General features: G+C 56.1%; 4 protein-coding genes, 1 long non-coding RNA gene and 1 other non-coding gene across 12 annotated transcripts; 4 read left to right on the top strand and 2 right to left on the bottom strand.

Moving 5' to 3' along the window:
- Positions 1-61,363: 61,363 nt before the first annotated feature.
- Positions 61,364-75,894, top strand: PIWIL1 (piwi like RNA-mediated gene silencing 1). The gene is made up of 20 exons (XM_024567075.2): positions 61,364-61,441; positions 61,754-61,865; positions 64,149-64,274; positions 64,554-64,768; positions 65,126-65,247; positions 66,223-66,303; positions 66,905-67,102; positions 67,452-67,563; positions 68,677-68,803; positions 69,035-69,152; positions 69,598-69,712; positions 70,144-70,331; positions 70,660-70,732; positions 71,992-72,192; positions 72,286-72,389; positions 73,137-73,207; positions 73,330-73,483; positions 73,701-73,826; positions 75,477-75,624; positions 75,778-75,894. Exons 1-20 carry the CDS (start codon positions 61,364-61,366, stop codon positions 75,892-75,894), a joined length of 2,586 nt encoding a protein of 861 aa, XP_024422843.1.
- A 4,790-nt stretch (positions 75,895-80,684) lies between these two features.
- Positions 80,685-194,362, bottom strand: RIMBP2 (RIMS binding protein 2). 3 transcript variants are annotated; one of them, XM_053929012.1, is made up of 22 exons: positions 194,176-194,362; positions 133,659-133,748; positions 129,880-130,002; positions 120,807-120,911; positions 114,776-114,826; positions 109,329-109,530; positions 107,825-107,970; positions 107,564-107,640; positions 106,174-106,283; positions 104,171-104,980; positions 101,928-102,079; positions 100,486-100,926; positions 99,162-99,302; positions 96,593-96,751; positions 93,243-93,932; positions 91,850-91,967; positions 90,209-90,393; positions 89,810-89,978; positions 86,325-86,428; positions 85,326-85,397; positions 83,971-84,105; positions 80,685-81,981 (listed from the first exon to the last, which is right to left on the bottom strand). In XM_053929012.1, exons 1-22 carry the CDS (start codon positions 194,215-194,217, stop codon positions 81,793-81,795), a joined length of 4,311 nt encoding a protein of 1,436 aa, XP_053784987.1. In that variant the 5' UTR covers positions 194,218-194,362; the 3' UTR covers positions 80,685-81,792. The 3 variants fall into 3 exon arrangements, with proteins under 3 accessions (XP_053784987.1, XP_053784989.1, XP_053784988.1); XM_053929014.1 differs by lacking the exon at positions 194,176-194,362 and adding an exon at positions 183,931-183,978; XM_053929013.1 differs by lacking the exons at positions 133,659-133,748; positions 194,176-194,362 and adding an exon at positions 183,931-183,987.
- An 11,403-nt stretch (positions 194,363-205,765) lies between these two features.
- STX2 (syntaxin 2) lies at positions 205,766-232,678 on the bottom strand. 4 transcript variants are annotated; one of them, XM_053928357.1, is made up of 11 exons: positions 232,470-232,678; positions 223,801-223,875; positions 221,934-222,033; positions 218,130-218,204; positions 216,794-216,867; positions 216,090-216,198; positions 214,291-214,364; positions 214,040-214,177; positions 211,849-211,959; positions 209,823-209,948; positions 205,766-206,664 (listed from the first exon to the last, which is right to left on the bottom strand). In XM_053928357.1, exons 1-10 carry the CDS (start codon positions 232,497-232,499, stop codon positions 209,868-209,870), a joined length of 867 nt encoding a protein of 288 aa, XP_053784332.1. In that variant the 5' UTR covers positions 232,500-232,678; the 3' UTR covers positions 205,766-206,664; positions 209,823-209,867. The 4 variants fall into 4 exon arrangements, with proteins under 4 accessions (XP_053784332.1, XP_053784334.1, XP_053784335.1 ...); XM_053928359.2 differs by lacking the exon at positions 232,470-232,678 and adding an exon at positions 224,144-224,279; XM_053928360.1 differs by lacking the exon at positions 232,470-232,678 and adding an exon at positions 223,971-223,989.
- Positions 223,644-223,749, top strand: LOC112310936 (U6 spliceosomal RNA). Its single transcript, XR_002975438.2, has one exon. It is a non-coding gene; the product is annotated as a U6 spliceosomal RNA (small nuclear RNA).
- A 291-nt stretch (positions 232,679-232,969) lies between the features above and the next one.
- Positions 232,970-234,910, top strand: LOC123480420 (uncharacterized). Its single transcript, XR_006656429.2, has 4 exons — positions 232,970-233,285; positions 233,559-233,667; positions 234,264-234,329; positions 234,567-234,910. It is a non-coding gene; the product is annotated as an uncharacterized lncRNA (long non-coding RNA).
- A 6,787-nt stretch (positions 234,911-241,697) lies between these two features.
- Positions 241,698-245,042, top strand: RAN (RAN, member RAS oncogene family). Of its 2 annotated transcripts, none has more exons than XM_053928809.2 (7): positions 241,698-241,834; positions 242,357-242,402; positions 242,779-242,863; positions 242,940-243,065; positions 244,032-244,219; positions 244,382-244,552; positions 244,645-245,042. In XM_053928809.2, the coding sequence occupies exons 2-7, from the start codon at positions 242,367-242,369 to the stop codon at positions 244,687-244,689; spliced, it is 651 nt and encodes a 216-aa protein (XP_053784784.1). In that variant the 5' UTR covers positions 241,698-241,834; positions 242,357-242,366; the 3' UTR covers positions 244,690-245,042. The 2 variants fall into 2 exon arrangements, with proteins under 2 accessions (XP_053784784.1, XP_053784785.1); XM_053928810.2 differs by having other exon boundaries at positions 241,820-241,905.
- Positions 245,043-279,820: the final 34,778 nt, after the last annotated feature.

Below are 279,820 nucleotides of genomic sequence, written 5' to 3'. Positions count from 1 at the left end.
GCCGGTCACTCCTGACCGTCACTGCGTGAACTTGCCTCGGGCACCACCGCAGGGGCGTCCTGTCTTGCATTCATTCTCAATTCTTAAAAATGTCTCCTGGTGAGTTAAAAATCTGCTTCCTGACGGCTGTTTTCCACGAGCTCTCCTTTCCATGCTTGGCCCCCGTAACACGTCTCAGTTGGTCTCCGTGTGCAAACCCCGTGGGTCTTTGAAGGTGAGTGCCGTGTGCTCCCTGCATCTGTGTGGGCTCTCAGCACTGCTGCCCGGACGGCTTGGTTCCGCCTTGTGCTCGGACCGCGCTAGCCTGGCTCTCGCTTCCTGCTCGGGAAGCAAGCCCACAGCAAGGCGGGACCCCGGACCCCTCCAGCAAACATTATACACAGTAATGGGAGACCCGAGGCACTTTCGCTAAAGCTGGCAGCAGCGCAGGCTGTTGGCTGCCGTTCAACATTCCCCCAGACACGCTGGGCCGTGCAATAAGACAAGAAAAGGGACGAGAGGGTAAAACCTCTGGAAACTGTCGTTATGGGCAGCTGACGTGACTGAGAGAGAACTAGCTAGCGACAGAACTGCCGAGAAGTAAACAGACCTGGTGAGGACAGCAGGGCTACACCGATCCACACAAGTCAGGAGCCTCTGTAGGTACCAGCAGTAACCCGTTGAAAATGCAAAGGAAAGAAAAGACCGCCTTGGCGATGCCTCCAAAAAAACGGAGGTAAACTCCCTAGAGATAAACGTAAGAATGTGCAGGCCCTTTCGAAGAAACTGTTACTATGTTCTTCGGGAGCATAAGTAATTGGCTCCAAAAACTGGAAAATTGTACCATGTGCCCGGCCAATATGGCCATTGTCCCCAAATTAACTGAAACAGACAAATTAGTGGAACAAACGTAATGTCCAGACAGGGCCCTAAATGCACTGGGAAGTTTATTCCAAACACATACAAAAGAATGGGTCATTCGATCAGTAGTGCCGGGGCTTGTTTTATATTTGGGGGACTTTTTATATTAGATCTCAACTTCACACCTCTTATCAAAATACATTTTGGGTTGTTAAAAGATTTAAACGTAACCATAATACTACCGTTAGGGGAAAAAATGTCACCTAAAATTTTCACTCACTAGAAAGAAAATGCTGGTGAACACGTTTCGTAAACTCATAAGGAAAGAGTTTCCTTATCAATTCCACCTCCATTCGACAACTGGAACCCCGGGAATGACCTGCATTTACACCAGCAGGCTGTTGAGTTTGATTATGGTAAATCCCGGGGACGTTCTGTAGTCAGGACGGCAATTATGTAGCAACATGCTATTAACTCAGGAAAACGCTCACTGTGTTGCCCAGCAGGCCGGCGCTCTGCCCGGAGGGCCGGGACAGCTTCTGGTTGTTCAGGTGTGGCGCGGGTTCCGAGTGGCCGGCACCTGTGGTTGTGACCGCTCAGCAGACACTTCGGCCGTCACCCCGGTGGTTCTCCGACCAGAGCAGGTGGCGGGACTCGCTCGGTGTGGCACCACGTGTTCCTCTGTAAGTGTGCCCGGGAACGGCGCCAAGTGCCTACACTGCTTACGTCTGGTGGCCGCGCTGATCATCTCTACCATCTCTTGATATTCTCTCGATTTCAGTTTTTGGCACCAAACAGGTCTCATGCAGACAGAAGGCAAATGGAAGCAAGCAAGCAAAGGGAAAGATGGGTAGATGCACGGACAGACGGACGGACGGATGGATGAGAGAGAGGTTGAAAAGCTATTAAAAATATTGGCTTAGCCACCTATTTCTGTGTATAAATTCCAAGGCCCACGGGAGCAGGAAGACCATGAGAACAGCAGTGAGTATGAGCAGGTGACCCCGTGGGGCTGCAGGGACCGGGGGCCCCCTGCTCAGGCCCCCACCACGGCGGCCTTTGCAACACCAAGGTCAGCACGCGGGAACAGAAATTCTGATTTCTCAAGATAAGCCAGAAATTTGATTTGGGGGTGTGGTCAATTATTTGACTTTTAAATGTAGACAACTAACCAGAAGTTGGGAAAACACGCACAGATGAGCAAACCGTGCCTGCTAGCGCCCCCCTCCCCCCTCCCCTGCCGTGCACGGCCCTCCCGTGAGCTCCCAGGCCGCTCGTGTGGGCGAGAACCACGCCAGCTTCCTGGCGGGCGCATCAGCCCAGCCGAGCTCTGGGTCGTCTTCCCCACACGCAGCGTCTGCACTGCACGCCCCCTCGCCGGGCTCCTAGGAGATTCCTCTTTCAGTTCCCGAACGCAAGGATTACCTCCCCCACCCACCCCCCCTCCCCGCCACCCCGTCAAATTTCCTGTCGTTAATTCCCACTTCATCCTCACGGCTCCCACTTGTTTTTGTCTTCGGCGTCGGCCTCGGTTCCCAGCTCTTTCTGACGCCGACATCTGTGACTCAGCGTGCAGTTTTCTCCCCAGGTGTCTGTCATCCAAAGTCCGTGGGGACACTCACATCTGTCATCTCCCCGGGGCGTGGCCAGCTTTGTGCATGCTCTGCGTTTGCTGTTCGGAAAGAGCCAGCAGTGGTCTTCCAAGGGCGGCTTCATTGGCAGCTTTGCAGTTCTGATGGCGTGACTACGGCTTCCGGCAGAAGGGCCCTGAAAGGTTTTCGACAGGGGCCGCCCTCAGCCCCGACATTCTTCAAGGAACTGTGCAGAAGCCACTCGAGCTGCTCGTGACCAGTGGAGCTGAGGTCCGGCACAGGGGTGGCGCTCACACCGCCGAGGCGGCCTGGGCCGGGGGGAGGGCTGCCTGCCCTGCGGAGAGCTGCTTGCTGCCCGTCCCAGTTCACCTCGGAGGCCGTCTTCACACAAACTCCCAAAACGCCAGCACAGACCGGCTGTGTTAAAGGCAGATTCTCGAACCTCCTCTTCCTTCCCCACCTGGAAAATTAGCCACATTGTCCCCAATGCCACCCAATTCACGAAGAGAGCAGAGTGGGCCCCGCCTCCTGCTGCCATGGATGCCAGTCATATGTGTCCTCGGGCTGGTGGCGGCTGACGCTGTCTCCAATGGAGCCGACTCTTGGGGGCCCGCAGTGTGCTGTCCCCGTCTCTCGTGACAGGCTGGCTTTCACCAAGGCGGGACTTCCGCTGTGAGTGGGGCAGCGTGGGAGGGGCTCGGCCACACGCTTCCACAGGTTTGGAGCTGCCAGCGGCCCCGGGTCCGGCCCCCAGGCCGTACTGTGTAAGCTGGGTCTGTTTACTTCTGGAAAACCTGGCTTCCTGCTTGTAAGGGGGAACAGGTTTAAAAGGCCTCGTAAAAAAGGGCTGAAGCCCCTCCACATCAAATGGCTCTGCGAGGCCAGCATCTGACGAGTTACATGTAAAGGAATCAGAAGCAGAAGGGCTTCCTTTCCTCACGGAGACACATAGGTTATAAATTAAGGGGGAGACTCACGTCAAAACACGCTCTGGCGCTGGGCCAGCGGGGAAGCGGTGGGGAGCTGAGTCTGAGACGGTGGCTGTGCCCACGACCCATCTCGGTCCCTCCTTCCCGGTGGGTAAGTGTCCTTTCTTTGAAAATAAATGGCAGAGGGATTGCAGGCCAGGGGCGAGGGGGAGGGGCGGTGCTAGTTTAAGTTACCAAGTTTTTTTCTTAAACTTTCTTCCCGAAAGACGTCCTGGATGAAAGCGCTAGGCATTCTTGTTTTGTGTGGGTTTTAACTGAGGTTTCAAAGGAAGGACCAGAGCATTTGCAGCCTTCAGTGTGTTTCTTATTTGCGTTAGGGCTACGTCAGGAAGTGCAGCGCTCATTAAAGCCGGGCCCTGTCGACCACGCGGCCGCCTTTCCTTCACCTGTTTCCAGGGCCCAGGGCCGGGCGGCCAGTGTGGACGGAGATGCAGGAGCCACCGTGTCTCGGCGCATCGGGACCCGCGGCTGCAGAGCCGGGGAATTCCCGCCGCACTCCTGGGGGACTGCTAACGATTTCGGACTGCAAAGACAGAGGGACGCTGTTTCTTTCCTTGGTTTCAGGTGTTGTAGAAAACCCCAAGATCTCATCGGAATTAAAAGTGGGCACTCCCATCGTGGCTACTCCATCATGCGAGCCCTTTCCGAAGGACGGTGACCACATGAGGACCGGGCTGGGGCCCTGGGGTCCACGCTGGGGACACCGATTTCCCAACTTGAAAACACAAAACTGGCAACAGGAATGTTTTCTGAGCAACTCCACCCACTGATTCAGTCATGCCCCCGCCTCAGCTCAGCAGACCCGAAAGACTGGTCCTGGGACCTGCAAAGCAGGCCCCGTGGCCTGCGGGATGCTCACGGGCAGCTGACGAGGGCAGAGGGGGCACAGAACAGCCACAGTGCAGGAGCTCGTCCACGTGGCCTGCGGTGGTGGCCGCAGTGACTCCTCCGTCTGTGCTCAAGGCCACAAGCGCCAGGAGAGAAGGAACCACATACACACTGCGGGACACCTCAGATGCAGGACGGTCTCCCGTTCTGGCCCCCCAGACCCTTCTCTCTATGCCCACCCTGCACCGGGGCCCCGGAGCCGAGCCTGGAGCCTGGTCATGTGAGAGCCAAACAAAACCACCAACAGAGGCTGGTCGAGGCTCCTGGGAAATGGGCGTGCTGCTGTGTGCTGGCATGTGCTGGCGTGTGCTGGCGTGTGCTGGTGTGTGTGTCTCAGGTTAACCCCGGCCCGCACCTTCAACGCTGCTGCTACTCGGGGCCCCACCCATCCCCATCCCACCTTAGTGTCTGTAGTCTGTGGGGGACGGAGGGGGTGCAGCAGACCCCCTCTTCAGCTCAGGCACCAGCCTTCGGGGCTGGAGGAACGTGAGGGTGGGGGGCCCCACTGACACCCCCAGGTCAGAGGCAGGAGGCCGACCCCATCTGGGATCCCAGGGAAAATGCAGCGGGCAGCGGCCCCAGGCCACCCCACCCCTCCTGTCCTGCCCGTCCCGGCCACTGACTCAGGCAAAAGCTAGTGCCCAGCTCTGTAAGGAAACACCAACTTCCAAAGCCCTGCAGCTGTTCTCCGGGACTTGGCCGCCCAGCCCTGAAGCCCCTCAGCTCTCAGTCCCAGGCGTGATGGCAGGTGCCAGCCAGGCCGGCCACGGAGCAGAGCCAGGGACATGTGACCATCTGAGCCCAGGAATCAGGGACAGTGACCTCAAGTCATGTGTCCTATTTTCTTTAATCCAGTTCACCTGTGATAATCGATACAAAGATTGCTCCACTTTCTCAAGTTTTCCTCCCAGCCCACCTTGTACGAACCCCAAGGGATGGGGGGGGAAGACAGGTCAACAGGTGACCGGAGTCTGCAACTGGGGAAGAGGGGCCACGCGGCAGGTGCACTCTTGTCCCTGGGCTCCATGCGGCCAGTTTTGGCAGAGCCTGCCCTCCGAGCTCCGGTGTAGCTCGCCCCAGAGTGCCGCCTGAGAGCGTCTCCAGCCACACCTACACGACCGCCACGGGAGGCGGAGCCAGGTCAGAACAAGGCGGGGCTCTCTGCGCCTGGGAACCAGTGTCTCCTTCCCAGGACCGGCTGTGCGGGCGGCGGAGCAGGAGGAGCAGCTGGACGATGGGTAGCCCCGCCCCACCCGAGGGCAAGCATCAGCACCCCCACTGCCGCCCCTCAGGAGAGAGAGTCTGGGCAGGGCCAGAGGGTGGGGGGCGCTGCTCCCACTCTGTGAATCCAGCCCTTGCAGCTCCACGCCCCTGGGAGGGTGGGGGTGTCGGCCCCCCCCTACCCACACAGGCAGCTCCTCAGAGGGCAGCCCAAGTTCAAGCAGCTGCAGTGAGCGGGCTGGAGCTCTGGGTGGGGCGCCGCCTTTGCTGTCCAAATCTGGTCAGAGAGGGACACCAGCCCCGGATGGCCATCCACCCAGAGGGACGGGCCAGCGAGCCCCGCCCTGTGCCAGCCTGGCTGGCACCCGGCCACAGAGGGAGGCGAGGGCTTTGACCTTGCCTCAGCCTTGCCAGGGCAGGAGGCCAGACACCAGGGACGTGACCACAGGCCGGGCACACCGTGCCGTGTCCTCTGTAGGCGTTTCTGTCTGGGCCGTCTGTCACCGCAGAGATTTCCTCCCAGACCGGAGCCCCAAGACCTGACCGGCCAGCTTATGCCACCCCCAGGCTGCCGGAAGAGGAGGGAGCCAGAAATGTATCGTTAAGGGTCTGATGTTTCAAAGGCAGCGTTAGAGAGGGGCCAGCGCGGGAAGTGCTGGGCGTTTTCTGATGCTTACTTCACATTGCAGAGTGGCTTAATTTTTCAGTCCTCACCCGAGCATATGCCATTATTATTATTGTTGATTTTAGGGAGAGGAAGGGGGAGAAAGAGAGTGAGAGGAACACCAACCGGCTGCCTCCCTCGGGCCCTTGCGGGGATCCAACCCACCTCCCGTAGGTGTGCGGAAGCTTCCACCCAGCCCGCCTCGCCGAGAGGAACGCCGGTGAGGCCCTGCCCTGCCTCTCTTGCTGTTGGCAGTGAACCTGTCCTCTTCTTCCCTTGTTGAGGCAAAAGTAAAAATTACTCTTCTTATTTTTTGGCCTTCCACGGGTGAAAATTCATTTGGACGGCCTTCCAAGGACACTTAGGTTTTGTGCAGCAGGAACGAGCCACCAATCTGGACCCCGGGCCCCAGGTGTGGTGGAGACCTGCCACTCCAGCCACACCTAGGAAGGGGCTGGAAATACAGACCGGGGTCCGCACCCCCCCCCACCAACCTGACACATCAGCCTGGGGGGAGGAGAGGGAGGCTGTCTGAGCAAAGTGACGGGGGTGCTGTACCTGTTGGGGCTTGAGAACCACGGATTTTGGTTAGAACACAGCCAGAAATCAGACAAGCATGCCCCGCACGGCGATGCGTCTCCTTTGCAGGCACACCACCCCCCACCCATGTGTCCCCAGCGGCCCCCAGGCACCCCTGGTGGGGGAAGAAGACGGGCACAAAGTGAATCCGTGAGGCCTGTCTCTCGTCTCGGTTCTGGGTGCCTTTGCGCCGGCAGCCACCCCGTTTAGAGGACTGAAGGGAGGGTCCCAGGGAGGCCCCATTCCAGAACGGCTGGTGCTCCTCATGAGATGCTTCCGCGCAGCAGGTCAGGGACACCGGGGTTCCCATCCACAGCCCTGCGCCTGAGACCGGAGGCCGAGCCGTGGCTTATCTGTGCTCTTTGGGCGACGCCACGGCGACGTCTTCTGTGCAGCCGGCATCGCTGTGGGGCTGGGCTCCCGTCAGGCTCCGCCTGTTCACAGCTGCATCTGCAGGATGCTGGGCTACCTGCTAACACTCAGCAAGAACCGCCCAGGCCTCGAGACCCTCGTCCTGTCCAATGATCCCGATCCCGCCTCACTCTGTCCTCCGGCTCTGGGTCCCCCGGGACCAGCCCTGGTGGTGGGCAGGGCTGAATCACCACGGGTACTTATTTTGGAGAGTGGAAACACACCGACCGGGTGCCTCAGGCAGCTCGGGCTGCTCCGGCAAATCACCGTAGGGTGGGGAATTTAACAGCAAACACTGCCGACGGTTCTGCAGGCTGCAGCCCCAGAGGCTGGACGGCTGCGGGGGAGCTTCCCCCGGGTTCACTGACCACCGTCTTCTTGCCTCAAGGTCACATGGCAGAGAAAGGTCAAGGGAACTCTCCTGCAAGGGCACTAATCCTGCTGTGGGGGCTCCGCCCTCCTGACTAATCACCTCCTGAAGGCCCCGCCTCCTAACGCCACCACCTGGGGAGTTAGTCTCTGCACTGAAGCTTTGTGGGGTCAAGAAAACCACGCAGCGGGGAGTTTTTCCAGCAGGAGGCTCTGGAGGTCGGCAGCGTGTCCTCGGCGAGGGGAGCTGACGCCACGCGCGACTCCTGGGCCGTGACGTGCTGGGGCACAGCGCGTTAGTGACCCACTCTGCCCCTTCCTTTGCGTCTGCGTGGCGGAACACGACCCCGAGAGGGGAGCTTCCCCTCCACCGCTGCTTGGTCACCAGTTGCCAACCGTTTCCAAATCGTTTTCTAATTACCAAAGGCCAACCCCCCTCGGGTTTGCTGTGCGCATGGGCCTGAGGGCTCCAGGTGGGTGAAGATGTGTGGAGTTTTCTAACGAATTCCACCTGCTGGTCACTCGCTGCCGTCGAGCGAGGGCTTGGAGGTAGCCCCACTCCAGCCCCAGGAACGACCCCAGTCCTTTCAAGGGTCCTCTCCATCCAGACATCTTCCGACTCGAGACCACTCCACTCTGCCACATTGGCTTGCCGTGAGGCACGTCCCTTTCACCCCAAATTCATTTCACCCCAAGTCCTAACACCCCACACTCAGGAGAGGCCCTTATGTGGCCATAAGGGGCGTGGCAGATGTCATCAACTCACGAGGCCCTCACACATGCCCGGTGTCCTCATGCAAAGGGGACATTTGGACCCAGACACACAGAGAAAAGGCCACACAAGCACGGAGGCAGAGGTAGGGGTGACGCGTCTGCAAGTGGAGGGACACCAAGGGTCGCCAGCAAACCCCCAGAAGCTGGGAGAGCGGCAAGGATCAGACCCCCTCAGAGCCTCGGGAGCCAGGCCCCCAGCACGGCTGCAGGTGCACCCCCTCTCCATATGCCTCTCTACACCCACCTTGTCTCGGCCCCCGCGGAATCTACACGCCACTCCACAGCGTGGATCCCCAGATATCTGCGGAAAGGTCACGTCAGCGGCTGCTGGGGGCTGACACGCGGGTGGAAAGAGGAAGTGCACTGCGTCTCTGTCCCCGTCACTCACAGTCTGGGTGGGGAGCAGACGCCACACGCATACACGTATGGCCTGCCAGTCACAGTGGGTGGCCGCCCACGCCGGCACAAGGCAAAGGCAGAGGCCCCAGTCTGGGTGGAGGTTTGGTGGCTGGGATGGTGGAGGGTCTCCAGCCCAGGTGCTCGGGAGACAGAGGTGCCCGCCCCCGAGACGCAAACCCAGGGAAGAGGGTTCAGTTTGAGACTTGCTGGACGCAGAGCCCGCGGGAACTCAGGTGGCTGCTGTGGGGAAGGACCGGGTGGGGCTGTGGAATGAGGCCCAAGCCAAGTATGGAGCCCCGAGGACAAGGCCTTTTAAGAGCTTGCTTTTAACTGAAGAACATGTTAAGTGTGTGTGTGGGGGGGGGGGCGGGGGAGTTAGATGACTCAGAAACTTCCCTACGGCTTCATGTATCAGCTTGTCTAGGGTGAAGGAAGAGAACGTTCAGCAAAAACCTGCAGTGTCACCGTAGTTCCTGAGACGCTACGGGGAGCCAGCCATGTGAGCCTGCCTGCCCGAGCTGCTGGGCACGGCCTCTCTTCTCCCCGACCCCTCTCCTTCGCTGGGTGGGGGCCCAGCCTTCTCCCGGGTCAGCCCCCCGGAGCCCCCCGCATGCCCGCTCCCAAGCCACAGCCTTGCTATCAAACAGAACTCTGACCCAAACGTGGTCTCCCCTCCATTGGGCCGTCGCCCTAAGGACCTCCGGCCGGGGAAGTCGGTGGCAGCGGGGCCACCTCCCTGCCAGCAGGCCAGCAGCCCAGGGAAGGGCGTGGCTCCAGACGTGGACGTGGCTGCAGTGTCGCTGCCCAGCCAGCAGGTTCCAGCTCAGTTCCCACACCTGCGGACTGGAGAGAATCACAGGGACCCAAGGGGCTGGCAGCACAGAGTGGACTGTGCCAACCCACGGCCATCCCCTTCCGCCGGCTCGAGGGTGACCTGGGTCTCTTCCAGGCCTCAGCTCCACCGTCACCTCCTCCTGGAGCCTCCCTGGCCGCCTCCCCCTCTCCCCCCACCACTGAAGGTCCATCACCGCGGTTGTCTCTATCGGAAGGACTTTATCGGGGTGTCGGTTTGCTTTTTGAATGTTCACGCACCCCCAGGAGGTAAACTCTCTGAATGTTCCTCGATGAACGAACAAACAAGAAGTAACATTTCTGGCTGATGCGGAGGTGAAAAGAAGGGACGTGGGAAGAAGGAATTAAATAACGCCCCAGCACATGGGTCATCTGAGCTGGGGGCGCCACCCACCCAGGAGCACCCACGGGGGTGGGAGGGGGCGAACTTGACGCCTGTGCTTGGATGTTCCAGCCGGGAGTTCATCTTTGTGGCTGCCGGCCATCGCTTCCCGGTTCGGTTCCACCTCCTCCCGAGTTTCAGCGCTCTGACATCTTCCGTGCAGAGAGCAGGTCCAGAGACTCAGGTGCCCCCCCTTTCCTGCTCTCTCCCCGGGGCGCAGTGTCTCTGCTCTCATTTCCGTCTTTCCCCCCAAACAACCTGGGCTCTGGGTCACTACGGCCACCACGGTCACCACGATGTGACGCGAGCGTTGGACCAAAAGCAGCTCAGCTTAGGCTCAAATACGCCGTCAGTCCTTTCTACCCCCTTGTTATACACAGACTTAACTTGTTCGGAGCAGTTTTAGGTTCTCTGCAAAATTGAGTGGACAGGACAAGAGATGTCCCGTGTCCCCCAGCCCGCCCACGCACAGCCCCCCACAACCGACGTCCCCCCCAGACGGTACATGTGTCACAACTGCGGAGCCTGCACTGACCCCTCGTCATCACCCCGAGCCCACCCACGGTGGACGTCAGGGCTCACACTTGGTCCGGTACTCACCAGGGGTTTGGAAAGTGGACGATGCCACGTACCTGCCATTATAGGGACACTCGGCCCTGTCACTGCCCTAACAATCCTCCATGCCCGCCTGCTTGTCCCCTCCCCAGCCCCGGAGACCCCTGAGTCTTCACTGTGTCCCTCCTAGTGTGGCCTTTTCCAGGAGATCATACTGCGGTGTGTGACCTTCTCTCACCGGCTCTTTCACTGAACAATGTGCATCCCAGTTCCTGTGTCTTTTCCTGTCTCCCTCCCTTTTAGTCCCCCCCACTGTGTCCCACCCCCCACAGGGCGCCTCGTCAGCTCCGCACCCTGGGGTGCAGACAGGCTGCTCGGCGGTGGGCAGAGCAGACTCAGAGGATGCCCCTGGGGGCTTCTGAGCCCGTTTCAGGGGTCCTCCACCTCTCACAGGCCCCGCTCATGGGCCTCCACCTCCGGCTCCCTCCCTCCCCCCACCACCTACCCCCCACCGCCTCCATCAAGTCCCATAAAAATATCAAACAAGAAAGTAAAAGCTCTCTCTCCCTGTTTTTCAAAAGCAAAACTTCAACGAGTGGTCTTTGATCCACAAATGTAATTAGCGTTAGAATTGGAGATGGAACGGATATTTGTCTAAAAGCGTTCATTTTAATTCCTGGCCCAGTTTTTTTTTCTTCTTCTTCTTCTTTTTCTTATCAGCGCTCTAATTCTAACAGCGCCTGTGGCAGAATCAGAAATCAGAGAAACGGAGCAAGTGGGTCTTCGGGCAGCGAAAACACGAATAACAATTACAAGGGAAAGATGTTCAAATCCAGATGGAGGGGGTGTCGCAAACCCGCCCGCGCTCACAGGACGCCAAGTCCGGAGCGGTTCCGCTGCCCCGCGCCTCCCTCCACGTTCCTCGCTGCGGGCAGAAGCTCTAAGCCACAGTCCCTTCGGTCTCTGATCGGCTTACCCATCGGTTTGTGCTGCCGGGACTTCAGGAGCCGCTTTGCATTCTCACACAGTTTGTGGGAAATGTTTTTACGGCAGAAGTTGAAGTTCCCATGAGGGTTTGGGGGGTAAAAGATGCGTTCTAATATTTAAAGTAGGAGTGCATGTGAGTTTAAAGTTAAATTCCTCTATGGCACCTGCTGAATTCGTCCGCTCGGACGGCAGAACGGGCCACTGCTGACCGGGGTGGGAGAGTGGAGGGGCCACGGAGGGTTCGGTCCAACAACAGAAATGTACTGTCTCAGGCTCTGGAGCCTCACATCCGAGATCAAGGCGTCGGCAGGGGTGGCTTCCACGCGGCCTCTCTCCTTTGCATGTGGACAGCCGTCCCTCGCTGCCTCTTCACACGGTCGTCCCTCTTCTCATGGGACACCAGTCACGTCGGACCAGGGCCCCCAAACAGCCTCCTTTTAGCTGAACCCACTCTCTAAAGACTCCAATCCAAATACAGCCACACTCTGAGGTGCTGAGGGTGGGGACTCTGACGAGTGAATGTGGGGGGATGCACCAGCCCCTCATCCCTGCTCAGCCCAGCACCCAGCCAGACCCCACTTTTCGCATCACGGGTAGGACAGCCTCGGTCCCCTCGGTCCCCGCCACCCCACAGTCCTGCTTCGAAAACCCAACTTCCTACATTCGAGGGGTCATGCAGAGTGGACGCAGCCCTCAGAAAAGCCAGCCGCCCCCAGATCGAGCCATCCTGTGGCCCCAGGGCCCTGCGCCCGCCTCACAGCCCCGCCCCCACTATGTGGGGTTCCGTGAACTAAGCTCCACGCTTACGTCCTGCTTCCTTTGCCCCCGAGAACCTGCAACTCAGCGGCAGCTCACCCGCGTCATCCCGGCGCATCACCCTTGGCTGGAGGGCGGAGCCGTCCTTCCGGGTGGGCAGCGAGGAGGAGGTGTCCCTCTGATGGAGCTGCCGCCTCCCAACTCTCCTCGTTTCCCAAGGAGGGGAGCAAGTTCAGTGGGACAACAGGGTGACCATAGCGAAGATGGGGACACGGGGGGGCGCCCCTGGGAGCACAGGCTTCACTCTTCCCGGCAGCGAGGAGAAGTGAGAACAGAGACATGGGCAGGGAGGCAGAGAATGGGGAGAGGCTGCCACACAGACACACCCAGACAGGCCGGTGGCCAGCGCACCGCTCAGCCAGCCCTGCAGGTCTCTCAGCGGCAACGGCTGCCTCCGTTCTGAACGGTGCTTTTGAAGCATCCCCACACCGGAAGGAAGGAAACGCCAGCTGTCTCTTCCATCCTGAAGTCAGAACTGAAAAGGGTGCCAATAAGGAAATCGGGGCAGAAGAAGGACTCTCCTTTATTCCATAATCGATTAGACTGCCCTTCCGCAAGGTCGGCTCTGGTTCGGTTTCTAACTCCAAACGATGTACAGACTCCCTGGGCAATGCCTCCTCCGAGACGCGCAGCGCATCCTCCAGCCTCCAGGCGGCGCCACCGGCTGCTGCCCCCAGTGCATTGGAGGCCTGTGGGCCGCCCCAGCTCCAGACCTGACAAAGTTACTGCTGTGCCCGCACCGGCTGTCAGTCAGCCTCCCGCCTGGTGGTCACACTGCGTTTCCGAGGGCCACAGGCCCAGTGCTGGGGGGAGGGGTCAGGGTGGGGGTGGCGCGTGAGAGTGAGCATGAGGGGGTGCTTGTGTGCACACGTGGGTGTGTGTGTGTGTGTGAGAGAGAGAGTGTGCATGCACTGTGCGTCTCTGCGTCTGGGCTGGACACGACGGCAGGAGGGCGGGGACAGTCCCAGGACACACCCAGGACACACCACCGCCTCACAGGGGGTGCCAGTGCGGCGCGGCCCCAGCTGCGAGGGGCCCACCCACTCGCCGAGGGCACAGCCTGTCGCTGTCCTTTACCAACGGCGGGGGACGCGGGGCAGGGAGGGCTGGCCGGCTGGGCGCGGGCGTCTGACTGTGCGCAGGGGAAGGTGCTTGTCTTGGGCAGGAATGCGCCGGCGGGGGGCGAGGGGGCCCCGGGCAGCCTCCTCATTGGAAGTGGAGTGACTGTCTGAGCCACCGTAAGAAGCTGAGGGCATCTGGATACTTTGTAATCCAGGCAGAACAGCGCGTGGGGCCCTCGTTCCAATAAGACAGACAGGGAGGGGGCGGCCAGGGCCCGGGGTCACGTTTCCTTTAACCCTCGGCCTCTGCGGGTGGCTGGGAAGGGGTGGACAGAAGGGCGGACACAGGCAGGACAATCCACAAGGAAGCTTCCAGCATGTCCCACCTTGGGGGAGAACCTGATGGTCCACCAGTTCTGCCTGCGGGAGTGACACATGCCCGGGATCACCGACCGGTCCTGGGTCTTCAGAGCAGGCTGCTGCCCAGGTTGCGATGAGGAGCGAGGCACGTGGACATTGGGCTCAGGGCCTCGGTCCTGGAACAAACGGGGGGCGGGGTGTGTGGCCCTCCCACCCGCCACTCAGTCCCACCCACCCCTGCGCTGGGAGCGGCAGAGGGCTCCCCAATAAAACGAGTCCACTCGATGGAATCTGGACGACCCTAGAACCTGCTCGAAATGAGTTCAGCACCAGGGGAAAGTGCTCTCCATTGTCCAAAAGAAATGGTGGCTGGGCTTTCATTTTATTTTTTCCTCTAAAAGAAAAAAAAGCAGCAGCTACTTTCAAAGTCAGGAGAGACCTTTTTTTTAAACACAAAGAGAGACGTCGGCGGGCAGGGTGTTGCTTCCTCCTGTCTGGGCCTTTACAGCCCCAGCCTCAGAACGCGCTGTTAGTTTTCTCCCTTCTCCTCTGGCGTGAGGTTTTCAAAAACGTCACGTCACACGCAAATCTCCAGGCAAATTGTCTTAGGATGACTACCCCCCGCGTGGGATGTGGGGTGGAGGGTGTGGTAGGTGGGAACAACCACCTGCCCCGTCCAGTGCGCTCTGCACCCCGCTCCCGCCCCGGACCAACGGGGCGCCCCACGGCCTGAGCCCCGCCCCGCCCCAGGCAAAGGGGATGGAAACGGTCCGTCCGGGCGGCACTGACGCTGTGTGCAGGGCCGTGTGAGCGCTGACACCGAGGGAGCCTCCCCTCGCGCCCTCCGCCCGCGCGCGGGCTTCTGTGACTCGCTCTCCCCGCCGCCCTCCCGCTAGCGCCGCGCTGCAAAGGGCGCCCTCCCCGCGGAAAACGCCGCGCGAGGAACAGCGGCCATCGCTGCCCAGGATTTCAGAAGGTCTGCACTGTGCTGAGCGGAGGGCAGGAGCCCTGGCCGAAGTCTGCAGCGCTTTCAAGGTGAAGATCTAAACAGGCCGCGCGCGGTAGCGATATGAAAGTGTCGCGTGCAGTCGTCCCAACACAGGAGCCGCGTCTTCGCGCGCTGGCGGCGATGAAAGCGTGGCAGGCGCCTCCTCGCCCTCCAGTCCAGGGAACAGAGTCCCAGGCCTAACGAGGCTTATTTTTTTGAGACTTGCATCACACCCAGGATGGGGCGGTGGCCCTTGGAGCCTTCACGCGACAGCTCCCCTGAAATGCCACCTGGCGGGGAGAGGTCTGTTCACCTCCGGCACCAGGGTCTCTCTGGGGGATTTCCGCTGCCCCCGCCCGGAGGGGAGGGACGGGGACGGCAGGGTCCACGGCACAGGCTGTGTCCCGTGCGGCATCGAGGCCGCACAGCCAAGGCCGACTTCCCAGCCCCAGCTCCCAGCCCTTCGCCTGCCCTGGAGGCCTTTCCGTGGTGTTACCTCCCAGCCTTGCTGTTCGAAGCTACATTTCAGAAAAACGCGTGCCTTTCTGGTTCCTCTTTTGTCACCGCAGGGCCCGGAAACCCTTCCTAGCCGGGTGCTGCCCACATGGCCGCATAGTCTCGCCTTCGGTGTCACCTCCCCCACGCGGCCGTCCTCAAGCCCCAGTCACACAGGGGTCACTGAGGGACCCCCCAAAGAACCCACAGACCCAGCTTTTCTTTTTTATCCTCTTTCCAGGTGCTAAAACGCACCGTGTGTTACGTGTATGCAGCTGTGGGTCCTGTGTTATCTGCATCTATACGTAAAACTCCGAAGGAGAAAAACTCAGAAATGAGGTGGTAGAACTTAGGAAAGAGTTATAAATAAAAAGCAATGTTATTTTAGTGATGAAAATTAAAGTTCCATTAGTGACAAGGAAGGCAGGAGAAAGAAATACGTCAGAATACCTTAAGAGATACCGAAGTTGAAAAGGAGGACATTCCTGAAAATTCAGAAGAAATGAAAGAATCCACTTTAAAAATAGGTTTTGGAGAAAGTCACATTTAAAAGATGGGGAGAGTAAATGCAATAAACATAAAATTAAAGTCCCCACAGGAAAAAATCCAAGCAGGAGAAGAGAATAAACATGAAAATTATAATTCAACAAAAACTGTCCTCAGATTAAAAATAATAATTGAAACTATGTAGTGAAAAGGGCACATCACGTATTTGAGAAAGTTGGCCCAGAACAACAAGATATACTCTAGAAAAAGTGCTACAGTTTTTGTAGGGTAAAATAATTTGGGACTACAACCAAAAATATGAAGTAACTTATAAAAGAAAGGAAAGCAAATTGTCACCAAACTTCTAAATGCCACCCTTTCTTATGCAGGAACAGACAGTGGGGCCCAAGGACCTTCTATCATGCCAGCTGAGCTTCGGGAACAAGGCCATCGTGGGAGCGTCATCGCCAGTAAGAACCCGGTGACGTGACTCCCACGGGCCCTTTCCCAGGATCTACAGTGCTGCGGGGCTCAGGCGGCCAGAACAAGCAGGCGGGTCTCCCAGTGTGACTGGTGAGGGCTACCAACATGTGTTTGCTCGCTAGTAGGACTAACTGGCAGATATTAGGGGGACAGGGTAACCACCATGTGCTCTGATGCAGTCAACAGAGGACAACTAGCAAAACCTAGGAAGTGGAATGGACAACGCAGAAGCTTGTTGCTGTTCCCCCCAGAGGTGGCACTTGCTCTGTTACTGTTGCTGTTCTCCCGGGAGGGGGGACTTGTTTCTCCACTCTGAGACCGTTGTGCATGTAACTCATGATGAAGCAAACGCCCTACCAGGTTGCTGAGGAGTCTACCAGTCCTGTGTTCCTGGGAACCAGGACCGTTGATGTGGAAGGACAACCAGACATGTGAGGTAGAAAATGGCAGGTGAGAAAGCCTGTAGCCCTGAGCTGGACCTGGGGGCCTCAGCACGAAGCCCCGAGGCGTTTTCTCCACAGGTCCAGACGCGGAAACGTGCATTTCCCAACGGTCCACAGAGAAGGCCTGTGTGGACAGACAAGCGCATACGAGTGAGACCCCCAACGCAGACCACGGTCCTGAAGTGCCGTGTCCAACTAAGAGAAACAAACGCCCACCAAACAGGGCTTTTCTGGGGGAGCAGGGATGATGGCCGCTTCCAGGTCTGGAGCAGGACAGGGGTATCACAGGCCCGGAGCGCCCGTCATGACAGGTGAAGCCCTCAGAGCCTTCCACAGGCCAGTCCAAACCCCAAAACACCACACGAAGAGGCCCCCGGAGACCGCGGAGGAGGGAATTTGAGCACCAATGAAAAAGTGAACCGCGATGAACTAAAATACATGGAGTGTGCTTAGCTCCATGACTTCATAACAGCGCTGCAAAAATAGGGTCGGCTGCTTTTCAGTGTCGAACTATCATTGTTGTGAAACTGGAAGTGAACGGGGAAGAACCGCACTATAGGAACCGTCCCGTGGGAACCACGTGTCTGGGTACCCGAGTCGCAGACGGGGGGCTCCGCCTCTTGAGGGAATTATTCCGCCTAATTCACACTGAGAGTGTTGCAGGGTGACCACAGCATCATCTGGCTACTTGCAGTGAGTCCACGGTGCTAGACGTTGGGGAGCCCTGCTGGCTGACATCACAAAGCACGGACACCGTGGATCATCGTATATATTTTTTTTAATTTTTTAAGATTTATTTCTTTACTTTTAGAGAGAGGGAGACAGAGAAGGAGAGAAAAAACATCAGTGTGTGGTTGCCTGAGCCACACCAGCCAGGGCTGAATCGTCATATATTTCTGATGGACAGCCACCACTCCACTTACAAAGTAATCTCACCGGGAAAAAATCCAACCTGGATATGGTGAAGTCTACCCACCCAACTCCTAACTTACAGAAAATACGAAGAACAGAGGGACGTGTAAGATGACCCCACATGGGTGATTTCAGGGAAGCACCGACTATGGGACAAGCCATGTCCAATAAGTGGATTACAAAGGGAAGAAAAAATGGATAAAGGAGGAATTTGTTTTTAAAACGTGAAGACGCGTTCGAATGGACAAAACGAAGCCCGTGTTTGCAGATGCACTCGGAGTGACGAAGCTGTGAGGGACGCTGGGAGGTGGTGACGGCAGGTCGGGGTGAGGGGGTTTCCAGGGTGGAGCGGAGGCCCCGCCGGGGGACCGGCTCTGCAGCCGGGAAGGGCGGGGATGGGACAGGCGAGGCTGTACTTCTAGACCTGGGTGGCGCCTACGAGGGTCGCAGTCATCATTCATTATGAGGCCGTGCATTTTCTTTATGGCATTTTCTATATCTGTTCTACACCGTACACTACATGATACACAATAAAAAGTTAAAAGCGTACATCAAAAAGAAAAAAAATTCCACATAACCAGCAAGCACATTGAAATTTATGCCACAAACTTTAAAGCTGCATTTTTAAAAACCCTCCGATCCCCTATTGTGTGTATCTGCAGACCACGGTCTTGCAATGTGTCTAAATACAGACAATTTTGCACATGACAACGGGGGTGGGGGGAGACATTTAGGTTCATTACTGCAAAATGAATAGAGCTGAAGTGGTGAAAGGCATGCGTGCACACGTGTGCCCACGTGGTATGTATGTGCACATGTGTGTGTGATCATTCTGGTGAGCCCCCCCGCCCCCGTAGGAGAGAACAGTGAGCCCCCACACTCATGCGTTCCAGCCTCGGGACGACTGACTTGCTCCGGGTGCGGTGTCTCGCTCAGAAAGGCCCCCCGGGGCACCCTGGGTGAGCCCATTTCCTGGCGGGCCGCACCGGGGCTGTTAGTGCCGAGCACAGAGGTACAGTTTGGGCGGCTGCCTTTACTACGGGAAGGGCTCCCTGTTTGAATCAACATGAAAACAGCTTTGGGCACAGCAGTCTAAATAGACACACAGTCTGGGAACACACGTGAGTGGGAAGGAATAACCATCGACACCGCTTCCTCGGGGCATTTCCAGCGCGCGCTGCGGGGCCCTCCGCGGACCGCCTGCCTCTCCTCGCTGCGGAATGGGGCCATGCGGCAACAGAGGCACAGGCCTTGAGAGTTTAGTCCAAGAGCACTAGATGATATGATGCAAACACTTGGGACAGACACGCACTTTGAAAAAGCTCCCTGTGACTCTGACAGACGTTCTCAGCACAAAAGGTGAGCTGGGGAGATGATGGGCGGCTACCTGGGAGGGAGGTGGATACAAGGCCCTGACAGCCGTCCAGGCTAGAGCGTGGCCCCGGCCCCAGAGGTCTGAGAGCCAGGGTGTGAGTGGTGTCCAGTAGGACAGGGTTAGGGCGCCATTGCTGTTGGGCATGGTCCCCGGAGGGGCATTGAGCTCGGGTCACGGGATGGGAAACCCAGCCCTAGGCTTGTTGCATTGGAGGTGAAGGCGGCGTTTGCGAAGCGCTCGGAGAGTGAGCCCGTGGCTCAGGAGGGAGGTCCAGGGTTGGGGAGCTCAGTGTGGGGTAGAAACCGTGGGGCGGGGGCTGGGGGTCCTCGGGAAAGCTTTGCAGAGGAGAGAGTGAGGGACAGAGAATGGGACTTGGAGCAATGGCATCTGGGGACAAGAGGCACAGACGAGGAGCAGCCAGATGGGTGGGACAGTCACCTAGAAATCCCAGAAAGGGAGAAGTTCAAGAGGTGGATGGTGAACAGGGTCAACGGCCCCCAGGACCCAGCAGAAGGAGGCTGGAGTCAGATGGGGCATCTGGCCATTGGATGGTCGATGAGCGACTTCCAAACTCCCACTTCAGGGAACAGCCGCGCAAGTGCCCCCCAACAGGCGAGCGGACAAGAGCCGCGGCTCACACATACAGCAGAGTGTGGCGCGGCCATAAAAAATAAATAATCTTACCATCTGTGGCAGCAGCATGGGTGGGCCCAGAGGGTACTGTGCCAAGGGAAGTAAGTCTCTCGGAGGAAGACAAGCACCACACGATCTCACTTACGTGTGGGAACTATAGAACCATCTGAAGGAGCGAACGAGACAGAAAGCGACTCAGACACAGGGAACAGAGTGCTGCTGGTCGCTGGGGGCGGTGCGGGGGACTGAGCGAGACAGGAGGAGGGACTGGGACGGGCAGACTCACAGGCACAGAACGGTCACCGGGGATGAAGCACAGCACAGGGGACAGAGTCGGCAGCATTCACCGTTAGCGACCGGCATGGGGCCGGGGTGCTGGAGATACCAGGGACCCCATGGAAGGCCCAACGTGACCGTCCAACCGCGATACGGCATGCCTGAAACTATCACAGAATAACAGTGAATGCCCACTGCAATTGGAAAAAATAAGAATTAAAGAGGAAACACAGAAAAACAAACACAGAAATGACTTCTGTTTCATTAGAGAACCTTGGGGACAGAAACTAGGTTCAGAAGAGGCGGCTCAAAGGGAGGCCGGCTGGGGAGAGAGTGTATGTAGCTGGGGGGGGGGGACGGGGGGGGGGGACGGGGGGGGGGTATTTCCTGCCTGAAGTAGGAGGAGGAGATTCAGGAGCACCAGTGGTGGGGGTGGGGGGGGGGTAACACAGGGAAGAAGGGAGAATTCTGTTGTTCTCCAGAGAAGGGATGAGTCCCCTTATGCAGGACGAGGAAGTCGGGGTGGGGGGCATTTCGGCTTGATGACCTCTGTTTCCCTTGTGAAGGACAAAGCAGAAAGAACAGGTTTTGTGGGTGGGAGGTTTGCCAGATGGGGAGCAGTCACCCGGCCGTGTCCCCCGTTGGGAAGAGCTGTGTGTGTTCCTGCCCAGCAGACAGGGCGGGCTGGGAGGGCCCCTGGGCCACCCCACCTCTGCAGCCGGGGAGAGTCTGCTGGGGACTCTGTGGGGAAACGGGATTAAAGAAAACAGGCTGGCCGCCCCGGGCATTCGGCGCTTTACAGATGTGGCTAAAAACTCCACTTCTGACCGCACGCCAACCCGCAACTCGGGAGAGAGAAACAGCATTTGTCGATGGAACCTGTTGTTAGACGCTTTAATTTGGAAGTGTTTGGGGGGGGGTTCCTTTCCTTTCCCCCCAAAGGTGACCGAGACAGGTCTGCAGCCTCTTCCCGCATGTTCTGGAGCAGGCGGACTCACTCTGATGGCTAGCGGGGCTGCGGTCCCGTTAACAAAGCGTGTGCTTCCGCCTCTCTCTCTCTGTCTCTCTCTCTCTTCTCTTTCTCTTTAAAAAAGGCATGTGGCCCAATTTTATTAGTCATTAGACATGTTGTTTCCTCCATTAACTTTGCTCATAAAATGTTTCTAAGAGTCTAAAATGAGAAGGGCGTGTGCATTCTCAACATTCCCCCTTCGAGCTCAGGGATCACCGCTTCCTTCCCTTTAGTCCAACAGTTAACCAGCTTGTCAGCCAACCACCCACCTGTGCCACGTACCGCGGAGAGGTCAAGGAGAGTGGAGGCCGAGGCTCTGCCTCTGCGTGAGCGTGTGAGGTCCTCGGGGACCCGGGGGCAGCCTGGGTGGGCCGGTGAGGGTAAAAGGCCGCAAGCAGCCCTGGGGGCCCCATTTCAGGCTTCGGGGCCTCCAGGACGGTAAGAGTCGATCTGTGTTTTAGTTTCCACTGAGCTTGTGGTCGTTTGTCACAGCAGCCACAAGGCACTAATACCGAGGACACACATGGCTGTGCACAAGGAGTGGCTGATTGAGTCCGGTGCAGCTGGTTAAAAATTATATGTAAATACAAACGTCGATGCGGATGACTCTTACCAGCTTCGCGTCTGCGTAGACGCAGAGATACAGGTACCGAATGTATAATATCGACGTACTCCATCCATCCGTCTGTCTTTCTGTCTGTCTGTCATCTACCTACCTGTCTACCTGCCTACACGACACAGGCGCTGAGTGTGCCCACCTCCGCGGACACCCACCTGACACCCTTCATCTCGCACCTGAATGTTTACAGCAGCCCCTAACCGGTCTCCCTGCTCCTGCTCTCGGCCCCTCGGTGCCCTGCCCGGTGTCCCGCCAGAGCCGCCCCCGCTCTCCTCCCTCCTCTGGTCTAGAAATGCCCCACCTCACTCGCACCTGCTGCTCCCCCAGCCTGGAAGGAAGGCTCTTCCCTCGGCAGCCACCTGCCTCGTTCTCTTTCCTCCGTGGACTCTGCTCACAGGTCACCTTCCCAGGGAGGCCTGTTCGGGAATCGCTGTCCAAAATTCCAGCCGGTCACCCCACGCTCCCTACCGGCCTCCATCGCGTTATTCGGCTGACGGCGCGGATCACCATCTCACACGCCACGGGTGTTAGCGGGCGGCCCCACTTCACGCCAGTGCGCCCACTCCCAGGCTGGCTCACGGGGACGGGAGGGCTCGGTGCATCTGTTCCCGCTGTGTCCTCTGCTGGGGACGGGCAGGTGCACAGTGAGCATCTGCGGAATGAAGACGTGGCAGGGAGGGCGTGGGGGGAGGAGTGATCCTTTCAGAACCGGGTTTATTGACACAGTGAGGCCTCGGTGACGGTTCAGGAGCGAAGAAGAAAGAGGCGAAGCAGTCGGTGGGCTTCAGTGCCCTTCCCTTTGCCTGGGCCCTCCCCGCAGGTGTCATCCGGAAGAGCCCTATTTGGGGAAGCTGGATGCCAAACACTGCGAACACGATGCAGTCGCTGATTTTTCAAGGGGAACTGCAGGTGGGACGTTGACTGTCTTCGATGTACCTGGTTAGAAAGCAAAGCCTCCCCCACCTCGGTTTTGGTTTGGGAAGCCCCACCTGCATGCAGATGCGCAGGCTCCAGGGGTGCATCCAAGGAGCAGGCTGGGTTCGATGGGAGGGAGGCAGCGTTCTCGGGACTCAGAGAGCACAGCTGGCCTCCGCTCCGCCCCGCTGTGCTCCTGAGGCTTCTCTCAAAGAAAGCAGCACCCCACGGGCCGCTGGGCTCAGCGGGACTGACTCACGGCAAGTGGCAGTGACGTTATCGTGATCTAAGCTGGAAGAGAAGCCTTCACGAGCTCCTGCCTCCTCCTGCTTACTCGCAGTTCAGCTGCCCTGTCCGCACGCTCAGTCCAGCTCAGATGCAGACAAGCGGCGCCGGACTGCGGCCTTCCCCAGGAGACTCATTTCACAAGAGAACATGTCCCGTGGCCTGAGCCTTAGATCCACACACGAGTTCCACAGGAGTGATTCCTTGCCTATCTCTTAGATTGACCGAACAATCAAGCAGGGTCCCTGGGTCAGGCCGGCAGGTGCTTGCTCCGCCTGCTGGAAACCCTGTAGGGGCCCCTGAGCTTCCCCAGCGGCATCTCAATCCGAGCAGCTTCCAGCTCCAGCGCATGGACGCGCACCTTCTCTCTCTGTGCACAATGCACCACCAAATCTTCTTTCTAGTGCATGGCATCCTCCAAATTCTGTTTCAGAGCCCTTGAGGGCCGAGCTCTATCGATACACTTGTTATAGCAGTAACAGCTCTCCATGAAGGACTAATTACTATGTCTCACACAACGCTCTAAGAGCTTTACCCAGAGTCAATTACTTCTGTTAAGATTGTATTTATTTACTTTTAGACAGAGGGGAAGGGAGGGAGAAAAAGAGGGAGAGAAACATCCGTGTGTAGTTGCCTCTCGCGCGCCCCCTACTGGGGACCTGGCCCACAACCCAGGCATGTGCCCTGACTGGGAACTGAACTGGAGACCCTTTGGTTCACAGGCAGGTGCTCAATCCACTGAGCCACACCAGCCAGGGCTCAATTACTATTTTTATTCCCAACCTACAAATAAGAAATAAAGTTCAGGGAGTATAAGTAACATGTACAAGGTCAGACAAGTAAAAGGCTAAAATGTTGCAGCCACAAAAGTGTGATTTTTACAAATATAGAGTCACTGAAAAAAAAAAAACACGGGAAAATCCCCACCTGGCAGCCACTATACTAATAACTGTTTCAGGCACAAAGCATCCGTGGGTGCAAGTATCAGTGGGTGCAAGTTTGATGAAAAACAAGATGTTTACATGGTCTCAGAAGTATCTTCACACCATGGCTGGTGTGGCTCAGTGGATTGAGCACCGGCCAGAGAATCAAAGGGTCATAGGTTTGATTCCCAGTCAGGGCACATGCCTGGGTTGTGGGCCGGATCCCCAGTAGGGAGTGTGAGAGAGGCAACCATACATGCATGTTTCTCTCCCTCTTTTTCTCCCTTCCCCGCTCTCTAAATCAAATCTTTAAAAAAATGTCTTCAGGTAAAATACTTATTACCTGCAGAGGGAAACATAGTAAGTTCTGGTGGAGCAATCTGTCCAACCCCACCTAGCTGCCCATAATCCATCAGCTTTTCCCACCTGCCTCTGAGGACACAAAGCTCCCTAAAGCACGACCCACGACTCACCGTAACTGAGAGTAACAACGGATCGTGCCTACGTTTCTCCGGTGTAGAGGACGGGTGCGGTCCAGCCAGCTTGCATCACTTGTGGAAGAGATGGAAAGGGTAGGTGTGAGGGGCGGGGCCTTGCCGCAAGAAGAGGTTGAGAAGGAACCTGTGGTGTGTCTCCCTCCCACCGGGAGAGCAGCTCCGTGAGGTCACCTGGCTCCCGATTCCACTTTGTCTTGACCACGGGGATGTCTTCCCACGGGGGGTGTCTTGGCACAAATCAGCTCATGTTTGGGCTTTAGTTTCCTCACCTCCCGAACAGGGATTATGATATCATTTTTCAAGGCTCCTGATGAGAACTAAGCAGGAGCATTAATTGTTTAAGTCTTTAAAAATGAGAAAAATGCTTTCATTCAAAAAGGATGTTTGATCGGCGTGGATGTTAACATCTGCCTCCTCTTCTTACTCCCCATTCCCCCAAATTATGGAAAAAGTATAATTATATACATATACATATATATATATATATATGTATTTTTCTCAATATAAAGATCTGTGGAAGACAAGAGTGGTGCCGTCAGCAAGAAGAGAAATCTCCAGAAATATCTAAAAATCCGAACCCAGATGGGGTGAATGGGGTCACTGGTCAGTCAGGGTCTCCTGGGACACCGGGGAGGACTGGCTGTGGAGGTGGCAGAAGCGAGGTGACCCCCAGAGGACCCCATTGTGCAGGGTCACCGAGCTGAAGGCAGGGGGCGCTGTGCTGGGGCTCTGGTTCTGTGTGCTGGGTGGAGCTGTTCATTAATATTAGACATCAGACAACCATTGTAAATACATACACCGTAATTTCTAATAGCGGCTATGGTGAAGAACTGGCTCCCCGAATCCCTACACAGTCTCCACCAGCTCTCACAAGCCCGTGTGGCCTGGCTGGCTGGCACAGGACCGAGGGAAGTGGGTGGAAGGAAAGCCCCAGAGTTGACCCTGGGTGGGTAACATCGAACCACACGAAGTGGCTTCACTCACTGCCACCCGAAGGGCGAACACCTAAAGGCAGGTTCAAGTGCAGGGGCGGAGTCGTCTGTTCGGGGACCGTGCCAGTGGTCCTTCCTCGGTCGGCAAAACCTCCTGCCGTGAGCCCCATTCTCGCAGAATCTGCAGGGAGCAGGCTGGGCACCCCAGCATTCCAGCTCGTTCTGCTAACAGGAATGCAAACACCGATCTGAAGCGAGGAGCTGGTGGGGTCTCTTTCACATCTCCCTCGCCCTGGGGGGCATGGACGAGAGAGATTACTGGTGAGTGATGATTATAAACTAGGTCGCGAGGTGAGAATCTCATCCTTTCTCCTCCTCAAGAGCTAAGTTCTACAGGCAGAGGAATTATGCTGAGCGCCAGAGTCTCAAAGGTCAAAGAAGAGGCTGCTCTTTCTTTGGAGAAAGAGAAAGGACATCCACTTAGAGCTGCCAGAACTCACAAGCCATAATAAATTATTCCTTTTCATGGCTGATTTATTAAGCAGGCTGCTTGGTGTAATGGCAGAAAATTTCTGTTTAATTTTCATAGTCTGACACTTTGTGATTTCTGACCTGAAATCAAGCTGAGTTATTCAAAGAAGGGGGTGCACTTGACGTCACACCCCGGCCGCACACCAGGCTCTGTCTCCACTAAGTTCTGCCAAGGACAAGTTTGAGCATTTCTGTGATGCGGCCATTTGGGGCTGGAAATAAGATATCAGCCCCGGGCTGGGACAGTGTCGGGTGTCCACACGCCGAGATTCCTCAGGTCAGCTGTGAAACACTAAAAGCCGGTCTGGAGATCCCACAGCAAAGGACAACGGGCCCAGAGGAATTCCCATTTTCACTGGAGTTAGACTCATTTTAACGACAGACAATTGACCAGCACGTTGGAATCACGATGTGGCTGGAATGCAGGTAAATGTAAGATGTTTCAGAAAACGTTCCATGACACACGTGAGCGGATGGCCACGTGGGCTGCGTTTGTAGCCGTGGAGAAGCGGGAGGGACGGTCTCCTTCTGCACATCACCCGTGCAGCTCAGAGGGACACAGAGGGGTCGCAGGTTCTCCTGCTGTGCACACACCTGACACTGAGCAAGTGTTTACGGAGCTCTTTATGGGGTGATTCAGCCCTTGTGGGGGTTCTGGAAGGTTCTGGGGGAGCCAGCCAGCTGACAGGAAGCTCCGGATGACACAGGGGATGCCCAGGGACCATCCCACCTGGAGGGCCCTGCAGCTGAGCCTTGGCATGTCGGACGGGATTTCCTGGAACTAGACGCGAGGCATAAAGAGAGTGGCCCAGGCCTCTGCCGCTGGGCCTGCAGAGCCATCCAGTAGAGAGCGGCTGACCCACCCCAGGTCCCCGCATTTCTAGAGTGTTCCATGGGGGCTCATGTTGTAATCAACCTCTCGGTTGCAGAAAGGGGCCAGATAGGGACTTGAATGTGTGATTACATCTGTCTCACGGACTGAATGCGGGACTTCCGGACACATTCTAAGTATCTGCTTTGGGTGTTCACGTGGACTCTCCACCCAGAAGCGTGCTGGCGCCTGGTGAATGCCCAGCAAGTAAACATGAAACAAATGAGACCAGCCTGTGTGTGTACCTGGGGGTCCTGGGGCCTGAACGATGGAGGAGCCAGGTGTGTGAGGACATGCAGGGGGGGCTGAGGCAGCCCCCTGGGCCTGGGGACCACCAAGGCCGAAGCAAAGCGAGTGAGACTGGGCAGCCTCCCTGTAAGGAGTTTGGGTTTTCTTCCAAGAGGAGCCTACTGAGGGCTAATTTTAGAGCCCTGGGGGCAGAGTTCACAAGGCCAGGGGACAGGGAGGAGCAGGGGCACCCTGAGGCTCTGAGGGTCCTCCTGGTCACAGAGGCACCTCCTGGCCGGACCTTGGGGGGAGTTGATGTGAATAGCAGTCCGCAGTCCGGATTTTGCAGTTTCTGGAAGGACAGACCCGGCTGATGGACTGGCTGTGGGAGCCTGGCCGGGAGCGAGCTGGTGCCAGGAGTGACTCTGCATCAGCCATCTGCAGCCTCTCCCATCCTGTGGCACAGGTAGGTAATGACTGAAGTTCTGTGCCATAGCAAAATATGTTATTCTTTTCCAGTCTGACAAAAAAATAGGTATAATTTTTATTGAATTACAAAAAAAATATTAGTGATTACCTACTCTTTTTGCTCCAAAGTGACTTTAAAAAAAAATCAGCCCTGGCTGGTGTGGCTCAGCGGTTGAGCACCCGCGTGTGAATCAAATGGTGGCAGGTTTGATTCCCAGTCAGGGCACAGGCCTGGGTTTCCGGCCAGGTCCCCAGTAGGAGGCACAGGAGAGGTAACCACATATCCATGTTTCTCTCTCCCTCCCCGTCTCTAAAAAATAAAATAAAAATCTAAAAGAAAAAAAAATCAGATGCTTGTACTTGTATATAAGGATTTCTGGTACCAAGAATTAACCAATCATGTGCAACCTTATTCTGCGACATAACCAATAAGATGCAACTGCGTTACGTGACCTATGTGTTTAAAGTTCAAGACAGGGCATCACACTGGACGGCTGTTGCCGTGCTGGCTGCTGTCACTTTTTTACTGGACAATCTAAGGCACAAGAGGTCCGTGTCGCTGACTGAACATCAGCTGCTGCGTGTTTTAAAAGTTGTTGCAGCGCTCGGCTGAGACCGCAGCTCTACGTTTTGCAGGGAGCTGGCAGATGGACTAGCCCTTGGGGAGCATGCGCACTGCGGGAGGCGGGCCGGAGGGCGGGGCGGGGGAGGGCCGGGAGGAACCCGGCTGCGGGTGGGGCCCGGGCGCTCGGCTACGACTCTTGCAGGAGAAACACATCCCCGCCAGGCCATCCAGCCCGGTCCGAGGGGTGAGGCGTGCTCGGATGACACGCAGCTCCCCCGCCCCGCCACCGTCCCACGGCGGTCCTCCCCTGCGCTCCTGCCCGGCGGGCACCCCGGTGGAGGACGCGGGCGTGGGGAGCGTGGGGCCGGGTCCCGTCTGCAGACGGCGGCGCAGGGGGAAGACTCACATTCCCACAACCCGGCGATCCAGAAAACCACGGGAGGGCAGGATTTTCAGTTTCAACAAGCGGGGGAGGGGGAGGAAAGGAGCAGAAACAAAAATAACAAGGCCATTAATCTTTCATTAAGTTAAAGGGATGAAAAGAAATCTCTTAAAGTATCATTCTTTCTTGCACCACCAGCATGTCGCCCCCCGCTGACTTCAAAGGCGCTGAGGAGAAGTTGCTTAATGTTGTTGGCACAGTCTCAGGCCGGGGCTCGCTTTTGCCTAAGTACGATCTTTTTTTTCCCTTTTCAACAAAGAGAGCGTGCAGGCCAGGCACTCGGGGATGGGAGAGGGCACGCAGCGCCCAGGCTGCTTTTGTGTGGCCCGCAGGGGCCTTGGGAGTTTGCCTTTGGCCGCAGGAGCTGGGCGCAGACTCACAGACGTAAACCACCACACACACAGACACACACACGGAGTCCGCCAGGATGGGCGTGGAGAGCGGGGCCGGTGTCCACCCTCACTCTCCGCTTTCTGCCACTGGAGGGTGAGGCCTGGTTCCTGACGCCGCACCTGGGCTCCCGGTGGCCACAGGCCACACGCCATTGCAGGGGAGATGACAAAAAGCCCCACCACTTTCTGGAGGGTAGGGAGGACCTGCCCCTCTGTGCGCGAGGAGGCTGCGTCTAGCACACAGAGGTAGTCGGTGGGAGACGCAGGGCTTGGCAGGGAGGCCCTGGCTCCGCGCTGGTGGCTGCAGGTGGTGAGGCCACTGTCCCACCTGGCAAACAAGCCTGGCTGGGAACGCTATCCCACCCCCCAAAAATTCACCACCAGTATTTCCCACAGGGGAATAGACCACATTCATGGCCCTTTTGTAAGAGGGAACTGTTCTCGAACCAAATGACCAAAACAGCCCCCCATCTTCGGTGGCCCTACTGGAATGGTTTCCAGTGCCTGACAACTGTGTCTTGGTTAGAATGTAAAGCTGCAAAGGAAGTATTTTTTTAATCTAAAATTGAAGAGTAAGCCTTTTGTCATCATAAAGAGACTTTCTTCCCCTTTGTGAGGCTCAGAATAAATTCAATCAACTGGTTGTGTTAGAAAGTAAACTTTCTGGGATGTGATTACTTTTTAACAATTTGTCAGGGAACAAGCTGTCGTGAAGTCTCAATAGCTGCGCCGTAGAAACAAACCTGAAATGCAAAGTTAATAAACCGGAAACATCGGTCTTCCCATCTTCAGGAAGCAACGTGCCGGCGTGAGCTGCCCAGCTGCAAACCCGGGCGTGGAGACTGTCTTTTGTTTTCCTTCTTTCTTTCTTTTTTATTAAAGATTTTACTTATTTGTTTTTAGAGAAAGGGGAAGAGGAGAAAGAGAAACATCAATGTGTGGTTGCCTCTTGTGCGCCACCTACTGGGGACCTGGCCCGCAACCCAGGCATGTGCCCTCACTGGGAATCGAACCGACGACCCTTCGGTTCACAGGCCAGAGCTCAGTCCACTGAGCCACACCAGCCAGGGCTCCATTTTTTCTTATTCATTCAATAAACCCTCCTTGAGGCTCTGCTATGTCCCAGCAAAACACTGCCTCCAGTCTCACGAGATCAACAATCAAAGGGGACAGACAACCAAACAAACAGGGAAGAGGGACCCACGAGCCCTAAACTGCTTTCCTCAGGGAAAGCACGGGGGTCTTTCACGGGAGGGCAAAAAGGGCATGCTAGTGGGGTGTTGGCAAGATCTGCCGCAGAAATAACACCTGCACCGATCCCGAAGAGTACCTGTGAATCGTTGAAACAAAGTGAAAGTGACTTTCAGAGCTCTGGGCAGAGGATGCGGCCTGTGAGAAGCCGGGACAACGGTGAGACACACCCATTCTAGGGTCCGGAAAACTCAGGCTGGAGCAGTAGCAAGAGGGGACATTGAAGAGACAAGCAGGGGACGGAGGACGCAGCACTGAGACACCGTCCTGAGCTAGAGAACGGCACAAGGAAAGAGAGAGGGCGGACAGGCAGGGACACAGAGGACTGGACGCTTGGCTGAAGGGGGGAAGGGGAGAGAGGAGGAGGACCCACAGACTTCTGGGGTGACCAAGTTAGGGGTCACGGGCTGGCAGGGGTACCGAGCTCCATTCTAGACATGGGGTGAGGGTGTCTGGACGTAGCTAAGGTAGGCATCCTGTCCAGTGGGGCCCCTGGCTCAGCGGCTCAGAGACTCGGGCGCCAGTGGGCTGAGGGTCGAGGTGGCGGCTGCTACGAGAGGTGCCCTGTCTTTAAGGGCAGACAGAAGAAGGACACTCAGAAAGTACAGGGGTGGAGTGGCAGGTGGGACAGGCAGAGGGGCAGGACCAGGAAGACGGGCAACGGTGGGCAGCTGCGCGAAGGAAGAAATGAGAAGGCAGAAGAGATGGGGAAGGAGGGGTGGGGAGACGAGGGGCAAACTGGGAGTCTGTGGCGCAGACCCCAACCTGGGCACAGGACACCTTAAAAGTGGGGGCTCTGGGCACTGTCACCAGGTGAGAAGAGGGAAGGTCTGTCTGGGAGGGAGCCAGGGGCCATGGGTGAGTCATGGGTGCAGACACCCAGCTTCTTCAAGGAGTTAACAGCCAAGGGGAGAACAGAGACCACCCATGTTTACTTAACTGTTTCTTTTTTATTTTGTTTCGAGATGGGAGGGACAACAAGTCTTTCAACGTTTATACCGGCAGGATTCCACGGGGCAAAGGGGTTTTCCACGTCCATTCGCTATGCACTGAACAGACCTGCTCTCTGGACGCGGAAACTCATCGGTAGTCGTTGGGATCGAGTTGCTACTACACCCCGTCCCGGATGCCGGCGGCGGAGGCACTAACATGTGTGTTCCCGGGGCCCTGTGCTGCTGTTCGTGTTTTCACCGTATTTTGTCGGGAACGTGCTTCGCCTGCCCCCCGTGGGCACCACGCAAGCCAGTTTGGTGGGAGATCCTCAGAGCCAACTTCTCCGACCTGGCCTTGCCTGTCCGGAGTGGGTCCCCTGGAGGGGCCACTCAGCCTCCGCCTGGAGACCCTGGTGACGAGATGCTCACAATTCCCAGAGGCAGCCTGGTGCCTCTCGGAGAACGTCTGAGTTCCAGAAAGTTCTCCATTGTACAGAATCCGAAGCAGTCTCCCCAGAACTTCCCTCTGCTTGGGAATTAACAGTAGAAATTTTGAAGTCAGACTTCTTGGGTTCCCATCCCCTCTCTGCCACTAAGAGGTCATAGGACGGGGCATGTCCCTCGATCTCAGCTGTTCCGTTTCTCTGTCTACACAGCGGGGTGGAATATCAGAACCAGTGCCCGTGACTGGGGGCGGCCTGGCCCACTCCCAAGAAGGGTGTGAACCCGAGCTCCATGAGCATTCGCCAGCATCTCAGTCACCTGTACCCTGGTGCCCTCGGACAGAAGAGACAGGAAGGAGGGCTGACAGGCTGGACGAGCTCTAACCTCTGCAACCTGTCACATCCACCCTGCCTGCAGGCCTGGCTTCCAGATTTCGGAAGTCACTTCCTGGCCTCAGGCCAGGTGTGTGACCCTTCGCCATCTTGCGCTTTCCTTCGACCCGAGTTTATTTACAGCCCCTTCGATCCAGTTTATTTATACCCCTGCCCTCTGAGCACAGCGCCGGGAACAGGCACGAATGCTCTGGGCGGGTACACGTGAGAACATCGGAGACGGCGCATTCCGTCCTTTCCCCTCTGCGGTCCCCTGGAATTCTCACGATGACCACAGAAAACTGAGAGCGCCTTCCTCCGCGGCGTCAGCGTTCGAGGAGCGCACTCCTGCTTTTATTGCTAGCGCTGCCCTGATTTGTTCCCTGCTCACGGCGGCAGAGTTAGTAATGAGTTTATAAACAGAGAACTTGGAAGGGGCCCAGCCCAGGAGCTGGCTCACTCCTGTGTGGGCTTGCTTCGTAAGTAACTTAGCTCCCCACCTGTTTCCCCCTGGGGGCGCCCCGGGGCCTGAACTGCTCATTCGTTTGTCTGTCTGTCTGCTGCTCCGAGAGGCTGCCCACCCGGGACGACGAGGTAAAGGGCATTAAAGGGTAGAGAGGACAAGCAGATCTCTGTCCCCCGGCCCCCTCCCCGAGGAGAGGAAACTGCTTTCCACCAGCTGAGAGCCCTGGCTTCACAGCGTGTGTGGGACTCGAGTGGGATGTCATCGTAATCAGTGCTCCCCGACGAGGGTTGGTTGGACTCCTGGTGACCTCTGGCAATACGAGGGGGACATTTCTGGCTGCCACCCTGGAGGTGGGCGGTGGCAGGCATCTAACAGTAGAGACCGGAGACGGCCCCACCCGGGACACAGGACCACCCTTCTGCCAGCCGGGATTCACCCCAACATCAGCAGCACTGAGGTCAAGAACACCCAGCTTTCGTCACGAGTTGTCCACTTCTTAGGCTGTTTGGTCTGCTGCTCCCCAAACAGGTTAGCCACGGGCTCCCAAGGGAAGGCCGTGCTGAAGGTGCTGGGGGAGGAGGGGGCGCAGCTCGACTCAGATGCCTAGTCAGCTGTTCTTTCCTGAGGTTTGACCCCCCATTCCCCACCCAGTCCCAGGGGCGGGGGAGACTAGAATTCGATGGAAGTTCCTCAGAGCAGGCACAGCGGTAGAACCCTTCGGACCCAAAGAAGAGAGCGTGGGCTCTGAAGGACATTCTCTACTTTGGAAACAAACGTCAAAGGAACGAGCTGCTTAAGCCGGCCCGTGCCCCGCACCTGTCCTCATTCACGGAGACAGGTTACTAGAACACACGGAGAGCTGCCGTGGCTTTTTAAGCGAGGAGACCGGCACCCTCCCTCACGGGCACCAGACACCCATCACGGAGGGGTGGAGGTGTCCCAGCCTCATCAGAGGCTTGGACGAGCGGCACGGCCTCGGTGGTGGCCGGCGTGCACGTCACGCAGGTCGGAGGGGCTCGCCAAAGCGAAGCCCCTTCCCAGAAAGCCTGGCAGGTAGCAACCCTCCCAATGACGCCTCCAGTCCCAGGCTGGACTGAGACAGAATTTTCATAGAGAAAAAAGAAGACTGGGTCTCTTTAATCAGCTCCGGAAAAACATTGTGAACACTCGCTCCTCTCGTGGCAAAGTTTGACTTGACTTCCATCCATTTATAATCAGAGTTCCTCTGTGTGTCTGGTTCCCGACAAACGCGGATGAAAGTCTGTGGCCCCTCACTAATGAGACGATGAAACAGCAGGGACCGCGGTTTTAATTACTGCCGGCGATGCGCCGGAGAGGGGCGCGGCGTTCCCGCTGCCTGTCGGAGCTGTGACTCCAGGCGCCTGACGGCCCTGCTGTGCCGCGCGGCCTTTGATGATCACTCGCTTCTGTCCCCGGAGAGCACGCGGAGATTTCTGAGCCAGAATCCTGAGGGGCTGGCAATTATTGGCATAACCTGCCTCAGGTTCCCCGTTCCAGCCGTCACTCTCAGGGAGGAGCCGGCTCCCCCCCCCGCGCCTGCCGCTGCCCACCGGGGGCATCGGGCGTTCAGAGCGTCTGCGCGCTCGGCAGCCCGGGTCGCTCCCGTTCTCCCTCTCCCAGGGCGGGCTTCCCATCAGCCGGGAGACGCTTCATTGAATGGGAAGGTTTCTGGGATATACGTTCTCATTTCTTTTCAAAGTCACGCTGGAAATTTTTTCAAAAGCCTATTTTATACATTTTTGTAGATGTGTGTCATGCTTAGTGCCGATATTCCCTTTGGCGCTGCAGGCGCTTGGCCACTGGAATTTTTTAAGCTGCCACGTGGGGTCAAGTATATGTGAAATGTAAAGGTCGTGAACTCTTACCCCAATTGAAACAGGAGCTGGGCGTGGATTCCATTAGCTCTCGGTTCCCGGGACCCTGTAGTGCACGCACCCCCCTGAGTGGCTAGAGCTCTCAACAGATACGGTTTTTCTCAAAAACCTATTTTTTAGCCATAAGAGGTAGAGCACAGAAATCATCTGACTTGTGGACAATCATCAACTCAATCTGAATCCAACTAACCAGCTAACCAACCAACTACCTAACTCATCCAATAACTAACCAGCTTACCAACCAACTACCCAACTCATCGACCAATTAATCTCTGACCCCCGTACTGACTTCTCAGTTACAAGGTGAGAACCGAGAGCCGGACCAGGTGGTTTCAGCGTCTAGGACTTTGGACCACAGACACAAACAAGCTTCTCCGCTACTGCTCTCGGAAACGCCCACAAATGGAAGCAAATGTACAGAAAGAGTGGCAAGTGGGTTTTTTGGTCCATCCATCCCTCCCAATTGACAATACCCCTTAGGAATTTCTATTCTTATCAACAACTTTTGTGACCTTAAAAAGTTTCCCATGTGAGAACTATGAAGGCCACACTTGTGGCAAAGGGAAGTATACAATGTTCTAACTGTGCCCTTTCTATGTGTGCCAGCAAATTTACATCACTCCTGTTACTCGGCTCAGCCCAGCTGCCGTAACAGACAGCACGAACCTCAGTGGCTGAACACGCAGACACTCACTTCTTGTTCGTGGAGGCCCATCCGATGGGCCTGGCTGGGCAGTGTCTCGGGCGGCCCCCCAGGACCAGCTCCTCGCATCCAGGACTGTCCCCACCTTCTCGGATGGAGCACCCCCCACTCACCCCCGCACCTCTGGCTGGCTGCAGGGGAGGGGCCTGTCTGAAGGCCTCCTGGGGGCTCCAGGGGCCATATCCCAATGTGGTGGTTTTACTTTACACACCTTCCATCGGCCAGAAACAGGGTGGCAAGGAGTCACTTACACACACAGGGGCCCAGGGAGAAAATGCACTGGCTTGTTAAAAAACTCACGTGAGTTGTCTGCATTAATTACAAGACTTTCCCCAGACAGAATGCTTTATAGTTGTTGAAGGGTTTGTTGATATATCGCGCTTCACCCTCAAAGTCTTGGAATTAAACAGATATCACTATTATTTATGGAAATGAAAACTAAGGTTCAAAAATTTTCATTCTCTTGTGAGAGGTCAGACAGCCACTAAGAGCTGGAACCAAATGCTGGTTTCCTTATTTCCCCTTTGATGTCTGTTAATTCACATGCCTGCCTTGGTTCATGAAGTCTATTGTCCTTTAGAAACAGTTATTTAGATGAAAGTAATAGCCCTCCAGAATTACGATGTTTAACCATTAAAGGCCTAAGTTATCCATTACCCATATTCAATAAAATAATTCATTTCTAGAGTTGCTGAGTGTCAGGCATTGTTCCAAGTGCTTTTATATTTGCAGACTCCTTTAATGCTTAGAGCTACTTTATTAGGTGTTTGTCACCATCACCACCATCACCACCTCCTTCATCACCATCACCACCACCATCACCACCACCACCAACACCATCACCGCCGCCGCCGCCATCACTGCTGCCGCCACCACAACTACCATCATCACCACCACCATCAACACCACCACCACCACCACTACCACCATCATCACCACCACCACCAGCAGCAGCATCACCACCATCAACATCACCACCACCACCACCACCACCATTATCACCACCATCAACACCACCACCATCACCACCACCACCACCACCATCACCACCACCACCACCATCACCACCACCATCACCACCGCCACCATCTTCATCTCTATCACAAGCTTCATCTCCGTTTCTCAGGGAGTGTGAATGTAAGACTAAACAAGGAGATGCTTTATTTCTTTATGATCCAAATGTGTCACTCTAATGAAAACTTTAAAATATAATTTATATGCAGACTATTCTGAACAGAATATTATTTTAATACACCCCAATTTTACACATGCTCTTTGTTAGAGTTATAGCAATATAGACACGACTCTCCTCATTTTTCCCATGACCACTCTTCTATGCAGAGGTCCCTGGACTCACCAAGTGGCTGCTCTTGGTTAGCTGAATTGACACTGTATCCTGTCATACCAATGAGCCACCGTTCCCCTGAGCGTCCCCCAGTTCCCGCGTGCAGACTTCTGTCAGTGTCTCACCATTATCAACCCTGAAGCTACCAACACTCTGGGCAGAGTGACTTCAGATGAGCAGGTTCCTGGGTTGCAAACCCCAGAGCGGGATTTTTAGGTAAAAGCCTGGATAATTTCCTAGCTCTTCTGATAGATTTCCTCAAGCAGGAAAACTATGTCTGTATTGCTGTAACTAACAAAAAAGGTCCATAAAGAGAACTCACATAAAACTGATATGTATTAAAATAGTTTCTACAAAATATTCTGCATATAACTATATTTTTAAATTCGTATTAAAATGAAAAAAATTGATCATGGTAAAAAATAACGCATTCTTCTTGTTTATTTGTACCTTCATTGTTTTCCTGTTAATTTAGATTAAGTTCTATAACACATGGAACATATAATAATTTACAATGACTTTTAAATATGGTTGTATCAGTTGGGATGCCTTCAGCTACAGGCAACAGGAGAATATTCCGGATGACTTAACAAGAAGGGTTGGGAGGAAAACATGTCAGGTGTCAGCTGGGACCCTGATTCTCCCACCTGTCCCTCTGTCATCTGACACATGGTGGTCCGTCCATCTGGGTCCCAGGAAGCCTCCAGAGTCCCAGAGGGAGAGCAAGGGGGAAGGAAGCGGGGTGTCTGGGGTCATGGCCAGCCAATTAATTGTTGTCGTGGCAACAGTTGGGGGGAGTAGGCGGTGTTCAGGCCAGAGCAGTGGCAGAAGAAGTGCTCAGATTCTAGAACTATCTGGAAGGCAAAGCTCAGAGAATCTTCTGACGGGTGGGGGCAGGTTGTGCAGAGTCGGCCGTGGCTCCATAGGGAGAGAGAGCCACCTGTTCCCCGGGGAAAGGTCGCGAGGCAGATGGCCACACGAGAGAATGGGCGTCGCAGACGTCAGCTCTCCGTGGCCGAGTTGACACACGTGTGGGAACAGGTGGAGGGAGGCACAGAGGCAGACGACAGAGCACCAGCCGTCACCTGTGGGAAGGAAACCCAGACCGGGGTAGCCCAACCTGTAAACTGAGAGAGAACAAGGAGTGATTCTAAAATCACCCAGTCAGCCAGGGTTAGCGGCTGGTTCTCCAGCCCGGGCACCGAGATAGGCGGCCACCTGCTTTCTCCGGGAAAAGACACAACGCGAAGTTACATGGAACAAAAGCACCTAAAGTAACGATGTCAACGAAACCCCCAGCGACCCCTGTGACTCCAGAAAGGGTTCCCGCGTCCTTCAGGGCACAGCTTTCTGCCCCCAGAAGGCCAGAGGGGGGCGCAGCCGTCGCCATGGCTTGGTGGGCTTGTCACTTTCCAACCCGTCTGAACGTCTCCCTCCTTCACGAGTCTACAGCAGTGTCATTGGTCGGATGGCCCATGGTTTCCCTCACCTTCATTTCTGCGCAGAATCCCTCAGAGCGGCCGCGTGGGAAACCAGAGAAAGCAGGATGGTGGGTTACAACTGACACAGACCCACTCATCCTGGGGAGCAAACGATTGGGCCCCCCACCCCGGATGACGGCTGTTCCCACACGTCTGAAGTTAAAAACAAACATCCTTTAACTGTTGATGTGTTTTGCACCGAACAGCAGACATGGGCAAATCCTTCTCGTGATATAGGAGGAGGAAAAGGCGGGGTTGTTGACAAGGTTCCAGCTTCCCTTCCAGGTACGGTCTGCAGTCTGTCCGACGCCAACACCGGAGGGGGGGGGGGCGTGTCTCACAGTGTCCCCCCGAATCCAGTTATCGAGTTAGCAGAGGTCTGGCCCACAGGCACGGCCACCGCCCCCAGGGCCCAGGAGCTGAAAGTGACTCCCCAGCCATCGGCGGTGACTCCCCCCACATCCGTGTGGTCCTCCACACCGCCCCCTCCCCGACACGCTCTGGAGACACTGGCCGAGCAGGTGGCGGCCCCTGCCAGGTCGTGCGCGCCCTGTGAGCTTTTCCAGCACACGCCCGTTCCAGAGGCATCTGTTTTAACTCCTCTTTCATGAAAATTTCTGAGCTTCCCCTGTGCACTAATCTTTAATTCTGAAAATCTTTGTTGCAGTAACTTCAGATAATAATCGACCATATTTCTGGCCCCTTTAAAAAATTAAATGGGGCAGTGGCGGGGGCAGGGGTGAGAAAGCCTGAATGAGCCATTTCTGGGCTTTGAACTACCTTCTCTGGCCCCCCCTCAGGCCAGGGGAAGGCCCCTCATTTGCATTTATAATGGATGCATCCGGGGAAGGCCCTCTGCTGCTCCCTGGCCCAGCTTGGGGCCTCGGGAGTGTGTGTCAGCTGCCCGGCAGGGGGACGTCTTCTCTGGGCCACTCTCTGCGGCTACCTGTTCCACCCCCTTCCCTAAGCCTCTTTACCCCCCCCAACCCCTTTTACGGAGCTTCTCTCCCTCTCGGCCCCCTGGAGGGGTCACTTGAATGTAAAGGACAGTGACCACTGGCTAGGACCAGCACTGGGGGGTGAGGAGCACAGCATAGGTGGGGTCATTCACCACAGGCCCCCCCTTTACACTGCGTCGAGGCCCTGTGGTTGGAGATGTCCTTGGACGTGGAGCAGACCAGAATCCAAAGGTTGGGATTCCCTTCCCAGGCCTCCTGGGCTCTTGCTGCCTGCTCCCTAATTATCGGTTAAGTGAGGAACCCGTGTGTCAGGGGCGGCAGGATGCTCCAGGGTCTGGGGATGGTTTCACTGGGGGGGGGGGCCAAGAAGACATGGACCCCACTCCCGTCCCTCCTCGTCACACGGGCCTAAGGACAGTTGTCATGGCGTTTACAGCCGTCCGAAGAAAGGGTCTCCTGACGGCCGAGATGCTTTGCCAGTTTGGGAAGCTCAAGAGAAAAGAAGGGGAAGCCTGGGTGGGGTGTGGGGGCCCCTGCTGCCCACCCACACGGGAGCCCAGGCCCTGCCGCCCAGACCTGCTCAGGGCCATCGCGCCAGCCGCGCTGGCGTGGTCGGCAGGAATCCCCCGAACAACCAGCCCCAGGAGAACGTGAGACCGGAGGCGGCTGTTCATGTAGGGATTCCCTGGTGTCCAAGCCGCCACCGCACACTGGGGCTCTTTCTCCCTCATCTCGGGGGTGGGGGTGGGGGTGGGGTAGAATCGGAAAAGTGAAAAGATGCCCAAGCCGACGTCACAGAAGAACCAGGATGCTGTTTGTCTTCCTGGTGCTTGTGTTACATTGTAACGTTCCCTTACGTGAAAGAACGCGCTTCAGCCACGTCCAGAGAAGGCCCCCGTTTTACAAAGCTTAGGGCTTCTGGAACCACTTCTGAGTCAGACCAGGGATGCCTGGGTCCCTCCTGGCTGGAGGATGCGACCTTTGCGGCCGGGCTGCGAGCCGGCTGCCAGCCTGGAGCAGGGTGGTAGGGTGGAAAGGCCGGCCTCACAGCAGGGCCACCACAGGGGGCGGGGCCCTGTTTGCCCCACCCACTGGGTCTTGGCTTTCCACTACTCAGGACAAAGGATTTGGGCTAATGTCCTGCAGGCAGGCCTTCCTAAAGTGTGACAGGACCTCTTTCAATGTGACCCCAAACCAGGGAGCCGTTTCTTGCTTAAAAGAGCGTGCTGTCGCCACTGAACTCATATACCCCCAGAAGGTCAGGGGGAGGAAAATTAAAACGCAAAGGCAGGCTCTTGGTTGCTCTCTCTGACTGAGTGTACGGCACACTTGCCAGGAAGCACGCGCAGCTACACCAGGAGAAATCAAATCAATCGCTTCTCCAGGCAGAACGTGGAATTGCCCCATCGCTCTGGAGTCTGTCTCCGTTCCTGGAGACATCGGTTTGGGTGACTCCTTCAGGACAGGTAACTAGAGAAATCAGTTAAATTGGGGTTTCCGCATTCAAATATGATCTGTTTTAAAATAAATGTTCACAGGGATTGTGTAACGAGAAACGCTCAACTTAGGGTTGGGCATGAAAATGCCGCTTGTTTATACTCGTTAATCAATGAAATGTTTTCATAAAAGTGGAATATACTTGCAAGTTACTTTCTTGAGTGCGATTACTTTAAAGTCATACGCACGGTTTGCGTACACTGCTCAGCGCAGACGATACCCAGCCTGATGCGGGAGCTGACATTAGCCTGTGCTTCTGTGATAACGTTTCATCTACGGCCTGGGTCAAAATTCTGCCCTAATACCACCTGACCTGGAGCTTTCGCTACAGTGGCCCGGTGCCTCGGTTTCCCTGTGTATCCGGGGGGTGGCACCTGTATCCAGAGTCTCCTTGTAACAGTCCCACTCTGCTCCCGCCGAGCTTTGGGTGTTGGAGACAGCGACATGCCTGGCTTCCCGGGCATCTACCTCCATCCAGGAGCTTCCGCCCTGGAGCCGTTTCCTGTCCAGGTGCTGGCTGCCCTTTGACCTCCAGGCTGAGCAGCAGGCACTCTGTGGTCCTGTCACTGTTTCTTTTAGCCGCCGGGCGGGGGCAGGGCGAGCACAGCACTGTGGGGGGTGAGCGAGGAAGCGCAGGCCACCTCCCGGACCCAACCCAGGGCTCTACCCCACAGTTTAACAGGCCGACCTCCATTCCAAACTCTGACCGCCATGTTGCACCATCACATTCGAAAGGAAAGTCCTTCTTCATCAGAAAAGCAAGTGAACCGCGGCAGGGATTCCGCTTTCTGAGGCGATGATGCAGGAGATACAGAGGACCTGAGCCCTCGTGATGTGTGGGTGCTTTAAGGGACGTCCAACCCGCTCTCGTCTCCGCAGGAGAATCAGGGACGAGGAGGTATCGCCTCCTCCCAGCGAGGGCTGTGGTTTGGGGCCAGCTTTGGGGCCGATGGGATCCGCAGGGGACAGTCACCGGGTCTGGGGGCATTTTCTTGTCACGAGGCTAAGGCAGCCCGCACAGCCAACCCAACAGCGAAAGACAGAAATGAGAAGACCGAACTGACAGCCGGCAGCTGAGAGACCGAGAACCTGCCGTGGGTCACAACACGCCCCCGATTCACAGGCAGAAGCCCCGCCCCCACCCCGTGGGGTGGCGTGTGCGGAAGGGGTCTTTGCGAGGCCATCAGGGTCTGTCCGATGAGGTCGCCGGGGTGGGGCCCTCTCTGTGGGGTTAGTGCCCCTGCAAGAAGGGGCACCAGTGAGCTTGCTCCCTCCCTCCCCCTCTCTGTCTCTGTTTTGTGAAGACAGTGTGAAGCTGACCGCCTGCCCCCAGAAAGCCTCTCCCACCCCGCAGGTCAGGGTCTCGGTCTCCAGCCCCCACAGCTGCGGGAAACAATGGCCGCCTGCGGCATGTCGGCGCGGCAGCCCGAGTGCACGAGGAACTGCGTCATCACTTTTCCTGATGACGAATAAAGGCCGAGCCGGTGAGGCCGTTCCTGATGTTCGTCCGGTGCCACGGTCCGCTGGTGCCCCGGGCAGGGCTGCTGGTGGCCGAGGGCAAGTGGTGTCTGCGCTGACCGGCTCCCGTCTGGGGACTGTCTCCAGGTTGTCTTCTGGGACTTCGTTCCTCCCTGGCCGCCTGGCCCGTTGGAACCGTTAGTCCCCCAATCAGCACTGGTCCATTGACCCCAGCCCCGTGCTGCGTGAGGTGCCGGGCTGGGGCTCAGCAGGGAGCAAATCTGAGGGCCTCCCCTGGGGGGGGGGGGCTTGTCCACCTGTCCATCTGGGGTACCAAAGTCTTTGCTGTGAGAGGCATGGAGCTGCAGGGTGCAGGAAGGTCTGAGGGTGTTAGGGAGGTGTCACTCGAGTGGGGGTCAGTCTCGGTCTCGTCACAGCCGCGGAGGCCACAGCAGGCATTTCAACAGGTGGGATCTGAAGCAGGAAGTGGGCGGCACAGGTGTTGAAGGGCTGACGAAAACCAAAGGGAACACGGAGTCACCCCACCCCGACTGGAACCAAGAAGCTGCTCCATCCTTGGACACGGGGATCCAGGGGACGAGGTTAGGGTCATCGGCTCCCCAAAGCTCAGAAGGAGCAGGTGTCTCAGGAGCTTGCAGGAGGGACCAGGCTGCTGGTACCTGGGGCTGCTTTTGCGTCCCCAGCTGGAGGCAGTACAGCTGCCAGGCGGTTCCAGCAGCGCCAGCAAGTGGGAGGAGCAGGGAGGCAGCCCCTCTCCTGCACCGGCCCCTCCCCTTCACAGCTGAGCCAGCCAGCAAAGTGGACACCCCCTGCCCAGGGTCCTGGCCCCAGCACCGCCAGCAGGGGCTGGAAAGATGGCTTCCCAGGGACTGAGGTTGAGACGAAGTGACACAGTGGGCCAGGCTGACACGGGGGCAGAACATTTCACACAGTGCACCGCCCCAGGAAAGAGCCCACTCAGCACATCCAAGGGACGTGGCTCGTGTGGAAGGACCCGGGGCCATTTCTCTAGGTATCGTGCTTGCCCGCTGGAAGTTCGAGTAGCCAGGATTCCCTCCACACTCCCCAGGTGAACACGCTGAGCCGGGTCCTGCTGTCTGCTGCCCTGGACAGCTCCTCATGACCTGTCATCCAGCACCCACCAGTCACCTGCCTTGTACATTACGCCCCTCCCAAAGACCTCAAACACCCTTTGAAGATATTTAAAGGTCGTAGAGACTGCCATCAGTATTCAGTTTCTAACTTTAGCTCTTGTCTGGGATCCTCATTCTTCTTCCTGCCGGGAGCACGTGCAAGTCTGGGGCAGTGGCAGCCGCCTTGCAACCATGAGGAGACCTTGGGATGAAAGTCGCTCACTGAGGACGATGGGCCAGAACGAGGGGAGGAGGCCGGACACGAGAAGCACCGTGGAGTGGTGGCAGCAGCCTGGCTTTCCTCTCTGTGGACATCTTGTTAAACGGCAAAGTCAGTGACGGTTGATACTTCAACCCAGCAAGTTTGAAGTCGGTTTGTTGTATACCAAGTAGGAAAGAAAAGTCCCTGCTAAATACAGGACATGACGTCTTCGTGATAATCGCATGTGACCCCCCAACCTGGTGGTCACGTCCCCTCTTGACGGTGAAATGCCTTTCGTCTCTTTGGAGACACGGGGTGAGCCCTGTGGCTGTCAGCTGCGGCTCAGCATGCGGAGCTGACCCTTCGCCCGTACCCCAGCTCCGTCTGTTTGTGGGCGTCTTTGTTCTCGGGCCCCCCAAGCATGTGGATGTGGCTTTGGAAGAAACAAACGTGGACGTGGAGTCCTGGCTCTCGGGGCAGACACGTGCCTTGTGACGTCACACTGGGGCCCACCTTCCGAAAGCAAATCCGAGACAGGCCTTCAATCACGTTCAGCAACCACTAAACCCAACGTGCTGACAGCAAGCATGAGCCAGTGACGCGGTGACCCGTGAGCAGCTGCCACCGAGCGGGAGCCTGGGAGGCGACGATGACGGCTTTGTCACAGCGGATGCCCGGACCTGCGCGGCTGCGATGCCACCCAGGGCAGAGCTGGTGCTGCCTCCAGAGGTGAAACTGTGCCTTAGAACCAGGGGAGGCCGACTGAGAACCCAGGACAGGAGCTGTCCCCGCAACTGGGCCCTGCCACCGCCAGGGCAGTGGTGTGACCGCCTCATGGCTGAATTTGAGACACGCAGGAAAAGGAAACACCAGGACCGGGTTTTTAAAATCCAACCATTAGATTCATTCATTTGGAATTAGCTTCTGTACCCAAAACTTGGGCAGGGGGTGTTGGCAGGGGCTCAATGATCTGACCCTGGACGAACTTGTCACCGAAATTGGCAACCAGATGGAGCCGACGTGGGGCTGGCTTCGCGGACCGTGCGCGTGGGGGCGTTTCGTGTTTCCAGTCGGGGGTGGCTCCGAGCTCACTGCCCCAAGGGGGAGGGCCCAGCACCGGATCCCATGACTGGCGTCACCTGCCGTCTTGCGTGTGTGCAGGGAGCTGCCCTGGTTCAAGGGCCAGCTCTTGGGCCACCTGACTTGAGGCCCTGAGCATCCCCCAGGGGTTCGCTCCCACTGCCTGCCTTCCCTGCCGGCTCTCCCTCCCCACGCTGCCTGCCCTGCCTCTCGTCCTCTGCGTGGCTCTCCCTGCCGCTGCCACCCTATCACTGCGGACCCATGGGGGCCACACAGTGGGGACCTTGCCCTGAGCCCCGCTGCCCTTGCCGCCCTGGTCCTGCGCGCTCCAGCCCCGCTGGCCTCTGCCCAAGTCCCCAGTGGACAGGGCATGTCCACGCCCACACCATGGTACCCTCAGCCGGGGCCCCTGTCCGCTTGTGCCATCCCCAGTGGCTGCTCTGTCCCTCCTTTAAACCAGCGTTTTCCAGACACCACGGAGCACAGGCCACGTCAGAAAAGCGTCGGGGCCGCAATCGCACCCACTGTCGTACGGGCAGGCGTCGGGCTGAGACAGGCTCTCCAGTGTCTCCCTTCCGTCCGGCCACGTTCCCACGGGCCGCACCAGCTTCAGCCCAGGAGCTCGGCTTCCTGGCTCACTCTGGGTCGCCAGTCCGGGCGGCACGTCCCAGGGAAGCCCACCCGGCCATGCCCACGCGGTCCCACGGGCCTGGGGGCCGCTGTCCTGTCTGCCGAGCTCATTCTCCTTCCTGTAGAATCTCCTCCCATCGCTGGTCCCGGGGCTTGGTTCCGTGTGAGGGCAGTGCATGGGTGTGTGTGCGCACGCGTGCACGCGTGCGTGGCAGTCACGTGCACGTGTCTGTTCACATGTGTTGTGTCTGCAGGTGAGTTTACATGTGTGTATGAGTGCGTGTGTGGTTTGCACGAACATCTCCTCCCCCCACTGGAGAGCAGGCTCCCCACGGCCGTGCACCTCCCCAGCGGTCACTGGGCAGACCCCCAGGTCAGCCCCTTCCTGAGACTTCCAGCCCGTGGCCCCTTCATTTGCGGACTCCCCCTCGTGAGAGGCAGGGACTGTGGTCCCTTTCTCTCAGTACTTGGAACAGGCCCGTGTCTCCCTTTACAGACGTAAGCCGCGTGTCCAGATGAAGGCGGGGCAGGGGACAATTCCGCACGGCGGCTCTGAAGAGAATCAGCAGCCAGGCTGATTGCCCCCCACACCCCCAAAGGCGGCAGACCCCGACACACCATGGGGCCCACTGACGGCCACAGGGTCTGGCACAGGGGGTGCCTCCGGGAGACACCATCCAGGAGCGGCGTGGCTGCTGGGTTCCACGCTGCGGCAGGAACAGTGGTCACCAAGGATGAAGAGAAGGCAGAAGTCCATGTCAGGGTGGAAATCGGACAGGAGTCAGGCACAGAGGTCGTGGGAACACCTGGACACTGGCCGAGCCACCGTGGCGTCCACCCGGCAAGCCATGGCCCACAGTCTTGTCTCCTCACCCTGAGGCCTCAGCGCTCCCGCACTCCCTTAGAGGCCAGGCCACAGCCCCGCCGAGGTCCCTTCCCCTCTCCTCCCCCTGCTCCACTGCCCCACCCAAGGCCTCCTTCCTGGGGCCAAACCCACTGCAGCCTGAACGGCCCACTCTTCCCTCCAGCAGCCACATGGTTGGATGTGAGAGACATTTCGGAGGTCACGTAGGGGGGGACCCGGCGACAGGGCTGAGAGTGAAGGGAGACACCTGTGCTCCCAGTGTCCTCCTGGGGCTAGCGGAGGGGGTGGGGAAGCCCACGGGCTCAGTGCTGGAAGCGCTGAGTTTGAGGTCCCTCTGGGATGCCCAGAGGGAGACGCCAGGGCAGCACCTAGACGTCCATGCCCTGGCCACCGGGGGTGGGGCCCAACCAGAGAGGCAACCCTGTGGGTCAGCCACGCATGGGGCCGGCTGAGGCAGGGGCGTGGAGCGGGCTGGCCCACAGCCCAGCGCTGAAGACCCCGACAAGAAGGAGGACCTCACACCCGAGAGACAGGCAGACGGACGGGCGTGTCTGAAGGGGGCTCGGCCAGTGGGCCCTGCCGACACGTCACAGGGGGCTTCCCTGTCGGAGGCTGTCCGGGGAATAAGGGGATGGGCCGGGTGTCAGTCTGATGCTCGGCTCACATCAGATGGCCCCATGTGGAGACGGCGCTGAGACAGGGTGGGCGGGCTCCCCAGGACTTGGGGGGTCCTCCTGGTTTGCCCTGAGCCATCCTGGCTGAAGCCTGCAGCTCCCCCCCATTCTCAACAGCTCCCGATCTGGAATATCAACGCTATGACCACCCCACTGGGACCTGGACCACGAGCACAGCTTCCAGCAGGGAGAGAGGAGGATGCGGACTCGGCTGAAACAAAGCCCGATCTTCCCGAAGAGTCTGCACGGGCGGCCCCACGCAGCGCCCACCGCCGCACCGAGGGCGCCATTCCTGAGCCGGGCCTCCAACCTGAGACACGCCTGGCTCTTCACCAATCAGCGAAGTTGTCGGTCCAATAAAATCCAGTGTCAAGGTCTTAGAAATATACGACACTTACTCCCACATTTAATACCCTTGTAAACGAGACTCCATTGTGAAAGGCAGCTTGAAATATTCTGCACTTGAGAAAAACAATTTCACGGCAGAAATTTCTGTCCACTCATAAATGAGTCGTGCATTTATAGAGCAACGCAGGGATTTTATTTTTCATTTCTAGTCCTCTGATAAACAGCGATCTGTGGTGATAAATATTCCACCCCGTCCCACGGAGTCTCAGAGTTCAAGTCCTCCCTCTGCGGGGCGAAGCCACAGACCGCGTCACCCTGACTGATGAGCTCTCAGCCGGCGGTATTAAACAAGATTTACAGGACGTGAGGGGCATAACAGTTTTTAAAAAGAGACTTTGATGTTGACAAACGCAAAAATGCTCGTTTCATTGCCGAGAGGTGATTTTTTTTAAGTTGAGGTACGAGGACATGTTTGAAAGAGGACAGGAGACAAAGACCTGTGTGGCAGTGGCTCGGATTTCAAAAGATGTGTGATGTTTGTGTAAGTGTGACCTGAAGGAATTCCACCGCAGTGCAAAACAGAGGCCCCGCCCCCCGCCGAGGACACCCCACAGGAAAATAAACACAAGCGACCCCGCTGAGAAGGATATAAATTACACGGCAATGTGACAGTAATACGGGCTGATTCTCACGAGAAATGTCAAGACCTCCAAGTGATTTTATTAAAATATAGATTTTTTTAAACAAAGACCTTGGCAAGATCACAAGAAGTTATTTTCGAGGGTCTGGAATTTTTTTAGATCGATTCGCGGAGCTGTCCCTCAAGGGCAGTGAAATCCACCCTTTCCAGACGGCCGCCGCCCGCGGGGCTGACGGCATCCACGCCGTGGCATCGGCCCCCAGCGCCCAACCACAGAACGTGCTCGCGGGCAAAGGCCTCCGCGTGTCCGGGAGCCGTCAGCGGCCACAGCCCTCCCAGGCTCGGGGTCCATCACCGCGCCTTCTGTCCCTGCAGATCTGCCTGGGCGCGGAGGGGTCAGGCCCTCTGTGACCTCTGTGTCTGGCGTCTGTGGCTCAGCGTTGTGCTTCCAGGTCGCCCGTGTGGGAGCCGGTGTCAGGCCCCACCACTGCTCTGCAGCTGAACGCGAGTCCACTGAGCAGACACGTCACACTTTGTCGACTCACTGCTCCGTTGCCGGACATTTGGGTCGTGACCACGTTTTGTCTATTCGGTACAAGTTTGTAAGTGGACATATATTTTTATTTCCCCTTCAAAGTTTTCTCTCTCTCTCTCTCACCATTCAGGGGGCCAGAAAAGAGGGGCGAGCAGGGCTGGGCTCCCTCCACAGGCCCCGGGGTGGGGGGGCTCCTTCCTGCCCGTCCCAGATCCTGGTGGCTCTTGGTGGCCTGTGGTGGCCTCGGCCTGTGGCCACATCCCTCCCGTCTCTGCCTCTGTCCCTTTTCCTCTGCGTGCCTCCTGTCCTCTCTTCTTGTAGGGACGCCAGCATTGGCCTGGGGGCCCTCCACGCCCAGGACGACCGCGTCTCGAGATCATCGACTGAGTCTGCAAAGACTGTTACCAAACGTGGTCACACCTGAGAGGCGTGTGGACCTCTCAGCATCCTGGGGGTGGCAGCGGCTGCGTCCCTGCTGACCGCAGTGGGCTCTGCCCGGCCCCCTCCTCTTGCCCCTCAGCCCTGCCCACCTTGGAGGGGCGTCCTTGGTTAAAACACCTGCAGTGACCTTGGTGGGGCTGGGAGGCAGACGGGCAGGATTATCACCGCCTTCGTTTCCTCAGTGCAAGCGACGGGGACCGAGCGTCCTGGGAAGAGTGACTTTCTCATTTTACCTACAAAGCAGCAGGAAGCGTGTGCACTGGGCCCGGCTCGGCCCGCTGGGGGTCCTCCTCGAAGGGAGTTCGCGCTCAGAAAGTGGGAGCTGTAAAGGGCAGTGTGAACACCTGTTCTTTACCCACATTTCACTGCTCACCTCAGCTCTGGTTCATGAATAAGCAAGAAGTCCTTATACAGTCAAAATTCTAAACCTCGATCAAAACTATTCCCCTTGTTTGTTGTTCACCTTTTAAGTTTGCTTTTGCAGTTCTTTAATTTTATGGATGAAGTTTGTGTCTTTATAGGGCCGTGCACAGCCTGTCCCAGCCTCCCTCTGTCCCAGTCCCCCTGCCGCCATTGGTCCCACAGCCGTCTCGGCAGATCCCTGACCCTGCAGATCCCTGACTGGCGTCTCCCCCTCTCGTCTCTGCCCCTGGAAAACGCCTGGCAGGTGTTATGCCTGAAAGCTGGCCCAGGCCCCAGGCTCCGAGTCACTACCCTGCACCAGCGTTCTCGGCATCTGGTCGCCAAGTCCAATATCTGGGCACAAACTCCTGCCCTACTTGCTGTGTGAGCAAAGGCAAGTCACCTAGCCTCTCTGTGCCTCTTTCCTGATTCGTGAGCGAGCATAGCGATCACTGCGTGTTGGTTTCCTGGGGCCGCCCCACCAAAGCAGCACCCGGAGAGCTGAGCATAGAAACGGGCAGTTAGCCCTCGTGTTCGAAACTGGGCACGCAGGCTGCACATCTTCGTGTCCCTCCCACGTCTGGGGCTTCATCGTGTTTTACCAGAGCGGCCATCGGCTGCACGGGGGGCGTGAGCGGCAACACAGGTCGTCCCTGCTGACACCGGGGGACGGCCGCCGGAGCGAGCTGTGCCCTTCACCGCTCCAGAGAGCCCACAGTCCTGTGGCCGCGTGAGACCCTGTCCAGACCAGCAGGGCTGTGCTCACGCCAGGTACCGTGTGCGTCACGCGCATCAGGGGGGAAAGGTCACTTCAGGCGACCTGTAGTCCCTGAGGCTGAGAGAGCTATGTAAGCCACGCGAGGGCTCAGGTCTGGGGAGGGCAAAGCAGCGTCTGGACTCAGAGCTCCCAGGGTCCTGAGTCGCAAGTTCTTCTCAGGTGACCCATGAACTTGGTGGCGGGGGAGGGGCCCCTGAACCGGGGCGGAGGTGGGAGACATCTGGTTTGATTTCTGTTGATCACACCCTCTTCTGTCCACCCCCCGCTCCTCTGTCCGACCCCAAGCACAATGAGATGGAACCCGGTCTAGTGAACTCACGGGTGCCTTAAAAAAAAAAAAAAGAAAGAAAAACAAACAAAAAAAAAAGAAGGAAAAAACCCAGGACATGGTCTCAGATTTTAAACGAAAAGCATGGGGGTCCGAACCATCCCAACGGCCCGTACGTAACCACGGCGCCAGAATTACAGTAGCCAGAAAAAGCGACCTTTCGAGCCTCACCCTCTGACACCAGTCATCTTTTTCTTTTCTTCTTCTTCTTCTTTTTTTTTTGTGTGTGTTTTAAAGACAAAATGTGGCTCCAAGATGCAGAGTTGGGGTGCTCGGATTCATCCTGAGCAGCCAGGCGGTATTTTCTCCCCCGCAAGCCAGCCTGCGGATTAAAGGCAGGCATTTCAAAAATGACTCTGTCGCTTAAGAAAACATACTTCAGCAATTACTGTTTCCTCTCCCATGTAACCAAACTCACTGTACATCGCAACTTTAAAGCTGAGATCTGAGGTTCGGATCAGCCCTTTAATCCTGCCTGTGGCTTCAGGTCCTTCCTGCTCTTTATGAGAAGGGCTCTGGGCCAGCAGCTGCCTGAGAGGGTGGGGCGGGGGCGGGGGGTGGGGGGGGGGGAGGAAAGAAAGAAAAAAGAAGAGGAAAAGCAGGCACTCGCTGGCTGGGAGCGACCGGCAGCATGAAGCCGTGAAGCCGGCTCAGCTGAGGTGCTCCGCCATCGGACACTTGAGTGATGGATGGCAACCCAACGGCACGGCTGACTCCCCGCGAAACAACTCAGCTGAGAAGCGTTTACTCTCCTTTGTGTCCGGTTATAACTTGAGAACGGTGCTCCGGTGCCGGGAGCACCTAACATTGTTTCCAAAACGGAGTGCACTTTTCCCTTCTGGTACGCCCCCCCCACGTCCAGATTTACGGGCGCCCCGCCCCACGCGTTGGTCTTCCGCGTTGGCCTCGTTTTTCTGTCCCCTCCGCTAAGACAATATTGTCGCCGCGGAAACCGGACACTGACGTGGGCTCGCGATGCGGCACAGACTCCCCACAGAAATGAGCGCACGGTCTGATCTCCGCTCGCCCCAGCCGCCGTGGCCTCCCCATGAGCGTCCGTGACCCGGGTGTGCGGACGCGGCGCATTGTCGGACAGGTGAGTGAGGTGAGGAAGGCCAGCACTGGCAACCACCCTGGCACGCGGGGTTCACTTGTGACATCACAGTGTGCTGGCTGTCGCTCCAGCCTCAATGTCCTGCTGCTGAGTCAATCGTCACCTTACAGGTTCCACAGAGAAATAAAAAAGCCACACTGTCGTGGCCTCTGAGAAAAGAAAGGAGGCGCTCTGGTTGGACCTCTGTGGGCAAAACCAGCGTCAGGGGTAGGGGACTCCCATTTCCTCTGTCGCCTGGACGACGGTGGAGGCGCAGGGTCGGGCGTGCCACGGGATGCTGGTCCCTCTCCTTTCCTTGCCCTCCCATTTCTGTGCTGCCGGCTTCCACCAGGAATGCTTATTGGTGGCTCAAGATTTTCTAGAACACAGTCAACACAACATCGGAGACCCCATGGTCTCCCAGTAAGAACCAAGTGGGTGGTGGGGTTACGGTCCTTGTCACACATCATGACTGAAGCCCTAATGCGAGCCGGGCCGTATTATACGTTCCGGCTTTTCTTAAAGGGAACAGGCTGTGTCAAACACGGCTCAGTTCGGCAGCCTGGGAAGACACCGGCCACCCCAAGTGACCGCCAACCCAACCCTGAACAGCTTGGGAAGGTCACAGGCTCTGCCAACCTCGGGTGCGGTGGGCGTGAGAACCTGGCAGAGAGGATGGGGTCAGGCTGTCCCAGAAGTCAGTTCCTGCAGATCCGAGGAACTTACTGGCACCTCTGAGTCCGTCAGACGCTGGCGATTCTGCCGCTACAAATGTAACGGAAACAGAGAGAGAACAGGCCACAGAAAAGGCAGGGTCTTCCCGCTGCCTCTCCTTTCCTGCGGCCCTTCCTCTGCACCGCCCCGGAGCCCTCTCCCAGCAGGGATGGCAGCTCGGCCCCCAGCTGGCCGCCCCGCAATTCCGGGCTCCGCAGACTCCTTTCCTGTTTATACTTGAACATCAAATGTGCCTCTGGAAAATTCCCTGGTTTCTTTTGTCCCGTTCTCTTTGTTCTGTTTCCATTTAGAGATGACATGTAAGGGAAATGGGTTATTGCAACGACAAGATGATGGGGAAGGGAAGCTGACCATGAGAGGGAAAACACATGTGTGCACATGTGCACACATGCACACACGTGTGCACACGCATGCACACACGGGTGGTGAGCGACATCTCAAAGGCAAGCCTTCCTCAAGAGCTCCTGGCTGCTGCTTCTTACACAGGATCAGGAATAAGGAAAGGTAGGCCTTTGGGGGGAAATTTTATACAAAATGGCATCACAAGATTTTCTGGAATTTTCATCTTCAAGACGCCTGTGTTCCTAACTCTCACCAGGTGGGCCCCACACCAGCTATTGAATGCATCCTGACCCCGCCCCGCCCCAGCTGCAGACTTCCGGTCTCTTTGGAACCCGCCACCTCCCCTAAGAAGACAGGTGCTCACGTCACACAGACCACAGCGGCACGAGAACATGAGCCACTTGGCAACAAAGGCAGGAGTTGATCCCCACCAAAGTCCCCCGCACGAGTGTGACACCGAAGTAAAAAGGGCTGGCGTGTCATGTAGCAAGTCAGCCCACTGCCCCCACACACGGGGCCATCCCCCAGCCCCTCAAGGAAAACCCAGGGCTGTCACCGTTTGCTCGAGAGCTGTGACAAACAAAATGCCCAGGACGGACGACATTCACAGATGTCTGTCTGACCCGGTAGCATTTAATGGACTGGGGAGCGGCTGGCAGGGGGCACAGTCCTGGGCAGTTCCAGACTAACCACAACCTGTATCTGTAAACGTGACTCTGGGAAGTTGGGGGGCGGGGCATGTAAAATCCTTCGTAGTCCACGAAGCGGCCACCAGGGTCTGCAGGCTTGGTTTTCATTAGGCTCCCTGGCCGGGCGCGCTCACCCCGCTCCTGCCGTTAAACACGCTGCCAAAGGGCTTTGATGAGCCTTCTGTTTATCTTTCCGACCACACGGAGCCCAGATGATTCTGAAGTCGCATTCCTGCGGCTGCAACCCCGTGACCCCCCAGGGAGCACAGCGGGTTACTCCATAATAAAGTTCCCCGCTGTGGGGACGCGCCCGGGCCGGCATGGGGGGACGGGGACGGCACGCCTGACGCCACTCCGCGCCGTTTGATGAAATATTCATCTGTATTGGTATTGAAGCTGTAAAAATGACGGCTGAAAGTCCCGTAACCTCTTTCTGAGCTCGGCCCAACGTGTTAAATGTCACCCTTTCAAAGGGTCGCCGAGCTTTTGATGTCGTGCGACGGGTCCCTGGCCCTCCCGATGTGACCTGAGACACGGCGGAGACCACAGTCCCCGCGCCAGCTGCACACGCTGCCTCCCTGTGTTTTTAATGGACATAAGCTGTCTTTCTCTCGGGTGGAGATGAGCTGGCATTTTTACTATTGTGAAGAGTGTGCGTCCACACAGCTCAAGTGATACGGACGTGTGTGAGGTGGGACAGAAGGACGGTGAATCCGTCTGTCTGGACCTGTAGGCCAAGTGTGCGCAGGCACAGACACACAGGGGACGTAGTTCTCCGTCCGTGGGGAGACACGGAGAGAGACACAGGGAAGAAAGAGGAGCGGGGACAGCGGAGGGGGTGCGCCCCTGGCTGGTTTGTGGAGCCTTCACCACCAGGAACGACGAAGGGCGTGTTTTCTGAGGCCAGTGGACGTGGGCCCGCGGGGTTCAGGGCTCTCTGGATTACTGCCTCACAGACCGCCACGCACCCAGACGCCCTCCTGCCACGCACGTCCCTGTGGTTTCCACGCAGCCTCATCTCAGCGCACGCTCTTTGTAATGTGTAGTCCGTGCTTTGCGGCCACCTGGTTGCCCTCTGAGCAAATGAACCAAGCTGGGTTCGGGCGGCAGTGTCAGTGAGCCGATTCTCTGCTTCCGGTCAGCTCGGAGTCCGGGAATCATCTGACACACCGGCTCTCCTGGGGCGTCCAGGGTGCTGGGCGTGGGGAAGACGGTGCCCAGTGCCAAGGAGGACAGATTTGGGAACCCTCCTCAGATCCCAATGGGGGCTGTATATGTACCTATGGTGAAAGCTGAATGCATATCTCCAAAATTAGTGTTATTTTGCCTATGTTAGTAACTTCCATTTTCAACCAGTGACATCACTCCTTCACTATGGTACCGTGCCCATCGAAAGCGTTTGTATGTGGTTTTTTTAACTGTACCAAACCAAAAACGCAGCCCGCCGTCTTGGGAGGCACCCGAGCAGCCACACACACTTCGTGCGAATGGACAACGGCCCTCTCCGCGTGCTCACAGGCTCCCGCCGAACCAAACGCCCGCTGGCAGCTACACGGAGAGCTCTGATGACGGAGCACGGCGACACGCGTGCACGTGTTTAAGCAGGCGCACACACATGCAGACTCAGTGCGCAGAAGGATGAATCGCTTCACAGTTATGGACACAGGACTTAGGTCCAGGGAGACCAGGGCCTGCACTGTGTCCGTTGCTCAGTGCGTGGACAAGCCTCGTTCCTTTGTCTGAAAGGAGGAATCGAGCAGCACTCGCCTTGCGGGGGGTTGGGGGGGCACCGAGGGCTAAGAGAGTAAGTCCTTGACCCGCACGGCAGAGCGCCCAGGTGGTCCAAACGCCACGCGTGAGGATGGCGGAGAGGAGAGCAGAGACGGGATCTTCCACGCCGAAGCTGACGAGAACAAAGGCTGAACGTGGAAACGTGGTTGGCAGGTGACCACGCCCACGGACTTTCAGGCACGCAGTGACCTCCGTGAGCTGAAGTGGGACACGTGGAGTGACATGCCTTTCTCTTGGGTGGAAAAATGAAATTTTACAAAGAGGTGCATCTCCCCCAAATGGACGTGTAGGTGTTTTTCACATTGTCAATCAGAAAGGACTTTTCCTGGAGGTCAGTGGGGGTGGCCGTATCACGAACAGCCCTGGCCAAGCTGTCACAGCGCCTCAAGTGCCCCGGACACAGGGCCAAGCCTTCTCTCTGCTACGTCACCTGATCTCCTCACCCCCGTGTTGACGCCTCACGCAATTCGCCCAGGTCGGCTGTACCATTCAGTGCAACTGTGCGGCTTCCAGGATGCTCACTGGGTTTAGGGCATCCGCGGTCGGAACCACGCTGGAACATTTCCCTCGCCCCCATCGACGGCCGATCCCCATCTGACCTCAACTCCCCAGCCTTACCCAACTGGGAACCTAACTTCCGTCCTCACAGACTTGCACGGGCTGGGCGTGTCACAGAAATGGGGTCTCGGACGGCGTGGTCCTCCTTCGCTGCCTGGACAGGCCCGGTTGCTGTGTCCGCACGGCGATGGGAGTTTGCGTGATTTGCACTGTTTGATTGTTGTGAGTTGTGCTGTGGAAAACGCTCCTGCACCTGTTTTCGTGTGGGTGTGATGTCATTTCCCCTGAGCACGGCCCTGGGGGTGGGATGCTGGGCCACAGCACCCTCTGGTTAACCCGTGGGGAACCTTCCAGACGGTTTGCCAGGCAGCGAGCGGCACCACTTGGCATTCCCATCAGCAGTGCAGGAGGGGACGACGGTCTTTTCTACAGTCACCCCGGTGGTGTGAAGTGTTATCTCCTGGACATCTGAGGACACTCAGCATCTGTTCACATGCCTGTTAGTCATTTCTATGTCTCTGTTCCCTATTCAGATCATGCGCTCTTTTCTAGTCGAGTTATTGGTCTTTTTATTATTGAGTTGTAGGAGTTCTTTATCTATTCTGGATACCCCTTCCTTACCGGGAATCTGGTTGTATCATAGCAAGAGTTTTTTACTACTTTCTTTCCAACGTGCACATTTTTTGTTTTATTTTCTGGCCTGACTACCTGGCCTAGAATCTGCTGAATAGAAGAGGTGAGCACGACACTCTTGCCTGTCTCCGAACTCAACAAGAAGCGTCCGGTCTTCCACCATTGAATCTACTGTGGGCTTTACTGGCCGTGGGTTCTCCGTGGCTGGCCCCCACCACACCGAAGCAGTTCTACCGTGCAAGGGTGCTGACTTTTGTCAGATTCTTCTTCTGCATCTGTGAAAATGAGCCTGTGGCGGTGGCCCTCTGATCTAAGGGCACGGAGTGTTACACTGAACGGGGTGTGGACACCCGGTCTGCCCGGCACTGCTAGAGCTAGAGTATGTCCCGCCGGGCCAGGGCGCCGGGCCTAACTCCACGCCCCGCTCTGAGTTTGCCGGTGTTTTGTCTGCGCCCACGTTCGGCAAGAATGTTGGTCTGCCCTTTTCCTTCCTTGTAATATCTCCGACTGGTGTTGCTGTCAGGGTAATACTGGACTCGTTTTTTTTTTAATGGGAAATGTTCCCTCTTAAACTTTCCTTGTAAAAGTTGGGGCGTAGTTTACACTCATTCTGCTGCAGGTGTGGTGAAGTTCACCGGCGAGGACATCAGGCCGCCCGGCCACGTGCTGACGATGAGTTTACAAACAGAGGTCCGACTGAAGCAGATACAAGCCGTGTGTTGTGAGCAGCTGGCGTGCCGTTCGCTGGCGGACGGCTCCCTCGCTGACGCGGGCTCCCTCAGATTCTGCAATCCCACTCCCATGAGTGACGCGCATCGGGAAGCCCCCTTGCAGTTCAAAGGTGAACGTCAACCCAGTTAAGATTGCATTATCCCTGGTTCTCATTAACCAAATTATCACGGCAGAATTGCCCATGCACCATCCCTTATCAAACGAGGGAGGGCTTGTGCTCATTAAAGTAAATAAAGTCAAAGTAACTGTGACTTTGTCACCTGCAACTCAGGGTTAAAGGCCCCCATTCTCACCGCAAGTTTCAGGCGCTTCACTTAAACGGCCGCGTGTAGCCTGCATGGCTCTCCTCCGAGGCTGGAAGTGTTGGCGTAATACGACAATAAGGCCCCGGGTGTCGGAGAGCTCGGGCTGGCTCCGGGCCACACCCCCACAGGCGTACATGCCATCACTCATTCATTCAACAGACACTTCATGAGCCACTATGTTTGTGAGGCACTAGCAGCGGCAGCAAGTGGTAGTGGCTTGGGGGGTCTGCAGCCACCCTCCCTGACCCCCCACCCTCCCCCCCAGCCAGCCCAAACCCACAGCAGCCTTGGGGACCCGTGCGCCTGCCACACCAACACACTTCCAGACCGCGCCCACTCCGCGCCCGCTCCCGTCTCCCCCTGCCCCTTCTGCTTAGGAATGCCAACCAACAGTGTCACCAGGTCCAGGCTGGGTGTCTGGGCTACAGAAATACCTGGTGTGCTGTGGCCAGTCTAGTCCACAGCCAGGGGCCAGCACCAGGGTCACTGGGGTCCAGGGCCTCCTGATGACACAGAAAATCGCAGACACACTCATGTGCACATGTGTGGTTTTAGAGCTGGGAACCACGGCTTCCAGGTTTCCAGAGCAGAACTGCCGATCCCCTATGCTCAATCCGACTGTCGAACGCACGTCCATTCCCAGGTACATTTGTAGCATAATCCTCTGTCACCTTCCCGGTCAGGGCAGGAGGAAGGTCCTCACCTCGCATAGCTCTTTAAACTGTACCAGTGACACATCATGTCACGGAGCTCAGTACAACTTCCTGTGATTTTGTAGCAAAAAACAAAACAAAACAAACAAACAAGAAAGACACCCCTGCAAGTATTAATATCTGATGTTTGCTCTTTGAATTTAAAGATTTGAAATGAAGCTGGATGAAATTTCAAAGGCACCAATTCGCACATAACAACACAGCGCAGGTTAACACATGACCCAAACCATTTCTACATCTGCAACTGGTCCGTCCATAAGCTCAACCATTTCCAAAGAGGTATATTTCAGGCTAGTTAGAAACTCAGATTGCAGCTAATACAAAATAATATTGAGAGTAAACTGTCATTGAAAGTAAACATTTTTTTAAGCTTCCAAAACAAAGGCTTTTAAGAAGGAACTCTAAAAACAAGGAAGGAAGGAAGAAAGGAAGGAAGGAAGGGAGGGAGGGAGGAAGGAAATTCAGAGTAACTTTGTTATTACACATAGAAAGAAATTGAAATTTCCACCAACAGAGTTACTTATGTGTATGTGGTTTTATTATCGTCAGTCCAGACCATATGAGCCTCTTTCCGAATGCTGTTTTCCGAAGTACTCTTTCCTGAGCACCCTTCCCCTGCTCCGGATGCTGAAACTTTGTGACAATTTCTACTAACATATAAAGTAACTTGGGTGGAGGTTCTCCTTGGTTCAGAACAGAGATCAATGAGCACTGGCTACGCAGAACAAGAACATGTAATTTTCATTCAGCTTCCAGAGTCCAACACATAGTTTATGCCAGGAGGGAACCAGGCCTGGGGCCATAACCGCGGTCAATATAGAAACAATGTTTCCCTAATCTCTCTCTGTAGCTTTTCTCTTTACATTCAAGTGCGATGTAAGTTGGCACCCTCAGAAGAAAGAGGACACAAGAATCACCTCCACTTGCTGCACCACAACTCCTTACGTCTTTAGAAACCAAGATTTCATGCATTGCACACCCCATGACACTCCCAAATATCCCCACCAGCACTGTATCTCTGGCAGTTTACAAGGAGTTCACGAGCAAAATAGAGGGAAGAGTGCCGCTTCTACCCTCTAACGTCCGTTCGGGGTATTTCTATCCCCAGCCGTAGAGGTTGCGAAGATATATTTCTTGTTTTATTGCGCTCCCTGCTGGCCAAGTCACAGAACATCTTTTCTACCAAAATCTGACGTCCTGCGAAAGTTCCCTTGCATATTGTATTCCAAGTTGTGCCTTTTCTGTTATAAAAAGCGCAAACCTTTGCAAGGTACGGTTTTTATTTTTGTCCCAAATTAGTCCTGTCTTCAAGTGTCTTGCCTTTTCTTGTGCTTTCTTTAAGTGTGAATAATGTCAGCATCGGAGAACTCGCCCAAATGACTCAAAGGTCTCTGAGCCTAAGAATCATTCAGTGCCTTTCATTGAAATTCTTTCCTCCCATCCCAAACTTGCTGAATCAGCATGCTCTGGGAATGTGTGCTTTGCAAAGCTTCCCCCAGGAGATTTCTGCAATCAAGCTAATGTGGGAAACCAGGAAATCCAGCCGGGTCCTTTCACCCACAGCCACGCTGGTAGGACTGGGGGAGGTTCCTCGGGGAGACCTAAACCTTGTCCAGCCCACCCACTCCCCACCTCCACCGACATGTGTGCTCTTAAGCGAATAAAAACAGTATGTCTGCTCTATGAATGCAGCTTTAAAACAAGCACCCAAGCCCTACACTTTGTTATAAAAGGTATTAAGTTATCATAAGACGCATCTAGTCGCACAGTTAGTTACCATCAGGCATACTGCCAAGCTGACCAGTAATTCTCTTCTTTTGTTCACTATTTTCGATGTTTTTGCCCCAAAACGACACAACCCCCCGTGGTGGCTGCTCCAAACCAGCTCCACCACCTGAAACTTGTTAGAGATGCAGGTGCGCGGGTCCCAGCCATGGAGCCGCCGAGCCGGAATCTCCGAGGGCGGTGGAGTGATCTGCGGGTTCATCGGCCCTCCAGATGCCGCGAAGCAAGCACGCGGGGGAACCCCTGCCTTGCACGTTGACGCGCACGCCCTCAGCACGCAGTTTGTCCACTTGGAAAGTTAAACGTGTTAGGTATGCAGCCGCCTGCCATCCTGGCCTCGCAATGCTATTTTATTTTGAGGGTGGGGAGGTGCAAAATTCAAATCGCATTTCTCTAGCTGACGAGTGCGTTCACTTCTAAATGTGCGGGCCAGCCCAAGATGAAGTCACTATCCCCCAACGCAGCGCTCAAAGCGCACCCGGTCGCAGTTCAGTTTATGAAGGTGGGCTTCGCGCACCCGACGGTGCCCCCGCCCTCCAAGCCCACCTGCGCTGGGCTCCAGGGACCACGTGGGACGAGGCCCGGTGTGGGCGGGGCTCGTCTGGGAACCGCAGCGCGCGCCGCAGCCAATCAGCGTGCAGCGCGAGCCTCCCGCCTCGACGTTTGTCCCCTGTCACGTGCAGCGCAGTTGGCCCCCCGAAGCCCGTGTCCGTCCACCCCGAAAAAGAGGACCGCGCCCGCGTCCGCGGGAGTCGCCCGAGGGGTCCGCCCACCGCGCCCCTCTGCGCCGGGAGGGGGCGCCGAGTCCCGGCGCGGAGGGATCCGGCGGGGGTAACCGTTGGGGACGCGGCGGGGACGGTTGGTGCGCCGGCGGCGGCCTGGCTGGCGGAGCTCCGAGGGCCGCTGCAGCCCCGCGCCGCCCGTGGCGTCGCTTCCCCGGGCTCCGTCCTGCGGGCCTGGTGAGGGGCGGGCGGGGCCTCCGGCCCGGGCGGGCAGCCGAGAAGCCTGCCCGTGGGCGCGGCGACCGGAGGCTGGGGAAGGGGCGCGGGGCGAAGGCGGCGCGGGCTGGCGCGGCCGTGCCGCAGGGGGAGTCACCGGCCGCGGTGCCCAGCTGGGAGGCCCGCGCCCGTGTCTCCCTGGGGGTGGCCACGTGATCGGTCGCAAGGGCCCGGAGCCGAGCCCCACGACGGCCTGGGCCTGCGGTGATCGGCGCCACCTGGCGCCTCCCGCGGCGCGGGGCAGGGGTGGGGGCGGGACCGCGCGGGGAACGGCCGCACCGGCGCCTCGCTCGCGCCCCCTGCCGGCGAGGCCAGGCGAGCTGTCACTGGGTCTCCCGGCAACGGCGCAGGTGCGGCCGCGCCGAGCACCGGGCTGCGCCTGGAGGGGGCGGAGGGGGGTCGGGGCCCGGGAAGGGCGAGGCGGCGGGCGCCGGCGGAGGGGGGGTGCAGTCAGGTGGGCTAAGCAGCCGTGACAAGAAGTCAGCGAGCGCCGTCCGCGGGGTCTGTCTGGGAAGGTGGTCGTGGGACAGAGCGTTTTCGAAGCTGTCGCACCCCAAGCCGACGCACAGCAGAGCGCTCGTCCGTGTAGCCGTCCAGCCTGCTGCTGGAGCCGCCGTGGGCCCCGCGGCCCCGACCGTCCCGCCAGAGCCCCCAACCCCCGCCCCCCAGGGCCCCGCGGCGCGTCTGCGCGGCTGGGGCGCCCCTTTCGGTCCTGACCCCCCTCCACCGTAAGTGTTGGCTGCACCGGAGCCAGGCCTCCTCAGCACGACACTTAGGTCCTGCCTCTTCCTTTGCGAGAACGTTCTGCTTATTTCCTTCGTTAAGCGTTAAAAAATCTTAGAAGTTTACCTTCCTTTTCCACCGGGGCTAACGTTCATTATATGCTCTCTGTGCGCAGGTACTTGGTGAGCGCTCCACGTGCGTCGGCACGTGACCTGGGCGGCAGGCTCATCCCGCTGCGTCCGCAGGTGAGGGCCGCAGGTGAGGGCTGGATCCGGTTTCCTGCAAGAGCAGGGCCTGCGCAGCCCTTAGGTGGCTGCCCTTCCTAACCCGAGGCCGCCGCCTTCCTGGGGGGCGGGGGGGGGCACGCGGTATCACGGGCGGGAGAGAGTGGCTAGGTCAGGTGCCCGCACCAGGGCCCGGTGGCTTAGAGAGAGGCGGCCCAGGCTTCTTTGAAGGCCACGACTCAGGGACACCCCCGGCGGGAAAGCGGGGACCTAAGCGCTGTGGTGGGGTTGGGGGCAGACCCGGGAGGAGGCAGCCCGTGTGCAGGAAGCACAGGAGGGCCCCGCGGGGAACTCGCCCCACGCCCACCCCGCCCCACAGAAGACAGAAATCTCCCTCTGGCCACACTGACAAATGCTACCGAGTTGAATGTGTTCCGTGTGGGCCAACCCAGCACGGCGCCGTCCACAGTCAGTGCTGAGTCGGTGGACAGGAGGGACATTCACGCCTTAAAGGGGGCTGAGAGTTAGAAACGAGCAGCCCCCCGTGCTCGTGTTACAGCCGTCACTGAACGCGTTGAAGGGTGACGCTGTGGCACAGCCGAGTGTGACTGGATCTTGTCTTCACCTTCATCTCCTCCCAAGAAAGGGAAACAATGACGGGGCGCGCGAGGGCGAGAGCCAGAGGAAGGGCGCGCGGTCAGGAGACGGTGCAGCACGTGGGCGCCGCTGCGGTGAGTGCCGCCCTTCTCGCCTCCCCGCTGGGGCACCGGGGGCTGCACCTGGGGCTCCGCCTCCACCCACGGGGTGCACGGGGCTGGCCTGCCGGCCGGTGTGAGGAGGTGGCAGCCAGCAAGGCAGCGGAGGCTCCGTTCTCCGGGAAGCTAGGCTGGTTCTTGACCTTGGTTGGTGACTCTCCTGAAGCATCTCTGATAAACTATTTGTTGACTGACTCTGGTCAGTTTGGGTGAATGTAGCTACCTCACCTCACACCTGTGAGCCCTTGACATTGAAAGAAGGCTCTTCTCTGTTTGCATGGGCCGCAGAGCCAGCAGCCTGGGTACCGGCAGCCGCGGCCTCAGCAGTCGCTGGCCGAGGGGGAGCTGGTTGGCCTTGGACGACAGAGAGGACCAGTAGGAGCAACAGCCAAGTCACAAGGTGAAGAAGTCACAAGGTGAAGGGAGAGTGACAAGTGTGTTTGTGGTGTGAGAGGAGAAGCGGCGACCAATGTACAAACCCTAAAGGACGGGGCCCCGCGGCCCTTCGCAGGGGTGGGGGGCCACGGTGCGCCCCTTCTCCCTGGAAACGAAAAGGCGTGTTCTTGACGGGCCTGGGCTGTCGCAAGGGAACTAAACAGTAAACTCAAGGTCAAGGTGCTGATTGGGAACTTTAACCACTTCAGGACACTCTCTTAGCTTCTTTGTGATCACAGGCTGGACCAAGGTTAACATCTGATGCTTCGGTTTATAAAACTCATGCGCAACTGAGGTCAGAGCCGTCGTGCCGGCAGAATCAGACACCAGTTCTGATTCCAAACACCGCACTCTGTCGCTGCGCTGTTGCAAAAATGAATTACCTGGGTGTGTGACGTAAGCGCCTTCCATGGCCACTGCTTGTCTTCTTTCTCACTAGGGAAAAACCGCCCCAGTCCAGGGGGGTCAGTGTGAGCACGTTGGCTTTGGTCTGAGGGTGGGCACGGGAAACAGCTGTGCCGACCCACGGCGCTGAGGCACGGGTCGCTGGAAGTCGGCTGCTTCCCTGCCCCGCGTCCTGCGACAGGTGCCCCCGTGCTCCAAGCACTCAGTCGTGACCAGTGAAGTCCACGAACGTGAGCGAGCACGTGGGTGTCTGACGCCAGCGGTGGTGTGCGCTGACCTGTGACAGGCACTGGTGGTGTCGCAGGACAACGGGGCACTTGGTGACCAGGTGGAAGAGCTTCCTTTCTTGGCTGCACACGCGGAGCCTTCTTCCCTGCCCATCTGTGCCGTTGAGCTGGGGACAGGGAGCAGAGGGGCGAGAGGACGTGGCACCGAAGAGGCACAGGCCGGGGAGGCAGGAAGCCTGCCTGGCATTTGCATCGCGCTGGAGCGTGACGTACCTGCTCCTCTCCTTACCTGTTACCTGTACCGTTGGCCTCTGCCGGCGCGGCCCCTGAGGGAGGGGACAGTTGTTCCAACTTGTGCGTGGTTCGGCACTGGGCAGCAGCTCCCACGGTACCTGTGCTGGTGCTGGCGGTCCCCACACACTGCAGGTGTGAACGACAACCGCGACACCACGGGCCTGCACACGCCCGCCCCTGAGGGTCAGGCACACAGGATGAAAGAGGTGACGGGACTGACAGGCGCAAACCAGCAGTTACGGACCGACCCCGGGGCCGGAAGGGGCCGGAAGGTTCGGCACAGGGACTGTGGTCAGTGAGGTTGTAGGAGCTGTGTGTGGTGCCGGGCCGGTGCTGGAAACACCGGGGTCACAGGTATCGAACCGCTATGCCACACACGCCTGGGGCCAATGTGACTGTGCAGCATGTCAGCTGTAACTGATCTGAGCTTTTATTTATTGAAAGATTTTTAAAATTTATTTATTTTTAGAGAGAGGGGCAGGGAGGGAGAAAAACAGGGAGAGAAACATCCATGTGTGGTTGACTCTCACACGCCCCCTACTGGGGACCTGGCCCCCATCCCAGGCACGTGCCCTGACTGGGAATCGAACTGGTGACCCCTTGGTTTGCAGGCCGGCGCTCAGTCCACTGAGCCACCCCAGCCAGGGCCAGTGTCAACCACTCAGAAGTCTGCCGTCTGTGCAGGCTGACAGCCAGTTGCGCTCGGGCCACATGGAGTAATAGCCAGGCCACCTGTGGCCAGGGGAGCGGGCTCCATTGTTGTTTACGGTCAGGAGCTTGCACTCAGGTTTCCATATCCAGAGAGGAATGCTTTTTAAGACAAATTCACAATTTTTCAGGGAAAATTTCAAGCCCGGCCTTTCTGACCTGCTGTCACTGTCAGGTCGGCTTCAGCACCTGGCCTGGCCGTGTGGCCGGTCAGGGCCCGGACACAGGGCAGAAAGCCCTCGGGGCGAGTTTCAAGTTCCTGGAGGGAGGCTGATGGGGACCTAAAGGGCCTTTGAGCAGAGCCCCTGGGCCTCAGGAGGGGCAGGAGCCAACTGAACAGCAGGTCCTGTGAAGCGCTGCGAAGTGACTTTGTCATTTAAAATTGCCCACGCTCCTGGGAGGTCCGTCACCCTCCGTTGTTCGGGAGGAGCTGGACTCACAGGAAGATGTCTCCGTGGCCAGTGAAACCAACCTTGGGTTGAAGCGGCCGGTCGCCGCTGGAGAGTCCGCACGGCCGCAGCCGGAGCCCCTCCTGCCGCTGTGTCGGGGTCAGGGCCGGGTGATTCACCTGCTCCATCTTACTTCGGTTACCATTTGCTTCCCTTTGCTTTAAGAACTCCAGATCTCTGCTGGATTTCAGGAGTTATCCTTAGCAGAGAGAGGAGGCCGCCGCAGAGACTTCCATGACCTGGGCGTGAACACGAGACAGAACATCGACCACGTCAAAGAGTCAAAAACAGGTGGGTGGGTAGGAGCGTCGTTTCTTCCACAGCTTCTGCCGGAGAGACTTGGCTGGTCCGGTGTAAATTACTTAGTCTCGGGAGGATTTCTTCCTGAACGTGTGCTTTGAGGGGTGGACGCAGCCAGGACAGTAGTCCCCAGAGTCAGGCGTCAGAGAGGGCTCCCGTCATTGGGCACCCCACCCTCCATTCACAGAGCCGGGCGCCTGGGCCCGGAGGAAAGGTGCCCGGGAGGGGCAGACTCGGCGTGGGGCTCAGCGCAGCGACGTGCTTTCACAGGCTCCTCGGGCATCATAGTGAGGCTCAGCACCAACCACTTCCGGCTGACGTCCCGCCCGCAGTGGGCCCTGTACCAGTACCACGTGGACTACAACCCCCTGATGGAGGCCCGCAGGCTCCGCTCCGCCCTGCTGTTCCAGCACGAAGACCTGATCGGAAGGTGCCATGCTTTCGATGGGACGATACTGTTTCTGCCTAAAAGGCTGCAGCACAAGGTTACTTTTGGTGTCACGCTGGGCGGGGGAGGTGGGGTTTCCGCTTCCGAGCAGAAGTGCCCCTGCCTGGCTGGGGAAGCTCTTGGAGAAACCCCAGGGGCTCCCGTCCGACAGGCCCTGAGAAGACCTCAGAGCGTGTGCCGCTATCACCGGTGTGCCGCCCTCGTGCCCACCTGAGGGGCGTCGTGGCCACGCGCAGCATCGCACCGGTGCCCGCGCACTCCTCCCGCCCAGCCGCCCTCCCCTCGTCATCTAGAAACGCGCGCCCGTCACCGCTGCCCCGGGAAGCAGGCAGCACACGACCGGGCTTCGCTGTCTCGGAACAGTTCCCGCCCCATTTCCCCTCCCCGGCCTCAGGTCACAGAGGTTTTCAGTCAGACGCGCAACGGAGAGCACGTGAGGGTGACCATCACGCTGACGAACGAGCTCCCGCCCACGTCGCCCACCTGCCTGCAGTTCTACAACATCATCTTCAGGAGGTGCGCCGGCGCTCCCGCTTCACGGGGCAGGGCTGGAAGCGCACGGGGGAGTGGGGGGAGGTTGGGGGCGCCGCAGGGTGAGGGCCTGCACACGTGACTTGGCAGCGGTTGTTACGCAGTCCCCCTTCACGGTGTGACGTGCTGACACAGGACTCACGCACTAGTTCCAGGCAGGCATCTGCGCCTTCAGCCTCCCCGTTGGGCCATCTGATGTCTCAAATAGGATTCCCCCACTCAGCTACCAGCCGTCACTGGCTGAGGCTCCCCCTCCCCTCGGGGCGGGGCGGGGCAGGGGGGACCTGCTCAAGAGGCAGAGGCCGGGCAGGTACAGTCTGCTCGCATCACCGTGGGGGACAGACTGCACGCCCTGTGGTTCGCCCTCCGTACAGACACCTCACTCCCCAAACCCAAAGTCGGGACCCACATCTGCGAAGCTGCCCCCGGGCGAGGCACAGCCTGGATGAGGCTGAAATGTGCCTGAGAACCATGAGACACAAGGCCTGCTCTGTGATTCACCCCTTCAGGTTGGCCCTAAGGGGCCACTCACTGATACTGGGACGCTCCTTCCGGTGGCTCATTGTGTTGGGTGAACGCAATTAGTAGGTGGATTCTTCTCTAACTGGCAAACCTTTTCTGTGAAGGGGAAGGCAAACCTCTCCGGCGGTGGGCCACATGGTCTGTCTCAGCCACAGCGCCCACGCCAGCAAACGGTCACAGCTGTGCACCAGCAAAACCGACCGACGGACACTGGCATTGGAATTTCAGATAATTCATGCACCTTTTGGTTTTTTCCAACCTTTACACAATGTAGGAAGCCTCCTGTAGCCCCTCAGCCATGTAGAAACCGGCAGGTGGGCAGCGGCTGGTCGGACGGGGCCGGGGTTGGCCGAGCCCCACGCCGAGCCCTGCGCCTTTGTGACTGCGTCGTGAGAGCTCACCCACACTCACTCCCTGCTCCGACCTCTCGACCCCCAGGCTGCTGAAGATCATGAACTTGCAGCAGATTGGGCGGAACTATTACAACCCGAGTGACCCGATTGACATCCCCAACCACAGGTGCGTACGAAGTGCGGGGCTTCTACCCCGCAGACCTCGTCACAAACTTCCAAAGTGACGCTTGAACTTGAAATGCCCCACTTTACCCCTGGGGCTGTCCCCGGTGCCCGCCACACGGCATGAACGTGAACCTTGGCGTGAATAACAAAGGAGACGTCCCAGAGTCCCTGGGCTATAAAATCACGGGCTGTGAATGCGCGTGTCCCTGGGAACGCACACCGACTTCTCACGCAGAGCCCGTGCGCGCTCTCAGGTGCTGGCCCCCACCAGCTGGCCAGGGCCACTGCAGAAGTCGGTGTCAAGGTGGCGGCCTAGGTGCTTTGCTTTGTTATAATGATTCAAGATGTTTCCATTTAGATTGGTGACTTTCTCAAGTCCTGGGCCAGGATACAGGATACTTTAATAAAGTTAGTATATTAATTTACAGTGGAACTTATAAAATTATTAAAAACCAACAATCATTGTTGAGGATGCCAAAAAGGTCTTCATCTGGAGCCGTGCAAAACCTGGCGATAAGTAAGCTCGCTCCGTGAGGGCCCCGGGCCCCGGGCCCCGGGCTGCGCGGCCGGCGCGCGCAGACGGGGCGGGTGTGTGTCGGCAGGTTGGTGATCTGGCCCGGCTTCACGACCTCCATCCTGCAGTACGAGAGCAGCATCATGCTGTGCACGGACGTCAGCCACAAGGTGCTCCGCAGCGAGACCGTGCTGGACTTCATGCTCAGCCTGTACCAGCAGACCGAGGAGCGCCGCTTCCAGGAGCAGGTGTCCAAGGAGCTGGTCGGCCTCATCGTCCTCACCAAGTGAGCCGGCTGGTCCGGGGGGTGCAGCCGGCAAGGTGCCGGGGGGGAGTGCACTGAGGGGCGGCAGGGAGTCCCCGAAAGCAGAAGGGATGCTTGTAGCCTCCCTCGGGAATGATGGTGGGGGGGCCATCTTCGCGGGACAGACACCTAACGACTTCACCTGATCGGTTTCCGTTTCTCTCTCTAATGGTAATTTAGTCACCCCCCCCCCCCCCCCCCCCCCGTCCAGCATCGTCTACAGGAAGTCCTTTCCCCGTTCCTGCGACATCGCACGTTACTGAGTGATCCTGAAATTGTCGTTTTCACTGTGCATCTTAAGGAAGCACCAGTAAGTGCACCCGTTCCACAGGTACAACAACAAAACCTACAGAGTCGACGACATCGACTGGGACCAGAACCCCAACAGCACCTTTAAGAAGGCAGACGGCTCCGAGGTCAGCTTCCTCGAGTACTACAGGAAGGTACGGAGCTGGTGCCCTGTGGGCCCCGGGGCTGAGCGTGCGGGCCCAGGGGCGGCCTGAGGCGTGTACAGTAGAGTTTGCCGCGGCTGGCCCGGCAGGGCAGTGCTGACGCCTGTCGCTTGAGCCGTGCCCTGTCCTGGCCCTTTCGGAGGTGACCGAGTGGTTAGACTGGAACCCAGGTGCGTGCAGGGCAGGTAGGCAGGGACCTGGGGGCAGACACTGCAGGTGACGGCTGAGCATACTGTCCCTTGTCCCGTCGGCGCTTTTGAACCCGCCCAGGGGTGGGTCAGGGCCTGGGAGCCCTCAGCATGGGCCGTGCTCCTTCCGCATGTGCGTCCCAGCGGCTCAGGCAGGCTCATCCCGCACAGGTGGCCCCGTACATGGGGCCACCTCCCAACACCGGCCTCACTGAGTGGACTCTAGATTCTGGCCCAGAACTCACTAAACTGGAAAACACCAGAGGCAAACAGTAGCAGAACCACGACTGACTGGAAAAGGAGATGTTCACAATGCCAACCAGCCAAGTCCAGTCTCCCGCGGTGAGCGGGCCCGGCCCCCACGTCCCGTCGGAAGTGGGACGAGACCGGACGGCCGGCAGAGCGTTCCGCACAGAACAAAGTCATGGGCAGGTTGGAATTTGTGGCCTCTTAACTGACGAGCCAAGTGACCAGGACCTTGTCGCGGGGCAGGAGGGAGGAACGGGCAGGTGCCTCTTGGTCTGTTGATGAGGGACCAAGACTGACGAGAAGATGCTCATACTTAAGGAGGCCTGATGCTCTTCTAATAGAGGAAGCAAAGCCACCCAGGACACTCACGGGTGTGGGCGGGACGCAGGGGGGGGGGGGCGGGGGCGGCAGGAAGGGGCCTTCAGCAGATGGGCCCCGGGTTGAGGAGCGGCCTGTGACAGCTCTGGAATGGCTGAGTGGGGCGGGCGGAGAGTCCTCTTGTACACAGGGGTCGGCAGTGCGTGAGCAAGGCCGGGCTTGGGAACTGACTGCTCCTGGCCCCGCCCCCGACTCCGGTGGCCGATGCCACTGCAGGCCAACACGTCTGCCCTGACACGTGGCTGGAGGCGGTTACTGTGCACAGTGACCACACTCTTCTCCCGACCAGCAATACAACCAGGAAATCACTGACTTGAAGCAGCCGGTGCTGGTCAGTCAACCCAAGCGAAGGAGGGGCCCCGGCGGCAGTCTGCCCGGCCCCGCCATGCTCATCCCGGAGCTCTGCTACCTCACAGGTGCGGGCGCAGGGCCGGAGTGCCAGGGGGCTGACAGGGGACCACGGGGACCACATCCAGAGTCAGCCTCACAGCCACCGGCAGTTCTCGGCGTCCCTCCCTCTCCCCGGAAAACCCTTGAAGCTGCCGGGTCTCCCTGAGAGTCCTCCCCCCTCCCCACCTCACACTCCAAACATGAAGACGCAATTCTTGGTCCTTTAAACGAACACCTCTGGGGTGTTTTCTCTGAAGGCCTGACGGACAAGATGCGTAACGACTTCAGCGTGATGAAGGACCTGGCGGTGCACACGAGGCTGACGCCAGAGCAGAGGCAGCGGGAGGTGGGGAGGCTCATCGACTACATTCACAAGTGAGCCCTCGCCAGGCCGGTGTGGGCGGGGCCGACCCGGGCCGCAGTGATCTCGCTGTCCTTCCGCGGGCACCGCAGTAACGGGGTGGGTCTGTCCTTCCCACCTCTGAGTGAGGAAGTAGTGGGGGATGTCTGTGGCCTGCGGCCCTTCCGATTCTTCTGTCAGAAAAAGGGGGTGATGCAGCGGAGTGTGTTCGGACAGCTCGACTCTCTCTGTACGACGTCAGGGGTTCACTTGGAGGAAGAGAGGGTTTGGGCCCCAGAATTTTCAGCTGAAGGGCCTGGGGGCGGGGCTGTGGACGCGGAGCATGGACAGGGCATGGTGCTCCGTGCTTCTGCGTCGGAGCTGGGTCCCAGCCCCGAGGCGGCAGGGCTGGGCTGGAGCGCATGCCCGCTCTGCGGGGGTCCTCACGCCTGCTGATGTGTAAATGCGCTCAATCGACAGAGATGACAATGTTCAGAGGGAGCTTCGAGACTGGGGTTTGAGCTTCGACTCCAACCTGCTGTCCTTCTCAGGGAGAATTCTGCAAGCAGAGAAGATCCACCAAGGCGGGAAAACAGTAAGTCGGCCTCCCGTTGCCCCTGAGGCCAGGCCGGGGAAGAGGTCCGGCACAGCCAGCAGGAGAGCACGGTGACGGTCAGCACGGTGCTGTCCTCTGTCCTCACTGCCCCCACCCCGCCCTCTGCCAGCAGCCGAGCAGCTGTGCAGGCTCAGGGCGGACGTGCAGAGGATGTGGTCAGAGGATGCGGCTGGTGCACCTAGGAGACCCTCTGGGGCCCGGCAGCACTCGGGTGGCAGCTCCTAATGTGAACAAATCTTAAGCTACCACCGCCCTTCGGGGACACTTTCGTATCTCTTTTCCCCACCGAGAGCCTTCTGTCCACCACGGCAGCCCAGGTGTAAGGAGGCGCCCTGGGGGTGAGTGGCAAGTCTCCGGCCTCCTCCCGGGGCGTGCAGGCAGCTTCACGGTGTCTCTGAACTCTCCCCCAGTTCGAGTACAACCCCCAGTTTGCCGACTGGTCCAAAGAAACGAGGGGCGCGCCACTGATCAGCGTGAAGCCCCTGGACAACTGGCTGCTGGTGTACACCCGGAGGAATTACGAGGCGGCCAACTCGCTGATACAGAACCTATTTAAAGTCACGCCGGCCATGGGCATACAAATGAAGAAAGCAATAATGTGAGTTTCCCCCTCTGAAATGGACCGGCGGACATGGGGACGGCGTGGGGGCTCAGACGGGGCGGGGGGGGGGGAGTGTTCACAACATAAGTTGCCGATCTTCGTGTGAAGGCCAGATATGGGCCCACGGCCCATGGACACACGGGTGAGGACCGAGACAGAGGGGCTGGCAGGGCTGTGAGTCCCATCGGAGCAGCCTGGCCGCCCTGGGTGTTTCCCTACATACCTTGGACAGCAGCGCGCCACCCACTAGAGCCCACGGGAGCCTCAGTGGGTGCTGCGTCTGCCTCCCTCTCTCTCGGTGTTGGGTCACACGTTTCCATTCTAGGATCGAGGTGGACGACAGAACGGAAGCCTATCTGAGGGTCTTACAGCAGAAGGTCACGTCAGACACCCAGATAGTAAGTTGCCGTCGGCCCAGAGCGGCAGCCGGGAGTACCTGGTTTGACCGGGGCGTGTGGAGATCCTGGAACTCGAGTTCGTTCTCCAAATGTCACAGTTAGGGGCCCAGACCGGCCACAAAGAGTGTGTTACCTCCCTAAGGCTTCCAAGTCCACGCAGGCTCTGGCCGTGCGCCCTGGGGTCGGTGACCCTGGCTCAAGGGGTAAGGGGGAGGGAAGAAAAGCCACCTTAGACTTGTCTGGACCCAGTGGTTTTAATTGTTCTAGAACATTTGGGGAAGAAGAGCAAGGCACAAAGGTGAAAGTCAGCCTTAGATGTTCGGCACACAGAGTGTGACTGGGAGGTGGCTGGGCACAGCCCGTCCCCTTGTTGCCCGCCCCCTGCTACTGGAGGCAGGTTCCTGCCCCGTTGTCTGGGATGCCGGGGACGCAGAGGGGGCGAGGAGGACAGGGGGTGGGAGCCGGGCGTGTGAACTGGGGCACCGGTGAGTCCCAGCTGCGCTCAGCTCCAGCGCGGAGCCAGGGCGGGGTGGGGCGTATTTTCCAGCACCCCAGAGGCATAGTCCACAGACGTCAGGTTCACAGTGCCCGGCACGTGTGCGTGCCACCACGTCGGGGCGCGTCAGCACCTCCGCCAGCTCCTGCGCCTCCGCTTGGCGTGCGTGGCGAGTCAGGGGAGACCCAGGCACTTTGACAACCGTCAGGACGCCACCCTGCGCCGGAGACCGCCAGCGCTTGCTCAGCTTGTCCCTGGCTGTCGGCGCCCTTCCGCCAGCCCCCGCCCGTTTCAGGGGGCTGTGTTTGGACTGTCATGTTTGGTTTCCCGATTGGCCGCAGGCTTCCTAGGAAGCCCCGCAGTGTGATGAGGCCCTCGAGCCAGAGCTCTGCGAGTGAGAGCCGTGACCCGAGGGGCCTCCTGGGGGGTCGTGTGCCAGTGAGAAGGGAGCGTGGCAGGAAGCCCTCCCTCTGTCCGCCTGCCCCTGCCCGGTGCCCCCGTAGCCTCGCTCCCTGCCCTGCAGCTTGTGGAGCTCAGCGCCCAGGCGGTGTGTGTGCAGCCCCGAGCCGTGTGCTCAGCGTGTTTGTTCACCAGCATCTGTCGGTCGAAGGTAGTGAACAGAAAACAAAAGCTAATGTCATGCTTAGCGGCCACACGGCGCGGACACGTGGAAAATGCGTGGCTGTCCCGTGTCCCTCGGGGTTGGCGTCTGTGCCTTCCCTGGGCTTCTTCCCCAGTGTCCACGTTCTCGGTCTGTCGGCAGGTCGTCTGCCTGCTGTCGAGCAACCGGAAGGACAAGTACGACGCCATCAAGAAGTACCTGTGCACAGACTGCCCCACCCCCAGCCAGTGCGTGGTGGCGCGGACCCTGGGCAAGCAGCAGACCGTCATGGCCATCGCCACCAAGATCGCCCTGCAGATGAACTGCAAGATGGGCGGGGAGCTGTGGCGGGTGGACATGCCCGTGAGTGCTGTGCCCGCCGGGGACGGTCTTCGTGCCATCAGAGACTCGGAGTCCCCGCCACCCGGTGTCTGAGTGGCAGCGTTTCCCTTGCAGCTGAAGCTGGTGATGATCGTCGGCATAGACTGTTACCACGACACCACGGCCGGGCGGAGGTCCATCGCGGGCTTTGTCGCAAGCATCAACGAAGGGATGACCCGGTGAGCACTCGCGGCCCAGGCTGCTGGCCGGGGCTCTGCCAGGCAGTGGAGCTGTGTCAGCGCTTCACTTCCAACCTGCTGACCACCCTGGCGGCAGGGTGGAGGTCGGGGAGAGACCCCTCCATTAGCTGCCCCGTCGCTGTCACCTTCCGCCGCTGGCCCTGTCTGTGGCCATCGAGCCGCATCTCAGGTTATGCCACCGTGTGTGTGTGGGGGGGGGGGGGCGGGGGTGCACCACGCCGAGTGTGCCCACCTGCAGCTGGCCCAGGCGCTGTGTGGTAACATGCTGAAGTCAGTCTCGGTGCCCTTGGCAGCACTGAGGGGACCGGTGAGACCAGGCCCATGAGCCGTGAGGAGAGTGGGCATGTCGGCATCACCGAGGGCACATTTGGGGGCCTGAAGCTTCCGAAGAGGGGGCGTCTGTCCTGAGGGCTTCTCTGGGGGACAGTGGGGCAGGCTGCCGTGAGCGCTGCCGTGTGAGCCTGGGAGGCCCCTAGGGTTTGGCGCTCTCCTCAGCCCTGGGGTCGCGGGGCTGATCGCTGAGAAAAGAGCACGCAGAGAGTGTGTCTGTCGGGGACTGGCTGGCCTGTCCCAGCTGTTGAGATGTCCTGAGTAGTCGGAGACGCTAGCGGCTCCCTGAAAGGAGGCCGGAGCCCCGGCACTGCCGGGAGCGGAATACACACAGAACCTCGGGAGGGAAGGCAGGCCTGCGGCGGCGTGCCACCCCGGTGTGCTCTCTCCCCACAGCTGGTTCTCCCGCTGCGTGTTCCAAGACAGAGGCCAGGAGCTGGTGGACGGGCTCAAAGTGTGCCTGCAAGGTCAGTCTCCGCCCGGGGGGGGCCTTGAGGACTCGTCCTGGAGCCGTGCTCCGCCGGCGCCCAGGACTGGGGGAGCCTGGCTGCGGTGTGGCCTCACCGGCGTGTGTCTGGCCCCGTCGCAGCCGCGCTGCGGGCCTGGAACGCGTGCAACGAGTACATGCCGAGCCGCGTCATCGTGTACCGCGACGGCGTGGGCGACGGCCAGCTGAAGACGCTGGTCAGCTACGAGGTGCCGCAGTTCCTGGACTGCCTCAAGTCCGTGGGCCGTGGCTACAAGTAAGCGGTGCGGTGAGGCCCACGCATGCTGTCCCACGCCCCCTGTTCAGGCCCAAGATGAGCCGGGGTGCGGAAGTGGGAGGATGGCACATCCACAGCCTCGCCCCCCTCACCGCCCACCCCCAGGCCCCAAGAAGGGGGTGTGTTGCTTCTTCTCACACGGAGTGTGCGGGTGCCCGAGCAGACGCTAAGTGTAGTGTTCCTTGTCACCTTCAAGCCCCAGGCTGACGGTGATCGTGGTGAAGAAGCGAGTGAATGCCCGGTTTTTCGCTCAGTCTGGAGGAAGGCTTCAGAACCCACTTCCCGGGACTGTCATCGACGTGGAGGTCACCCGCCCGGAGTGGTGAGTCCGGCCCGTGGGGCCAGGTGCAGGCTGGGTTCCGCCGTGTCCCTGGGCGTAGCCCCCATGTTCTGGTAGCCCCAACATGCGGCCGTTGCGTCCTCACGCTGTATTTCTTACCCACACTGCAGTCTTCACCTCGTTTGCTCCGAGAGGCCCACACGGCCGTGCTCGTTGCCTGGGTGCCGGACACAGTGAGCAGAGGCTTCTCTGTGCGCGTCCCCGCCAGCCAGGAGGCTGCCCTGCCTCCTCACACACGCAGAGAAGAGGGCGGGCCGGGGCTTGACGGCTGGCACTTGTCTCTGCACATGAACCTTGTCCTCGGATGGCTGTCTCCGAAGGACATCTGGGTCTGTGATGGACCCAGTTACCCTTCCTGTGCCCTGGGGCCACTCTGCCGCAGGCAGACAGGAAAGCCGCGCTCCGGCCATGCTCCGGCTGCTCTGGGGCACACTCTGCGCTCAGCTGGGAGCCATGAGCTTGGCCCGCAGAGTCCACGGGACGCCCTCCTCGGGAGAGCGAGCAGCGAGGACGACTTCTGTCCCTGTGTGGAAATGTTGGGAGGGTTTTCTGAAAGGCAGCTGCCATCAGGAGACCGTGTCGGCCAGGGTGTGCAGTTGGTACGTGGAGCGCTCTTCCTGTAGCAACCGCGGCCACCGAGCCGTCGCGTGGACTTCGCCTTTTCCTGGCAGGTGTTAGGCTGGCAGTCACCGCGGCGCCAGCGCAGGTGCGCTCACCTGCGGGCACCATGGGCCCAGCACAGTGGGGAATCCAAGTTGCATTAGGAAGCAGGAGAATCCACTGCTTTTCACTAACACCCAGCTGCCAGTGTGAGTCGGTGCCGGAGTCAGCGCCGGGGCCCGGTGGCCGGAGCCTTGCCTGACAGCAAGCTTGAGTGAGGGCTGCGCGCCACGTCTGGCTCTGCCTCAGTTTCTCTGCTCTCTGGGGGTTGGTTTCTAGAACCCTCACTTCTCTAGAAACCCATAATCTGTTGTAGACCAGTTCTGATTTTATCATTTCTCTCGTTTCCGTGGATGCAACAAATCGCATAGCTAAGTTCCTCATGATCTTCATCAGGTCCAGGCACAGCAGCTCTGCCTGGTGTGTGAACGGCACCGAGCAAACGACACAGGCCGGTGCCGGTATTCCTTCGTACTCGCACCGCTGGGTTTCTGTTTGACCATCCGGCCCCGTTCTGGTTCCACTTAGAACCCTTCACACTCTCTCGCCAGCTCTTGAAGATTTGCTGTAAATCCTTAGTGCGTCACATGGGCCAGGCGCATCTTTGTTAACAACAGTGGGAACAGCTAGCAGGGGAGCTGCCGTGGTTAAGGGGCATTTGGGGTGACCGGGCCTGAAGCTGGGCCTCCCGTCCCCACTGCCCACCACCCCATGGAGTAGACATGGAGGCCGAGTAGACCGAGGTGTGCCCAGCAAGCATGTGCCGTGCTCCGCCCCTCGGCGCCAGCAGCAGCTGATCCAAGCGTGGTGCACACACAGACACACAGACACACAGACACAGGCGGCCTGCGGGGCCAGCTGACGTCGTGGTGCAAGGTCTTCTCGCTGTCGGAAACGTGAACCCTCTTCCCTCGAGCGTTCGGAGAGGGAAGCCTGAACGTCCACGTGGCTTGTGTGTGTCTGTAATTCCAGGTACGACTTTTTTATCGTGAGCCAGGCGGTGAGAAGCGGCAGTGTGTCTCCCACACATTACAACGTCATCTATGACAGCAGCGGCCTGAAGCCGGACCACATCCAGAGGCTGACGTACAAGCTGTGTCACGTCTACTACAACTGGCCCGTGAGTACCTCTCCGTGTGACCCTGTGCCCGTCAGGAGGGCCGCTTTTCAGAACGGAACTGCTGTGGGCCCAAGGCGTTTGCGTGAGCACGAGACTCACAGTTTAGAGAAACTAGCCCTGGAGTGACAGCAGCCTTGTTTTCTCTCACTAAAGGGTGTCATTCGCGTCCCCGCGCCCTGCCAGTACGCGCACAAGCTGGCCTTCCTCGTGGGCCAGAGCATCCACCGAGAGCCGAACCTGTCCCTCTCCAACCGCCTGTACTACCTGTAGCCCCCGAGGGGCCGCCGCGCGCGCTTCTTCCTCAAAGGACGGCGTTGGGGTTTTCCAGCCTTAGTTTTTTAACTGTTCTCTTTGTAGTTGAAACTTGGGAAGGGAATTAGGGGGTTTAGAATCTCAATTCTAACATTGCTTCTAACAGACTTATTTCACAGGTAAAAATTAAGATTTTGTATTTTAAGTTGTTTGCCTCTCAAACATATTGTCAGGAGTTCTGTTTGTTTTGGAGAAAAACGGGTAAGGTACTTTATATTATGAACAGCGTCTCTCAAACTACTTGAAAGTACTTTCATGAGGGAGAAAGCCCTACGTGTAACCTATACGAACCTTAGTTTTGAAACATTTATTTTGAATCTAGAGGAGAGGAGGCGTGAAGTCGGAAGCCTGCTACAATGGCAGGCGACGGCTTCATCTGAGTATGTCATATTTAAGACAAAAGCTGCCACTAAATGACACCTGCCAGGCAAGGGGGAGGGGGAGGCTGCAGAGAAATAAGCTTGCGGGGTGGGGGTCAAGAAAGGAATTGAAAACTTTTAAATTTCTGTTCAAAGAAACACTCAACACCCTTTAACGGCAGAGGCCAGTGGCCCGTATTAACGTTACTATTTGTTTCGTTTTGCAAGTGGGACTTCGTTCTATTTATTATAAAATAAAATTGAAGTGATTGTCACCTGGTTTGCGTTAGTGCAGTTTTTGTTTTTACTGAAAGCATATGCATTTTCTCCACTTAATGTGCTTTTCAAACTGTGGGAGCGCACCTTCAGCGAAGAGGCTATTCCACTCCTACGGGCTAAAGTAGAGCCACGCCGAGTTCGGCATCAGCTGCGGTTGCGTTAGGAAGGGCTCCCGCCGCGGGGCTGACAGTGCGGGCCTGGGAGGGAGCGCGGCCCCGGGAGTCCGCACCATGGGGAAGCAGGTGGCTGCAACGCACTCAGGCCTACACGTTCGCGGGGATTTTCAGGAACTTTTGTAAAGCAGGTTTGAGGTTGCTGAGTAACCGTGCGAGGTCTGTCCAGGTCTCCAGCCGTGTACTATGAAAAATAGACACCTTTACTGAGGAAGATACAAGATCCAAGAAACACTGTACACGGGGCAGTGACACCTCAGGCCCCTTCAAAGTGGGCACCGTCGGACCTCACACAGTGCTCCCGACCGCCGTCAGCTGCCCTGTGGTACTTTCCCGAATCTCATCGACGGCCTGACATCTCTTCCCTTTCAAAGGGGATTTTAGTTTGGGCTTTAGTTTGGGAGAAGTCTGGGCTGTAGGGGGGCTGAGTCACCTGGGTGCTTGGATGTTTCACAAAAAAACTCTACATGAGACGTGATGTGTGAGCAGACACATCGTCCTGATGAAGCTGCCAACCAGCATTTATAGCTGCGGCCTTCTGAATCACGTGGACAGTGTCTGTGGAGGAGTGTTCACGCTTAACACAAAGTTGGATGCACATTGGTGGCTGTACCGGCTCAGTCATTTTGAATGTGACGGCCACACCGTTCACGTGCCCACTCAGTGGCGTCTAGCGCCCCCACTGACCACACGGTGCAGTGTCACTTCACGCACGTGCACTGCAGGCCACTCTCCCCGGCCGACACGAACCTTCCTCATTACGTCAGCAATGGCGGGCTCTCTGTGGACAGACCTCGCCCATCACGACCCCTTTACACGTTGCCTGTGACGGGAGGAATGCAGTCCAGTGCGGCGGCTTGTCCTGCTCTTAGTTTGCTCGGTCCTGCGCGGTGAACACCTTTTGCATTTAGCCTTATTAACACTGTGAATAAAACCATTGCCAGTTTGTTGTTGTTATTTAGTCCTTTGAGCTAGTAACTGTTGTTAACACTGTTCTTGGCTATTAGTCCAAGTTTTTTAACCTGTGTGATTTCTAAACATCAGAAGAAAACAGAGGACTGTGAAGCTTCAGAAGAATGCCAAAGAAAGAAAAGAAATCAATGATAAAATTATCACAGTATTAAGGAAAATAAGTCCTGTCATGCAACTATAAAAAATCGACTTGGGCATTAGTTTTTATTTATGGGTCTTTGTGGCTGGTCAATAACCTCGGTCCTTAAAGCCTTATTCTTAGCAGTTTTTAAACTACCCCTGAAAGTTGAAGGGCGGTCCCGTCTCCCAGACCATGAAAAACTGGGAAATGTGGCAGTTCTGGAACGGTGGCGGTAAGGAGGCCCTCCCTCACCTCGCGCTGAAGACTTCATTCAAGGGACACAAAGCTGCTCGGATCAGCGGAGCCGGAGGGGGCACGGACGCGCGCTCTTGTTCACCCTGGGCCGTGGCTCCCGAAGGAGTCAGAATACCTGCGTTTGCTCCGCACAGACCTGGGAGTCGGATGTGCAGGGAGGCCAGGAGAACTGGGTTCCAGCAGCCAGAGCCACACGGTCTGGCCTTGGGCAGACGTGGCTCAGTGGCCAGAGTTGGGTTGATGAGATGACACTGAGGCTCTCTCTCCCGGTCCACTTCCTTCTGCTTCGGTTTTAATCAGACTTCCTTTGTGAGTGACAAAGGCGACAACCTAGCTCACGTCTCTGTGCCCCACCCCCGCCCCCATGAAGGACTCCTGGGGAGGGGCAGCAGGCTTCAGCCACGGTTCTGGCCGGCACCAGGCGGTCCTGGGCCCACGGAGACCACACTGCGCGGGAAGGGCCATGTCCCAGGGGGTCGCCCCTGGGCCACCTCGCACCTTCCCCTGGGACCCAGCGGCCTGTGCGTGCAGAGAGGTGTACTGACATCTTCTTTCCGGACAGTTCTGAACCTCTGAACACTAATTCCTCCCCTCGTCCCCAACTTACGGCCACTGTTTTTAAGTCAACTTTATTGAGGTGTAACTTCCGTGTAAGTGAATGCAATTCGACGGGTTTTGGAACCTTCGCCCTCCTGGATCTGCCCCAGTGGAGACGCAGGAGCTCAGTCTCCAAGCAACGGCTACCTCTCTCAGTACAACGGCCTCACACGCGTTTCACTAAACCTGCCCCTGAATCCTGCGTGGTTCTGACGCTAACATAACGTACGTTTTTATATCACGTAGGAGTATTTTACTTTCTGTTCCTGATTGTTACTTGCTTGTCTGTAGTGACAGTTGACTTTTGCACGTTGACACTGCCCTCTGCCACCTCACCAAGAACGTCACCTGCAGTCAGGTCGCCTGCAGACAGGGACCATTTCCCTCCTTCTTTCCCGAGCGGGTGGCCTTGGTTGCCTGCTCTCTCCTGCCGTGCCGAGGAGCTCAGAGAAGCTCCGAGAAGCTGGGCCAGACGCCAGTCCTCAGGTGGGCGTGCGGCCGGGTTTCGGATGGGAGGGGCGTGGCCAGTCCTCACCAGGAAGGACGTGTGGGTTGCGAACTTCCCCGGTGGAGGCAAACTTCTTTCTTTTCCTGCTTCCTGGACAGGCGTGGATCCTGCCCAGGGCTGTCCCTGCTTCCATGGAAACGACTGGATAGCGCACTTCCCTTTTGTTCTGCCCGTGCAGGAAGCTGCACGGATTCTTTTCAGCATGAGAAACCAACCTGTTTATATGCTGCTGGATTCGACCTGCTAGTATTTTGTCAGGGGGTTTTAACTTCCATTCCCGGTGCTGTTGGTCTGTGGTTCTATAATGCATTTGTCTACTTCTGGTATCAGGATGATGCTGGCCTCGTAAGTTTGGGCACTTTCTTCTCTTGTCCCTGGAAGAATTTGTATACAGTGGGCGCTTTGTGTTCCTTAAATGTTTGGTAGCCTTCCCCAAAGCTGAGTCCAGCCCGTTACTGCTCCGGGTGCTGTTGGGAAATTTGTATTTCCAAAGACTTAGAGACGCAGGCCCGGGCTGCCTTTGCTGGGCCCCCCCTGCTGGAGAGACCGTCACCAGTTTGTTCTGTCGCGCAAAGTGTGACGTGCCTTCTGCCATTGCACCTGTTTCCGAGTGTGTTGTGGCGCTAAGCACACCCGCACGCACTCACATCAGTATTTCTTAAACTGGAGCTTTAAAAAAATTCAAAACAATTCATTTAATTTAGCATTTCAGCCTTTCCTTTAGATTAGAGTGCCAGGGTTTATTCACAGGTAACTGAATCCATGGGTGTGTGACGAAAACTGTGTGCCCTTTGACGAGCACCCCCGCCTCCCCTCCCCCGGCCCCCGGAAAATAGCGCCCTCCTCTGCCGGTGAGGGTCTGCCTGCAGGCCCGGCAGTGGCGGCACCGCGCGGCACATCTCCGTGGGCAGCCCTTCCCGCCGCAGCGGCAGGAGGAGGAAGCGCCGTCGCACTGAGTGACGTTGGGGTGGCGGTTTACGGACAGACTCAGACATCATTTCATAACGTTACGGCGCTTGAATTCCATCTCGTCTCGCCACAAGCGTGTTGGTTTTGCCCCTTATTAGGACACATCCCATTATCAGGAGAGTGTGAAAATAGTGTGAAAATAATGAGGGCTCTTTGGCACCGTGCCTTTGAGAAGTGGTGGGGTGCTGTGCGGTGCCGTGCGGCCCGGGTGCGGGCGCCGACAGGGGCTCCCTTCCCACCTCTTGGCTGCGCAGGAGGGGTTCTCGTGCACGGGAAACGCTGACTCGATGCTGGTGGCCTGGCTGGGCCACTGACTGGGGTGTCACCGAGGTGAGTGACAGCATTTTGTAAATGACGCCCAAACCATAGGTCGGAACTAGTGTAGGAAAGAAAGCAGCTCCAGAGAAGGTTGGGCCATAGGCTTTCTCTTGTCCGTAGTGGAGACTCAGCTGTGCCGCTCCGACCAAGTGTTTCAAACAACACAGAACACATGGCGTCGTACAAAATAACCGATTTTATTTCTAGAAAATGTTTGGCACTAGCCATCCACATGCACACGCCCACACCGCACTTAACCACACGGGGCCATTTCCTTTCAATCTGCCACACGGACTCCGTTACAGTTGACAACATAGTTTTGAAGACACACTGGGGAAAGCTCTGTCATTCATTTATAAACCTTCCGTAAATTACAAAAGAAAGGCAGTCTGAAAAGTCTGTATAAAGAGTAAAAACAATTTACAAGGGAACAAGAATTACAAAATAGTAACCATCAAATGCACCTGCCGGCAACTTTGCAAATCTTTGTTCAAGGGCCAATGGGTTGCAGGGGGACCACCGGGAACAGACTCCAGTCGGGGTGCTCTGCTGCGGCTCGTGCGTGAGGGGATGGCTTTCCGTGTGTGCTATGCTGGTTGTGCCTGTGTCTGGCATTTTAACAAATAATGAAAGTAACGAAATCCATAGGCCACCAAATGTAACACAAGGCGGTGGGCGGTGTCAGCTTTCTGGCAGGTGGCGAAGTGGTTCCACCAACGGAGTTCCTTTCTCTGCTCTGCTCTGAGTGAGTTAAGTGAGTGAACATCTCCTGGGGTGCCTGGCTTGCTCTGAAGGAGCAACCCAGGATCTTCCAACTCCCAGGCTGGACGGGCGGGTCTGAGACCCTGCGTGGGGGGGGGGGAGCACTGGACGCACCACACAGACAGTGGACAGTGAAGTTTTATTAGACAGTACAAACCATTGTGCAGGAATAAGGCAGAACACCAAGGCGGCTCGACTAGGAATCTCAGGACCAGAGTTAAAGTGACAGTCACGCGTGAGGCAAGCATTTGGAAGAGGGGGGAAGGTGGGAGCCGTTCCCTTAGGGGTGGATGACGGGTGCACAAAGGCTGGGGGCCCGGTGGGGGGCCCTCCCACGAGGCCTGGGGCAGTGACCGCCAGGGGGCCGCAGCCCGAGGCCCAGGGAGGTGCCTGCTGGGCCTGCAGCCTCTGAGGCGGGTGGGCGGAGGGGCAGCGCACTCCGCCGGGTCGGGAGAGGAGGGGTCCTGGGAAGCGCGGTCGTGAGAGCCCTCTTTTGGAATTAAAGAAAACCACGCGGATTCGGAAGTTGTCCACAGCCGCGACTCACTTCACCGCGCCCAGTTTTTTCAGCAGTCTCTTGCCTTTGAAAAGCAGCCCCTTTTTCTTTCTCGAGGACATTCCCCTGCCTCTCCCAGGACTACCAGTACCCACAGATGACGCAGGTGACCCCGAATGGAGATGGGCTGTGGGGGATGGCGCTCTCCTTGCTGTACCTGACCCCTCGGGAGGAACCTAGTAGGTACAGTGTGACAGTTGGAGTGCGTCAGCACCGCCACCGCCACGCCCCTCGGCCGCACCGCGCTCCCGGCCCGCGCACAGGGGAGGGGAGGGTGCCCTCTCTTCTCTCAGGGGTAGCGTTCCCCAGAGGAGTGGGCCGCCCCGGCGCCTCTGGCCCAGGGCCTGGCTGGCGAGGCCTGTGTCCTCGGGGCAGGCAGCCAGTGCTTCGGCGAGACAGGGCCAGGGGGCTGCTTCCCTCGTAAACGAAGCCCGAGGGTGCGGCTGTTTTAAACGGGTAGTAAAGCTGGCCAAGTGCCCATCGGAATCTCAGAAGTGAACGTTTTTAAAGGGAATTTTGCTGTCTCTGAAAGCTACTTGGGTCCATCAACCCTGGCTGGGGGGTCGCGTGCGTTCCCGGGTTAGAAATATTGGAGATGGCACACCGGTTGAAAGAAAAAAAACTAAAATGAGCCTTAATTACAATCGAAGAAAGCTTCAAGGCCCTCGCTGTGTGCGGTCGTTACTCACACGCAGCCAGAGATGGGCTCCTGTCGGCTGTGAGCACGTGGTGAGCTTCAGTGTCTCCACGACCTTGACTTTCAACTGGGAGCGACTGAGCTCACCGCGTGGCGCCTGGTGGCCTCACCAGGTCCCAACTGGCCCCTCGCTGCCTGACCTTGCCAGAGCAAGCCTCCCCTCCCCCGCCCGGGGTCAGTGCTCAGCAGGCAAAGGGCACCAGCCAAGGGGCTTCAAGCTTGCTTGGATTAAAATCAAGGTCTAACTCTAATGGAAAACACCTCGCCAAGCATCCCAAAGTCACCTGAAGATACCGTGTCCTCCGTCTGAGGCAATCATTGGAGCTGCATGTCTCCTAGACCGAACTTGGTACTGCACTGGCTGCCACCAGACCAGCCTTTCCCCACCGTCTCTGTGCTCTGGGGGGAAGCGTGGCCCTCACTACACAGAGGTCTGGGGCCTGGAGAGACAGGCGCGGCCCTCAGGCCAGCGCAGCGGGGGGCTGCGGCGGCTCCAGGCCACCCCGCTCACGGCCCCCTGGGAGCCTGATCTCACTGAGCTTTTCTAGGGAAGCCGCTGTCCGGTAGTAAACACGTGTGCGAGCTTGTGCTTTGTGCAAGAGTGGCTCACCGTGCAACACGCAGCCTCAGTTACAAGTAGACACGGGAACTCTCTACGTAAACACGCAATTAGCCTCTTAAGAAAAACGCTCCCAATGTGGGCCTTTCAAATGCTCTCCGTGTGGACAGGAGGAAGTGACCGTGAGGGACGGCTCATCTCACCACACATCCCAGTTGCTGTGCAACTGACGCCCAGCGACAGACACCTGACACTGTCGGTCCAATGATTTCCTGAGACAGGTTTCCTTTCTCAGCCCCACAGCGGACCGTAAGTCTACCGCGCTAGTCCGTTAAGGTAGCTTAGGTCGGCGTTTTATAGGTATCTTCAGTTGCTCACTTACGTGAAGGCTACATTGCCTGATTAAGGTGTGAAATGAACACTCTTCTTCTGTTTCCAAGCAGATGAGCAAAGAAATAAAAATATATATATAAAAATATAATATATAAAAACTCGCAGTGATGAAATAAAACAAAAATGAGACACTAGACGTGAATGTCATCTGGCCGTCAGATGTGCCCGCAGAGCCCTCTGACCTGGGCCGGGCCGACAGGGACCCCGGCGGGGCTGCCTCCCTGCTGCCTGGTGTCTACGGACAGGCAGCCCTCGCCCCCTCCTCAGACCGAGTGTGCATCTGTCACGGGGGAGGGGTCCCCCTGTGAGTGGAAGCGGGTCAGTGAGAACCGCAAGGGTCACTGTTTGTGAGATGTGAGTTTTACAAGTGAACACTTTCAGGCACGCCCCCCGGAGGGGAGGAGGAATCGCTCAGGGCGTGTGCTTTCGGCTCAAGACATAAAACTAACAACAGACTGCATGAGAGCGTAGGTGGCAGTGGCAGGGACGCGAGACCCGCTGGGGACGGCTGCTTACCCGCTTCGCCTTGGAGCGCACCGGGGTATCCTGTGCGTGGGGGGACGGGGCGTCCGAGAGATAGACTTCCACGTCGTCAGGCACTTCTTCCAGGAAGTTCGAGGGCACGAGGCCTTTCTGCCCATTGAGCTCTCCCTGCAAACACATGGAGGCCGGAGGACCCTCACTCCACTGCCCTCGACCCCACTCCCCCCACCCGCAGAAAGACAGCTCAGAGGACAGCGGTGTGGGGGTTCCTTCCAGTTCGAAAGGGGCACAACTCAAAGCCACCCTGATTGTGGCCATGACCTCTGTGCCCTCCCTGGATCTGGCCTGTGGGGTGGAGCCAAGAGTGTGAGCTGTTGTGGGGCCTGGGCGACCCTCGCACCAGGCCCGTCTGGAGCTTCAGGTGGTCTCAGCCCACGGTTCTCAGGGCTGGGACCTCGGGGTCCCGGGAACACTGGCCAGACAGACCCCTCCAGCTCAGGGTCGGGGGGCAGAGAACAGGTCGGGGAGTTCACTGCAGCGGTGAGACCGCGCAGATGGGTCTGTCCAACCACGTGTCTCCATCCCCCTGGGCCCAGCTTCCTTCTTACTAGAAATCCAGATGCCTCGGAGGATGCATGGGCCGACAGCCCCCCAAAACCACTGCTTTGGGCCGGCGCACATCCTCCCAGACCCTTCCACCCATGAACCAACTCTGCGCACAGAGCCGGGGTCGAGATCTGCAGGCCCAGCTGCCGCCTACTCCGAGGGGCCCCAGCCCACCGCACTGTGGCTTCCCCACACCTGACGCCCACCTGCCCCGCAGGCACCCGGGACCAAGTCCCAGGTCGGCCCACACGGCAGCCTGTCCTCTGCTCACAAGGTCTGGGAGCTGAAGCATGACCGGGGCTCCCCTGTGTCGGGATGGAAACCGCCCAGACGCCCGGGAGGGAAGGGAACCCACAGAATGGGGCCCGGCGGGGGCTCGCCTCCACAACGGGTAAAGGATTCCCGCAGCTCAACCAGGACACAACGCGACTAAAATGGGGCAAAGGGCCTGAATAGCTATTTCTCCAAAAAGGCCTGCGGCGGCCACCAAGCAGCGGCCGCCATCAGGGAAACGCAGAGCAAGACCAGGAGGTGCCGCCTCCCCCCTGGAATGGCTGCTCTCAGACACAAAGCGAAGTCTTCAAAGAGCCGGAAACAGTGCAGGCGAAGATACGGAGGCGCTGCGGCCTGGTGCAGCTGCGGTGGGAGCCGGCCGCCACTCCGGTCCAACTGCCCTGCGGCCCAGCACGTCCACTCCAGGTCTGCACCCCGAGGAGAGCGCGACGCAGCAGACCAGACACACCAGCGAACAGCGCGGTGCCTCCCGGTGTTCAGAAACTCACGTAGTAAAACCCGTCTTCATCGATTTCTCCGAAAACAGAGATGATGTCCCCCGTGCAGAAGGTGAGCTCGGCCTGGGGAGAGAGCACGCAGTGAACGGCCTCGGCCTCCGCAGGGGGTGTTCATAAAGGTTTTGTGATTCCTTGATCTTCCCCCCCATGATTTGGGTATTAACCTACAAAGCTGACGAGCGCATCTATGCGTGTGGCCTGTTAGAAAGAGCGACCCCTCGGAACCTGGGCACCCGCAGGAAAGCGTGGCGGCATCCTGGTTCCGAGGGTCACAGCCGCGTCCCTCTGCCAGGCCGTCCCAACGCCCGTCATGGCGTCGTTAACTTGAGCATCTCGGGTGTCAGGGACCTTAGTGTAAATGCCCTCCCCCGAGGCGAGAGAATACATGCCCGGTCATCAATCACCTATTTCAGTGACCGCGGGGGCCGGCTCCAGGCTGGGGACAGGAAAACCCATCTGCTAGAGATGCCAAAAAATGCACTTTCGTCTCTAAACACGAGACTGGGGGAGAGGGTCCCTACCAAAGGGCGACAGGCACCCTGTGTGCGAGGAGCCTGGAAGAGCTCTTTGAATCCACCCGTGGGCCAGGCTCTCCGGCGTCCCAGAAGTCCAGAGTGACGGGGTCCAGACACACCCTGTCCCCTGAGAAAGCAGCTCTGCGGGGACGCCTGATCTCTCCAAAGGCCAGTCCTTCCCGTGGTGCGGGTGTGCCAAGGTCACCCAGCCCTGTCGGTCCTGTGCACACCTGGCCTCCCTGCACCTCCACTGTGGGCCCTCACGCCCGCCTTCAGGATGACACCATTGGGCCCGCACCACTGGGTCTGGGTCGCAAACTGCCCCGAGCCTGTCCGAGGGCTGCCCCTCCCCCCGCCGCAGGCACTTGCTGCTCCGGGGCCGCCGCCGTGGAGGGTTCCAGAGCAGGCTGGAGCCGCCCCTGAGCACGGTGCCAGGGGACACGGTGGGCAGAGGCGGGGAGGGACAGGCTGGTACCTCCACGTCGATGTTGGGCGAGCTCTCCCGCGGGTCGTAGTCGTACAGGGCCACCATCCTGCGCGTGGACACGGAGTGCTGCCGGCCACTCCTCCTGGTCCTCTCTGCTGACGCCCGGGGGGAGAAGAAAGCCACGGTGACGTCACCGCACCAGCAGCGGCCCCTTGTCCTTGTCAGCATGGCAGTGGGCCGGAGACAACCACCCTCCCCCGGGTCCCAGGCTCACGGGCACTGGCGACAGCTTCTGCTTTGGGGCCAGTCGCCTGGGCTTCCTAGTCCTACGTCTTGTTCTAATTTAGAATAAGCAGGCCCACCTTTGTGGGACTCGGGGATTGTTGCCTTAAAACCAAATCCATACATTCCAGAAGTGGCGGCAGTGCTCTGAGTACTTAATTCCACAGGGGATGTCACACCTGGGAGCTTCTGAAGGTGACAAGGACGGCCCACGCGCACTCTCTACGGAGGTGTAACTCACAGCACACAGCCCACTCTCTCTGGTTACAGTGTATCGGGTCACATCACCGTCGTGACCGTCAGAACACACTGTCACCCCAAATTCCTGTGTGCCCCTTTACCGTCCCCTCCTGCCTCAGGGAACCATCGGCCAGCCTTCTGTCCCCCCGTGTCAGCCTCTTCCAGAAGGTCGATGAGTGGCATCTGGCAGCAGGCAGTTTTAGGGACGGTCTCAGCCCCTTGGATAAGCACCCGGGACCCGACCGTCACATGCTGTCGGTCCTTTGTCCTCTTTTCACTGGGGAGCAGGCTGCACCGTGTGGACGTGCCAGGGTTGCGACACCCACTTGCCAGCAGAGACCCTCGAGGTGCCTCCAGTAGCACCGTCAGCCCTGCTTTCACTGTGTGAACACAGCCCCCGTCCCTCTGAGCTGCTGGACGACACTGCCGCCCACAGCATGGCCGGCCTGGCTCTTGCCGCGGAGCTGCTGGGCGGGCCTCGCTGTCCGTCTTCAGCTCACCGGGTGTTTCGCCGATGAGGTCGCGAGTCTGTCCACGTGCTGAGTGGCTGTCGTGCGTCTCTGGTGCAGAGTCTCTTCCAATCCGCCCACACTGCCGCTGGGTCTTGGTGTTGAGTGTTGAAGTCGTTTGTGTATCTGAAGTGCAGACCCCTTTCCAGCTGAGTTACCTGCAGATACCTCCTGCCAGCCCGTGGCTTCCCTTCATTCTTCTGAGGGCGTCTTCCCGAGCTCCGAAGCATTTCACTTTGGAAAAACCTAACGTTGGCTATTTTTCTTCTGTGCGTCATGATTTCCGTCTCTTACTGAAGAAAGTGTTCCCTGATCATCACAACGTTCTCCCCACGTTTGCGTCTAGAAGTCTTGCGGTCTTCGTCTTCAGAAGGTCTGTCCAGAAAGAGTCCAGCCGTTGTTAAAATCACGAGAACAGTTTGCACCGCACCGATGTATCCTGGCAACCAAGGAGCGCGGGCTGGGCTCCATTCTCTCCCATCGACCTAGCGCCTGCCTTTTTCCACATCGCTCTGTCCTGATTAGTTTGCCTTTACGGTGGGCCTTGAAACCAGACTAGCCCTGGCCAGTGTGGCTCAGTGGGCTGGGTGTCATCCAGCAAATCGAATCCGCAGGTTCAATTCCTGGTCGGGGCACATGCCTGGGTTGTGCGTTCAGTCCCCAGTCCAGGTACCTACGAGAGGCAAGCAATCAATGTTTCTCTCACACTGATGTTGCTCTCCCTCTCGTCCTCCCTCCCTTCCCTTCTCTCTAAAAAAAAGTAAATAAGTAAAAAAAATTTTAAGATTTTATTTATTTATGTTAGAGAGGGGAGAGGGGGAGAAAGAGAGGAAGAGAAATATCCATGTGTGGTTGCCTCTCGCACGCCCCCCACAGGGGACCTGGCCTGCAACCCAGGCATGTGCCCTGACTGGGAATTGAACCAGCGACCCTTTGGTTCTCAGGCTGACACTCAATCCACTGAGCCACACCAGCCAGGGCAGTAAGTAAATAATTTTTAAAAACATATGACTTTTTAAAAAGTCAGGTTATATGAGTCTACCAATTTTGTTCTTTGAAAACATTGTTTTGGTGATTCCAGCTCCTTTGCTTTTTCAGATGAGTTTTGTGTTTAGCTTGTGGATTCTACACAACCCTGCACAGACCCTGCGTGGGACTGCGTCTGCCCCTGGCTCACGTTGGGGAAGTTTGACACCTTAACAGTATCGAGAGCACAGTATGCTCTCTGTTTAGCAGGGTTTCAGAGTCTTCGGCGTGCTGACCCTGCCTGACGTGTTTTGTCAGGCACATTCTCCACAAAGCACCCCGCATTCTGCTGTTACTGTAATGGTACTGCTTTTTAAACGTGAACCCCAAATGTTCACTGCGAACGTGAAAATGCCATTGCTGGTGCAGCCGCTGACCGTGGTTAACTCCCGTGTTGGGAACTTCTGGGAACTGCTTTCTTACAGATTCTTTGAGATTTTCTACGTCGATTTTCATGTCGTCTCCAGCCCACACACTGTCTACTCAGTCTCTCCCCTGGAAGTGTGAGGGTTCCCAGGACCCGCAGGGCAGGCAGCTGTCCAGCCACACTTAGAAAAGCAGAATGGGATAAAGAGACATTTGCTCTAATGGATGATGTCATTCACGTTGCTGGTTTCAGCAGACTGCTGCCAGGTGTTCTCGGTCTGTGGGTACAGCCTGGCCCCCTGTGGCTCCGTCACCGCTGACGTCTGGGAAGGAGGTCGGCCGTGAAAGGGAGGACTCGGCGTGCGGGGCGCAGAGTGCTTCGGCTCACGGGCTTGGTGGGGCGGCAGGTCTGCGTGAAACCTCAGCCGTCACACAGTGGGTCCATGGATAGCAGTGAGGGCGGCACGCTTTGTCTCACCCATGGTCATCCTGAAAGCTACGCATGCTCTTTGAACCTTGGAAGTTTGTCTCTGAACTCTGATTTAGAAGTTAACCTAATGTTTTCACACATTGAAACCTTAACTATGAATGGCATAAAATGGATCTTTCTGTCTCCAGCTATTTAGAAAAAGTAGACGCCTTTGTAAAGAGTGAGTGTTCCTTGCATGTGGGAAAAACGAAGATCACAGATGTGATGTTGCTTAAAACCTGGGTGTCTGGTGCAGGCCCACGTCCTGGCTCACAGAGGGGCCCTCGCCTGAGGAAAGGGAGGGAGCTCTCTGCTCACCCCACCCCGGGGGCCCCACTCTCGTGACATCACCTCCCGAACTTCTCACCCTGACACCTCTCCCTGGGAGTTAGGGTGTCAAAATGATGGGGGTGGGGCGGACACACAGATATTCGGTCTGAAACGACCGAGCCGCGGGTGCCTGTTTCTCAGTGCGTCAGCCTTTGGCGAGAGAGCCGCCTGCCCCGCCCCCCACCAGAGGGTCATCTGTGTCGCTGTTTAGGGGCATGCAGGACTCTGACCGCCGGGCTCTGTAGGGTGCGCTTTGCCCAAGGACCGTCCGTGGTTAGTTTGCACCGCCAGCAGGCGGGGGCTGCTCTTACCGATCTTCTCCACGGGCGTGTTGAGAGGGAGGAAGCCTTGTCTGAAGAGCTGCTCCATCATCTCCTCATCATCGGTGTGGATCTCGGAGACCATGTTGCAGGGAATGAGGCCGACCCGGGCACAGGTCTCACCACGGTAGAAGCCATCAGCGTCCTTGTCACCATAGACCTGGGGCCACAGGAAGAAGCCGAGACCTTGTGATTGGCAGACTCAGAATGACGTCACCCCGCTTACATCGCGGTGATTGGTGGGCTCAGAAGTAGGTCCCCGGGCTGAAATGTGGTCCTGTAGGCCTCACAACCACGCAGGACTGTGGTCACAGCCCCGCCCAGACCCCCCAGCCCTCCCAGGGGCCCAGGCCCGAGCCACGCCCACGTCCTGGCAGGCAGCGACCCCACCTTGATGATCTGCCCCTCCTTGAACGGCAGCTCCTCCTCCGCAGCGTCGGGGTTGGGGGACATGCTCAGGGGGTCGTAGTCGAACAGGGCCACGAAGATGCGGGCCGGGGGCTCCTCCGCTCCGGGGTCGGTCTCGGACTCGTCGCAGAAGTCGGGGGAAAGCTGGTCTCGGTCGCCATACTCATCTAGGGGCGTGAGGCACACAGGATCGAGCTGGGTCACCCGCTGTAGCCCCAGGCACACAGACACACTAATTCTGTCCTCTCTGAAAGCGTGCGGCGCAGCATGTGGGCAGAGACTGGTCCGCCGGGCCAGGCACGGTGCACGCCCACCTTGTGCACAGCTGCCGCCACGTGGAGACCAGAGGGCTGAGCACCCTGCCGCGGTACCACAGCCATGGCCACAGGCGCCCTGAAGCCCAGGGGGCTTCCAATGCACAGTGTGACACAGCTACCACGCCATTCCCTCAGCTCCAAACAATCCGCGTGGTGACTGCCTGCCGCCTCCCGTCCAGCTGCAAACAAGGGTTCTGAAACCTGAGAGCATATGCTGGGACAGCATCGGGCGCCTGGTAGACGTGCATCGAGACCACTCTAGCCTATTATCTGGATGAGTGTGCAGCTCTCCTGCCCGGTATACGGAGACGGAGAGAGAATGGGCTGTCTGCTGGTCAGGGAGGAAGCAATGAGGGAAGCCCAGTCACCAGAAGGGGGCAGATGGGCACAGCAGCCAGCCAGAGCTCTGTCACCTGCACTCGAGCACACGGGTGGGCCAGCGGCGTGTCACCAGTGCATGGGAAGACAGGAGATGCAGGCACAGACAAGCCTCTGGCTCTGTCACCAGCAGAAACATTTAGTTGAAAGATAAGGAGCATCTCAGTTGCAGGAAAGCTGGGGGTTTCAAATACAGTGAGCACTTCCCATTATTTAAACCGGGGGTCTTTCCAGGATGCCTGGACCTGCTAAAGCTCGCTGATCTACCTTCTGCAAGGGAAAGAACTTAAACAGCGGCCTCTCCCATCGCCCCTGCACATGTCACCTCTGCTGACAGGCAATGGCAAGACCTCCTGTTTCCTCGAGTTTCCGGCAGAGTCATCTGTGCGGTGCGACTCCAACGGGGCCGCAGAGCAGAGTGAGGAGGGGTGGCAACCGCGTCAGCACTCGAGGGGGCTTGTCCCCCTTCAGGGGACTCCGCTGGAGCTATGTGGGAGGGGCTGACACTTCCATCCGGGAGATGACGGCAGTTAGACGCAACCGTGTCTCCTCTTGGGGCCGGGACGCCGCAGGAAAGAAGGCGCCTTTCTAACTGGTGGCCTCGTGCATTCAGCAATTCATTTCTAACTTTTCCTCTCTGCACGTGGAGACGTCGGCTGTGTCTCCTCATTTTTGGTGGCTGCTGAACACGATTCATTTTTGTCCTCTGAAAATATGACAGGACCTTCTATGTGAGAACCCTTACAAATCGGCTTCATGTCTCTCATGCTGCCTCTCCTCCTTTCTGCCTCAGCTAAGGGGGGGTTCCCCGTGCTTAGATGAAAATGCTGTTCCCTCTCATGTTTCTAAACGTTTGCGCTGAGGTTCTAACGCAGCCACATGCCCTGTGGCCGACAGAAAGACAAAGGCGCTGGGCAGGCACACTGACCGATGGTGGGGCCCGTCCCTGGCCGGGGCCTCTGGGGGCCGGCACTGCCGCGGGGAAACCTCCGGCCTGCGGAATCCGGCCGGTCTGCCCATCCTGCAGACGCGGGGTTGCCTAGAATCTGAAGACAAAACAACAAACTCGTGAGTCCGCCAGCCCTGGGAACATGGGAGCAAGTCAGCCAAAGCAACTCAACTCAGAAGCAGAAGCTATAAAGGCAACTAAACTTAGCTTTTAACTGAAAGGTTAGCTGAAGGGCCCAGGAGACGAAGCCACTGAGCCCAGCACCCCCCACCCCGACTTCCACAGTGGGGGGCAGGGCGGAAAGAGTCCCTCAGGAGGCATCTTTGTGGCGCTGCTCCTGCTGTGGAAGCCAGGGGTTCCGACCCAAAACGAAAGGGCTGGAACACGGCTCACCGCCCTGGCGGCCCCGTGACCACGTACAGCCCTGACCAACACGCCTTCCCCCACGGTCACAAAAGTGGGAAAACGCTACGTGGCCGCAGAGCCGCATGTGAAAACTTGCAGACAGAGAAGTCTCTGGGTGTGTGAAGCTGAAGGCAGCGTCCGGCCCGACCTGCAGACACTGGTCACGTTCAGGGCTCACTTGGCCGCTGTTTCTAACACGCACTAAAGGTTAGTCGGATCCTATGCGGGGGGGGGGGGGCAAGGCAAAGCCTCCAGCTCCTGGTAAGTAACGGGAGTTGGGACGCTCTCCAGGACCCAAGGGAAGAGAAATGTTTCGGGGTGCCAGTGATAAGAGGGCTTGTTACAGGCAGAGAACAGCTGTGGCTGTGTCCACTGTGGGGGCCAAGGTCGGCGGTGGGGCTAGGGCGTGTGGGTCAGAGCCCCCTTGTGGACAGATCTCAAACTGCACTGGCTCCAAGCCTGGCCTGGCCCACCGGAGACCTCACCTGTGTGTTCATTGGAGAGTCGGGCCTGACAGGGGCAATTGTGCTTTTTCTTGATTAGGGATAGAGGCCAAAACTCGACACCAACACCAACACCCCCCAAAACCACAGGAAGAAAACCTGCCGTGGTACCGGCAGTCAGAAATCAGTCCCTCCGTCCATTCTGAAAAACGCATGTATTGTCAGACTTTGGGGTGACCCCAGTTCAGCTAACCCTTAATTAAAATTTAGATTCAGTTGTCCTTTAACTAAAGCAGCCATAATCACCGCTGATTTGGGGGTGGGGAAATCATTATTCAAAAGCGAAATAAAGAAATCTTCAGCGTGGTCAAAGATTGGGAAGCGATGGGCCAGGAGATCAGAGCAGCGTGGGAACTGGAGGCAGCCAGCGAGAGGCCCGGGGGGATGCCCGGACAGGGGGGTGAGATGGAGGGGCGGACGGATTGGTCTGGCAAGCGGAGGCGAGGAGGGCTCACTTCACACACCACAGGGCCTTCTGCCACTCGGGGAGGAGCCTGTGCGTGTTGGGCAGTTGCCCTACTGGGGGGCGTTTTTAGGCTTTTCTTCCAGACGTCCGGGCCCGCGGGCTGGTCCCAGCCAGACGTCCTAGGGGCAGGCCTCTCGGGGCTCGGGCGGGTGTTATCGCTCCTGACGAGGGCGCTGGGGTCCACCTGCTCCCCAAAGTCCTCCTCGATGCTGGTCTGCCGGGTCAGCGTCCGCCGCCGAGCTAGCAGGGGCCTCACGCTCCTGCAGGGACAGGGCCCAGGGCCTGGGCTGCCCATGGCAGCCGAACTTCTGGAGCTCCACCGTGGGTCCTCTTCTTCACTGCCACAGTCCAGGCCGCTGTCTGGGCTCCTGGTGGCTGAGCGGCTGACCCGACAGCCTCTGTCTTCGAGAAGGACGTCCTCGGTGTGGGGCCCAGCTGTGGGGCCCCTGTGTTTTGCAGGAATCCAGGAGCCCTGCAAGGCCCCATGCCCCCGGCAGGGCCTGGTGGGCCTGGGCTCCCGGGTCCTGGACGAGCACCCTAAGCCCTGTCTGTGCAGGAACTCACAGTGCTCCGTGTCCTCCTCCGCTACTTCGGGGATACTGAACAGCCTGGTGCTGTGCGGGGCCTGCAAGGGGCACTGGGGCTGCTCCAGGAAGGCCCCCTCACAGGTCCTATGCTTATGGCACTCCTAGGGGACACGTGCACAGACGGTGTGTGAGCAGGCATGAGGGGGCCGAGGGAGGGAAAGAAAACACAGACAGCATTAGTCTTGGAGGCCAGGGCAGGGCATGCTGCCAGCATGGTGTGGGGATGGCATACGCTGGCCAGGCTCTGAGATGAGAGCAGAGCGGGGCGGGCGAAAGGATGGAGCCAGGCTGGGCAGGAGCAGTAGGGGCAGGTAGACCATGCACTAAACCAGGGAAGCAGGTGGGGGCTGCTGAGCGCCGGGTGGCACAGAGGCAGGACGCTGCCCCTGGACCAGCATGGTTGGTTCTGTGAACCAGCTGTGCCCAGAGTGCCAGGGAGACCTGAACTCGCTGCCCGCTGGCTGCACCAATCTCCAGGCAGCTACCACTGGGTGCTGGGTGTGACTGAGCCACATCACAAAACAGCTCCTATCCTCTTTCATCCTCTTCCTACCACTGAGCTGACTTCCTTCCTTCCTGCCTAAGTGTGAAACCAGGACCTGGTCACTGGGGGTCTGTCCTCGCCCTGAGACCCGTACATGCTCCCTAGTCCTGCCTGTCAGTGCCTGCAAAGGCCAGGGGTCTGCCTGACCCTCCTCCACATCCTAGACTTCGAGCCCCGAGTGGAGAGCCACGTCCTGGCTACCAAGGGCCCAGGGCCTGGCCACAACCCCACCCACTCCGCTCACCCAGCCTCGGTCTCTGCTGTGCGGACGGAGCTGCGGGGGTTCTGCTCTGGGAAGACTGACCCTCCAGGCCAGGAACGTCCCGCCTGTCCTCCCACCAGCTCTCCGTGCTCAGGGAGCACACCGTGTAAGAGCGTCATGATCTACAGCCCTGCCTATCTCCACACTGGCCCTCGGGCTCCGTGAGCACGGGGTGTGGCAGGTTCACCAGGGCCTGCAGAGTCCCGTGGGTGGTGAACAGCACACACTCTGCCTGCTGAGAACCTCCCTTGTTTGCTAACAGGATGGCGAGGACACCAGTGCTGGGAATGTTACAGGGAGAACAGCCATGGCGGGCACAGTCTGCCCAGAGCTTCCCAGGGCCAGCAGGCATGGTGCGGGGCTAATGGACCGATCCAGCCGGGACACGGGCTGGGTGGCAGCTCGGTGAGCCCAGTGCACCAGGTCCCAAACCCTGTCCTGGAATTTCTAGAAGCAGCTGGAAATCCAGATCAGCCCAAGACATCTAATTTATAAAGCTGTAAGCACCGTGGACAGAGTAAACTGTCTCCGCCACTGTGGGCAGCCCCGCTTCCTGCCCGCTGTGATGTCCCAAGGGGGTGGGGCTGCGCCTGTGGGTATGGGACATGGCCATAGGGTGTTATGACGACCTTGCTTGCCCTCTGGGCCCCCTCCCTGGGAGGGAAGGTGACCTTTCACATCTCTGCCCAGTGATTCTCAGAGAGTACCGCCCCAGGAGCTCCCTCCACCCAAAGGAGCAGCATCGTGGGTGGGGGGGACACCCGTACATGCTTCGTCTGGCCCAGCTATTAGCGTGGGGTGTCTGGGGAGAGCGGGCTGGACCCTCACAGGGCGGCTTGGGGCCTTCCTGCATCCAGAAAGGCTCCTGAACCCTGCTGGATGGCGTTACATGGGACGCTGGCGGGGACAGGGCAAGGGGTCAGCGGGAGGAGCAGGAGCTGCAACTGTGCGGGGTTTGCAGGGGGACCCGGCACGTCCCCGGTGCGGCCCTCACAGGAGACCGTCAGTCTTTCTGTGCAAGGAGGCCCCGGGCTGGCAGCAGATTTGGGTGTTGCCTTCTGTCCACCATTCAAAACGCATGACTCTGAGTCCCTGAGAAATGCTGCGGCCGGCCCTTCTCCCCCAGCCTGGGTCTCCTCTCTAAAGACTTTCCATCCAAAAGACCCGCAGAGGTCCTACCAGCTGCCCAGCCCTTTGTCTGTCTCCCCCACTACATTGGGAAGGGCTAGAGGGCAGGGGTCACGTCCATCCTTGCACCCCCAGGCTGGGGGCGGCCTACACAGGGGTGACCAGCCCACATGGCCCAGGGCAGTGAGTGAATGCCCGGGCCAGAGCAGCCAGCAGAGAGGTGGCCAGCTCCCCAGACAAGGCTGGGGGACACATGAGGGCCAGCCTCTTTCTGCGCGCAGTGTCTGTGCATGTGACCTCCCATCAAACCCTCCGCTGGCAGCCACACCAGAGGGGGGTGCTGAGGATGCCCCATCTCTGGTGGGGTGGGGGGTGTCTGACCCCACTGTCCCCCAGGATGGCCACCCCTCCCACCCTCTGCAGGGCCCAGCTCAGCCACTGATTCTTCCCACAGCCCCCCAGCTGGCCCCTGGGGTCCCCAATCCCCAGCTCTGACACAGGCTGACCCTACTCTCCTGGCTGCTGCTTCTCTGGGTGTGGACTGTGGGGGCCTTCTTGTCTGATTCCTTCCCATTTGATTCCCAGTGCAGAGCTGGGTGCCTCCAGGAGGGTGCCAAATGGGCCCTCCCAAACCCCTGCACCCAGGCTTTTTAGCGAAGAGGACAGACTAAAAAGAAGGACAGGGAATTCCTGGATGCAAATTCAATGGTGAGAAAGAAGCCAATCCAAATCCACGGGCTTCCGGGAGCAGGGTGAGGCCCCTCTGGAGCCGGCCTCACAGCCCCAGCAAAGGACAGGACAGAGGGAGCTGGGGCCTGGCCACTGACCTTGAGGGCATTGTGGGACGTGCCACTGGGCCGCCGTCGGCCCCCGCCCTCCAGCTGCATCTCCGAGCACAGCTCCTCCTCGTCTTCCTCCATGATGTCCGAGAGGTCTGAGCCACGGCTGCTCTCTGTGTGGTACTCATCTCCATGGCAACAATGGGGCTGGGGGCAGGAAGGGGACACAGATGAGCATCCTCTCAAAGTGAGCAACCCCACGAGGCTGTCCTTGATGCCTGTCCTTCTCTGCTGACTCGTGAGCTCAAAGACGTGGCAGCAGTCTGCATGCGGGGCCTCGGCGTCTCTGTCCTCCACGCTGATGGGGCAGAGGGAGGGCCAGCCCGGACCTCCCACTTTGAGCCCCGATGGGAACGGGCTCCCAGCAGTACACCACCAACGCCTTCTGGTGCCTCCAGCACCTCCAACTTAGCAGCTGGACAAAGGCACAAGCCAGAGAGTGCACGCCCAGGGGCCCACGGGCTGGGGCCCAGTCACGGGAGGGGATGTGATGGGGAAGTGGGTGTCTCTGCACCCAATCAAGGAGTTTAAGACTGTAAGTAGTGGCACATGGCCTGAAATGCACAGACTCACACACATGTGCACACACATGCACATGCACACACACGGGGCTGTCTGGAGAACAGCCTGGTCGTTTGGGATCAGAAACCCTGTGAGGCTGTGCTCACTGCAGGCCCAGCTTGTCACGGGCACCAGCGGGGCCTGTGCACAGAGAAGACGCTGGGGACAGTGTCAGAGGTATCACAGAGAAGCCCCCTGTAACATGAAGAGTCCTTGGTAACGTGCAGATTCCGATGCCAGTGGCCTGACAGGGGGTCCCTGGGCGGGGACAGCCACAGCCTCAGCACCCCCTCACCCCCGAGCACTTAGGGAAAGTAAGTAAAACTGCCACAGCTAGGCTGCACGCCCGGCGCGCAGAGATTTTCGAGCACAGAACACCACAATCATGTTGCTTTTGCTTGACAGTGGTGACATTCCACTTCCCTGGTGCATGACCAGACAAGCATGTTCAATGGCACCTGAGAGACACTCTGGTTGAAAACACTGCACTTTCAATGACTACCCTTGACAAAGATGGCCTGAGGGGCAAGAGGCAGTGTGAGCACTCCTGGAGGAAAGTTCCGGAAGGTCCCACCTGCCCGGGGCCTGAGAGAGGTGGCCTGGAAAGTCCTAGGCTGGCGCAGTTTGCTGCATCAGCTTCTGAGCTGCTCCAGCCCTAATCCCCCTAACGAGGCTCCGAGCAGATGACGCAAAGTGAACGGGTTCTCAGTGGGTGAACTAACAAAGACCAGGCAGGTTTTCCATGAGGTCTGTGAAGGCCCACGGGCATGAATGCCCTGCGGGGAGCAGCCTCACGTGGTTCAAGCCCCGTGATGAGAGAGCAGAGCACTATGGGGTGGAGCGAGGTGTCGGCTGCTTGCCAGATGGGTCACCCACGAGCCATTCGTAGGAACCCTGTGAATTGGAGGTATGGACACGTGACCCTGGCCACCCAGTGGGACATCTGACAGAGGTTCTGGAAAATATTTTCCTCCCCATTAACAGGAAAGTGCCAAGGAGAAAGCCCCTCTTCTTTCACATGTCCCTTCCTTCCTTCTTGGGATGCTGTCCTATGAGGGTGTGATTATTGGAGCTATGGCAGCCACTTTGTAACCATGAGAATGGTCAAAAGAACGGAAGGTTCAGAACCCAGAGCCCAGACAGAGCTGAGCGGCTGAATTGACCTTAAAGCCTCCTACCGGAGACCCCTGAGATGAGGGGTCATCCCATGTCCGTGCCGTCTTAGTTATCGTAACCACACCCGTTTCCTGAGTGCAAGTGAGTGCACACAGCATTAGCGCCATCTCACAGGGAAAGAAGCAGATGCTTGCAGAAGCTGGGGACTTGCCTGCAGCTCCGAAAGCAGTGGCAGAGCCAGGACGTGGCGCCCTGCCTGCTGAGGCCCTGACGCTGCCCTGCTGCGGGAGTAAGCACATGGAGGGTATTGGGTGTCTTCAGGCTCTGACACCCCGCAGTTTGGGGACTCTGAGGCCCTACCCTCCTGTCGCCCGTGTTACTTTTGGCACCGCACGAGGACATTCCCATGAGGAGAGGCCTGGGCGGACCTGCAGACAAAGCCACAGGCTGGATTTGCTGCATGTGAGCCGCGTCTGGACGTTCTGTTGCTCGGAACACAGGATGCCGACGGTTTTCTGTCTGGACCTCCCATGATGCCCAGCGAACGTTCTCCCGGCCACGACAGTGCATCAGCAGATGGCAGGCTTTGCCTGAACTGAGCCCGTTGGTTATCTGACCCGCAAAACCACCCCGTGACCAGGTGCTGGCGTGGGGTGGTCAGCGTGGGGGCCTCACATTCAGGCTTTTGAAACTGCCCCCAGATGAGGTCCCAGTGCACAGGCATCCTGAATCTAAACTTCCCAAACCCACTCAGCTGGTCGTCACGTGGCCTGGCACCTCCCCATCCGTCCTCGGGGCCCAGGGGCTGTGCTGAACTCCAGAGGCCTGTGTGGGGCGCTGATGCCTGGAGCCGCCCACCCGCCGCCCGCCCAGCACTCACCAGCTTGCCGAGCTCGGAACCTTTCAGAAAGTCGTCCACCGAGGCGCCTCTCCTCCTGACGTCCGGGGGCTCGTCACCGTCCTCCTCATCGGAGTTGGCGTACTGGCCGCTCCTCTCTGGGAAGACGCTCCTTTTCTCTAACTTGGAAGGAGAGGAAAGACGTGGATGAGTGAGGCGTCGGGACGGGACCAGCAGAGAGGCTGCCTGACCCAGGGCTGCAGAGGGCAGGGTCTCCAGGCTATGGGATGTTGGGCCGCCGTCTGATGCGGGGGAGGGGGGTGGCTGTGCCACCCACCAGGCCTTCCTGCCCACAGAGCATCACCAAAGCTCAGAGCTCTGTGGTCAGCGGGCTTCTGCCCTGCAAGCCAGCAGAGCAGGGTGTGGCCACGCCAGACGCACATATTCTGAAGCCTGTCTGCAGTCGGAGGCTGCCGGACAATCGCTTTCTAAGTGTCACCAAACATGCTGGGAGGCCTCACCTGAGAGCCAGGCCCGCAGTTGTTCGAGAGGCCATCTGGCTGCTCCAGCGGCTCTCCTACTACACCCCGGGACACTGGAGGTGACCTGCCTCTCAGCCTGACCTCCTGCGGGCCCTTGCCCGGCCTCCAGGCCCTGGGACTCTCAGGAAGTGGGGTTCTCCAAGCACCAGCATTCAGAGAAGGTGCTGCCAGGGGTCACCATCCTTCAGAGACCCAACAGGAGGGCTGGGGGGACCGCTGAGCCCGCTGCCTCTGCCAAGGCGCTGACCACCCAGCAGACACCAGGGCAGCCAGGGAGGAGATGGGCTGACCCCAGGCAGGGAGGGCACCAGGTGCTGCTCAGTTTCAGGCACTAGGAGAGGAGGGCAGCCGCGCCTCACAGGGGCTTCTGGCACACGCCCCCTCATTGTACAAGGCACCTGGAGTGCGACCTCACGCTCCCTGTCCCCGCGGCCCGGACTGGTCCCAGTGATGGCCACGCAAACACACTTGCGGATTTCTGTGTCGCACGTGCACATATGCAAACACGTCTGCCTCTGTGTGTGCCTCACACACGCACAGTGAGAACTGGGACGTCAGCAGGGCCAGGAGGTACCCCAGTAGGACGGGTCCCCAGGCCGATGCCCAGGACGCACCGGAGCCTGGTCGCAGCAGTCCTCTAAGCCAGGCCGGCCGACAACCACTGGCTCTGGTCATCTGGGTCCACGCCCCCCCCAGTGAAAACACTCTGGCTCCATCGGGATCAGGCCTCAGAGGCAGCCCAAGGGGAGGGTCGGAGGGTACACACGCTCCATCCCGGCGGTGGGGAGGGGGACAGGCGGGACCCACGCAGGAACCGGTCTTACCCTGCTGCTCTCGGCCACTCTCTGTGCGGCTTCCCGGGCCATGGCCTTGGCGACGGAGGTGGACACAGGGGCCCCCTGTGGCTGCGGGAGGATCCGGCTGGGCGAGGGAGACCGCCTCCCCTGCAGGCCAGGGGGCTCCAGCATGTACCCGTGGGAAGGCACCCGGCCCTGCTCCCAGGCCTCGTCCACCTTGACATAGGGGCCCAGACGGTCATCTTTGGTATCGGGGACTCCGGCACTTGCTAATGGCTTCGGTGTGGGAGCAGTTCTTGGGGGGGCTGGAGGCACCAGGAGGTCAGGGGGGACGGCAGCAAGGGCAGAGTCCACAGACTCGCCCTGGGCAGAGAGGGTCCGCACGGTCACACCCTTGGCTTCCAGGCTCCGCAGCCGTACCAGCTCCACGGCCGTGCTATCCGCCATGGGGGCGATGACCTCAGCCACCTGCCACAGAGAAAGCCCACTTGCAGGCTGCCAGCCCAGCCAGCCCCTCCCTGCAGCCCTGAATGGGGGCCCACCTCAGACTGCCTCTTGTGGCGGGCAGCCGGGGCCCCACCTATGTGCAGCCTGGACATGCCCTGAGACCCAGACAGGGGACCCGGTGGGGCGGTCTGCAGGCGCCAGGACCCCTGGCTGTTGGAGGTCCAGAGGGCCAGCCAATTTAGCCCACGGGAGAAAAGGCTCCCGTGTCCAGGCCCAGTTCAGAGACAGACGCAGGGCGCAGAGGTCGCAACACAAGGTTAGTTCGGTCAAAGCGGGGCGGGGAATGGACCGACCGGGCTGCGGGCGGGTTGGCTTCCTGTCCAGTGGAGACAGGGCCAGCCTGCCTGGTGGGGGAGCAGAGACAGTCACACGCCCGTGGGGCCTGTGCCCACAGAGGGAGCTGGAGGAGGCTCAGACACTCACGCACACTGACCGGTCAGTCCTTATTCCTCATGGGGACCAGGGTGGGGAGAAAGGAGGACGGACAGGAACCTCCGCCCCCAAGGCAGCCCTGTCCGATTCATGTGCCGGTACGGGCGCGGGGTGGAGGCCACAGGGTTCCCTGCTCCAGACATTGAGGTCAAGGCCCAGCCACGCATCCTGTTCCCCAGGACCCTAAACTCCATCTTGCCAAGAGTCAGTCCGGGGGGGTTGCAAGCCCACCATCTACCAAGGGGCCCTGTTATTGGAGGACTCGGGGCAGCTGGACTTCTAATCCTGGGGCAGGGGAACAAGAAAGGTGCAGAGCAGGTAATCAATGGGAGGCAGGGAGGGAATGCTAGAAAGCAGGGTGGGACAGAAGTGGGGGCTCTCAGTGCTCCGTGGCTCCCTGGGGTGGCCAGGTGGTGGGTATTGAGTGAGTGCTGGTGGGTTGAAGAGGGAGGGGGGACGCTCCCTCTGGTCACCCCCTCGTGGGGTAGGTGCCAACCGTCCCGGGCAAGCCTCCCACCCCGACAACTCACCCTCTGCCCGTTTGCATACACGCCGTAGCCCGTGACGTTGGCCCCATTGGACAGCCCAGTGGTGGTCAGGGCGGGTGGCTTCCAGGAGACATGGACGGTCGCCGGGGTGGCCCCTGCTTGGACAGTGACATCTTGGGGGGGAGCCGGAGGACCTGGGGACAGAAGGCAGGTGAGCTGCTCCCATGCCAGACAGGGCTCACCAGAAGGGGGTGGCTTGCCAGAGGCGAAGACTCCCAGTCACTGCCTGGGTCAGTCCCGGCCGTGCCAGGGGCGCAGAGGCACGGCCGTGGTGTCGCAATGACTGTACAGGACAGACGGCCACTGACGTGTCGCCGCGATCGCTCGGCGAGGCCTGTCACTGAGGAACCACTCGTGTGCTGGTGCACGTCAGCCCCACTTGACAAAAGTGAACAGAGAGAAGTGGGTCACTGGGCAAGGAAGAGAGACGAGAGTGTGAGCGTGGGGTCCTCAGTCTGTGACTCAGGACCGGCCGGTCAGTGCAGGGCAGCTTCTGGACGGCTAAGGGGACCCCAGCGATGGGCAGAGGACACATGACCCTCCTCCCTCTGTCTCTCTCTCGAGGTGACGTGAGCCTGAACTGCATGTCGCCCAGGCTGCGGCCTCGTGGAAGGTGGAGGGAGACGGGCTTTCGACGGCAGCACTGGAACCTGGGCACCAGCTCTGCACAGACTCTCTGCCTATGGGCCCGGAAGGGGCCTCCGCAGACACGGAGTCTGCCGGCACCGTGACCTTGGACTTGCAGCCTCCACAGCCGTGAGAGGGAAACGTGCGCCCTTCCAGCTGCCAGGTTTGGGCAATTTTGTCACAGCAGCTCGGACGGCCCGAGACGCCCGACACCTGGGAGTTGACCTGTGAGACACGCTGCACCCCGTCCCCTGACCCCGTCCCCTCCCCTGCAGGCAGCCCTTCCTGACTGTCCCACGGGTGTGCCACAGCCGTCCGCTGTCATCACAGCCGTCCCCTGTCGCCACAGCCGTCCCCTGTCATCACAGCCGTCCCCTGTCGCCACACAGCCCCGCGTGCGGTGTCTCATCTCCGTCCCCAACACTAAGTACAGGACTCCCCACGGGCATCGATGGGGAGCGGAGCCTCCTGACCCCACAGTCACGGTCATTACCCGCAGAATGAAGCCGTCACCATAAGGAACAAACTGACCGTTCCTAAGCCAGTTTCCACGTGACGCCTGCCTGCCAACACACAGCCCCGCAGCCTCGTGGGCCTGACCCCCGCTGTGTGTTGACACCGTAGACACCAGGGCATATGGAGAAAGGGGGCCTGGCCCACGGTGCCTTGGAAAGCTGGCCTTGGGTTCGGTAGGCCACTGCAGGCCGTTGGTAAATCAATACCGAAGTGTCGGCGAAACTCCTAAGGAACGAGGTGGGGCTGAGATGGCCGAGGGGATGGAGGAAGGCCCTGGGGACACAGCTTGTGCCTCGAGTGTCCCTGCAGAAACCCTGCTCTGCTCCCAGACGGCGGCTCTTCCCAGAGCGCAGGCTCCCTGCTGGGACCAGGGGTCACAGGACAGACTGCAGCGACGGGACAAACCGGACAGTGAGTAGACCCGGCGGGCCCGTCCATGCAACCCTCCAGTTCTCTGGAGTGTGGGGGGTGGGGGTCACCCCTCCTCCAGCTGCAGCTGAGGATGCGCGGGGGAGACAGGGTCCCTCAGTGGATGTGCCGGGACCAGAGCTGCACCTCTAGAGGAGCTCACACCTTGTGCACAAACGCGCCCAGGTGTGTGGTTTACAGCAGGGGACCCGCGGAGAGGAGTGTGGGCGCTGGTGCACTTGCCGCCCAGTGGCAGGGCTGGGAGGGCGGGGGCAGGGCCCCACTGTGTCCCGGGAAGGTCTCACTCTGCCCGTCTTCCACAGCACGAGCCCCTGGGTCAGGCAAGGGTGAGAGGAAACATCGCCAACACAGGGGCCCTAAACACAGTCCACACTCTGTCTCTGTCCGTATCTCTCTCTCTCTCTCTCTCTCTCTCTCTCTCTCTCTCTCTCTCTCTCTCTCTCTCTCTCTCACACACACACACACACACACACACACACACACACACACACACACACCCTGTGCTTCACAGGTGACGTGGGGGGTTTTCCAGGACGACGTTGGCTACACACACCAGCTTTCCCCTTCTGCATCCCTCCACACCCCGGGCCCCACGTCCTGCACAGGTGAGGTTGCTGTTTTCACCCTCGGGGCACCTGAGAGGACAGGCTCACCTGCAGGCAGCGTGGAGAACTCCACAAAGGCCTCCTTCTTCTCCCTCTGCTCCAGGGGAAGCTGCCACGGCATCTGGTGGGGCCTGGCCAGGACCTTGACCTTGTAGGCCATGTTGGGCCTGAGGCTGAGGAACTGGTACTGGTACCTGGCCGCCGGGACCACGTCCAGCTCCTCCTCATTGAGGAAGATGACGTGGCTGTAGTTGCTGTTGGTGGGCAGCCAGGAGAGCCGGGCAGACACCTGGGTGATGCTGTCCACCCTCAGCTGGGCGGGGGCCACCACCACGTCTTTGCCCACAAGCAGTGTGCACCGCAGTGGGTCCGAGCTGCCCCTGCTCGTCACGCACTGCACGGACACACGGTGGGTGCAGGCCGCCACGTTCAGCTTCTCTATCAGGGCCTTAGTTCTGCCCGCAAGCGGGAGGCTCAGGCGCGGCTCCTGGTCCACCAGCACGGTGTAGCCGCCCACGGCACCCCAACCCGGAGGCACAGCCGGGGGCTCCCAGCCCACAATGACACTTCTGGCGAGTTGTTTGATGAGGGTGATTTTCCTAGGGTAAGGCACGATGTCTTCTCCGACGTCATCAATATCCACGCCCAGCGTCCCCACACCGTTGTCGGTGACGCCCGAGTCCAGGTGAGTGGGCGAGTGCAGGTCGAGAATGTTCTCCCCGTCGAGGCCCAGGCCGGCGTGGTTGATGAACTTCTGGCCCCGTTCGGTCCCCAGGGCACTTAGTCGGGACTCGCTGTCCTGGACAAACTCCACGAAGTTGGAGGGCACCAGGCCCCGCTGCCCGTCCGGGAGCTCACCTGCCGGGTGTGGGACAGAGTGACCACCCGCCCAGCATGCGGGGCCCTGCCGGGAACCCACTCAGACACTGCCCCTCAGGACCCGGGGCCCACTCCCAACGCCCACGGTGCCCCTGTCCAGCACCCCCTGTCCATCTGGTTTCTCCACGGCACCTGAAGCCTCCACGCCCTCTGCCTGTGTCTGCGCACTGACCCGTGCTCCAGCTGGGACTGCTGCCCCTCACCGCCCCTGAGCAGCCCCGGAGGCCCCCGGGCACTGGGTCAGTGTTGGTCAGCAGCACCGACAACACATGTGGACTGTGGGTGTGGAGGCCACACCACGAACGCCCACTCCTGGTTTCAGTGCGGGGGCCACGCAGACAGAAACTGGGGGTGGCCTGCCCTGCAAAGCACTGTGGGCAGCATCATGAGGTTCCTAGGGTGTCCATTTGGTGCCAGTACGCCCCAAGCCACCCAAGTAGCTCCCCTCAGGAAGACTGGTGGCCGTGGGTGGTCACGGGGGGGCTCTTTCTTTTCATGCAATGGTCTCACTTCTGCGTTCTCTTTCCAAGAGCCTCCAGTGCCTGCCGGAGCAGAGGCTTGGGAACTGGGAAATACTGGGAACCTTCTGGCACCCTGGGAACGGACCGTTCCCCCCATGTCCAAGTCTACAGACAGAGTTTGCTGGGTGGGAGGCCGAGGGACCCCGGGGGCTGGGAAGCGCTCAGTGCTGCCGTCCCGCCCAAGGGAAGCCATAGCAACTGCTGACTCAGCTCTGGGTTCCACCAGAGTGAATGAGCACGCACTCTCTGCTCTGGACCCTATGGCGGGGCAGGGGGAGGGAGGCGATGGACCAGGCTTGGTCAGTGCATGCCTGGAGGGCCCTCTGCGAATGCGGTCTCACTGACTACAGGGGCGGGGGTGACAACTGACATTTGCTGAGTGCACCCCGCGCCCAGGCCCTGCTCTGACCAGGCCCAGGCCTCCTCCCCTCAGCCTCCCCAGGTGGCGACGGTTACTATGTCCATTCTACGGCCAGGGAAACCATCCACCAGAGGGGGGACCTAGTGACTCCGGAGAGCAGGCGGGGCAGAGCACAGCATGGGGCCAGCAGGGGTCACGTGGGGACCCGGCCTGCTCATCAGGCCCTGGCCAGGCCCGCCCGGTGCGGGGACCTGCCCCGTGCACCAGCCGACCGCCACGCTCTAGCAGACCTTCATAGAAGCCGTCCTCGTCCATGTCTCCATAGACGTAGAGGTATTTCCCCGCCGTGAGTGGCAGCTCAGCCTCTGGGTTCTCATTTGGGCCGTCGAAGGGGTTGTAACTGCGGGAGAAACAAACTCATTCGGGGACGCGCCGATGGAGGCTGGTCGCAGCCCCCGCCGTGCCGACTCTGAGCCGGCACTCGCCTTCCCTCCTCTGGACACGCGTGACGGCCCAGCACCGCCGAGTCCGCTCTCTGCACACTGAGACTCCGGCCGTCGCCCGCCCGCTCCCTCCCACAGACTGAACACAGAGCTCGGAAACCGAGCTGCACACCTGGGATCTTTGCATCAGGAGACACAGTCACAATTCCGGTATTTCTGTTCACACCTGTCACTTCTACCATAGCGACAGATTTCCAAGTTCGTAAGCAAAGAGGAAGATGATCAACCCTGAATCTTTCCATGTATACTATTCGGCAAAGGCCCAGTCACATTCCACACACCGGTTTGTGATCTGCTTATCTTTCCCTCCCCACACCCTTTTTAACGGGCATATAATATTCCACTGGGTAGCCACATGCTTTGACTTCCTAGTGTTGGGCATGGATGCTGCTTCCGACTTCGGGCTGACACAGTCAGTGCTGCATCGATATCCCTGCACACTCCTCCCTACAGACAGACCCCTCGGGAGCATGTTCATCTGGCCGGCCGTGCACGGTTTTGAGGTCTTGGGGATGCACCTCCAAAGTGCCCCAACACGTGGGTGTGCATTGCACTTTCCCCACCCCCCTGGGAGAGCAAAGGTGCCCACACCCTCGAGTCCTCAAAATACTGGAGTCACCATCTCTTAAAGTCACGTCCAGCTTGCAAGTAAAACATGTGTTACATACATTTTGGATTTTCTCATTAAAAGGTTAATTAATGTGAAACAACAGGAAAGGCCTCAATAAGCAAACACCAGTGACATTCCTCACGGTCGCCGGTGGCAGCCCATGGCCCTGTGAGATGACGGCGGCCACGTGACGTCCATGCAGTCGCGTCCCTGTGAGGCAGCGTGTTCTACTCGGCCCCCAGTGAGTCTCGGCGAGAAGAGCTGAGCAGCTGTTCTTCCTCCCAACCCTAATAGCCCAGTGAGGAGAGCGGACTTGTCCGAAGTTGCAAGCCCATTAAGTGGTGGGGTGGGGCCAGAATCAGGCTTCGTGACCCCTGTCCAGCGCAGGTGAGACCACACCACGCCTCTCTGTCCCTCACGTCCACGTCCAGAAAGCCTTGCCCAGCCTGCACCCGGGGCCTGGGAAGGGACAGTGGCAGCTCACGGCGTGTCCCACACCCCTCATCTCGTCTGCTCCCCGGACCCTTCCCCCACACAGGCTGGTGGAGCAGAGGGGCGTGGCCTCACCTGTAGCGGGCGACACACAGGTGCACCTTCCCCAAGTATCTCTGCCTGGAGGGGTTGGCGTTCCGCTCATTGTCCATCTGTCAAAGGCACAGAGGACATTCGGTCACAAGGCTGCCGTCTCACATCCGTGGGGGAGACACACCGGAAGTCCCCTCCATGGCCCCCAGGTCTCCACAGCCTCAGGTGCTGGGACTCCTGGGAGTTGCTTCTGCCCTGACCCGGGGACAGAGTTGTGTGGGCCCCTCCCGGGACAGCACTCACGTCTGACTCAAATCTGCATCTTGGGCTTCCTGATCTCGACAGAAAGGTGGGCTTGATGGACAGCAGCTCCGGCTTGTCCCCAGGGAGTGACAGGGGCCGGATGTAGTCCCCAATCGCAGTGCGGCTTCCAAAGGTGCTCTCCTGACCTGGCCCCGACCGTGGAGACAAGGGGACCGTGGAAGGGATGAGATGATAAAGCGCTTGGTCATTTTCCCCCCACCCCATCTTTGGCATCAGCTTGGGACCCACCCATCTCCACTCAGTCTGCCTGACCAACCCCACGAGTGCTGTCTGCCAGGTGGGGTCCCCCATGCGACCATGGTTTGGTGGTGATGAGGGCGTGCATATGAGGCAGAACAGTCCCGTCAGACAGAACCTAGCGGGCCTCATGGGCAGAGAGCTTCCCCCTTCCCTGGCCGACAGCTGAGAGGACGCACAGCCCCGCGAGCCGCAGCCCTGTTGGCACAGGAGGAGCCACTTGTCCACTGAACTTGATCCCGCAGCATCCAAGGCTGCACCCCCCGCTCGCTACCCACACTTGGTGACAGGCTCCCCTTTGCTCCCACCAGTGTGGGTGGGCTCTGCTGTCACTCAGGGCCCGAGAGGCCCCAAAGAGTCACAAAGCGGCCAAAGGGCTGGGCTTGTGGTTGAAACCACCTCGACCAGAGACAAAGGATGAAGGAGCTCTCTGCCCGTCCTATTCTCGTGGGGCCCAGTGGCCATGAGCCCACCCCAGTCACATGCAGGCGCAGCAGCACTGAGACCAGACTGGCCAGCCCTGTCCCATGACAGTCAGACCTCAGCCACCCAGGGCCCCAGAGATGCCCCTGCCCCGTGTCTCTAGGTGGCTGTCACATCATGGGACTGTCTCACTGAAGCAATGACTGGCCGAGTCCAAGTCAGCGAGCACCATGTGGCTCCACGGACCCGGGGCGACAACAGGTGCAGAGAATGGCCAGGAGCCTCTCTGCAGCCGGGGTGGCGGCTGACATGACGCGTGTGCCCTCACACACGGACAGACCCAGGAGCAGGGCTGTGTGCTGTTCCTGCCACAGGCCCCAGCGCCCACAGCTGTGTGGGGCACCCGGCACGTACACGGGAGCTCCTCGCTGGATGAACCAAGGGCCCGGGGTCCCCAAGCCAGCCGGGAACTGGGGTGTGGCTCTTCTGTCCAGGCAGCAGAGGAACGTCATCCCTGAAACACTACTTGTCCCAGCTAGTGAGGGACGTCCCAGGGTCACTGTGCACACAGGAGGGACAGTGTGGCCCCTGCCCACAACCTCCCAGTTCAAGCCCCGCTCTGGGCTCCCCAGCTGTGTGGCCCCCACATGGGGCTCAGATCAGTGCTGAGCACGCACACTGTCGGGGTCACATTTGCTGACACCACTAAGTGCCAAGTGTCCTGGCACACTGGCCCCCCAGACCCAGCCAGACACGGCCCTCGCGGGGGTCACTGGCCACCCTCTCCACCTCAGTCCAGGTGGGTGGGGCTCCAGGCACTCACCTGACCCAATGGAGGGGGCCAGGCCGTTCATGAACTGCGGGAAGGGCTTGCCGGGGGACGAGGGGCCGTCCAGGGAGGTCACGGAGCCGCCCAGCAGGTCAACCTTGCCCGCGTGCTGCCGGAACGTCTCCAGGCCCCGCGACAGCAGGCTGAACTGCTCGCTCTGCGCCCGGCACTTGTCCTCCAGCTCCCGCACCTTGCACTGCGAGAGACACACGGGTCAGCGGGGCGGGGAGGGGCGCGTGTATGCGCGAGTGTGGTATGCCTGTGCACATGTGTGAGTGTGTCCGCACCTGGTGTGCCTGTGTGTGGCGAGGGCTGCCCCCACCTCCCTCAGGAACAGTGTCTGGTGACACCATGCTTCCACTCAGGCTGGCCGCTGGCCACGTGCCCTTTCAGGGTGAACAGGGAACCACAGGTGCCACGAAATCCTGCAAACACTCAGGTCCCATCCCAGCATGGATTGTTCCGGGCTCTGCATGCAGCCCAGACACTTCGTGGTTGGAACTTGCAGCGAGAGGTGGTGGCACAGCCCAGACTTGGGGAGAGTGCAGCACTCAGCCCCCAGCCCACCTTCCTCCCAGGGGCGCCCACCCCAGCTCCTGCAGCACCCCAGAGAACAGCTTATGAGCAATAAGGGAGATTCTGTCAGCAGGGTTTCTCTGGCACCATGGCTGCCACTTGCAGACACCTGGAGACATCTCAGAAGTGCCCAGGGGGTGGGCGTCTCCCTCGGGGACACAGGTCAGGCAAGGGGTTGCCTGCCCTGCAGCTCCCTCCTGTTCTCTCCAGTCCCTGCCCCAGCTCCCGCTCCCGCGGCACCCTGCCCCTCCGTGTGCCTCTCTGGACGCTGCACCCCGTCCTGGAGCAGAGGCAAGGTTTGCTTGTGCACGGTGGGTGCCCACCACGGAGGGGCAGCCCTTCCTCCTCACCCTGGCGGTCTCCGCACAGCGCCCGTGGTCCCCAATTTACTAGCTCCCCGATGGCTTGTCGTCTACTCCTTGGCTGGACGGTGAGCGCCAAGCCTTCGCTGTTTGGTTCCTGGATGCGTCCTCGGTGCTTTGCAGAGAGTCAGCGCATAGTGGGTGCTCAATGGGCGCCTGCTGGGTCAGTGACGAGAGGGCCTCTGCCTTGCCAGCACTGAGTCCTTCTTTGTCGCATGGGAGTGCTGCCTCGTCAGCGTTCCTCACGCCGTGACCAGCGGGAGGCTGGGCCACTGTGTTGCTAATTTTGCCCGGTTTCTCCGATGAGACAGGCATTTTTGTCGTCTTCTTTCCCACTCTGTCCTCAGCACTTGGAAGAAAACTCAGTCCCAGGCCGGTACCCACACACGTTTGGCTTAACACAGGTGCATGTGCAGGGACAGAGGGACAGCAAGACAGTGGCGACAGACCCTCAGCCTGAAGGACCAGTGGACACACCGCCCTCTCCACCGGCATTAGGCTTTTCAGCGCCTTAGTCCAGAATAAAATTAATCACTTTGATTCATTTAAAAACATCAGCAGGATTCTTCTTTCAAAAAGCTGAGGGAGCTCAGCTGTGTCGCTGTGTCCACGGAGGAAGGTGCAGAGCTGGCGTGCCCACCCCCCAGCCCCCGGCACAGGTGCGCACACAGGCAGAGTATCGGCACCCGGGGTGGGGGGCAGCTCTGAACCCGGAGTGGGAGACATCAGCGGCTCGCGGCTGAGGGTCCGGAACTCGCCAATCACATAGGCAGGGCTCTCAGACAGGCACAGCCATGGAAGCCCCAGCGCGGGGCACGGAGGGACGTCGAGGAGCCTCGAGGCAGCTGCCCCCACGACGTCTGCCACCTACATCTCCACTGCTGCCCCAGGTGTGCTCATTGGTAAGGACAATATCAGGGAAAAAATGATGAAATTATCAGCTTTTCCTAAGTGCGATGGACGGAGAAACAGGCGTTGGTTGGGGAAGTTAAAGGTACTTGGACTGTGCCCATCGGCTCTCCTGCCCTGGGGTGGTCTCGGAGCTGGCACTCAGGTTCCGGTCTCTGAATGGCCCCGTGTCCAGACACTGGTTCAGAGGACTTCTGGCTGCCCGAGGCCACCAGGAGCTGGCCTGTGGGAACTGGGGGAGGATACTCCTCACAGCGCTGAGCTACAGAGCACATGCAGAGGTACCTCTGGGCATCCACATGCTTCAGCGGGAGCAATGCTGAAACCCGGGTCTGTCCTGCCACTTCCAGGGTGTATGGCCTTGGCCTCTGGTCCCTCTCGGTGGGCCCCAGTTCCCTCGTCTGTAGAGGGGTGTAGTGTGCCTCCCAGAGCCCCCGGGCACACAGGGAGCGCGGACCTCAGGCACCCCCAGCTCCCTCACACTCCTGGCTGCCTGGGCATCTGCCGTCAGCAAAGCAAGACAGCAGTTTGAGCCCACGAGAGCACATCAGTGCTCCCTACTTTCATTTCCAGCCAGAGACACGGAGGTCCCTCACATTTTTTCAGGGTTATCCCCAATTAAGGAGCGCCTTTCATGGCCTCTTAAGTGTCCATCTCTGCCCTGGCTCCTGCCTGCGATGATGATACATACAGAAAATCCCGTGAGGTCACCTGACCAGGCTCTGAGCCCCGGGGCCTTTGCGGGACCAAGGGCTCTTGACCCTGAAAGAGGACAGAGGCCCATGGGCGGACCCGGGAGTGCAGAGGCCTGCAGGGTTAGCGTTTTGTCCTCTGCAGTCGCAGGGACCCAGCACATGGGGACACGGGTCTGCCTTGCTCCCTACGATTCACGCCTCCGTTCAACTGCGCGGCCGAAGCCCAGTGACGGCCACACCGGGGGGCCCGGGCCATCACAGTGGTCGTGTTTCTGTACAGGGCGTGTTTTTCACAGAGGCACCAGGGGGCAGATAAGCACCGTTCTGAATGGGACCCGGAACCCCTGTGCTGCCCTCGGAGCCAACAGAGGCAGAGATGGGGAGGCCTTGGGGGACGAAGATGGAGTCGGGTTCGTCCTGGGCCGGCTGGACTCCCCAGTCCAGGAAGAGGCACAGTGTCCCTGCCCCACCCCCTCCCGGCAGGGACGTGGGGTTCCGGCTGCAAAGGCCGCTCCGGGGCAGCGGCAGAGACCACCGTCCAGGCCCCAGGAGAGAGAATTCCCGAGGGACCCAGGGTGCGAGATGCCGGTAAAGCATAGACCTTTATGTGTTCGCGTCTCGGATTCTCAGTGCCGCCAAAGTTGTGTCGCACCCAAGTGTCCAACATCACACCTGCCTCCCCCCACACGGGGCCTGCAGGTCAGACGTGGCAGCGGCAAGGCTGTGGACTACCACCCGGGCTTCACATCCCGGCCACTGCCTGAAGTCGGCCACGTCAGGGGCGACACTTGGTTCAGCAGCTGAGGGGCAAAGCGCAGACCGAGCCCCCATACCACCTGCCATCCATACAGACACACCCCTGCGACAGACACAGGTGCGCAGGTGCAACATTCAGGCGCCAGGTCTGAATTCCGATGACCCGTGCCCCGAGTCTGGGCTTGCAGCCAGCCCTCCTGCCTGTGGCTGGCCCTCGCTCACAGCGTCCCCTCCCTGGGGTCATCTGAATTCACTGAGCTGTTCCCCAGCCTGAAAGTTACAGCCTGGGCAGAACACGGGAACCCCGGCTCGCTGGGCCTGCTCAACACACCAGGGACCACACCGAGTGTCTCAGGGCCCAGATGAAAGCCTGGCCACTCAGGGGGCTTTGTAGGCAGCTTCTCCACCCCCCACCACACCCTCTGCTGCATCAGGGAGCTGCGGTTTGGGAAGAAGAGGGGTTGAGCGGGCCCAGGGAGCTGCTCCATGCATGGGGAAGTGGCACCAAGCACACAGGGGTGGGGACACGCTTTCCTGAAGTACCTGCATGCTCTCCAAGGTGTTCTAGGCGAAGCAACAAGACACAATCACAGAAAGACATGTGAATAAAAGAAGGCGTGATTCTCAGCACATCGCATTGCTTGTCCATTTTCCAAACCAAAGCGCAATACAGCCGTCACCCCGTGTCAGGCAGGCAAGCAGTGCCACCGCCCCGGGATGTGACCCGAGGGGGGCTCTCACAGCAGCAGCTCAGCAAGCGGTTAGAACAACACAGACCACCACCTCAGTGGGCTTCTGCTGACTGAAATGAAGGAGCTGTGCCTGCAGCCAGAAGCCGATGCAAATTACAGAGTGGGGGGCGGCCCCGGAGCAGCCGGGTGATTTCTTGGGGAGGGGGACCGGGGCGGTCTGCAGGTCCAGATCTACCCCCCCACCATCTGTCACACTCACCCCTCAGATACTCATTAGCTAATGGGTGCTTTCAAAAAATCAATGAAATGTAGAAGACGATAGCGACAAAACCTGTTCCTGCGGGAGACAGGCCCGCAGGGCAACATGAGACATGCACAGGCTCCGTCCTGAGTGGCCGCTACTCCCCGGGGACGGGACAAGGTCCAGGAGGACGACCGCACCCTGCCTCTGCAGGCAGGGGGCCTTTCCTGGTGGAGGGAACCAGGAAGGGACCGCCCTGCAGCTGTGCCCATGACTGGGGGTTGGCACTGTGCGGGCTCTGTCTCTACAGGCAGGAGGCCTGGCCCACTCATGCCCGGGCATGATGCATGGAGGGCGCAGCCGGCAAAGGCCTCTGGGTGACGCCAGGGGCTCCATCCAGGTTCACCTGTCCTCCTGCTCCCCGGGAGGCTGGCATCGGGCCAGGGCCAGGGACAGAAGACATCATTCCTGGCACAGCACCCAAACCCACGCTGGTGGGCTTGGTGCCCCTTCCCTGCCCGGCCCCCACCACCTGGGCAGCAGAGCAGAGCCACTCGCCTTGCTCACCAAGGACAGCACTGGGGCCATGCCCCCCAAGGGCCTCTGCTGCTTGGACGCCCTGGGCCGTCCTCTCTCTAATGCTGCAGGCGCCTCCCTGACACCCACTGCCAGATGCTCCCTCAGCATCAGAGCCGTCCCCTGAAGACTTACTCCACACAGCTCACTTGACGGCAGGATGCCCACAGGAATGGCCCACCACCCTTCCTCCTCGTGGAAACAGGCTTCTGGCCTGCTGGCCTTGAGCCTCAGTAGAGGAGAGATTGGAGCAGCTGCAGCCATCTTGCCACCATGAGGGGCCTCCACATGGAAACCAAGGGCCATCCTCCCTGCTTCCCACTGGAGATGAGCCAACAGAGATAAGAAGACTACGTCTGAGACCCCCAGCCCTGATGCTGGCTGTGTGGCTGAGGGAAAATTGCTTAACCTCTCTGAGCCTCATTTCCTCCCACGTACAAAGGGAATCACGAAGGCACCTGTCACACAGGCTGCTTGTGCTAATGAGACAGGAGGATGTGCACACAGCACCACCAGTGACCACTGCCCCGTGGGCACGCGGTAAATGTGAGCACTTGTGTCTGCTGGGCCCGGGCCTCCCCAGACCTGACCTCAGCCACCCCAGAGAAGGAGCCTGCGGGCCGCGTCTGCTTACCTCTAGCAGCTGCACAGCGCCTTCATGCTGCTTCTTAGCTTCAACCTGAGCCTTTTGGACGAGAAAAAAAGAGGAAAGTGCATGTTTAAAGGAGAAAAAGTGAAAAGAATGGGATTGATGTCTAAATTATCAGGGAGAGAACCATCGACTCTTATTGCCATCATAAGCCCCGAGTTCCGAGCACCAGGGTCAGTTCTCCTTTCCCTTCCCCTTTGGGCAAGACGGAGTGGGCTTCAGCTGTGTCTAACTCTGCAAAACTGGGGAAGTGCGCCCTGATCCGACAGCAGGAGCGGGCTGGCGGGACTCAGACGGGCGTGCAGGTGGCGGGCCCTGAGCCTGCTCCTGAGACACGGCCACACGCATGGCGGCCACACCAAGAATAGTGGGATGGTTCCTCCCGAAGCCTCAGGTGGCCCCATTATTTCCCCAAGTGTCCCCAACTGTTCGAAACAACACAGGCATGTGGACCTGGCCCCAGATGGCTGCAGGCCAGGCGAGACCACAGAGACCCTGAGGGGAGGCTGGGGTGGGCACCCTGGGCCTCCAACGGGCTGTCCTCGGCTCAGCCGCAGCAGCAGGGCGCCACCCTCTTCAAAGTGCTTGGAGCAAAACCATCTGCTCCACAGAAGAGAAAATTCTACCAGTTCCACTAAAGTTCGTCCTCAGGTTGGCTGCTGCCTGGGCCCGACAGCAAATTCACACAAAACCAAAATGAGGCATCATTATTCCTTGTCCCCAGGGACCCTGGGTCCTGGCGTTGTGAGGACAGTAAGTGTCTGCTGGGTTTGCCTGCCTGGCATTTGTGGCCTCTTCTCCCAGGAAGAGCCCCTGACTTGGCCGGGGATCCAGCCCTCCCTTAACTGAGTACATGAGAGCAGCTTAGACTCTAGTTCCAGTTTACTTTGCCTGGGAATTCTGTGGTAGATGGAGGCGCCCTGCCTACCAGACTTGAGCCGGAGTAAAGGGGAGTTTGGTGCAGCTGCAGCCACATTGCCACCATGAGGGGCCTCCACATGGGAACCAAAAACAAAGCCATTTATGTATTAACTTGAGATTTACATTTAGAATTCTCAGTTCTGTAAAGACACCATAGGACTCAGTCATCTCTCTTTCTGGGTATCTACCTGAAATTTTGAAAACACTTACTTGGAAAGATATACCTAGGTACCCTTATGCTCACTGCAGTATTATTCATAGTGACCAAGACATGAAGACAACCAAAGTGTCCTTGGCCAGATGGCCAGATGAAAAAGATGTCATACATATGGACAACGGGCTGCTACTCAGCAATAAGATGAAACACTGCCATGTGCGACCACACGGTGGATCTGGAGAGCCTCGCGCTACGCGAGGGAAGTCAGGTGGGAAAGGACACGAACCTGGGACGTCACTCCTATGTGGGATGGGAAACTGAAAGCAACAAACACACCAACAGGACAAGCAAACAGACGCACAGACAGACAGCAGTGCGGTGGTCACCAGAGGGGACGGGGGTCGGGGGAGGACGAAGAGGGTAAAGGGGTCAAATACACGGGGACAGAAGGAGACTAGATATCGGGGGGTGGGCACACAGTGCGATCCCATGTCACCCCCAATAATTTTAGTTTAAAAAAGGAGCCCTGATCAGCGTGGCCCAGTTGGTTGGGTGTCATCCTGCAAAAAGAAAGGTCGCCAGGGTGACTATCGGTCAGGGCACAGGCCTGGGCTGTGAGCCAGGTCCCGGCTGGGGGCGCGCGAGGGCAGCCGTGGACGTTTCTCTCACTCATGATGTTTCTCTCCCTCTCTTTCTCCCTCTCTTCCCCTCTTTCTAAAAATAAATAAATACAATCTTAAAAATAAAAATGAGGAGAATTCTCAGTTCAGAGGAGTGCGTTCTCTAGGAGACAGTGACTTGACATCCCGAGCCCAGGAGTGTTATCAGAACGGTGTCTGCTTCTCACTGGTGAGCTCCCGTGGGTCAGAAAGGGGGAGCGCCGGGTCCCTGCCCGAGAGGAGTGAGCAGCAGCCCGAGATTTCTGTAGCGCTCATTCACATGCATCATTCCATTCTCACATTTTCCAAATGAGGTTTTTAAAAGCTGGGGAAGTGAACAGAACACAGGCATTTAATTACACCATTCTTGAATCCAGCTCAATCTCCAAATGCTTAAAATTGTTCCTTTCAAAGCAAAAGTGACAATACGTAACAAAACGGGAGAAAACGGCAACCCAGCAGAGAACATATAGGGATTATATAAATAACACCAGCACTGAGCCAGGCGAGTTGAAGATAGTTTTCAAGTGGCAGGATGGGAAAAAAGCAACAAAAAGCGGCAGAGCGGCTGTTAAAACTCAGCCAAGTTGGCAGGAGTGACTTGGCTTCCGGCTCCGACTGAAAATCAGGAGACGGTGTCCGCAGGCTGCTCGCAAGCTGGGCCATGGGGCAATCAGAAGGGGTGGTTAAAATTAACCATTCCAACTGGCAGCACTGAATTCTCGCAAAATCTAAGCAACGACTCAAGCAAGGCTCACGTCAGGGCCAGTTTGTGGAAAAGCTGTGACCTTCACGTGGACACAGTTTCCTACTGAGCACAGTGGCCTCAAGAGGGACCAGGATGCAGGGAGGCTCGGGGCCCGGCTGCGAGAAGAAAGGGGTGAGTGCCCGGGGAGCAAATGTCAGGGGTGGCTCACCATGCACACCAGTGGCTTCAGGTGGGGCCATAAGGGCCTCATGTCGGGCCCCCACGTTGCACAGAGCTCAGGAGGCTGGTGGACACATCCCACTCTGCAGGGGCAGGGGTGTGGGAGGAAGCAAGACTGAGGCTCGTGCCACGGCAAGCGGACACGGCGAGCCACTCTGGTCCCTGCCACCTACGCACAACAGCTAACCCCAGACACCCGAGGGCGGCGCGTGGAATGCAGGCAGAGCGTGGACCCTGGACGGCGAGGCGGTGCCCCCTCTGCAGATGGCCCATTTCAGGGGCAGCCTCACACGGAGGGCAAGCCCTGCCCAGGAGGGGAGCGCCCTGCCCCCAGTGAGGCCAGGCAGCTCTGCAGGTGAGTTCTAAGTGTGGGGACTCCCAGAGCCCCGGGTCGTGAGAACTCCTGCTCGTAACAAGGCGAGGATGCACCTGCCCCGGAAACCGGGAAGCTGGAGGGACCAGAGCAGTTGCGGTCTGCCCATCAGCTCCCCTAGCCTCGGGGGCCTCATCTGCAGGGCGACTGTCACCCACAGGTTGTGCTGGGGGCTGACCTATGATATGGCCACCGCTTTCCTCAACAGGCATTTACTTATCCGTCCTAGTGCTTGGCCCACTTATCTCACATCCTCTTGACCATCAGCTGCGTCAGCGCAGGAACCTCGGCAGATCTCTCACTCGTTCACTCATTCACACGCTCACTCACACTCACACTCATTCACACACTCTCATTCACACTCACACTCTCATTCACTCACACACTCATTCACACGCTCACTCATCCACACTCTCACTCACACCCATTCACTCATATACTCATTCACACACTCATTCTCTCACTCACACTCCCTCGCTCACACTCACTCACTCAGTGTTCTCGAGCATCTTTGTTCATCTCCTACTTGTGGACTCCCTGCCGTGTGCCAGGCAATGTTCTGGGAGTGCAGGCCCCTGCTCTGGGGCGAGGGGCACCCCTGCACGAGGTGCTGAGGCAGGGAGGCTGGGAGAGAATCCAATGATAAAAACAAGCCACCTCTGCCATTATGTGGGGACCGGGCATTCCCAGCAAAACCCCAAGAGGTGGACAGTTCGGGGGGCAGGGGGGACAGAGAGAAGGTCAGTGTGGCTGCAACACAGTGATGCTGGGAGAGAGGGAAACAGGGCACAGGAAGAGGTGGAGGGAGGTGGGGACATAAAAGAGGGGACACGTGCGTCCCCGGTGCCGGGCAGACGCTCTACACGCAGAGTGGAGGTGCACGCTGTGGCTTCCGTTGTCCTTACTCACAGCCTGTCCTCACTGCCGCCTCCCCACTGGGCCCCCCAAGACATACTGTGGGAGGAACAGACTGAACCCCTGGCCCCAGCCTCCCTGAAGAGCCCCGGAGGCACTGAGCAGGACCCACTGCGACCTCACCCACTGAGGTCACCGCCCCCTCCACCCGTCACTCCATCTGTCACTGATGGGAACAGATTTAACCCTTCTTCTATTTGTCCACTCTCTCTCCCTCCGTGAGGACAGAGGCCCGGTCTTGCCGGCCTGTGCCCCTGGTTTCCAGGACAACCCCTGAACAGCCCGCAGCCAACGTCAGCTGAACGAATGAACGAACGATTGAATGATCCGGTCAGCAAGTGCGGCATCATGCGCCCTCGTGGGAACACCAGAGAGAACTCACCCACCTCTCGCCGCTCAGGCCCAGCCTTCCCCTTCTAGCCCTTTGCAACACCAGAGCCCTGAGAAATCAGAGGCGGCGCATCGAATCTCCCGAGTTCCTGTCCTGGGCTCCCCCGCCGAGGAAGCATCGCGTGTCCAAACCAGAGGCAATGCCCAACACGGAGACAAAGGAGCCAAGGAGGCTGAACAGGGCTCGGCGTGCAGCTCCGCGTCGGAGCCAGTGTGCTTGCCTCGGCCTCAGACACTTGGGAAGTGACCCCCAGGCTGTGCCGAGACCGTGGCCTGCCGCCCTTCGCGAGGACATCATGCATCCGCAGGCTGTTATCTGCCTCAGACACACCGGCCTGGGGACACGGCTTCCGGGTACCAGGCAGCCACCACCAGGCGCCGGAAGGCCCTCCGCGCCGCAGGTGGAGATAAGACTGATACTGCGGCCAGTGTCCCAGCAGGACCGTTTCTGGAGAGCATCTAAGGAAATATTGCTTCTCGGTTGCCAGCCACCTTGTGATGACAGGTAACAAGGGCTGCAACAGTCCCCATCAGCGCTGCCTTAATGAAATCTGTGCTTAATTCCGGGTCTCAACAAATGATTAGAGGAACGGGATATGAAGTTGTCACCCGGCACCATGTCCTCTGCTGGAGAACCCCGGGGGAGAGATGTCGCCCCTGGCAGCTGCTGGACAGGCAGTCCTGGCCTTTGTTTTAAGACCAAAGACCTGGGCAGGCTGTCAGAGGGGTGCAGGGGCTGCCCACCTGCAGGGCTGGCCCCTGCACCCCAGCAAGGTGGGCTCTGGGTGCAGGGCTGCTGCCCGGGGGGAGGGGTGAGCAGGGGTGGGCGGGGACACAGGCTTCAGGAGGAAATGGAGACAAGGACCCCAGGCGGGCTCCCCCCACCCCCAGCCCCGCGGCTCCGAGAGCGAGCATCTCAGGAGTGTTTGGGGAGAGACAGGAGGACCATGGCTTTTAAAGGTGGAGGGGGACTTGTCTCAGCCCCGGTGCTGTCCCCGGTGCTGTGGGCGCGCACCGCTCAGCCCCCACTCTCCCTCCCTCCCCGTCGATGACATCACTGCAAACACTGCCCTGAAACTTGATTTGCTCCCTTAGTCACGCAGCACGTGACCTCCCCAGATAACGGATGCAAACCAAAGTGGCTCAGTGATGTCACGCTAGCCCGCAGTGTGGCGCTGGCAGGACGGACACAGCCACGCCCTCAGGTGGGCACTGGACCGAGTCCAGCTCCCCACCCCCACCACCCACAACAGCAGCGCACACAACCCCCAAATCCTTCTGAGTGGGGCCCTGTGCTCCCTCCACCCCAGGGCCGAGGTCGAGCGGTCGGAGTGCATGTGTTTTCGGGCCTGACTGCTGCTGTGGAGCTGTCCGCCCCGAAGCTGGGGCAGTCCCCACCCCACCAGCGACCAGAGTCCCCCCCACAGCCCCACCACGAAGACTGTCAGGGCTTCACGTCGGCTTTCGCAGCTCGGACGCGAACACGGGCCAGGTCGGGGGAAGCAGAGAGCTCGGGGAGCACAGAGGACTCGGAGCGTCTGCAGGCCAGGACCCCCAGCCTGGGACAACAGCCTCGGCAAGCAGCCCGCCCGCACCCAGAGCCCCTCGCCCATCCTGGGCCCACTGCCCGCCTCCTCCCTCTGCCCCACCTGGGCACCGTGCCCCCCGCTTACCTTCTGCAGAAGGTCGATCTCCTGCTGCTTGGCGTTGAGAACAGCCAGGGCCTGCTCATGCTCCAGCTCCAGCTGCTGACGCCTCTCAGCAGCCTCTCGCATGTGCTGTGGGGACAGGGCACGTTGGGACGGTGCGCCATGTGCTGTGCACAGTGAGACCCCTCCCCACTCCGACTCCCCGGCCCCCTTGCCACGCGCCCGGCTTGTCCTGCGGGTGGCAGCACCGCGGGGACACTCTGGCCCTGGCACAGCGTCCACCTGGTTCTCCCTTTTACATGTTAAACGCAGGAACTACAGGCTCCTGCACAAAGAAGAAAAGGTGAAGGCTCTTTCTCCTCATTTTGGAGACATTCTCCATCTCTCCTCTGCATTTTTCCCCTAGTGCGCTGCGAGGTACAGCCGGGCTTTCTCACTCCCTTCCCATGCGGCGGGTGTGGTCCCATGCTGGTCACTGCTATGTAAGTCACACAGTTCTCATCTCAGGCTGCTCACAGGGCGTGGGCGCTGCAACAGCCCCATTCCACAGCGGGGAGGACCGAGCACCGAGAAGCTTCCCCTGCTGGTCACAAGGCTGGTAGCGGCTGCCAGATTCAAACCTGAGGCCCTGGACAGAGCCTGAGTCTCAGCTCAGCTGTCCGCTCGCTCTGCTGGACCAAGTACTCAGCCACTACAAGTCCAGAGACCCCGGCCAGGTCTGCCTTCAGAGCAGAGGGGGTGGTTCCCTGGCTGTGCCCTGTCCTTTATGGCCGGGTACAGTTCAACCTATGTTTAATGAACAGCTAATGAGGTAACTAATGTTACTTATTGATTAACACCTGCTTCCTAGAGGTGTTCTGAATATTCCATGAGTTAGAATAATACCTGTCACATATCAGTCCTGGGTTACCCTCTACTCTGAACATAAGAAAACCCCTTCCTACTAACCTTGTGCACTGTGATCCAACACAGAGTCACGTAACAGAGTCACGTAACAGTCACATAACAGTCATGTAACACAGAGTCACGTAACAGTCACGTAACAGAGTCATGTCGCAGAGTCATGTAACAATGTCACTTAACAGTCACGTAGCAGTCACAGCAGAGTCACGTGACAGTCGCGTAACAGTGTCACATAACACAGTCACGTAACATAGTCATGTAACAGAGTCACGTAACAGTCACAGCACAGAGTCACGTGACGGCCACATAACAGAGCCATGTAACACAGAGTCACATGACAGTCATGTAATAGTGCCACGTAGCAGTCACGTAGCAGTCACATAACAGAGTCGTGTAACACCAAGTCACGTGACAGTCATGTGATAGTGTCATGTAATACATCACATAACACAGCGTCATGTAACAGAGTCATGTAACAGCCACGTAGCAGCCACAGCACAGTCACGTGACAGTCACGTAATAGTGCCGTGTGACACAGAGTCACATGACAGAGTCACATAATAGTCATGTGATGGTGTCACGTAACAGTCACAGCACAGTGTCACATAACAGAGTCACGTAACAGTGTCCTGTAACACGGACTCGTGTAATGCGGTGTCACGTGACAGACAGGTAAGACAGAGTCACACGATTCAATGCCATGTGACTATGTCCTGTGACAATGTCACGTGACACGGAGCTGTGCCGTTCCGAGACATGGGAGGCTGCTCCTCCACTAAACCCGAGGGGCACAGCACGGGCAGTGACCGGGGCTCCACCAGCAGGACCATGAGTGACAGGGACGACAGCACTGGTGCGGTCATGAGAACAAGGCAGACGCACAGCCATTTATCGGGCCCCTGCCGCGCACTGTCTGGGCCCACGCACCACCTCACCGACGCCGAGCGGGTGCCGTGCTCACTGGCTACAGCAGACGCAGGAAGCGAGCGACGTTCCCGAGGCCCTACTGGCCACGCAGCAGAGCTTGGAAGCTACCCCAATGTGTCAGGCCTCAGGGGCAGTGCATGCCTCCCCACCGCCTCCCCTGGCCAGTGTGTTACTCCTCCAGGGCCGCTTCACCGTGGCACACGACCTGGCCAGGCCAGCCCTTCCAGGCTCCCGCACAGCCAGCCTATCCGGACACAGTCACACCGCTGGCTGATGACACGCTGCCCCAGCACATCCTCCTGGAAGACCAGCCTGTCCTCCTCATTTCGCTCCAGGAAGGAAGTTATCAGTGGAAGGAGGGGACCGCCCTCCTCACAAGGGTCCATCAGAAACATCAGGCGGGTGCAGAAATCACTCCGGGGGCGCTGCGCCGGCCGTGGGAGGACGAAGGGCGACAGACACTTTTGCCGGCTTCTTTCTTAGGGACGGAAAGGACACGCGACTGAGGAGACAGACGGAGACAGCTGGGGTGGAAACAGCATTTACGTTTCCCAGGCTGATGAACCAAGTCAACACGCAGTTCTCAGAAAAGCAGAAGTGTGTGAAAACGTGTGCCCTCCCCGGACCTGGCGTGTGAGGTCAGTGGCAGTGCCGGAGCTGGGTGAGGAGTGACAACGGGGAGCTCGGGCCCCGCCTGCCCCTTCACAGCCGTGGCACCTGCAGGGCCTCCTCAGGGCCGTCTCCCCACCTTCATGTCCACAGCCATGGCGCCTGCATCTTCAGGCCCATCCCTCCCACCACTCAGCCGACACCAGCTCCCTGCTGTCCAAGCCAGCAGCCACTTCTCTGCCCCAGGCTCATCTCTTAGGGCAGCTGGCACGAGGGTTCCTCCTTCACAGAACTTTCTCGGCTGCTGTTCGGGGGCCCCGCATTTGCCTGGGCTCCTCTCCTGCTGGGCCCCAAATGCCGCACTTCTCCTGGGAGGCAATCTGCCTGTCACTCACACCTGCCACAAGCCTTTGCAATTCCGGTTCTCCCACAGCATCTGAAAGCCCTGCCTTTCAGCCCACGACAAACTCCCCCCAGATTCCCAGTTTGTGGCTTCCACTTCCGTCTACAAGTGTCGTCCCCACTCCGAGGGCCACGTCCCACGGGACACTGCACATCTGAGCGGCCCCGAGGACCACACAGCCCTGCAGAGCCTGCCCACTCGGCTCTGCCAGGAAGGCTGCTCTTTAAAGCCGTGCTTTATATGGTGGCGTGTCCACACCACTGCCAGCGCTGACGTAGCCTACGGACATCACGGGGCCACTTCCCCGGGGACCTCAGATGTGACAGGAGTGAAGGGACAAGGAATGGCTGAGTCAGCCCCTTAACGCAGGTCCGTGGGGGGTGCGACTCCTGCACAGACCCGGCCCTGCCTGCGCAGAGACATGAAGAGAAAAGCCATTTCCCTTCCCAGGAGTTACCAGGGACGCTCTTCCACTGACCCACAAACTCACAGGGTGTCTGTGCCCTGACTGGGACCCACCCGCCACCTGGGTGCAGTGGGACGAGACCCCACGACCTGAGCGCCATGGCCAGGGCTCGCCACCGAACCTGCATGCCACACGAGGGTGCACTGCACACACGGCACAGAGAAGGAAGCGTCCCTGTGCGTCAGCACGACTCCTGGTGAGCAAAGCAGCTTACAGCGCCCCGTCTTCCAGATGAGAAAAGCAGGCATTTGAATCTGCCAGGGCTCCCTGCCCCGTGACTCCCTGTCCCTCGTGGAAGTCAGACTCATTCACAAGAAAGCCCTGTGAGCTTTGAAAGCTGAAATGCATCTTCGTTTCCCAGATGATCAGGGGATGTGTGATGCTCACAGCTCTGCCTGTCGAGGGGCTGCTCCGGGTGCCGGGCTGAGAGCAGGAGCTTGGCTGCCCTGGGCACGAGACGGTGGTCCACTCCGCAGTGGGGTCAGAAGCACAGCGTGTGTCCCGCAGCCCTAGCCAGTAAGCTTCAGTGCCCCCGGCGAAGCCCCGCACAGAACGGGGCTGGACTGAGCCTCCGGCGCAGCACGCTCCCTGCCCCTTGCTGTTGCCCGCAGGTCGACGGTGCCGTCAGTTGTCTAGGTCCCTCGAGGACCCAGCGGCCCAACCCGGAGTCCGTGGGGGACTGAGCCCTGAACGAGCCTTCTGGAGGCTGTGCTTAGAGTGTGCGTCTTACACCACGGAAGATGACCCCAAAACGTTAATTCGACGTGAGGATGACCAGGGCGGGCTGGACGGCGGGTGGGGGTTGAATCTCCAAGCACAGGCCCGGGGCGCTGGCAGGCGCAGAGGAGGAGCCGCAGACACAGGCAGGTTAATGGCCCCTGTGGGAGGTACTTATTAATCCCAGATAATTAGCCCGTCTGTCACTGTGAAAAAAGCCCCAGATTATCTACATCACTGACTGATCTGTCCATCGGGAGAACAAAATTTTGCTCTCAGTACTTTTTCCTTTTTCTTGGAATCAAAACAGAAGGTGTTAAGTTTAACTAATCAAAAATGTTTTGCATCCCTGGGCCCGGTTTCTGGACTCAGCACCACGTACTGGGGCACGCAGGTGGACAGCCAGAGGGGGGGTGACCGAGGGTCTGGCTGTCCACCTGCTCCCGGCGCCGCCCCCACAGTCCAACAGAGCGCTCGGCAACCTCTGCTGTAACAGGGCGGTCCTAATTAAGTCATGATTTGTTTAAATCAAACAAATATCTGTCTTCAAATCTATCACTCCACGGTCTTACTGGAGAGTCCAAATACTTAATGGGTTGGGCTTCTCGTGGCCAACAGGGGTGGGAGGGAACAAGCGTGTCCTCCGGAGCTCACTTCCAAATCAGGGCACAGTCACAGTCCTGGGCGCACATGGATCCGGGGGCAATGTTCCCCTGCCCACAGCTGTCCAGCGCTTCGCAGGGAGGGCAGCTGCCCAGGCCGGAGTCTGTGTCAGCCACACCCCCGCCCCCGGGGGGTGGCCCAGCCCAGCTTCTGTCAACAGCCTGGTTGCTGAGCACTCAGGCTCCACAAGAGGAGTGAGTCCTGGCCTCAAAGAAAGACAGGCGTCTCTGTTTCCCCTGACAAGTAGGGCCTCCACGGGGCCTGAGCAAGAAGGCAGGCAGGCTGCACCTTGGCGGTCCACAGTGACGGAAGCCCCACACACTGTGCCCTGGGCCCATCCATGGAGGATGCCCGGATGCAGAGAGCCCTGAGCACCAGGAAACAGGAAGCCCACATGAGAAGCAGGTTGAGCCGTTTTGCACACTACCTGAGTTTGAGGAACTGGAGAAAAAAACGGTTTGCCCCACTTTACCGCCAGGTGACACCCAGTGCCTGCCGAGACCTGAGCGGAGCTCGGTGTGAGGCAACCTCACCCGACAGCCACCGGCCTGCACCCCTCAGACACTGAATCCCAAACCCTCCTGTGGCCTGTCCTGCCGGAGACGCTCTGTCTCTGCCAGAAAGAGGATGCACGTGACCAAGGCCGCATGCTCGCAGAAGCCCCTGGACCGCAGGACCCCGTGGTGTGGTCACTCTCCATGACGGCGGCAGTGCCCGCAGTGCCGGGCCACTCAGCGACGACGCGGCCTCCCCCTCACTCGCTCAGCGCTGCTCTGTGCCCGATTTGGTCCTCAGCACTAGAAGAGACCAGGTCTCTCCAGGGCGGCACGCTGTGGTAGGGAAATGAGACCCTACCAACAAGTGCAGTGGACCAGGGAGAGCGCGCTGAACAAGAGGGGAAGTGGCGACCGTGACGGGCAGGATGGAGCCCCTTTCGCCAAGGGCAGGACATGACACTGAGACCTGACGACCGAGTGATGAAAACGCAGAGTGCCGACGGAACCGACATTCCAGGGGGAGGAAGTACAAGCACAGAGGCTCCACAAACACAGAGGAGGCCAGGGTGCAGGGCCCTGGGCTGAAGGCCATGGGTTTAGTCTCTGCAGTGAGGGGCAGGGGGTGGGCGCAGGCAGCAGAGGAACGGGACTGCTTTCTGTTCAGTTGAGGTGGTTCTGGTGCTGCGAGCAGAATGGCCTCTAGCATCAGGCGGTCTCAGGCTGGGCACCCCGGAGGCCTTTGCGAAGCTGAGGCCTCATGTTCTTGGCCATTGTGAGCATTGAGCTTAGAATTGCTAGTTTCATCGGTCACACTTAGCACCCAGTGTCTGTCACTCAGCCTTGCAGCCCACAAACATTTATCACACGGCTTCTCTATGCCAGCCTGGGCACTGGGGACAGAGTGACAAGCAACAGACATGGAACCTGCCCACGTTGCATCCACAGCCTCCTGGAGGGCAGCCAGGATGAAGCAATCCAGACATCGCGGGTGCAAAGGTCCTGGGGCCCGTGGAGCCCTGAGAAGGGCTGAGAGGCCAGGGTGGTGCAGTGAGGGGCAGGCTGGGCCGCGACCTGAGCCGACCGGGCTCCTCTGAGTCTCCCTGACCTGTCTTCTTTCTCTCCTGCAGCCCTGGCTCCCCACTGCCCCTCAGATGCAGCAGGCGCCCACCCCTGTCTCAGGCCTTCGAACTTGCTGCCAACCTGCTGGGACACTCGTTCCCTGGATTTCCGCACGGCTCCCTCCCTCCCTCCACCCTGGTCTCCATCCAGTGTCACGCTGTCTATGATTTCAGAGCACACTGATGGAACCCCACTTGTCCCTCACTGTCACCACCAGGCGTGCTCACTAACGTGTTCATTAGCTCTGCCAGAATCAGAGACGTGGGTTCTGTCACTCCTCTCCAGCACGTAGAAAGGGCTGGGCCCGTATTAGATGCTCGATAACCATTTGCTGAATGCAGGAGCGGGTCCTTGGGTGTGGGTTCAATCGGGCTCCCCCCGACGGTGACAGCAGGCCTTGGAAGGTCTGTGTCCGGGAACCCGCCTCCGCTGAACGTTGGCAGGGATGGTCTCACTTCCTGGCCGTTCAAGTGCAGAGCTGCTTGGCAGCCCCCAGCACAAGGCCTCTGAAGAGAGCCGTGTGCCAGCAGACTCCTGAGTTACATACCCAATCGCGGATCATTAGCGAAGAGCCACACACTGTCTTTTGCTAAGTTGAACTGTCAGCCTGAAGACAAGTGGCACAGCCGTGATATTTGGAAACAAAGAAGCCACCGTGTGAACATGACCGGTGGCCTACCAGTCCGGACGGACACGGAGTGCCCGCCAGCTGCACTCCGGGGCGGCAGTGACACCCACCGGCACACAGGTGAGCGTTCTGACGTGCGCGTCACAGCCCCTCCGCCCCTACGCTGCACGGACTCTCAGGCACGGACTCTCAGGCGTGTCAGCTGTGAGGCAACACAATCTACTCAGCTGTGAGCAGCAAGTGTCCACATGTCAGCACACGGGACCGCCTCTGAGTACCACACTCACCCACGCGGGGTCTCCACTCCAAGCCTCTGTCCACCCCCCCCCCCCTCCGCTGCAGTGGTTCAGGCCACCTTCCCGATGACGAGCAGGGCAGTCCCCAGAGAGAGGACCGGGGTCCTGTGGTCACAGCATGCTCCGTCACCAGGCAATCCCCAGCCCCCAACTGCCCATCCCAAGTGTCCCCATCATGGCAAATGGCACCGTTACTCACCCTGAAACTCACACGCGTACCCCCAGTGTGGCCCTGACGCCTCCGCCTGCCACAGCCCCACCCAGTCCATCAGCCAATCCCACTGATTCTGCTTTGAAAATACACCCAGAACCCAACATCTCTCCCCCTGCCCCCGCCGCGCCCACGCTGGTCCAAGCTGCCCCATCGCATTCCAGAACATCGCTCCTGACGCAGGCCCCGGTGTCCACTCCTGCCCCGCATGCTTCTCTCCATGTAGCCACAGGTGTGACACTTCACAAGCACAAGGCAGAATCTGCCGTCAGCTCTCAGTCGCCCCTGTGGCCACGTGCTTGGTGAGGGAGCGCCCTGCTCCCGCGTCCCTCGAACCAGGTGGCCTGGGCCTCGCTTGGGTCATGGAATGTGACAAAGGACAGTGCCTCCTTGGCCAAGTCCTCACAGGGTCTCCATGCATCTGCCCCTCCAGATCCCACACAGTCTCCTCCTCCACCTGTCCCCCAGGGGCATGTGACACCCCCTGGTGTGTCTACACCTAAACGGGGAGGAGGGAGCCAAGGAGAGGGCTATGCACCGAGCGGGAGGGACAGAACCCAGGTGTGAGCCTGGGTGTCTCCACGCGTGCGGGGCCCTGGTGCTGAGAGGAGAGCCTGAGGTTAGGTGGGAGGGCAGCGGGCGCCTCCATGCCAGTCGGAAACCAGGCCCTTCACCCACTACAGGCCAGAGCAGAGACTGCCCTGCCGCCCTGTGGTGGGCCAGGCCCGGAAGCTTGGGCCCAGCAGTGAGAGAATAGGGCCTCTTTATTCTTAAATTTAGGTGTGATTCACATACCACGAAACTCGCCCTCTGAGACTGTGCCGTTCAGTGGCTGTTGTCCACTCCGAGGCTGTGTAACCACCACACAGAATCCAGAACATTTTCATCTCCCCCAAAAGAAGCCCACGCCCCTCGGCAGTTCACCAGCCCCCACCTCCTGCTGACCCCTCTGCTTCCCCTCCGAGCCCAGCACCCTCCCCGAAGGCTGTGGGTGGAGCCCACTGCTGCCTGGGGGGCCTGGCTGCCGCGTAGTGGCTGCTCCCTGCTTGTGAAACGCCCGGGCTCCAGCGATGGAGGTGCTGGAGTGCAGGGCCCAACGCGGTCACTCCGTTGTGCCTTCGGTTCTCCACCTGCTCCCACAATGAGCAGGCAGTGAAATGTAACACATGCCCCCCAAATAAAAAAGCCAAAGAACTCATTCCGCTTGACTCAGTGGCATCAGCAGCAGGTCACCCCGCCCACCAAACACTGAAAGCGACCCCAGCCCTCCAGAAATACACGAGAAGCCTCCCAGCCCCGGTGCCCTGGTGAAGCCGTTTTCTGACTTTGTAACAAAGGTTACAAATTTATGAGGTTTGAAAAACCAACATAGACACCTCCAGTCTCCACTTAAGGCAGCCCGCTTGCCATTCGGGACGGCTGCCTACCATCTCCTGCTCAGCTGTGTTTAACATCCTAAAAAATGGAAATGCATAATTGGTTTTTCGGGATCACTTCCAGAAACACTTGAATTTTGTCATTTATCACATTTGCTACCATAAAAAGCATAAAAACAGCACCAAGAGCCCTGAATGTTGATGACAAAGAAAAAGAGTTTTGACCTCTTTCCACTGAGGACTTCTCGCGAACTCTGAGGAGAGCAGGGCTCGGCGTCCTACCTTTAGGACCTGTTCTAGGTTCTCCAGCTTGGCTCGGAGCTGGCACTTCTCCTTCACGGCCAAATCGCGTTCTCGGGTCACGATGGCCAGTGTGTGGCTAAGCTGGGCATACTCCGCTTTCACCTACAAGCAGCAACACAGAGAGAAGGAGGCTGTTTACAACACGGTAAGAGCCACGGGCATTTGTCTCCACCAGCAGGTGCTTCCTCTTTAATTTCTTTCTGTAGAATCTCCCCTCTGGCTTCCCCGTCCTGGCCTTTGTGCTGGGTCCACTCCTGCTGGGGTGAATACCAAGGGCCAGGCAATCTGCAGACTGCCTCCCTTTTCACCCCACCCACCACCACAGTGATTGGCTCAGGACTGGGGGTGTGCCCCAGCCTGGCCAATCAGTGTGATTCCAACCCTCAGAATAGTGATTGGTCGCAGAGGGACACACGACCCAATTGCATGCACAGAGTAGTGTATACTGCACTTGGAGCCTGGGACAGACTGTCTTTTTTGCCCAGTGGACTCAAAAAGTTGAGGACAAAGGCTGCAGCTGAAGTGCCATTTGCCATCTTGAGGGGACGATCCATTTGAGAACAGAGCCAACAAAAAAGATGTGGCATCAGGAGATGCAAAGAAGAAGCAGGATCCTGATGACATTCTTTGAGCACCTGGATCCAGCTGTGCCTGAAGCTAATATTTTCCTTTTCGTGCACATGGGCGAGAGGATTCCCTTTGCTTGCTTACACTGATTTGAATTGTGTTCTGCCCCTTTGAACTGAAAGTCCTAAGAAATACAATAGTGTTACCCAAATTGTCCAGGATACCAATTTTTTTGTCTAAAACTTTCACCCATCTTAAAAGGGGGTAACAACGGCAACAAGGCTGCGCGTGGATGAGGGTGACAGCTGCTCCGACAACCTCAGGACCCTCGTCTGTCTTCAGACGCGAGCCCCAGGGTCACGTTTCTCAGGAGCTGCCTGGGCGGCTCGATCGCAGGAGGTCTCTCCCGTGGCTTCTCTGGATCAGAGCAGGGCACGCCTCTGTGAGAAGTCGCCCAGTCTGCTCCACGGGTCCTTCCACTGTGCTGCACATTGGCCTGGCCCTTCCCCTCCTCCCCAGGAGCTGCAACAGGGGCTGCGCTTCAAGAACAAACTGTCACAACGTCACGCTTTGCAGCCACCCAGGTCCTCTGCCTCCAGTGCTCCGTGTGCAGAGTGCTCACTTGGCCTGACAATCTCTGTGGCGGCGGCAGCGGAGAGGAGGTGCCCACTGCTTTCCTGAGTGGAACAGGGTCACGGGGAGCTGTTCCCAAGAGGTCATGGAAAGGCCTGACCGGCAGGAGCACTTCCACACCACTTGCGTGGCGATGGGAGCGTGGGCACCGCCCCACGCACTCCGGGCGGGAGTGCCACAGCCTCACTGAAGAGGACACGCTCATGTGCGGGCCTCGGCGCCGCGGGCACAGGCTGGCTGGTGGCCCTCGTGCCTCATGCCTACGAGTCAAGGGGTGGGGCTTGGGCGCAAGGTCCAACAGCCCACGCTCAGGTCACAGGGCAGCTGGTGTGAGCCTCCTGGGACACAGCCAGAGCGGGCCGCTTCCTGACTGAAGCCTTCTGTGGCGTCCACAGAAACCAGAAACAGTCTAAACTCCGGGCTTGGCCTGCAGGGTTCCACAGCGCCCAGCCCCACAAACCTCTCTACTGCAACCTGCTGCCCTGTGGCCACTGCCCACCATGCTTGGGCCGCCCTGCTCTCCTTTCTGTCTCTTCATCAAGCCGTGCTCACTCCCCCCCCCCCCCCCGCCCCGGGGCCTTTGCACGTGCTACTTCTATCCGACACACCCACCCGCCTCCACTCCGACCCCAGGCTGTGCGGCCTGGCTGCAACAGCTGCCTCTGCCCTGGCTTCCGGTCATGTGGTCATACAAGAAGTCACAACCCTGGTACTTCCCATCGCCAACCCTGGGCCCCTGCTCTGTGCCGCTGATGAACCCAGAGAAGGGCTCCCTGTCTGAGGGGGTAGCAGCTGAGCTGCCCAAAACTGGACTGACACCTCCAAACACAGTGCCCTCAGCATCAGCTCCCAGGGCCACGCTCCTCTGCCCAATGGCCTGTCCCGCCCTGGCTGGCTGCTGTCAGAGCTCAACGCTGGTCCCTCTCATGAACAGAGAGCAAACCCATGTCCCTGTCACAGAGGTGCCTGTCCTGGGACACTCTCCTGGGAACCAAGCCAGGAGATTCTGCTTCTAAAGGAGGTCTCAGAGTAGGAGAAGGATGGCAAGACATTGTCACTGAGACACACAAACTGCTGCCCCAAAAGGGAAAAACAGAGCCCTGACATGTTCGAGTTGGGGGCCAGACAGCTCCTCCCGCGTCCGGGCCACTGGAAAGCTAGGGACACTTTGCTCTTGCGAGATTCGGGGCTTTGACTGAGGGACAATGGAGACTGACACAGGTGTGGCCTGGCACGCAGGCCCTCACCTCCCTGCCAAAGGCACTCCACCCCGCAAATCCCAAGTGTGCATGCGTGTCACCCCCAAACACCACCCCTTCCCACTAACAAGATGCCGAAGCGGACGAACAGCTGCCGAGTGCATGACCACTGTTTACAGCGGTCACTCATTCGTACCTGGACCTGAAGTGCCGGCCAGTAGGTACAATTCACAGGTCACAGTGGTGTGGGTAATGAGTTGAACGGACTGCCCCAGAAATCAGGGTGCCGCCCAAACACTCAAGACACAGGGGTGCTTTAGGAGCCGCTCCAGCACCCACGCCTGACTCTGCGTCTGCACACACACCCTGCCCTGGTTTCACAGAACGACTTCGGACCTCTCCTGACCCCCACGGCTGACCAGCGCTCTGCTCCCTCTGTCCCCACAGGCTGGGACCACCCCTCAGCTGTGGGGGCCACAGTCCCCACAGACAGAAGTGCACGAGGAGTGGTCTGAGACAAAGACCCTCCCACGCTCAGCTCCCACACCCCCTGCCGGGATCACTGCCACCATTCCACCTTTGGCTCCAGACGAAATAAAAATGCCGCTGGGCTGAGAAGGTCACCAGCTGCGTTGCGTGTGCACAGGGTGAGCGTGGTGCTCAGAGGTGGTCAGTGTGAGCGCGTCCACGTCGGGTGGAGCCGCCCCCAGAGCAGGGGTGGAAAGGAGAGGGGACTGAGGGAGCAGGGGCTGCAGGACTGTGGGGGAAAGGGCACCACACGGAGAGGTGGGATGTGCCCAGAGCTAATCGAATTGTGGCAAAATACATACACCGTGGAGTTCGTCACCCTACCCACGTGTGGGTGCACAGCCCCGTGGCATAAGCACGCTCCCACTGTGGTGCACCCGTCACCATCGTCCCCAGGGGGTTCCATCGTCCCAACGGAAACTGTCCCCATTGAGCCCCAGCCCCCACCGTCTGCGCTCCGTCCCCATGACTCGGCCGTGTCGGGGTCCCTGACGTGAGTGGGCTCAGGCACCGGTTCTCCCTGTGGGTCTGGCTGACGTCACCGATCACATGTCCTCAGGGCTCATCCCTGGGCAGCAGGTGTCTGATCCCCTTCCTCTTTGAGGGTCGATCCCCTTCCCCTTTGAGGGTCGATCCCCTTCCACGGTGTGAGCGCACCTCGCCGTGTTTGTCCTTCGCCCGCCAACGGACACTCGGGCTGCCTCCACGTCCCAGCCACTGGGACAGTGTTGCTATGAACACGGGTGTGCTGACCCAGAAGCACCATAGCTGGATCGCATGTCCCTTCCCAGCCAGCCTGTCTCCCGGTGGCCTGGTGATAGTGTGAGTTACCTGGTCCAGCTGCAGGGCCCTAGTGGGCAGGCCTGCATGCTGGGGTCTCAGGCGAGCCGCTCCCTGGGCAGCATCCTTCTGCTCATTTTCCTAGGACAAAAGGAAAGGGCACCGTGAGGTGACTCCCCAGCCCGTGGAGGCGTGCCGCAGCGTGGCAGGCAAGAGTCGGATTTGAAATCAGACCCGGGGCGGGTGTGACTGAATTCACAGCTGTGGCACGTGGGGCCGGTTTCTTCCTTCCCTCTCAGCCTTCAGCGTCCTGCTCTACAAAGGGCAGCGATGGCACTTTACAAGGACGCTGTAAGAGTATAACAATACATAACAAGCACGTAGCGGGGAGCCCAGCAGATAAACGTCATTCCCCCGTGACGTGCTCACCCGCATTGCACTTCGTGTCCCGTAGAGATGACAGGACTGCTCGCCAAGTGGAGTTAGTCGAGCTTCCCCTGCCCGCACCCCTCAATGCTCCTAACACACAGCTGCGAAAAGCACTGGAGGGATGTTCTAAAGTTTGTCCTGCTCAAAAACGAGATAGAAGTCCATGAGGACTCAGATTCCGAGTCCAGAAACAGGCAGAGAGGGTTGGGAGCCCCTTTTGCAGGATGGGTGGGACACGGCGAGCTCCCCCGAGGCCAGGACCTGAGCAAAGCTCACGGCCAGCCCAAGCTGAGATCTGAGATCGGCCCCCAGCCCCCAGAGAAAGCAGAACACGGGAGGTGACGTTGCCCAGACCTCCAGCCTGTACACGACCCGCCCACCTGGGGCACAGGCTCAGGGCCAGCGGGACAAGCCCTGACTCCACACCAGGGGCACCAGGCTGTGGGACGGTAACTTCAAAAAGGTAAGACAGGGTAAGCCCAGTGGGAGAGAATGGGGTTAACACCTCCCAATAGGATGGGTCTGAGAACAGAAATTCAAAAAAAACATAAAGAAAGCTCAACCTTACTAAAGAGAGCCAACAAAATCAGCAATCAGGAGGATTTACTCCCGAGGAAAGGAAAGTGGCAAAGTGACCTGAAAATGACGTCAGCAGTGAGCGGAGGGCCCTCCGCAAGAGAGATGAGGAAGAACTTCCATGCAAAAGGGACAAGAAAGAGGCACTGGGGACCATGAATGGCCCACGGGGCTGGTGACTGGCAACAGCGGCTATTTCCTCGTTTGCCTGACTCTGCGGCACAGTCTCTGTGCACATCCCGCGTGGGCACCCGCATCCCAACCAGTCCAGCCAGTGCCCCGTGGTCCTGCGAGTGCCCTGGCCTCACGCCCCATTCACACTCACACTGGGAAGGGGTAAGGGTCACGGGGCTCAGGCCCTTCCCGCAGAAGCAAGCTCCCCACCCCAGCTCTTCTCGGATCTGTCTCAGGTTCTACTGAGCCCTGCCCGCCCTCGGCCACAGCACCCCGAGCTCCTGCGGCCTTTGCACCCACCGCGTTTCCAGGGATGCCACCCAAGGAAGCCATGTGCACACTCCTCTCTCGAGGTGGTCGGGGGGCGGGGAGACAACAATCCCCCCACCTGCAGGAAAGTGTTTTGATGTGACAGTCACCTCCCCACCTCTGAGATGTCCCCCTAATCACAGTCACCCTCGTCTTTCTCAGGGAAAGCAAATGGCCAGCTGTGACGTTGCCGCCCTTTCTGAGGTCCGGGGACACAATGCGCCTCCCTGACCAGCGGCCATGCCTATTGGACGGGACAGTCCTTGAGGGGCCCAGGCACACGCCCCTGCACATGACCATGGCTCGAAGCGTGGTCCCTCCCTACCAAAGGCGCCACTGTGTGCCCACAGCTTCCACCTCCTGCTGCCAACTGGCCACCTGGCTCCTGCTGTGACTTCTCCTGGCATCGTGCCGAGAAGCGTGGCTGGTAAGAGAAACGTCGGGAAGAAGAACGAGGCTAACTCTGTCCCCCAGCTGCTGGTGGCTGCAGAGACGTCACATTCCTCCACTTCATAGTCCCTCCCAGTGATTCGAGGTCAACTGCTTGAGCTGATGAAATCAATCTTCCCAAGACTGATCTCAACCCAGTCCAGGAAACACGGGTCCACGGTGCCACCATGAGAAGCAAGAGAAACGGCCCAGTTTCTTCCCAGCGCAGTTGGCCTGAATCGGAAGCACAGCGTCACTCAGGGTGCCAGCCCCACGGCAAGGGGCCAGTCACAGGAGAGCTGCTTAAGCCACAATGATCCTCAGAACAGACAGCCCCCAACCCACTTTAAGACCACAAGCAGGTGCTGAAAGGAGCCCAAAAAAGAGAGAGGGAATGCCCATCGGAGCCAAGGCCGACAGTGTGGTTCGCCCACCAGACACGAGCCTCTCGCTCAGTCCACACATGGTATTTACCCCAGAAAAGGCCCCCAGTTGGGGAGGGGCACATGAGGTCCCTCATGTGGCACAGCCCCCAGGAACATGGTCACAGCACGTGGTCCAGCCCCCAGGAGGGGGAGACATAAGCTCCTGTCACATGAGCTGCCAGCTGATGGGACTCCATTAGGAAGCCGGGGGCGGACTTCCGCAGTTTCCCCAGGGCAGCTCACGGAGGTCCCTGGGTCCTCCGAGGGCAGCCCCCTCCCCGTCAGGAGCGCTAATGAGACCCACCTTGCAGCGGAAAGATGCCCCTTTCCCAGAGGGGGACTCCCACAGGAAGAGGAAGGCATTCTTCCCTGATGCGTGAGCTCGGTTCATTGCCCACAAAAACCCCCAACATGTGTGCGGCCGGGGGTGCTCACCAGACACCCTGGACACGGGGGAGAATGCCCTCCCCTGCCCCGTGGGTGCGGCAGCGGAGCCGCCACAGCAGAAATGTTGGCTGGGCCATCCCAACTGCCCTGAGATCACGGGAAATAGCCAGGCCAGCGTGCACGGTGCTCCCTGTGGAACAGGAGCCCGGGGACACCACAGGCGCAGAGCAGCAAAGAGTCTGCAGGCATCAGCGACCCCAGTCACAGGAGCACCGAGTCCACTTTCAGCCGGCCGTCAACATCCCTGTCTTCACTACAGACGAGGACTCGGCTTCAGCGAAGTGCCATCGGACACGTCAGAGTGCAGTAAGTTGGAGCTCTGGACTTCACTGCCCCTCCCGTTTTCCCCTCTAACCTGTTCCTCCACTTTGGCTTCATGTTCATCCCTGGCCCGTGTAATTACACCACGAAATTATAAACGCGTAGCCGTACGAGGCTCACACGCAGCCTAGACTCTGTCACGGTGCTGTGCGAGGCCACTGCAACCTCCCGTAAGAGAACGATGAGGTCACCCCAAGTACGACAACACACTACAGAAAGGGTGTAAGTCGGCCCTGGGACGGGCCGGGGAGATCTTTCTTCCTGCAGCGTGAAGGCAGGGGTGGGGGCGGGGTGAGCGGAAGAGAGGAGGGAAAGAGAGGGGACAGCAGTGTTGGGGGAGCCTGGCGGGAGCTGGAAAGGAGACCTGAAAACCCCAGAGTGCCCTGTCCGTGGTCCTGAACTTACGGAGCCACCCACTCTGGCCCCAGGGTCAGGACCCTGGACAGTTGGCTGCCCCATCACGATGTGGGGGCGTCAAAGAGCAGAGAACCTGGCTCTGAGGCCTGATCCTGACACTTACCAAGTGTGGCTCAGGGCAAATTATTTAATTCTCCTGCCTGCTCTAGGCAGTTTAACTGAGATGATGCACTCGCCACGCATGCTGTGCTCCACTCCTGGGACATAAGCCCCGTTAGATTCATGTTGGGGTACCACTGGCCACAGGACACAGGCTGCCCCAAAGACAGCTCTTCTCTGCCCAGACCAGCAGGGCTGAAGGCGGCAGAATGGCCTACACAGGGGAGGGGAGCGAGGGGGACAGAGAGGACAGTTGGGACACCGCCGGGCTGGGATGTGAGAAATGTGGCACCCCTGTGCCCTGGGAGCAGATGTAAAGCAGTGCGGCCACGGTGGGCAAGTACGATGGCTCCCCAACAAGCTGAACAGAATCACCACGCAACCCAGTCACCCCGCGCCCGGGAGCACACTGTACCCCAAAGAATGAAGGCCGGTGTCCAAGCAAACACTGAATGTTCACTGCAGCCAAAAGGCAGACACAGCCCAGACACCCATCCGCTAACAAGGGGACAAACAAACAAAACTCGGCCCTTCCACACGATGGGGTGGGACTCAGCCACGAGCAGGAGCGAGGCTCCCACACCGGCTGCGGCGAGGAGGACCCTCGAGAACGTGACACTGAGTGAGACGCCAGACGCGGAGGCCACATACTGTGTCTATATGCGATAGAAGATATCGAAAACAGGCAAATGCACGGAGACAGAAAGCAGATCAGGGCTGCCGGGGGCTGGGGGAGGGGGATGGGGCGGGGAGTGGCAGCTCATGGGGACGGGTTTCCCTTTGGGGCGATGACCGTGCTGTGCAACCAGACACAACCTGTGGCTGCCCTGCGTCCCACTAACCTGTGCCCTGTAAAATGGCTAATTTGGGGTCACATGGGTTTCACCTCAATTACCGAAGTGATTAAAGACGGCACCCAGCCCTCCAGCCACAGGGCCTGAGTGCCGCAGGAGACACACTGCCCCCAGCCTTGTGTCCACGAGCTTCTCCCCTCGCTGAGTGACGCTCGGGACGACCAGTCCCCGGAGGCAAACACCCATAGCACCCGGCCACCGTGAGCAAGCGGCACCCTCCCCAGAGCCAGGGGGGAAGCCCAGCTTGTGAGCTGCGTCTCCAAGCGGCTCCTGCCAAGGGCATGTCCAGGGTCACTTTTTCTGCCAACTTTAGAGCTGAATTTCTGCATAAAATGCAACTCGCCATACACGGCTTGTCATACACGATGCAAAACGATCTACGAACTACGTCCCACCTGCTCCCCGAAAGCCCTCAGGGGTGCACGTGACAGCGGTGTTCATGCAATGAGGCAGCCCAGCACGAGGATGGGAAAGGGAGAAGGGAACACCAGGTGGAGAGTTTAAACCAGGAAGTCACAGACAGACGTTCCGCCCACTGAGCTAACATCACGTGTGTGCACTGAGTTTGCGAGCTGCTCGTGTGCACGGGAAAACTCGCCAACCAGAACTTCCTTAAGGTAAAGAACGAGCCCGTCTGCACCCAGCTGCTCACGTCGCCTCCACGGCACGGGTCAGACTGGGCGGGGGGCGCGGTGTTGATCATTGCTTCAGTACGGCGTGGCCACGGGCACGAGGCCAAGGCAAGGCAGTGACAGAAAATCAACGAGAGCTTTTAAGAAATGGAAGAGCAACAACTGGTTGTGTGTTTTAGGGGAGAGCTCAGGAAGTCCCATTCTCTAGAGTAGTTCTGGTTAGTCGGGGAGGTGGGGGTGGGCAGTGTACACAGACTCAGTAGAAAAGTCTTTCTTCCTTGACAGAGCGGTCACACAAGCCCAGCTACCTTGGACACCAACGCATCTCTTCTTCCCCGAAGTGACTCGCTAAGTAAACACATCCATGAAGTGAAATTAGCAGAGTGATGCATTTTCCCAGACAAATGACACAGCGGCGGTGAGTCGGGACACGGCTGGTGTCTAAAACGGAGTGGGAAGCAGTAACGGCAATGACAGTGGTGGCCAGCCCCATGACAAGAGTGCTCTGTTCCAAACCAGCGCTCCGCTCAGACGCGACGTCGGGAAAGCCCTTGGGAAGCCGAGGCAGCATCGTCAGTCCCGACGCGAGGAATTAAGAGAGCAAGGTCATGTTCTCACGACGAATCACCTCGCTGCCTCCGCCAGTTTGGTATAAAAATCAGTAACACATCAGTGAGGAAAGAGCATCCGTCAGGCTTCTGTCGGCGCTGATTGAAACTGGTTAGAAAGGACACGTGTGTACCCAGCCGCGTGCTCTGTCCGAGGTGATGATGCCACATGGTCCGGCCATTCCACCCTGTGGCCACAGCTACCTCTGAGCAAACGGTACAGAGTGTCTCCGATTTGGGGAAAACACAGAGAAAAGTAAAGGCAACGCATGACTGATTCCCTCCACACTGAAGAGGCATTTGACAAACTCGGACTCACATTAATATCACAATGATCAACAGACGGAACACCTCTGGGTGCCAGCTGCTGCTAACTCACTTCACCTACATCTTCGCTTTCACATGTACAACAGACTTTTAAGGCAGATACTGCCATTGTTACCCTGACTTTAATATGTATAATGTGAAGGTTAGGGTTAAAAACTTGACCAAGCTCACAGAGCCACCGAGTGGTGACGCTGGGCCCTGAACGGACCTCCATCCCGCCCCACACTCTGCCCCAGGCAGAGACACTGAGGGGAAGCTGCACTTGGATTCATTGGCTGGTGGTGGGCTCAGACCACTGGCGTGCAAGGGAGTCAAGGACTCCGGGGTCCCGATGGCACGGGACAATTCCCAAGGAGGGAAGGTGCCGGTGATCGTCTACATGTCCAACAGACAGTCCCAAGTCCCGGGGAGGAACGGGGGCAGTCTGGTACCCCGTTGATCCTGAGAGTTCAATGGAGACAAAGAGGGGGAGTCCACATAATGGCAAGGACACAGGGTCCCTGCCACCCCTTCCCGGGGGCGGGACATGAGAGCAGTCACAACAGCTGTGAGCTGCAGCTCCCTCCACGTCACCCCCCGCGTAGGCTTTGCGGGCACCCCCGACATAATTCGGAAAACAGTGCCTGGCCCGCGGCAAGCGCTGCAGAACGCCGCAGAACGGGTCACTCTCATTGTGTCCCGTCCACAAGCGCCTTCAGGGAGTTCCTGAGGTCCCAAAACACTGACGGGAAAGCGAACGCAAACCGACGCGAAATCTCACGTTTGTGGTCCGGGAAACGGATGGGAGACACTGCCCAGTTAAAGCGACCAGACTAACCTCGGTCTCAGGCTCAGTGAGTCACTGAGACCCAGGGAAAACTGGGGAAATGGGGGCACTGGGAGCAGAACCCCTAAATCCTCACTCCCATTATTGGGCAGAGGCTGGCACTGCTTGGTTGCGCTTTATAAGCGGGGACAGGCCCCAGGCTCACGATGACGCTGTGAAGGAGGTGCAGTGCTTCCCTCCACTCTGCACAAGGACAACTGAGGCCACATGTGGTCGGTGGCTCGCCGGAGGTACACGCTGGGACTCAATCCCCAGCAGCCTGGCCCAGGCTCTGGGCATGGAGCCGCCACCTCATTGGCAGCCTGGGTTACGCCTGCTTCTGTGAGGACAAAGCAGGAAGCCACATTTGCTGAACACCCAGATTCAGCATAAAGGGCCGGCAGGAAAAAATTTCCAAAAGGCCGTTTCAGCTCTGGTTACGGCGGTGATTTGACAGAACAGGCAGGAGGAGCCTTGTTCACACACTGCTCGCTGTCCTGGACACAAAGTACTCCGAACATTTATACTGAGCCTCGGAAGGCTGGCCACTTAATAAACCCTAGGCTCATAGAGGCAGCTCTGAGCACACCACTGTACTTCCTCTGAGGGCAGAGATATGAGTGTATTACCAAAAATAATAAAGTGTAAATGTATCTATTCCCACACAAAAATTTTAAGTGTGTGAAAAATGTAACAAAGGACCTATGTCGGGGTGGAGCAGTGAGCTATTCAACCAGCAGCCTCTGATGTAGGGGAGGTGTTTTTTCTTACGTTTTTATAACTTTGACCTTGGGAGGATTTCTACATAAAACAGCAAAGACACAAAAGCTTCCCATGCAAAAGCCAGGCCCGTAAACCGGAGGCGGGCGGGAGGTCGGGCCCTCGCAAACAATGCGCCACGTCTGGCAAAAGTTCACCATCTTCTGCATCTGTTCGGGGCAACAGCCGTCAAAGGCCGGCTCTCGGAAACACACCTCCACCAGCCCGGCTCTGCTCACGAAGAGGAAGCTGCGCCAGCAGGGACGTTGGCGGTTGCCTTGGCAACCACAGGGCACCCAGGTGAGCTCCTCTGCCCCCTGGAACTTGGGAAGGGCGGGGGGGTGGACTGAGTGGCAGCTCTGTGTTCCATCCTGACTGGGGCTCTAGGCCCGTGCACCTCAGCTTCCGGCTGCAAGGGACTCTGCTTTTAAAGAGAGTTTTTGCTGCATGTGTTTAATCACCGGCGGCACACGCATCTCATCCACGGGCTGAGGGAGAGGCACAGGGTGGCCTGCCCTCCTGTCCACGCTGTGGGCAGACCTGCAGCCAATGACTGCAGGCACTGTCTTAGCGGCCACCGGAGACCCCCTCTCCATGCCAGCAATTTGCACCGTCCTTCTCCTAGCATGGGTCTACGGGGAGCAACTGGCCGTGGGAAGCAGCACCCGGCAGGCTGCTGTCTGGGAACAGGTGGCCCCTCCAGCTGGGAGCCAGAGCCTAGAAGGAACCATGTAGGGGGGTGGGGATGCACGTCCCCCCCAGAGCTCAGCACCCTGAGCCCAGGAAGGGGAGGCCGTCACCGGCTATGTCTGAGGGACCAGATGGGATGGGCATCTGGAGCCGGGGGAATGCAGGAACACAGCACCTGTGGAGGGAGGGGCCAGGGAGGAAATCCCCAACCTCTCCACCCCCCTCCCCGGGGGTCAGGGGGTGGGACACAAGCTTGCTTGGGGGGTGGGTTGCAGGGCAGGATGAGAGCAGTAGAGATGGGGATACCCGGAGCCAGCACACCAGGCCATCGGGTATGAGCCATGACTGCTGGGACCCCGGGGACGAGACTTGGAGGTCGGTGGGCCTCTTTGAGCCTCAGTGCCCTGACCCGCACAAAACAGCCACATCCCGTGCGAATTCACACAGCGAAGTCCCAACCCCCAGAAATGGAGAATGTGACCCTTGTCCTCATTGGGTCACTGCAGAGGGACCTGGGTGGGAAGGCCACCGTCCTCTCTCCCGTCTGCCCTCTGCCCAGCGGGAGAAGCTGGAACACCAGGCGGCGACACTGGGCTGTGAGCCCAGGCGAGGGGTCTGGCCTGAGCCTGTGACGGCTTCCACAATAGCGCAGGAAACACAGCGCTGTGCGTAAGGGGGCGGGGGGGGGGGGGGGCCGTCTGCGTGCTGTCAGCAAGGAGCCGAGGACAGGGCCTGGCCCCTGGACCACGCACTGGCAGCCTGCTCTCCCAGTGCCACCAGGCGGCGGCATCCCAGGAAGACTCAAGATCGCTGGCAGCCGGAGCTGCTGCCAACATCACCAACCAAAAAGCAACCCATCCACCAGGGACCCGGCAGTAATGACTTCCCGGCCCCTCCCCTGGCTTCCAGGTCAGGGCCCAGCGCCTTCTCCCTGAGCCCCTGGGCACAGACGTGGCCCCCGGAAAGGCAGGATTCCCGCAGCCCCGGGCCCGGGCCACTTCCACAGCAAAGGTGTTTGTTCTGTTACTGATTTGTAGCAGGAAGTGTCCCCCAGTGTGAAGGAGGCGCCGTGTAGGTCAGGGGCTGTCGGGACTCTGGTGCTCCCTGGCAGGGAGGCACCAGCCAGCCAATCAGCGGCAGACGAGCCCCTTCCCACTAGAACGAGCAAAGTGGTGCCCTGCCCCTCAAGTGTCCTCCATCGCACACAGCGTCCTTTACTATGAAAGTGCCTGGTGAGGGCAGGGCCAACAACTCACGCGGCGAGGCCAGGCCTGTGGGCTTCATTCCAAAGACGTTCCAAGTCCAAATGTCAGAGACCCATGCTCCCCGCCGGGTCTGTGGTGTCCTTCCCCAGCCCCTCAGCCCACATCCGCCTCATCCCAGACATGGCGCCGCCACCTGGTCCAAGTCCACATCACAGGGCATCTCGGCCACTGGGCAGCCATGAGTCTCTCTGCTGGACGTCTCACACCTCTGCAAGTCAGAGACGGCGGCTCGGTTACCTGGGTGGGGGTGGGGGGCGCCAGATACAGCTCATCAACTCTCTGTCTTCGTGCAAAGTCGTATCAAGCCCTGGCTGCTGTGGCTCAGTGGATTGAGCACTGGCCTATAAATCGAAATGTCGCCCATTCGATCCCCAGTCAGGGCACACGCGTGGGTTGTGGGCCAGGTCCCCAGTAGGGGGCGTGTGAGAGGCAACCGATTGATACATTGATGTTTCTCTCCCTCTTTCTCCCTCCCTTCCCCTCTCTCTAAAAATAAATAAATAAAATCTTTTTTTTTTAAAGAAGTTTCAGAAAGTGGTGGAAACGACTAGTAAGGTCTCCACCCTGTCTTAATTCTAACTCTAACATGCACCCCACAACCTGTGCCCTGTGCCTGTTAGACTTGGGGATGCCGTCTCCCACTCTCCAGAACCGGGGAAGTGTCTTCAATGTATCCAAACTGACTTTCTATTCATGACCTTCTCTGATGGATACAGCGACTTACACTCACGGCAGAAAACACTTAACATGTAGAAAAGTACCTAATAAGTCCATGGCAGACCCTTCAAAGCCTGCAAACGCACCAGAACTTTCTTGATTTGTGAGATGGAGTGTGAGTGGAAACCGTCTGTGGACCTTCCTCAAGTCTGTGACACCCCCCCACCCCCGCTCAACAGTCGACAAACAAGCCATTTGTGTCTAGCCCAATGCTGCATTGTATCCAATTACTTCCAAGCCACCCTCTGAGGCACGGAGTATGCTTTATCCACAAGAAACAGTCTATGAACTCCTTGAGAGAGTGGAGTTTGTCTACAGGAAACAGAAAAGCAATTTAAAGCAGCTTGAGGGCTCCACCCACCCTGTGTGCCTACCTCCCCCCCACCTACCAGATCCCCACAGGCTGCGATCGAGATGGTCCCGCGCGACAGCCGGAGGAGCTGCCACTCACCGGAGGACACCTTTTCATTGCTTTTAGAAAGGAGGAGAGAGAGAGAGACATCGATTGGTTGCCTTCTCACACGCTACATGACTCGACTGAATATTGAACCCATGACCTTTCCATCTACGGGATGACCTCCAACCAACTGAGCCACACAGGCCAGGATGGCTGCCTCTTGAATCTTGCTCAGGAGAAATGAAACTTTCTTAGGGGCCACCTCGGTATCTCCTCGCCCACCCCGCCCAGGGCCAACACCTCCGGGGAGCGCGACCCTGGCTGCAGGGTCGCCTGGGAAGAGCAGAGGGAAGCTGAAGAAAACCAGGGCTCCGTTTGGCAAGAATAAGGGGACAGTGGATGTTACTAGGCGACCAAGTAGCCTCTCTTCCTGTAGATGTTGCCTGTGCCTGACAGCTGGTCAGAGCCCCCGTGGGCACCGTCCAGAGCAGAGGGAATGTGAAGAGCGGGGGGATCACTGAGCAGGACTAACACACTGTGCACTTGATCGAGTGCAAGCCGAAGCCTCTGACGGTGGAGCTCAGTGTCACGGGTGGTGTGCGGACGGCTTCGACTTCCCTGCTCAAGTCCCTTTCTGACCAAGGACTGAACCAGGGGCTGGGAGCCCGATCGAGCTGGAGAGGGTGTGCTGTTGAGGACCTGCTAAGAGGGCTTTCAAAAACCACTCAAAGTCTCAAAGGCAAGTGACACAGAGGGACATGCCCTGGCAACCTGCTCCAACCCAACGAGTAGCCAGACGCCCGGGCCACCCCTGCACCCAGCCGAGCCGTCTCCCCCAAGGTGTCCGGTGGCAGCTCACCGGCCAGTGAGCAGCGTGGACACGAAGCCGCTGAACTGGTTCAGATACAAAGCGGGAGGAAAGATTGAACGAGTGTCTGACTGTCACGGGGTTGGGTTTCTAGGTCAGAAGTTACGAGGAAAAGGTCTGGGGTTGGCCTCCATTATTAACGAGGCCGTCGAACCACACGGGGAATAAAACGTGGAAATGGTGACTCGAGACTGAGGCCGCGCTGGGAGCATTCACTTCTGACGCCCTTTGAAAGGACCGGCAAACGCGCCTTCCTGCAGAAGGGCTTCCGCCTTCCACTGCGCCCCGTGAGCAGGCCAGCTGTGTCAGACCCGCGCTCAAGTCACCCCGCGTGCCGACAGACTCGTTGTGGGGGCCTGGATGCCACCCCTCCAGCAACTCAGTCCCAGCAACCCGTTTGAATGTAAGCCAGGTCATGTCACCCACAACCGTGTCAGGGAGGGAGGGAGGGAGGGAGGGGAGGGCAGAGGAGAAAACTCACAATTCCCCGTCCAGGTGCGCAGTTTCTCCTGGGAAAGAACTGGCTCCACACAACTTGGGGGCTGCTCTGAACTGCAGCTTCCAGGCCCGTGTGTCTGGGGTCCCCTCGGGTTGGCCCTGACCCTCAGAGTCCAAGCCACTGCCCCCCAACCCCCGCAGCCCTGGGCGTCTGGGTCCTGAGCAGCAGCCAGGAGCTGCATTCTCCAGAGGGAGCCACCCCAAAAACGAATCACACCCAAAAGAGACTGTAGCCAAACTGTTCTTGTCTCCAGCCAAGGCATGGGTAAACCTGTGTCTCACTGGGTTTGGAAGGCTGCAGGACACGGAGACTGAGCCGGAGCTGGCACGGGCCGCCGCCAGCCCGAAGGGCTGAGGAGGAGCCAAGAGGCATGTGTGCACACCGCGGGCGGGCCGTAAACGGACGCCGAGTCCTAAACGAGTCACGCCAGGAGAGAAATTAGGAACCAGCGTGTCCCTGCTGCCCTCGGGCAGGTATGCTGTCAGCAGGGGAAGACAGTCCTGTGGAAAGGAGCCCAGAAATGTGGCCGGGTGGTGGGGGTGAGTCAGGAGCCCGCTCCTGCAGAGCCGAAGGGGAGGATGGCACCTCCCGCCCCGAGGGGGCCTCTCTGGGCCCCTCTTCTCAGGACCCCACCCACGGCGTCCGCCACTGTGGCTGTCGCCCTGAGTGGCCCAGGGTCTGCAGGGCAGGCAGGCCGGGCCATGTCCCCGCCACGCCCTGCTGCTTGTGTGCGCGCCGGTCCTCGCCCTTCACCAGCTGTGCTCGTGTCCCTTCTCGACTGGCCCCGCAGGCTCTGAGTTCACCACCCCGAGACCATCCAAAAGTGCCGATAAGGAAAGGTAAGAGGGGTTGGGTCAGGCGGAAAGTGTCTGTGTGGCCCACGGCTTTGCTGCTGACCCCCTCAGTCCTTCCTCAAAGCGCTCCCCCACCCGCGGCCCAGGGACTTGTGCACCACTGGGCTCCTCACTGGCGCCCCCAACCTGCTGGGCTTCGGCCTGTTCTGTGACCCTGCAGGGCACCTCCCAGGAGTTTCTGGGAGTCCAGTCCTGTGCCACCCAGAGACCGCTGCCCAGGGCAGAGGTCCCGGTCCCGGCACAAGCCCCACCCCCACCACACCTCCTGTCCCAGACTGTTCCAGGGCCCACTGTCCTCCCTGGGAGAAGTCCCCATGGCCCCCTCCAGCCCCTCCGTGGGCTCAGGGGCTGTGGGCCAGGTCTTTGGTGAAGCCAAGTTTCTGTTGGGGTGAGGCCCGGAGAAGGCTTCTGACTGCACGGTGCTCAGACCCATTGGCCAAGGGCGCAGGCCACTCACAAAGGGACTCTCTGTCGGCGCTGATCTGGGTGGAGAACATTCCCTATGCGCAACAGTGACCACAACCCCGCCGAGCTCTAGCAACGCACAGGCCTACGGCAAGCCCTGTGCGTGAGGTCGGCGCTGCTGCAGATGCCATTCCGTCAACAGGGCTGGGCTGTGGACAGTTTGCACCTGCGGTTGTCACACAAGGGCTCCTCAAGCCCCCCACCTCCCATGGCACTAGAATTGGATCAGAGCCTATGAGGCCTCAGGGCAGGAAGCACACTCCGCTGTGACAGCCACGGGTGTAAGGCGTGTGCCCAATGTCACAGATGGCCCTCGGAGGGGCACTTGACCCCAGCGGTCATAGTCCGGGAGTCCCCGCAGAAACACACCTGTGTCCTGGGCTCTGAGCACAGAGATCACACGTTTCCTCCAACGAGAGTGCCCCCCACCCCCCGTGTTCTCACCAGCGCCAGAAACCTCCAGAGACCCCCGCGGCCTAGCCCACAGCCCCTGACCAATGTCTCCGGATGTCATTTCCTCCACCAGCTGCACACGGGCTGAGGGGTCAGTTACAGTGACGGTCACAACGGGGACAACGTGAAACAGAAAATGACAGGGCCAGTCACCCCCTGCCGAGAGCAGCAGGTGTGCAGGAGAGCTTCCATGTTGCGCCTCCACCGGGCTGACGGCCCCACCGGGGGTCCAATCGCCGCCCCTCCTTTCAGGGTGGAGGCCAAAGCAGGGACGTCTAAACACCCGGCACACGGCACACCCGGGCAGAGCCAGGACGCCTGCCAGGTGGCCCCCGGGGCGAGTATGGTGGGACACAGGGCTGAGCGCAGGGCTCCCACTGCTCCCACCACCCAGCGCCAGGGAGGGGGCAGGACCAGGCAGGCGTGAGCCCCACCCCCACTCCGTCCTCCCAGTGAGTCCAGGCTGCCTTCAAGCCATCGCTTCCGGACTTATCTGCACGTTGGACTCACTGGGGGATATTTCCAAATGCCCAAAGGCCAGGCCGCACCCCAGACCCACTCAGTCACACTCCAGGAGAGGAGCGCGTGCCGGGCCCACAGGCGTGGACGTGTGGAGAAACTGCTGAGTTCGGCTCGGCTGGGGGCAGGGTCGGCATTCTGACCCAGCTGTACAAGCCCGCTCAGCATTCCTCATCTTCCCAGGAAATGCACGGGAAGACTGTGTGTGTGGAAGTGTCTGCTCCGGGTGGGGCAGTCCTCACACGGGGCCCAAGGGATCCTCCATCACACGACCCGGCAAAGAGCAGTGCCCTGAGCGAGGCTCTCGGCCAGGCACTGAGCTCCCAGCCAACAGAAGCTCACCTGGAAGGACAGCACCCCACAACCCGGGTGGAAGCTGGAGCTACCACTGACCGCCACCTCACACGATCGCTCCCAATCAACCACCGCCCCCCCCCCCCAGAGGGCAGGTGGCGGAGTCCCCGGTGAGAGAGCAGAGGCCAGACAGCACCATGGAGGCGAGGGCCCACTCGTGTCCTCTGCCGCCAGCAGGCTAATTTCAGGGAGACACCACTGAGACTCCCATCCTGCCCGGGCCTGCAGCCCTTCCCTGCCCATGGGAAGCACGTGTTTCGGGAGCTGGAGACAACGTTAAAATCTTGCAGCTGAAGACAGATGACAGAGGAGGCTGGGAGAGTAGGAGGTCCCCGTCCCCTCGGTTTGCAGCCGCAGCCCTGGCATTACTCCTGGACAGAGTGGGTCTCTGTTCCTGGTGGAGACTGGTCGCCTTCTGCCAGAAACAGCCACTCCCGCACTTGAGCTCTGATGCTTTCCCAGCAAGGTCGTTGTAGAAAAGCACCCAGGAGAGGCTGCAACTGCACAGATACCACCTTCCACTTCACCCGCACAGCAGCCCTCGCCCCGCTGGGATCTGCCTGGAGCCCGCGCTTCTGCTGCCACAGGCTCCTGGCATCTGTCCCCTTCTGAGGCCACAGCGCCTGTGGGATCAGCCCCACCTCGGCTCGAGGAGTCAACTAAGCTGTCAGAACTCGGCTGCCACTGCCCCTGGAGTTCAGCCCCTGCTGTGGATGGACCCCAGTCACGTCACCCCCGACTCCTTGCTTCCCTTGGCCACCGTGCCCACACAGCTACGCTCCCTTGCAGTCTGCTCAGGGTCCTCGCTGAGGGCCCTGTCTTCCTGCCAGCCCTGACCCAGGCTTTTTCTGCAGGACCTAACTCCACCCACGGTAGGTCACCGCGCCCTGGTTCCATGGGGGTGTCAGAATGTGGATGCAGCCGGCCCTCTTCCCATTGGGCTAGCTCACGGTGTGATCCAGCAGCACGGAGACTCCCAGCAACCCTTAGACCTCCCACTGGACAGTCGGTCCGAGGCGCCAGAATGCTTGTCCTCCAGGGGAAGTGGACAGACCCACCCACTGCCTGTAGCCCTGAGGCCACCCACTGGCCATGGGGGTTGGGGAGGGGGCAGCCAGGCAAAGGGAAGAACTCGGGCCCCTGGCCAGTGCAATTGGCTATCTCCTGTTTCATGTCAGACTGGCAGTCGCTGGGTGGTGGCACATTCGCCATGCTGAAAAGCGAGCTGCGCCATGGATTAAAAATTAATTTACTGCCCAGCCTGGCTTCCAGCTTGGTCCTTAATTGAGTTTTGTTATGAGACCAGCACGGAGCTCCAGGGCCTTGCAAGGGCCACCCAGGGGCCGGCGTGTGTGGAGAGGTTGGGGAGCAATGTGATGCAGTCACCCTCCCACCCACGGGGAATGCTCAGCTCCAGAGCCCCGCCGGAACCAGCCTGGGCACGCAGGCCCCGTTTTGCAGATGAGGAAGCATGGGATTCTCTGGTCTGGGTCTCACCAAAACCCAGGCCCACGGTGACAGTTCAGCCCCCGTGCTCCAAAGGGACATCCCACATCATGAGTTGGGGGTCAGATGCCAGACACACCCTCTGATCCTGAGACTAGGTCCTTTGGTGTCCCCCCCATTTGGAGGGAGCTACAGACTACGGCCTCCAGATAATGCAGCGCCTGCTCCCTGCTCAGCCCCGTGCAGTCCTCAGTCCCGCACAGGCAACGTCAGCAAGAATGCGGAACGGCTGAAAGCTACAAGACACGGCAACAAACTGTGACCTTTGACTCAAGCTCCTGGACTCGAACACAGCTGGGCCCGACCCACGAGCCTGCGTCGTTGGAAGTGGTCCTTGCTCGTTTACTTTCCACACGAAGACGCAGTTAAAGCCTGTGGTGATGTACTCGGCCATGAACCTGGGAACCTGGGAAGTTCCCACAGGGGGCTTGATGCTCCTTCCAGAGGGGGACGGCCCCATCAGTGACCCAGCAGCAGGGAGACCCCCAGCAACCCTCAGACCTCTCACTGAACAGTCAGTCAGTCGGAGGTGCGCTGGGGTCACAGGTTACCGGGCTGGTTAGGGTCACTCAGAAGAGACAGCACCTCCGGTTAGAAGGCTTCCTCAGACTCACCGTGCACAGCTAAATGTCACCTCCCGAGCGTCTGCAGGCTGTCGTCACGGGGTCTGAGTGATGCTTCCACATACAACGTGGACACGAGGGTGACGACCCTCTCGAATGTAAGCACCGCCTCCCGCGTCACCTCCCTAGGTGACACGAGGCACCCACCATGGTGCACCTGCAGTCGGATGCACAGACAGTCCCACAGGGGAGCCCCGGGGCCCTGGTCACCAGCCAGGTTTCCGTTCCATCCCTTCCTGTCCTCCTCGTCCCACTCAGACCGAACCGAGGCTTGCTCTTCGCAGCTCAGGTTCCGTGCAGGGTGCGGCAGCAGAGGCGGCCAGGGCCAATTCATCGTGTCCCTGGCCCCGGGTCAGCCCCTCCAGGGTGCGGTGCTTACTGCTGGTGCTGCCTGGGCTTCGGCTGGAAGAGGCGGCAGCCAGGGACAGACCCTGGGTGCAGGTGTCAGCCGCAGACGGCACGGACAGGCTGCCTGGGGCGGCCATGGCCCTGAGGAGTCCAGAGGCCCCCAGTCGAGCCCAGAAGGTGCTCCGCCTGTCCGGGTCTCCGCCGCCCGATCTCTGCCTCCTCACACAGCTGCCTCCAGGCCCCACACACGGACAGTCCACCTTGTGCTCCCGCTGGAGTCGCTGAGAGCTGTGCCCTTTACGAAGGCGTCCGCCTGGCGAGCAGGACACAGGACCCGCGGCCATGACCGCACAAACATCCTGGAGGCTGATGGAGTTTCAAAAGAAGTTCAGGCAAAATGCCTTCTTCAAAGGGAATATTGAGATGGAAACATTGTTGAGAGCTTTGTCATGTAAATGACCGTGAAGGGAAGATTCCAGCAGGAAAGCCACTGGGGGGCTGAGCATGAACAAGGGTGGGAAGAGGTGTTTCAGTCACTGCCAACCGTACAGTGATCCGCTGAGACCCGCCATGAGGGAGAGAGAGGGGCGGTGGGACAGGGGGACAGAGAGGGAGAGAGCGTGGGAGCCCCCACTCCGGAATTCCATCAGAGACAACGGGTCTGTGTCCAAAAGCCAGGTGTTAACAGCTTTCTTGTTAATGAAGTCTCTATGTTCTTTTTAAATTACTTTGTAGGAAGCTACCTTGAAATTGCGGCACCAGATTGGCAAACTGGAAAAAAGTGGTTTTTCAGGACACAGTATTCATTCACGCATTCACTCAGCTACCCAGTCATTCACTCACCGGCATCTGCGCTTGCTGCCGTCAGAGAGCCCCCCCCCCCCCGCCCCCCCGCCCCCTGGGAGCAGGGCGCTGAGCACGTCAGGCCAGCTCCCGCCCTCGTGAGCGCACGTCCCGGCGAGCCGCACAGACCGCAGACACACGACAGACAGCCGTGGTGGCAGTGGCACGGACTGCTCTCCATTAAGACAGCTGCATCACACAGCCGATTATCAGGACCAGGAGCTTCTGTCCTGTGCCGTCCAGGACAGACCCGCTGCCCCCCCACACGACCGTGCCATCCGGAACTCTGGCTGCAGAGCTCCGTGGAAACAGACCCTCCAATGCAAAGACACCTGACACTCCCCCTCCCGTTCAGAGTGAAGCGCATGCACCTGACCTCCAGCCGGAGGTCAGCGGGGAGTAAACTGGGTTCAGACCACGGCTCTGTATCATGGCCTGCGGCCCCTCAGTGCCAACCAGGAAACACTCAAGCCCTTCTTTCCCTAGTGACAGAGTCGCTCTTTAGAAGCCATGTCGTCATGGGAACCAGGCGTATCCCACGGACGCAGGTTAAAAATTAAGCTCCACTGGCAGTCACACTCCCTCATCACTCTCCCCACACCCAGGGCCATGTCTGCCTGGGCAGCTGCTGCTCTGTCTGCAGCATCGGCCAGTGGCAAACACTCTGTTGCCTGGTTACTAACTGGTGACAGAGACAAGCCCTGGCTGGTCAGCAGGTCCAAAACACCCAACACTCTCACCCAGGGGGCTCCTGGAGGTGTGGAGGTCCCCCCCACCGCGGGCCGTCACACTCACCCACACAATGACCTGGTGGGCAAGGAGACAGGGACTCTGGCCCAAGCAGCAGCGGGCGTGAGGGATTCCAAGGAAGGACCCACCCCCCGAGCCCGTGCCCAGACTTCCCCCTTTCCGGCAGGACGCCAGTCTTATTGGCTGGGTCCCACGTTAATGCCCTCATCTTGGCCTGACTGCATCTGTAGAGACCCTGTCTCCAAATAAAGCCATATGCCAAGACCCTAGGGGTTGGGGCTGCAGCCTGTGGTGGGCACACATTCCCCATAACAGACCTCTGAGTGATGCCACCCCGGATCGGCTGGTGAAGCCGGGTCCCCTGTTAACTCACCTGGAATTGTCATGTCAGCGATGGGCGGGCAAGCCACATGCCTGAGATCTGGCTGGCTAGAGAGGCTGCACATGTGAAGACACACCTCCACGGGAGGAAGAGGGGCTCTCCCAGTCTTGGGGGACCCAGCCATTCTTTTTCAGGCATAATAACCTCCGACGAACAGGAAACTCTGGGCCCTGATCACGGACTGCACGGGATAGATCCTCTGAAAGATGGGTTAACGCGACAGACTTCGGGCAGGCCCTTCGGGTAAGTGAAAAGGGAAGCCCAATCCGTGATAGTTTTAAGTTATGTAAGTCTTTTTGAGCCCAACTGTAAATGTGTCAAGAAACAGAAAAATAGCAAGAGGTTTGTTAACTCTAAGTGCATGACTAAGGGACTCTGATTATAACTGAAGCTAACACAGAGGAAACTGAGATTCATGAAATATTGTTTGAGTCCTGGATCAAGCCACCCCTGAAGCTGTACTACTGTCTCTTCAATTGCACCAGTCAATGAACTCCCCTTTCTGCTGAAGCTGGTTGGGCTGGTTCGCTGTCATCCTCAAGCTAAATTGCCCCAACAAACACAAAAGCACAGGGTGTAGGAGCCCAGAGACCTTTGTGAGAGGACCGTCACACCCCAGCCTCATGTCTACTCCATAGAACAAAAAAAAAACTGGCAAGTGCACTCCAGGGTCTGGCAAGGCCCTGCCCTTGCTTCTGCCCTCACTGTCAACAGAGAGTGCTGCTGCCCAGCCTCATGGGCGCTTCCCGACAGGCTCAGGACGGCACTGCCGATGCCGGGACGGGGCGGGCACTGAGACTCTGGCATCAGCAGAGCATGTTCCAGTTTGACTTGTCTACTTTTCCTTAAAGGAACAAAGGAAATGGAATTTAAAATGCATAATTGCTTTAGTCTTGAAGGGTAACGCCATTAACCAGACATCTCCACACGAACAGCATTACGCCGAGAAGCTCTGTCCTGAGGCCCCAAGCAGACATGCGCCCAGAACCCGGGGCCTTCCTGTCTGGCCGGCGTCCCGGCCTGGGTCCTGGAGCACAGGAACCACCAGCATCTCCCAAGGTCAAATCGGAGGTGATCGGGGACGGGGCTTCCCCAAACACCACGAGTCTGCCACTTCTGTGTTCCCACAATACACATCCCCTTTTTCCTAAGCAAGCATGTTTATGGACATAAAGATATTGAAAAAGGAGACTTCATATCACTACCGTTGAAACCACAGGTCCAAACGCTACTTACAAGTTTTCTAGTAAATAATTACATTTTTCCAACAAATACATGACTGAATCTGGGTTCTGTTGACTGCACTCATCTGTGTTGTTCCTGTGGGACTCCGGAAATGGCGGGTTGGTCTGTGGACTCAGGCAATGCCAGGCTAACAGTCAGCAAGCTCCGCACAGGGGCAGAGAAGACACCGACTCCGTCTGAGCGTGCGCAGGGCTGGGGTGCAGCCGCCTGCTGCAGGAGCTCACGGCATGGGTAACAGTCCCTGCCTGCCGACCCCGGAGGAGGGTGCGTTGGATTCATCTGAGAGGAAGGAACGAGCAGATGGCACGGGTCAAAGTCCCAGACACTGGCGGGTCCTGGTGGCGGCAGATACGGACCGAGCACCTGTCACGTGCCATCACGTGGCTACACCACCCACACGTGCGCACACAGAAACACGTAGACAAAGGCCCAGAAAGGCCCAGCCAGTGAGAGAGGCAGAAGACGCCTGAGCACTCACAAACTGAACCTGCCACTCACCAGCCCAGCCACGAATCTGAAAGGTAGCAGAGCAGTGTCTGTGTGCACTGGGACACGTGTGCACACACATGTCCACACGAGAATACATGTGCCCTGTTTTCATATATGCATCCATAGCATAACATACAGAGACACTGTGTCTGTGTGCGCATACAGGAAAAGGCCCAGAAATCCTGAAGGGCAACCCCAGACTGTTAGCTGTGACCGCCGGCAGGCAGGCCCAGAGAGCGGCACAGGGCACGCAGGCCTCGCACCTCGCACACCTGTGTAAGGAGTGGCTGCCCTGGCCCTCGGTTGCCCTGAAGTCTGGCAGAGGACACCGGCTTTAAAGACGTTCCCCCATTCAGAAGCTCTGTGCGCGTGGGTGACATGACTTCCCCCGCTCGGGTCTGGGAGTAAACACCTCCTGGGTCCGTTCACGCAGAGGGCTGGGAGCCAGCGGCACTGCGACGAGAATGAAGGTCAGGGCAGAGCTCTGTCTGTGCCAAACGTTGCCCTCAGAGAGCTTAGACCCTGGCGACCCACGTGAGCCTGGGGCTGGTTAACGTCCCTCAGACTGCGGGCTCCCCAAGCTCCCTGAGTGGGGCACGCAGCCCGGCCCCCGTGGCCCAGCCCCCGCATGACCCGGCCCCCCCGTCCCACGCCCTGAGGGTCTGCATGCTGACTGCTTCCCCTTCACGGAGAGATGATGGAAAGGCCCACTCCCTCACAAAGTGAGAGCAAGAGCTAAATTTCAATGTAAGGACTTAATGGTACATCTGCAGACCAGCCCACAGTCCATCCAAAAAAACCCTATCAGCCTGTTCCAAATATAGGAAAGATTCCCACACGTGCACCGCGCTCCTCCCTGCAGCTTCCACCCCAGAGCCACCAGAATCAAAACATCAGGTAGCCAGCTCTCAGACAACCTTCTGCGCCCCGAGAGGACCGAGTAACTTCTGGGCCCCAGGCCATTACTGGGAAGATCACACACAGATAACTGCCCACCGTGCCCAGCGAGCCCTGTGTCTTCAACAACACGCTGTGTCTGCTCCGGCAACAACAACGCAGGACAAGCCCCGCCCACACACGCGCCCACTGGAGCACCCCGCTGCCGACGGTGCGCGGACAGTGATGACGACGGAAGGGGGGCCCTGCCTCTACTGACTGAATGACAGGGCTTTGTTTTGGGGTTTTGGCTGAAACCGAAAAAACATCATTACCAAGTACATCTCCTAAATCTGGAACAGCTGAGTTTCACATACAGACTAGAAATCACAGGAATGGGTGTGGATTTAAGTCTGCTGAACACGGCCTGGCTGGGGCCATTCCTACCACCGCCACCACCAACATGTTTACTGGAGAGTGAGCCTCGGGCCCAGCAGCTGGCACCAGGAGCGGCCCCGACGTCACACCCACACAGCTGGGCCACCTGCTCCTCGCTCTGCACACCCGACAACAAGCACAGCACGCAGGGCCTGGCCAGCCACACGGCACAGGCAAACCCCTGGCAGAGTGAAGCGGCCATCATCCTCACCACCTACAACCATCTCCCAGTCACGGGTGTGCGTGACTGCCCCGTGCTCCAGCCACGCCTCCACACAGGGCCCCTCCCACCAGACCTGCTGGAGGGCAGGAGCAGGCCCAGGGGTCTCTCCCGAGTGCTGGACCTGGCCAGCAGACCGCTGCCCTCTCAGATGTAACTCAAGCTCAACACAGCTGCAAAACGGAACCCAAATCTCCCCACAAACCGCACGTTCCTTCCATCGCTCTCACCTCAGGCGATGGGGCTCCTCCGTCCACCACGCTGTCCACGCAGATGCTGGGAGTCCAGCTCGTCGTGCCTTCCCTCGCCTCTCCCCCGGCCATCGCAGGGAGAGATGGACCCGACAGACCCGTGCCTGCACAATCTCTCCAGCGTCCTCCACCTCCATCCTGAACACACTGTCCAAGCCACCAGTGTCCCCCATCCCCACAACACGCAGCCTGGTCCTCCCTGCCCCACACGTGCCTCCGTCTCCGTGGGAACCAGGAGGGGTCGTTTCATGTGGCCCTCCCACTTCAAGTCTGACCACTAGCTGGCCATTGCTCTTCCGATTTAAAAAGGACACCCTAACACAGCCTGGGGGTCCTGGAGGAGCCCTGTCTCCCTCCCCCAGACTGTGTCCAGGCGCCACTTCCCCTGTGTTGAGCTCCTTTCGCCTGGGGCCTTCACATAGCCGTGCCCCGCCACCTGCTAGCTCTACTACGGTCACCGTGGTCACCGTGCTGTCCTCCCCGCTGACGGACATGCAGCTGGCCTACACGTCTTGAATAGCCATGAAGAAACAGCACAGCCCTTGACAGACACAGGGCACAGGGCCCCAGAAGGAAGAGAGGACAGCTCACCACGAAGTCCCGCAGCTGGGCTCCCGGGCTCAGGGCAGGAAGGGGGGAACCCCCAGGCGGGTCTCGCCAGCGTGGGGTCTGAGCAAATGCATCCTCTGGACCCACAGGCCTCAGGTGTGGCGGGCCACTCCCACACTGTAGGGAGAAGCACACGATCTTCGGTCACAACAGGACAGCCTGGGCTTTGGCATCCCCGCCTCTTTCCCTTTCTGCCGCGTCTCAGGTGCAGGGGACGCGGGCACTGTGCCACCATTTTCCAGCTCTCGGCGCTGAGGGCTGAGTGTCCGAGCTGCCACTGAGCTCATGGTCACTGCCAGACGCGGGTCTCCCCCTTCAACCACACTCCCTGGTGGGGAGCAATCCAGAACCACGGACGACGGACGCAGAGCCCGTGCAGCCCTCTGACTGGAGCTGTGGCCTCCGCGGCGTGTCCAGGGAAAATGTGCACCCAGGGCCAGCCACCACTCCGTGCCTACCTGTGACGCATCCCTGCCTGATGACAACGAAGGACAGAGCCGAGACCGCAAGTCCCCATCCAGCTTGCTCTGTGCCCTTAACTGGGGGCTAGCGGAAGTGTGACTGTAGGTCAAATTCCTGAACTTGGGACTGATAGCCAGTCTGTGTGACCCAAGGCCCATTTGTGTCAGCAGAGTGACCTCCTCTGTCTGCGGAGTCCCCAGCAGTCGTGAGACAGACACAACTGAGACCGAGGTCCCCCAGGCCCTGTGTCCGACCGGGAGGCCAGGTCACCTGTGTGCAACCTTCATCCATGCTAGGCTTTAACAAGGGTTAGAGTGACCGCACAGGAGATGGGAGGGGAGCTGTCCAGACGGGAGGCGGGAGGCTGATTTCCTGGAGGCGGCTAATGACAGAGCTCAGGCCCCTGGGGCAGCAGGTGGGCTCCCAGCGCAGCACTGAGAAGCAGACCTGCAGGGGCCCTCCCTGCCCCGCCTAGCACAGGGGGCGGGGCCGTTCTCCACACGCCCTCAAACGCACGGGAGACAGAAACAGCGTCTTGATAGAAAACAACCATCCTAGAAAGACTTCCACACGGTGACACAGGAGCTGCCACAACAACTGTCCTGTGGCCTTGCCTCACCCTGCATGAGCCACCGCAGGCAAGCCCCCTGATGCCCACCAAGTGGTCAAGACCTTGCTCCCAAACCAAACAGCCCACTGAGGATTACTTGCTACATTAAAAAAACCCAACATGGAAGATTAACATCAAAGGACATAAAAATAAAACCCAGAAGAAAGAGAGACAGCGCAGGCAACAAAAGAAACTTTAAAAGAAAGAGAACAAGATGGTACAAGGGGACAATGAAGGACAAAGGAACTCATGTGGATAAAGGAGAGAGTTGCTAAAATAAAACTTAATTTAAATGGCAGGTGTGGAAGATAAAGTTAAGGAAAACACCCCAAGTGATAGAAAACATAAAAGAAAAAAAAAAGACTTTAAAGATCAATCTGGGAGGCCTAACTTCTACGATTAAGATTTCCAAAGAGAGAAAATGTAGAGAAGGAAATTGTCGGTAAAATATAATTTCCTAGATTAAAGCATCTCACGAGTGCTCTGCAAAACAAGTACACAAAACTAAAGAGAAAGCCACAGAATCTAAGGAGAGGAGATCCCACAAAACAGCGACGGAAAGCTTCCAGGGTGAGGGCTGAGCCTCAGATCTGGAGGAATCCGTTTGCAGCAAGAAGACAGAGGGTCGTAAACGGTTAGTAGCCAGTAATGAGGGAGACTCAGACAAAGTGACCGGTGTAATAAAGCCCCGGGAAAGAGTTTTCAGTGTGGACTGCACGTGGGCACAGCTGAAAACGGGCAACTGATAACTCCAGGGAAACTGAAAAGCTGTGCAAGAAAGGAAAGGTAATCAAGTCACTAACCAGTTGGGCAGTTACCAACATAACAACGTAACCCTTATTACTGACTCGACGACCGTAACAGTGTAGCTCTAGGTGTCGGTGGGTGGGCGGTGGGGTCTGAGGCAGCTCAATCCTCACCCGCCCAGGACTCTGCCTCAGCACTGCTGGCACCCTGGCAGGGCCACCCACACGCGGCAGGAAGCTGAGCAGCATCTCCGAGGAGCAGCTGGAGGCCAGCAGCCCGCACCCCCCGCTGTAACAAGGACGTCTCCAGACACGACGCCCGGGGCAGTCATTCTTCCTGAGAATCACTGATCTGCTGTAACAAGAAGCACCTTTCTTGACTAAAGAAAACTGGTAAGTCAAAAAGAGCTGGGTGGACATTTTATTTAGGATTATTGAGGTAATTTAAAGAAGAAGCCACTAGAAGTATTGAAAGTGGGTTAAAGGAACAACAGAAAAAAAGACAAGCCGGAGATGGCTGGTTTCATCACACACCCTAGGGCAATATTGATTTTTCCATTGTGTTTTAAACTTAAAAATCCAGCTGGAGCTCAAAAGAAGGCAAGTTTACATCTGCTTTGGGAATTCACCAGTCTTCATATACGAGTCTTGTTTCAAGGGGAGCCTTATACTATTCTGGTATGCTTGTCTTTCCTCTAAATTACATGAAACAAACAGCTATCAAACACTGTATTTTTCAGACTATAAGATGCACTTCCCCCCCCAAATTTGGGAGGGAAATGGGGTATGTCTTATAGTCCGAATGTAGCTTGTCTGCCTTGCTGGGGGGGGCGAGGGGAGGTGGCAGTAGAGTGGGGTCACAGGAGGCAGGAGTAGGACATTTTTTGCTTCAAAAATTTTTTTCCTATTTTCCTCCTCTAAAACCTAGGTGCGCCTTATGGTCCAGTGCATCATATAGTCTGAAAAATACAGTAACTTCTTTGTCTGTAAAGCATATGCCCCTCCTGAAGTCCTCTGCTGTGACACATCCGCCGCCCCCACTACGTGGCGGGGGTTGGTGGTGACTGCAATAGCAACGACAGTCACATGGGCCCAGGGAAAGCAAGTCAAAGCACAGACCCCGTCCTGTCCTGTGTGGTGCCCACCTCCTTTGAATGCAAATCGCCCCAGGACCTGGTGGCCACCGACCCACATCCTGTTTGTCCTGGGAAGCCCTGGACCCTCAGAGAAACGGGTAAGTGGGTCACAACAATATGAAAACAGAAAATAATGTAACTGACAAGTGATGCAAGCATTTCCTAAGTCTATAAAAGGGAAAAACCCTTAGGGAGAACAATGATTCCCAGCCTCTCGGTGCATTTAGCAAATTTAGGTGCTCTCAGCATAGAATAAGGAAATGCTCCTCTGCTTTTCTTCTCCTTCATCTTTCAGGCTCTGGGTCTGTGTTTCTCTGTCCTCGGCTTGCTGCCCCATCCCCCTACCACGTCCCCCTGCCCACTCACAGCCGGGCTCAATGGGCCTCCTCTCTCCAGGCTGACCGAGCGCTGGCTCAGGGGGACGCAGCTCAGAACACCATGCTGGGCGGCTCTACGTGCTCATTCAGAGGTGGTCCAGCAAGCTACAGCCTTTCAGGGGGTCGCATAACCCACTGAAAGCCCGCCTCCACAGTGAGTGTGAGCGCCGGGCTCAAGGACCACTTCACACAGAGGGCTAGTTAACGGAGCTGCTGGGCCAGACCAGGGGAGCAAAGCAGTGGTCGATGGAGGCCAGTTCTGTACCCTGCCATCAACCACCACCCCACGGAAACCTGCCCTGGGGCCCTGCCCTGCAGACCCGCCCACCCCCAAGCACAGAGGGGGCCCTTCCACTACGAGGAAAGGCCCTCCCTGTCACTCAGGGTCAGGAACAGACACATTCCGCTCGCTCTGATGATGGCTACGTGGTTCTCCCCAGCACAAAACACCGAGAGAGGCCCGCTGGTCTTGCAGCTGGCACCAGCCTGACACTCTCACACCTGTGATTTCCACCAGTGCTGGACTTACACGAAGTAACGAAGCCGCGATTACATCTGGACTCCAGTGGGAGTCAGCTAAAACCCCCACGGCGTGAAGCCCAGCCTCATCGGCGGGGGCTACGGTATTGGCAAACGCTGCCCAGAACTCAAACACGGAGCAGGAGCCAAGCCTTCCACCGGTGGCACCGCGGCTTTGACCACGTTCGGTTTCTGTGCCGCCTCTGGGCCGCTCCACGAGCACCCCCAAGGCCGGAGTCACATGGAAGAGGGACTTCCGGAGGGGGCTCGATTGAGGATGGAGACCGGCACCTGCCGCCTGTGCAGGTGGCACCTGTGCGGCCTTTGCCCTGCACGACATCCAGGGTGAGTGCCCTGTCACCACTTCCTCAAGCAATGACCCTCGGAGCAGAGGAGCCTGCGTAACCAGACACAGCACAGACCCTGAGCTATGGGCCCACGGGGCAGCCACAGGGACTCAGGCCACCACAGTCAAGACCCCAAAGCTTTGGAACCGTGAGTTCTCACCAACCCCACGGCTGCAAAGGCCCCGTCCGGCCTCTCAGTCCGCAAGGTAGCTTTCTACAGCCGCATCCAGGGGGCTGGCTTTCTGCCTCTTGTCTGAGCCACACCCCTCAGCCCACCACTCTGCCAGCCCCCAAAGTGGGTACTCACAAGATGCTGGGACCAGCTGCGGGGGGTCAGTGGGACCAGCCAGGCCACCCAGGGAGCACCAGCTTCCTGTCTGTTCCCAAGGATGGCAGCCTCTCCCAGCCTCCAGTGTCTGTGCCCAGCAGGCGGCAGGTGGGAAGCCTGTTTACTTATTCATGCACTGGCCCTGCCGGCCAGGAACTGCTTTGGGTCAGCAGAGTGGGATGGGAATTCAATCCGCAGATGGAGACTGCTGGGCACGAGGCGAGTCTGTCACAGCGAGTCACACAGGTAAGAAGAAGGCCACAGCCTCAGCCTCACCATCCCTTCTGACGGTCCCGCAGGACGTACCCTCCATGGGAGAAGAGCCAGCAGGCAGTGTCCCCTGGTCCCCTGAAAGGACTGTGGCCTCGGCAGAGATGATGGAACCGTGTCGGAATCAGCAAGAAACCCTGAAGGGGCGAGCGAGCCGGGGGGACCTCCATCCGTACTGCAGGTTCACGGTGGCTAAAGCTCCACACCCTTTCTCTCAGTCCACACCGGGGACGGTGGCATCAACCAAGAAGTCACGGTGAAGCCACTCTGCACGAGACCGTGAGGGTGGGCACACGTCACTTCACTTCTGTCCACGCCCACAGGACGTACAGCACACGAGCGAACCCTTGCTCAGCTGGGGACGGCAGCGAATAGTAACGGGTCAACACTGGCTAACCGACCGCAACCAGGCCCCACTGACCACAAGACATACGGGTCGGGGCACGAACTGTAGGGTGGAGAGAGAGAGAACGTGGAAACTGTCCTTCCTGATCCAGTCTTCTGTAAACCTAGAACTGATCTTTTCTAAAAGCCTATTAGTATTTTAAAATCTGACCCAAAAAGCACCCCGCCCCTTTATTTGCTGTTCTGTATATGACGAGCGGGTCCACCGGGGGTCAGGGTTTCCTCCTCTGCCCATTCTGAGCTCAGCCCGATGCCCAGGCGGACGCATGCCCTCTGAGGGCGAGGGTGGGGACAACGGGGCCACTGTGCACCCCCTTCCTCTATTCCCAGCCTGTGAAGTGGTTCCCAGTCCACAGAAGGCTCCGGAGCCATTTGTAGAACAAAAGATTTCATTTCTGGTGCTTCTGCTTGGCCACGAGCGACAGATAGAACATTAACAAGCGAAAATTGAAAGTGGAGATGAACCCTCCCCCCAGGAGCACTCAGCTGCTCCATCCCCAGAGACGCCAGTCGATAAAACGATTCCGGGACATGAAGACTCAGGGATGACTGTGTGGACGGCTGGTGTATGGGGACCACACAGCGTCCCCAGCTCTGTTCCGGGATGCATGGCCCTGAGGTGCCTTGGTGGCTCTCTGCGTGGTCCCCATGGTTTGAATTAGTAACTCTCCCTTGCAGTTCGTTCAGCCACCAAGCAAGGTGGGAGGGACCTGCATCGGGAAGCACCGCGTTTGCACCAGGAAAAGGCTCTGCAGGTGAGAGAGCATGGGCCACATGGGGACCCGGCACCTACAAAACCTTTCTGCTGCCCAAGAGCTGTATCGCCATCCGGCCATCTTACGTGGAAACCGACGTTGCTGTGTGTGGGAACTTCTATCACAGACGAGCTGTCTCTGGCCCAAAGACCCCTTTGCAAAACCGAGCTCCGTGCAGGGTGTTACTTTCCACAACATCATTCGGGGATGTTGTTTCTGTGTCAACTCGGATGACTAGGACGTGCCAGTATATCCTGAGCACGGCACTAACCTCTTACCTGAAGTCTCGCTGCATCCTCAGAAGGCCCCTGAGGTAGGTCCCAGGCAGACCTGTGCATGATGCAAATGGGGATACCGAGGCATGGAGAAGGCAGGTGCCTAGTGGCCATGCAGCTCAGGAGACGAGGGTTGGGATCTGAGCGTGGGCAGCGTGAGCCACCCCCTGCATCAGACGACCCGTGTGGACCCAGGGGGCGGGCCCGTTGCTCCCAACGCCAGCACTTCCAAAGTCAGAACTTGCTCTTTTCCCACATGTGAGAAACACTGCCTCTACCAAAGGGGCCCCTGGAAATATTACACTGAAGCCTTTAATACCAGAAAAACCGACAGGGCGGATGTACCCCCGTTCAAGCTCAGTCAAGCCCACACAAAAGCCCCCCAGGACGCAGAACTGTCCCTGTGCCCATGGACAGCACCTCGGCCTGGCCACCATTGAAACCAGCTGTCGCCTGTCCCCAGGAGCTCCAGAGCTGCAGTTCACTCTGAGCCCGTTAAACATGTAGCATCACAAATCCAGGATTCCAGGAGTGTCAAGCTGTCCTGAACCCTGAACCCTGAAGCCTGTGGTTCACCATTCCCAAGGGCAAAAGCTCCATAACCAGCCAGGCCGGCCCCCTGGCCTGCACGTCGTGGCCAGAGAGCAGTTCCGGTCAACAGGCGCCTTGGCTGACATCACACCAGCCTGATTCGGGACTGCGTCTCCAGCTGCCCATCCCTGCTCCCACATCCTAATCGTGTACTTCACCCTCCTAATCAGCCTCGCAGACTGAGGCCTCGTTAGCGCCGGGGACTGAGAGCGAAGGTACGAGTGCCGGAGCCGTGGGGAGGGAGGCAGAGACCCTGCGGGACAGCACTGGAAAACGAGTCGCCTGACTGTACAATGTACTCCCCGCCCCTGACCCTTGCTGTGGAGCCTGCGCCTCGGACCAGCTCCAGCCTCCCATCCCCAGTTCTCCAGACCCCTGGCTCCCGCCCCCAATAGCCAACCCCAGGGGCCTCAGCACGGAGCGGTGGGTGCAGAGCGACACAAAGTGTGCGGGCAGCGTTTGCTGGGGGCTCCCTGCAGCCCCACGGGCCCTGGCCCCGCGCACAGGCCACACAGTTCATGGCAGAGGGAGGCCAGCCACACAGGGAGCTGACCCAGGGACTGAAGCCAGCACCCAGGGGGAAGGATCACAGGTCCTGCAGACGATGCACCCGAATGCGAAGCCTTCTGAGGACCAGTCACCAGACGGGGAGGAAAACAGGGCTCTACAGGGATCACAGAGGTCAAGGCAGGCCCACATCTTCCCAGTGAGAATTCTGAACCCCACCAGCACAGAGGGAAGGGAGGCTCGCCAGGCCACACAATGGAAGGGGGGTGTGGCTGACCATTCTTCACTCACTCACCCTTTCGCTCATTCCTTCACTCATTCACTCATTCACTCACTCACTCACTCATTCTTTCACTCACTCACTCACTCATTCACTCATTCACTCATTCATTCACTCACTCACTCATTCATTCACTCACTCACTCATTCATTCACTCATCCATTCAAATTGATTGAACACCTCCGGCACAGACACATCTGGGAACAAGACAGTGACAAAGATAAGCCCCTCCTCCCAAAGGGGGACACTCCAGTAGGGAGACAACAAGCATGTGAGCCCACAACAAGGTGATCACAGCTCAGATGAATGCTCTGAGGGAGATAATAACAAAGTGAGAAAGCAGTGAATGTGGGGGTGAGGGGGAGCACAGTCAGGGTGGGCCTCCCTGAGGAGGTGTCCTTCGAGGAAAGAGAACAGTGATGAGCAGAGCTGGAGACACTGAGACAAACATGCAGAGGGCACAGCGTGCGCAGAGGCCCTGAGGCAGGAGCCAGGGCCAACAGCCACTCTCTCCAGCCAGTGTTCTCCTCACTTCGGATTCCTCCTCTCGCGGCCAGAAGAGCAGGGCTGAGTGGTGGTGGGTCTGTCTCTCCCCCGCTGAGACAAAGGAGAGGAAGCAGAGGGCAGACTAAACAGTGGGGCCTCCAAAGAGCTCCGACAAATCCTCCCTATGAGACTGGCAGGCCAAGAAGGCGGCGTGTGGAACCACACCCTGCCTCCACTGTGGTCTTAGATAAGTTGGCTTTCACAGCCCTCTCGGCTTTTAACCTATGAAGATGGACACATGTCACCTTGGCCACGAGTGTCAGGAGCCCAGCCCTGGATGCACGCTGCATTTAAATACAATTGCTATCGATTCCAGCTCTGCCGGTGGCCTTATTTGTTATCCAGTCTAGGAAGATGAACCATTTAGAAGAATCCACGTGCCTGGCATGGAGTGAAAGTAGCGTATTTCAAGGAGCCTTAACAGTAAGTTAAGTTAGTTTGTGCAAAGCACCACCCCCATATCTGAACCTGACCACTAGGGGTGATGCACAGGAGTTATGGATGGCCCTGAACACACTCAAAACTCAGAGTTGGCCTGGCTGGCAAGTGACAGCTGTGAAACCAGAGGCCAGAGCGTTCAAGCACGTTCAGCCACACTCATCACATGACCTCCATGCCTCCTGACATCTGCAGCAGGAAAAGGGGACAAGGGCACCAGGGAAGCACCGTCAGGCCCAAGTTATTCCAGTTCTGACTTGTGATGGCTGTCGCCCATCGGTATTGCCACCACGGGCCAGTGGTGAGCGACAGCGATCGCACACACACCCCCGGCAGTGGTGTCCTGGAGCCGGCACCCACCACGCCCAGCTGTGACATATGCAGGGATGTGGGGGCCCAGATCAGCCGCAGCTGGAGCATTTACACGGTGGAACCGAGCAGCAACAAGAATCCGCGCTTTCCTGTAGTCTTGTTTTCCCCGACAGCCAGTTCACCAGCACGTGGCTCCCCCACTCGCGTTACCCAGACAAGAACAGCGACTGGAATTAGGACCCCAACACCGTGTGCAGGGTAGCGTCACCCCTCCACGCACCTGGGGCTCAACACTGGCTTCACGTGAGGTTATGGCCTGAATGTCAGTCTGGCCCCCACCAAATTCATGGGTTAAAATCCTAATCCCAAGGTGATGGTAGGAGGTGAGGTCTTTGGAAGGTGACAAGGCCGTGAGGTTGGGGCTCTCATGAATGGGATTAGTGCCCCATACAAGGGACCCCAGAGAGCACGCTGGCCCCTTGCACCCTGTGAGGACGCAGTGGAAAGGCCATCTGCCACCCAGAGCCGGTGCCTCACTCGTGGGCTCCCAGTCTCCGGAAGTGCGAGGAACAAATGTCTGTCATTTGCGGGCCACTCAGGCACCACAGCCCAGCTGGGCTAGGAAACCAGCCGACACACCCGCCCTCATCTGCAGCGGTGTCCCAGGAGTGAGCGGGCGACCAGAGCGGGTCCAGAGTGAATTATCACGGGAAAGTTCTCTTCTTGGTAGAACTGAATGAGGCCCGTAGCCTGGGGTAGGCTTGGTGACGGCACCAGGAGCCAGCTCTGGCCTGCGGACAGCACAGAGAAGGAAGATGAGGAGCCAGGTCTGGCTGCTGGCGGTGAGCCCCTGGCCCCGCACTTCCAAGCCACTTTGAGTACCTAAGCCACTTTGAGATGCATTTTCTTTTAACGGAAAGATTCCCAAACAACAGAAATCTGAGGCAAGGCCTCTACATTTTGGTCCTCCTCGCCTAACTGAATGGATTCATTGAAGCTCTTTCAAGTTACTAAATAGCCTTGTTTGTACGCCAAAGCTTTTAAAGCAAAAGGAAAACACCAGCACCAGTGAACAGCACTTCCTGTCTCACCCCAGCACATTCACACCCCAAGGGTGACTAACTCCTTTCTCCCCGGCTCCTAATGACCTCGCTCCAGCCCCACCTTGAGCTATTGTTTGGGGAGGCATTCTTCAGGCACCAGCCCCAGGTGCGAACACACCCCTCTCTCCCATCAGACAGCAACTGCTATGCAGGCTCCAGGGTGTTTCAAGTTTTAGCCCTAGGCAGGGGCGCTGCCACAAGCAAGCGGGGCACCTGGTTTAACACAGGATCAATCAGACAGGCCACGTCTGGGAAACAGTCTTCAAGGTCATCGGCTTAGAGCAAGGAGCAGCAGGCTCCGACGTGGGATGACCTCCCTACCGATGGTCCCTCATTCGTTTCTTACAAAACGGTGGATGTGGGGGGGCCCCAGCTGGTGGCAGCCTCCCTCTGTGCAGCCACCTGGAGACCCAAGCCCCTTCCCTCTGCGGCCCCCACACCCTGGGCCCTCACAGGCAGCCTGGGCTGCCAGCCGGGACAGGTGGGGTAAGAAGGTTGTGCGAGCTCCGAGCTCCGCCTGCCAGGGCCTCTGTGGACAAGCACTGGACCAGGAGCCCTCCCCCAGCTGGCCTTGTGCCCCTCCCCATCTGCCCTCAGGGTCCTTCCCTGGCCTGCATTGGAGGGAAGCATTCTGAAGACTGAGCTTTCAAATGCAGATGATGACCTCTGTTAATCTAGTTGTCCAAAGACCCCTCTCACCAATCCAACCAGCAGGGAAGGTCTGGGTTGTTTTCTCAACCCGGGGCAGTTGAGTTTTCTGGGGGAAGGGTGGTGATGGGGACCGGGAGAGCCACTTCCCTAAAGACAGGCTGATGACCTCCAGTTCCGGGGCCCTGAAGGGAAACTGTAGGGAATACACACAAGCCCCCTGGCTGTGGAGGGACACGCCAGAGAGGCTTCGGGCAGTGTCGTCCAGAATGAAAGTGTCCCCAGCCTCGTTCAGAAAGAGCGAACACCTCCTCTGCCATCAGCACCACGGGCAGGACCTCAGAGGCGGCCAAGCGTTGCCAGGAGAGAAGAGCCACCACCGCGGTAGGATGGAGGTCCCCGTCTCTGGCTTCCCGCGGGGTCTCAGCCTCCGTGGGGACGCAGATCAGTGGTGCTTCTAGGAGGGAACGTTGGGCCCTGTGTACCCTGGAGATCGACACTTTCCCATCTCACCCTGCAGGGAAACAGCTTCCCAGTGACACCTCATGGGCCCCACCGGCTGCCCCAGGGGCCCTCGGGGGCTGGGAAAGAGCTGTGTAAATGGTTGGAGAGAAATGCAGGACCGTGACAGGCAGGCTGTGGCACCAAGGAGTCTGACCGGACTTCCCCGAGTTCTTCCCGGGTGTTAGCAAGGTTCTGTGGGCCTGATGGTCGTTGGATCCTCACCTGACCTGGGTAAGCAGCAAGGAGGACCACTCCCCTTCACTGAGAGCACGCGTCACCCTGAACAGAGCTGTTTATTCCTGGTCACCTCGTGAGGGGGTCGAGGCAGCCAGCTCAAACCCGGGCGGCCCACCTTCAGGCCCAGCACAGCCACCCCGCAGTGACGGGACAGCCCAGGGCGGCGGCCCCCCAGTTTCCCTGGACAGACCTGCACCAGCCTTTGAGCCAGCCCTTCGTGCGGGTCTCCACGACTCCTGGCTATGAACTGGGACCTGAACACTTGCAGGGCTTCTGCACTTCCAATGACGATCGGGGGTGCCCGCGCTCTGTGCCCCTGCGGCAATGAACAAGGTCTTAACAGTTCCTACAACTTTCTGAAAGTGTGTGGTATAGACACGAAGTTCAAAAATTCTAAACATTTTCTAAAATTTTTAAAAAGAACTAGCCCTTGAGGGTGCTGGCCAGCTCCACTGCTGTTCGCTAGCTCGTTAGTCTCTGCTTTTCCTGTTATCGCCTCTTCCCTCCTGCCTCTGCTTTATTGTGATGGGCTTTTTCTAGTTTCTACTGTTCAGGGATTTGGTTACTTTATGTTTTCACTACTCTTTTTTAAAATAAGAGGATCTAAAGCTGTATTTTCCTCTGACTATAGCTTTGTGCCAGTCCTGAGTATTGCTACATAGCAGGAGTCAGTAAACTATGGCCCTCCGCCCCCATTTGAACACTAAATAAAGTTTTATTGGCACACGGCCACGCCCACTTGTGGACAGGTGGGCTGCTCCAGTGTACTGCGGCAAAGGTGAGCAGGTGCAACAGAGACTGGACAGCATCCCAGGTGAACACACTTACTACCTGGCCTTTCCAGAAAAATTTCTTATTGCCCTTAATTTCTAAGGAGTATTGTAAGTTTGATTTTCTCTTTGCCCCCCCCACCCCAAACTTTAAATATGTAACATTCACATGTTTTTATGATGCTTGGTGATTCAATTTGGTGGGGAGTCCTTTGTTGCCAGCTTAACGATAGCTCTGGCCCAGGCAGCCCCCCCTTCGTGGCACCAGAGCCCCTTTCTCAGGCAGCTGCCCTGCAGGAGCATGCAGTCTGCACCAGGAGACGTCAGCAGCCACCACACGGATGACGACAGATGACAGCAGGAAACAGGACAGCAGCGACCCCCCCTGCCCACGCTCCTTATACACACTGCACGCACTCAACCCAACGGGGCCCAGGAGCACGGGGAGAGCATCCTGCCTCAGTGAGCTCAGGCACGGCACTGGGTGTTCTAATAACCACACCGGTGCTGCTCAGGGACCAGGGATGAAGAGGGCTATTCCCTGCCTGAGAAAAGTCGATGGCATCGACCTGCGATTTTGTCCGAGGGGACAGGAACGAACCAGCTCGTGGAGAACGTTTGGCAGGGGCAGGGAGAGCAAATAAGACAGCTCCATTTTATTATGCTCAGGAGTCCCCTTGTTCAAACTATTAGCTTTAATTGTCTCTTACAAAGTGTATGATTTCCAGCCTCTGATGTTACTTTGAAGCAGCCACCCAGTGTGTTTCTTGTAAAGTTTCCCTTCGGTATATATGTTATCTTGCTTTAAATATGCCCATGCTGAGAACACTCAAAGTCAGAGGTTATTTTTCAAAATCAGAGATCATCAGAGCACCTCCAGGCGTGGCCAAGCCGTGTTTCATACACGGACGTGTGGAGGGACAGCGCTTGCTCTGCCAGGCAGAGCCCGGAGGCGCCCTAGGTTTCACACCACCCTCCCTCCTCTTCTGCGCTGACCTTCCAGCACTAATAGTAGCGGGCTCGGGAGGGGGGCCACAGCACCCAGGAGCCCAGGGCAGCTTGGGGGGCCGGCTCGGCCGCCCAGCTTGCATTTTGACTTCAAGGGCCAGGCTGGTTCTGAAACATTAGCACTGACATGTGACAAGCACCTAGCTCGGCTCCACGGGCAAGAGTGGGGATTCTGCTATTCGTGTTTATATGTTTACGAGAGACGCAGAGGGTCCTGCATCTTCTCTCCTCTGTGTTGGGGGAAAATGCAGTCGTTTCAACCATGAAAAAAGGAAACAACAGTTAGAAAGCAGGGGGCCGGGAGAGTCATATTTCACTGAGTAAATTGACAAAAGGTCAAAAAGCTTGATCTTTGCCGCTGACGCACTTGGTCTGAAAGCTGAACCACCACTTAAATATTTATTAGCAGGAGCTGGAGCAGCAGCTGATGGCTGAGATGCACGTGGGGCCAGCGGGGACCATTTCACAGGCAGTAACCCCACTCCCTTCCTAGGGGCTGGGGTGAGGGCAGGCCCCCCCCACCCCGTGACTGGAGGCAGTCCTCTCCTGCAGGGCTGGCAGCAGTGGGGTGATTTTGCTGAGTCCTGGGCGCCCAGTAGGTCGCATCAAACCAATCAGAGCACCTGCTGGGCAGGGCTGTTTATGGAATAGGAAGCGGTTTTCCATCAGCAAGTCTGAGGGGGCTGCTGGCTGGCGGGGGTGCTCACAGTCTCATGATGCGCAGGAAGCCCCCCCCATCCAGAGAGCCCTTCTCCTTGCCCTGCGCTTTGGGAGCTCTCGAGTCCCTGCCCCAGAAGCTCAGAGCTGCATCCCCGATTGAGCAAGAACCCCCAGCTGGCGTTTTAACAGCACGCCCTACACGGGGCAGGTCACAGGGACGAGGGAAGCAGGAGGTGGGGACAGGGGTGGAGAACCGCAAGAGCTGACGGTGGCTCCACGGAAACACAGAGGGCGATGCCTATGGTTTGTTTTTTGTTTTGTTTTTTTAAGAAAACTGTCAGGCATTTGGAATATTGTGGGAAATTTCTGTGCTCTGGTTTTGAACATTGGCAACAAAATCAAAGTTGGAAACAAGCGTCTGCGGGCCTCATCAGGGCGTTCAGATCCAGCTCGGTGGCCTTCGCCCTTTCTCTCCCCCCGCGGCGTGTCCGCCCCTCACTTAGGGAGTCGTTCTGCCCTGGGCAAAGCAAAGAAGTCCCCGGTATCAGGACAGTCTCTGTCAGAGGAGGAACACACACGGGATCCCTCACAGGAGTGGCACCCTCCTGGGAATCGAAGAGTCCCCAGTGTGCCTTCTCCTGATCTTTCTAGAGGAACATAATTTGGGCTAAATTGTTCAATCAGACACGAAACAGCTTCCTGTTCGGGTTCCCAGTGAAACTGTACAAACTGCTGTGGGCAGAGGAGGTAGGGACCCAACCTGGAGAAGCCCACCTGCCTCCCAAATTCTGCCAAATTCTCTGGGAGCAGGTACCCCTCTTAGGATACAATGCACACACCATAAAATTTACCATTTTAAACTTGCAACATTGTGACATTAGGTACAGTCACAATGTTGTGCAAACATCATCAGTATCTAGTTTCAAAAGGTTTGTCCTGTGAGCAGACACTCTCCCCCCTGCCTTCTGCCCCGAGCCCCTGGCAACCATCAGGGGCTGGTGGTTGCATCTGATCTCTGTGGACTTGCCTGTTCCATGTCCTAGACATGGAACCACACCCTGTGTGGCCTCAGTGTCCGGCGTCTCTCACTCAGCATCACGTTTTCAAGGTTCGTCCAGGTTGCAGCAGGTGTCAGGGGCATGTCCCTGCTCGTGGCTGAGTCACAGTCCAGTGCGTGGCGGGACCACACTGCGTCCCCCCTGCGTCCACTGCTGGGCAGGCACGCAGTAGGCTGCTCACACGTGTCCTCCCTCTGTCATCTCGGCAGGCTGAGGCCATCACACCGTGTTATAGACTCCATGGCGAAGGGTCAAAGTCCCGAGAGACACCATTGCTCCACCGGCACAGGCCACAGGGGCAGAGCCTGGCCGAGCCTTCCCGTGGCTGCACCCTGCTCTCGCCTGGCCGCCGCCTCTGCCCTGGCCCAGGAAGCTGTGCTCAGACCGGCCCAAGGGACAAGGGTTGAGCTCATCCTCATCATGGGGCAGCGTCCAGAGGCTCCCCTGGCCCCAGGGTCACCGTACCCACAACGCTGGCCCTGAGGATCAGCCTTCACACCTCACTCAGTGTGTGGCCAACCTCCAACCTCTGTGCCACCAGCAGAGCTTGGATCTGCAGGGCCCAGCCGCTCCTTTGCCAAAGCACTTGCTTTGCCCTGAGACCTCCCCAACGCCGCCTCCCACCCCCTGTGCCATCATCCCTCACTGCACTCTGGTCATCTGCCCGAGCCCCACACGTCTCCCGAGACTTCCCAGTGAGAGCCGTAGCCATCAGGTTGGTTTCAGCCAAATCAAAGAACAGCTGGGTCTCAGCAATGGTTAGCTGACCCACAGGACACTGGCCATCCATACCTGTCAGCTTCTCTCCTTCCCCGGGCCCTAAACTGTGGCCCACTGTCCCCCATGTCACAGCGGATGCCCTCCAGGGGACAGGCTGGCCCCAGGTGAATATTCTCTGATCTTGCTCATTCCTCCCCATGAACTTCACCTGGCCCTGGCCAGGTGAGTCACTCGGTTACAGCGTCATTCCAACACCCCAAGGTTGTGGGTTCAACCCCCAGTCAGGGCACAAACAAGAAGCAACGAATGAATGCATAGATGAGCAGAACAACAAATCAGTGTCTCCTCTCCCTCCCTGCCCTCTTTCTGTCTCTTTCAAATTAGGAAATACAAGGTTTTCTTAAAAAGAGAGAAACCCATGTGCCAGACCTCAGAGACGTCCAAGTGCCCACCCACTCGTGGGGGCCCCCGGCTGCTCCCCTGGACAAGGGCCCCGCCCCCACCACTGCGAAGCCTCTCCTTACAAGGCACGGGTTGTTTCTTGTGTGACACTCATCACACAGTCTCGTGTCACTCGGATCGAGACAGAGGTCAGCAAACGTGTCCACTGCTCACCGTCCCATCTGCTACGGGCTGGTCAGAGCACAGAGCGCAGCCCACGTGGCACCAGCAGGACCTTGAGGCCACTGCCGCCTCATCCCCCGAGAGCAGGCACGGCAGACAAGGGCCCAAGTGCGGCAGGCAGGTGGCGGCACTGGCTGCGATGGGCGGGGGCCGCCCATGATGACCGCACAATAAATCACTGCTCAGATTAAATGCGATCGCTGGGCCCAGAGAGAGGCTGCGCCTGCCAAGCTGAAGATCCGACGGGGAAGCAAGCCACCCCCACCCACGGCGCCCACGGCCAGCGTTTAGCGCGCAGCCTTGTGCCTCGGCGGGCGTTCAGAGCCAGCAGCCAGGGCCTGTCTTCCAACGCCATTCAAGGAGCCAGCATCACCTGCCAGCTGGCAGGACGCCACTGAGGGGCCTCGGCAGCCAGGGCTAAGGAACAGATGGCTGTGAGCTTTGGGTGTGAACTGGAACCGGTGGGGAAGAGGGAGGGTGCTGGGGGCGGCAAAGTGGGGTGGGGTGCAGAGGAGGAGGTGCAAGAGGCACGGCAGATGAATAACAGAAAGAGAGACTGAGAGGGACAGAGAGAGAGGACGGAGAACGCGTGTGGTCCCTTCCCCTCCCCACTGGAACTCAGAGACGCCCCCGAGCAGCTCGCTTCTCCCGGTGATAACCACTGCACGTCAGGGCGGAGGGGGGCTCTGGACTCGGCATCCGCACCAGAGCCCCGGCCTCCCCCGTCACACACCGTGGGGCTTTGGATGACGACGTAGGTTCTCAGAGCCTGTGTCTTCTCACCCACGCACCAGCACGGACAGCTGGGCTGTATGGAGGCTGAGGGGAGTGAAGACCCCGAAGAGCTTAGCAAGGCCTGGCTGCAAGGCGCAGCGTGGCCGAGCAGCGACACCCCGCCCATCCTGGGTAATGCAACCGGGGTCCCCAGCCCCTCAGTCCTTTCAGGAAAGGCTGCTGCACTTAGACACCCGGACAAGCTCACTGAACAGGGTGCTCCCGGAGTACATGGGCACAGGCTGGCCACTTGCCTAGAAGCCCAGGGAACCTCGGCAGGTGCCACCAGGGCCGCCAGGTAACCAGGAACAGAAGGCCTGTCATTCACGCCCCGTGTCACCTGCCTCTGGCAACCAGCAGTCACAGTCGCGCCCGGGGCCCTCAGTGCCCTGTGCGTGTTCGGCTCCCTTCACTGACTATGCAGGCTGCCCCAGAACCTGACAGCTCAGTCAGCGACGCCTGTGTCTGCAGATTACCTGCAGAAGGCCGGCACGGACACTATTTTGAAATGGTCAGTGAGTCTGGAGTGGACATTCCTTGTGCCATCCGGCATCCTCTCCCGGAGCCACACCTCACCTTGGTCCCTGTGGTTTGGAGAGTGAGGACCATCCCTGCTTGGCCTGCGTTCTGCAGGCCAGGCACCGGGCAGGGTGCCGGGCAAGGTCCCTAATCGGGATTGGAGGAGCACTGCCCCTCACGTGACCCGCTGTCCCCTCCTGACCCTGATCGGCACTCTACCAACGAGCCGCCCCAAGGCTCTGGGGCGCGGTGGGTTTTCACATTCTGAGTAAGATTCAACACCTTGAATGTGTGGAGTATTTCGGAGATTTGTGCGTTGTTGTTTTGGAATGGAGTTTCCTAGAAGCAAAGAAATAAAAATAAAATATCACCCAGCAACAGAAAAGCCTGGAAAGTGCAGAGAGCGGAGAAAGAGACCCACAGAGACACAGAGGAACAAAGACAGAGAGAATGATCTAGAGGCCACCGAACCCCACAGCTGATTCAAGGCCTGGGGTCCCACCCAGAGGAGGAGGAGGCAGGTGCCCCGGCCCCACCGTGGTGTTTCAGGGAGCTTCACAAAATGCTGTCAGCACGTCCCTTCCGAAAGAGCAGCGCCCAGGGCCGCACTCACCCAGAAACCGGGTGGGGCACAGCCTCACCGCCTAGGTTCTTCAGCAGGCCCAGGACCACACAGAGGGAGGCAGCCGGAGCAAAGCACCCCTCTGTCCCTCAGGAAAGGCCAAGCCCCTTCCTACCTGGGCTTTCAGAAAGGGGAGCTTCCAGCCTCCAGTTTGAAAAATAAACAAATGTGCCCTAAATGGCAGCTTCTGAATCCTGGTGTCGTTTCTGTCCTGAGGTTCCCCGTTCCTGACATGCTAAGAGTCCCAGGCGACTTGGATCCATGCCTCCTCCCGCCCTCTGCCTGAGAGGCCCACCTGCTCCACGTGTGGAGTCCCTCCAGAGCGTCTGCACGCTGGCCCTGGGCCCGCAGGGGGAGCTGGAGATTCCCAAACGCTGGGCGTAGCACCTGGGTCCAGCCCCAGGCCGGCCCTTCCAGGCTGTGTCTCTCAGGCTGACGGCTCCCACTGTGTCTCAGCCTCTTCGCCCACACGAGAGCCACCGGAGCGCTTTCCTGTGTGGCTGCCGTGCAGCTTGCAGCAAACTGAGTGGCTCACAGCCACAGACGTCCATGCTCCACAGATCTGGAGGACGCAGTCTGAGCGCAGAGTCCGGGGCTCCCAGGGAAGAGTCTTCCTGCCTCTTCCAGCTGCTGGGCGCACCAGGAGGTCCTCTGTCCTCCGCTGGTGGCTGCATCCCTCCAGTCTCTGTCCCCTCCTATGTGAGTCTGCCGCAAAGCTCTCCGTCCCACTTCACACAGGGTCGCATGTAGGGCCCACTGGATGGTCCAGGACGGGTGCAGCCTCCCAAGGTCCTTACCTTCATCCCGGCTTTTGCCGCAGAGGTGACGTTCTTGCATCACATGGGGTTAACGTCACACATGGTTCCAGGGACTGGGACATGGACGTAGGTTTTGGGGGCCAGAGTCTGCTCAGTACGCCTGTGTGTACGGTTCCGGGAAGATATGAGGAGCTGATGCCTGCAGAGAGTTACAACACGCAGGGCACACGGCGGAGCAGAGCCGAGTGCTGCTGTCAGCCGGATGGTGTGGTTGCTGCCGCTGTTGTGAGAAGTTACTGCTTTCCGCTCTCGTCCTCGGGTCTGAGCCCGGCCTGGGCGTGGTCACCGCCCTCCAGCAGCACCAGCCGCCCCGCTGGCCCAGCAGGCACGGTGGGGGGTAGAAAGGGTGAGCTGGCTCTCCCCTTCACTGCCTTCACTTTTAGGCTTCCGTCACCGGGGACGATATGAAGACTTCGGGTGTGGCAATCACATAAAAGCACATTTCCCTTTGGCCCACGTGGATGTCTCTACAGAAAACAGAGCCCACGGAGACACGACATTGAGTCGGTGGCAGCACAGCTCCAGCACGGGCAGCAGGCACGACGCCACGGGGTGAGGGATGGGGGCGGGGCGTCCGGCCAGCTGGAGGCCGAGCGCGTGAGGCCAGCACCTGGACCGCTCCACTCGATACGCACCCGCGCACACACAGAGGCACACGTGGAGACGGTGCCTGCGGAACCCAAGTTTGGGAAATGCTGATCTGACGTTAACTCCTGCCCCTTAGGGAGCACAGAGACCAAACCTAGAGGGGTGAAGCAACGCACCCTGAGCCCCAGGGCCCGTTAATGACAGAAAGGAGACCTGAACCCGGGGCTCCTGGGGAGAGTTCTGCGTCCCCCACCCTCCTGGCCTTTCCACAACTGTGAGCCACAGGCCGGTGGTGGGGGCGGGGCGGGGCAGCCGGCCTGGTTCTGCCTTGCCCCTGGCCGAGGACAGACTCGACACAGGCCTTCGCCGCGCTCTCTGCGGCATCTGTGTCTGTGACCTGCGGCTGTAGGCTGCTTCCCCTCCCTTTGCTTCAGCAACATGCCTTGATGTCACTGTGCATGGCTCCTCCAGCCTGCAACCAGTGCGGCCAGAGGCTCGGGCACTTCCCCCCCACCCCGCCCCCCATGCAAGCGCCTGGAGAGGCCGTGTGGCCTGAGCTCAGACAAAGGGAGGCCGGAGCTGCTCCGGCTCCTCCGGCTGGTCACCCAGTGCAGGGTCACATGACATGCACAGCCCCTCCCCTCCACACCATCGCCTCTCCTCACACACCTCTGAAGTCGCTCTGCTCAGGGAAAAAAGCTAACAAACTCCAGAAGCATCCGCAAAACATGGGGCTGCGGGGCCCAGACACGACAGCCAGAACAGACTTCACAGACCAGCTGGAGGCGCCCCTTCTCACGGCGGCTGTGACAGATGGGGCATCGGTGCGGCTTCAACGCTAAGCCTGATTTTGACCTGAGCTAAGCTAGGGGGTCCCGGCTTTCAAAGGAGCCGCCCCACCACCCAGGTCAAGGCAGCAGCAGCATTTAATGAAGCCACTCGTGAGCCAAGCCACGGCCCCCGAGGCTATTGCTGTGGACCCGCAGCAGCTGCAACAGCCAATGAGGTGACCAGTATGACACCTTGAGAGCAGGGCCTGGCACGTGGGTGCCGCTGTTACTGCTGCGCTCCAAGCAGACCGACTGTTAAAATTCTAGCGAGACGATTCAGAAAACCCCAGAGCCACCCTCTCCCCGCACTGTGGCGGGACCACCGCTACTCTGACATACTCGGACCCCTGCCCTGAGCAACCCAGCCAGCTGCACCCTGCTGCACACGCCCCTCCTCTTCCAAGGAGTAGAAATTCACTGTGTGAAACCCCGAAACGACCAAGAAAACACCGAGTAACTGAACTTACCCTCCAGTGACAAGACTCACCTCTCTGCTCTTGAGGAAAAGCAGAGCTCACCCCGGCAGGGCTGCAGAGACAATAAGGAACCTCAGGTCCTGCTGGCAGGGCCACCTGCCCGCAGCCTATGCCCCTGCACTCGCCCGGCTAACCCCGCCCACCCGAGGTCTGCACACCTGTTATCCAGAGAAACAAGAGATTGGACACAGAGGCTGCCCATTATTGCAATAACGAGAAACAAGGAAACAGCCTGAATGGTCGCTGTGTGGTCAGTAATTGAGGACAGCCTTGTGGGGATGGATATGCAGCCACTCTGGAGCACGTCTTTGCCATTTTTCATGCCATAGAAAAATGCCATTGTCACGTAAACTTTAGGGGAAAAAAACCCACAAACTAGTTAACTATGCATAAATCCCCATGAAGAAAAATCGGGGGCGAAAATGCCAGTATTAACAACAGTTGTGTCTGGGTGATAGGGTTATGAGTAATATATATATATTCTTCTTCACGCTTTTCTAGGTTCTAACTTTGCCACAATGAACATTCATTACTTTCATAACAAAAATTAAAAGCTGACATAAAAAAAAAAAAAAACAGGTTCCAGAGGCACACCCCATGCTGTGTGCTGGGGTGGGACTGTCTGTGGGGTTTGGATGTCGGCTGTCCCCACCCTGAGCATGAAGGAAGCAGAGTGCCCAGCTCCAAGCTCACCTGGCGTCCCCACTCCCAGGCAGGTCCCAGCTTAGAGCCTGAAATGAGGTGGTGGGGAGGGGGGAAGGGCAGGGAAACTCAGCTCCTTAAAGACCTGGAACTCTCCAACAGTGCAAATGTTACATCCTCCTCCTCCTCCTCCTCTTCCTCCTCCTCCCCCTGGGCTGGCGCTGGGGGGATGGGGACAGAAACAAAGAAGCAGATGCATCTGTGGCCCTATTGCATCTCCAGCCTAAGGTAACAATGTAGCCACATGGCAGAGAGCGTTCCTCAGGCCCGGAAACAATGAGTAATACTAACCATTAGCAACCCGGGACAGAAATGGCTCCAGGAGCCAGCTGCAGCAGCCAGTGCTGAGTACTGTCATCGCCACACACGCAGGGTTTTGGTACCAGGCATGTCTCATCAGATCGGAGGGACTCTTACCAAAGTCCCACCGCCAGAGCGCTAGATGAGGCAACATCTCCAAGTCCCACGCAAAAGGCCTCTACTCCAAAAGCAGAATGGTGGGGTTTTCCCAATGGTGGCCCTGGGCTGGGGTTGGGAGCCGAGTAGGAAGCGGGGAACCTGGGCACCTCAGACACAGGAACCCCCGGCCTACCCCTGAGGATAGAACTGACAAAGGGCACCTACTCATTGGCATCCAGATGCTCCTGGAGCTCACAGCTGAGGCCGAGGGTCCAGGGGTGAAGGGCTGGGGACTCCAGCCCCTTGTCATGCTCCAAAAACACCCACCAGAGCTTCTGCACATCAGTCTATGAGAATTGAAGCCACAAGAGCCGCCTCCTTCCTTCAGTCAGGACCTTTGCGCTGGCGCCTACACACTTGACCTTTGTCATCATTCCTGGTGCAGCTTAAATGTCACCTCCTCCAGGGGGCCATCCAGGATGTCACAGTCCCTCGCATCAGGCTGCTGTAACCCTGGGCACAGCACTACCTCAGTCTGTTACTTATTCACCTGCTTGCCATCTAACAAACACACACGACAGTCATCACCATGAGAGCAGGGACCTCATCGGTCTTGTCTGCCGTTCGGTGCCAGCACCCAAAACGCTCTCAGTGCTCCGCTGTGCCCAGGTGTGGGCTGAGTGAGTGAGTCAGGCACGGCCGTCATCACTGGGCTGACAGGTAATAAGCCACAGCCACGGCCTTCCAGGAGCTCACCTCTAGCAGGAGAGCTGGCCGTAACAGCCAATTGTATGAGAAATGTCTTCTTCTTCAGGTTTTCTCCATGATCCTCAGTGACTGAACACACAGCTTCACAAATCAAGGTTAATTTGAGACTCTGTCACTGTGGGGCTGGGCCAAACTGCTCCCAGGTGACCCCCAAAGTCACACTTCATTCTCAAAGGCAAGGACCCTTTACCCGCAGGCCCTGCACATGGGCAGGCAATGCCCCTGAGAAGGGATTGAGGACCACGCGTGCCCCTCCCTGCCTCCTTGGCTCTCGCTCATCCCCGCCATGCCTCCCACAGAGCCGCAGGCTTGGAATAGCTGGGGCTTTCAGGCTCCAGTCTTCACCGTCCTCAGAGGGAGTAGGAGGACTGCAGGCCTGCACAGCTCAGGTGAGGTGTGCAGACATCAGGAAGGTGGACACGGTGAGCCTGGTGAGAGCGTGGGCGAGAGGAGCCCTCTGGAGAACCCTCAGGAAGGCCCTGCCCAGAGGAAGCAGCCATGTCCCCATGACCCCGCCACCCACCCCTGAGGTGCACCCAGCGCAATTCTGCACAGGACCAAGGGATGCGTGCAGGTGCCTGTTGCAGCATTTGTGAGGTCGGCCAGGGCCTCCCTGGGACCAGCAGCCACGTGTCCACAGCATGTTCCAGCAGCATGAGTCACCACCAGAAGCACACGCCGCCACACGGCTGGACCTCGAGGCCCAAGCCTGCATGAAGGCAGAGCAATCACAGCGAGGGCTACGGCAGGACAGGCTTCCTGCTCCTCAGACAGTGGTGGCTGTGACAGCACTGGTGTCGGACAGAGACACAAGTTCAAGGCCACACAGTGAACACGTTTGAAGGGGTTGCCAGTGACAGAGCAGGCACATGGGGTGGGGCTGGGGGTCAAAGAGAAGACACAGAAATAACAAGGCCAGGGGAGTGGGGAGGAGGAAGAGAGGGAAGGAGCAAGGGAGGAAGGAAAGAATGAAGGAAGAAAGGAAGGAGAAGGAAAGGAAGGAAGGAAAGGTGGGTGGGCAGACTGAAAGATGGATGGAAGGATAGGTAGGTAGGTGATGAATGGGTGGAAGGAAGGAAGGAAGGAAGAAAGGAAGGAGAAGGAAAGGAAGGAAGGAAAGGTGGGTGGGCAGACTGAAAGATGGATGGAAGGATAGGTAGGTAGGTGATGAATGGGTGGAAGGAAGGAAGGAAGGAAGGAAGGAAGGAAGAAAGGAAGGAGAAGGAAAGGAAGGAAGGAAAGGCGGGTGGGCAGACTGAAAGATGGATGGAAGGATAGGTAGGTAGGTGATGAATGGGTGGAAGGAAGGAAGGAAGGAAGGAAGGAAGGAAGGAAGGAAGGAAGAAAGGAAGGAGAAGGAAAGGAAGGAAGGAAAGGCGGGTGGGCAGACTGAAAGATGGATGGAAGGATAGGTAGGTAGGTGATGAATGGGTGGAAGGAAGGAAGGAAGGAGGAAAGGAAGGAGGGAGGGAGGAAGGGGAGAGGAGAAAGGGAGAGAGACAGGAAAGGCAGGCCAAGGGGGGCAGCGGGTGGACTGCAGAGTGTGCTGAATCCCGCCGCAGCTCAGGCAGCGCCGGTCGGCCCCACCGGACCGGGACAGGGCCCGCGTGCTGGGCAGCAGGCTCCCTAAGGAGACCGGATGGCTTCTCCAGTGGGCAGAGCAAGAAGCAAAGCTGTGGAAGCACAGGTTATGGGATATAAGTACCTAATTCTAAAGGACCCAGAGAAATGCAAAACAGAGTTTTCTAGAAGTTGGTGTCAGCCACTCCACTTCATCCACAACAGACAAGGACAGCCAGACCAGTCCCTCTCTGGCTCTGAGAGCCTCCCACAGAAGTGGGAGCCGTGAGAGAGTGTGGCGGGAAAACCCTCCACCTGGGAGCAGCGGGGGCTGGCGGGGCTCCACGGGGCAGGCTCCTGGCACAGGGGCCGTTTGGACTCGCCTGCGGAAGGCCACACTTCACCTGCAACCCTCAACCAAACACTAAGAGAACAGGAAACACCTCCCAGAGGTGCTTAGCCACTAACCCTGTGGTTCTCAAGGTGGGTCCCCAGATCAGCGTCGGCACCCCTGAGAACTGAGCAGAACAAACCCTGGGCCCCCCCAAACTGCTCAGACTCTGTGTGTCCACCCGAGGACCCGGGCGGAGAACAACTGCTCCAAAAAGCACCAAGGAGGGCCCGAGGCAGCTCCAGACACAGCCGCTCGGACTGCCCCTCTCCTCGTCCGGGCCAGCACCAGCTGTCCGCTCCCCACCACCAGGCACGCGGGAGCCAAAGCAGTGAGAAACCCACCTGTGGGGAACGGGCTGCACTGGTTTGCCTCCCTTTCTCTTAATCGCTAGGGGTTCCAGCCCAGTCTGCACTCCACCCCCTCACGTGGGGAGGTGTGACGCCACCCACGCCCAGCTTGCTGTGGCTGAGTGCCCACGTGCTCTGGGGTGAGCCAGACACAAAGGCCTCTGGCCGGGGTCAGGGTGCACCCCTCCAGCTCAGACACCTCCCCAGGCACGCGGGCAGTGCCAGCCTTCCCTGACCCAGTTTTTCATCTTCTCAGAAGAGGGTGGGGGTGGTGATATCAGCTGCCAGCCACTTCTCTGAATAACCTCAACATGCTCTGCTCTGTGGCCCAAGTCCAGGGCTCGATGGCAGCCCTGGACCCCAGGGCACAGCCCAGTTACCCCACACCGCAGGCGCCCCCCCACCTGCCTTCCTCCTACGCCCTGGCCCCACGCTGAAGCCGCGAGCCTACACCATACCCGTCGCCTCCCCTGGAGGCTCCAGATTCACGTCACAGGAGCCCACAAAACACCCTGAGAAAAGAAACCCAAACCTCAGGCGCCAGCAGCAGCCAGGCCAGGAGATTCCCGCAGGGCCACACCTGGGGCGGGGTAGTTACTTCCCAGAGCCCCCCACTGCTCACTGTGCAGCTGGAAGTATGTCCCCTCCTGTTGGTGCCCCGCTCACTCAGGTTGAGAAACTGGGCACGGAGAGAGAGAGGGGCTCCACGCTCCACCCGCCCCCACACCAACCCGGCCACAGCAGCTGCTGGGCTCACCAGCCTCCCCTTCCATCTGGTCTCCCACTCTCAGGGAGCTCACTCCACCCCCTCTGCTCCCATCTGCGCCCCTGGTCTTCCCTTAGCGCGGTGGGGTCTCCTCCAGGAGAGGGGGTGATGCAGGGACAGGCTAGGTTGGGCCTGGCACCCTCCCCTCCCCTCGCGCTGGCCCCCCTCCACACTTACCCTGGCATCCTAGGCACCTGCCAGGGTGGAGGCCAGTAGAAGGGTCTGGGGAGCCCCTGCCCTGGGGACCCCCTGCCCTCTGCCCTGAGGGGGTCCCCATGGCCTCTCCCTCCCCTCTGCCCAGTGACAAGGCAGTGAGCCCCCTCTACCCAGACCTCAGCCCCCGACGGTGACCATGGTGATGGGACAGTCAGGGCGGGCTCCCTGGGAACAGGAGCAAACCTGTCTCCACAGAGGCCTCAGGCTCACCCCTGCGCCCACCCCACCCCTGCCCTCACCCCAAACCCAACTTCCCTCTGGGCAGGTGGTCCTATAAACACTGCATTTCCAAGTGAAAACACAGCCTGCGGGGGGGGGGGGGGGGGGGGGGGGGGGAGGCTGCCGGCTCGCAGGCTGCTGCGTGCACACAGGCACCCGCACACACTCTACCGGGAGCATCTGTTTTGACAAACAAATTATTCAAGTCAGTCCAGGAGACGTGAACTGACAAATCTTAATGTGCCAGTTGCTTGTCCGTGCCTTCCACGTCTGAGCTGCTCTGGGGATGCAGCAGCCAACTCTCAGCTTTGGGGGGCCACAGCCCCTTCCCCACTCCAGCCCCAACCTGCAGGAAGACCCGGTCCAAAGCCCCCAAGGCTTAGATCAGAGACAATCAGACATCCCGTCCTGGGGTCCAGAAGGCATTGCCTGGCCTGGTGTGAAAGCTGGCCCCGGGGGGCTCTTCTGTAAAGCTAGGGGCTGGAGCGAAGAGGGGCCCCGCACAGACAGAGGAACTGGTCAGCCTTGCCCTTCAGAAAGGGATCCATCCATCGATCGGGGGGACCAGACGGCCCCATCTAGCCAGGAAGGCGGCTGGTCTGGAGACGCCCCCTCGCATGTCTCCTGCACCCTCGCCCACCCTCGCCCACCCACAGGCTTCCTGGACCCCTGCTGAAGGGCATTCCGAAGCCGCTGGAGAACTTCGTCAGGGTGCAGTGTCTGCCACAGCCCTGCCATCACTGCCGCCCTGCAGCTTGGTTGGGGAAGGTGAGGGAACCAAAGGCTATTTTTAGGAGAAAAACAAATCTCAGCCTACCTTCCAAGCGGCAGGGCCAGACTCGGAGCTCCACTGCAAAGGCGAGGACTGCAGTCTACTGTGTCAGATTACAAACTGGAGGCGGAGGGAGCAGCGGCAGGGAAGGGAGGCGGAGGGAAGGAGGGGGCGGAGAGAGAGGGAAGGAGGGGAGAGGAGAGGATCATCCGCCATGCAGCGGTACCCAGCGCCCATGGAACGGCAGTGTTTAAACACCCGCACACACACACCAAGATGGCCTTCCCCTCACTGCCAGCTTCCTTTTCAGCAAGCTGTGGTCAAAAGCTGGGACAGAAACAGAGGTGAACCCGCTGCCTGGACACACGGCTCCGCAGGACTCCCCTTCGTGGGATAAGAGCGCCCCATCTCCCCTGCTGTTGGACAGGGGACTCCTGCAACCGCCAGCCCGTGTGCGTGGGCAGCAGCGGGGAGAGAAAACCCGCCTGTGCTCAGCCCCAGGGAGCTACAAGCCAGGGCTGCCAGGAATTAGGTGATCCTGCGAAGACCCGAGCGGTTGGGGTCTTTACCCTCCGGTCTGGCTCCCCGTCCCCCAAGCCTCCAGGGTGAAAACGACATGAAACCTCCCCCTCCCCTAGAAGTTCAGGGGGCTGCATAAATGGACCAGCTACCTAGCAATGCAAGTGAGCAACAGTCCAAGGCTAGGAAACCGCACCCGGACTTCCTCCCCAGGGTTGAAATCACATCATTTAAAGATGCTAACAATCTAGTCTCTGCAACAGAAACCTCTGTGTCGGGCCCCCCGGATGCCAAGGCAGAGAAGGGTCCTGCTGCTTCCCGCCTGTACAGGACACGGGAACCAAATCACGCAGGCACTGTGAACCACGGCGACCTTGAACTCAACACCTTCCCACTGCAGCTTCTCCAGAGCATGTGGTCCAGCAGGGTTTCCAGATCAGGACCCTGCTGCTGCCGGAACGTGGGGAGCACCCAAAGGTGCCTGCAGGTGGGAGGCTCCTTCCAGCCCCATGTTCACAGTCCCGCCCGGGTCATCGGTCGCAGAGCTCTGTGTGACAGCTGCACTGGGTGCTGACCCCCCTTTCCTGTTTCGTTCTGCAGGCGGAGCTGTCAGTCCCATAACTGCGACCAGGAGAGAGAGGAGCTGCATGAGACAGCAGGAAGAACGGTGCTCAGGGACACTCGTGTTCGTATTTCATGACAGCCACAAGGTGAGCCAGGCAGTGTCCACGGACGGGTGTGGCCCGGCCGTGCAGTGGAACACTATTCAGCCGTGAAAAGGAACAAAGCTGATGTGCTACAATGTGGCAGAACCTTGAAAACGTGTTGCTGAGTGAGAGACGCCAAGCACAGGACACATGCATCACATGACTCCCCCTACAGGACACAGCTGGAACAGGCCAGTCCGCAGACCCAGAAAGCAAAGTGGTGATGGCGGTGGGGCTGGAGGGCGGGTGGGGGGACAGAGTGGGATGTGACCACTCATGGGGACGGGGTTTCAAGGTGGTGCTTGCACAACATCATGAGTATGCTCAATGCCACTGAGTGGTGCACTGTGAAGTGGTTAATTTTCTGTTATACAAACCCCCTCGATTGAAAACGAAGAAAAAGCAAAGGCTGGTGAACAGAGCCTCAACTGAGCGTCCCACTCAGCCCTGACTGCGTGTGGGCCTGAGCGGTCAGTCTGCCCCTCATCTACAGAAGGCCACATCTGCGTCTAACGGGGCCCCCCTTCGTGGGCTGCTGGGGGAGACAGAATTGACGGAGGGAGACAGAACTGTGCCCCACTTAGGAAGGACGCGCTTTTCTAACAGGTCCGTCCCGGGCAAGCTGAGGCCCTGAGAGGAAGCGTCCCTGCAGAGAGCCACGTCTGGTCCCAAAGGAAGGCAGAGCTTCCATCTCTCGGTGCCAGGTTCCAATCTCCCAAAGCCCAGGTGAGGCTTGTGCATAAGGTGGCGGACAATGTAAGAAAGGAGAGACTTTCATGGGCCTGCTTGGAGGTGCCCAGTGATGCAAAGGAAGCCATCTGCCTCAGCCAGGAGTGGGGACCTGGTTGACACTGCAGAGGAATCACCCAGTTCTGAAAACTTGCCTTCCTGAGACCCGCTGCCGTGAAGAAATCAAAGAAGAGAACCACCCCCCTCTCCCCGCCCCCAGCTCTGGTAGGAAACAGACCATACAGAAGCCCCGCTATTCACCGGGCCCATCAGGCCACCAAGCGCTCCCAGAAACGGGCGCACGTTTGCCAGATGTCACAGACGCACCCTATGCAAAGTTGCTAACGGCCACTCAGAGTTTTCCGGCGATCGTGCAGCAGCAGCCTAGCCGGCCATTCCCACTCGGAAGGGCTGTCTGAGAAAGCGCGGTCCCACGGCTGGCACCGGGGTTCTGAGGGCTCAGCACTCAGGCCGCGAGAGTCAGCTGTGGCCAGAGAGCTAACGCTAGGGCTGCAGCGCTAAGAACAGGGCCGTGCTGCACTGAAATCAGAGCCGCCACACGGGCAGCCGGCTTTCTCCAAGGCCCGTGGTGCAGTGTGGGCACCTGTGCCTTCCTGCGGAACATGTACAGGGCCGGTGTCACTGTCGGCTCCGCACTGGGCCAGCAGCTTTCTCGTGGGCAAACGGACACAGCGCCCCATCCACACAGAGTGGGGACACGGGGCGGGCAGGGGGGAGGGTGAAAGGTAGGCATTACCAGAGATGGTCCGATGGTCGAATGGGAAAACCCGGGCGAACCACAAAACTGCTACAAGTAAGAATGGAACAGGGTGGGACGGACTGCAATGAGGAGAATTCTACATATGTTCCGGAATAGAGTAGAATAGAATAGAACAATACATTAGTGTTGTTCCTAGCAAAAATAATTTGTATACTATTGCATATAATAATATATAAGAATCAATAGCTTTCCTCTACAAGAAGAAGGGCCAGTCAGAAAATGCAGTGGAAAGGGGTAGAATCCCCTTTACAAGAGCATGCAAAAAGAAGAATATCTCTAAGAATGATGTGAACCAGAAATGTACAGGAGATATATGGAGAACACTGAGGAGCAACAGGAAAACTGAGTGAAGAGAAAAGCACGCCGACACTTGCACGCAATGCCCGAATCTCACAGAACTGCCCGAAACCAACCCCACGGTTGGTGCGATCACAGCGAACACCGATGCCCGAATCTCACAGAACTGCCCGAAACCAACCCCACGGTTGGTGCGATCACAGCGAACACCGATGCCCGAATCTCACAGAACTGCCCGAAACCAACCCCACGGTTGGTGCGATCACAGCGAACACCGATGCCCGAATCTCACAGAACTGCCCGAAACCAACCCCACGGTTGGTGCGATCACAGCGAACGCCGCGGCAGGACGTTTTAGACACGGGCGCTGGCTCTGACCTTTGTATGAAATACGAGCACAGACGTATAACCCGGAAACTGTTTAGGGTAAAAAAAGTGAAGGAAGGATACTACCCTCACTGGACATAAAAATACATTGTAAGTATATAAGTAAAATTGGTTGGTTGTGGTGTATAAACAAATAGATCAACAGAACAGACTTGGATAAATAGATCAAATTACATATGAGAATTTAATACATCATAAAGTGGCACTTCTAATCCATAGAAAGGATTGATTATTCTATAAATGATGGAGGACTGGATAAGTTTTATAATATTCTTATATAAAAATCAGTTCCAGATGAATCAAGTATTTACACATAAAGGAAAAATTGGACGTCCTAAAAGAAATTAAGGATTTTCTCAGCAAGACAGAAAAAGCCCCAGAGACGTTGAAAGACAGTATGATTGAATTAGCCTACCTGAAATTTAAAACTTCTGCACAGTGAAAAAAAAAGCCACGTAGAAAACTGAAAGACAAGTCACAAATCGGAATAAAATATTCGCAACACAAGTTTCAGGCTCAGACGTGGGTCCAGGTTTGGTGGGACCTGGAGTTTCTTCAGTTTGAGGAGACTTGTTTAAAAAAGGAATTTTTTTAAAACCCACCCATACAAAATGGTACAGATATGATTATATATAAAGAATGGACATATAAATCGCAACAAATTCCAGACTTTAAAGAGCTGACGAATGCCACAAATACCACAAAGCCCAGGAGAAGCAGCATTCTACTTGCTCAGCAGCCTGCCTGACACGTTTCTACAACACTTTCACCTGCACGGTCTCTGGTCCCCTCCTGCGGGACCGTGGTTTTGTGACACTATCCTCTTTTGTGAGAAGAGAAAGGAAAATGCCTTCCCTTAGCGTAACTGACCAAATTTTCTTTTCCACAGTTATTACTGGTTTAAAGGTTTCCTCCCACCGATTTGTTTCCTGTGAAATTGTAACGGGTGGACTTGCTCTCTGAACCGCTGCGCAGGGTGTGCGTGACAAGCGCCGCCCTCTGGTGAACACCGTCTGGCTCGATGACCTTCGAAGAAGAAGGCGACGTGCGTGGAGAGCCACGTTCGGATTTGCTGGGCGGCCAGGCTCTTCCAGGCAGAGCGTCTGGTAGGCCGTGCGAACGGCTTCCTCCACTTACCGGGTCACAGGTCCTGTGAGGACTGTCTTTTGTCCCCAGACATTTCACACCTCCCTTCTCACCCGTCACCCAAGTGCCTCCAGGGCCAAACGAGTCAGCTGTGACCATCCCATGCTCTTTGGCCATTCAGGGTCACAAGGGTTAATTCAGAACAGATGGCAGTGGCAGGGGTACAGGACGGCCGGTGACAGTTTACCCCTAGCAGTGACGGGATGTCTCAGAAATGCCACCGTGTGTTGGACAAGCCCGAGGGAAAGCCTCGCCAGAAAGACAGGGTCATCACAAGGGACTGCAGCCCGAGTCACTTCAGTGACTCCTGGGAATGCGTAGCTGGGACCCTTCCAGGGTCGGGAGGGTTCATGAGCGAGGGGCTCTGGAGGCTGGGCCTCACCGGCTTCGTGATAACCCACCACATGATACACGAAGGACTGAATCGCTTAATATGTAAAGAGCTCTTGCAAATGAGTAAGACCAACAGTCCGATCGAAATGGATACATAGGCGTTTTGGAAGCAGGTGTGCCTTTGGGTGGCGGGCACACGACGCGGTGTATAGATGATGCGTCACAGAATTGTACACTTGAAACCCATATGGCCTTATTAGCCAATTTCACCCTAATACATTTAACTTTTTAAAAACCATATGGAAAGAAAAGAAATGCACAGGCTTTCAGGAAGCTCACTCACGGTGGTAGGAGTGGTTGCCTCTGGAGAGAGGTGCTAGGGACCAAGTTTGAGAGTGAAAGTCCCTTTTACTCTGGCACAACAGGAATTTTCCACCGTGTACAGAAATATTATTTTTTCTTTTCTACTCAAAACACTAGTATTTACTAAAACCCACTGACCTATAGAGAGAAGCAGCTACGATAAAACAGGACCCCTAATGAGCCACCAACACAACAGCGCACCTGCAACTAACAGAAGGTGGATACCGGGGCCGGGCAGCCCCTGCCCCCCAGCCTGTGCGTCCAGAAGGTGGGGCTCCCTCCGAGAAGGCCCAGCAGTGTCTGTAGCCACAGCAGCTCATCCTGGAGCAGAAAGGGCACAGTCCTTCAGGGCAGCCACAGGGCCACGGCCACAGTCAGCTCCTCAGGCAGCCTGTCCTGCGCCTGTGTGAAGGCTGACAGGGCTGCCTGTCCCGCGGGGCACCTGAGTGCCTTCTGCTGGAGAAACACCGTCCTTCACCCGCAGCAGAGGGAGGGATGGGGGAGAGGAGGAGAGAGGTGGCAGGGAGAGGAGAGGTCCTGACTGGCACGAGAATCCCCACAGCTGAAACTCGGCCCTTCGGTCGTTGTTGGGTTTCGGCATGCAGGCCGCTCTGAGCTACAGACAAGGGGTCTTGCTTGCCCTCAGGATTTATCCAGGGCTCTCTGGTTTCTCTACTTAAATGTATTCACTCAAGGAATTCGCTCAACCAAGGTACACTTCCCAGCACCCACTCTGTGCCTGGAGCTGCTCTAGGGGTTCAGACCCTGGCAGAGAAGGAGCCCCCGACCTGCCCTACATGCTCAGGTTGGGCAGGCGCATCTCTGCCATGAAGGCGCGGAAGGCAGGTGAAGCGGACGGAGAGGTGGGCTTGGGTGGTCAGGAAGTCCCCTCTGAGAAGGAGACTGGGAGCAGAGAGTTAGGGCGAGTGAGGGAGCAAGATGCTTAGGAAGAAAGTGCACCAGGTGAGAGAACAGCTAGGAAGACCTGTGGTGAGAGTCGCCTGGGGGCGGGAGGAGCCACCCAGCCACCAGGAGAAAGGAGGGGGCAAGGACCCTGTGGCTTTTTCTCTGAGTGAGAGAAGAGCCACTGGAGGTTCAGGGGGCACGACCTGCTGTCTTCCGTTTGCGCAGGGCGACTGCAACAGACCTGGGCAGGGAAGCCACGCCCTGGGGGTGCAGGGGAGTCTCGCGCCCTGAGTGTCCCATGACTCAGGATCACATGGTTTGATAGCAGCCAACAACAGAGAAGTTGTCCTGGAGAAGATTCTGGAACAGCTACTTGGGCGGTCTCATACCAGAAGTGACGGTGGTAGGAGGGGGAGCTGCCTGACCTGGTCAGCCAGCATTTCCTGGCCCTGTGGGCAAACTTCTGCGGAGGAGCAAAGGCGATCGAACCCACTGGGATCGGCCTGTCTTCACCCCCACGTTCAAGCCAAAAGGCCCGGAGATGCAGTGTCGTTTGGTTTCTCTTCTTCCCGCTCAGAGTGTGGTTTTTGTGAATCCCTTTGAGAATGCGTTGAGAGCTGTGCTCAGCATGTGGCCGTTCTCCAAAAGCACATGGAAAGAGTGGGAAGCCCACCAGAACGAAGCGCTGGTGGCCCAGGACGGGGCTGGCTTGGGATGTCTCAGGCCGTCCGGGGCAGCGATGAATCTTCTCACCTCCTCCTGTTTGCTCTCGCACACACACATGCACACAAATGAGACTGTCACCCACCAGCTCCTGGACCAGCAGCAGCAGAGAGACTTTGTGACAGTTTTCTTCAGTCGGCCGGGAGACTCCGTCAGGAATTTCAAAACTGCAGGTGTCTTGCCAAGTACAGAGCCGGTTCCAGCCACAAGACCCACGCCTCATCGCCCGCTCAGGAAGCCCAACAAGCTGAGCTAAAACGCACTCATCTTCCAGACTTGGCTTCACTGGGACCTCTTCCATCAGGGTTTGCACAGGCAGAGCCTGCAGGGAGGTTAATTACAGGGAGAAAGGGACTGAGGGGGTCATATTTGATGCTGAGACTTAAAACCCTAGAGCCTGCACACAAAGCTCCACCTTTTTGAGTTTGGCTGAAAAGGTGGGTGTGCAGGCAGGCCCTCCTGCCCTCAGGCCCCTGGCTGACACAGTCCGAGGGCTGACGCCCACCTCCTCAGCCCACGGGTAGCCTGCTCACCTCAACCCCACCTCCCTGGCTTGACTCACTCATTTCCCCTGCTGGCCGGCGTGAATCTGTGAGCTCTGGGTCACGTGATCTAGCGTCAGCGACTCCTGCCTAACCTGCGGCAGACCGTCCCCACTGCGTGTCACACAATGGGGAGAGAAAAAAGCTAGATGCCCCCCTGCGGCAGAGAGAGGAACCAGGTGACCCCCTGCCCCAGAGAAGAGGCTGCAGCAGGAACTGTGGGTGCCTCTGACTCTAGCCTGCCTCTGCCACGCTGGTTCCAACTCGACTCTGCACCTAAGAAGATTCTCCGCCCTCCTGGGCGCCTCCAGCCCCTTTGTGAAAGGAACAGCCCCTGGGGATGAGAGCGTCTGTGGTTGGGTTTTTCATAGAACCAAGTCCACTTTTTCCTGGATTATTCCAATAATTCATAAATCAAGGCCATAGAGGATGAAGCATAACATCCAACTTCTAAAAGTTTCAGTCGTGGGGTGGCTGTCGCTGTGCTTCTCCGCACTTCTGCTGCGTGAACACCTGCTTGACAGCCTCAGAGCGCGGCCCGGCTCGTCCCGCACACAGGCACTGAGTCTCCTCACAGAACGTGTTCCTCCCGGCTGACACCAGCTTCCTCTGTGGCAGGCCCAGGGGCAGGACACCACTCTGGGTAGAGCCTTCTGGAGTGATCACTGAGGGATGGTAAGTTCGGTCTAGTCCCGCAGTGGGGATCTTCCAGAGCTCCCTCCCAGAGAAATAAAACAACAGACTGTCCCCACCATCACCCAAGTCCACTGTTTCCAAGGCTGAGCTCACACGCGTCCCCTCGGCTGCCCATCCCCTTGCAGCGGGCACTGCAGTCCTGCGGCTCTCGAACCCCGGAACCGCTGCCGGGACAACCCTGTGACCCGCGCTGGCAGGCCAGGGTCAGGTCAGAGCACCCAAGTTGCGGAGCCAAGGGAGCTGAGCCAGTTACGTGAATGACCACATCCCTCCAAACCACTGGGTTCCCTGGGGGGAGTCTCACCATGGGGAGGCTCCTCTTGGACTCCAGCTAACGGGGCATGAAGCACAAACATCCCATGTGGTTAATTTCCCACCTGGGATTGGGCATTCCACGCCTACAGGAGACAGGAGTTCTAGAAGGTGACCCCTGATGGTCGAGACTTCACAAGGGGGTGAAAGACAAACATGGTTTGGGGGGCAGAGCAGAACCCACTAATGATGGGGGGGGAGATGGTGGGGGAGGAGGCAGGCCTGGGGTTACTGGGGGAATGCAAGGGCCACCCAGAGTAATTCAGATTAATTCCAAACTGTGGAAACCTGACCCAACACATGTGTGGTCCCTGGCGGGGAGCCTTCTTCTGGACAGTTTCCAGGCTGAAGGGGACCTGGCCTTCTAACCTCAGTGGTGGCTGTCACTAAGCCTTTGAGATTGTGCACCAGGCTGCTGTAGAATTGGAGTCACCCTTTGAAAATTTACACACCAAGAACTACAACCCTAAAGGTTCTATCTAGGTCAGACCCTGGAGAGTAGGCAAATCACCCATGAGGGGAAATTCCTGGTTTTATATGGTAGACCAGGTGACAGGGGTATAAGATACAGGTTCATGGGCTAAGCCCCACCCACCACGTGTCTTTGCAAATCCAGTTTCATTGGAACACAGCCACGTCCATCTGTTTGCAAGTGCCCGTGGCCGCTCACCACGCCCTACCTGCAGAGTCAGCAGAGACCACGTGCCCAGCGGAGCCTGAAACGCTTGCCGCCGACTCTGTAGGAAAGCCTTGCCATTCCTCAGTCAAAGGTTTCCGGAAGCTTTGACCAGGTGGCCAGCTGATAGAAGATTTCAGGGCATGCGACCCTAACGCACGGATTAGTTACAGGGCAGTTACACAGCCTCAAAGTGTCACCCCGCAAACTACTAATTACAAGGGGAAAGCAGTGACCTCAGAGCAGACACTTTGACAGACACTGCCTGAGCCAGGCACCCAAAGCAACATCGCCAGGAACAGGACAACCCAAACCACAGGACGCACCATCCTGGTGGGCGGCACTGAGAACTCAGCATCGAGTCAGCAGCCACCCTGCCAAAAACACACAGCCAGGTCCAGCATGGGGAAACACCAGGCAAACCCAAACCAAGGGGCAGTCCTCTCCACACGCCAAGGTCCCAGTCGACAGGGAGGAGCCGGGGGACTCGAAGGGATATGACGACAGCATGCAGCGTGCGATCCCGGGCTGGACACTGGACCGGGGAAAAAAGTAGCTGTGTAGGACCGTTATTGGGGCAATCAACAAAATTTGAATAGGGGCTATTGATTAGATAACAGTATTTTATCAGTGTCAAATTTTCCAGTTTTGATCATTGTACTGTGATTATGTAAGAGAACATTCTTATTCTTAGGAAAAACACACACGGAAATGTTTAGGGATAAAGGGGCAGTATATCTGCCGGTTACTTTCAAATAGGTGGTTCTGGGGGAAAACCTCTCTCCTTCCCCTCTGTGTGGAGAGGTAGGTAGACAGACGGATGGAGATGGATGGTAGCCGGAGAGATAGATAAGACAGATAATCAGACAGATAGATGATTAGACAGAAAGACAGAAAAATGAAATTGGAGTAAATACAAAGAATAGATGAATGCGGGTAAAAGGTATGAGTTCTTTATGCTATTCTTCCTACTTTTCTGTAAGTGTTAAATTATATCACAAAGCTCTTTTTCAGTGCTAAAATAGAACAGTAGGACATATAGTAGACAAATCTGGAACAAAAGAGTAGAAAAATCTCCAAAGTACCGCCCAGGCCGGAGCTTCGCGTCATTCCTGGTAGCCCAAGCTCTCCCAGTTCACTGATTTACAGGCCAATGATGCAAAGAGGATTTACCCTGAGACCCCGGAGCTGGTCCCTGGGGCCCTCACTCTTCATCGCCAGTACACGGGTCTCTGGGTGCTCGTCCAGCCTGGCAGCCCTGGGCACCTGCCGCAGGGCCTGCGTGTCTCCATCTAACTGGGGACTCCAGGACGTGGTGGCAAGCCGCCTTGCAGAGCGTGTTCTTCTTGTCTCAGGTGAGGCACAGCATGAGCATGAGTAGTGCTCCTGAAACAGAAAGGGGGCGGTTCTGAATGCTGTGTAAAACCTCGTGCGGCACACACTGCCAACCCTTTCTAATACCCATTCGTCCCTTTGTTCTGTGTAAACAGGATGCTGAATCTAGAATGGCAATGTATCGGACTCTGCTGGAGCTGGAGCCATGTCATACCGTTTTGACTAATGAGCTGCAAGTAGAAGTCTGATGGAGGTTGGGAGGGAAGAGTCCAGGAATCATATTCGCTTTCTTCCTAAAAGGGAATAGATGAGGTCAGTGTTATTCCTCATTCTCCTATTCCCTGTCCTGGATGCAAATGTGATGGTTGGAGCTGTGGCAGCCACATTGCAATCATGAGGGAAAGGCCAAGAGACTCCTAATAACAGCCCTGACACCTTGAGCCATGGAGTCAGTGCCTGAAGCTGACTATATTCAAGTTTCCCCTCATGTGAGAAAAATTTAAGTCCTCTATGTTTAAGATACTGTTAGCTGTAGATTCTACTCTTTTTGTCAAAACCACTTTTAATTGATGTAACAGTAATTTTTTTCTTTGTTTAATCTTGGCTTCCAGAGAACAGTTGTGATAAAATATTCTCCCTTACATTCTCTTAGGGTTCCTTCCTGTTCTCCCTCCCACAAGAAGACAATTTTCAGTTAAACTATGGACTTAATTCTTAAGTCCTGATTCAGGCAAAACTCCCATTGAGAGGATTCCTTGCATAAAGCTCATGATTCCTACCTGCCTTCCCCAAACTAAACATTTCCCAATTCTGTTTAATTATTAACATGCTGCAGATATATTTGAGACACAACCCTAGCGTCAACTATATTTAAAACTCTAGCAAGGGTTCCACTACACGGATAAATAAAGGGTGAGCTGCTCCAGCCTGCCTCCCCCAGCCTGCTCAGCGGGTCCTACACGATTCTCACTTTGCTGGCGCCTCTTCCGACCCATCTGTTTGTCCAGCCAGCTGGTGGGCTCGAAATAAGGATCCTGCCAAGAAAAGTTAGGAGCCAGAACTCCATAGGAAGTAGCAAACGTGAATGCCTGCCAAGACGCTGTGTGTGGGGGTCACTTGTCAAGACAGACCCCCAAATTCCAGAATGTCCGCAGGCTGGCTCAACACGGGGCACAGAAAACGGCCAACGCAGTGCTTACTGCTCACCTTAGAGCCCAGTGTGTGATCCAGAAACCAGAGCAACCCAAATGCGCACGCCGGGCATAGGTGAAGCCAACAGACTCTGCGGCAGAACAGAGGAGGGAGACGGGCGCCAGGGAGAACACCAGGAAGAAACGTGGCATGTGTGGCTCAGTCCGCAGTTCATTTCTTGCAGGCCAGAAATTCTACCACCGAAAGGTGTTCATTTGGGTGAAGATAGTATGACTCCAAAAAGCCCAAACAGCTGGAAATTTCTCTCGATAGACCGCAGGGGTTGGGGGAGACTTCAGACCCTTCCCAGTGCATTTGTCAGAGGCTGCACGGGGATGGCCATGCAGGAACAGAGTGCAGAATGGGTCACTTCCGGTAAAAGCGTGCGTACGCGTACAGCCCCCCCGTGCGGACTCAGTGCCTTGCTGAGGCCAGTGCACTGTGAGCAGCGCTCGGAGGTATGTGTCATTTCAGGTAGCATGCTTCACAAGCCCACATGTGCCATCATCTCTTTCCTCGTGTCCACAGCCATGGACATCTGTGGAGATGGAGCTCCCTTCAGCCTGGTCCCTCAGAACTGCAACAGTGATTCCCATGGGCGTTCAGCGGGATGGAGGAATTAACTTCTATTTTTTTTTAAGATTTTATTTATTTTTGGAGACAGGGAAGAGAGGGAGCAAGAGAGGGAAACATCCATGTGTGACTGGTTGCCTGTCACACACTGCCAACCAGGGACCTGGCCCACAACCCAGGCATGTGCCATGTCCAGGAATCAAACCTGCAACCTTCTAGTTGACAGACCAGTGCTCAATCCACTGAGCCACACCAGCCATGACTGAACTATTTTTAAGCCACTGAGACCCTCAGTTTGTTACAGCCGCATACGCGAGCCTGTCCTGACTGCTTCTGCGAGGCTCATACTGAGTATGCACTAATTCTGGCATTGGGTGGCCTTGGAGAAGCTGGTCCACCTCTTCAAGCTTCAGGGCCCTCATCTGTAACCCGGGCGAGAACGCCACATCTGCCGCAAGGACCACTGTGGGCCTGAAGCGCAGCCACACGGGACACACTGGCACCAACAGGGCTTGAGAAACGAAGGGGGTTAGTTAGAATTCCTGTTGTCATTATCGTTATCACTCCAAAGGTATTTAATGAACACTTTGGGAACTCAGCTGGACTAGATTTATCCATTCTCATTAATGGGGAGAGAATCTATTCCAGTTCTTCTGAGAAGAGCAGCGCATAAATCTCTGGGTTCTGAGTCCCAAGTCAAGGTGCTTCAGTGGACTATTCTGCACTCGTGTCCTTAACCTTATTGTTACACTACTATTATTGTTAATATTGTTACTACTCACGATTACCGGGAGGGGGTTAGACTGACGTCTGACTCTAGTATTCCCTCGCTACTCTTTCCCCTCGGAAAATAAAGTTGCACGAAATTCCTGGCAAGACTTCCACCTGCAGACCTCGCTCTCCAGCTTCTCCAGCAGCCTTGCACTTCCCTGTTTTCACTCCTTCCCACGTGCCTGAGATGATTTGACTTGCCCCATAAAGAGCAGGCATTGGTAAAGCCGTGGTGTACCAAGCTGGCGCTGGAGGTAACTTGGCATTGCCCAGCTTGGCATTCCCCTGTTACAGCCAAGGAGCCGAGCCCCAAGCAGAGGTAAAAACACAGAAACACGGCCACACCCATGACACCAAGAACCTGGAATGTCACCTGGGCAGGTGGCTCATCCAGCAACCCTGTCCAACACCTGAGAAAAATCACTACCCTCTGGCGCCACCTACTGGCTCTCCACTTCGTCCTCCCCGGGCCTCTGTTCCTCGAAATAGGGCAAAGATGAAGACCTTGAGCTGGTTGCATTCAGAACTTACCTGTTTCACCATGGGGAGTGGAAGAGACTGTAGGATGCTAATGTGAGTGTATAACTGCCAATTATGTGGCCTGTTAGAATTTGAAAAGCTGTTTTTGATTTAAAAGTGGTAAGATGACTTCATAGATGGATGTGACCGATAGATGGGTAAATTTACACATGCAAATATAGCCAAACACCAACTGCAGAATCCAGATGATGGGCATTATCTTCGTTCCTGGTGAAATTCGCTCACATCTCTATGTGCTCGAAAACTGTCATAAACGTGGTTGATGCGGAGAGGCTGCTTTTCATACACGATTTCATCTCTTCACTCTCTGACCGTGCAGATTTCTCTCTGTGCCACATCGGCCCGCGTGCGCTGTCTGTGGATGCCGATGTCACGGGGCCTTGCCCTTGATGGTCTGGCTTTACAAACAGCATCCTCCAGCAAGATTTTAATGTTCCCAGCTCTTCAGGCATCTCTTCTCCCCTGACCACCCCCTCCTGTCTCCTGCACTCACCCCTTTAACAGTGAGGCCACCCTGACTCAGACAGCTATGCAGTCCTCCCCCTGACAGTCCGGGTGGCACCTTAAATTCAACTGGATCAGAACTGGTGGCATCATTATCATCACAAGCCTTAAGTCCTCCCCAGTGGCGCCACCCCAACCCTCTCCCGCCAGCTCAGAGACCAGGGCCCGCCTCGTTTCCACTGTAGCCCTGGACAACCTCTTCCTTGGTGGCTTGTGGAAGCACTGAGCCTGACCTTTAGGGACACCACTGAGGGGTCCAGTCTAAACCCCTTCCCCATCTGGCCGACCCCAGCTCAGGGAGGGCTACTGGGAACCAGATGACTGTCGGGGCATTGAGCACAGTTCTGTGATGGGTGTGGGAGGGCAGGGGTTGTTTTTTATTTTTTAATCTCAGGAATTCCAAAGTGGCTCAGACTCTCACAGGGCTTCTGGGCAAGCTGACCACAAAATCACTTGTTCCTGCCCTGGTCATCTCTGCATCCCTTCCTCTGAGCCACTTTGTCCCCATTTCCAGGGGGATTACTGGAAGCCACTAAGCATTGTGGGAAACTCCCTAGAGTGGCCTTCTCAGGAGGCCTTGCTTATTAAAGCTCAGGCCCACCATTTATCCCACCTATTGACCAGAGAGTCCCCTGCTGGCTTGGGATCCCTCACGGGGGCCTGAGCAGTCGGTTTCACAAAAGCAGTCACCACGGGGATCCCTGAGGCTGTGCGGTCCTACAGGTAACCATTGTTCCTGGATTATCTGTGTGCTGCTGGCTTGGAGGCCTGAAGCGGAGGCCCCCTTCAGAAGCAATGATACACAGCTCTTCAAGGGTCGCACAGGTCAGTGAGAAAATGGGATCTGATTGACACACATTCTACCCACCCGAGGTTTGTAAGAAAACAGTTGCCAAGGAGAAAAAGAAGCTGCGTTCCTTCCACAGCTGGGCAGGCAGCCTGGACTCAGCGCCTGTGACGGGGCGCCCTCTGCTGTTCGTCTCCTGTTCTGCAGGCCACTGGCGCAAAGGCCAGGAAACCCCAGAGGCGGTGACAGGCTGGGTCCAGACAGCTGTCCCCAGGACCATCGTGTCCTTCCAAGTCCTGCGTGAAGAGGGGACCATGACTTTTTCAAAGGGCTTTACTGAGGTATAACACACGCCATACGATGCACCGACTGCAAAAGCGGAGTTGGATGGTTTCAGTGCATTGATGGTTGTACAACCGTTACCACAGTCCAGTCCTAAAACCCCTCCATCACTGCAGAAAGTTCCCAGCCTCAGGCGACCACAGATGTGCTTCCTGTCTCCTGGGTCTGCCCGTCCCGGAGATCACACAGACGTGCTCCTGCAGTAAGCAGCCCAGGGCGTTGGCTTCTTCCCTTTCGTGGAGCGTCCACCCCGCTCACCGCCAGGTCTACTTCTCGGTGTGGGTGTGTCTCAGGTTTACACTTGCCCTGTGGGTGCATGCCCCTGCAGCTCCAGCTTTGGAAACACTGTTATGGATAGTGCTGCTATGAATATTTGCCTACAAGTCCTTGGGTGGACGTTTATTTTCACTTCTCTTGAGTAAATACTAGGAGAAGAATTGCTGGGACGTGTAAGATTCTGTTGAGCTTTTGAAGAAACTGCAGGTTGTTTTCCAAAATAGCTGCACTATCTGGGATTCCACCAGCCATGCGGGAGGCCTCCAGTTTCTCCACGTCCTCGCCCACACGGCCAGCCCCCCACCGCCTCCCATCTCCTGTCGCTGCTGGTGGAAGTGGGGCCCTTGGAATGTCACAAGGAAAGCATTCCAGAAGGCCCACAAGGGAGGATGAGGTCTGGTGCTGATTTCTTTGTGGCGCCAGATGCAGAGTCAAAGGAATTTCCCTGGGTCTCCATCCGTCCCGCTAAAATCTCACTTACAAGGTTACCCCTATCTCTGCCCCACACTGACCGATGGAACGGAGGGTTTCTTATTAAACAAGCTGCAACCTGTCACCACAAGGGAGGCTCCCATTGGGGCCCAGGTGGTAGCTGCTCCTGAAACCCTGGAGGAACTGGTGGCCCTGCCCCACACCCCGGCTGGCAGGTGGCAGTGGAGCTGACGGGGGTTGGGCTGCCTCTTCAGACAGGGCTACACTGAGGCCCCGGCACAACCCGCACAGTCACGGCGGCCTCTCCATCACTGAGGTCAGCACAATCGCCATTTGCCCAGCTGCTTCATTGACCATTAGTTTGGAATTAAATGAAATATTTCTTATATGTCTTTCAACATTGGGAAGCCAAACAGTCCCAGAAAGCCATTATTGGAAGGAAACACAATTCCCGGACAGTTAAAGCTTATCTGTTTAGTCCGCCTGCTCCAGCTGGCTTGTTCAGGTTCTGCGACACCTGCAGGCCCCTGGGCTGGTGACCCCGGGCTCTGAGATGTGATTATTTCATTCTTCTAACAGATATGGACTGAGTTTAATAAAGTCCAGTATGTGACACAAAAAATACACATGATAGCTCATTAAATGCAGCCAGATTCCTTCATCTGAGTGCGAATTCTCCACGTGGACACCAGCCCCAACCAACGGGTAGTCCCAGGGGGTCTGCCTGCTGGTGCCCAGCCCAGAGCGCAGTCCACAGGGCTCAATCCCACCTCTTTACTCTCTGCTTATCAACGAGGCCGGTCTAAGAGTGTGCTTCAGCCAAAGGTAATTTAAAAATGATACAGCAACTCCAACAGTTTTGTCTTTAATTATTCATGCCTTATTTTCCAGCCACACTACTCAATTCCACGGACAGAAGCGGGTTCCAACCTTGGTGTGTAAACTAACACACCCAAGCAGGCGCAGGGACCGGCCACAGCAAACCCCGGCCTGATTTTCCACGGAAGGGCTTTGTTCTGAAACAGCTCCTGCAAAGGCCGGTACACGATGGAACTGTCTCCAACAGGCGTTGCAGGTGACCTCCAATGATCCACTTGTTATGTGTGAGAAAACTCAATTTTCCTCTCCCTGAAATATTTCATTTTGTCTTGAATGAACAAAGGCAAGAAGATGGGATCAAACGAAGATGTGTTTCATTTGCTCAAACTGAGAACACAAGTACGTGGTGACGATGCTGCCCCATAGCTCCTGAACACTGCCTCCCAGTGACTCTTCCAGAAGGATAATGGTCACCAGGTGTCTAACCATCCTGACCTCTTTGAGTGTTTAGGGGCACAGAAACTGCTGTTTGGCAGCCCTAGCAGGCGAGCACTTCTTGCTTTTTCCCAGGACAGGCGAATGGGCCCGCGACTGGAGAGTGGCTGGTTTGGAAACCCCAACAGGTCTTCGAAGTGAACTGCATGGTCGACAAGAACAATTTCCACACGTCGCACCGAGGCCCCAAAGCATCGCACTTCCGAGGACCAGGTCACACACTGGGAGTGCGACGTGTCCTTCTCCGGGGCACCCTCCTGCACGGTCCCATCACAGCACCCTAGAATATCAACCTGAATGCTAGGACCTCGGGCACCCGTTAATCCAGTGCTCTTCCTACAATGGGGAGACTGAGGCCCAGGGGAAAAAAAGCTAAGAAAAGCTACTCCCTGCGTTACCCACGTTAAAACGATCGGACGAACCACGGGGCTTCAGTGCATCAGCACCGGACAGACGACACAGAACTTACGACTGCAACTCGCCACAGACTCTGAAACTCGACTCAGCTTCAGAGACTGTGGAATGGAGGGGGGAATGTGTCTTAGAATCTGTGAAATCTGGTGATTTAGATGATCTCAACCTTATTCATAGATGGGACAGGCATAGCACATGAAACTCATTGCTTAAATTCGTCAAGCCTAGCACCTCGCTGCTCAGATGAACATACACCCTAACTGGAATTTTCAACTCACCCCAGCTGAACACCCCGTCCCCCACCCCGGCTTCTCCGTCAATGGAGACAACTGAACATGAACCCCCAAATGGTCTTTGGTTCCAGCCAGTGCTTCACCTGCAGTATCCGGCTGGTCACATGATCCTGCCAATGATCCTTTGTAGAAACACCTGTGTCTGCCCTTCCCTCCCCAAGCCCGCACCTCCACCCTAGCCCTTCTGGAGACACCCCCCCCCCCCGACTCCCATGTACAATCCCACAGACACACAACCTCCAAGGAAAACCAACACTAAGGAGATCTGTGGCACTCACGTCTTCACAGATCAAGCTCCATCTGGACGGCCCAGGCCAGTGCCAGCAGCCAGGGAGATGGTCCCAGTCCCACGCTGTCGCTGTCCCAGGGCCCAGCCAAGGAAGTTCTGCATTCAAGTCGGAATCCGCAGGAGACCTCTCCCAGGAGGAGAGGACGTCTGCCTGGCTGGTGTTACCTCTGCTGAGAGGCTGCCCAAAATACCCTACTCACGACTCTGCTTCCCATCTGACTGCCGAGGCAGAGATTTCTGACGGGCGGCAAGTGGGAGTGCACGCAGCATGAGTCACGGTGTTTCAAATACAGCAGCTGGGGCTGCACTCAGATGTCCGCAGTGGGCACCAGCCTCCCAACTCCAGAAAGAAGCTTCTCAGCAAGCCGCCCGTGAGCCAGGGCCTTGGTGCTGCCCCTGGTCTCTTCGGTCCCGCGACAAGCTCAGCATTTCTCCGTGAAGCTCTGTCGTGGTTTAGATTAGACACGGCTTTCCTATAAAGCAGCATATGGATCTCGAAGGCGTTTCTGTTGTGGCCTGTGGAAGACCCCAGTTACCCCCTAACAAGGAGGAGTCCTTGTCCTCCTCCAGATGTCTCAACACGGGAGGCAGGGCGACACCACTAAGACATGGAAGGCAGATCAGTTATCTGTGTAATGGGAGCACTCCAGGGGCTCCCATTTTTCTTAAGAGTCAAAGTCCTTATGACGGCCCACGAGACACACACACACGCACACACTCTTAGCCTTGGGTTCCACCTCTGGCCACTTCCTGCCACCAGCTCCAACAGACCCCAGGACCTTTGCACACGCTGCCTCCTCCGCTGAGAGTCTTCCCCCGGGAGTCCAAGTGGATCTCACTCTCCCGCCTGTTTCATGTCACCACTCAGATGTCACCTTTCAGTCTGACCTTCCCTGACCGCCCTGCGTGCAGCAGCACAAGCCCCGTGCCCCAGAACTCTTCATCCTCTCGAGACTCACTCTCCCCCAAAACTTCCTCACACCTGGCACGCTCCACATCCTACTTAGTCATGGTGTGCGCTGCCCGTGTCCCTCTCCTAGATGACGAGCCCTGTGGGTGTAGGGACTGCACGTGGGCCGTCCACCGTGGTCTCCCCAGCCCGGGGAATATTGCCTGGCACGCAGGCATTCTATATTTATTAAGTGACAGAGCCACATGTTTCATGAAATAAAAGGGGGGACACGCACACATCCTTGCTGGAGGGCAGAATACGGCCACAGGTTTCCCACGTCAAAGGGATACAACCCAGGATGCGCGAGGAAGCAAACCGCGCTGGCGCTCAGAGGAAGAACCCGAGCTTGTGGCCCCGCGTCAGAGCCGCAGACACCGAACTGGCACCTTCCAAGCGTGGACAGCGGCCCCGCCCCATTCCGAGCAGGCCCCACCCCATTCCGAGCAGGCCCCGCCCACTTGCCCCGCCCTTCCGACAGACGCCCATGGGCGGCGCAGAGACCGGGGATCTTCTCTCTAGAAAAGCGGCCCGACCAGGCGCCAGCACTGGGCAGGAGGAGGAGGGTGCCCAAGTGTGTCCTCCCGGCGTCGGGACGCTGCTGCCCACCTTGCACTCCCGGCTCCACATCCCCCAAGACGTCTTGGCCACCAGCCGCCTGCGCCGGGCGCACCCCGGGGACCAGTCCGGGGTGCAGCCGTCCACAGGCCTGACAGCGCCCCTCGGCAGCGACACAGAAAGATCTGCCGCTGTCGCCCGCCCCCGAATGGCGGTGCTGCCACAGCGAACCCTTCAAATGCTCACCCGCAAATGCGAGCAGACCCCCAACAGCTCCCCCTGCAGGGAGGGCAGCTGACCCTCTGCGCCGCCAGGAGGGAGCAGCCACAGTGCGCACTGCGCCACCTGGCGGCCCTCATCCGCCCAGGGGCAGGCTTGCCGCCCGCTGGGTGCGCACAGGCCCGGGTGTGGTGCGCCCTGCCCTCGGGACTCTTCCCCGGTCCTGCAGGCGCCTCAAGGACGCGGACAGCGCGCCCCTGAGGACCCTGGGGAACCGCGAGGAGAGACTGAGGAACCGAAAGGCCCCGCCCTGGGGAGCCGAGGGAAGAAACTCTGAGGAACCGAGAAACTGACTTGGAGGAACCTTGAAAACCGGAAGTGGTGACATCGCCGTGGGCGCTCCCGGCACTTTCGCTCCTGATTGAGCGCGGAGACGATGACCGAGGGGACAGGCGTTGCTGTCTCCCCGAGTCGCCGCGCCCACAGTGCACAGTGCGGCTCCGCCAGGGGTCAGGGAAGGGCCCGTCGGTAGCTCTTCTTCCCCTAACGCGGGCGGCTGCGCATGCGTCCCACGTGGTCAGAGCGGTCAGAGTGCAGCCGCTGCGCGGACTTGGGAAAGGCCAGTGAGCAAGACAGACGCCCGAGGGGACGAAGAGCAGCGGGGCACGAAGGGCCAGAGCGTCTGTCCCACCGCCCCCTCCCAGGCTCCTCGCACCCGCGGCTGCCGCGAACGGCGGGAACTCGGCGCGTTCCCGAACAGGCGGGCCACGGAAGCCCCTGACAACAACGAAGCCATGGAAGCGTTCGCACCTGGAGCCATTAACGCACATGAGTGTGCGCGGCGACGACCACAGGCGAGAGTGATTTCTTAGCGCGGCGACGTGTTAGCGGACACGCAATGACTTGCCTCCCCAAATATCTTCCCAGAAATGACAAGGCAGAAAGTAAATGGTTTTTCCTTTTTCTTTTAATGTAAACACGGAATATCTGAATAATAAAAAGGTAACAAATGAACCTGTAAATATCGCCTTAAAAACCCGATTTCAAATAGGTACATGAGGCTTAGACATACAAACGTGTTACCTGATAAATGACTTAAATATTTAAGTAGAAATCAAAACGCAGTTCCAGAACGTCAACTGCAAACACACACTCGGTGAGTACTTCGCACCTGGGGAGAGCGCCTGGCAGACGCAGGGAGAATCTGTGAGAGGCGCGGACAACCGCCAAACGTGAGGAGGGAGGGGGACAGCGGCACCTGTGGGCACCGTCAGGCAACAGGTGAGCAAGAGGTGCACGCGCACAAGCGTGATCTCTGGTCGGACCCTCGAGACAAGCCCGTCCTCCGCGTGGGCGCGGCCCAGCAACACGTGAAGCGCGCACGCGCAGATCTGCGTCTGGCCTGAGCGCTCAGACGCACGAAGTATAAACGGGTTCCCGACGGTGTTCAGTAAGGAACTCGGCTCCTAGACCGTTCAATACGACTCACACTTGTCGTCTGGAATCGGGGGTATCTGCACAAGTTTCACACCAAGCAATGATAAAGTACAGTCCCGTGCTCACACAATCAGATACAGAAGTGACAACAGTTACCTGTATTTTGGGTATCCTTCATTTAAAATTTTGACTAGTTGCTACCTTATAGATCCACTAAGATTTCATACATTTTACAAGTCTAAAGCATATTATTATAATAAAAACATTCATGAGCAATAAAAATGTTTAATTACTGTAGAGTCCTATAAACTGGGAATTATCTTTAAAGTTCAGCAGAATAGTAGATACTTAACAAGAACATCAAAGTGATCTACTCAACAATTTAAATTTAAGGGAATTACTTAATGTCTAGGAATAGTTTCCTTGAGTTAGAAAGTAGTAAATCTTGCTTTTTATCACCATCTTAACTTCAGACTTTATTAATGTAAACAGGGGGAACCAACCTTATTTTTAATGAACAGAGAGAAGAGACCATGGTCTTCGCAGTGAGTGACTGATTTATTGTCTGGGTAGCGGAACAAGTGAAGGCGGAGCTGAGTATAACAACTGAGACTTTCCTGGAGGCCTCAGGCACGTCTAAACCAACATCAGCAGAAGGCACTGGAGAGGCTCTTCAGGGTGCTTTGCACCCGACGTTTTCTGTGCCAAGGGCAAACCCTGTAAACACTGCAAAGATGGCTCGAACGTGTGAAGTCACCTATTCTTTAAAAGGCAGTATTTAATGTATAAAAATGGGGGAAAGATGTTAATATATTAAACAATTTATAAACACTGAAAATTATAGATATCTTACAAAACAGTTCAGAGATAAAAATTATTTTTGCTAACAGTAAACAAACACAAATTAAACATAATACAAAAAAGTCTCTTAATTCGCTTGTTAGCTGGGAGAAGGAAAGGGAAGAAAGTCTTAGACCTCAACTCCAGTAGCTTCAGAATGTAAAATATTCTGAATTATTAAACTTCACATAACATATATTTTTAACACTGAAATATTAAAAAAGTGAACATTTCAATAATTCCTTATTTTAAAGCCACTGAAACAAGTTTCACATTGTTAGTTCTGTGATGTGTTATTCAGAGTCCAAGGATGTTTGGGCTGACTCATCACATCCATTCTGCTCGTGGCTTTTTCACTGAACAATACATTCTGTTGTGTGTTCTCTTTCAATCCACTAATCAAGTCAGCACTCAGTGCCACGTGTCACAGCGTCTAGGATTCATTCATGAAATGGGAGGATGCTGATTTGCTGCAGATGTGGTCTGACTCCCACAACAAATGGCTCTTGGGCTATGGTTGCTATGACAATGTTGCTGCTAGGATAATTCCGAGGATCACAAGCAAAATAATTACACAAACAATAATGAACATCATTTTCTGCAAGATAAAGAAAAACATTAATTTGCAAGATATCAAAATCACTCGTCATTTCCTTAAAAAATTCTGGAATTTGAGATAGTGTAAAACACAAGCCCATTATCAAGGAAGAACTTCACAGGTCACAGAAAAGGGAGGGGTAGAGAAGGAAAGTTCAAAGGCAAAACACTAAGTTACAGACACATGTACATTAAGTTAAATTAATACATTAAAATATGTGTTATCAAAACAGTTGTTGCTCCTGAAGGGAAAAGGCAAATCTACTTGGCACCACGTGGGTTCTGTAAGGACACTTTCCATTGATCATAACAAAATTCCAAACTGCTATTTTTCAGATGCACTGTACATCTTTTTAAAACTTTAAATGACTATTTCTCATTTGTTGAAAAATTCATGCATTTTTTACAGTGAGGTATGATGCACAGGTGTCAGAAATCAACAGTCCATTCACTCAATCTCCCACTGCATCCACAGCCCAGAAGCAGGGCCACACAGCATTTAACTTTTTTTTTTAATTAACAAGCACCCTTGCACAGCTGAAAGCTAAACAACCTTTGGCTTAAGAAGCCTAGTGTCCTCAAGGAAACTTGCCTGCAGGAAGAAGGGAAGGAGGTCCCAAAGATGAAAGGTACAGCCACACTGTATGGCTTCGAGTTCTCTTCATAAAGCAGAGACTCATCATTTTAAATTACAGTTACCGAATTCATGCTGCACTTTCATCTAAGAAATCCCATCTCCTGAAACTGTGCAGCTCTAAATTAGCATTAGCCCTCTGAGAGCGTGATTAATTACTGTGAGATTTATGAAGACAGCACGGCCAGGTACCTTGGTAACGGAAGTCAGTTACTCAGAACCCAGGCAGCACTACCTTCAGGATGTCACCTCTCCTCCAAATTGCATGTTACTTGTTACTATTACGGGTACCCTGGAAAGCGGGACTTTAGTCCCAACCATCCAGCCTCCTCTTCACATGTTTTCCTATGAACTTCTCTCAGTACAATAGGTATCTCCTTTGTCCCATCATACGTCCTTCCCATCAGCACCCAGCACCTGCACAGGTGCCTGTTAACCTCGCTCCACCTATAACCACCTTCAAGAGCCAGCTGCCCTGGACATGTGCTCTGCTTTCCTCTGCTTCCTGGTATTTTCCAAGTGTCCAGTACTTCAGACATGCACTTTTCCTCTGTCCAGCTTCAGTCATGCTCTGAATTCCTGCCCTAAGTGTCATTTATTTACAATTATTCTCGTCTAAAATTCTGCTAACAGCTCCAGCCAAATGCTGTGATGTCTCTGTAGTGGACAGAGCATACCCTTGAGAGTCACTCATGTTCTGAGTTCAAGTCACAGCTCTCTCACCAACTATATATAAATCCTGGGCAAGGTGCTCCCCAGCCTATCTCCTCATAGACAATGGGCATCCCACCCATGCTGCAGGGAGATGGGGGTCACCTCCACAAAGTGCTACAGCACGCCTGACCGAACCATTTGCTGAAAGGATAAATTAATTTTTCAAAAAGTATAATTAAAGACATCAACTACTGCACTTGTATAAAAAAACTGCTGGTATGCACCTTCATGTGTGTTTTTATCAGTGAGGACTGTTTTGTGTTCGTTCGTGTTAAGGGCACGAGGGTACAGAATGATTCCACTGCTCCCCAACAGTCACACTGAGAGGAACCTTTTATTCATCAGCATTGCCAAAGAGCACCCATGAAAAAGCCGCCCATTCACTGGGTCCAATCTAAAAATTAATTTTATCTTAGTATAACCACATTCAACTGACCACAGTATAGCCACTAGAAAAAAGTAAGAAACTACCATTATATTAGGACAGAAAAATCACATACACCATTTTTTGGGCAGAGCTAATAGGAAAGCAGTAAGAATGATACACTCCCTGCCTGATGAAAGAAGCGTGCCCTGAGTCCCTTCGGCTGCTAAAGAATGGACCGTGAACAGACTCGACATCCCAGAGCTCGCTGCTGAAGAAATGTCAAGGGCAACTTTGTGGCTTTATGAATGTGCGAACCCTGACTGGGAGGTCTCGTCTGCTGACTGTGCGTGCTGAGTGCAACATGTCACAGTGAGAAATAACTCACAAACAGAACAGCAGCAGTGAAACCTGGCATACCAGTGATCCCTTTCTACTATAGTATCTTATTATTTTAAATAAAGTGCTGAGTGTCCATCCATCAAGCTGGCAGTCACTTTCGTGATGAAATACTGAATTCATCAAGGGCTGCTTGTCACAACCCTAGATACCCTGGGACCTTTCACAATTTTAATCACAATGATTATGCCAAAAAAAACATTTGAAGAGAAATAACTGACTGGTGTATTCTAACTTAATACACCAGAGAACATTCTAATTTAAGGGTTAGTGCAAGAAAGAGGACTCCAAATGCAGAAAGAAACCGGAGGAAAACACAAAACCCATTGAAGTTTGGAAAAAGGTGATACACAGTGAACAAAAACAGACACTTTAAATAACTGAATGCCTTTTACAGTCAGAATTGTTTAAGAATTAAAAGGCATGCTAACTAAAAAATAGGTTTCCTTTAATAAGGGAATATTTTTAAACAAACTAGATGGATGAAGTTAGATGGGAAGTTTTATTTTCCTTGAATGTTCTTCCTAGTTTTATTTCCAATCCCTTTAATTCCACAGTAAAACAATGAGTAAATATATTCACGAAGCAAGTTTCAGTTGTCACAATTATTCAAAAAGTTAAAATTTAGGCAATAAATTAAAATATTAAGTGTTAGTTTTTTCATTGAGAATTAACCTTCACTGCTGTGGTTATTACGCCTAATGAAGGAGTGAAACTGTCTTCCCAGGTGAAACTCAAAAGGTGGGAGACGCCAAGGTGCTGTTAGCTGCCGTACTCTCACGTCCAAGCGATGTAAGTAACCCTAGACACTGAAAAAGGAAGTGTGTGAGAAGGAACCCTAGGTTTAAAGTGAGTGGCCACGCAGCCTGGTTCTTCTCATACGGTGGCTGGAGACTGGAGCTCAGCACGTGGCACATGCACCTGGAGGACACTGGTGCGTGCACTCCGCTGCAGGCTTGTACCGCTTTTTACGCATATTAAAACTGGGCAAGCACTACTACTGTTAGCTAATTGAGAAAGTTAATAAGTATATTAGTTGATTACTTACTGCTGCGCTAGCAGAGAGGCATACACACTGACGTTATCCACATCATTATTTGCCAACTGATAAACCAATAATTAGAGCAATTACAGCAACCAGAACCACCGACACAGCAACAATTATCCACTTTTTCTGTCAAAGAAAAGCAAGCTGATTACATCATGGTTCACTTTCTATCAGCACACTAGACGACATCACTCATTTAAAATAAAACTATCAGAACTCCTTTTAAAAATCTAAGTTATAGGATATCTAATTCTGTTTGACAATTTTTAGTTGTCAAAAGAGTGATTTTTAATGTAAGGTCTGAGTATCTGGAGTGAACTGTTATAGAGCTTTTAGAATATCAGGTTGCATGCACGAGAGACCTGCGTGATCACAGTATTTTGGTCAATTGCTGACGGATGAAGATACACACTGATTTTTTCACGTCTGTGGAGCTCTGCAGCCAGCCCAGTCGGCCAAGAAATCAGTGCTCTGTTGACAACGCCTCACACTCTTGCATTTCTTATCGTTTGCTTGCTGTTGGCAGTTAGAGCCCTCCCTGCTCCCACCACACCATGTCACATCAGCCACTCCACTACAGCCACCTGGTCTCTCAGGGGCCACACCATGCTGCCCTGGGAATAAAAATCAGACACCAGGAGAGGGAACAGCCATCGTCTGAAGAGACACAGAAGCAAAGCACCTAAGGAGCAGAATGACAAGTCAAACAAGCCCTATGGTTTCAGGCGTTAGGCAGTTAACGGGAAAAAAGAGTGACCGGGCATCACATTTTCGCCCAGCTAGCATCTGAGAGATGCACAGACTACGTCACCTCCTCAAGTGAGGCTCACTCAGCAGGTGTAGAACAAAGATGTACCGCTCCACCATCATTTATCTTTGCAAAACGGACACTCTCCATTTAAACGTTCACTGGACTGATGCAGTGCTGAGGTCATGGAGGAGAGGAAGGCACTGCCCCTTTTTAATGGTTTTTTTAAGTGAAAGTCCACTTTTTGCCAGGAACTAGGCTAAGCACTTTACCTATGAACCTCATCCCCTTGTTCTACTTTAAGTAAGGGTGAGCACTAGCCAAGCAATAAAAAAGAGTAATGTGAGAACCAGGCCTGACGTCTCGCAGGTGAAGAACACATCGGACAAGCTCAGGAAAAGCACAGGGAGGTGCTTTGCTTCCCTCTTTGGGAAGGTCGTGCGGTCGTTGCAGGTGAATCTGCACATGAACCCCAACTCCTCATTTCTCCCAAATACTCGGAAATTCTCTCTCTTCCAGGCCTTTGTTGACATGGCACTGGACCCTCCCCAGCCCGACACTGATCAAGTGGCTCTGCAGCCCTGCGGACCCAGGTGGCCACCTTCCGGGAGGCAGGAGGCAACCACACAGAGAGCGGCGGTTTGGTGCTTTGTCAAAGAAAATAGCCAAGAACCGGTGGGCAGAGACATGACGACAGGTGTACACGGCTTTCTAGTCCCCAGATCAGAACTTAATTCTGATTTCACTGTTTTCCTAGAAGAGATTTGGCTCACACAGACAACACATTTCAGATTCAGATAAAAATATTCAAAGTCACTTATAAAGCTTAAATGTGGATGCTACGCAACATCTTAGGTCCAGTCTGAAATAATTCCCCCAAGCCAAAGGATCAGGAAATAACCTAAATAGAGAATAAAATGTCCTTTGCATAAAATGTGTAATCAGTGAATTTTAGGAGAATTTTTAATCCCATTAGTTTCTCTCCCTCCAAATAATGACCCAGGACAGAGAACTCTAGAATTTAAACCCGTCCAAACTAGAAAAGGGAAATGGCTCACTTGTAAAGGGTCATAATACTCAGAACACAGAAGAGTTCATATCAACATAATTTATCAACAAACTTCCAAAATTTTTAGCAAAAAGAATTACTTCAGTTTTAAAATGAAACATTAAGAATTTTTTGTTTCTTGGAATACCTTTTAAGTCAGCTTACATCAACATATTACAACTTGAAACTAAAGAGAAAAACCCACTGTAATTCTTAAAAACCAAACTCACCCTTCTTGCTTTGCTCTGATATTTAATAGCTTTTTTTGTTTCTTCCTTGGCATGTTCTACGTAGTCTGCAGCATTCATAACATTTTTTTCTATGTTATTGATCATTTCACCCTTAAAATAAAAAGTTTCAAACTTAGAAGACATTTTCAAATGACTTGCTTATATACCTTAAGACAGCCACATAGCATCAACGAAGGTTTCACGTGGACATAACGTGCATGGATGGAATGGATACCGAATTTCTTTTTGACATTTATGGAAAGATGAGACCATTATAATACAGCAGTACAAAGTAATCAAAGTCAATTTCTATTTCAAAAAGGACTAAAAGGGATGGACAACAATACAGATAATTAAAGGCATATCAGGTCAGTTGTCAGATATGCTAAAGCATGTGTGAACAATCTTTAAAGGTAAAAACAGTGAAGGAGAGGCAGCTGCCTGGGGCTGAACTAATATTTTACTACTATGCACACAAATGCAACATACAAGGAATGACATCTTTTCTAATGGTTATAAAATTATTGTGATTTCTTTAAAATAGCAGTAAACTAAGAACAGCTATGTTTGCCACTAAGTCGACTAAATTAACGAGTGAGAATGTAAAATGAGGTGAAGGCAGTGGCATGTGTGGGGCAGGGAACCCATTACCTGGTTTTCTGTCCGCCAGCAGACATACCTGCAGCAGCGAGCAGTAGGGCATTGAAGAAGGAAGCGCAATTACCTCACTCATCCGCAAAACGAACCTCACTGCTAAGCTGACTCTACACATACTGTGAATTGGACGAGGCAACGTAACGCAACACTAGCAGACTTCAAAAAGGGAACAATGAAATGGCCAAGAACACAGCCGTTTTTCTAATGGAGCTGAGCACATCTGGCATGCGGCAATTAGAATTACACTCTAAAGTAGTAAAGTCTTCCGTAATTACGAAAATAGCACCGTGTTCTTGTTGTCTACTTGGTTTCCGTCAGAACACAGCCTGAAAACAAGAAGCTGCTAGACCACACTCCCAACTCTCCAGTTCTTGCTTCATGAACGGCAACTGGTCTGCCCAGGTCACACCCCACATGGTTGTCGGTCCCTCCCAGCAAATGCAGACCTCGGTTTCACACACGTTTGCATGACAATGTTCCTCAAAAGGTCAGTGAGGCCTGTGAAGAATGACATGTACATGACTGTGTCCCTCCCTACTGGCCCAGGCAATCCCAGCAAATGAGCCACTCCCATCAGGGCCTTCTGAGGGGACTGTTCCCACCAGTCCCCATGGGAGTGAGGTCCCAGTTTACCCACGGTGCTCCCATAGGAACGTGCTCACTTCCCGGTGCTCAGCTGAATTCTAACAGGCGCTCGAACCGCTGAATGGCGGGGCCCCTTAGCACCACAAGAGTCCGCACAAACACCCACATACCTAACAGTACACAGCAGCTTGTACTTTAGCCCAATTTTACGCAGTTTTTAAAAATTGCATTAAATTCTTCAGTCCTCTCACAGGGGTCTCTTCATACCCCCTTCACACCCTGCCTGTGTTACTGGACGAAATGAGAACACCATGTATAAGTACAAGCATTCATTTGTGTCATGGATTGTATCCCCTTTGGGGCTTATTCTTTCAAACATGTCTTCTAATTATTCCTCTAATACGTGCTTTTTACAGAAAACTTGCAAATATATATATATTTTAGAAAAGAAAATGTAAATTCTCCTAGTCCCACTGTTATCATACTGTTCGGCATATTTCTTTCCTTCTGTGCATACTGTTTTATGTAGTCAAGTTCATGCCATATATGTGTGGCATGCACGTGTGTCCTGTGGTGTGTGCCATGCATGTAACACGTGTATGTGCACATAAGATTTCACGGTTCCCTCTTAACTTAAAATTCCAGCACGATATTTGTATATTTCATTAAAAACCCTCCATGAACAAGAGTTTATGTTCCCTCTGGTTGCCTAACAGGCTATCCTCCAGACACATCATAATAACAAAACAAATTGAGCCGGTCCCTTATTACTGAAAGTTTAAGCTGTTTCCAGCATTTCAGTCTTATGTCACAATAACAGTGCAATTAACTTTTGAATTCTGAGGCTGCATCCGAACTAACGGCTTCCCCAGGAATACTGGAGCCAACCAGGGGGTGTCAGGGATGCCCGCTCTCCGTCCCAGAGAAGGAAAGGGGTCTGCGGTGGTACCTGTGTCTCCACAAACATGGCCATGTCCATAAACATCTCATGCAGCTCCCGGATACTGGTCTCCAGTCTCATGATGTCTTTGTGACGCGACTCGATTTCGTTGAGGGCTTGTCTGGTGACTTGGGAATCGGATATAATCTTTGAAAAACAAAAGCAGAAGAGAACTAGTGATGAACTGGACAGTGCTCTGGCAGCTAAGGAAAGGCTCGCGTGCGCGTGAACGCTGCGGCCTCAGCCCGTGGGGCACTCACGTCGGACGTGAAGATGGACGGGTTCCCGCTCTCCAGCATGGCCTCCAGCTCGTCGTCCGTTGTGCTCTTCCCGGCTGAAAGGCGAACCAGTAAAACTCCACTCAGAATGCGACGGTGTCTAGAAATGACCTTTCCACCCTAAGTCAGCAACTAAAAGCTGAGTTGTTAACATTTTTAAACAATGTTTTTCTAACCTTTGAATATATAATATTTTCTTAGGCAATATTAATGCTGAAAGAAACTAACATAAGACTGAGAAGTAGGAAGGGCTGGAAAATAGTCACGAAAAACCTCCTAACTGAATTGCAATGAATAATGAAATCTAATTTCAGTGTGAATGAGAAACAACTGTAAAAAGGAAGCAGACCACATAGTTTTTCAGCACATCGGTTTTCCGGAAAGTTTAACTCTGGCTTACAGAGAAAGGGGGTAAGCTGAATTCAGCATATTTTAAGTGGACATAAACAAAGATGGCATATTTAGAATCAGATGCTTTAATACTTTCTATGTTTTGGTTGTTAATATTTTACCTTGAGTTTCATGTGTCAATGCTCTCTAAAAACAAATCGATAATTACTATTTCTCACGACTTGTGCCACAAAAGACGAAATTAAATGAACAAACATCGTGATACTGTTGAGACGCCATTGATGTGAATACTGGTGCAGCAAGACTCACAGTCACCACCCCGTGGGAACAACCCAAAGGCCCGTCACTTGGTGATGGGTGGTAAACGAAACATGGCCCATCCACCTGAGGGATGGGGCTCAGCCACAGAAGGAGACCAAGTGCCGACACCTGCTACAATGGGGCCGAACCCTGAAAACACTGTGAAGTGAAAGAGGCCAGTCACAAAGACCACATATTGTATGATGCGGTTTATGTGAAACGTCCAACATGGGCAGATTTACAGAGACGGAAAAGCAGGTAGGTGGTTGCCTGGAGCTCAGAGCAGGGAAACAGGGAGGGACTGATAATGGGTGGGTATGGCCTTTTGGGCTGATGAAAATGCTCTAAAATTGACTGTGCTGATATATGGGGTAGGGCATACGTAGGTTTACAGTTGCAAGTAAGTGAAACGGTTTATCCTACGATTTATTAATTATTGTATTATCTTCCATGTGAACAACTGTAAACCTCCTTTTGCCCCACCCTATACTGCAAACCACTGGGCACTGAATATCACCCACATGGTATGTTAGTTATGTCCCCGCAAAGTCGCTGAAAGGGCATTCAGTGAGGTTCACCTTCATGGCTGTTCCCCACTCCCCAAGTCTGTGGACACTGCCCCCCAGGCATGGCTGAGGAAACCGGTCTTTGATAATGGGCGTGAGCAAACTGCCCTCTGTCCAGGGAGACGCAAGCGCTGCCCGCAAGGCTGACTGCTGGACAGACGCCCTCGAAAGGCAGTCTGGAGCCAAAGGGCAGTTACTGTCTGCTCCCCAGACAAGCAGAGCCCTGAGACCCACAGGGAGCCACCTCCCAAGATGAGGCAGGAGAGGTTAGAGGACACGGAAAAGTACTTGAACAAATAATGGCCGAAAGTTTTCCAAATGTGATTAACACTCTGAAAGTAATGGAAATTAGAAATCATTTAAAGCCCACTCGCCTAGAATTTTCTGAAGGACTTAAGGAAGTAGCAGGCTTGGGATTCAATGAACAAGAAGCTATGAAAGGGCTTTAGGTTTTATAAGATTGACAAAAACAGATGGAATGACCTTTTTGAAGTTACAGGACTTTGATATCAGACTTTAAGACAGAAAAATGTTTTTAACGAGATAGCATTTTCAGGGACTCACTTATTTCTAGCTGACGCTGTATCCGCCCTTTGCTTCGCTCCCGGAAGAGAGTCTGTGCTTCGTTATATTCTGTCATAACTTCCACAAACTTTCGAGACAGTACCGAATGCTATTAACGTAAGAAAAATTAGATTAGTACATAACGGTCATTTCTTCTATTGAAAATGATATAGAAAACGTCATATTATGGAAATTCAAACTACTATGCTAATCCTTCAAATGGAAAATAAGAATGTAGCAATTTCCTGTATAACGGGGTCCATGCTAAGAACTTCCCGTGCACTGTCTTACTTAACTTCACAACAACCGTCCGATACTCTTATTACCCGCCACCTCACAAAAGTGAAAGCCGTGATTAAGGGGTCAATTAGCCTATGGTGACAGGCTGACCGACCGTCCCCGGAGCGCACATGCTTAATCACCACTTGTCAAGCAGAGCTGAGCGGCCTGAACCCCACACTGCTGCCGCACACACTCTGAGAGGTGAGGCCGCAAACACTAAAACAACTCATATAATTCTCTGCTTTTCCGCAAGGAATTCGGTTGATGGCTGCATAGATTTTTTCTTCATAATGAAGAGATACTGTATCCCTTTATGCAAAAATCTGAGGATTAATGTGACAGTAAGATGGAATTTTTTGGCAGTTGAAAGAAGAAAGTGAGGAGACTTATCACTTCGGCCTAGATGAGGCTGGGACGCAAACCTGGGTTCTCCGTATGCGAACATCCACGGAAGTCCGGTGCCCACTCTCATCCTGGTCAAAACTTTGTTCAATAGCTGGAAACAAACAGGGAAGAGTTATCTTTTACACGAAAACATGGACTTTTTCAAGCCAAATCTCAAAGTGCTTTTCCTTCTTTTCAACTCCTAATAAATGTATGGATCTTGGTAATAATCATTAATTGTTGATAATATCACAAAATAAAACCAGATGTTATATGTAACCATGTTAAAGAAAAAACTACCTGAGTCTGATCAAGCCTGAAGAACTTCACTATCAATCTACAGGAGATACAGAGGACACTGCGGCCTGTTAATGACGTTATAGGGGTGAATCGGCGAACCCCTGAAGCATGGCAAATTCTGATGGACAACTGTCCTGGTTTCTCCACCCAAAAGAAAAAGTGCTATGGGGCCAAAGATGGAAACAGAATCTGATTTTTAAAAACCTTAAGTGACATACCAACCAATCACAGTGCATGGTCCTATTTTGAAATCCTTATGTTTTAGAAATACACACTGAAATACACACTGAGCGATACACTGATGAAGTCATCAATGTCTGGGATCGGCCTGGAAATCGTCTGTGTGGGGCGGGAGCCGCTGCGAAGAGCAGAGCTACAGGGCGTGGGTGGACGCTGCGCTGTGACAGTCGTCACCCTGCTTCGAGACAGGTCGGAAATTCCCCATAACACAAAGTCCTTTTTAATCCTCAGAGATTTTCTTGACTTGAATGCCAGTTTGCAAAAGTTAAATACACTGTCTTTCTGCCACATCAAGAAAACACCACCTCTGTCTGCATCCTACAGGAAGGCCGTCAGCCTCTCCGAGCCCACTGCTGCTGGGATGAACATGGAGCACTGTGAACCCAGCTGAACAGCACCGAATGTTCGATAGAACTTGCTGACTGAAAGGTCCACTCAAGCACCTGTCAGTGCATCTTAGAAACTATTCACCTTCTCAGGGACCTGCAAGCAACCCAAGTGTCAGAAAATCTGCCACCATAAGAGATGAGCAATTTGTGAGCAAGTGCTCCATCTTGTTGACCTGCCGCTTCTGGTGCTTTCCTCTAAATTTAAGGATTAACAAACATCTGCTTTAGCTCCTCATACGCAGTCCGTACAGCTAGTAGTTTAAAAATTCTAGGAAAATGAATGGCTTAAACAAAAGGCTTACTATCCCAAGTACATGCATACAAATTAATTTTAAAGAGCTCACAAATTTAACTTTTGAAAGTATAAAAGAATTTTAAAATTACAAAGGAAAGATGATTAAGTGCCACCATCAATGATTAAACATGACCAAAACTTTAAACTCACACTTTAACTTGGTGCGAATCTTATTAGCTGTTTTCTTGATTTCTTTGTTCAGATCTTCAAGCTCCTCTTTTATTTCTTTAAAATTAAAAGAAAAAAAAAGTCATCTGAGCTATAATCTCCAACATCAGTAAGGTCCAAAAAACTTAAATGGAGTATTTGGTAAATGTTCAAGTGGGTCTGTTTCTTTAGAAAAACGATGGATGGTTCCAGGGGTTCTCAGTGTGGTTCCTGGGCCAGCAGCCTTAGTGCCAGCTGGGAGCTCAGGAGAAATGCACGTTCTTGGGCGCCCCACCAGACCCACTCCACAGAATCTGCTGGGGCGGGGGGGCAGACCTGAGCTAAGCCCTCCAGGTGATTCTTGCACACACCTAAACCTGAGAGTAGCTGGTTTACACCAGTTAATGGATGAAACCACGCACTGAATCCACTGCTAGTTTCCAGACTCAGAAAGGGAAAGCAGAACTTTAACCACGTTCTGGAAAAAGAAAAGTCTCCCATGTGTTTTATTCCTCTTCTGCCCTCCACTGAGTAATCAAGATAGGCCAGTTCCTGGGCTGTGCGGGCAGAAGCTAATGCCCCCTCCAATACCCAGCGCTACGCTGGGGAGGGAGAGCCAAGCATGGGCATCTAAGCGAGAGCACACACAGGGCAGGAGAAATGGCGCTGGGACCTGGCCTGGAGAGCACCTGACGCGGGCCGAGGACACGACGCACGGGACTATGTGCACAGGTGTGAACTGCTGAGAGCTGCAGAGGCAAGGACGGGGGAGAACGGAGCCCCGGCTTCGGCTGGCTCTCTGACATACAGTAGCCCCTCTCTGGGTGAGAGAGCGAACGGGTGGGGCGCACTCAGATGAGGTACAGGACTTCCTGTAATGTGGGCACCTGGAGCTCAAGGGTCAGGGATGCTAATGTGGGCACCTGGAGCTCAAGGGTCAGGGATGCTAATGTGGGCACCTGGAGCTCAAGGGTCAGGGAAACACCAGGGGGCATCACCGCCCTCAATCCTTTAAGCTACAGAAGTAGATCTTAAGGTACATTTGATAAGGGTGGTATTTCAAGTCACTGAGAAAAGAATAGGACATTGGGAACTTCCCCTTTCAGCAGACTAGGTAATTCTCATCAATCCTCCAGCTGAGAACAATCAGAAAAGCTGGACAAAATATTTGTTCAATCTGCTTAATTCTGGAGAGGGAAACCCAGGGAGGTGAGCCCAGCATGGCAGCTGGGAGAGAGGCCGGGCCCTGGCAGGCCGAGTCAACCTCTGAGTCACCACAGGAACTGGAGTCGGAATTGCCGGTGCCCTGACACCATCACGATGTTTAAGGTCATCTCTGAAGAAAGAAAATACTACCAGAGGACTCAAATTATTGCCTCCTGTTTTCGTGTACAAAGCATAGTACTCGGTCAAAAATAAGCAGGCAAACAAAGTGAAAATAAGCAAAAGTAAACCCAAGAGGCACAACAGACAACACGACCAGAGCCACGGGGCACAGCTAACAGGGCTACCAGACACAGACAGACCTACAACAATTAAGTTCAAAGGGGTACGACACCAGGTCATGAATTTTGTCAGAAAATAGCACAGTATACAACGGAACCAAATGAAATCCTAGAACTGAAAAATACTGTAACTAAAAATAATTCAACAGGTGAAGAGAGGTTCTGCGACTGGAAAGAAAACAGCTGGAGAGAGGAGATTTCAGAATAAAATATGAGGCAACATGACAGAGAACAGAAAACGGGACAAGGGACATAAAGGGGACAACGGAAAGGTCTGAAATACATACAGTGCAAGTCGCAGAAACGGCAGAAAATGGAGCAAAGACAATTTCTGAAGAGAAAATGGTCAGGATTTTTCCAAAACTGCCAAAAAACATCAACCCAAAGAATCAAGAACGTTATGAAAAGCAAGAGAAGTAAAAAGAAAATAAAAAGAAAACCACATCTGGAAACATCAAAGCCAAAGTGCTCAACACAAAGACCAAAACCAAATGCCTTCAAAGCTACAACCAGACAACTAACTTTAAAAAGGGAAAACAGACAATAGAAAAATACCTTCGAAATCTTCATGGTGGTGGAAGGAGGTAACTTCCACACTAGACTCCTAGACGCACTAAGAATGTCCTTCAGAAATGCAATTAAATAAATAGAATTTCAGACTACAGCACAACCTGATCAAAAGAAGTAATAAAGTGTTTTTTAGAAAGAAAAAGATGATCTCATATGGAAATTCTGAGACACAGGGAAAAACAGGGAGCCCTATTATAGGGAGATATGTGGAGAGGTCCAAATGCCTATTAATTGTACAGAACAATATAAAATATAAATATACATATACATTACTTCCAGCTATCACATATAAATGACAATAGTAGCAAATAAGTAGAAAGAGATGAATTAAAGTTCCCTGAGTTCCTCGTGTTACTTGGAAGTAGTAAAGTACAGATTTACATTAGAGTTTAACAAATCAAGAAGGCGAACTGTAACCTATGGGACTAACCACTGAGAGAACAAACAACAAATAGGATCTATATGTAAGCCAGCTAGTGGGGGAGAGGATAAAATTCTTTGAAACCAATACAAAAGAAAGCATTAAAAGAGAAAACAGTGACACAGAGCAAGCAAAAAAAATTAAAAGTAAGGTTATAAATGGTAGCCCCAACATATCAATAATTCCAGTAAATAGACCAAAAGCACTGATTACAGACCAAAAAAATGATAAAACTGGACAAAAAGACAAACCCCACTACATCTTGTTTACAAGAGATGAGGAACATCTACAACGTAAGGAGGCAGAAAGACTGAAAGAAGGGGGTCTCCGTGCTGGGCACACAGCGGTCAGAGGAAGCTGGTGGGTGGGGCTCTCAAGGCAAAGGAAGGGGCCTGAAGGCACAGGCGTTCCCAGAGGGACTCTTCTGTTGACAAAGGCTTAGCACTCTGCAGGGACAATTTTTATCTGCATAAGTGTCTGGACTGGGTCCAGACATTACAAAGGACATCATGGGGACAATTGTGGAAACGAGAATTCGGACTGTGGATTAGATAACAGTACTTTATTGATGTTAGCTTTCTGAGTTAGATAATTATAGTGTCGCTATGTAAGAGACCATCCTTCTTAGGAGTTACTAATAAAGAAGGTTCAACAGGAGAGGGAAGGAGTGCTTTCGTGGGCAAAACGACTCTGCGTTATACAGATATCAATGGAGCCGCAAAGTGGTCTGAGGACACTGCTGTGATCCCTGACTCCCCCAGACCCACCTTCACGGTTCCAAAACTTACCAGCAGGCAGAGGAAACACCTCCTCCTCCTCCTCACTTCCCCGCCCTGACGCCGACCGCTGACCACCACCTGCTCCGTGCCACCCTCATGGACGCTGACAGCAGCATGCCCGACCCCCGCTTCGTCTGTCCACCTCTGAATCCGCTCTAACTAGTGGGGTTTTCAGAATCGACCCCTACTCGACACTCATCTGAACACAAAACTCTCCTTCCTGTTCAACTGTAAGCACAGTACAGGTCTAAGGTCCGATCGCTGACGCGGCCCAGAGTTCTGCAGAGCCTCTCTGGTGCCCTGGACATCTGGCTTTCTCTGTAAGTGTGTGGACAGTACCCGGCGGTGGTTCCCCTGGCTGAGCACCGACGCCGCGGCTCACTCGACCACTCACGTCGGGGTCTGAGCTGGGGCCCACTGGGCTCCGCTGTGTCTGGCCAGCTCCTAGCTCCACTGCCTGTACGGCGAGGGCTGAGGCCTGTGTGACCCACAGCAAGAGAGACGGGCCCACAGGCAGACAGATACGACTTACTTCCTTCTGGGTTGGGTGCAGAAAGAATGATGCTGTGGTTTTTCTTTACTTCTTCCACATATTGATCAATTTTAGATATACTGTTTCTAATCTCCTCAACCTAGGAGAGAGCGGGAAAGTCATCACCATGTGGCAAGTGGCAAATTCAAACTTTTCATGCCTATGACGGGATAACAAAGGGAAATGGATGAATAATTACACATGAATAAAAAGCCATTTCTCATCACACATTGATACTCACTTAATTCAAAAACCATGTGCCAGGGTAAGTTAGGCAGCATCAATCAACATCCACCAGTGAGACCCATCAGGTTGTAAAACGTTCACAGTAGAGACCCAAGTATCACCACAATGATGGCAACCAAAAGCAACCTACTAGTGATGCCCGTACTCGCACAGTACTCACGCAGTGCTTGAGAGTACTCGCGCAGTACTCATGCAGTGCTTGAGAGTACTCGCGCAGTACTCACGCAGTGCTTGAGAGTACTCGCGCAGTACTCACGCAGTGCTTGAGAGTACTCGCGCAGTACTCACGCAGTGCTTGAGAGTACTCGCGCAGTACTCGTGTGGTGCTTGAGAGTACTCGCGCAGTACTCACACGGTGCTTGAGAGTACTCGCGCAGTACTCGTGCAGTGCTTGAGAGTACTCGCGCAGTACTCGTGCAGTGCTTGAGCGTACTCGCACAGTACTCATGCAGTGCTTGAGCGTACTCGCACAGTACTCACGCAGTGCTTGAGAGTACTCGCACAGTACTCACGCAGTGCTTGAGCGTACTCGCACAGTACTCATGCAGTGCTTGAGCGTACTCGCACAGTACTCATGCAGTGCTTGAGCGTACTCGCACAGTACTCACGCAGTGCTTGAGAGTACTCGCACAGTACTCACGCAGTGCTTGAGCGTACTCGCGCAGTACTCATGCAGTGCTTGAGCGTACTCGCACAGTACTCGGCATCGAGAAGGAAACTCAGCCCACAGCATATGTGGGCAATCACATTCTCACCTGGGGAGGCATTTACACTTGATAAGGCCAAGCCTTCACAGTCGTTATTTTTTACCTCTAATGGTCTAAAGTTAATATATTCAGTACTCATTTATAAATGTACTCATTAGCAAGATCTGTCCAGGCGGGGTCATATTATCTTCCTGAACCTCTGCAGTAGGCTGAATAATGTCCCCTGAAATGCCCAGGTCCCAATCCCCTGGAACCAGTGAAAGTCACCTTACCTGGCAACGGAAAGTTTGCAGACGTGACTAAACTAAGGCTGAGGAAGGGGAGATGATCCTGGGTTCTCCAGGGCAAAGCAGGGCTGGGGGGCTCAATATAATCCCAAGTGTACTTAAAAGAGAAAAGAAGGTGGAGTCATACTACAGAAGCTATGACCCAGAAGCGAGAGCTGGCTTTGCCACTGCGGGGGGGGCGGAGGGGGGTGCGGGGAGAGCAGGGGATGGCTGGCTCCCAGCACTGCTGGTGAGCACGGCCCCGCCCTCACCGGGGGTTCACCCAGAACAGGGAGAGAACACGTCTGTGCCGCCCCAAAGCACATCAGCAGGGGACTGGGTAGATGAGAAGACTGTTTCAATATCACCAAAAACTCCTAGAGAACTCATGTAATTCAAACAGCAACTCTTAAAAATACTGGTGTTAGTATTACTTCAAACAGGACAAATGCACGGTTACATCAACAGAACTGTCAGAGAAAGAGAAGTCTGTGCCCAATTCGGCAGCGTGAAAACCAAAACTGGAGCAACACAGAGAAGGGTCGCATGGCCCTGCGCAAGGATGACACGCAAACTCGTGAAGCGTTCCACATTTTTTTAAGAAAAGAAAAAAGAAAGTCTCACTGGATTTCATCGAATGACCCTTACCTGATGGAAGAAATCATCCATAAAATGGTCCTTCTCCACGACGACAGTGGCGTCCCCATCGTCATTTTTCCTACACTGCAACAGAAAGGGGGAATCCAGACTTAAAGACGGTTCACGCGGGCACACACAGTGAACCCAGCCCACGACAGCACACACGGCACCAAGCCCACCCAACCCCATGCTCCAGGACAACGTGACTCCGCCGCAGTCGACCGAGCAGCAGGCCACAGTGAGAGCAGGTGGGCGCCGGGAGCCCTGCAGGAGGGACACGGGGCAGCGCAGCCCAGCCAGCGCATCCACGTGAGGCAAGCCACTTCTACCCACAAGAAGTGAAACTGCTCACACTGCATTTTCCTATGAAGACGAAAGTGCTGACACCATAGCCAACTGTCCTGCAGCACACGATAGCAGTCCAGGACTTCCGCTCCCGTTCTCCCGCGTGAGCGGCTCCAGGCCATGCCCACTGTAATCAATAACTACTCTGTACGGGGAGAGCACTGCAGGAGGCCTTAGGAAATAAACCACAGGAGAAAGCAACTCTCGTGACCGCTGGGAAGAGCCGGAATGACACTTGGCGTAAGTTTAAAATCACATCGAAGAATAAAGAATGAGGAACCTTTTAGGCCAATGGTTCTCCACCTTGAGTTGCATCAGTAACCCCCAAAAAGCTGGGTTTCTGACTCGGCAGGTCTGGGATGGGGCGTTCTGTGCATTATTGAGCATTCTAGAATATTGCTGCACTCTAACAAGTTCAAGTGATGCCGCTGGAGCAGGGACCCCACTTGGAGAAGCTCCCTTTTACGCCCGCAAACAACCTAACAGCGCGAAGCCTCTACTGGAAAGAAAGCCACTGGAGACAATCACACCAGACCCAGGAAGTGCTCGGAGCACCCAAGCGTGCACCACAACAGCGGAGGGAAGTCTGGGGGCGACCCAGAAACACAGCAGAAGGGTTCCCTCCCCACACTGCAGAAGAGGGCAGTGTGGGGGGGGAACTGTCCTGAGCTGTCTCTTCAGGGCACACCAGATGTCAGCTCAAGTCCAACAGAAAGCTGCGGCGATGGGTTTCAGAACGCTCCTCCTTGGGAAAACTGAAGTCTTTCTTTAACTGTTGAAAGGCTGAACTCTATTTAGCATTACTGATGTACAACCCAGGAATCCTGGAAATGAAGTTCTACTAAAATGTAACTAAGAAACATCTGAAGAATTCAATAAATGTGGCAAGAAAGCACAAGGAACCCTCTGTCTGCACCGTCCAGGGCCCGCTCTCAAGCAAATGGATTTGGCCTACAATCAACCACGGTCTCTCAGGAACCTCAGGAGGGCGCTCAGTGTCACCTCCCAGCCGGGGGCCTCTCCAGGCAGAGGTCAGACAACTCTGGGGGGGGCGGGAAAGGGAAGCACTGTGTCTCTCCAAGACAGACAGAGGTGCGCTCACATACGAAGGCCTCTCTGAGCTGATCTCAACAGCATGGCCTCATTGGGGCACACAACGCACAGGACAGGCAGTTCTCACGGAAGGGGCAGGATCTGCCCCGAGATTACTGCCCATGCGGGCTGGGGCGGAGCCGAGGCCCAGTGGCGCACGGTGTGCACTCTGCTGGGCCCCCCGGCCCAGCCATCCTGAGCAGCTCTCCACAGTGCCCGCGCTACTCTGAGCCCCCACCGGCCCTCACGTGGCACAGCTGTTGAGAAAGATGCCGCACTGCTGCTGAGAGCGCTGTATTTGTACCATCAACAAGACAAGTATTAGGAATTGGACTGGGTCCCAAAAGGCGGGCCCTGGAGCCCGAACCCCCAGGCCCTCCGCACGTGAGCCACATTTGGAAAGGGGTCTGTGTGGACGTGACTAGCTGCAATGAGGTCACGCTGACTACAGGACTCAGACCCTCACAGGAAGGGGCACACACACTGGGGAGGATAGCCGTGACGAGGGGACAGGACTGCAATGACGCTTCTACAAACCCAGGAACACAAGGACTGCCAGCACCCTGGGGAGCCAGGCGAGGCCCATCAGGATGCTGCCTCAAGCGCCAGTGGGAGTGTGGCCCTGCTGACACCCCAATTCCAGACCTCCGCTCTGCACAGCTGGGAGCTCCCATGTCTGCTGTTTTGAGACACCTGGTCTGTGGCACTTTGTGTGGAAACGGTGTCCGCCGGCAGAAAGCCCACGCCGTGGGGGCGGCGGACCTGCACGCCAGCAGCTCGCAACAGTCCAACGCCCCTCGCTCTCTCTCCCAGCCTGGGAACCGGCACCCACATCCGCCCACATCCCTCAGAGATGCGGCTGTAAGGAGAAGGGGCATTTCCTCACCGCGCACACACACCAAGAATGGCTTTTAAACTCACTTCTGGTCCACGCTCTCCACTGGCAGCAAAGCAGCACTTACAGAGCAGTCGGCACAGAGCTAACAAACCACGGCGATGGAACCCTGCCACTCCTCTGCAGGGCCCCTCGTCACCAGCGGGAAAAGGACCTGCTGCTGATGGGTGCTGAGTGCAGGCTCACCCTCTCCCTGAACCCTGACAGCCACCGCCTAGCATGTCCTGTCACCTCCGTGTCACACAGCAGAGCACACTGAGGCTAAGCAATGTGTCCAAAGTCTCAGAGCCAAGTAGCGCCAGGGCCATGTCTGAATCCAGGCCTGTTTGCCTTTATAAAACTGTCTGTCCTCACAATTCCACAAAGAGCTGCCTGTCCTGTACCTGCAGCTCTCAGGCAACTTAAAGTACCGGTCACACACACACTTTACCATCCCTGCTCTGCCCAGAGGAGATCGGGGCACCATGGAGTGAAGGGACTGCCCTGTCTGTCCCACCGAGACCGCCCTGCTCCTGAACTCCGCAGGTCTGCAGCCTCCGGGGAAGGAGCCTCACTGTAGGCCCTGTGGGCCCCAGCTGCAGCCGGCCCCCAGGCGCCCCTCCCAGCCCAGAGCAGCCTCACGCCTCACCTCCATGACAGTGTGCTCCATACCCATGCTATCTGGGCCCTGGTCGCATTGTCCCCTGCGCTGTCTTCTGGTCTGGGGTAAGGGTGTCTCTGAAAGCAAGGATGGGTCTTGTGCGGCTCGGGGCCAGATCAAGAGAGGGAAAGGCCACCCTGTGAGTATACTGTCCCCTTACTGTGAATTCATCCCAATAAGCACGGGGAGGGGAGAGGATGGACAGACCCGTGATGCTGAAGGCTGGCGTGTCTCCCTGTGGTCCAGACACAAGAGCGATGAGAAATGCATCTGCCCACGTGACCCTCAGGGGGTCCCCATCTTCCTGCTGATAGTCATTCCCAGTTCACAGCTGCCTGCCTTGTTTTTGTTTGACTCTTTGCTATGGACAATTACAATCACGTAAGAAAATAGAAACAATATGGAGGCAAAGGGGAAAAAATTGGGACAACTATAATAGCATAATCAATAAAGTATACTTTTAAAATGTAAAAAAATAAACTAAAATGTTAAAAAAAAGAATACAGGAACAATATAATGAGCCCTTGGTGGTCACCTGGGTTCCACAAGGATCACCCTATCCTGTTTCGCCTGTATACCCACAGCGCCCCCACCCTCCACGCTAGGTCGTCTCAGGGAAAATGCCCCACAACAGCCGCCTGTTGAGTGTACAACATGGCTGAAAACCCAAGCTGACGACCTCCCCTGCCCCTCCAGGACAGAGGCTGTCCCCCACCTCAGCGCTCAGGAGGGATGGTGACCAACAGAAGTTTCCCCAAGGACTTCTCCCAATTCCCCCTGACTCTCGGAACCGCCCCCCCGCCCCGAGTCGCTGGGGTGTCCACTCACAGTCACTCGCCTGCTGCTGGCTCTCTGCCTGTAGACCGTGAAAGAGCCAGGTGACTGTGGAGACGTTTCCTCTATGGTCTCTCTTTATTTGTCCTTTTAAACCTTTACTTATATTTCTTATTTCTACCTGGAATTCTCAAAACTACTAGGTATTAGGAAACAGGCCCAGGAACACTGTCTCAGCGTTTCCACTCACAAACAAAGAAACAGCGTGCGAGCGGCACACTGGTGCCATTTACCGGGAGGCCCACTGCAGCTTTGGGCAGAAGCGGAATCGTCCCCAATCAGGAGGACCCGAGGCTGGACGGAACACTGGCTTTTTTCTCCCTGTACACGTATTCCAGGGCCTTGCACACAAGTGGTAATTGTAGGGAAATAAACTCAATGAGCTTGAAATATGCACAGTGGTTGTAGTACCTTTGCTGCTAGAATACACTTCCTTTTTCAAAATTAAGTCATTTGAATAAAAGAGTATTTGTGACTTAATATGGATAAAAAGGTGACTGTTGGCCAGTTTGTAATTACGGTGCCCAATGTAACAGTCCATCATGTTTTTGGATAATTACAGTTCTGTGCCCTGTGGTAGCACGTGGTGCTGTTTCAGGCGTTCATGTTTGACCAGATTTGTCTCCGTTATTAGTAACACGCAAACACCGTTTCATGGGAACTGTGACTTCACATAGGAAGCCCTGTACTGCACAAACCCTCTGCAAGCCAGTGGGCTTTTTTCTCTCGTGTGCATGTAAAGACTTTGCATTACTGCTCACTTCCGCGCAGTACTGACCACCAAACTGGTCGCCTTTTTCCTTCACAGCCCCCTGTCCCCACCTCTGAGCCTTGGAGTTGGCTGCCCTGCCTGGAGCGTGCTCCCCAGACCGCACACCTCACGCAGGTCTCAGCTCAGAGCCAGCGCCCCGACTGCCCCGTGTGCAGCGGCCCTGACTCACAGCCCTGAGCAGTTCCTGCAAAAGACACTTAACTAATCATAGCTGAGCTGTCTCGGGCCCACTCCAGGAAATGGCCCACGACATTTCCCAGGAACACAGACTCAGCATCATGCCTAAACAGTACCCTTCAGTCAAGATGGGCTGAACAAATAAATGGAGAGCAAAGAGATGAGGGCTGGGGCAGAGAGGAAGCACGCAGAAAAGGACAGAGAAGGAGAACAAAGACCCAGCGGGTGGGAAGGAACAGACCAGCCAAGGTGCCAGCTGGTCCCGGTCTCACTCCGCAGGAGGTCCAACGGCACAAGTCTGCCCTCCAACTGAGCACCAGTCCACCTCCTGACACACCTCCCTCCCTGTCTGAGCACCTCGCTCTCCCTTGCAACGCAAAGAGCCTTGAAGACAGCAGGTGCCAGTGTCAGGCCCATGTTTCTTACCACGGGCATTTCCAAACGTGAGCACACCGACTCACTGGGCACCCAGCTCTGTGCCTCACTGGGCACCACAGGTGCTCTGTGCCCACACCCCGACTGAGGCTTCAGAGCCAAACAGAAGGTGCGCATCTGCCCTGGAAAGGATGGATGGTCTGGGGGTGCAGGAAGGGACAGGGAGCACATCTCTGCTCAGAGACAGGAAGGCAGCCATTTCTGGGGACACCAGGGGGCAAGGGATTGGGAAGACTTCCAGGGCTCAGGCTGCAGAGAAACGGAGACAGCCGTCCGTGGTCTTCCCGTGGGGGCAGCAAGGGCAAAGCCACGGAGGTGGGAGGGAGGGCTTGTCAGGAACAGTAACTGTATCTTGTGACAGGACCAGGGAGACAGTGGGAAGGGGCGTGCTCAAGAGGAAACCCCGTCACATACTGGTTATCTCTTAGGTTTTCTATTCCCGAAATTCAGAATGGACTTGACGTTAAAAACAGGAAGTATTAATCTGTGTGAATGTACAGGATCTGCTATCTTTAAAAAAAAAGAAAAGAACACATTATATATACAAACAGATGTTTATTATGTTTAATAGAGAAACTATCGATTCCAACTGTGCGAATTGTCTGTATGATGATAAACAAAATATAAAATGTTGGCAGAACTGAATAAACCCTGAAATTCTAAACTATAACCATATGCACTTGTAAAATTATAAATGTTATGAAATTCTTACTATTTTAAGTTTCAGTGTAGGTAGAAAAACATGTCTTATTTTATAAATGGGAATCTGAACCTCCACTATACACAACATCCTGCTCTACACGTGCAATCTGAGCTGTCAAAAGGTAACTAAAAATATCTGGCCAGTCTCTCCTGCCCTTTAAAGATCGTATTTGCAACTCATCGCCTTGAGCTCAGGGATTGAAAAGAATAATCTCATCATTTCTCTTAGGTCTACCAACATGTTTGTTTGTTATCCTGCAAACAGTTCCCACAGTTGAAATCTGTACTCTCTCCTTAACTGTGATGAATACATCCGTTTGCACATAAAAACTTTTGAGTCAGTATCTTGTAGAATCACCAGTCCACTTGGACTTACACCCTAAAATGCATTCCACTACACCTCCTTCACTCTTCCTTCCGCGGCCTGTGTCCATCCACAGCATGCGCCCAGTTCACACGGGTGTGTCTGTGCACCGTGCACACGACCTCGCGGGGGCCTGGCACTCGAGGGTCCTTTGGATGAGTGGTTATTTTACTTTTTGAAAACCAGAAACATCTTTCTGTCGGAGAGTCTAGGAGATCTTGGGCGAGTCACTTAAAGTTCGGGCACCCAAATGAACTGGTGGCTCAAAAAGAGAGTCATTGGTTAGAAGCAACTAAATCTATACTTGACAAATTGCTTTGGACAAACCAATTAAGCCTTTCCAAATACTTATCAGTGACAATCTCTTTCTCATGAGAAAGCATTAACAGAGAGTAAAGGAAACTTTTGGGAGGCATCACAACTATTTTGTCAGTGTAGACACTGTTGACATTTTTAACTACTAAAAATTAAATATTAAATGTTACCTAGGAAAAAAAATACCAGCCATTGGGAAACATAGTTGTGAGTAGACATTCAACTACTCCAAGAGCTACTTGGAAAGGACACACTTTATGGGGGGAATGTTTAACTCTTATATCTGGTAACTTTCAAATGTGTTATTAAATATTAAGTAATTAAACTTCAAGCATGTCAAATTCAATTTTAACTTAATATTTTATAGTAGAGGGAAGGTTGCTCTTTATAACCTCCTGAAAACATTTTTTAAAAAGTAATAAATATTAAAAACACTTAAAATTACATGGCGTTTTCTCTCTCCACCTTCTCTGGGAGGGGCGGCAGAGGTCAGTTTATGTTTCACAGCGCCCTCTAGGGCCGACAGGAGACATTATTCTCCCTATTTTATATACAGGGAAATGGAAGTTTTGAGAGTCTTAAAGTTATTTCCCAGCAGTAGAAAATCCACTAATTTGCTCTACAGCGACTCAGCCTTCCATCCAGAGCAGGATGGTATTGGACAGCCACTTGTAGCTCTACAATTTTAGATCAAAACAGGTCACATGTTACACGTTGCAGTAGGGGCTGGAACACACATAAAGAGTGACAAACCACTGCCTTTGCATGTTTTGCTAATCAAACCAAGAAAGCTGCTTATACATTCCACTGACAGGTCTTTCTCGCAATTCCCGGACAGCACACCAATTTGGCCGTGTTCCACCGAAACGGCTACAGCTGTGGCGCCGAGCTAGCGTCAGCGCACCCGCCCTGGACAAGCACCTGAGCCCCCGCCCGACTGCGGCGGGCCTTCTCCAGATGAAACAACAACAGTAGCTTGCTGCTTAACCTGTTGCTCACTGGCCCTGCACATGTCAAAACATTAGAGCTGATAAAAAGGGAAGGCAAAAAACATCGCCATGAACAAACTCTCGTAATAGGAGCAGTTACCGTGACTCCGGGATAACTCGCTCAGTGCGCTGTGACCCAGGGATCCTCACCGGACACCCAGGACGCAGAGGGCCGCAGCGCCCCTTCTCTCTACTTTCCCACGGCGGGCACGTGACCAGCGGCAGCCCAGGAGCCCAGCAGAGAAGGTGATTCATTGCCGGGCATCGGCCACGGATACCGAGGGCGCTGGGCCTAGCAGCCCGCGCTGAGACTCTAACTGCGCACCGGAAAACAAAACGCTACCACTGCGTTCATTAACGCTCGTGTTTTTAACTCGTCCACATGCTCTCAGCAGCCACCTCGGTGTGGCCGACACGGTGTCATCCGCAGTGTGGTCACCTGTGACACGTACAAAGCATCGGCGGCTCCGCTCCTCAGTGACCAGCCCTTCTCACTAATGTAAACGGCAACTCGCCGGCGCGTCTCCCCGGGCACGGACACCCTCGCGGCAGGCGCCCCGCTCGCAGAAAGCAAACTGTTTACCCGGGCAACAGAATCGCGGCTCTGCACCGGCGGGTCCCCTCCTGCCGCCAGCGCCCGGCGGCAGGCGCCCGCAGCGCTGTGCCGGCCCGAGCGGGGCTTCGCCGTGACCCCAGAGCGCCCGGCACAAGCAGGGCCCCGATCGCACTCTGCTCCGGGGCGCGGGCACCCAGCAGAGAAGGGCGGTGTGACCGAGGGGCTCAGGGCAGAACTCAGTCCCAGGGCGGCAGAGCGCCGCTCAGAAGAGGGGTTCAAGGCCCAACCCGGACACCGCCCGGGAGTCCTCGCAAAACTCAGCTTCCCCATTTGTTGAAGCGCGGCCCCTCGGCTGCCGGAGCGCCCAGGACACAATGGACACGGCGCCCCCCGACCCCGCCACGCGCCCCACTTCGCCTCCCAGATTCCGCGAGGCCGCCCCACCCCCGGTCACTCCCCGACCCCCACCCTAGCCGGGTGTGACCCTAGTGACCGCGGCAGGCCCCGCCCACCCCGCCCAGCCCTGCCCGAACCGCTATATGCCCTCCGGCCCGCCGCTCACCGCCGTCAGGTCCGGCAGCCGGTCCCGCATATCCCCGCGGGCCGGGCGTCGCGCCCCGCTGCTCAGGCCTGCCCGCGCTACCGCTTCAGTCCGCTGGTCGCCTGACTTCGAGCCGCGCCCGCCCGCCCGCCACCTCCCCTCGGGCCGGCGCTGCCACGGCAACCGCGCCCGCGCGCTCTGCGCATGCTCCGGCCGTGAGGCGCCTGGGACCTCGCAGCCTGCGGAAGCCTTCCAGCGGGAATGCTGAGGCAGGAGGGGCGGGGCCTGGCGGAGGGCGGGGTCTGGTGGAATGGGGCGGTACCTGCTGGGGCAGAGAAGCTACAGATGCTGACGGCAGAGAGGGCGGGGGCCTGGTGGGAAGGGGGGGGGCGGGGCCTGGTGGGGAAGGGGCGGGGCCTGGTGGGGAGGGGCGGGGCCTGGTGGGGAGGGGTGGGGCCTGGTGGAGAGGGGTGGGGCCTGGTGGGGGCAGGGTCTTTTCGGCTGTAGGTCAGGGGCGGCTCCCCGCGAGTTGTACTCTGATCGCCTCTTGGCCGGGCCAGCCGGATGTACCATTTGACCCTTCTTGATTTGTTTTTGTGTTTGTGCTTTCACACTCATTTTATTTCTTTTTTTTAGGTTTTATTTATTTGTATTTAGAGAGAAGGGAAGGGAGGGAAAAAGAGAAACATCCATGTGCGATTGGTTGCCTCTGGCACAACCCCATAGAACTCAAAATGGCCTGAGGTGGGAATATGCAGATTTTCATCCCTGATCTGTGACACTGGCAGTTCGGACAGGCTAAAGAGAAGCCCTAAAGTGCTTCCTTCAAGTGAAAAAGTGAGTCCAGCACAATAATATATTTAAAGACCGAGAGGACACATTCCCATTTTTATTACAGCATACTGTTATAATTGTTCTATTTTGCTAGCTGTTAATCTCTTACTGTGCCTAATTTATAAATTAAATTGTATCATAGGTAAATGTAGGTATACAGATAACCATCCACTGGGGGTCTGTCTCGGAACAGATCCCCGCGGATAAGAACGGGCCACTGTAATCCACTGAGGGCAGGGGTTTTTGCCCACTTTACTAATTTTCTCTGACACTTAGGATGGAACCTAGCACATATGAGGCGTTTCCTAAATGTGCTGAATGAATGAAAAAGTTCTGCGTGGTGAACTTCACATTCTTCGTTTGCAGAATGAGTACATTCTCCCAGGTATACTAATGGCATAGGTTTACAAGGGTTCACCTGTACACACAGCTCGACCTCAGCCTCTCACGACCCCTGCGAGGAGGCCTGTGGCTGTCACCCCCCAGGGAAACCTACTGCTCAAAGGTCTATGATAACTCGCCCAAAATGACACTTGCGGCCAGGAGAGCAGAGTTTGAGTTTGATCGCCAGCAAGGCTCCTGCCTATTTTAAAATTCTGTGGTTCTCATTTAATTTATTTTTATTGTACTTAATGTGATAGTAGGGGAAGTTTTAAGGGTCCACTTCCATTCGGACCCCTAAAAAATCGAGCGTGATTGTCAATTGACCGCAGCAGTGTTTGATCTCACCGTAAGCTGAAGACTGAGTTAGAACTTACTGTCCTTCGATCATGCACGCAGGGTGTAAACTTAAATGAGAGTGCAGCTTTTAAGGTTTTGGAAATGCATTAGCATAGAAACAGGCTGCCCATTTTTAAAGTTGTATGTATTGATTTGAGAGAGAGAGAGACAGAGACAGAGGAAGGGACAAAGAAAAACATCGCTTTATTGTTCCGCTTATTTATGCATTCATTGGTTGTTTCTTGTATGTGCCCTGACCAGGAATCGAACCCACAGCTTTGGCATATTGGGATGATGCTCTCTCACCAACTGAGCTAGCCGGCCAGGGTAAGTTGGCTACCCTTTTAAAGATGAGGCCCAATACACAATCTGGAAATGGTTTCATGAGGTTACATGTTGTATGAGTTAGTCTCCTGTGGCTCTTATAACAAATCACCACAAACTTAGTGCCTTAAAATAACACAAATTTATTATCTTACAGTCATGGGGTGAGATATCTCAATAGGCTAAAGTCAGCCTTTTCTGGAGGCTCCAGGAAAGACTCTGTTTCCTTCCTTCCTCTAGCTCCTGGAAGTGCCCACATTCCGTGGCTCGTGGCCCCTTCCTCATCTTCAGAGACCACAGAGCAGCATCACTGTGACCTTTCTTCATGGAACACCTTCTCCACAGACCACAGCCCGTCCACTTAGAAGGACCCACGTGATTAGACTGGCCCACCTGGATAACCTCTCCATCTCGAGGTCCACTGATAATCACATCTGCAAAGCCCCTTTGCCACAGGTGACAGAGTCAAAGTTTCCTTGGACACCTGTGGTGGCCACTATTCTGCCCACTACACATACCATTGGCTCATTTTTCAAAGAATTATTTAATGTATTCATTTGTGGGAATGAAAATAAAACAGGATGAAACCCTTTTGACCTATATGACTCACGACTTTCATTTTAGCACTGATGTTATCCAAGACAAAAAAAAAGAAAAAAGACTTGATACACCTCAATCAAGTCACTTCCAAGAAGCCACCTTTTGAACTAAGGGGCTGAAATGGCACTTGGGGATGAAAAGAGGCACATATCCCCACTAATCAGGAAAAGCAAGACATGTTTTCCAACTTCCAGGAAAACAAATAGGAAGTACACATTCCTTTGACCTGCAGTTCCTCGTGAGGAATCTGACATACCATAATAATAAAAGCCCAGCATGCAAACATAACAGGTTAAGGATATGCGCCCCACGTCATTTCAGTGGGAAAAAGCTAAAACACACCAGCATGTCACCACCTGCCACCACCAGGTAGTGGCAGGTTCAAATACTAGGGGAGTCACTGTGGGGTGACGATTAGGTGAGGCGGACGGAAATGTGGGAAGACACATGGCCCTGTGCACCACCAGCCTCCATCCGAGTGAGGAGACGGGCCGTGGGGATCAATACCGGGAAACAGCGCTTGCACAGCCTTAAGCTAGCACCCAGTTCTGGGCCGTCCTAACAAAGCTGGCCGTGAATTTGTATATGTGTGTGTATATATATATAATCAAGTTAAGATAAGGTCAGTAGGGTGGGGTCCTTCTAAGAAGAACAGGTTCAGACACACACACACACATAGAGGGACGGCCACGTAAGGACAGGAAGGACGCTGTTCATTGTCGGAGAAGGATGGTGGAGCCGTGCCTCCACGCCCAGCAACACCAGACACTGAGGGAAACGCCTGGGCCAGTGTCCCCAGAGCCTTCACAGAGAGCATGGCCCTGCCAACACCTTGATTTGGGAACTCCAGAACTGTGACAGAATAAGCTTATTTTCGGGCACCCAGTCTGTGGTATTTTGTTATGGCGGCCCTGGGAAACCAGTGCACCCTGTAATTACCTTATAAATAGCACAGTTATGTTGTTGCGCTGGTGAGTACTATGTCTTATAGGAGTCAGTTTAGTAAAAGCAAGCATTGAAAATGTGTCTCAATTTTGAAACCCCGCAAAAATACATACTGGAGTTTTTATACATATACTTTCAAACTCATGTGTTATCTATATATCCATATATAAGTATCTATCTGTATACGGATATAAGTACCCTATATAGACATAGATACTATACAGATACTATACTATGTATCATATGGATTCTAGGTCTACATCTATCTCTCTATATCTGGAGGTAAATACAAATATGTAGATATCTAAAGATAGATACATAGATCCTAGGAAGCATCCCAGGCCTTTCTCAACCTCTAGAAAGTCCTGCTATGTCCCATTATATACTTTTGTGTCCTTCTAACATTTTCTATCCTCTTTTCTTAGACCAGACTTTCCTGCAGTGACATGGGACACAGAATGCAAGTCTCTTTCACAGAGAGCATCTGTCTTGTCCTGGACTGCCAAGAGTCTGCTTTTAAAGTCCCTCTTGCTAAAAGGAAGCCACCATTGTCCTTAACACAAGGGCCCCATGTACCCCCCCTCAGACACTTGTTTATACAGACACTCAGCCAGAGTGCAAGCCCCTCCCAGCCTCCACGAGCTCGTCTCCTCCAGCCACACGCTTCCCTGCTGTCCCAACGACTCCAGGCCAGGTCTGCCTCAGGGCCTTTGCACTGGCCAGTCCGTCTCCCTTCAGCCATCTGTGTGGCTCCTTCCCTCCCCTTCAGCAGGTCTTGGCTCAGATGTCATTGTGTCAGGGAAGGCCTGATGGTTACCACGCCACCGCTGTCACCCCTTCCTCTGACCTCACGTATCTTCTTTACCTGCTGCAACGTTCACCTTAGCTATCAGCACTGTCTCATCCGTTTTACTTACTTACAAGTTTGTTTCCTGTTTCTTCCTTCTAGAATGCAAGCTCCGTGAGGCCAGGTCTGTTTTGTCACTGCCCCTGTCCTTAGAGAGCACCTGGTACATAGTAGGTGCTCGATAAATATTACCGGAGTGGATGAAGGAGTCTGTATTTTTTCATCACTGTGTCTTAGACTCAATAAGCTAGAGCTTGTGAGCTCAAACACTTCAGAGCTCAGGCAGACGAGCGAGTAGAGCAGGCTGAGTGTCAGGGGACAAGGGCCCAAGGACACTAAGAGTCCTGTCGAGGTTTAATGGGGAACAGCAAACCCAGGGGCTAAAGGCAGAGTTTGACTCATTAGCTGGGGGGGTAGGGTCAGTGGCTATTTACCTCCAGATGGTTGTGGACAGGCAAGAAATCAGGCCCAATGCCTTCCAATCCCGATTTTTTAAAAAAGAAACCAGACATTTAGATTTTTATGTAAAATAACCTAAATTTTTTGTATTAGCTACCTGTTGCTGTGTAGCCAATTACATGAGAAGTTAATGGCTTGAAATGGGAATAAGCAGTATTATCTCAAAGAGGTTCTGTGAGCTAGGAAATCAGGAGTGACTTACCTGGGAAGTTCTGCCTCGGTTCTCATGAATCTGCAGGTACGACACAGGCCAGGGCTGCAGCCATCAGAGGCTTGACCGGGGCTGGAGGAGTGGCTCCCAGCGGCACCTGCTGATGGCTGGCAAGTTCAGACAGCTCTTTGCAGGGGGCCACAGCTCCACATCACAAGAATCTGTCCATCAGCTGTGCTTGTCCCCACAACGGGGTCACTGGCTTCGTCCACAGTGAGTGACCCCAGACAGCGAGGTAGAAGCCACAGAGCCTCTGTGGCTTCGTCTCAGCCGACCCACCATCCATTCAGACACATGTCCTTTGTTGGAAGTGAGTCACTGACTCAGCCCACACTCGAGAAGGGGAGAATTTGGCTCAACCTTCTGAAGTGAGAAGTATCAGAGAGTGAGTGGGCTTATTTCAAGACCATTGCACTTTAAAATGCTGGCACCTAGTTCAGACAGAGAGGGTGGCGTGACCCACTCCAGAACAGGGCAAGCCACGTCCCCGAAGGCTGGATCGCATTCCTGGCACTGTTCAGGTCTTTATATGAAAAAGACTATATGGCATGAATTTATGACATCTCTCCATTTTCCTTTTAAAGAAAATTATTTCCATGCTAAAGCTAAAAAGTGGCATGTAATCAATGTAATCACTGCCTGAACGTACTCGCTGTGTAGAAAACTAACTGAGTGTCAGATAAGGGACCGATCTCTTGCAATAAGTTACCAATATCACCAGCTAGACTGATGAATGAATCAGACAATGAAATCTTCAAGAATAGTTTCCGTATTGGTTTGCAAACTCAACCAAGTTAGGGCAACACACAAATAAAAAAGCTTAGCCCTGTATTTGGCAAATGAGCAATTTGTTCAATAGCAGTCTCCAACATGAGAGCATATTATTAAAATTCTAATAAGGGTGTATATTTAAACCACTATTTAATATTATTATTATTATTAGAACTCAGTGCTGCTTTCTGATTGCTCTCTCTGTATTCAGATGAGGTTAAGAGTAATTCACTGGACAATTCAACAAATATCAACGGAGCAGCTGTTACACGCCAGGCGCTGTGCTAGATACCTTGAATACCGGGCCAAACAAGGTACTTTGTTTATTCTAATGAGGGAAAGAAAGATAAAAAAGCAAGCTGGTAAATAATTAAGAAGATATTTTCAGTGAGCAGTGAGAGCCTCGGAGAAAACGAAACACGGGCCGACATGGCAGTGGCTGGCCTGTCAGAAAGGGTGGTCAGGGTGCGTCCACCTGAGAAGGTGACTTTAGAGCTGAGAACTGCAGGGTGAGATGGAGCCAGTCGGGCAAGGATGTGGAGCCAAATGCCGTTTAGGCAGACAGACCAGTAAGTGCAAAGGCCCTGTGGCAGGAACAAACTTGGCCAAGGTAAGATTCAGAAAGGCTTGTGTGGTTCCAACAGAGTGACAGGGACAGAGGCACGAGCAGGGCAGGACGGCAGGCACAAGCAAGCTCATGTAGGACCTGACTGGCCACAGAGTTCATGTGTCTAAGTGACACATGACAGAAAACCAGTGCAGAGCTGAAGAGGGGAGCATGGTTTTACGAAGATACCTCTGCGCCTCCTGATAAGAGGCTGAGAGACACAGGACACCACATCTGTACTATCCCGACCCCCCAGCTGCACAGCCTGAATCTCATCCTGAGGAAGCGTCAGACAAGTCCAAACAGAGAGACGCTCTCCAACAGAGCTGGTCCACAAGATGCGCAGCGAAAGTGGCAAGGTCATGAACTACCAAGGCAAAGGTGCTGTTCGGGATTGAAAGAGACTGCAAAGCCAGGAGAGTCAAAAGAACCAAGTGAAAACTGGGTGGATCCTGCAGCAGGTAAAGCAGGGGGAGACGACTGGCTGCAAAGTCTGGAGATTAGCTCCTGCGATGTAACCTCACGGACTTCTGGATCCCCACGTGCACAGTGCTTACGGAACAGAGTGTCCCCTGTTTTAAGGATGCACTGAGGGGCATCCTGTTTGCAGTTACTCTCGAACATCTCGGATGGGAAAATTATATATATGATATATCTAGAAATCATATATATATCACCTAAATTTACATTATGTGTGTGTATGTATATAGAGAGAGAGGAGACAAGGAGAGAATGGTAAAGCTGATGATAAAGTAAGCAAGGGCAGTATCTGGGGACATAAGCAGTAATGAATGCTGAAATTCCCTGTGCTATTTTTGCAACTCTTTTTCACTTCTGCACACATTTCTTTGTGTGTTTGGTGGCAGTATTTCGAACTACAGGTTAAGCGTGGGTTTTCAGCCCGTGTTGGACAGCAAAGTTGAGCCTCTCTGAACTCAACCTTTGGCAGTTGGAAGAGCGTGGGTAGTTTTATTGGGAAAAGCATTCTGTCTGACAGTTTGTATTTTCCTGGTTTTCACTGTGGTCCTTAAGATGCTGATTTTTAGAAGCTGTAGAATAGGGCCAGTTAAAGACACCCTCAGCTAAGGAACAAACCACCCAGAAGGCTGGGTGTGAGAAGAGCTATTATTCTTGGTTTGATGTATTTCCCCAGGGTGTTTTGGTGGAAATACTTTTTAACTACCAAAGGTATAAACACTGGCGTTGTCACCACCCAGAATTACACAATGGTTAATGTCACATCTGTTTCCATGGCCTTAAAAACACTAGAACATGGCAGCTCAGGTCTTCTTTGCCCTGTCTGCCCTGTTCCATCACCTTCCTTCCCCGCCGTCGGTCAAAGCAACGGCTGTCAGTATTCAGTCTCTATCCTTACAGACACCTTGCACAAATTTACATAGACCCAAGAAATAACATGGTTTCATGTGTTTGTAAAGACATATACGATTATATATAATTTCTATATATAAAATTATATTCTGTATTATTAGATTATATAAAGCTACTTTCACATCTGTCTTGAACTAGCTTTTTTTCTCAACATCATCCTTTTGGGATCTACTACCCTTGTGACATAGATGCACTTTATTCCTTTCACATGCTGTACAGTCATCCATAATATAGACAGAACATATTTTTACTTACACATTTCCCTACTGGACATTTATGTAAATTCCATTTTATCAGGTCACAGTGAGCATTCGGTAAGGTCTATTTTTTGTTATTACAGTGTCACAGAGAGCATTATGATTCGAGTCTCCCTGTGTGCATGTGGGAGTTTAACTCCAACGCACCTCCCTAGAAATGAACACACAGAGCCCTGAGCTCTGAGCATTTGTGTTTCGTTAGTTTCTGCTCTCCCAGAGGCCAAGCCAATTTACACTCCCACCAGCAGCATACCGATCTGCTCGGTGTTTCCCAGGGGCCTTTGGGGCACCCGCACTGAGCTCCCAGCAGGTAGATGCTCAGAGGGATTGTGCCCGATTTGCGTCACTTGGGTTCCCAACAGACTTTACCTGCAAGTGCGCTTAGGACTAGTGGCTAAATCCTCGGTCATTTGGATTCTCCTGCCCCGGGAAGTCCCCACAGACCTTTTCTGAGGACCGTGACTACTCTGATGGGGCTCCTGGCTGCCTGCTCTTGCTGCCACTCGTGGATGCTTGCTTGGGAGGGGGAACCAAGGCATCAGTTGAAGATCTATGGCTGCCACTACAAATGCCAGAAACCGGCCTTAGACTTAAGATGGGAGAGTGGAGGACTCCATTCAGCCAACTTTCCTGAAAGTGACCCGGTACTTGTTGAGCTTGTGGTTTATCTCATTTTCTAGCCATGATGGCCCCATAAGGTGGGCGTCCCAGGACTTCTGGGTGGCCCGCTTTCGTCTGGACCTGATAGCTTTATCTCAAGGGTCTGGAACCTAAATACTCATGGACTGCGTCTAAGCTGGCAACTAGGATGGGCGGCCAAGGTTCAAAACACCCAAAGTCATCACCCCGTTTGCAGGAAACGGCCACAAAAGCCTTCTGAGCAGTTAGATCTTCCCCCCACAAGGTCCTGATGGAGACCCAGGTGCGGGGACAGGGAGCCGCCCCCCGACCGTGCTGCCGGCAAGGACTGCCTGGTCCGCGTCGGTGCGGCAGGCCCACGGGCTTTGTGAGGACCTCTCGGCAGCATTTCCCGCCCAAGGGTCCCCCGCTCCGCCCCCCCCCCCGTGACCCCTCCCAGCTCTGTGACCAAGGCGGCCGCTGGACGCGCCGCCTCCGGTCAGCGCATGCGCGCGCCGGAAGCCGCCACCGGGGAGGGCGCACGTGGCTCACTGGCCTCCTGCGTGCGCGCTCCCGCCCCGACTTCCTCGCCCACCTGGCCGCCCGCCCCTTCGCGCAAGCCTGCAGACGGGTGCGGCCGGCGGAGTCCGTGCGCGCGCGCGTCAGGCCACGTGGGAGCGGCGCGGCGCCGTTGCCCCGCCCCTCCGGCGCGCGCCGGCGTCGGCTGCGTCTCCGGGCATTTGAATTGCGCTTCCGCCATCTTTCCAGCTCTCAGTCAGACGGGCCGGGAGACGCTTCTAGAAGGTATCACCGGCGGTTGGGCCGGACCAGCGACCGGGAACGAGGGCCGAGGGCGCGGGCCTGGGCTGAGGGAAGTGACCGAGGGCCGGGCTCGGGCGTCGCGGCGGCGGGCCGGGCGGCGGGCGTGAGCGGGCGGTTACTTCAGGCCCAGGCGGCCGCGGGCGGGCGGGCGCGGGCTGTTCTCCTCCCCGGTGGCGGAGGCCGTGGGCCAGGTTCCCAGCGCTAGGGGCCTGGAAGGGCGGTAGAGACGGGCCGAGGGGGACGAGAGGGCAGGGCACGGAGGTCCGGCCTGGCCCCGTGACCAGGCGCTTTCCGCGGGCCGGCCTCCGAGCGGCTCTCTTCGCGGGCGCGCGGCCAGGCCCGGCGCTGAATGAGCGGGCGGGGACCCGCCGCCATTGCGCGCCCGCGTGCCGCCGCCCTGCCCGCGTGTGCGAGTGGGGGGCTCGGGGCGCCGGCCTTTGTGGGCGGCACGTGGGCCCGCCCGCCACGTGCGCTGGACCTGATCCCTTCCTTTCTGTTCCGCAGTCACGTCGCTATGGCCGCCCAAGGAGAACCCCAAGTTCAGTTCAAAGTATGTCGTCCTCGGAGCGGCGGCAGGGAGCGCCCGGGTCCGGAGGGAGGGCGGCTCCGGGGACGCGGGGGCTCGTCAACAGCGCTTCGATTAACCGGGTTTCCTTCGCGGCCGCAGGCGGGTCTGGTTTTGTCAGCGGCCAGCGCATCTTCGCTGCGGGGCTCCCCGGGCCCCCGGACGCAGCCGGGGATCCGGCGCGCAGTCGTGTGTTAGATGGAGCGGGGCCGCGTTCCTCGGGCCCTTTGTTTAAAGTGGCTGCGGGACAGTTGGAGTCGTGTTCCTCGGGGATGTGGGGCCCAGAAAGTCCACAGCTCCGTGGTTTGGGGTCCAGCAGCGGTGCGTTTAGGGGGCTCATTTCAGTGCTGTTTCCCGACAGCTTGTGTTGGTTGGCGACGGGGGGACTGGGAAAACCACGTTCGTGAAACGCCATCTGACGGGTGAATTTGAGAAGAAGTATGTAGGTACGTGGGGTCGGGCGGGCGCGGTTGCGCGGGGCGGCGCACGGGCCGGGGACTGACGCTTGTGCCGCCGTTGCAGCCACCCTGGGCGTGGAGGTCCACCCGCTGGTGTTCCACACCAACCGAGGGCCCATCAAGTTCAACGTGTGGGACACGGCGGGCCAGGAGAAGTTCGGCGGGCTGCGGGACGGCTACTACATCCAAGGTGGGCCTCCGGGGGCGTCCGTGCGGGAAGGGGGCGGGGTGGTGTGCTGGGCGCGAGAGGCACCCTGGAAACAACTGGTTTGTCATGAGGCTCGTGACAGTGACCAGCAGAGGAGCTGGGTGCGGCCTCAGCACGTGGGGACTGAGTTTGGGTACGTGCTGGTGGTTACAGCGAGTGTCGACCAGGCCATTGAAAAGGCTGTGAGCTCGGACTAAAGGCTGGGTGGGAGGGGCTGGGTCCGGCACTAGTGGTGTGTGGCCAGCTGACTTCTTTTAATTGTACCGAATGTTGCAAAACAAAATGTTTGGTTAAAAAATTGTGAAGGAAATAAATGCTTGTTGTTGTACCCAACAGATGAGTAGAGAAAATACTCTTCCTGGAATCTCACTCTGTTGACGAATTGTTGGGAATCTTTTCATGCCATTAGCTTTCCTTGCGTAGGTGCGAATTCTTCAGATAAAAACCTGACGGACCACGTGTACTGGGCTTGTTCTCCTACCAGATAGAGGGTGGCTGACTCCATGTCACTGTGTACACCTGCCTGCCTTTTTAAAAACAGGCGGGAGGTATCCTAGTTTATTCAGCTTCTTAAGGGCCTTTTAAAGAATGCATTTGTAGATCCGCATAATAATGGAGGTGAGTTCCCTGGAATGCTGACTTGTCGTTTCCCTACTTTGGTTACTTTTGTGGGTGAGGCCGACCAATAGTGAAATATTACAGGGAGAGATTTGATAGGGTTTGACATTCAAATCCACTGTTCACACTCTTCGTATATTGTAGAAGAGGAATTTTAAACGTTGCGTGTCATAATTAAGAATTGGAAGAGACCTTGAAATTGAGTGAGAGACATCTAGATGACCTAGAGTTTGGCCTGAGGCTATGCATTCGAATTCATAGTTTTAAGTATTTTTCATCCAGGTAATAAAATGCTGGGAATGTCCTAATCACTGCGAATCCGTCTTTCAGCCCAGTGTGCCATTATAATGTTTGACGTCACTTCGAGAGTTACTTACAAGAACGTGCCTAACTGGCACAGAGACCTGGTACGAGTGTGTGAAAACATCCCCATCGTGCTGTGTGGCAACAAAGTGGATATTAAGGACAGGAAAGTCAAGGCCAAGTCCATTGTCTTCCACCGAAAGAAGAATCTTCAGGTTTGTTTCTTCACACTCACTGAGTTCTGACCTTCAGATAAAATTACAGTGCAGGGCCATTAAAGTGATTCAGAGATGTGTGTTGATTGAAAGAGTTTTATATTTTCACTTGAAACATCCCCTAAAATGATTTAAGTATAACTTTACTTCTATTTTTACCAGTACTATGACATTTCTGCCAAAAGTAACTACAACTTTGAAAAGCCCTTCCTCTGGCTTGCTAGAAAACTAATCGGAGACCCTAACTTAGAGTTTGTCGCCATGCCTGCTCTGGCCCCACCGGAGGTCGTCATGGACCCAGCGTTGGCAGCACAGTATGAGCACGACCTTGAGGTGCGTGTTTGTGTTTCAGGTGATGCCGTTAGAGAGGTGCGTTCGTGCCAGCCTCAGTCTGGAGGGTCACCGTGTTCCATCTCTCCCTCCAGGTTGCCCAGACCACCGCTCTCCCGGATGAGGATGACGACCTGTGAGAAAGGGAAGCTGAAGCCCAGCGTCAGAAGTCTAGTTTTATAGGCAACTGTCCTGTGATGTCAGTGGTGCAGCGTGTTTGCCACTTTATTATATAGCTAAGCAGAACCTGTGCTTGATCTTTGGGATGCTGAAAGAGATGAATGGGCTTCGGAGTGAATGTGGCAGTTTAAAAATACCTTCATTTGTTGGACCTGCATACTTAGCTGTTTTGGAACGCAGTTGTTTCTTTATTGAGTTTCAACTCTAAGACTGCTGCAGCCGCATCACAATATTCAGTGGTGAAACTTTGTTAACTGTCATTCCCATTCCTTTTCGTTTAGAACCAGAATAAAGTTGTATTTCAAATATCTAAGCAAGTGAACTCCTCCCTTGTTTAATAGGCATTCTGAAACCACTGGCAAGGACGACTGTGCTGTTACTGTTCAGATCGCCTTTACTGTCATCACTTCGTCTGGAGTCCGTTCCGTTCAGTTTTCCCCATCCTGACTTTTTTGTACATTTGAATCATTTCACACAGATGAAATGACAGGTCGATAGTATTTTATGTGGTAAGTTAAGAGGTATAAATATTGTCAATGCAGTTAAGCTGAAATAACATCTCCCCACCTGCTTTCTGGCTAGGTAGTGTCCCGTACAAAGAGCGTGTTCAGAATTACGAGACCTGCCAGAGCAAAGCGGTAGGCGTCTTAGACATTCCAAGTAAACATTTTAAGAACCATAGTTGCTTTTATTTTATGGCTGAAGTAACCGTCTGCTAGCACAGAGCTTTTCAAAGCCAAATGAAGCCATACGGATGATAGCAGGAACTTGCGGAAAGTCTGATCTGTTAAAAATGAATATAGATTATGCATTTATTTGCCTTTTGTTTCAATGTTAGATGTTAATGTAAAGATATTATAGGAAGATGTTCTATATTTACGCACTGCTCTTAAGTACTTCCAAGCTTTAAAGATGCCAGAAAGCAAGGATTTAAGTCAGCACCGCAGCTTCAGTGGTTCTTTTTCTGAGTGATATTTGTGAGTGGTGCAAGGACAGACAAGTGACCAGGAGACCCGCTGCACCAAAGTGGTGTCACCCCTCAGTAACCTGTGTGCGGCTTCCACAGTCGGTCTGGCCGGAGTTTGATCTCAGTGACACTGAGCTGCAGAATTCAGTGTCACAGGTGTGAGCTATTTTGCTCATGTAAGTGTCGCTGCACTTCAGTGGACCAAAGTTACTCAACTGTCCAAATTTTCCTTAAATGACTACTTTCTTACCAAAACTGAAGGTAGGAAAGGATCACTCAAATACATGGAAAAGTGAGATACCAAGGGCAGAATTGATTAAGATTGACGTTAAACATCAGTAGATTCTCTGAGGTTTGAATCGCTGTGTATGCTGTGCTCTATCCAATTCAGAACCAGATGTTGACGGTCTGAGGTGTGAAGTTTCCTCCCCAAAGGGGGTGGAGCCTCGGGTAACGATGTAAGGGTGTGCGTGTGTGTAGAATACAAGTGTAACAGATACCCTGACTCAAATGTAACCCTTAAATTTTGGAAGCTGCTTGTTTAATGGGGTGGGAAAGGATTTAAAAGTCATTGGAAAAAATACTGCTGCAAAATATATTGCTTATACTTTGCTTGGATTTTCTGAATCTCTGGTATTTGTGAGATACGGAGTAGCAGAGATCATCATCTTGCGGGGGATACGATTCTATCCGGTTTGTACCAGTGGGGGGCACTTGGCCTCGACTTTTTGAAGTCTCGCGTCTAATGGGAGAAACCTTGGAGGCCTCGGTTACAGGGAGCTGCTAATGTATCAGAGCAGGGCGTGAAGCTCGTGTTCACGGGGGGCCGCGTCAGCCTCGCGGTTGCCTTCAAAGGGCCGGCCAAGTGTAACTTCAGGACTGTATGCGTGTAACTACTCCCTAACAGTGAGACAGCTCAGCGCTGCCGCCTGGTAGAAACAAGGTAGAGGGCTGGACTCGGCCCGCAGGCCTTGTGTTTGCCACCTGTGTATTAGAGCGAGTCGGTAAGACCTTTGCATCATTGGTTTGTAGGGTGGCTAGGATAGGGGTCTTCTTCCATTAGTTTGCTGGAATATTTCATAATAAAGCAAAATTTAAAAATAGGGAGCACTGATAAGGCTCAGGGTAATGTGTTTTGAAAAGCAGTTTCCTCACGTGTGGTCAACATTTACAAAAGCCCCTCCAGAATGGGTTTTCAGGTGTGTCAATCTCAAAATACCTTCAGAGATTCTCAAAAATAAAAACAACCGATTTACTGGTTGATACATGTACCAGAAGTGACTCAAGTAGTAGATTCGTGTGTTCTTTGGTAAAACACGACCATCTTAGGAAATTACACGTTGAGCAGAGGGGATGGAGGTGAAATTGGTTTCACTCACTGGAGCACGTGGGACAATCGATGGACCTTACTTGATACTTTTGGCTGAGTTGGGGCTGCAGGTAGCCTGCTGGTCAAAGTAAGACCTGAAACTTGTGGGTTCAAGCAGCGGGCACTGTGCTGGTAACATCGATAATCTGAGTCTGCGCCTTTTAACCATTGACCTGGAAGCTGTTTCGGGAAGGAAGAAGGTTTCCTGACCGCTGGCATCCTAGCTGTCAGCTGAGGGCCCAGTTCTGTTCAGAAGCAGGTCTAGTCGTGACTGCTGGGTTGCACGTCCCCAACCAGGCCTTGTGGGGGGGGTCTGTGCTGGTGGTCACGGCAGCCCCTCACAGCTCCGGTGGGAAGGGTGGGCTTGCCTGGGGCGTCCCCCTGCACTAGGTCTAATTTTTGTGCTCGCTCATGCTGCAGTGTTGATGACCTCTTCTGTGGAACCCTGGAGGAGAACAGGAATGTGGGGGTTAGATACTGGTGGAGGAGTGGGACAGAGTTCTGTACATAGCTGTGAAGTCACGGAGGTACTTCCCTCCTGTGGCTGGTATCTGGCACTCGTAGCCAGTTAATCCCAGCTTGAGTCCATCCGAGGGGCGGGGGGGCGCTGAGTTCAGACAATACTGTCCTACACACTGAGTCCCTGTCGCCTTAGCCAGGGACAGTGGGAGAGGAACCTGGAGTTCAGTTGGTTTTCCATTCCCTGCCTTTAAGAAGCAAAATGTAAGCCATTCCAGGTGAGTGGGCCACCTCTGGTGTGGTCAGTGCTGCCCACGCATCCTGAGCTGTGTGCTGGGGAGGCAGTGGTGGCCCAGAGCTTGGCCAGGAAGCTTGTGTCCTGGCAGATGGGCGGTCAAGGGACTGCAGAAATGAGTGGTGACCATGGTCCCTGCCACAGTGGGAACACAGGGGATGCTCTAGAGCATGGCAGGCATTGTACCTGTTGGAGAGGCCTGGGCAGGGGCTGAAGGTGTATGTACAAGGGGGACGTGAAGCAAAGGGACTAACAAGCTGGTGGGGAGAGACCCTGGGGCGAGGATGGCTGGAGAGGGGGTCAGGTGGGGGGTCTGGGCAGGTTTCTCAGCCCATGTACAGCTAGTGGGAGACCTGGAGGGTCAGAGGGGGTGCCCAGCGAGCATGGCGGTTTAGCCTTGTCCCCTCAAGTCCATTCTCCACACTGCAGTGTCCAGAACAGGGGAGGACACCACGTTGCAACAAAATCTCTTCAACAGTAATCTCTGCAAAACTCCAGTGAACACCCACTGTGAGTGTCAGGCACCCTTTTCTCACAGACCATGAACTCACCCCCTTCGCTCAGGTGTAATGGGCAAGCGAAACCTGGCCACGTTGCCCACGTGCAGTTTGGTGTTCTGGTAAGATGAGTCACGTGGGATGATCGCTGTCCAGCCAGTCGACACATTCATCACTCGGTTCTTTGTTTAGCAAGAACAGTTAAGACCATTCTCTTAGTAGATTTCAAATACACAATATACAGTAGTCCTCCGTCCCACGGTTTCAGATACCTGGGTCAAGTGGCACGGCTCAGTGACCCTCCTGCCCTGTCCTGATGTGATGTCACAGCACCAGCGGCGGCATTCACATCAGTTCTCATTGCATGTCAAGGGGGACATTATCGGCTGCTGTTAGTCACTGGGCCCAGTTCACAGATTAAACTTCATCAGAAGTATCTATTGTAGGGGAAACATACATAGAGGGTTTGGTGCTGCCATGGTTTCAGGCATCTGCTGGGGGTCTTGGGATGCATCCCTGCATTTAAAGGGGGGTTACTGTAGCATTACTAACTGCAGTCAGTAGGTAACCTGGGGCATTGTACGTCCCAGATGCACTTACCTGCATAACACCCTTGGTGCCCTTGACCACCACCTGCCATCCCCCTACCCCAGCCCCAGGCAACCACCATTCTACTCTCCGCTTCTACAAGTCCCCCCTTTTCAGGTTCCACGTACAGTTGTTGCTGTGCACTGTTCCTTTTTCTGAGTCTGCCTATTTCACGTACACAGCGTGATGTCCTTAAGGTTCATCCACGTTGGGACAGGCTTTCGTTTTAAGGCTGAATAATATTCCGTTGTGTGTGTATACTGCGTTTTCCTCGTCCCCCAAGGTGGATTCATTGTCTCGGCTGTTGGAAATAAGTTTGCTGTTCAGACGAGAGGGTAAAAAACTAAGGAGCTTCCCAAGTTTCACGAGCTGTATTCCTCCTTAAAGATCCTGCTGTACGAATTCAACACCAGTTAGTTTAGAGACACTAAGCTAATGTCTCTCTGGTGAGACAGTCACGTTGCTGATCCTCTGGGCACGAAAGATGGGAAACCAAATCATTAGGAAGAGCCTGTTATTCCAGATGCTGCGGCCAGCCTGGTGGAGTGAAACACTGCCTCTCACTGCTGCTTCCTCCCTCCTCGTACGTAACTAGCAGTGTGAGGTTTTGGTCTATGCCTGTTTCTTTCGGAAAATTAAAAAGCAGCTCTGGCTGGTGTGGCTCAGTGGATTGAGTGACAGCCTTTTAACCAAGGGTCACCAATTTGATCCCCAGTCAGGGCACATGCCTGGGTTGCAGGCTGGGTCCCCAGTAGGGGGCACACGAGAGGCAACCGCACTTCCATGTTTTGCTCCCTCCCTCTCCCCTCTAAAAATAAATAAAATATTTTTTAAAATTCATGCAAAGTGACTAGATGTCCTTTGCTCTTGAGAGTTGCGAAGATCTGGGGACACCCCACTCCCATATGGAAGGCTGAGCCTCCAGCCACACTCCCTCTGACAAAGGCGGGTGTGTTTACACCAGCCCAGGCATTAGTGTGCACACTGTTGGAGCTGTCAGTCTTGTGATAAAATTGTACTTGCAGTTTTAACTGTCCTTTTCCTGTGAATGGCACAGAAGACGTGTCTGCTCTAACAGAGCATCCATTTGGGAGTGGGCTGTGTGTGTGCCCCGGCGGCGTTTATACAGTGTGCATGGAATGCAGAGATCAGCCTGTGGTTAAACCCCTAAGTCTTTTTGCAGTTTTGTGGTGGGGCTGGCGGCGGTGGTGGTGGTGGTTGTCACTCTATGGAAGGTGTGTGGGGTCTGAGGTCGAGGGAGGACTATCTTTATCTCAGCAAGAAGCCAGCAGGAGGGAGAGGTGTTTATGTGTTGTGCAGAGGGGGAGAGGGGTTGGGCCTGACCTCCACCGTGAGGTCAGGGTTTTTTTGTCAACCAGTGAGCATCTGACCTGGCTGGTGTGGCTCAGTGGATTGAGCACTGACCTGCAAACTGAAGGGTCACCAGTTTGATTCCCAGTGCAGGGCACATGCCTGGGTTGCAGGCTACCCAGTAGGGGGCGTGTGAGAGGCAACCAATTGATGTGTCTCTCGCACATGGATGGTTCTTTCCCTCTCTTTCTCCCTCTCTCTAAAAATAAGTAAATAAAATCTTTAAAGAAAAAACAGCGTTGTGGTGGAGATGTCTCGAGAGGACAGGCGGGGCTGGTGCTCTGGGCAGCGGAATGGCCCCTGAGATGTTGAGAGAGAGGCAGTTACTGCTGGTTAGTGACCTTTTAAGATGAAATCATCCAATGTTTAGTAATAGTACATTCTTACAATACTCTAGTTTAATAGAGCTTTTTGATAAATACCCTTGTTATCTGAGGATAATGGGTATGAAAAGTAGTCACTTCCAACAAGTCTAAGACAAGGATCCAAATTTCAGCATGAAGAGTAAAAAGTGATTAGGGCTTTATTTTGAAAAGTGAAACTAATCTTATGATGCAGGTTATAGTTAATGCCACTGAGCTTATTGAAATTATATGCTAATTCTCAGAGCAAATTCAAAATGAGTTGCATTAATTTGGGAGGAACATCATTTGTGTGGTAGAATTTTAGTACACCCTTCAACACTTGATTTTCAGAGCATAATCATAATATTTTTTTTGTATGTGAAAATATCTGAGGGCTTTCTTGGTTTCCAGGGGGACCTTCCTTAGTTATTAGTATTCAAATTATTCCCTTTTGAGCACTGTTTGTTCCTGTTGATTTCTTGTCTCTCTTAGCTGCTCGAATGCGGCCAGGTTGTTATTTGTTGATAATTCGGCATGAGATCGGGGTAGTTCTTCAACACGACCCTTTAGCTAGTTTATCAAATCCTACATCTTTTCAGGACTTGCAGTCTCTCCCTTAACTGATTGTTTACTACAGTTCCATTACTCAGAGTCACCGAGTGGTGGTGTTGACTCCTGACCCTGCGATGACAGAGGCCTGCAAGACAGAGGGAGCTGAGCAGTAATTTTACGGATGGTCATCTGCGGTCGAGGCTGTGTTTGGACGACTTCTGCCTCCTCCTGCAACCTCAGGGAAGGATATCAGGTGGTGAGAACTTCCTGTGTGTCATTTGATCTCAGGATAGCCCATTAGCCAGCCAAGGCCTCACACCCAGGACACGGTGGCACGCCATGGGCCGTTTGTCACATGCCGGGCGCAGCTGTGACGGGCACTCCGGGAAGACCGATATTTTTAGATCTACCAACAGTGCTCACATGTGATTACCTTTACAGAGTCTTCAATGTGGGTTTTTATTTATGTACTTATGTGTGTGTGTGTGTGTGTTTAATCCTCTCCTGGGGACGTTTCTTCATTGCTTTTTTAGAGAGGAAAAGAGAGAAACATCGACATGAGACAGAAACATCAATTGGTTGCCTCTTGTATGGGCCTAGACCAGGGATTGAACCCACAACCTAGGTATGTACCCTGATTGGGACTTGAACCCACAAACTTTCAGTTACAGGATGACACTCCAACCAGCTGAGCCCACAGGGCAATGTGGACTTTTATTTTGAAGAGCTGTCTTTGTTTGCTTCTTAGGGTCTAAAGGACAACTGCATATAGTTAGTATTTTGTTTCATTTCACGAAACTCAAGCAAGTAGGAAAATACTTCGCACAGGGCCGGAGAGTGGTGGCACAGGAACCCTCGAGTCTCACAAACCGATCCTGCACTTTGTACAGCCAGGTGGGACCCTCAGAGCCTTCTACACGGTGGGAACTGGGGTACACTGGGACACAGCGGTTTTGATTTAAAATTAACCTCAATGTCTTCTTGGAAGGTGTTCCTTATTGACGTGCAGGGTGCAGCAAAAGGATGGTTACAGTTCCAAGTACGCAAAACAGTTCATTCTTGTATCATTATTTATTAATTACTGCTTTATTTTCCATACGAACATCCTCCACCACACATAATTGCCATTTCGTCTTTGTTATTACAGAGAAAACATCTAAAATCTACTCTCACAGCAACTTTCCTCTTAGAACTTTGTGCCCCTGACCAGTGTCTCCCCACCCCCTCCCCACCCCGCTCCCCTGGCGGGCGACCACCTTCCTCTCTTTCTCTGCGTCCAGTCTGGTTTTCTATCTGTGAAGATGCTGTTTCACATCCTCCAGTCGGACACTGCATTCAAAAGTTCATCTTATTTTAACTTTATTTTAAAATTTGTATCACTTTAGACACATGGAATATTTTTGTCCATTTTTAAGTTTTAGGTGGTTATTTTTAACATGCAGGAAAACATTGTAAATTGTATTTATCTTCAATCCTACAGCCTTAACATACTTCTTTATTTATTTAATTTATTTTACAAGTCTTGCTTTTCCTGGGTATTCAATCAGATTCAGTAAGAAAACATTATGATGTTTCTAATATTTATCACAATTATTTATTTTCTTGTATTTTTGGATATGCCGGAACTTCTAATTACTTTGAATACCAATGCAATTATGGGTATCAATGGCGTGTTCTGATTTTAAGGCAAAAAGTATTTGTACTTACTGAATTAAATGATCTTTACTCTTGTTTTTTGGCCAATAATTTTTAACATATTTAAGAATTTTACTTTTAGAGATTTTATTAGAAGTGGTTACCCGAGTTTATCAATTGCTTTTTCAGCATCTAGTCATCATAATTATTTTCTCTCCTTTGTTCGATGTGACTTTCCAATGTTGACAGATTTCCTAATATTGATCATTCTTGAATTTTGGAAGACGCCTCGCTTGGGCTTAGTGTTTAGTGAATGTACTTCCGAATCCTCCGTTAATTTTTGTGTCTAGATCCGTAACAGTCGTGGCTCCGTGGTCTGCCGCTGCTCTGTATCATTTTCGGGTCGGGTGCCAGGCTCGGGAACGGACTGCCTGGCTTCGGGCCGCCCCGCCCCGACTGGCTGCGGCCTGGACCACTCGCTCCCCGCGGAGTCTCCCGGTCTGTACTCTCAGGTGCGAGGACTTGGGTGTCACATGTAGCGCTTGCAGTGACGCAGGACACTCAGCCGTCAGGACCGGTCGTGCTGTCTCCCAGGCCCGACACGGGACCCTTCCAGGTTCCCGTCGCCTGCGGTCACGTCTGGGACGTGTCTGCTGACGTCAGCCGCACCCGACACGTGCTGCGGGCAGCAGAGACCTGAACCGCGGTGTGTGCCGGGAAGTAAAGCCCTAGGCGGCTGCGCTCTGCGGCGTCCGGCCTCCCAGGAGCACGTGGACGAACACTCATCAGGTGACAGCCCTGTGGTAAGAGGGCCGTGCGGGGTGGCCCCCTCCCAGCATGTTCCCCCCCAGCCCTGCCTTTGCCTTCCGGGAACAGGGGTCGCCCCATTCCTTTTTGCTGGGTCATGAGTCGCCGCCCTTTTCTCCGTGGAAACGGTTGTTCTCCGACTGGGCGGGGGAGGGCAGGTGTGTTTCTGAAACGCAGTCTCGCACGCAGATGACCGTCCGCCTGCAGCCGTGAGTTAGGAGGGAGGTGAAGCGTGGGGCGCGCGGGGCCCGGCCAGTCTGCAACGCGGTGGACTGGACGCCAGGACTTCGCCATCTGACGTCTCTTAGAATAAACAGGAGCGCTTTTCTCGATGCTTCCGTTTGCTCCTACCGTAAGCAGTGTGGCTGGTCCACACCGCTCCATCCACACCGGTGGTGGTTTATTCCGTGGAAACGCCTCCCTTTCCCTTCCGGGCCTTCACTACTCCAGCCCATTTGCCCGAGAGGCTTCGAACGGCCGGGTCCTTCTTAGGGCTGACGTCCGCCGGGATGGCTCTCCCTGCGCCCTGTCCCCGAGACTGCACACGCGGCGTGCCGCCTTCTGACAGCCGCTGCCTGGCGCTGGGACCGCAGCAGATGAGTGAGTCAGCGCACCGGGTGGCTCTCCTGTCCTACAGTGTCCTATGATGTGGGGACAAGGCGTGGCGTGAGGTCAGTCGGATCGCTGCAGAAGGTTGAAAAAGTGTCTTGTCGAGCTGTCTGGAATGACACGCATTCCACTTTGGCGACACAGGTCGTTTGGTGTGATTGGCGCTCTGAGTATTTCTCACTGCTGTCCTCGGGGCAGGGCGCTGCCCTCCCCCACCCAGTGTGTCATTCTACCCAGGTGGACTCTGCTTCCTCCCCAAACTTCTGACCTTTTTTTTTTTTTTTTTTTTTTGCCTTACCTCCAACGCAACTTCGCATTTTCAGTCTGGCTGCTTCCAGCCAGCAACTACAGGGAAAGCAGGCAGAAACAGTTCTCACTAAAATGTGAAAACGTTGATAGCGCCTCCCTCCTACCGCAGGTACTGGCTTTCAGAGAAGATTCTTGGTAATCCCCGAGTATCTTCAATTTGAGATACTTTAATAAAATTGAAATGAAACCGTGCCTCGTGGATGGCTGTCTTTGTGAGGGCGCTTTTCCTATTGCACATGAGAGAAAATCTAAATTAAAGTGGCTTAAATCAAGAGTATTTATTTATACGTCCTGAGAAGACTGGACTCCAGCTTCCAGCCAGAAGGAGGGGGAGAAGCTGCAGGGTTCCCCCCACATAGAAACAAGTAAACAATGGACAAAATAGATAAAAAAACAACAATGTTTTTTAAGGCGTTGTAACATCAAGCAATGAAAAGCAGTGAACTCTGAGAGGGAAACAGAGGAGACGAGTCCCTCAGATACTCCAGCTTCTCCCTGGAAAGAGTTTCTGGGCTGCGTCCTGGAGACGGACGCATCCCCCCAGGTGGAGGCAGCGACCGGGTGTGTAGGCCAGAGCCTCGGCAGAGAGCCGGGCGGGGACCACGGCCCAGGTCTGCAGCAGGCCCCGCCGCCTGTCTCCATCTGAGTCCCAGTACGTGCGTGCATCTGGAGGAGCCGTCTGAGCCAAAGAACCACTCGAAGGGATTAGGCAGAACAAATCTCAGAGCGAATGGGGCTGGAATGGCTCCTGTTGCCACCAGCCAGAAGGAAAATGTCATAATTTATCGGCATTAAGTAAAGTACTGAAAGGATTGGCCTCCGGAGCAGGGCAGAATTGGACTTAGACCTAAAAGCCGCTCTAATCTTGCCTAAAAGCTTAAAATCAAGACCTGAGGGGATTAAGTTGTTTCCAAATAATTTAACACACGCCGGCACAGAGCTCAAGAGTCTTCACAGGTTACGAGAGTCGACAGTGTGAAGCGCTCCCTGCTCCGCGCCCAGCAAAAGGCCGCGAGGCGTGCGGAAAGCAGGAGTGTGACCCGCAGCGAGGACAGAGGTCAGTGTACCAGAGGCGGCCCAGAGAAGGACGCGGTGACAGCCACTAGAAAAGGACATTGAAACGCTTACTGTAACTCTTATCTGCCTCGTGCAGGGTGGCACGCCAGCTTCAGAGGGTTGCCCCGATAGAGCCGTACTGAGCATTTGGCAAAATCCAGTACGCATGCCTGATTCAAAGGGCCAGGAAACCAGGTCTGGAAAGAAAGCTCTCTGGCCTTTACTGTGTTGAGCTCCCTCTACTCCCGCTTCGCTGAGTGTTTTCAGCATAAACAGGAGAGCTCAGAGGGTGCTGGGTTATGTCTAATGCTCTCTCTGCACCTATCCGTAGGATCATGTGGGGTTCAGTCTTCATTTTTCTCCTGGGGTGTCGCGTGTGAACTGATGTGCGGATATTGCACCCACTTTGATCCTGGGAAGAAACCCCACTTGATCATGGTGGACGATCTTTTTGTTGTATTGCAGGGTCCAGTCTGCTGATATTTTTCGGAGGGTTTTGCCTCTACATTCATCAGGGACTCTGGCCTGTGGTTTTCTTTCCTTGTGGTCCTCTCTGGCTGTGGCCACAGGCTGACGCTGGCCTTGCAAAGAGTTTGGGAGTGTTCCCTCCTCTTCCGGTTTTGAAAAAGTTTGAGAAGGGTTGGAGTTAATTCTCCTTTAAGTGTGTGGTAGAATTCCCCAGCGAGGCCACCCCGCCCTGGGCTTTTCTTTGCCGGGAGGTTTGGTTAGTGTTTCAACCAGTAACCTAAGTCATGATTGACGTGTTCAGGTCCTGTTTTATAATGGTGCGGACTGTAGTCGAACAGAAAAGTTCCCAGGCTCTACCCCATCCTTAGAGATTCCAAATCTTCGGAGGATGGGCCTAGGCGCTGATAATTTTCACAACTCTCCCCGTGTCCCGTCAGTCAAGTTCTGAAAGTCACTGAGATGACTCCTCTCTCCAACAGGATGAGGGGCTAACCTCATCGACGATTCACCTCGTGGTCTCGCAGTGGCGAGCAAGCCCAGCGCTGCCCTCGTGTGTAGGATGCCCGCCGGGCCGCGGCCCAGCTGGCTTCTCGGTCAAGGCCAGCCCCACTGTGCTTCCCTGGGCCTGGGAACGAGCTCAGACCTTGCCAGTGCTCTTTGAAAGTTCAGGTTGTTTCCATAGCGACACTAGGAACCGCCTCAGAGGCCAAAGCCCCCCGGGCCTCGTCCCAGGGCTTGTGGGTGTGGCAGGTGCCCCTTCCCCAAACCCACTCCCTCACAGCCAGTTTCTGGTCCCTTCCTGTGACCACCTGACACATGACAACCTCTTTGCTCTTCCTGCTCCCTTCTGTGCCTCGCGGGCATTTTTCTGCATTCTCGTTCTCTTTCTCTCCTCTTTTTTCTCAGTGGCTTAAAACGAACAGGGTCTTACGGTTCTTGAGAACAGAAATCAAAAGTCAGGGGTCAGCAGGGCTGGTTCCCTCTGGAGGCTTCGGGGAGAACATATTTTCTCGGCTTTCCAGCTCCCAGAGACCCCCTGGCTTGCGGCCCTGGGAGCCCTCCGCCCTCACTGCTGTCCTTTTGTGTCCGGTGGCCCACGCTGAAGGAACAGACCATCCCTTCCCCCGAGGAGCCCACGGGCCCTCTAACCGCCTTGGTCGGCTGCTTCTCCTGACCCAGCAGAGCCCCGGGAGCCTGGTCCAATGTCGCATCGTCCTCTCCCTGGTTCTGCTCTGCCGCAGCAGCCCCACTCTCTTTTCTGTTTATTTTCATTCACCTGTTTGATGCATGTGACGAGCACACCCAGCCCTGTCTCAGGTGCCCCAGCTCCTGGGGACTCAGCAGGTGGGCGTTCTGCTCGTTCCAGACACCTACTGTCCGCCACAAGGTGTGCCTCGGGGGCACCCGACCCCGCCTGTCCCTTTAGCTCTGGGCCAGTGCCCAGAACACACTGATGGACAAGTTCCCTGGGAGCCACGTGGGGGCGCTCACACTCCATGCTGGCAGCCACACACCAGCACGAGGATCTGTGAAAACTGGTCCAGGGCACTCAACCCTCCAGTTCAGCTTCTGGAAAAGGGGGCACACGGGAGCCCCCTGTTATGAGCAAGCGCAGTGTGGATCTTAGGTTAGTAGGGGACCGAGCTGCCCCGGGTGTGGGTCAGGTGCGAGCAGGTGAGATTGTGTCGTTCAGGCTGCATGGGGTTTTGGGGTGGGCAGCACCCAGCGCCACCTGCTCCTCAGGAACAAGGTCCTGCACGCCGCAAACTCCGCACCTCGGGGGCCACGGGGACCAGCAGTGCGTGCCCTTGGCCACCTGGGCCACGCCGTCACCCCACCCCCACGTCCATGGCCAGGAATATTTTCCTGGACGCCGCCGTCCAGCTGGTGTGGTGCTGTCCTCTGAGGGCCCGATGTCCGCCTCCTGGGGGGCACCAGGGAGGCCGTCCCGCACGCCGGGCCCGCGGCCCTGAGATAAATGGAGCTGCGTCTCCAGCAGGCGAGCCCCTTGGCATGTACCAGCGCGGCGAGCCTGGCTTCCCAGTGCTCTTGAAGGGCCAGTGCTTCCCAGCCGAGGCACGTGGCACGTTAGCTGTGGGCCACCAGGCGAGTCCCTGGCAGCCGGGAATCCTCCATGGCACCCAGGTGGCTTTCGGACGACAGGGCTCCGTCAAGTGCTGTTGTCGGAGGGGCCCCTACGCCTTGACGGGGCGCCAGGGCCGGGTGCCCGGAAGAGGCACGGGAAATGTTTCAGCAAAAGGGCGAAAACTGGAGCTGTCTCCTGGGTGTTTTGTGCTTTTCCCAGGCAATGTCTGTGCTGCTTGCAGGTTGGTGAGTGCGGACTCACCGGGGAGCCCGTCCAGAGGCCCCTGCTGACCCAGCGGGTCTGGGCCCACGACTCTGCCTGTCTGCCAGCCCTACCACCTCTGCTGTGGCTGCTGGTTCTTTGACCACACTCGACCCTGAGGTCTTGGTTCTCCCAAGGTCACTGAGTGCCCACTGTGTGTCAGGAGGCCCAATGGTCCCGGTGCCCGGAGAGAAATGCTGAGCGAGACTGGACCTGTCCTGTGGAGGCTGCTCTTTCTGCTTTGGCACGGACAGTCCTGGGTCAGGCGACTGCTGACGTTCTGTGCCACAGTCACAGGGCCGCGGTCACGTGGCCTGCAGGGTGAACGGGGTCGATGGGCTGCGGGGGCCACAGTGGGTGGCGGGCACAGACCAGGCTGGGTGACAGAGCTGTGCGTGCAAAGGCACTGGGGCAGGAGGCAATTGGGTTTCCTGGGAGAATTGGGAGGTCCCCGTGGTTGGAATGCCGTGAGAGTAGGAACACTCTGGGCCCAAGGCTGGAGAGGACACAGGGACTTGGCAGGACATTGGGGGTCCCCCGAGGCCCAGGTCACCCCTCCCAGTTGGAAAATGCAAGCGTACTACATGCTTAGGGGGAGGCGGGGACCAAAGCCCCCTCTTGTTGTGGTGAGTGTGACATGTCTGCATTTGACATGCAGCCTTGCACAGCGTGGGCATGGGTTGCATGGGCCCCGGAAGCCGAGCTGGGGCTGGAGTCCCCACGTGAGGGCAGCAGAGCAGAGGGCAGACGGCTTGAAGCTTGGAAACGGCGGGGGGGGGGGGGGGGGGGGGGCCCGGGGGCCCGCCATGGATTTCTGATGCTGATTCTGCAGAGATGCTGCTGGAGGCTGGAGACCCCCACAACCAGCCACACGTACTCTTCAGTCCGTTTCCAGGGGAAAGTGGCATAGCGGGCAGAGGCGGCACTGTGGGGTTACCGTGGGGTCTCACCAGAGCTGGGCATGAGTCCCCACACTGACGCGTGCAGGATGGGAACAGTAATGAAGTCGCAACTTAGCTCCGAGGAGAGCGGAGGAGCCTTCCACCCGAGGGTGCTGGGGTGGCTGTGGGGACAGGTGGCCACAGGCTGCGTGTGCTGTGTCTGCCTCCCGTCTTGGAGGTATTGGACTGGCCATTCCTGGTTCCGTGACTCTCTCACCCTTTCCACACTGGCAGAAAGGGCCCGATAGCCAACAGACCCCCAGAGGGAAGGAGACAGACTTCAGGGGCAACACCTCACTGCCAACAGCCAACGTTAGCTGTGAAGGGGACTGCTGGAACCAGGCGCCAGTCACGCCCATTGACAATGGGGACGTGTCTGTCCTGCAGACATCGTAGGGTGGCGCACACCAGCCCGCACAGCACAGCCCCCTCTCCCCACCATAGTTGTACCTGACATTTATGTCACCAGGCACATGTTTTGCTACAGTGTTGCCATGGGGCGTTGCTGGGCACGGGCATTTTCGGCTCTGTTGGCATCTCTGAAACATCATTATGCAGCATGTGACAAGTTGTTTTCTGTCTCACGTTTTCTTTTGTTTGTCCGCGGAGGTGGAGGCGGAGGCGTCGGGGCACAGGTGTGCGCACAGTCTCTGAGCACTGTGGGTCAGTGAGGAGAGCCCCGTGCCCACATCCTTGGCTCATTAGCTCGGTGCCCTGATAAAAGTGCCTGTACGTCTCCTTGGCAGATATGGGGGCGGCCCCAGGTCTCTCGTCCTGTCCCAGGAGAGGACGGGTGCCACCCACAATGCCAGTCCCATCCTGCCAGTCCCATCCGACCCCGTGACCTCCAGCCACAGACCTGGCGGGGTTTGTTTGCTGCGGCCGGGGTTCTCTGTGTGGCAGGGCTGCTGCTGGCCGCTGCTTTCTCTTCTCGGTGGACACAGGGTTTCACACTCTGACCTCTCCAGGAAGTTATTAGGTGTGGCCAATGGGAGGTGAGTAGTAGCGGTAGGTGACACGTCCCATCCTAACCCATAAATCTCCCAGGACAACCTGCACCCATTTTCTCATCTTTCCCACCAGCTTGATGGATTCAAGCCATTTGGGGGGTCCCAGTGCTGGGATCCAGTGTGTGGGGGCCCCGTGTGGGGCACCTGTAACCGGGGAGTAAGCATCTTGTCTGCATGTGCCGGGCTTGCTTGTTACAGCGGCCAGTATGGTCTTACTAATACACAGGAGCTTTTCTTTTTTTAATTAAGGTTGTTTGCAATTACAGGTGACGTGCAACATTGTAACGGTTTCAGGTGTGCAGTGTAGCGAGTAGACATTATGTGACGTGCGAGCAACCCTCCTTCTGTTTCCAGTGCCCGCTGGGCACCACACAAGCAGGACAATATCAGACTATTCCCTGTGCTGTGCTTCGCGTCCCCAGCTCTGTTTTTGTAACTAGCAATTTGTGTAGAGGGAGGTTTCGTTCTGATTCAGGGACGGGGCATTGGGAGGAGGCTTGTCCCGAGAGCCACAGCAGGGCTGGGTCTTGAGACCAACTATCCCTGGAGGTCCCCTCTCCCAAGACGCCGCCTTCAGCCGGGAGGGCTGTGTGTGGCCCCTCCGAAGGCAGCCTGGCCTTGACCTTCTTGGAATTCAGCCCCTCCTCTCTGGGCCCTTCTCTGCCAAATGATGACCAGGCCTGGCTGTTGGCCTGGGTCATAAATTCACGAGACAAGTTCTCGGGGCGCTCGCCAAGGGCGTGCCCCTCGGCGCTGCCTCACATCTGGCTGTGGGAGGAGGGGCGGCCGCTCGGCTGAGAGAAACTGTGCAAACACTGCTTCCCCACCGATAGCAAGCGTGCTGGTCGGGGGCCTGGGTTGCAGGCCATGGCCTAGCTGGCCTTGGGGCAGGAAGGAAAATTTGGGAAGGACGTTGATGGTTCACCGAGTCACTAGGAGGCTGGAGGGTCAGACTTGGAAAACAGAACCAACTGAGGGCCGTGAAGGCTGGACCGCGGGAGGCACCACCCAGGCCAGGCTGTGACAGCATTGCCATTGCTCGCGGAACCCACATCCCCAGCTCCGGGCTGCGCCCACCCGGGGAATTGGGGGGGTCTTGTCCCCTTCAGCTTCCAGAGCGGGTAGAATGTCTCCTGCTGTGCCCACACACAATGTCACATTCCTCCAAACATTTTAAAATTAAAAGTTTCTTTCGATGCTGGACTCCGTGGCAGGTGTCCCTTGTTGGTGACACCTGTCCGTGACTCAGGGAGCCAGGCCCTTCCCGTGGGGGCTCCAGCACACCTGAGTCCCCAGGCTCCAAGCAGAAAAGAAGGGAGGAGGCACCCCGAAGGTGTCTGACAGCCCTGGCCTGGATGGGAGCAGAGGGGCACCAATGTCACTGTGGCTCACGCTCCGTGACTGGTGATGAGGCTAATGTGACCTCACGGGGCACAGATGCGCCAGAAGCAGGGGCACCAGCAGGGGAGCCCTAGGGTATGCTGGAAGGAGAGGGTGGCCAGCTCTGGACCAGTAAGAAAGTGACGGGCATCAGCTCCCAGGACAGGGCCTGTGTGGGGTCCGGGAATCAGCTCCCAGGACAGGGCCTGGGGGGGGTCCGGGAGCACCGTCCAAGGCTTTGAGGACACGGGGTGGGCGCTGCTGTTGGCTGAGCAGCTAGAGCACGTCAGGCACTTCGCAAACGTAATCGTGTGTAACCCTTCGCACGCGCCTTTGGAGCAAGTAACTGTCCCCACTTGACACATGAGGAGACACGGGGGACGGGCAGTGGGGCTATTCAGGTGACAGCGGCAGAGCTGGGGTTCAGGCCTCGGCCGCTTATTCCAAAGCCCCAGCCCCTCCGCTCACTGCCCTGCGTGAGGGCACCAGCTCGGGCCTGGACCTGGAATCCCCACTTCCTGCTGGGAGGGTTCGGAGTGTCTCCCGTCCGGACCAGGAGAACCCATAACCAGCAAAAGGAAGCACCTGGGGTCAGACATCGGGTTTCCCCACGGGGAGGGGATTTGGGGGAAAGCTGGGAGGTTGGGGGACCGGGGAAGAGGGAGAGGGAAACGGCCTGGCAGGGACGTGGGGGCGTATCATCATCCACTGTTTCCCTAATTGCAAAAAACATGAAAATAAGAAGTGGAGGGACGGGGGTGCCGAGAGCGGGCTAGGCGTTGGCTTTTTGGCCAAGAGCACCGGCCTGCAGTCACTCCAGAGCGAGACAGGCACCGCCTCCCACGGCCATTCGCACCACCCTGGCTGCTCCCTTCTTCTGAAACGCTGTGCTGTGGAGGGAGCCCAGGAGCTGGGGATGGGCGATGTCTGCCCGTTGCTCCCGTCACACATCCTAGCGACTCTGAGTCGTCCCGCAGTGAGGGGCCGCGAGCTTGTCTGGAAAGCTCAAAGTAGACACACTCGTCCTTTCTCGGGGTCCACGGCTCTGTCTTCCATGTGGGGCAGGACACCTCAGTGCTCACAGACAAGCGTTTTCTACCACTCCATGGGGTCAGGAGCACAGCTCCAAGGCCCTTGGCTGGTCTGCGGGTCTGTAGGAAGCGTCTCGGGAAAAGCAGTCAGGAAGGTGACACAGCACTGACAAAAGTCCCTTAATCACGAGCAGGGTTGGGTCATGCCACGGTGCCCGCCATTGCTTTGCGCACAGAAGTGCCTGTGATGACCTCTGACCCCAGGGTGTCATTTTCTTAGTCATATCCCCTTTGAAAGCTGGTCAGTGATGCGGAGGCTGGCCTCCTTGGGCCTGTGTCCGCCTTTTCCAGAATATCCGAATTGAGCAATCAGAAAGCTTTATGCAAAATTTAGAATCTGCAGCTTCTTTGTCAAAACTCCCCCCAAATCAGAAGATGTTGCACAAACGGAGCCCCCAGGCTCCCTGGCAGGGAGGACCTCATTCCCGGGACCCACATGCGGAGCCGCAGAGCGGGGCAGCCTCCCTGCGAGTGGTGTGGACTCCCCCACCCCCACCCCGGGCTGCCAGCTGCTGTCCCTTCCTCTGCAGGAGCACCTCTGACCCACAGCACGTCAACCCCGGTGCCCGCGGTATGGGAGGGAGAGTGCTGGGGGCAGTCAGTCTGGGATTTGAGCCGCTCTGGGGTGGGGCGGACACCGTGGTGGCTTTAATGTGCATTTCCCTATGACGAATGGCGTTGAGCCACCCGTCACATGCAGGCTGGCCATCTGCGGCTCATCTTTTTCGCAGTGTCCCTGGGCCAGCAGCGGCTCTGTCCTGAGCCTTCCAGCTTCTTCCCACGCCCCCAGCCCACCTTCGGTGCCCTCCCAGCAGTGTTCCTCGCCAGGCAGCCCCGTCTGCCGAGGGTGGCGCCCTGCTCCAGGAGAACCCAACCAAAGACGAAGGGCAGGGCGTCCCTGGCTGATACCATCTTCACGGGTTGGCGTCCTTCTACACAGAGCGCAGGGGAAACACCGCGCCAGGGGCTCGGTGACAGGGTACGAGGGATGACCCGCTGCTGCTCTGGCCCTACGGAGGGCCGCGCTGCTTGTCAAAGTAAACCCTCTCCTGAACTGCAGTCCACACGTCGGGTAAGCACGCCTGCTGCCCACCCCCCACCATGTCCTGACCATCTCCCGCCTGCAGGTAGCCTAGGGCAGAGACACACCAAGGGATCTGCCAGTTGCTGGTGGCTGCTGATCACACGCTCTTCGTGTGGTCTTCCTCTCTGTCCCTCGGTCCATCCTGTGCCCCCCAGCCAGACTGGGAATGCCATGGGTGGGGCAGGTGTGGTCCGATGTATTGATGTGGGTCCCCTCTGGCCCGCAGCAGAGAGCTACGTGCCGCGCTTGGACTCGCTTCCGAGGGACGGTGCCTCCAGCAAGTGCCAACCAGGCAACAGGAGTGGGGCTGCGTCTCCCCCAAACATAGCCGCGTTTCTTCCTGAGGAAGGCAGACGCTGCCGCGCCAGGCTGCTGACGGCTCCCCAAACAAGCAGTTATTCATCCGGAGAACCTCACACTAAATATAGAAGTAAATAGAGGTCAGGAGCCTTTCGAACGAACATATGGCATCCTCTCATCTGCTATTTTAAAGTCTGCAAACTGCTCAAGAATAGGCTTTGTTTTCTGCTTCTGGGCAAAAGTAACGGGTACGTTCAGCTTCTGTGGTTTGGGAGGAGGGCGTTGTCTTTGCCCTTGATTTCGAATTGTTGAACTTCTCCAAGGGAAAACGCTGTGCATTCGGAGAAGCAAGACGAGTGGAGGACTCCCTCTACAACACCAGAGCAGCCAGCTGGTTCCTGAAAGGAGAAGGCCAAGGTGTGGGCCGAACTCCTACACCACAGGGTTTTAAAGATGTCGTGCGCTGGGCCTGTCCTCCTTGTGACATGTCACATACGAGGCTGGAGGCCCTCTGACATCTGGCCCCTCCCTCTGTTTTCCTGAGGTGCCCTGTCTTCTAATAGCGGCCTGTCCTCCCGGGATGTTCCGTGTGCTTTTCCGTGCACATGTGCAGAGGAAAACTCTGGGTGTGCATGGGCTTACAGAAGTGGTTTTGAAGTGCTCACAGCACGTTCTGGAGGCTCTCCTGCGCTAGTGCTGTGCACCTTCCTCGTTGTGGTAGCTGCTGCCCAGGACTGCAGCCCACGAAGGCCATCAGCGCACTCAGCCACTTCCGAAGCATCTGGGGAACTCAGGAGTCTCTAGGATCCATGCAGTTCCACAACTTGCTTCCATTGCCGGGATGAGTAATCTTGGATTTCTTTCAGTTTCCTAAAATCCCTGTCATTTTAAGGATTTTTCACATAAGCATCTGGGTTCCTTTTGGGGAAAATGGTAGCCGCTTTGCCTCCCCCCACCCCGTCGCGCTGAGAGGCCCCCTTTCTCCTGTATGTTCATTTGCCTAAACTGATCTGTTGCTACCCTCCCATTCCTATGCTTGGTGACTGAGATGAAAATAATCCCCATTTCTCTGTGATGTTGATCAGAAACAGTCACAATGACTCAGAGGGACGCCGGCCTGGAGCTGCCAGCTTCTTCCTGCATCGTCCCACGGGAGCAGCGCCGAGCCCAGCGGCACTGGGAGGGGAGATCTGTGCTCGGGGCGTCATCTGCCATCCTGGATCCAGCCAGGCCTGCAGCCTGTCTCCACTGGCCTTCCCCTTCCGTGGCCCATGCATTTTCCTCATGTTCTCACCCCATGCAGTGGCAGCCCTGTGGCCCTCGGTGACAGAGTTTCGGGTTGAACTTCGTCACTCTGTTGGTGTGTGTCCTTCTGGTTTCCGCGTCCTCTGTGAGCTTCTGTCTTCCTCCGTGAAGTCCGGCCTCTCTCCGCTCTGCTTCAGCCTTGCCAAGGGCCACAAGAGTCAGCGGTCGCTGCACAGCTCAAATTATCGCCATCCGCCCGCATGTCCTTGTGTGTTGGCTCATACCCGCCTTCAGGAGCGTGGCCACCCGCGTCCCCACCCAGTCTAGCAGGGATTCTGTGCGGTGACGGCATCACTGGCACAGCCAGAAAATTTACAGTCACTGCAGCAGAAGTGTCCTGGGTGAGCGACACATGCACGGAGAAGTCTGGCTGCCTCCCCGTGACACGAATCTGTCCTTGCGTCGGTCAGCCTTGAGATCCCGCCAAAAGCGTGCACCCGGTCGCCTCTGCCTCCTACGCCTCCCCTCAAGTAAAATCAACAGGCGCCCCTTAAATTGTGATCAACGTTTCTGTGGCACGTCGATTCTGTTTCTCGTGCCGCCTGGACTCACCCATTTAAAGTCTTTCACCAGACGCCGCAGACTTGAGCTTCGGCAAAGCCACGTGCGAGTGGGGCTATTTCTCTCCGAACGAGGACACCGCCGGGCACACTGGCCGCAGCGTTCACGCTTTGTCAGTGTGGCCAGCGAGAGGGGACTGTTGTTCAAAGGCTCAAACAGGGCTGGAACAGGAAGTGGGCTTTTAAAAAAGCAGGTTAAGAAACACGCTCAGGCCCGGCCAGGCACCGCAGTTGGTCAGAGGATGCGGTACACACAGGGAGGACGTTTCCCACGCAGCGTCCTTCTGGGGGCGTTGTGCTCCGTCCACGTCTCGTCTTCCGATCTTGGAAAGGTTTCCCTGAAGCTGTCCCTGTGTGGGTTGGGAGCCGCTTGCCCTCGGACACACCCCCGTTTTCAGATGGACTTGGGCGGAGCCTGCCACCCTCCATGGCAGGGTCTGATTTGGAGCCTGAACCCGATGTCCTCAGCGGGGCCTGCTGTTCAGTGACTTGAAGTCATTAATTTCGATAGATTGGAAGTGGTGTCGTTTTCTACACTTATAACATTGCTTGGCCTGCCCCATGCCTGACAGCCTCTGAGAGCGTGTGCGGGGAAGTGGTAAGGAGGGGGTTGCTGCTATTACAGGAACAATTATCTGAGGGACAGAAAAGGAGTGAAGCACGTGGGTGACACTCTGCAACCAGCATGCCGATATTAATAGCAGTGATTAAGTGGTTGGAAGAAGCCGGCAGGGCACCGTGCACCGCAGGACCGTTAGGAAGTGTGATCCCCGAGGAGGGCGGCGGTGGCGTGTCTCCCGTCAACGCCGCAGGGGGACACGCCCTCATCAGGTAGGAGACGAACCAGGAGTTCAGGGCACAGAAGCTGTGCGCTCGCAAACATCCCTCCCATTCTGAGTGAGACCGCGTCTCGAGTGTGGGCTACAGACACCCCGACTCCAGGGCCACAGAGAGCAAATAATCCAGACGGCAGTGTTAACTCTGCGTGTCTTAGTTCTCTGGGCAGCTGTGAAAATGTCCAGTGGTTAACATGAGTCACCACTTGTCACGTCTTCTGTCCCTGTGTCCCCAGGACAAGGGTGTCGAGCACTGTTTCAGAAGTATGATTTGACCATCAGCATCCTTCCCCCTTCACCCCATTTCTCCTGCACCCCAAGTCTATACACACACAGCGGGAGCCCTCGGTGCTCCCAGCCGAGCCCCCAAACCTTCGTCAGCAGCACCCGCCCCTGTCACTGGGGGGGGGGGGGTGCCCTTTCTGATGGCAGGTGCGTCACACCTCTTGAGCAGCCTGCAGCGCCCGTCCCTTTGTTTTAGAGACAGTGAGACACCTCTGTGGTCCCTGGAATTTTTACAGGACGTCTTTACAGAAAACGAGACAAGAGCCACTAGGAGTGAAATTGAACAGCTGGGGAGCTGGTTAAATTCCCCCCCCCAGGATTTACCCAAGGTTTTAGGACCGAGGCCTTGGGACCCTTTAGCTATGTCGTCAACTAAATTCCATGTAAAGTTGTCTCTTCTGCTTTTTAAAAAGGAAACTATCTTCTTTGGGATAAAGTGAAAGATTAAAACAACAATAACAGCAACCCACCCTGCTGAGACCTCTGCCAGCCGTGAAGGACAGGTTTTCAGGAGTCCCCTCCCTCCCTCCTCACAGGTACTGGCTGAAATACCTGCCAATCTATTGAATCCCGAGCAATCACGTTGAAGAGCAGAGTGTGGTTGGGATTCCAAGGCTCTGAGAGTCCTGTGGCATCTTACCAGGCTCCAGGCCCTCGGAGGATAAGACAGAGGCAGGTGCCTTTGACTCTGGAAAGGTCGTGATAGCTGGGACAGGAAGGGAAATGGAGAGGCTGCTGCTTCGTTTTTCTTTTTTTCTTAAAGTCATGAATTTAAGGAGCTGCCTGCAGGGTCGGCAGCCTCCTGCCTGGCCCTGTCCCAGCTGAGCTGGCTGGGACCTGTAGCCCACGCACACCTAGCGAAGCTTCGGGGGAGAGACAGAGGGCAGGTGAGCCGGGCCGGGCCGCTAGGCGACGTGCGAACAGGGACAGGGCCTTCTGCTACCAGCCCCAGCCGCTGGGCCTGGGGCAGCTCCGGAAGCAGAGAGAACCACACTTTTGAAAGCCGGCTCCGAAGTGGGTATTTCTACCTGCTTCCGTCACGGCCCAAAGAGTCCACAGGACGATTTTGGTTCTGCAGGTGGTTTCTGAAGTGGTTCCTGTGGGCAGTGTGCGAATTCTCCGGGGCTCATGGGCCGCGCTGGGCAGCAGAGCAGGGGCTGCCCTGTGTGACTGACTTGGCCTCGAGCCGGGAGGCCTCCTGGGATGGCCTCTGCACCCCAGCAGGGCTGCTCTGGGGGCCTGGGGGCCACTGACCTGTTCCCAGGAGGACATCCACACCTTCCTGATACTCTGACAGCATCCAGTGAGTCCCTCCAGCGTCCTCGAGGGCCCCGACATCCTACCGGGCTGGGACATGCCGCAGTCCTCCCCGAAGGGAGAGCAGGGCCACCTTGCAGTTCAGTCACGTGACAGTTCTGCACTTCTGTCCCCTTGACTCCTGGGGCAGACACCTGTCTTCCTTGTTTGCTGCCCCATCCCCTGTGCTTGGAAGCGTACCTGGTATACAGCATGTGCTCAGTAATAAATGTTGGTTAATAAACTGGTCCTCGGCCAAGGTGGTGGCCGGCAGGCTGCGGAGGGTGGGTGTTCCGTGCAGGGACAGCGGGCTTGTGTTGCCGGGTAGCTTGTCCACACATCACCGTTGCCCAGCACGGCTCCTGTGAGAGTGTGGGCGTGCTCACGGCAGCCTCGAGGCAGGAAGGGAGGTAGAGGTTGATGAGAAAAGGTTGATGCTGAGCCCTGTGAGTCTTGTGACTTCTCAGCATCCATCAGCACGTGAGCCAACCCCTCCTGGTAAGTCCATCTCCATGTCACTCTGTCTCTGCCTGTCTGCCTGCCTGCCATCTATTTATCCTCCATCTACATGTCCATCTGCCATCTACCTGTCTGCTGCCTGCCTGCCTGTCATCTACCTATCTCTCTCTCTCTCTCTCTCTCTCTCTCTCTCTCTATATATATATATATATATATATATATATATATATATATATATACACACATATTTTCTTTTTTTAGTCTACTTTCTGCTTCTCTGGAGAACCCTAGCTAATACACCTTCCCTCCATTCCCTAAAGCTGTTATATCCTGACCTTTGTGCTCTGGATTCTAATAATGTAGTGAAAGAGTTAAGATAATACAATTCTCAAAATTCAAGGTCGAACTTGGTGAGTGCCACGAGGAGGCGCGGACAGGACCCTCCGGAGTTCAGAGGTGGGGAGCACGAACTGGGGGGCCGGGGATCAATTTCCCGCCGCTCTTTGTATGACCTGTGTGGTCTTTGGCAGGTTATTTAGTGGTCTGTGCCTCGGTGTCTCCACTTACAAAATACAGAAGTGGTGAGTACTCACCGCATAGAATTATTAGAAGTGTTAGACAAAATAACGCACACAGCACATTTCCAACAGCGTGTTAATATTGTGCCTTCAGTATGTAAAGTTGAGGGTAGAGGCATCTTACCCTAATGTCAGGTGGGATGTGAATTGAAGATGAAGGTGGGCGAGGAGATTCCCGGGAGCCATGTGAGCGGAGGGAGCAGCAAGGGGCAGGTGAGCAGCTGGCAGCAGCTGAGACACTGAGTTTGGTCAGGAAACAGGAAGAGAAGATGATGATGTTGGGAGGTTACTTGGGACCATAATGGGAAGGAATGTATTGGTAACCAGCCTCTTTGGTGAGTAATTCTATGCCACCAAACATGTCTACGCAGAGAAATTGTTGACATGCCTTAATTTCTGCAAGGATTTACCTGCTCAGAAATCTTTAGTGGTATATAATGACTTAGCAAAATGTATTTCTTCCCATCTGCTCGATCTGGGTTTGTTCTGCTCATTCTTTCCTAGTTTCTTCACTTAGACGTTGTGAGTATTGATTTGGGATCTTTTACTAGAAGCGTTCAGTGCTATACCTTTTCCTCTAAGTGCTGCTTTAGCTATTCCCCACACATTCTGATGTGTTGTATTTTCCTTTTCACTCCGTTCAAAATATTTCCTAATTTCCCTTGAGTTTCCTCTTTTACCTGTGGATTGGTTAGGAAGGTGTGGTTTAATACCAAATGCTTGGAAATTTACCCGTTGTTTTTCTGTTATTGATTTCTCGTTCAATTTTGTTAAGTCCAGAGAGCATACTTTGAATTCACTTCTTTAAGTTGGCTAAGATTTTTAAGAATGATTTAAAATTGTTATTTATGTACTTTAGAGAGAGGGAAAGGGAGGGAGAGAGAGGAGAGAAACATCCATGTGCGAGAGATCCAGTTGCCTCTCATGTGCCCCCCAACTGGGGACCTGGCCCACAACCCAGGCATGTGCCCGGAGTGGGAATCGAGCCAGTGACCTCTTGGTTTGGAGGCTGGGGCTCAGTCCACTGAGCGGCACCAGCCAGGGCGAGATGGGCTAGGGTTTGCCTCGTGAGTGAGGATCCGGTCTCCCGTGGCGGGTGTCCCGTGCGCCCTGTGTGTCTGTGGTGTGGGGCGGGTGCTCCGTAAATGCCAGTGAGATCCAGGTGCGGGTCCCGCTGTTCGTTTCTTCTAAACCCCTTGCCTGTCATCTGTCTCCTGGTTCCATCTGTTACGGAGAAAGGAGCGTCGAAGTCTCCACTTCTGTGGGCTTGTCTGTGCATCTTTTCCCACTTCCTTCCTTCCGTTAGCTTACTGACCTCACTCTCTCTGAAGTGAGTTTCTTGTGGACAGCATGGAAAATCTGATCTGACGGTTTCTGCCCTGCAGTTGGTGTATTGTGTACAACTTCCTTACTGATAAATCTGGATTTAGTTCTGTCATTCTATTACAGGTTTTCTGTTTGTTTCATTTTTTTTGCTCCTCCGTTTCCTCTTTTCTGACTTTGGATTTATTGGAGTGTGTTTTCACATTTCATTGTATTTATTATTTTGACTCCGTCTGTATCTCTGCATACATTTTTAGCGGTTACTGTAGGGATCACCGAATGCACTCTCAACTTTTCAGTCTGGTTTGAATCAGTATTCACTCCTTCAGTTGGAGTATAGAGATCTTGTCACTCGATAGTCCCTCCATCCTCTTCTCTTCCTGCAGAGTCGCCCTCCACATTACTGCACCTGCTCACATCGAAGGCTCCGTCAGTCATGTTGCGTGTTTGCACTTCAGCTGTCCGGCTTGTTGGACAGACCCTCGGAGGGGAGGAGCCGTGTGTTAGATTTACCCACGTGTGCGCTCGTGCCGTTGCTCTTCCTCCGTGCCTGCGGCGTGCAGCCCACAGAAGGCGAGTGGGGACTGGGAAGTAGAAACTGAGTTCCCGGGGACGTCAGCGGAGTCCTGACTGCGGCTGTGTTCTCCTCCGGACTTTTCATAACTTGGCCGAATACATAACGTTTTCTGCTTCTGTTTAAGCCTGTTTCGAGTAGGATTTCCTGTCATTTGCAACCGAAAGCTCCCGGGTGACGCAGTCTAAAGGGGAGCGTCTGGGGGAGGGTGTGGTGACAACCCTGTTGCTGTGGCTTGTGCCGTAACGGGCTGGCACATGGCAAGGTTGTGGCGCGGTGCAACCGGGTTTCAAGTCCAAGCGTCTTTCTTTTCCGATTCCCACGTTACTCCCCTCTGTAGGTCATTAAGAAAGTCAGGATTAGAATATACGTCGGCGCAGGCTCTCCCAGGAACAAAGCCTTCCAATGCCGCTCTTTCTTGAAGGGTTTCTGGAGCTCGACATGGTTACTCACTGAGACGGCCAGGAAAGCGTTGATTGGTTGCGCCTTTTGCTGCAGTGGTGCAGCACGATTTTCCAAAAGGTGCAGGATAACGGACCGTCTCTTCCTCCGCAGCTGGTTCTGCTTCTCAGTGCCAAGTCTCGCTGTTTGCCCGATGAGTCGTTAGTTGCCGCAGCGCCGAGGGTGGTGGCAATGACGGATGGCGAGTGCTTGTGCCTCGCTGTCCACGAAGGTCCCATCTCTTAATGTCTAGAGCTGGTCGCTCCTCACTAGCAGGCGGCCGGCATGGAAAGCGGTCGGGCAGGCGGGGCCCCTGGGGCTGGTGAGGGGCCCAGCTCAGCAGCGACTACAGCATCCGCTGGAGGTTGTGTCGTGGCCCAAGTAACCAAAACTAGACTCCACTGGCTTAGCCAAGTGGAGGGCCCAGGCTGGCGGTTTTGTGACGTGACCAAGAACCGAGCTCCTTCTAAACTTTGGCTCTGAGGGGGCAGATTCCTCTAGAGAGTCAACAGGTAGAAAAAAATCACCCCTTGAAGAGTGCAAGTCTGTGAGTTTTGACAAACAGCTATGTAACCACCACCACAAGACGAGGCAGAAGAGGCCTAGCAGCCCCCCAGATTTCCCTCTGGACGTAACATCCCCTTCGCCTCCCACACTCACAGCCCTGGGTCTGTCTCCATCTCCAACGCCCCCTCTCTCCAACAAGGCCACGTAAGTGAACTCATCCGGCACGTGGCCTTGCGAGCTTGGCGTCCGTGTCCAGGGACAATGCATCTGAGACTTACGCTGCCGAGTGCATCAGTCCTCCGTCCTCTGTCGGAAAACGGAGCAGCGCGGCTCCGTTCACTGGCTGCCGCGCGGGTTTCTGCGGAAGCTGCTCCAATTCTTTTGGGTAAGGACCTGGGAGGGGACTGCGGGGTCACGGGGTGGGGACGGGTTCAGAGTCCTAGGCACCCACAGAGTTGTATTTCCAGTGGCCGGACCACTTTTTGCAGTAATATACGTGGTTCCCCCAATAACATACAGGTGTGATGGCGTTTCCTTGCGGGTTTAATTCGCCTTTTCCGGGACGGCTGAAGCTGCTGAGCGTCTTCTCATGAATTGATTTTCCATAAATTTGTTTTCTTTGGCGAAATGTCTCCTCAAGATCCTTTGCCCATTTTTTTTAGTCGGGTTGCTCATTGATTGAAATTTGAGTCTTTTTATCAAGTTACACGTTTTGCAAATATTTTCTTTCAGTCTTTCATCTTCTCGTTTTCTTATCACTGTCCTTTCAAGAGCTCAAGTGTTCAATTTTGATGAAATCTAACTTCTCCTTTTTTTTCTTTTGTGGTTTGTTTTTTTGGTGTCTTTTCTAATAAGCCTTGGCCTTCCTCGAAGTCACGCAGAATTCCCCCATGTGCTCTCCTAGGGGTTTAATAGTTTCAGGTTTTCCATCGAGGAAAACCTGTGATTCCACTTGAGTTGATTTGTTGTTGTGGTGTGAGGTGTGGGTCATCTCTCTGTCTGTCTTTATTTTTGTTTTTTGTATGTGTCCAGTCAGCCCAAGTCCACGTGGCATGCAGCCCGCCCTCCTCCCTGGGGCTCCCTCTGCCCTTCTATGGAGGATCGGTTGACAGTGTGGATGTTACTCTGCATTTCTCTTCCGTTTCTCCCTTTCATGTGTGGCGTTTGGCTGCTCCCACACTGTTGGTCGCTGTGGCCTCGTAGTCAGTCCTGGAATTAGGCATTAAATTCCCCAACTTCAGGCATGTCTTTCGGAACAGCTTTGGCCACCCCAGTGTCTTTGCGTCCGCACACACAGGTTGGCATTGGCCTGTGGATGTCTCCCCGTGTCCGGTGGGGTCCCGATGGGGGTTGTGGGACAGGGTCTGAGCGGGGACATTTGTGGGCGATCGGCATGTTAGTGAAGTTCCTCTCGGAGGACGCAGTGCGTCGGCCCATTTATTTAGTGCTCTTCGCACATACGTGGTTAGACGGACAACTCTTTCATATTTGGTGCTGTTATAAATGACGTTTTTGTATTTCGGCTTCTCATTATTCATTGCTAGCATACCAGAAACACAATATGCCCTGGCTGGTGCGGCTCAGTGGAGGGAGCACGGGCCTGCAAACCGAAAGGTTGCTGGTTCAACTCCCAGTCAGGGCACAGGCCTGGGTTGCAGGCCAGGTCCCCAGCAGGAGGGTGTGAGAGGCAACCACACTTTGATATTTCTCTCCCTCTTCCTCCCTCCCTTCCCCTCTCTCTAAAAATAAGTAAATAAAACCTTTAAAAAAAAACAATAGTTTTTTATGTTGACCGTCTTTCTTACGACCTAGGTCAACTCACAGCTTAGCTCTAGAAGTCGTATGCACTATAAAGTCCTCCCACTTTAAGTGCACAGTTCAGAGGTTTTTAGTGTATTGACAGCAACACGCCCATCACCAGAGTCTGATTTTATTTTTCTTAAAGATTTTTTAAATTTATTTTTAGAGAAAGAGGAAGAAAAGAGAATCATCGATGCATGAGAGATACATCAATTGGTTGCCTCTTGTGCACCCCCTTCTGGGGACCTGGCCCACAACCCAGGCACGTGCCCTGACTGGGAATTGAACCAGCGGCCCTTTGGTTCGTAGGCCAGCGCTCAGTCCACTGAGCCGCACCAGCCAGTGCGCCAGAGTCTAATTTTGGAAATTTCCGTCACCTCAGGTCCCGATACCTTTCTTTCATTTGGGTTTCTAGTTAATTCCATTGTGATTAGAGAACGTGCTTTACACGACTTCCGTATTTCATGTTCGCTGAGTTGTTTTAATGTCAGAATGTAGTCTATTTGGGTGAGTGTTTTGTGCTCTCTTCAGAAGACGTCATTTTTCTGTTGCCGAGTGGACCATTTGATAAATGTCATTACTCCACGTAGGTTCACAGTGCCCGTCAGGTCTTCCGCCTTCGCAGCGGTTTTCCGTCTCCTTGTTTTTTTGGCTCCCGAGGGAGCCGTCTGCGGGAACGACTGTGCTTTGTCTGTTTTCCTTTCTGTCGCAGCATTTACAGTCAGGCACCCTGTAGCTCTTTGGTTCGCCACGGGCATGTTCACAAAGTTCTGTGCTGTTGCCGAGTGCGTCCCGTTATCCATGGGTAGAGTCCCCTTTCTCGGTCATAACACCCCTGTTCTGAAGTCCGCCCGATGCCAGCACCTCAGCTGTCTCCTGAGGAGCAGTTCACACTGTCCATCTCTTCTGCCCCCTCCACTTTCTCTGCGGCTGTGTGTGTGCTGACGACCCGTTCCTAGCAGGCAGTGCGTGGAGGCTGGGTCTCTCCATTGTCCCATCAGGGAGATGCTGAGTTCTGCCGGGTGTGTTATCTCAGTTCCGTGCAGTGATGGATGTGGTTGGAACTGGACCCACATCCTTGCCAGTTTGTTTGTTTCATCTGTCCTTTGTTTCCCCCTTATCCGTTTCTTTCTTTCTTTTTAACTGCTTTTGAGTTGTTTCAGAATTTGCCATGACTCCATTTTATGTCTTATTGTTAGCTCATTATTTATGTCTCTGTAATGTCTTTCCTACTAGTCGACCTCGATTCTCCACGTCTTTCCCCCGGTCGTCACCATACGGGGTGTGACCCTGATGAATCACACACTGCCTTCCAGTCGCGCTCCGCCGCGTCAGGTGCGGGGCCGGCACCCCACGCAGCGCACTCCGTCCCCCTCCTGGGGCTCGCGATCTTCCCACACATTCCATTTTACACACACGTGCTATCGTCCACCCAGAGCGCCATCTCCTCTGTGTATTAGCCATGTTATTTCTGCAGCAATGAAGCCAACAGGAAATGCCTTTTCTGTTCACTTGAGTGGCGGCCACTTCTGGGCGTCTTTCTCTCTGTGGGCACCCAGGTTTCTGTCTCGCGTGTCCCTGCTCTGCCTGAAGAGCCGTTGCGCGTCTTGTGCTGGTTCTCTGGTGACAGGTTCTCCCAGGTAGTGTTCGTTTTAAAGAATGTTTCCCTGTCTTTTTTATTGAGATATAATTCACATACCGTAAAATTCACCTTTTCACAGTGTGAAGTTCAGTGGTTTTTTATTTTATTTATTTATTTTTTTGGAATGGTCCTCTTTGCATCCATCTTGTTTGGGACTGTCTGTGCTTCCTGGACTTGCGTGTCTATTTTCTTCATCAAATCAGGGAAGGTTTCTTTCATTATTTTTTCAAAGAGATTTCCAATTTCTTGCTCTTTCTCTTCTCCTTCTGGTACCCCTCTGAGGTGAATGTTGAACCTCTTGAAGTTGTCCCCAGAGGCTGCTTATACTATCTTCATTTTTTTGGATTCTATTTTCTTCTTGTTGTTCTGATTGGTTGTTTTTTGCTTCCCTATGTTCCAAATCGGTGATTTGATTCTTGGCGCCAACCATTCTACTTCTGTTCCCCTGTAAACTGTTCTTTATTTTAATTAGTGAATCCTTCGTTTCTGACTGGGCCCTCACGAAGTCCCTTGAGCATCCTGATAACTAGTGTTTTGAACTCTGCATCTGACAGATTGCTTATCCCCATTTTGTTTAGCTCTTTTTCTGGAGTTTTGATCTGTTCTTTCATTTGGCCATGTTTCTGTGTCTCCTCATTTTGGCAGCCTCCCTGTGTTTGTTTCTGTGTAGTAGGTAGAGCCGCTTTGACTCCCTGTCTTGGTGGCGTGGCCTAATGTAGCAGTGTCCTGTAGGGTCCAGTGGCACAGCCTCCCCTATCCCCCAAGCTGGGTACTCGAGGTGTGTCCTTCGTGTGGGCTGAGCACACCCTCCTCCTGTAGTTGAGCCTTGATTGCCGTTGGCAGGTCAACGGGAGGAATTTAGCCAGGCCAGTCGGCTGCAAGGACTGGCTGTGACCACGGACCACCAACCCCCGCCCTCCGTGGAGGACCAGCTGTGCAGGGTCAGGGTGGTGGCACTCCGACGTGGTCTGTAGCTGTCCGCTGGGTGTGCTGGCCCTGGGGTTTCCTGGGTGGTGCAGGGCAAGGTCAGCCCTGACCTGTGTTTTTCCAGGGCCACCCTGCCTGAGCTGTAGAGGAATCTGAGATGGCTGCTACTTGTGCTGGGCTTGGAGACTCCCAGGTGAAACCAAGCTGTGAAACTAGGCTGGCTGCTGCCAGTGCTGGGCCTGGGGCCACTTAACAAGAGGTACAGGGACTGGGGGCTCACTGGGGCCAGCTCTGGCTTGCTTGAGAGGATGTAGGAAGTTGTGAAGCAGGAGCCAAGACCAGCCATTCATAAGGAAAAGCCGCTGGGTGGGCCCATGAGTTGGGTGGGGCAGAGCCTCTGGGGATCTCCAGGGTGGGGCAAACAGTGTCAGCCAGGTTGGTGGAGTCTCAGATATGGCACCAGCCTGCTGGCTCTGTGGCTCTTTGGGGGCGGGTTTACAAAAGGGACAATTGCCTCTGCCCACCTTGATGCCAGACGCTTCAGTTTCTCCCTATAGGGCCAGTGGTGCCTTTCAAGTTGCTACCCGCTGCTGGAGCTCAGTGGGAGTGAGTCTGAGTAAGTCCCTATGTGGGTTCTGTAAGACGAACTGCTTGGGGCTCCTTTCGTGCACTGACTCGTCCCCACTGTATTCTGCAGCCAGAAGTTATGGGGACTTATCTTCCTGGCACTGGGACCCTGGGCTGGGGACCCTGGTGTGGGGCTGGGACTCTTCGCTCCCAAGATGTCCCTCCCTCTACATGTGTATCCTCTACATGTGGGTGTGGGGCCAGCCTGTTCCACGTCTCCGCCCCTCCTCCAGTCTGGGTGGATGTGGTTTCTGTAATTCCGTAGTTGTCAGACTTCCATTCAACTCGATTTCTGATGGTTCTGAGGGATGGTTGTTCTACAGCTTAGTTGTGATTCTGATGTGGTTGTGCGACGAGGCGAACCACGTTTACCTGTGTCGCCATCTTGACCAAAGGTCAGAATCAGTAATTTTTTTAAACCATCACACTGTCTAATCTCTGAGCCTCTTCATCATCCCCAAAAGGATCTCAGCACTGGGAGCAGTGGCCCGCCCACTCCCCACCTCTCAGTCCCTGTGGAAGATTGTCCCCAGACAAGGCCAGTCCCCTCCGCCACCTGCACGCAGCTGGGTGTCTCTGCGTGGCCCTGGGCTCGCCCAGCTCAGTAAGAGCCCACTGCGACTCTGGCCTTCGGCTCTTTGTCACGTGCGTTTTCCTCTGGCTGCCTCGTGACTTCTCTTTTATGCCTGATTTTTAGCAGTTTGATGACGATGTTTCCAGGTGTGTGATGTGTACGTGTTGTGTGAGGCTGTGTTGTGTGTGATGCATACGTGGTGTGTGAGGGTGTGCCGTGTGGTGTGTGTGATGTGTCCGTGTTGTGTGAGGGTGTGCCGTGTGGTGTGTGTGATGTGTCCGTGTTGTGTGAGGTGTGCCGTGTGGTGTGTGTGATGTGTCCGTGTTGTGTGAGGGTGTGCCGTGTGGTGTGTGTGATGCGTACGTGTTGTGTGAGGGTGTGCCGTGTGGTGTGTGTGATGTGTCCGTGTTGTGTGAGGGTGTGCCGTGTGGTGTGTGTGATGTGTCCGTGGTGTGTGAGGGTGTGCCGTGTGGTGTGTGTGATGTGTCCGTGGTGTGTGAGGGTGTGCCGTGTGGTGTGTGTGATGTGTCCGTGTTGTGTGAGGGTGTGCTGTGTGCTGTGTGCTGTGTGCAGCGCAGAGCATGCCTGTTTATCTGGCGTGACGTGGTCTGAGGTTCTGGTGCCTGTGGCTGAACTTAGTTCATTATTATTGAACATTCTTGGCCATTCTCTCTTCGAACATTTTTTTGCCTCGTTTTCTCACTTCTGCGCCTGGAATTTCAATCACACATGTGTTAGATCAGTTGATACTGTGACCCTGCTCCTTCTGCTCTGTTTTTAGCAAAATCATTCCTCTCATTCTCTCCCGTGCTCCAGCGCGGCGAACTGCGATTGCCCCGGCACGAGGCTCACGGCTCCTGCCCTGTCCGGGGCACATCTGCCGGAGAGCTCGCTGCGGGATGTCTGGCCTGCCACCTGTCTTATTCTTGGTGGCACCATTTCCTCAGGAAAGGGACAGTCCTCCACGTGATTCCCGTCTCTCTGCACAACCTCCCCACGTGTCTGGGCGTGTGGCTGCCTTGCCGCAGAGCACCGAGCATGTCCTGCCTGGGGGGGCGGCTGCATCTCTTGACAGTGGGTTGGTTTTTCTTGCTTTTTGGTCGTAATCTAAGCAGGAATGCCGGGTGTCAGGTGTCAGGCCGTGGGGACTTGGGCAAATGGTGTTCATGCCGGAATGGGCACAGCTCTTGTCTGCTAGACTGTTGGCGTGTGCCTGCCCATGTGCACACAGGTGTGTGTACACGTGTGCACGTTAGGTCCATTTGTCAGGTGTGCGGCTGGGTGGGTCCTGTGGCCCTGGTCACCTTCGTGCACCGGGGCTCCATCTCCCCTGGCACAGCCCGGTGCTTTGGGGTACATCTCTCTCTGTCCCACACCCTGCAGTCTCGGGCTTTCTCCTGCTCCAACGCCTCCCCACGTGCTCACCCCTCCCATTACTGGGACGCAGATTCTCTCTGGCCCGGAAGTGGGGACGGTGGGAAGTCTGTTTTCCTGGTCAGCCTCGGTCCTAGGTGGCCTGTGTCCTCGCGTCCCGGTGTTGCAGGTGGACTTTCTCAGTGGCTCTGCCCCTGTCCCGGTGCATGGAGATCTTTCGGCCCCTCCCCTAGGGACAGAGGTTCTGCCTCCTCAGGGGCAGAGGTTCTTGCCCTGTGTCCTGGGCTGCAGAGGTCCTCCTCCCAGTGACTTACGCACTTGACTTCCTGGGGAGAAAGGTCAAGGTGGGCGTCATGCCTTGGCACTGTGGAGGCCGTTCACTTCTCCACATGTGTTGCTAGGAGGCTGGATGCAGCCCTCCAACCACATCTGTCTCTCCTCTGAGTCCCTGCTGGGGTCACGGAGAAGGGCCTGCGGGGGAGCTCTTGTCCCCTCCCCTGAGCT

This window comes from Desmodus rotundus, chromosome 7 (genome assembly GCF_022682495.2).
Source record: "Desmodus rotundus isolate HL8 chromosome 7, HLdesRot8A.1, whole genome shotgun sequence".
NCBI lineage: Eukaryota > Metazoa > Chordata > Mammalia > Chiroptera > Phyllostomidae > Desmodus > Desmodus rotundus.
This window is presented reverse-complemented; position numbering and strand designations above follow the sequence as displayed.

What these genes read in the sequence shown, in the direction of transcription:
- PIWIL1 (XM_024567075.2), top strand. Translation starts at nt 61,364, where the DNA reads ATGACGGGGCGCGCGAGGGCGAGAGCCAGAGGAAGGGCGCGCGGTCAG. An exon ending in ATTGACATCCCCAACCACAG is followed by an intron (nt 66,304 to 66,904) that starts GTGCGTACGAAG and finishes GTGTGTCGGCAG; the next exon opens with GTTGGTGATCTGGCCCGGCT. An exon ending in TGTGGCGGGTGGACATGCCC is followed by an intron (nt 72,193 to 72,285) that starts GTGAGTGCTGTG and finishes TTTCCCTTGCAG; the next exon opens with CTGAAGCTGGTGATGATCGT.
- RIMBP2 (XM_053929012.1), bottom strand. Translation starts at nt 194,217, where the DNA reads ATGAAGAGTGAGGGCCCCAGGGACCAGCTCCGGGGTCTCAGG. An exon ending in GCGCTGTGCAGCTGCTAGAG is followed by an intron (nt 109,531 to 114,775) that starts GTAAGCAGACGC and finishes TGTCTCTCGCAG; the next exon opens with TGCAAGGTGCGGGAGCTGGA. An exon ending in CGAGGACGGCTTCTATGAAG is followed by an intron (nt 104,981 to 106,173) that starts GTCTGCTAGAGC and finishes CACACCCGGCAG; the next exon opens with GTGAGCTCCCGGACGGGCAG.
- STX2 (XM_053928357.1), bottom strand. Translation starts at nt 232,499, where the DNA reads ATGCGGGACCGGCTGCCGGACCTGACGGCG. An exon ending in GGCTGCCGGACCTGACGGCG is followed by an intron (nt 223,876 to 232,469) that starts GTGAGCGGCGGG and finishes TTTCTGTTGCAG; the next exon opens with TGTAGGAAAAATGACGATGG. An exon ending in CGTCCATCTTCACGTCCGAC is followed by an intron (nt 214,178 to 214,290) that starts GTGAGTGCCCCA and finishes TGTTTTTCAAAG; the next exon opens with ATTATATCCGATTCCCAAGT.
- RAN (XM_053928809.2), top strand. Translation starts at nt 242,367, where the DNA reads ATGGCCGCCCAAGGAGAACCCCAAGTTCAGTTCAAA. An exon ending in AACCCCAAGTTCAGTTCAAA is followed by an intron (nt 242,403 to 242,778) that starts GTATGTCGTCCT and finishes GTTTCCCGACAG; the next exon opens with CTTGTGTTGGTTGGCGACGG. An exon ending in AGTATGAGCACGACCTTGAG is followed by an intron (nt 244,553 to 244,644) that starts GTGCGTGTTTGT and finishes CTCTCCCTCCAG; the next exon opens with GTTGCCCAGACCACCGCTCT.